The sequence below is a fragment of the Hemitrygon akajei genome, chromosome 1 (assembly GCF_048418815.1).
Source record: "Hemitrygon akajei chromosome 1, sHemAka1.3, whole genome shotgun sequence".
NCBI classification, from domain to species: Eukaryota; Metazoa; Chordata; class Chondrichthyes; order Myliobatiformes; family Dasyatidae; genus Hemitrygon; species Hemitrygon akajei.
The window spans coordinates 4630205-4918562 of NC_133124.1; the positions used below are offsets into that span (position 1 = coordinate 4630205).

The 288358-nt window shown below is 43.7% G+C and overlaps 5 protein-coding genes and 1 non-coding gene across 12 annotated transcripts in view; 3 read left to right on the forward strand and 3 right to left on the reverse strand.

Annotated features, from left to right (window-relative positions):
- Window positions 1-24425: 24425 nt before the first annotated feature.
- Window positions 24426-24507, reverse strand: trnal-uag (transfer RNA leucine (anticodon UAG)). Its single transcript has one exon. It is a non-coding gene; the product is annotated as a tRNA-Leu (tRNA).
- Window positions 24508-36292: 11785 nt separating this feature from the next.
- Window positions 36293-80106, reverse strand: ndufaf6 (NADH:ubiquinone oxidoreductase complex assembly factor 6). Of its 3 annotated transcripts, none has more exons than XM_073025742.1 (9): window positions 79837-80106; window positions 78944-79043; window positions 70504-70626; window positions 67680-67736; window positions 62559-62661; window positions 61197-61330; window positions 45309-45410; window positions 44533-44589; window positions 36293-36450 (listed from the first exon to the last, which is right to left on the reverse strand). In XM_073025742.1, exons 3-9 carry the CDS (start codon window positions 70588-70590, stop codon window positions 36322-36324), a joined length of 669 nt encoding a protein of 222 aa, XP_072881843.1. In that variant the 5' UTR covers window positions 70591-70626; window positions 78944-79043; window positions 79837-80106; the 3' UTR covers window positions 36293-36321. The 3 variants fall into 3 exon arrangements, with proteins under 3 accessions (XP_072881843.1, XP_072881668.1, XP_072881760.1); XM_073025567.1 differs by lacking the exon at window positions 79837-80106 and adding an exon at window positions 79552-79752; XM_073025659.1 differs by lacking the exons at window positions 45309-45410; window positions 79837-80106 and adding an exon at window positions 79552-79756.
- Window positions 80107-80290: 184 nt separating this feature from the next.
- On the forward strand, window positions 80291-162153 carry nagpa (N-acetylglucosamine-1-phosphodiester alpha-N-acetylglucosaminidase). Its single transcript, XM_073023943.1, has 11 exons — window positions 80291-80430; window positions 88833-89312; window positions 90763-90902; window positions 97913-98021; window positions 101539-101667; window positions 114262-114467; window positions 117393-117440; window positions 124220-124348; window positions 149694-149825; window positions 154432-154513; window positions 155445-162153. Exons 1-11 carry the CDS (start codon window positions 80303-80305, stop codon window positions 155683-155685), a joined length of 1824 nt encoding a protein of 607 aa, XP_072880044.1. The 5' UTR covers window positions 80291-80302; the 3' UTR covers window positions 155686-162153.
- A 1780-nt stretch (window positions 162154-163933) lies between these two features.
- On the forward strand, window positions 163934-181769 carry tp53inp1 (tumor protein p53 inducible nuclear protein 1). 3 transcript variants are annotated; one of them, XM_073024136.1, is made up of 4 exons: window positions 163934-164099; window positions 165208-165436; window positions 167245-167587; window positions 176272-181769. In XM_073024136.1, the coding sequence occupies exons 2-4, from the start codon at window positions 165319-165321 to the stop codon at window positions 176516-176518; spliced, it is 708 nt and encodes a 235-aa protein (XP_072880237.1). In that variant the 5' UTR covers window positions 163934-164099; window positions 165208-165318; the 3' UTR covers window positions 176519-181769. The 3 variants fall into 3 exon arrangements, with proteins under 3 accessions (XP_072880237.1, XP_072880153.1, XP_072880322.1); XM_073024052.1 differs by having other exon boundaries at window positions 163935-164103; XM_073024221.1 differs by having other exon boundaries at window positions 163935-164103; window positions 167440-167587.
- Window positions 181770-196450: 14681 nt separating this feature from the next.
- ccne2 (cyclin E2) lies at window positions 196451-218942 on the forward strand. Of its 3 annotated transcripts, none has more exons than XM_073025256.1 (12): window positions 196451-196506; window positions 197238-197264; window positions 197354-197435; window positions 197517-197579; window positions 199853-200007; window positions 203193-203328; window positions 207870-208016; window positions 209749-209844; window positions 212123-212257; window positions 214574-214685; window positions 216510-216667; window positions 217737-218942. In XM_073025256.1, the coding sequence occupies exons 2-12, from the start codon at window positions 197251-197253 to the stop codon at window positions 217848-217850; spliced, it is 1212 nt and encodes a 403-aa protein (XP_072881357.1). In that variant the 5' UTR covers window positions 196451-196506; window positions 197238-197250; the 3' UTR covers window positions 217851-218942. The 3 variants fall into 3 exon arrangements, with proteins under 3 accessions (XP_072881357.1, XP_072881534.1, XP_072881445.1); XM_073025433.1 differs by having other exon boundaries at window positions 196464-196506; window positions 197357-197435; XM_073025344.1 differs by lacking the exon at window positions 196451-196506 and adding an exon at window positions 196571-196692.
- The window catches only part of ints8 (integrator complex subunit 8), a 108145-nt gene continuing 38729 nt past the window's right edge, over window positions 218943-288358 (reverse strand). The window contains exons 10-28 of the mRNA XM_073024602.1: window positions 285738-285838; window positions 283950-284091; window positions 280008-280078; window positions 276431-276606; window positions 274362-274495; window positions 274171-274281; window positions 264793-264994; window positions 259793-259914; window positions 256181-256365; window positions 254263-254296; window positions 249557-249616; window positions 249117-249178; window positions 248864-248982; window positions 242122-242225; window positions 238101-238151; window positions 231274-231347; window positions 225129-225193; window positions 222184-222227; window positions 218943-219169 (exon numbers count right to left, since the gene is read on the reverse strand). Coding sequence (XP_072880703.1) covers window positions 219053-219169; window positions 222184-222227; window positions 225129-225193; window positions 231274-231347; window positions 238101-238151; window positions 242122-242225; window positions 248864-248982; window positions 249117-249178; window positions 249557-249616; window positions 254263-254296; window positions 256181-256365; window positions 259793-259914; window positions 264793-264994; window positions 274171-274281; window positions 274362-274495; window positions 276431-276606; window positions 280008-280078; window positions 283950-284091; window positions 285738-285838 — 1974 coding nt within the window. The 3' untranslated portion in view covers window positions 218943-219052. The remainder of the gene's footprint in view (window positions 219170-222183; window positions 222228-225128; window positions 225194-231273; window positions 231348-238100; window positions 238152-242121; window positions 242226-248863; window positions 248983-249116; window positions 249179-249556; window positions 249617-254262; window positions 254297-256180; window positions 256366-259792; window positions 259915-264792; window positions 264995-274170; window positions 274282-274361; window positions 274496-276430; window positions 276607-280007; window positions 280079-283949; window positions 284092-285737; window positions 285839-288358) is intronic.

Consider the following 288358-nt stretch of genomic DNA (forward strand, 5'->3'; position numbering starts at 1 on the left):
AAGGCACTGAATTTAACCTCCAGTCTCTTCGGAGGTGTGGTTCAAATCCCACCACTGCCAATGGAATACTCTCCAGGGTGGCACGATAGCAGACAGCATGATAATACCAGCAATCTTTGTACGTTCTCCTGTAACTTCATAGGCATATTGGTTACAAAGTTTGTTGGTGGCATGGGTGTAACTGGGCAGTATAGGGGCTCATTGGGCCAGAAGGATTTGTTACTGTGTTCTTTTTTTTTGTAATTTATTTTTTATTGAAGTTCATCGTCAAACAAACATTTCCATAAGATGTATTTCAGACATTGTACATATATATCATATAATCATATATATCACAAATCTCCACAAAGTATTTATCTGAGGTATACATGTGTTCTAGCCAAACAAAACATCCAATCAAAACTCCCCAGGCTCCCCAGACCCCTGCCTACTCTACACTATGGAGTTCAAAGATCAAAGTTGATCTTTTCAACCCTCTGCAGCTTCTTTCGGTCCTGTGCAGTAACCACCCCCCCCCCCCCCACCCTCCATACCAGACAGTGATGCAACCTGTAAGAATGCTCTCCACGGTACAACTATAGAAGTTTTTGAGTGTATTTGTTGACATGTCAAATCTCTTCAAACTCCTAATGAAGTATATCCGCTGTCTTGCCTTCTTTATAACTACATCAATATGTTGGCACCAGGTTAGATCCTCAGAGATCTTGACACCCAGGAACTTGAAACTGCTCACTCTCTCCACTTTTGAGGATTGGTATGTATTCCTTCCTCTTACCCTTCCTGAAGTCCACAATCAGCAGTTTCATCTTACTGACGTTGAGTGCCAGGTTGTTGCTGCAGCACCATTCCACTAGTTGGCATATCTCACCCCTGTACGCCCTCTCATCACCACCTGAGATTCTACCAACAATGGTTGTATCATCAGCAAATTTATAGATGGTATTTTAGCTATGCCTAGCCACACAGTCATGTGTATAGAGAGAGTAGAGCAGTGGGCTAAACACACACCCCTGAGGTGCACCAGCGTTGATCGTCAGCAAGGAGGAGATGTTATCAACAATCCACACAGACTGTGGTCTTTTGGTTAGGAAGTTGAGGATCCAATTGCAGAGGGAGGTGCAGAGGGAGGTACAGAGGCTCAGGTTCTGTAACTTCTCAATCAGGATTGTGGGAATGATGGTATTAAATGCTGAGCTATAGTCAATGAACAGCATCCTGACACAGGTGTTTGAGTTGTCCAGGTGGTCTCAAGTCACGTGGAGAGCTATTGAGATTGCATCTGCCGTCGACCTATTGTGGTGATAGGCAAATTGCAGTGGGTCCAGATCCTTGCTGAGGCCAGAGTTCAGTCTAGTCACGACCAACTCAAAGCATTCCATCACTGTCATTAAGGCAGCCCACATTATTCTTCTTAGGCACTGGTATAATTCTTGCATTTTTGAAGCAAGTGGGAACTTCCACCCATAGCAATGAGAGGTTGAAAATGATAGATAACAATCCTCCAAGCACAACGCAACCTTGTCGTAGTTTGGCGGCTTGCGTGCCTCAATGACCTGGAGAGCTACGCTGGCTGGAGTCAGGGCTTTATGCTTTGGCTCTTGGTAGGGTCACCCATGCCAAACAGGTCAAAGGGTAGAGGCCAGACTAAGAGTGATCCACCAGACAGCTCAGGGCTAACAACCCTGAATGGTCAAAACAAATGACTACAGAAACAGCAGTGAAGAATCCTTCTAGAGTTGTATGCGACAGAGATGGAGAACCTTCATTGCTGCCCTAAGCACCAGTGGCATAACAGACAGTAAAAAAAACTATAAATAACAGACTGACAAATAACCAACATGCAAAAGACACCAAATTGTGCAAATCATAAGTAAATAAATAATTCTGAGTTGTTGGGTCCTTGAAAGTGAGTCTGTAGACTGTGAACTGTCGTGGGTTCAGTGTGGAATCAGAATCAGAATGAGGTTTAATATCACTGGCATTTCTGGTGCCATTTGCTGTGTTGTGGCAGCAGTACAATGCAGTACAAAATTATAATTGCAATAGGAAATATATCAAAATTAAATTAAGTAAGTTGTGCACAGAGGGAGCAAAATAAAAAGTAAGGTTGTGTTCATGATCCATTCAGAAATCAGGGGCCTCTGCACAGGATCAGAAAAGGCTGCAGAGAGTTGCAAACTCAGCCCTCTCCATCATGGGCATGAGCCTCCCCAGCATCGAGGACATCTTCAAATGGTGATGCCTCAAAAAGGTGCCATCCAATACTAAGGATCCCCATCACCCAGGACATGCCCTCTTCTCATTGATACCATCAGGGAGGAGATACAGGAACCTGAACAATTCAGGAACAGCTTCTCCCCTCCACCATGGACATTGAACCCATGAACACTACTGAACTACATTTTTTTCTTATTTTGCTCTCTTTTTGCACTACTCACTTCATGTATTTTTAACATATTTTTTATTGTAATTATACAATTTTTATTATTATGTATCACACTGTACTGCTGCTGTAAAACAAGTTTCATGAAATATGCCAGTGATAATAAAGCTGATTGTGTTTCTGAATCACAGACTTACCTGAAGACACTCACTCCATGTTTCAGGAACAGATTCTTCCCTCCCGATATCAGATGTCCGAATGGACGTTAAACGCCTGAACACTGTGCTTTAAATACACTAAAACATAGAAACATAGAGAACCTACAGCACAATACAGACCCTTCGGCCCACAAAGTTGTGCTGAACATGTCCTTACCTTAGAAATTACTAGGCTTACCTACAGCCCTCTATTTTTCTAAGCTCCATGTACCTATCTAAAAGTCTCTTAAAAGACCCTATCGTATCTGCCTCCACCACCATTGCCAGCAGCCCATTCCATGCACTCACCACTCTGTGAGTGAAAAACTTACCCCTGACATCTCCTCTGCACCTACTCCCCAGCACCTTAAACCTGTGTCCTCTTGTGGCAACCAATTCAGCCCTGGGAAAAAGCCTCTGACTACCCACACGATCAATGCCTCTCATCATCTTGTACACCTCTATCAGTCTCCTCTCATCCTCTGTCGCTCCAAGGAGAAAAGGCTGAGTTCACTCAACCTATTCTCATAAGGCATGCTCCCCAATCCAGGCAACGTCCTTGTAAATCTCCTCTGCACCCTTTCTATGGTTTCCACATCCTTCCTGTACTGAGGTGACCAGAACTGAGCACAGTACTCCAAGTGGGGTCTGACCAGGGTCCTACATAGCTGCAACATTACCTCTTGGCTCCTAAGTTCAATTCCACGGTTTATGAAGGCCAATACACGATATGCCTTCTTAACCACAGACTCAAACTGCACAGCTGCTTTGAGCGTCATATGGACTCAGACCCCAAGATCCCTCTGATCCTCCACATTGCCAAGAGTCTTACCATTAATACTATATTCTGCCATCATATTTGTCCTACCAAAATGAACCACTTCACACTTTTCTGGGTTGAACTCCATCTGCCACTTCTCAGCCCAGTTTTCCATCCTATCAATATCACGTTGTAACCTCTGACAGCCCTCCACACTATCCACAGCACCTCCAACCTTTGTGTCATCAGCAAACTTACTAACCCATCCCTCCACTTCCTCATCCTGGTAATTTATAAAAATCACAAAGAGTAGGAGTCCCAGAACAGATCCCTGAGGCACTCCACCGGTCACTGATGTCCATGCAGAATATGACCCGTCTACAACCACTCTTTGCTTTCTGTGGGCAAACCAGTTCTGGATCCACAAATCAACATCCCCTTGGATCTCATGCCTCCTTACTTTCTCAGTAAGCCTTGCGTGGGGTACCTTATCAAATGCCTTGCTGAAATCCATATACACTACATCTACTGCTCTTCCTTCATCAATATGTTTAGTCACATCCTCAAAAAATTCAATCAGCCTCATAAGGCATGACTTGCCCTCGATAAAACCAAGCTGATTATTCCTAATCGTATTATACCTCTCCAATGTTCATAAATCCTGCCTCTCAGGATCTTCTCCATCAACTTACCAACCACTGAAGTAAGACTCACTGGTCTATAATTTGCTGGGCTATCTCTACTCCCTTTCTTGAATAAAGGAACAACATCCGCAACCCTCCAATCCTCTGGAACCTCTCCTGTCCCCATTGATGATTCAAATATAACACTTGCTTTTTCTAGCTGCTTAATCTATGGGGTTAACCCCCCTGCCCGGCCAAACTTAATAAATCTGGTTTGGGTGGATGCTGCGCAATGTGTCCCCTGTTATAGATCAGTACCCTGAAATAGCAAACCATGCACAATATGTGATTGAACGATTAAGCTTTATAACTCTTACTTTGACTATATGGTTAGTAGAGAAACAAAATATAAAAGAAAAAGGCACCAATAATCTTATTAAACAGTCATATGCACACAAAGTTGGAGCTCACACAATCCACTAGTTCTTCTTCCACCATTGACCTCCTCCTTCAGACCCCCGCTTGGAGACCCCCCCCCCCCCCCATCGGTTGGACGGCCCACTGACTCACTCAAGTAACATCTTCTCTCTTCAATCCCCTTGCGCCTTCTCACAAAAGCCTGTGAAAGCAACAGCTTTCGGACACACAAGAAAGAATAATATTTCCCCCATTGGATAGTCACCCATTATCTCTAGTTATAACCCAAACATTGCTGGTAGAGAGAAACCATTACCTCATCAGTTAACATTACAGAGAAGCCATTACATTAGCCTTAGCAGATAACATTACAGAGAAACCCTACACAAAGATAATCGCCAGAGGCTCAGCAATCTCCTCCCTCGCCTCTCACAGTAGCCTGGGGTACATCTCATCTGGTCCCGATGACTTATCCAATGATGCTTTCCAAAAGTTCCAGCACATCCTCTTTCTTAATATCTACATGCTCAAGCTTTTCAGTCTGCTGCAAGTCATCACTACAATCACCAAGATCCTTTTCCATAGTGAATGCTGAAGTAAAGTATTCATTAAGTACCTCTGCTATTTCCTCCGGTTCCATACACACTTCCCCACTGTCACACTTGATAGGTCCTAATCTTTCAAGTCTTATCCTCTTGCTCTTCACATACTTGTAGAATGCCTTGGGGTTTTCCTCATTCCCGTCTGCCAAGGCCTTCTCATGGCTCCCTCTGGCTCTCCTAATTTCCTTTTAAATCTCCTTCCTGTTAGCCTTATAATCTTCTAGATCTCTAACATTACCTAGCTCTCTGAACCTTTTGTAAGCTTTTCTTTTCTTCTTGACTAGATTTAATACAGCCTTTGTACACCATGGTTCCTGTACCCTACCATAACTTCCTTGTCTCATTGGAACGTACCTATGCAGAACTCCACACAAATATCCCCTGAATATTTGCCACATTTCTTCTGTACTTTTCCCCAAGAATATCTGTTCCCAATTTAAGCTTCCACTTTCTTGCCTGGTAGCCTCATAATTCCCCTTACTCCAATTAAACGTTTTGCTAACTTATCTGTTCCTATCTCTCTCCAATGCTTGGCCTCCACAGCCGCCTGTGGCAATGAATTCCACAGATTCATTCCCTTCCCTCCACAGCCTCTAACCTGATAGTGTCCCACCATAGCACTTGGTGCTTACATCTCTTGCCCAAGCTCCACACATAGGTATAGTGTCCAGGTATACTGCTCTACAGTATCAGCTCCCCTTGTCCATTCCCTTCCCACCTACAGCTGGAACACCTGGCATGCCTCCATTATTTTTACATTTTCCAATGTATTGTTGGTAGTGTGGCCGAGCGGTCTAAGGTGCTGGATTTAGGCTCCAGTCTCTTCAGAGGTATGGGTTCAACCCAGATTGAATCCATCTCAAAGTTCAAAGTAAAATATATTCTCAGAGCACACGTCACCACATACAACCCAGCGTTTCTTTTTCTGCAGCATACTCAGCAAATTTATAGAATAGTACCTGTGAACAGGATCAATGAAAAACTGTGCAAATGCAAATATAAATAAATAGCAATAAATAACTACAGCATGATATAACAAGCTGAGTCCTTAAAGTGAGATCATTAGTTGTAGGAACACCAGAAACAGAATGAGTGTAGTCATCCCCTTCTGTTCAAGATCCCGATGATTGAGGGGTAGTAACTGTTCTTGAACCTGGTGGTGTGAGACCCGAGGCTTTTGTACCTTCTACCTGATGGCAGCGGCGAGAAAAGAGCACGGCCTGGGTGATGAGGATCTTTGATGATGGATGCTGCTTTTCTACAGTAACGTTTCATGTAGATGTGCTCAGTGATTGGGAGGGCTTGACGAAAGGTGTACTGGGCTGAATCTACTACCTTTTGTAGGATTTTCTCCTTGAAGGCATTGGTGTTCCCGTACCAGGCTGTAATACAGCCAGTCAACACACTCTCCACTACACATTTATAGAAGTTTGTCAAGGTTTTCAATTACCTGCTGAATCTCTGCAGGCTCTTGAGGAAGTAGGGGCACTATTGTGCTTTCTTGACAATAACATTTATATAATGGTCCAGAACATGTCATCTGAGATAATGACATCCAGGAATTAAAAGTTACTGACCCTCTCCACCTCTGATCCTCTGATGATTACTAGTTCAAGGACATCTGGTTTCCCCCTCCTGATGTCTACTATCAGTTCCTTGGTCATACTGATATTGAATGAGACTTCTCCGTGGATTGTCACCTTGTTGTGGTGGAGAAGCTTGTGTGGTCCTGAGATCCCGAGAGCGATGCCGTCTGGAGCTATGCTCCTGGAAGGGTCACCCATGGCGGTAAGGTCGATGGTGAGGTCCCTGACAAAGAACAATCCAACCAAAACCTCAACGGTGGAACAGACAGACGAAGTTACTTCGAACTCAATGGCTGTGAAGGCGGATGAAGGCTGCAACAAATCCATCAGCTCCAACCGTCATGGTTTCCATGCCATTGGAATCAGTTGATTGATTTGTGAAGTATTGTGTGCTTCTTGGAGTGCAACATCAAGTGCATGTTAAACAAATACACGCACAGGCGTCTTCACTCTGTGGGACACATCTTCAAGTCTTTCAGTGATCAGGGGAGGGCGACGGGAGCAGGAAATGTGATGGTTGGAATCTCCTAGTCAAGAACCAGCATGAAAGCGGTGAATACTTGATTCAGTCACTCAACTTTTGGACAGAAGTAGGGAAATTGTTCGGTAGCAGTATTCATGTCTGAGCAGCCCTATTTAGGATCCACTCTGCTCGCCCTGAACTGAGAAAGGGTTAGAAAGGGTGCCCCAAAAATAGTCTACTTCAGCCCATCCTGTCTGGAAAGCCGCATCCAGAGGGATCACCATCATGCGGTCAAAAAACATCGAGAAGTGAAACTATGAAACTTGGAACCTGAAATATATGAACTCTGATGGATAACCCAAACTCAGACTGACCAGAGAGGAGAACTGCCTTTGTTGCCCGGGAACTCCAAAAATTCAACTTTGACATTGTTGCTCTGAGTGAGACCCGCAGAGCTGGAGAAGGGCATCTAAAGGAAGAGCAAAGTCAATACACCTTTTTCTGGAAAGGACAGCCAAGGATCCATGGAGTAGGTTTTGCCATCCGGAACAGCCTACTTCAGAGGCTGACTGAGCAACCACTGGGAATCAACGAACGTCTCATGACTCTGCGAATCCAGCTCATCAAGAACCAACACGCCACCATCATCAGCACCTATGCTCCAACTCTGGACACTGAAGATGAAATAAAGATGAACTTCTACGCCCAACTTGACCGCGTCCTTTCCTCTGTTCCCAACAACAAGATCATTCTTTTGGGAGATTTCAATGCCAGAGTCGGGAAAGATCACAGGCTCTGAACTGGAATAATAAGCAAGGAAGGAGTTGGCAAGGTCAACGCCAATGGAACGCTCCTCCTCACCAAATGTACTGAACACAACCTGGTGATTACAAACACCCTATTTCGCCAGAAAAACAGGCACAAAGTCTCCTGGCAGCATCCACGCTCCGAACACTGGCACCTCATCGACTACATCATCATACGATCTCGGGACCAACAAGATGTACTGATAACAAGAGCTGTTACTGGTGCCGATGAGTTTAGGACAGACCATCGATTCATCTCGTCCACCATGAGAATGAAGATTCGGCCCAAAAGAAAACACCAAAATCAGAACACTATTAAGAAATTCAATGTTGACATCCTTCAGGACATCATCCATGTACAGAAGTTCCAACAAAATCTTCAAGAACAACTGCCTCAACAAACCCCACCATCTGTAGAAGAACACTGGAATCAATTGAAGAATGCTATCATACAGACAGACAGACAGACAGACGGACAGACAGACGGACAGACATACTTTATCGATCCCGAGGGAAATTGGGTTTCGTTACAGTGGCACCAACCAAGAAGAGTGAAGAAATATAGCAATATAAAACCATAAATAATTAAATAATAATAAGTTAATCATGCCAAGTGGAAATAAGTCCAGGACCAGCCTATTGGCTCAGGGTGTCTGACACTCCGAGGAAGGAGTTGTAAAGTTTGATAGCCACAGGTATCATCACCTCCTGCAAACAACAATTTGGTTCAAGATGAAAAAACATCAGGATTGGTTCGATGATAACGACAAACTACTCCAACAGCTCATTGACGAAAAGAGAAAAGCTTTCATCACCTTACAAGATGACCAACAATTGGCTACCAAGAGGAAACGCTTTCAGGAATGCAAGGCTGCAGTCCAGAAGAGCACCCGAAACCTGAAAAACCAATGGTGGAGGAAGAAAGCTCAGGAAATCCAACAACTAGCAGATGCCAATGACACTCGCGGGTTTTTCAACGCAACTAAAGCCATTTTTGGCCCATCCACTCACGGTCAAGCCCCTCTCAAAAGAAAAGATGGTTCAACCATCCTGAAGAGCAATGCTGACATCAACTCTAGATGGAGGGAGCACTTTGAAGATCTTCTAAATCAAACCTTCTCATTTGACAGGAATGTGATTAACCACGTTCCAAAACAGCCGGTTGACGACTCCCTAAGCAAAATACCAACACTTGAAGAAGTCAAGGAATCCATCAAAACCTTGAAAAACAACAAGGCTGCTGGACTCGATAGAATACCAGCCGAGGTCTACAAAATTGGAGGTAACCCGCTTCATTATCAACTGCATCAACTTTTCATCAAGATCTGGATAAATGAAGACGTGCCAGCAGACTTTAGAGACTCAGCAATCGTTCCCATCTACAAAAGGAAAGGTGATCGATCTGAATGCGGAAACTATCGTGGAATTTCCCTGTTAGCAACAGCAGGAAAGATCCTCACCTGCATCATGAACAACCAGCTCAAGCCTTTAGCTGAGAAGATCCTTCTGTAAACACAAGCCAGTTTTAGACCTTCACTTGGAGTAATTGACATGATCTTCACGATGCAACAACTAAAAGAAAAATGTCATGAACAACTTCAACCTTTGTACATGGCATTCATCGACCTCACCAAAGCCTTTGACTCGGTATCAAGGGAACTCCTATGGGATGTCCTATCCACCTATGGATGCGCTGTAAAGTACATTCGAGTCCTGAGACTCCTCCACGATGGCATGCTTGCCACAGTCATGGTCAGCAACAGTAACTGTGAGCCTTTTCAAGTCAGATCAGGAGTAAAATAGGGAGATGTGATTGCCCTAACTTTGTTCACCATCTTCATTGCGACAATCATCCACATTATCAAGGATGACCTACCTCCAGGAATCGAAATTGTCTACAAAACAGATGGCAGACTTTTCAATCTTGCCCGTCTCAAGTCCAAAAACAAGACATCCACGAGTTCCCTCATTGAGTTCCAATACGCAGATGATAACAGTGTTGCAGCTCTTTCAGAAAACCACCTACAACAGATTCTGACTGCCTTCAACCGTGCATACACAAAACCTGGACTTACCATCAATTCCAAGAAGACTCAGATCATCTCCCAACCGATACCAACAGAGATAAATCGGATAGGAACAACAATTCAACTTGGAGAAACAACCCTTGAAAACGTGGACCATTTTCCATACCTTGGAAGTCACCTCTCCTCCAATGTCGACCCTAATGACGAGATCCAACATCATCTTAAATGCGCTGGAACAGCTTTTGGACATCTCTGAACAAGAGTCTTTCATGATCGTGACATCCGAACAGACAGCAAAATGTTAGAGTACAACACAGTGGTAATCCCAACGCTGCTGTATCCATCAGAAGCCTGGACAACATACCAACAACATCTGAAGGCACTTGAAAAGTTCCATCAACGCTGTCTTCGAAACATCTTAAATATCAGCTGGGAAGATAGAAGAACCAACGTCAGCATGCTAAATGAAGCAAAAACAACATGCATCGAAGCCTACGTCATCAAGAACCAACTAAGATGGAGCAATCATGTTGTTCAGATGAAAAACGAACGTCTACCGAAACAAATTTTCTACTCCCAGCTTAAAGAAGGCAAACGTAAAAGAGGCGGACAACAGAAGAGATTCAAAGACGTCTTAAAAGCCAACATGAAGAAATGTAACATCAACATCAACAATTGGAAAACCAATGCCAAGGACAGGAAACTCTGGCAAGCCATCATCCGAGAAGGAACAGCAACTTTCAATAGACAATAGGTGCAGAAGTAGACGATTTGGCCCTTCGAGCCTGCACCGCCATTTTGAGATCATGGCTGATCATCTACTATCAATACCCGGTTCCTGCCTTGTCCCCATATCCCTTGATTCCCCTATCCATAAGATACCTATCTAGCTCCTTCTTGAAAGCATCCAGAGAATTGGCCTCCACTGCCTTCCGAGGCAGTGCATTCCAGACCCCCACAACTCTCTGGGAGAAGAAGTTTTCCTTAACTCTGTCCTAAATGACCTACCCCTTATTCTCAAACCATGCCCTCTGGTACTGGACTCTCCCAGCATCTGGAACATATTTCCTGCCTCCATCTTGTCCAATCCCTTAATAATCGTATATGTTGCAATCAGATCCCCTCTCAATCTCCTTAATTCCAGCATGTACAAGCCCAGTCTCTCTAACCTCTCTGCGTAAGACAGTCCGGACATCCCAGGAATTAAGGTTCACCTTGCTGACTGACCAACGCTCAGTTGCGTTCATGTTCAGCAACCAACAGCGGGGCAAAATCAAAACTGATAAAATTTTGCAGTGGAGAATAGAACTCTCCACCTACAACTATGATATCCTGTACCGGCCTGGAAGGCTCAATGAGCCCCCTGATGCCCTATCCCAGGGAGCGTGTGCCAGCGTGCAGCTCGAACAGCTATACGCCCTCCATGCAGATCTTTGCCACCCAGGGGTCACCCGATTTTACCATTTCGTGAAAGCCCGGAACCTGCCTTACTCCCTTGAGGACATCAGGACAATGACCAGGGACTGCCAAATCTGCGCTGAGTGCAAACCGCACTTCTACCGTCCTGAAACGGCGCAACTTGTCAAGGCCACCCGCCACTTTGAGCGACAGAGTGTTGACCTTAAGGGCCCCCTTCCCTCCACTGACCGCAATGTCTACTTTCTCAACATTATCAACGAGTACTCACGGTTCCCCTTTGCCATCCCCTGCCCCGACACCACTGCCACGTCCGTCATAAAAGCCCTGCACCAGCTCTTCACTCTGTTCGGATATCCCTGCTATATCCACAGTGATAGAGGGTCCTCCTTTATGAGTGACGAGCTGCATCAGTACCTGCTGGCTAGGGGCATTGCTACTAGTAGGACCACGAGCTATAATCCCTGGGGAAATGTACAAGTGGAGAGGGAGAATGCCACAGTGTGGAAGGCCACACTTTTAGCCCTTAAGTCAAAGGGGTTGCCGGTCTCTCGATGGCAGGAAGTCCTCCCCGAGGCGCTCCACTCTATCCGCTCCCTGTTATGTACGTCCACCAATGCCACCCCTCATGAGCGCCTCTTTTCTTTTCCCAGGAAGTCTGCCACTGGGACCACGCTACCAGCTTGGCTGACATCTCCAGGGCCAGTGCTGCTCCGGAAACATGCGCGGAGCAATAAATACTCCCCGCTGGTCGAGAGGGTTCACCTACTACATGCGAACCCCCAGTATGCCTACGTGGTCTTGCCTGATGGGTGGGAGGACACAGTCTCCGTCCGCGACCTGGCACCCGCAGGAGCAGCAGACCACTACCCCGAACATTCCACGGTAACTATGAACCCTGTACCCAAGGTGACACTGCGCACACCAAGCCCTACACAGACTCCTCATGACACTCCTATACCGGGCGTCTCGTACGCGCATATACCAGGTGCCTCACACACGCATGAGGGATCACTGACGCCTAGTGGGCTGACACCTCCAGTTAGGCCGGAACCAGCACAACCACCGTCTCCGGTGCAATCACCACCGGCACCTGTGCAATCACAGCCGGTGCTACGTAGATCGCAGCAACAGATTCGACCACCTGTTAGACTTAACCTGTAAATATACTTGTAAGAAACTTTGCCCCATGGGGACTCTCTTTTAAAACAAAGGGGTGGGGGGTGAATGTGGTGAACTACGTATACCTGTCTGGACACGCCCCCCCCGCTGACTGCTCCTGTGGCTCCTCCCACAGACCCCTGTATAAAGGTGATTGGAGACACGGCTCCTTCCTCAGTCTCCAGGATGTAGTGTGGTGGTCACTTGCTGCTTGTTCTTTCTTCCAGCCAATAAAAGCCTATATCTCGCATCACATCTCCGAGAGTCATTGATGGTACATCAATTTTATTAACTTGCGAAGCCAACAGATGTGCAGAATTAGAAGAAAATGGAAAGAGAGGCAGCAACAACCAAAGCCCGATCTGCCATTTGGAACTACCTGTCCTGAATGTGGAATAACTTTCAAAGCCAAAATTGGACTCATAAGCCATTTGAGAGCCCATAAATAGATCAACAGAACGAAGCCCATCATCCTCGACCTCGAGGGATAGCCACCACCACGATGCTGATGATTGAATGAGAGTTTGTTGTTATTACACCACTCAGCCAAATTTTCAATCTCCCCTCTGTATGTTGATTCATTACCACCTTTGATAGGGCCCACAACAATGGTGTCATCAGCAAACCTGTCTATGGTGTTGGAGCTGTACTTAGCCACACAGTCATAGCTGTAAAACGAGTAGACCGGGGGCTAAGCACACATCCCTGCAGTACTCCTGTGCTGATGGAGATGGTGAGGAGAAATCTTGGCGAATCCAAACTGATGGTGCTCTACCAGTGGGAAAATCCAGGATCCAATTGCACAAGGGGTATTGAGGCCCAGGTCTTGGAGTTTATTGATTAGTTTTGAGGGGATGATGGTCTTAAATGTCAAGTTGTAATTGATAAAGAGCATCCTGATGTATGCATCTTTTCTGTCCAGTTGTTCTAGGGTTGTGTGAAGAGCCAATAAGATGACATCTGCTTTAGACCTGTTGCTTCAGTGGGCGAAATGGAGCGGATCCAAGTTGCCACACAGAAAGGAGCCGGTATGCTTCAACACCAGCCTCTCAAAACACTCCATCACTGTGGACGTGGGCCAGTGGGTGATAGACATTTAGACAGGTTATCACACTCTTCTTGGACATCAGTACATTTGAAGCAGGTGGGTACTAAACTCTGCCAGAGCAAGAGGATGAAGATATCTGTAAACATGTGAGCCAGCTGGTCGGCACAGGAATACACTAATCAGCCCGGTACTCCGTCTGGACCAGATGCATTCCTTGGGGGTTTGTACGTCTTCCCGTGACCCCGTGGGTTTCCTCCTCTCATATCACGAAGACATATGCGTTAGTAGGATAATTACCTGATGACATCACAGCGCTGGTAGGGTTTAAATCAAGCACGCAGAAACCATATATCTTTTCGCTCTTGAGTCATCATGGACCAGTTCCATGGAAACAGGAAACAGTGGAGGTGTGCTGCAGTGCAGAGGGCCCAGAGGTGGAGGGGCACACTTTAGATAAGTATTTACACTGGAGGTGTGCTGCAGTGCAGAGAGCCTGGGGGCCCAGGGGCCCACTTTAGAGAAGTATTTCGACTGTTTTTATGTTTAGTGTTTGTTTTGTTCTGCCACTTGGGGTGCTTTGTATAGATAAGTGTTTGTTGCCAAGTGTAACTTCAAGTCTTTACAGAGTCCTTGGTGCCTGTAAGCAAATAGTTAACCTACTTACTGGTATAGAGTTTCATTTGTCCTCGCTCACCAAACCCGTCAACCGGATTTCACAGAACACTGCCTCAGATAAAGCTTGTACCTGTCCAGCTGTCTTTAAAATTTGTGATTGTACCTCCCTCAACTAGTTCTTCTGGCAGCTCACTCTAAATAGATACCACCCTCTGTGTAAAAAACAAATGATGCCCTCAAGTCCTCTGAAATCTCTCCCCACTCCCCTAACCTGTTCCCTCTAGTTCTTGATTCACCAATTCTGGGCAAATGACTGAACACATTCATCCCATCTATGTCCCTCATGATTTTACTCCAACATTCTACAAGACCATAAGACATAGGAGCAGAATCGGGCCATTCAGCCCATCGAGTCTACCCCACGATTTTAATCATGGGTTATTTATTATCCCTTTCAATCCCATTCTCCTGCCTTCTGTCTGTAATTTTTGACACCCTTATTCATCAAGAACCTACCAACCGCCGTTTTAAATATACCCAGTGACTCGGCCTCCACACACAGCTGCCTGAGGCAATGTTTCCACAGATTCACCTCTCTTCCCTCTGCACCCTCTGCCCCAACTTGGCACTTTGTGCTTCTATTTCTTGCTCAGGATCCACAAATGGGACTGTTCAGGTATACTGCTTCTTTCTGCCTGATCTTGCTCCACGGAATCTACCTCTTCATACTTTGACTCCCTTTGTCCATTCCCTTCCCGCCCACATCTGAAACACCTGGTGCGTCTCCACCATTTTCACATAATCCAATTTATCATCTCCCTATGTATTGTTGGTAGAGAGGCTGAGTGGTCTAAGGCGCTGGGTTTAGGCTCGTCTGTTCAGAGGCATGGGTTCAAATTTCACCACTGCCAGTGAAGTATTTTCTAGAGTGTCACAATAGTGATTAGCTAACACTAATACCAACTCTTTCGCCACTTTAGGTTCCAACGCAGGGTTTCCACCCAAAGCATTGACAGTTCTTTCCCCCACAGATGCTGAGTTCATTCTTGTTACGGCCTCAAGAAGATTTTCAACACTTGCTGGGAGGAACAGATTCAGGATTTCCTTTACCACATCAAGGCTCTAGGAACATAGAGACATAGAAACATAGAAAATAGGTGCAGGAGTAGGTCATTTGGCCCTTCGAGCCTGCACCACCATTCAGTATGATCATGCCTGATCATCCAACTCAGAACCCTGTACCTGCTTTCTCTCCATACCCCCTGATCCCTTTAGCCACAAGAGCCATATCTAACTTCCTCTTAAATATAGCCAATGAACAGGCCTCAACTGTTTCCTGTAGCAGAGAATTCCCACAGATTCATCACTCTCTGTGTGAAGAAGTTTTTCCTCATCTCGGTCCTAAAAGGCTTACCCTTCATCCTTAAATTGTGACCCCTCGTTCTGGACTTCCCCAACATCGGAAACAATCTTCCTGCATCTAGCTTGACCAATCCCTTTAGAATTTTATACGTTTCAATAAGATCCCCCCTCAATCTTCTACATTCCAGTGAGTATAAGCCTAGTCGATCCAGTCTTCCTTCATATGAAAGTCCTGCCATCCCAGGAATCAATCTGGTGAACCTTCTCTGTACTCCCTCAATGGCAAGAATGTCTTTCCTCAGATTAGGGGACCAAAACTGCACACAATATTCTAGGTGCGGTCTCACCAAGGCCTTGTACAACTGCAGTAGAACCTCCCTGCTCCTGTACTCAAATCCTTTTGCTATGAATGCCAACATACCATTTGCCTTTTTCACCGCCTGCTGTACCTGCATGCCCACCTTCAATGACTGGTGTACAATGACACCCAGGTCTCGTTGCATTTCCCCTTTTCCTAATCGGCTACCGTTCAGATAATAATCTGTTTTCCTGTTCTTGCAACCAAAGTGGATAACCTCACATTTATCCACATTAAATTGCATCTGCCAGGAATTTGTCCACTCACCTAACCTATCCAAGTCACCCTGCATCCTCTTAGCATCCTCCTCACAGCTAACACCGCCGCCCAGCTTCGTGTCATCCACAAACTTGGAGATGCTGCATTTCATTCCCTCATCTAAATCATTAATATATATTGTAAACAACTGGGGTCCCAGCACTGAGCTTTGCGGTACCCCACTAGTCACTGCCTGCCATTCTGAAACGGTCCCGTTTACTCCCACTCTTTGCTTCCTGTCTGCCAACCAATTCTCTATCCACATCAATACCATACCCCCAATACCGTGTGCTTTAAGTTTGCACACTAATCTCCTGTGTGGGACCTTGTCAAAAGCTTTTTGAAAATCTAAATATACCACATCCACTGGCTCTCCCCTATCCACTCTACTAGTTACATCTTCAAAAAATTCTATAAGATTCGTCAGACATGATTTTCCTTTCACAAATCCATGCTGACTTTGTCTGATGATTTCACCTCTTTCCAAATGTGCTGTTATCACATCTTTGATAACCGACTCTAGCATTTTACCCACCACCGATGTCAGACTAACAGGTCTATAATTCTCCGGTTTCTCTCTCCCTCCTTTTTTAAAAAGTGGGGTTACATTAGCCACCCTCCAATCCTCAGGAACTAATCCAGAATCTAAGGAGTTCTGAAAAATTATCACTAATGCATCCACTATTTCTTGGGCTACTTCCTTAAGCACTCTGGGATGCAGCCCATCTGGCCCTGGGAATTTATCTGCCTTTAATCCCTTCAATTTACCTAACACCACTTCCCTACTAACACGTATTTCCCTCAGTTCCTCCATCTCACTAGACCCTCAGTCCCTTACTATTTCTGGAAGATTATTTCTGTCTTCCTTAGTGAAGACAGAACCAAAGTAGTTGTTCAATTGGTCTGCCATGTCTTTGTTCTCTATGATCAATTCACCTGCTTCTGACTGTAAAGGACCTACATTTGTCTTGACCAAGCTTTTTCTTTTCACGTATCTATAAAAGCTTTTACAGTCAGTTTTTATGTTCCCTGCCAGCTTTCTCTCATAATCTTTTTTCCCTTTCCTAATTAAGCCCTTTGTCCTCCTCTGCTGGTCTCTGAATTTCTCCCAGTCCTCAGGTGTGCCGCTTTTTTTTTGCTAATTTATATGTTTCTTCTTTGGACTTGATACTATCCCTAATTTCCCTTGTCAGCCACGGGTGCACTACCTTCCCTGGTTTATTCTTTTGCCAAACTGGGATGAACAATTGTTGTAGTTCATCCATGCGATCTTTAAATGCTTGCCATTGCATATCCACCGTCAACCCTTTAAGTATCATTTGCCAGTCTATCTTAGCTAATTCACGTCTCATACCTTCAAAGTTACCCTTCTTTAAGTTCAGAACCTTTGTTTCTGAATTAACTATGTCACTCTCCATCTTAATGAAGAATTCCACCATATTATGGTCATTCTTACCCAAGGGGCCTCGCACAACAAGATTGCTAACTAACCCTTCCTCATTGCTCAATACCCAATCTAGAATGGCCTGCTCTCTAGTTGGTTCCTCGACAAGTTGGTTCAGAAAACCATCCCGCATACATTCCAAGAAATCCTCTTCCTCAGCACCCTTACCAATTTGGTTCACCCAATCTATATGTAGATTGAAGTCACCCATTATAACTACTGTTCCTTTATTGCACGCATTTCTAATTTCCTGTTTAATGCCATCCCCAACCTCACAACCACTGTAGGTGGCCTGTACACAACTCCCACCAGCGTTTTCTGCCCCTTAGTGTTATGCAGCTCTACCCATATCGATTCCACATCCTCCAGGCTAATGTCCTTCCTTTCTATTGCGTTAATCTCCTCTCTAACCAGCAATGCTACCCCACCTCCTTTTCTTTCCTGTCTATCCCTCCTGAATATTGAATATCCCTGGATGTTCATCCCTGGATGAACAGACAGCTTTCTTATGGAACTTCTAAAACTTGGCAGTGAAAAGCTTTGATCATTATCGATACTTGGGAAGAGCAGGTTCTACCTCAGAGCTGCCATATTTGTGACCGCCCACCTAAACCGAGAGTGAGGTTGGATCAATCTAAGTGTGGGTCTGATTTGGTTGGGTACAGGTCGGACTGTGCAGCGGGGTCCAGGTCCAGAGCATCTTGATGAGGGGGGGCCCAGGTCCTAGTGATGGTAACCACAAATCCAAATCCAGTGATGGTAACCACAGAGACGTCTCCTACAGCCCATTACGCTTGTTGGTGTTTAGCGCAGCAATGAAGGCCGGAAAGCTACTAAGCCCAGAGGATCCATTTCTTCTGACAGAAGAGGTATAGTCGAGTTACTGGCACCTTAAAACCAGTTGCTTCGGGCAGACGGGGCTCTTCAGCCATGGTTGGCAGCTCATCTAGGAGAGGGAAAACTCTGATCTCAAGCCTCCGCTGCCTTGCAGCTTTACCCACTCATGGGGAAGGTTGAGGGAAAGATCCAGAGCTGGAGCCCCTAAGGCAGTCCTACGTTGAGTTCAACGCTGACCGGCAACTCCCGTCACAATGCTGGGGCCAGTGTGTATCGGTCTCCACCATTACTCTGGATTCGTCAGCTGTGTGGAGAGGGGAGCCTGCTGCACGGGCAGCAGCTTGTTCTCCACATCGTACCTCTTAGGACGCAACATCCATGGCCAACCCTGAACAACGGAGGCCATCAGGCTGGTGGTAATAAACCCGATTCTGATTGTCGGAGAGCCTGCTCCTGGAGTCACAGTATGATTCTGTGTTATACTATGCCTCTGCGTTAACAATGAACACAAACTAAGGATGTGCTGGGGGCTGGCAACAAGTGTCGCCACACATTCTGGTACTAAGACAGCACGCCCACCATCAACACAGAGCCGTTAGCGTAACTGTTAGCATGATGCTATCCAGCTCAGGATGGCTGAGCTCAGAGTTCAATTCTGGCTTCTTTGGTAACGAGATTGTACGTTCTCCTGTGACCTCGTGGGTTTTCTCAAGGTGCTCCGGTTTCCTCCTGTGGTGAACTACATATACCTGTCTGGACTGCTCCTGCGGCTCCTCCCACAGACCCCTGTATAAAGGCGATTGAGGCCTGAGCCCGGCCTCATTCTCCAGGATGTAGTGTTGTTCATTCTTCCAGTCAATAAAAGCCGATATCTCGCTTCTTACGTCTCAGTGTGAGTTATTGATGGTGCATCACCTCCCACATCCAAAGACATACCGGTTAGTTGGTTAATTGATCATTGTAAATTGTCCTGTGATTAGACTAGGGTTAAATAAGTAGGTTGCTGGGCAATGCAGCTTTGTGGGGCTGGAAGGGCCTGTTCTGTGCTGTATCTCTAAATAAATAAATAAACTGAAACACAACAAACAACAAAACAAGTCTTTTCCTCCCTCCCACCCACACAGACGGACAGGACAACAGGCCTCTCTGATTTCTGCAGTGGAACAGATCGTAGACCCGGGCTTCGGCCTCGACATCCAGGCCTCCATTCAACCTTCTGGCTTTGATTTTCAGTATCAACCCCAGGACTATCCCATGGCAGGACCCTGAACTCCAGGCCACAAACTCTGAATGCTTCATTGATGTATTCCTTCATGCTAATGGAGTTAAATGGATGTGTACTTTTAGTCACCACAGGAAACAGTTGACCTCACAGTTGAAAACAGAGAAGAAAATGAAAGTAAATGGAAAATGAAGACGGTACGAAAAGCAAACGAAAGGTAAATGTTTAACCTGCTAGCTCGGCCAAAGATTAAAGGTTACCTTTATTTGTCATATACATCGAAACGTACAGTAAAATGTGGCGTTCGCGTCGATGACCAACACATTCCGAGTGTTATGCTGGGAGCAGCCTGCAAGCTTTGCCATGTTTCCGGCACCAATGTAGCAATTACTAACCCTAACCCGTACTCTTGAGCCACAGGTGAGTGGCTGGTGTTGTACCTCTATTTAAGCAGGGAACAAGGGAAAATCCTGGGAACTATAGACCAGTGAGTCTCACATCAGTTGTAGGGAAATTGCTGGAGAAAATTATTAGGGATCAGATATATGAGCATTTGGAAACTCATGGCCTAGTTAGAGTGAGGCAGCACGGCTTTGTGAGTGGCAAGTCGTGCCTTAATAACATTTTTGTTTTTTGACAAGTGACAAGAGAGATTGATGAGGGTAGGGCAGTGGATGTTGTCTACATGGATTTTGTCAAAGTCCCTCAAGGGAAGCAAATCCAGAAGATTAGGATGCATGGGGTCCGTGGCAAATTGGCTGTTTGGATGCACAACTGGTTTGCACAGAGAAGACAGAGGGTTGTGGTTGAAGGAACATTTGAGCTGGAGGTCTGTAATCGGTGGAGTTCCACAGGGATCAGTGTTGGGACCTCTGCTGTCTATGAGGTATATTAATGACCTGGGTGAAAATGTAGATGGATGGGATTGTAAATTTGCATATGATACCAAGGTTGGTAGAGTTGTGGATAGTGTAGAAGACCGGCAAAGAATACAGTGCAGTGTGGATCAGTTGCAGATATGAAAAGAGAAATGGCAGATGGAGGTTAACCCAGATAAATGTGAGGTGCTGCACCTCAGTAGGGTAAATGCAAGGAGACCATACACTGTTGAGGGCAAGATCCTGAATGGTGTTGCTGAGCAGAGAGACAACTTCATAGCTCCTTGAAAGTGGCTGCGCAGGGTGATAGGGCAGTTAAGAACGCAAATTGTATAGACCATAAGACCATCACACATAGGAGCAGAATTAGGCCATACCCCCCCACATCGAGTCTGCTCCGCCGTTCCGTCATGGCTGATCCTGGATCCCATTCAACCCCATACACCTGCCTTCTCGCCATATCCTTTGATGCCCTGACTGATCAGGAAACAATCAACTTCTGCCTTAACTATACCCATAGACTTGGCCTCCACCGCAGTCTGTGGCAGTGCGTTACACAGATTCACTGCTCTCTGGCAAAAAACCTCCTACCTCTGTTCTAAAAGGCTGTTCCTCAGTTTTGAGGCTGTGATCTCAATACCTCTGCTGTAGGAAGCATCCTCTCCACATCCACCCTATCCAGTCTTTTCATCATTCAGTAGGTTCCAATGAGATCCCCATACATTAAACTAAATTCCAGTGAGTACAGGCCCAAAGCTGCCAAAAGCTTCTCATATATTAACCCCATCATTCCCAGAATCATCCTTGTGAACCTCCACTGGCCTCCCTCCAATGACAACACATCCTTTCTGAGATATGGGGCCCAAAACTGTTGAGAATACTCCAAGTGGGGCCTGACTCGTGCCTTATAAAGGCTCAGTGTTATTTCCTTCCTTTTATATTCTATTCCCCTTGTAATGAATGCTAACATTGTATTCGCCTTCTTTACCACAGACTCAACCTGTAAATGAACCCTCTGAGAGTCTTGCACGAGGATGCCCAAGTCCCTCTGTACCTGTTTGAATTTTCTCTCCATTTAGATAATAGTCCACACTATTGTTCCTTTTGCCAAAATACATTATCATACATTTCCCAACACTGTTTTCCATCTGCCACTTTTTTGCCCATTCTTCCAATTTGTCTAAGTCCTGCTGTAATTGCATTGCTTCCTCAGCACTACCGACCCCTCCACCTATCTTTGTATTGTCCACAAACTTTGCCACAAAGCCATCAATTCCACTATCCAAATCATTGACAAACAATGTGAAAAGTAGCCGTCCCAAAACTGACCCCTGATGAACACCACTAGTCACTGGCAGCCAACCAGAAAAGGCCCCTTTCATTCCCACTCACTGCCTCCGGCCTGTCAGCCCTTCCTCTATCCATGCTAGTACCTTTCCTGTAACATCATAGGATTTTATCTTATTAAGCAGCCTCATGTGTGATACCTAATCAAATGCCTTCTGAAAATCCAAGTAAATGACATCCACTGCCTCTCCTTTGTCCGCCCTGCTTGTTATTTCTTCAAAGAACTCTTGCCAGGCAAGATTCCCTTTTACAGAATCCATTCTGAACTTGACCAATACTGCCACTAGTCTCCAAGTGCCCCAAAACCTCATCCTTAATAATAGACTCCAACACTTTCCTAACCACTGAACGAGCTTATAATTTTCTTTCTTTTGCCTTCCTCCCTTTGGGAGTGAGTGACGTTTGCAATTTTCCGGTCCTCCAGGACCATGCCAGAATCAAGTGATTCTTGAAAGATCATGACCAATGCATCCGTTATCTCTTCAGCAACCTCTCTCAGGACTCTGGGATGTAGTCCATCTGGTCCAGGTGACTATTCCACCTTAAGTCCTTTGAGCTTGTCTGCACTTTTTCTTTTGTAATAACCATGACACTCATTCCTGCTCCCTGATACTCAAGGACCTTTGGCACACAGCTAGTGTCTTCCACAGTGAAGACAGATGCAAAGTTAGCATTTAAGTTCATCTGCCATTTATTTGTCTCCCTTTACTACCTCACCAGCATCATTTTCCACTGATCCAATACCAATTCCCACCTCTCTTTGACTCTTTATATAACTGAAAAAAACTTTTGGTATCCTGCTTTATTTTATTGGCTTGTTTGCCCTCATATTTCATCTTTGTCCTTCTTGTAGCCTTTTGTTGGATTTCAAAACCTTCCCAATCATCCAACTTCCCACTCACTTATGCTACCTTATATGCCCTTCCCTTGGTTTTTATGCCATCCTTAGCTTCCCTTGTCAGCCGTAGTTGTCTATCCCTGCCATTTGAGAACTACTTCTGTGGGACATATCTGTCCTGTGCCTTGTGAACTATTCCCAGAAACTTCAGCCATCTCGGCTCTGCCGTCATCCCCACCTGTATCCTCCTCCAATCCACCTGGGCAAACTCCTCTCTCGTGCCTCTGTAATTCCCTTTATTCCATGGTGATACTGATATATCTGACTTATGCTTCTCCTGTTCAAATTGCAGTATGAATTCAATCATATTATGATCACTGCCTCCTAAATGTTCCTTTACATTAACATCCCTCATAAGATCTGGGTTATTACACAACACCCAAACTAAGACAGCCTTTCCTTGATTAGGCTCAACCACAAGCTGCTCGAAAAAGCCATCTCATAGGCATTCAACAAATATCCTCTCTTGCAATCTGACACCAACCCATTTTTCCCAATCCTCTGCATATTGAAGCCCCCATTACAATTGTGACATTACCCTTATTACATGCCTTTTCCAGCTCCTTTTGCAATCGCAACTCCACATCTTGGCTATTTGGAGGCCTATATACGATTCCCATAATGGTTTTTCTATCCTTGCAATTTCTCAACTCCACCCACAAAGATTCAAAATTCTCTGACTCTATGCCATCTCATTATAAAGATGTAATTCCATCTCTTACCGACAGAACCACACCACCGTCTATGCCCTCCTGCCTGCCCTTTTGATACAAACTATATCCTTTGTTGTTAAGCTCCCAACTATGGCCTTCTTTCACCCAGGCCTCAGTGATGCCTACAACATCATACTGACCAATCTCTGATTGCGCCACGAGTTCATCCACCTTATTCCGAATGCAACACACATTTAAATACAGCACCTTCAGTCCTGTATTCTTCACCCTTTTGAATTTTGCCTCTGTGGTACAATTTAACTCTTTGTTCTGTCTGCATTTGTACCCAATCACTGGCCTGTCCTTCCTTACATTCATGTTACATCCATCATCTACTTGTAAGCCTGCTGGCTCATCCTTAGGTCTTTCATCCTGGTTCCCATCCCCGATATATTAGTTTAAACCACTCCCAACAGCTCTCTAGTAAACATGCCACCAGAATATTAGTCCCTCTTGAATTCAAGTGCAACCCTTTCCTTTTGTACAGGTCCCATCTGCCCCAGAAGAGGTCCCAATTATCCAGAAATCTGAATCCTTGCCCCCTACACCAATCCTTCAGCCATGCATTTATCTGCCATCTCATTCAATTTCTATCCTCACTGTTGCTTGGCACAGGTAGCAATCCAGAGATTACTACCCTTGAGGTCCTGCTTCTCAGCTTCCTTCCTAACACCCTATATTCTGTTTTCCGGACCTCCTCCCTTTTTCTACCTATGTCGTTGGTACCAAAATGTACCACAACTTCTGGCTGCTCACGCTCCCTTTTCAGAATATTGTGGATGTGTTTAGAAATGTCATGGACCCTGACACCTGGGAAGCAAACTACTGTCCATATTTCTTTTACACCTCAACAGAATCGCCTATCTGTCTCCCTGACTAGAGAGTCCCATATTACTCCTGCCCTCCTCTTCAGTTCCCTGCCCTGTTGAGCCAAGGGCTCATAGAAAGGATCTGGGTCGCTGATTATGCTAACCGCTATCATGCCACCCTAGAAGAGATTTCACTGGCAGTAGTGGGATTGGAACCCACGCCTCCAAAGAGACTGGAGCCTAAATCCAGCGCCTTAGACCGCTCGGCCACACTACCAACAATACATTGGAAGATGTGAAAATAGTGGAGGCATGCCAGGTGTTCAGCTGTAGGTGGGAAGGGAATGGACAAGGGGAGTTGAAGTATGAGGAGGCAGATTCTGTGGAGCAGTATACCTGGACAGTAAATCTTTAAAGCGCAGCGTTCAGGTATTCAATGTCCATTCGGACATCTGATATCTGGAGGGAAGAATCTGTTCCTGAAACTTGGAATGAGTGTCTTCAGGTAAGTCTGTGATTCAGAAACACAATCAGGTTTATTATCACTGGTATATTTCATGAAACTTGTTTTACAGCAGCAGTGCAGTGTGATACATAATAATAAAAATTATATAATTACAATAAAATATATGTTAAAAATACAATAAGGTGCAAAAAGAGAGCAAAATAAGAAAAAAAAGCAGTGAGGTAGTGTTTATGGGTTCAATGTCCATGGCAGAGGGGAGAAGCTTTTCCTGAATTGATGAGTGTGTGCCTTCAGTCTCCTGTACCTCCTACCTGATGACAGAAATGAAAAGAGAGCATATTGCCATGTTACTGGCACCAATACAACATGTCCACAACTCACTAACTGTAACCAGTACGTCTTTAGACCATAAGACCATAATGCATAGGAGCAGAATTAGGCCATTCAGCCATTGAGTCCGCTCTGTCATTCCATCATGGCTGATCCGGAATCCCACTCAACCCCAGACACCTATTTTCTCACCCATATCCTTTGATGCATTTGCCAATTAGGAAACTATCAACTTCCACCTTAAATATATTACGGGATATGGCCTCCTCCACAGTCTGTGGCAGAGCATTCCACAGATTTACTACTCTCTAGCTAAAAAAATTACTCCTTACCTCTGTTCTAAAGGGTCACTCCTCAATTTTTAGGCTGTGCCCTCTAGATCTGGATACCCCACCAGAGTAAACATCCTCGCTACATCCACCCTATCTAGTCCTTTCAACATTCAGTAGGTTTTAATGAGATCCTCCCCTCATTCTTCTAAATTCCAGTGAGTACAGGCCCAAAGCTGCCAAAAGCTCCTCATATGTTAATCCCTTCATTTCCGGAATCATCCTCATGAACATCCACTGAACTCCCTCCAATGACAACACATCCGTTCTAAGATATGCGGCCCAAAACTGTTGACAATACTCTAAGCACAGCCTGACTAGTGCCTTATAAAGGCTCAGCATTATCTCCTTCCTTTTATATTCTATTCCCCTTGAAATAAATGCCAACATTGTATTTGCCTTCTTTACCACAGACTACACCTGTAAATGAACCTTCTGGGAGTCTTGCATGAGGACTCCTAAGTCCCTCTGCACCTCTGATGTTTGAATCTTCGCTACATTTAGATAATAGTCCACACCATTGTTCCTTTTACCAAAATCCATTATCATACATTTTTCAACACTGTATTCCATCTGCCACATTTTTGCCCATTCTTCCATTTGTCTAAGACCTGCTGTAATCGCATTGCTTCCTCATCTTCGTATCATCCGCAAACTTTTCCACGCCATCAATCCCATTATCTAAATCACTGACAAACAATGTGAAAAGTAGCTGTCTCAATACCGACCCCTGAGGAAAACCACTAGTCACCAGCAGCCAACCAGAAAAGGCCCCTTTTATTCCCACTCACTGCCTCCTGCCTGTCAGCTATTCCTCTATCCATGCCAGTATTTTTCCTGTAACACCATAGGATTTTATCTTGTTAAGCAGCCTCATGTGTGGCATCTTATCAAACGCTTTCTGAAAATCCAAATAAGGACATCCTCTGCCTCTCCTTTGTCCGCCCTGCTTGTTACTTCCTCGAAGAACTCTAATAGATTTGTCAGGCAATATTGCCCTTGACAGAAACCATGCTGACTTTGACTTATTTTATCATTAGTCTCCAAGTACCTTGAAACCTCATCCTTGATAATAGACACCGATACTTTCCCAACCACTAAGGTTAGGCTAACTGGCCTATTTCCTTTTGTTTGCCTTCCTCCCTTCTTAAAGAGTGGAGCGACATTTGCAATCTTCCAGTCCTCCAGGACCATGCCAGAATCAAGTGATTCCTGAAAGATCATGACCAATGCGTCTGCTATCTCTTCAGCAACCTCTCTTGGGACTCTAGGATGTAGTCCATCTGGTCCAGGTGACTTACCCACCTTAAGACCTTTGAGTTTACCTACCATGGACAGCGACTTCCCACCTGGATTGAAGTTGCGGGTTCCAAAATCTGACTTGATACTTCACCAAAGCTTTTTCATTGTGGGCTGAATGGCCTGTTGCTCTGCTGTACTGTCAGATGGTAGCAAAGTGTGATGCTATTGCAGCTCAGAGCATCAGAACTAGGGGTTCAATTCCGGCGTCACCTGGAAGGAGTTTGTACAGTCCTTCACATGAGTGCATGGGTTTCCTCCAGATGCTCCAGTTTTCTCCCACAGTCCAAAGACACACCGGTTAGGTGGTCAATTGATCATTGTAAAGTAGCGTTAAATCGGTGGCTTGCTGGCAGCGCAGCTCGGTGAGCCGGAAGGGTATCTCAAAATAAATAAAACCTCTCAACACTCTTAACACTTCCTATTTTTCTGAGACAGCTAGATTTTTCTTAACACTTGAGTTCATCCTCAAAGTATTATTTGAACATTGTGATTGCAGAGATGGGTCACAATAATTTTTATCCCGTTCTCTGGAGACCCACATTCTTTTTAAGTGAGGGATCATGAATTTTGTTCATGTGGATAGGGTGGTGAAGAAAGCTTTTGGTGTTCTGGCCTTTATAAATCAGAGCATTGAGTATAGGAGTTGGGATGTAATGTTAAAATTGTACAAGGCATTGGTAAGGCCGAATTTGGAGTATTGTGTACAGTTCTGGTCACTGAATTATAGGAAAGTTATCAACAAAATAGAGAGAGTACAGAGAAGGTTTACTAGAATGTTATCTGAGTTTCAGCACCTAAGTTACAGAGAAAGGTTGAACAAGTTAGGTCTTTATTCTTTGGAGCGTAGAAGGTTGAGGGGGGACTTGATAGAGGTATTTAAAATTACGAGGGGGATAGATAGAGTTGACATGGATAGGCTTTTTCCATTGAGAGTAGGGGAGATTCAAACAAGAGGACATGAGTTGAGAGTTAGGGGGCAAATATTTAAGGGTAACATGAGGGGGTATTTCTTTACTCAGAGAGTGGTAGCTGTGTGGAATGAGCTTCCAGTAGAAGTGGTAGAGGCAGGTTCAGTATTGTCATTTAAAGCAAAATTGGATACGTATATGGACAGGAAAGGAATGGAGGGTTATGGGCTGAGTGCAGGTCAGTGGGATTAGGTGAGAGTAAGCGTTCAGCACGGACTAGAAGAGCCGAGATGGCCTGTTTCAGTGCTGTAATTGTTATATGGTTATATGATCACAGCTGCATTTCAGTGTGGCATTTGGTTGCAAGATGTTTCCTTAACGTGTAAAAATATTGGAGTTCTCTCATTATCAGTGAACTGAAAGCTGAAGTTTTCAGAATCATTTGAAATGCATTTGAAATGAAATTTGTTGTTCTGTGGCAGTACAGTGCAATGCATAATATAAAATTACAAATTACAATACGAAAATATATATGTATATAAAATTAAATAAGTAGCACAAAAAGAGTAAAAGAAACAGAAATAGTGAGTTAGTGTACATGAGTTCATTGTCCATTCAGAAATCGGATGACAATCACAAAATGACAATGCCAAGATAGAAAGGTTTTTATCACAAATAACTCTTCCAAAATTAAATACGGAAGAACAGAAGGGATTAGATATGCCTTTTACATTGAAAGAGGTCGAAGAAGCCCTAGGATCACTTCAAAGTAATAAATCTCCAGGAGAAGATGGTTTTCCGCCTGAATTCTATAAAAAATTTAAAGATTTATTAATTCCTCCTTTTATGGAGTTAATACACCAAGCGGAAAGAACGCATAAACTTCTAGAATCTTTTTCGACAGCTATTTTAATAGTATTGCCAAAAAAAGATAGAGATCTTTTAAAGCCATCATCATATAGACCTATTTCTTTATTAAACACTGATTATAAAATAATAGCAAAAATCTTATCTAATAGATTATCTAAATGCTTACCAAAATTAGTACATATGGATCAAACAGGATTTATTAAAAATAGACAATCAGCAGATAATGTAACTCGCTTATTTAGTATAATTCATTTAGCGCAGAAGAGGGAGGAAATGAGCGTGGCAGTTGCTTTAGATGCAGAAAAAGCATTTGATAGATTGGAATGGGATTTTTTATTTAAGGTATTGGAAAAATATGGATTAGGAGTATCTTTTATAAAATGGATTAAAACCTTAAATACTAATCCCAAAGCTAAAGTAGTGACAAATGGTCAAATTTCAACACCATTTCAGTTAACAAGGTCAACTAGGCAAGGTTGTCCATTATCACCTGCTTTATTTGTGTTGGCGATAGAGCCATTAGCTGAATTGATTAGAATGGACCCAGATATTAAGGGTTTCAGAGTTAATCAGGAAGAATACAAGATTAACTTATTTGCTGATGATGTTCTGCTTTATCTAACAAACCCATTGCACTCGTTGCGTAAATTATCCTATAGATTAGAAGAATATGGGAAAATATCAGGTTATAAAATAAATTGGGATAAAAGTGAAATTTTACCTCTTACTAAAGGAGATTATAATCAATGTCGATTAATAACCCAATTTAGATGGCCGGCAAATGGTATAAAATATTTAGGTATAAGAGTTGATAATGACATAAAGAACTTATACAAATTATTTACCACTATTGAAAAAAATTCAAGAAGATCTTGATAAATGGATGGTATTACCAATAACATTAGTAGGTAGAGTAAATACCATAAAAATGAATATATTCCCTAGATTACAATACTTATTTCAATCACTACCAATACAATTACCCCAGAAGTTTTTTCAAGAGCTGAATAAATATGTGAGGAAGTTTCTTTGGAAAGGTAAGATGTCAAGAATATCGTTGGAAAAATTGACATGGAAATTTGAGCTCGGAGGGTTACAACTTCCAAATTTTAAGAATTATTATAAAGCAAATCAACTTAGATTTATTGCATCTTTTTTTGAGAAAGATAAACCGGCATGGATCAGAATAGAACTAGATAAAATAGGAGAAAACATACCAGAAGACTTTATATATAAATGGGAATCTAAATGGATACGGGAAAAGAAAGAATCTCTTATATTAAAACATTTGATTGATTTATGGAATAAGATAAATGTTGACGATGAGACAAAGAAATCCTTATTAGCAAAGAGATCTTTAATTCAAAATAGACTTATTCCTTTTACAATGGATAATCAACTTTTATATAATTGGTTTCAAAAGGGGATTAGATATATAGGAGATTGTTTTGAAGGAGGTATATTAATGTCATTCGATCAATTAAAGAATAAATATAAAGTATCAAACAACACTCTTTTTTGTTACTTTCAACTAAGGGCTTATTTAAGAGAAAAGTTAGGTCAAACAATGTTATTACCGAAACCCAATGAAATAGAAACTTTAATTCAAAAAGGAAAGACTAAAAAATTTATCTCTTGTATGTATAATTTGATTCAAAAACAGGCAATTAAACAAGGAGTCCATAAGTCAAGACAAAAATGGGAAAGTGATTTGAATATTAAAATTGAAGAAAAAAATTGGTCAAGACTATGTCTTGAGAGTATGACAAATACAATAAACGTCCGATTAAGATTAGTGCAATACAATTTTTTACATCAACTATATATTACACCGCAAAAAATAAATAAATTGAACCCAATTTTATCTGATCAGTGTTTCCGATATAACCAAGAAATTGGTACTTTTTTACATTCTACTTGGTCTTGTTCTAAAATTCAACCTTTTTGGACAAATTTAAGAGTTTTTCTGGAACAAATTATTGGAATACAACTTCCACATAATCCAATATTACTTTTACTAGGTGATATTGAAGGGACAAAACCGATATCCAAATTGAATAAATATCAGAAAGAATTTATAAAAATTGCATTGGCAGTAGCCAAAAAAGCTATTGCAGTTACTTGGAAATCGGATACATATTTAAGTATAGATTGGTGGAAGAAAGAAATTTATGGCTGTATTCCACTTGAAAAAATTACTTATAATTTAAGAGATAAATATGAAACATTTTTGAAAATTTGGCACCCTTATTTACAAAAGACAGGATTGAATATATAGGCGCTCTGAAGATGAAATAATTGGTTACTTGGGGAAAGAAATAAATATATATACTAAAGTTATTACGAACACCGTGGAGCATGTGGGGATCTTCTAATATCCAGGCATTCCTTTTTTTTTCTTTCTTTCTTTTTTCTTTCAATAGGGATGTTAAGGGGGAGGGGTTAAGGGGAGGGGGGATGGGTAACACATATTTTCTTTTTCACACACTTTTATTCTGTAACTATTAATAAAAAAAGTTTAAAAAAAAGAGAAATCGGATGACAGAGTGAAGGACGGTGTTCCTGAAACATTGAGTCTGTGTCTTCAGGTTCCTGTTTCACCTCCCTAATAGTGGGAATGAAAAGAGGGCTTGTCCTGGGTGGTGGGTGTCCTGAATAATGGATGCCATCATTGCATTTTCTAGGTATTCGTGATGCTGGCGAGGTTTGTGCCTATGATGGAGTTGGTTGAGTTTACAACTTTTTACAGCTTTTCCCGATGTGCATTGGAGGCCCCATAACAGTAGGTGATGCAACCAGTTGGAATACTCTCTACAGTACTTCTATAGAAATTTGCCAGTGTTTTTGGTGACATACCAAGTCCCCTTATCTCTCCGAATGAAATACAGCCACTGATATGCCTTCTTTGTAATTGCATCAGTATGTTGGACCCTGGACAGATCTCAGAATCAGGTTTAATATCATTGGCATACATCGTGAAATTTGTACATGATAAATATAGAAAAGTACCCATTATATAAAATTGTTAAATGAAAAACATGCAAAAACACAAATAATAAGAAGTGAGGTAGTGGTTCATGGGTTCAATGTCCATTTAGGAATCAGATGGCAGAGGGAAGAAGCTGCTCATGATTTGCTGACTGTGTGCCTTCAGGCTTCTGTATCTCCTTCCTGATGTTATAATAAGAAGAGGGCATGTCCTGGGTGATGGGGGTCCTTAATGATGGATGTCACCTTTCTGAGGCACTGCTCCTTGAAGATGTCCTGGACACTATGGAGGCTAGTACCCATGGTGGAGCTGACTAACATAGAAACATAGAAAACCTACAGCACAATATAGGCCCTTTGGCCCACAATGCTATGCCGAACATGTACTTACTTTAGAAATTTCCTAGGGTTACCCATAGCCCTCTATTTTTCTAAGTTCCGTGTACCTATCCAGGAGTCTCTTAAAAGACCTTATCATATCCACCTCCACCACCGTTGCCGGCAGCCCATTCCATATACTCACCACTCCCTGCGTAAAAAACTTACCCCTGACATCTCCTCTGTACCTACTTCCAAGCTCCTTAAAACTGTGCCCTCTTGTGCTAGCTATTTCAGCCCTGGGAAAAAGCCTCTGACTTTCCACATGATCAATGCCTCTCATCATCTTATACACCTCTATCAAGTCACCTCTCATCCTCCATTGCTCCAAGGAGAAAAGGACGAGTTCCCTCAACCTATTCTCATAAGGCATGCTCCCCAATCCAGGCAACATCCTTGTATATCTCCTCCGCATCCTTCATGTAGTGACACCAGCCTCACAGACATACTTCCTGTTCCTATTCCTCACAGGTAAATTACCTCGCCTTGACCCGCTATCGTCGAATGAGCCAAAGCCCTACCACTCTGCCTCAGATCACTCCGTTGATGACCGCTCCACTAGGCAGTGTCTCACTTGTATGTCTGAACCTTCTCTGCTAACTCCCGATTGGTGCTCCGTTTATAGCCGCTATTAGGCCACGTACAATGGACTAACGCTCTCGAAGCTCCCTTTTTAAATAACCCCCACCAACCTGCAAGAAATCCTCCTTGGTAAAGTTCTATTGATGCCGCTGATAGGCCATGTACTAATTTTACAGCTTTCTAGTGCTTCTTTCGATCCTGTGCAGTAGAGCCCACTCCTCAGAGATGTTGACATCCAGGAACTTGAAACTGCTCATCCCTGCTGATCCCTCAATGACGACCAGTTTGTGCTCCCTCAAAGACACATGATGTTTTGTTAACATGTAAAAGTGCCTGGACTTCACTCATCATCAGTGTTGTTGATAAGAGGCAAGTATTTATTAATAGAAACATAGAAAATAGGTGCAGGAGTAGGCCATTCGGCCCTTTGAGCCTGCACCGCCATTCAGTATGATCATGGCTGATCATCCAACTCAGAACCCTGTACCTGTTTTCTCTCCATACCCCCTGATCCCTTTAGCCACAAGGGCCATATCTAACTCCCTCTTAAATATAGCCAATGAACTGGCCTCAACTGTTTCCTGTGGCAGAGAATTCCACAGATTCACCATGCTCTGTGTGAAGAAGTTTTTCCTCATCTCGGTCGTAAAAGGCTTCCCCTTTATCCTTAAACTGTGACCCCTCGTTCTGGACTTCCCCAACATCGGGAACAATCTTCCTGCATCTAGCCTGTCCAATCCCTTTAGAATTTTATATGTTTCAATAAGATCCCCCCCCTCAATCTTCTAAATTCCAGCGAGTATAAGATACACAAAGTGGTGAGTATGTGGAATGTCCTGCCAGGAGTGGTGGTGGAGGCAGATACATCAGGGATATTCAAGATCCTCTCAGAGAGGCACCTGGATGATAGAAAAATAGGTATTTTATTGATCCCTAAAGAAATTACAGTGTCACACTAGTATTACAAGTGCACAGATATACATGTAGGGTTCTCAGTAATATTAACTGCAAACTGCTGATAATAAAATGGCTTCTCTGTAATGCTAACTATGAGGTAATGTTCTCTGTAGCTGAAATGTTTGGGTTATAATTATAGATAACGGGGATGTTCTGTCTGTATGTGTAGGAACTGGAGTTGGTGCGTGGGGAAGTTCAGCAAGGAGAAGCAATAGACAATAGACAGTAGGTGCAGGAGTAGGCCATTCAGCCCTTCTAGCCAGCACTGCCATTCACTGTGATCATGGCTGATCATACACAATCAGTACCCCAAGAGGAAGGACGTGCGGGAAGCCCTCTGGTAGAGTGCCGTGGTTGGTCCCAGGCTGAGGGTCGAGGTGTTCGGAGGAGATTGTTTGGTGGATGAATACCTGCTCATGAGCTCCAACGATTTATTTGTGCACCAACTATTTTATTAAAAGTGGCGCCTTTTTCTTTTTCTTTTATATTCTGCTTCTCTGTTAACCCTTTAGCCAAAGTCAGAGTTATAAAGTGTAATCATTTAATCGCACATTGTGCACTGTCTGATATTTTACATTGTGGGTTGTACCGGCGTGCATTACACACCATCCACACAAATGTGATTACACTGTTTGGAGGGGCAGACGGCAGCTTTCCCTAGACGAACATGAGTTAATCGAGCCTGAGTGTTACATACAAATATAAGTAAGAAAGAATAAAAAATAAGCTACTTCAAACAGACTAACAGGAGGGGGTCCTCCCTTCCCCGGTTATGGGTTGACTCATTATACAGCCTAATAGCCAAGGGTAAGGATGACCTCATAGAGCGCTCTTTGAAGCAGTACAGTTCTCTTAGTCTATTACTGAAAATGTTCCTCTGTTTAGTCAAGGTGGCATGCAGAGGGTGGGAAGCTGTCAGATTTTCCGAAGGGTCCTTTGTTCTACCACAGCCTCCAGTGTATCAGTTTGACTCCTATAACAAAGCCAGCTTTTCTGATCAGTTTATTAAGCCTGTTGGCATCACCCATGTTGATATCATTACCCCAGCACACCACCACACAGAAGATTTTACTGGCAACACCATACTGGTAGAACATGTGAAGGAGAGGCCTGCACATTCCAAAGAACCTCAGTCTCCTCAGGAAGTAGAGGTGACTCTGGCCCTTCTTGTACACAGCCTGTGTTGGTGCTTCACTCAAGTCTGTCATCCAGGTGCACCCCCACGTACTGGTAGGTCCTCACCAGCAATAGTAACAGTGAGCAGTGCAGGCTTAGTCTTCCTAAAGCCCATCACTTGTCTTACTGATGTTCAGCTGCAGATGATTCAGCTTGCACCATTTGACAAAGTCCTCCACCAGAGTCCTGTATTCACCCTACTGCCCCCCCCCCTTTATACATCCAACTATTGCTGAGCCATCAGAGAATTTCTGCAGACGACATGACTCAGTGTTGTATCTGAAGTCTGAGGTATACAGGGTAAACAGGAAGGGAGCCAATACAAACTGTGGGGCCCCAGCACAACTTAAAGCCATGTCTGACACATATCTCTGAAGCCGGACAAACTGTGGTCTGCCAGTCAGGTAGTCTATTACCCAGGATACAATGGAATTGCCAACCTGCATTGAATGGAGCTTCCCCCCCACCCCCACAGCAATGAGAGCTGTATGGTACTGAAGGCACTTGAGAAATGAAAAACCATGATCCTCACAGTGCTGCCCTGCTTATCCAAACAGGAGTAGGCTCTGTGTGGCAGGAAGATGACAGCATCTTCGTCTCCAATGTGCTCCTGGTTGGCACACTGCAGGGGATCAAGGGCTGATCTGACCAGGGCTCGGGGGTGAACCAGGACCAGCTTCTCTAGGCTCTTCATGATGTGTGAGGTCAGGGCCACTGGATGGTTGTCATTCAACACTTTCAGTTGGCCCTTCTTGGGTACAAGGACCACACATGATGTTTTCCACACACTCAACTCTTTCCAGGCTGAGACTCCGACTGAAAATGCGCTGAGGAACTCCAGACAACAGCTCAGCACATTCCTTCAGGGCCTTTGGGTTTACACAATTCAGACTGTTTCCCCAGAACTCTTCTCACCTGCTCAGTAGTGAAGGTGAGTCTATGAAGACTGGACGGTTATGTGGGAGGGAGGAGTTAGGTTGATCTTAGAGTAAGTTAAAAGTAGGTTTGGGGCGCCATGGGAACGTAGTGGCTAGCGTGGCACTACTACAGCTCAGCAGAGGTCAGAGTTCATTTCCAGCATCCTCCCTGTATAGTGCATGGGTTTTCCCCAGCTGCTCCGCTTTCCTCCCACAGTCTAAAGACGTACTGGGTAGGTTAACTGGTCATTGTAATTAGGCTAACATTAATTTGGGATTGTTGGGGGTTGCAGGACGGTGTAGTTCGAAGGGCTGGAAGGGCCAATGCCACACTGTATTGGTAAATAAAAATAAATAAAAGATAGGCACAACATCGTGGGCCAAAGGGCCTGTACTTTGCTGCAGTGCTCTATGTTAAATTGCATTACCGCTCAAACATCTTACACATAGAACACAATAACACAGAAACAGGCCTTTCAGCCCATCTAGTTGATGCTGAACAGACTCTGACAAGGTTCTTCGACGTAAAACATTACTGCTATTTCCCTTTCCACAAACCCTGGCTGACCTGCTGAATGTCCTGGTACTTCTGTTTTTATTTCCAGTGTGTGTAATTTGTTTTTATTTGAAAGGTTAATCACTTTGGATTGGAAAGTCATTCTGAGACTGCCTTATCCCCTGGTGATAAACAACTGCAATCAATATAGCAATTACACATGTTAATGAGAGGTGGAATGTGACGGTGCCAGACTCAATTCCTCTTGCACAACTGAGGACACAAGAAATCTGATTTAGAAAGATCAAATGGACAATGCCATCGTGTTTCTGTACAAAATACTAACTTCTCAAAAAAAATTACCTCATTTCTGTTATAAAGTTGATATTTTATTAATAGACTTTCCTCCAAGAACGTATATACAAGTGGAAAGGAAGCATTGTATTCCTCTTCTGAAGGCTGGGATGAAATACATCAAAATCCACTTTACGAATTTTGTTCAAGTAGTCGTCAAGAATAACCTGTGCAAGACAAGGTATTAAATTTGGACCGTTCAGTTTAAAAATTCAAAAGCAAACAGGATGACTTCAATGGCGACCTCATCCTAGAACCTTACAACCAATAAAGATTAACAATACATAAGAACATAAGAAATAGGAGTAGGAGTCGGCCATCTGGCCCATCGAGCCTGCCCCACCATTCAATAAGATCACGGCTGATCTGTCTGTAAACTCTCACCACTCTCTGGGGAAAAAAATTTTCTCCTCATCTCCACCCTAAATCTTCTCTCCTGAATCTTGAGGCAATGTCCCCTAGTTCTAGTCTCACCTACCAATGGAAACAACTTTCCTACTTCTATCTCATCTATCCCTTTCAAAATTTTGGATGTTTCTATAAGATTCCCTCTCATTCTTCTGAATTCCAGAGAGTATAGTCCCAGGCAACTCAATCTCTCCTCACAGGTTAACCCCTTCATCCCTGGAATCAACCTGGTGAACCTCCTCTGCACTGCCTCCAAAGCCAGTATATCCTTCCTCAAGTATGGAGACCAGAACTGCAACATGGTACTCCAGGTGTGGCCTCACCATGACCCTGTATAGTTGCAGCATGACCTCCCTGCTCTTGAATTCAATCCCTCTAGCAATGAAGGCCAACATTCTGTTTGCCTTCTTAATAACCTGTTGTACCTGCAAACCAACTTTTTGCGATTCATGAACAAGCACTCCCAAGTCCTTCTGCACAACAGCATGCTGAAATCTTTCACCATTTAAATAATAATCTGCTCTTCTATTATTCCTTCCAAAGTGCATGATCTCACATTTACCAACGTTGTATTCCATCTGCCAGACCTTGGCCCACTCACTTAACCTATCTATATCCCTCTGCAGACTCTCCATATCCTCTGTACAATTTGCTTTTCCACTCAGTTTAGTGTCATCAGCAAATTTTGCTACGCTACCCTCAGTCCCCTCTTCCAAATCATCAATGGAAATGGTAAACAGCTGCGGGCCCAGCACCAACCCCTGTAGCACCCCACTCGCCACCGACTGCCAACTGGAGAAACACCCATTTATACCAACTCTCTGCATTCTATTGGTTAACCAATCCACTATCCATGCCAATACACTTCCTCCGACTCCATGCATCTATATCTTATTTATAAGTCTCCTGTGCGGCACCTCATCGAACGCCTTCTGGAAATCCAAGTATACAACATCCACCTGTTCCCCTCTATCCACTGCACTCATTATGTCCTCAAAGAACTCCAGAAAGTTGGCAAACAGGACCTGCCCTTTCTGCGTCCTTGCTGCATCTATCTAATGGAACAACTCCTTTCTAAATGTTTCGCTATTTCTTCATTAATGACAGCTTCAAGCATTTTCCCGAACAGATGTTAAGCTAACTGGCCTATAGTTGTCCGTCTTTTGCCTACACCCTTCTTTAAAAAGTGGCGTTACATTTGCTGTCTTCTAATCTGCCGGGACCTGCCCAGAGTCTAGAGAATTTTGGTAAATGATTACCAACACATCTACTATAACCTCCGCCAATTCCCTCAGCACCCTGGAATTCATCCCATCAGGACCAGGGGACTTATCTACCTTCAGGCCCTCTAGTTTGCTCATCACTATCTCTTTAGTGACAGTGATTTTATCAAGGTCCTCACCTCCCATTTCGTCCATAACATCCTTCTTTGGCATATTAGATGTGTCCTCCACCATGAGGACTGACACAAAATAGCCGGTCAATGCCTCAGCCATTTCCTTATCACCCAATATCAATTTCCTCTTCTCGTCTTCCAAGGGACCTACGTTTACTTTAGGCACCCTCCTGCTTTATATATTTATAAAACATTTTGCTATCTGTTTTTATATTTTGTGCTACTTTACTTTCATACTCTATCTTCCCTTTCCTTATTTCTTGTTTAGTTGTTCTCTGTTGCTTTTTAGTTTTCCCAATTCTCCAGTCTCCCACTACTCTTTGTGACTTTGTACACGAGCTTTTAATTTGATACTTTCTTTTATTTCCTTAATTATCCAAGGCTAGCTCTCCCCACACTTACTTCCTTACTTTTGACTGGAATATACTTTTGTTGAACACTGTGAAAAATCTCTTTGAAAGCATCCCACTGTTCCTCAATTGTCCTACCAAATAGCCTGTGCTCCCAATCCACATTAGCCAACTCCTCCCTCATCCTGTTGTAGTCACCCTTGTTCAAGCATAATACACTAGTTTTAGATCTATTTCATCCTCCATCTGAATGCAAAATTCAATCATACTACGATCAATTTTTCTAAGAGGATCCCTGACTACAAGATCATTAATCTTACCTGTCTCATTGCACAGGACTAGATTTAAGATAGTATTTTCCCTTGTAAGTTCACTAACATGCTGCTCAAGAAAGCCATCACGGATGCATTCTATGAAGTCCTCCTCAAAATTTCCTTGACCAACCTGATTCACCCAATCTATGTGGAAGTTAAAGTGCCCCATGACAACTGCTGTTCATGTTCTTACAAGCTTCAGTTATTTCTTGTTAATCGCATCTGCCACCACAATATTTTTATTAGGTGGCCAATAGACAACACCCACCAGTGATTTTTTCCCTTTACTTTTCTCAATCTCTACCCAGATGGACTCAACATTCTGCTCCGTAGATGTTATATCATCTCTCACAATTGCCCTTATCTCTTCCCTAATCAAGAGCGCCACCCCACTTCCTCTGCCTTCCTGTCTATCTTTCTGTATTACCTGATACCCTTGGATATTTAATTCACAGTCATCTTCACCTTGCAACCAGGTTTCTGTAATGGCCACTAAATCAAATGCTTTGATACTGATTTGTGCCACAAGTTCACTAACCTTGTTTCTAAAACAACGGGCATTTAGATAAAGTGCCCTTATACTCATTGTCCTTTTAGAATCTAGTGACCTTCGCGACTTTTGCTTTTTACTTTTATGCACTCTACTCTTACTTTTTTCTTCACTAACTCTAGCTTTGGTGTCTGCATCACATCCTTCTTCTTTTCTGTGAGGGGTCCCATCCGCCTGCCGTATTAGTTTAAAGCCTCCCCAACAGCACTAGCAAACAATCTCCCTAGGACATTGATCCCAGCCCTGCCCAGTTGTAGACCGTCCAGACAGTACTGGTCCCACCTCCCCCAGCGGTTCCAATGCCCCAAGAATCTGAAACCCTCCTTCCTGCACCACCGCTCAAGCCACATATTCATTTCAGCTATCCTGCTATTCCAACTCTGGCTAGCATGTGGCACAGGTAATAATCCTGAGATTATTAACTTTGAGGTCCTACTCTTTAATTTATCTCCTAGCTCCCTAAATTCAGCTTGTAGGACCTCATCCCGCTTTCTTCCTATATCGTTAGTACCTACATGCACCATGACAGCTGGATGCTCACTCTCTCCTTTCAGAATGCCCCGCAGCCTCTCTGAGACATTTCTGACCCTTGCACCCGGGAGGCAACACACCATATGGGAGTCCCGTTTGCGGCCACAGAAGCTCCTGTCTATTCCCCTCACCATGGAATCCCCTACCACAACAGCTCTGCCACTCTTTTTCTTGCCCTCATGTGCAGCAGAGCCACCCACTGTGCCATGATCCTGGCTACTGCTGCCTTCACCTGATGAGCCATCTCCCCCAACAGACTCCAAAGCGGTATATCTATCTTGGAGGGAGATGACCACAGGAGACTCCTGTATTACCTTCCTGCTACTGCTCTTGCTGTTGGCCACCCATTCCCTATCTTTCCTTAGATCCTTAAACTGTGGTGTGACCAACTCACTAAATGTGCTATCCACAACATTGTCAGCATCTCGGATGCTCCAAAGTGAGTCCCTGCACAGTTGCAGTGCTGCCATGCTGTCTGTCAGGAGATTAGATGTGTCACAAATACATCAAAACAAACAACGAAATGTGCTGTTTGCATCAAATCAGCGAGGAATGTGCTGGCCAGCCCACAAGTGTCACCACTCATCCAGCACCACAGTGTGTCCACAACTCCCTCACCCTTTGGACTGCAGGAGGAAACCCGCGGGGTCACACGGAGAAAGTACAAACTTCTTCCGGACAACAGTGGGAAAACGTTTTATTAAAAACTCAGTCACAAGGTATAAATTGCAACTGACTGCATGAACACATTCCCATTGTGCCACAGGGATGGCAGTGCAGTGCCGCTGTACAAGACCTAGGTCCTCAAACCATTTGACAGAGACAAACGAATACAGACAGATGTTTCAATGACAACTTTGACAAGAATGTTTTTGCACTGTGGCAGCAGCAGAACCCAACTCTACTTCAAGGAGAGAACATAGAACACTACAGCACATTATAGATAGATCTGGTCCTCGGGTTGAAGTTCTAAACTGGAAAAAGGCCAAATTTGAAGAAATGAGAAAGGATCTAAAAAGTGTAGATTGGGACAGGTTGTTCTCTGGCAAGGATGTGATTGGTAAGTGGGAGGCCTTCAAAGGAGAAATTTTGAGAGTGCAGAGTTTGTATGTTCCTGTCAGGGTTAAAGGCAAAACAAATAAGAATAAGGAACCTTGGTTCTCGAGGGATATTGGAACTCTGACAAAGAAGAAGAGAGAGATGTATAACATGTATAGGCAACAGGGAGGAAATAAGATGCTTGAGGAGTATAAAAAGAGTAAGAAAATACTTAAGAAAGAAATCAGGAGGGCTAAAAGAAGATATGAGGTTGCTTTGGCAGTCAGGGTGAAGGATAATCCCAAGAGCTTCTACAAGTATATTAAGAGCAAAAGGATAGTAAGGGATAAAATTGGTCCCCTTGAAGATCAGAGTGGTCAGCTATGTATGGAAACAAAAGAAATGGGGGAGATCTTAAATGTTTTTTTGCATCTGTATTTACGAAGGAAACTGGAATGGAGTCTATGGAAACAAGGCAAACAAGTAGGGAGGTCATGGAACTTATACAGATTAAAGAGGAGGTGGTGCTTGCTGTCTTGAGGCAAATCAGAGTAGATAAATCCCCAGGACCTGACAGGGTATTCCCTCAGACCTTGAGGGAGACTACTGTTAAAATTGCAGGGGCCCTGGCAGAAATATTTAAAATGTTGATATCCACGGGTGAGGTGCCGGAGGATTGGAGGATAGCTCATGTAGTTCTGTTGTTTAAAAAAAGCTCAAAAAGTAAGCCGGGAAATTATAGGCCGGTAAGTTTGACATCGGTAGTAGGTAAATTATTGGAAGGAATACTAAGAGATAGGATCTACAAGTATTTGGATAGACAGGGACTTACTAGAAAAAGTTAGCATGGCTTTATGTGTGGTAGGTCATGTTTAACCAATCTATTAGAGTTTATCGAGGAAGTTACCAGGAAAGTGGATGAAGGGAAGGCAGTGGATGTTGTATACATGGACTTCAGTAAGGCCTTTGACAAGGTCCCGCATGGGAGGTTAGTTAGGAAGATTCAGTTACTAGGTATACATGGAGAGGTAGTAAATTGGATTAGACATTGGCTCAATGGAAGAAGCCAGAGAGTGGTAGTGGAGGATTGCTACTCTGAGTGGAGGCCTGTGACTAGTGGTGTGCCACAGGGATCTGTGCTGGGTCCATTGTTATTTGTCATCTATATCAATGATCTGGATGATAATGTGGCAAATTGGATCAGCAAATTTGCTGATGATACAAAGATTGGAGGTGTAGTGGACAGTGAGGAAGGTTTTCAAAGCTCGCAGAGGGATTTGGACCAGTTGGAGAAATGGGCAGAAAAATGTCAGATGGAGTTTAATACGGACAAGTGTGAGGTATTGCACTTCGGAAGGTCAAACCAAGGTAGAAAATACAAGGTAATGGTAGGACACTGACGAGTGCAGTAGAACAGAGGGATCTGGGAGTACAGATACATACCGGTAATTCCCTAAAAGTGGCATCACAAGTAGATAGGGTCGTAAAGAGAGCTTTTGGTACATTGGCCTTTATAAATCAAAGTATTGAGTATAAGAGTTGGAATGTAATGGTGAGGTTGTATAAGACATTGGTGAGACAGAATTTGGAGTATTGTTTGCTGTTTTGGTCACCTAATTACAGGAAGGATATTAATAAGGTTGAAAGAGTGCAGAGAAGGTTTACAAGGATGTTGCCGGGACTTGAGAAACTGAGTTACAGAGAAAGGATGAATAGGTTAGGACTTTATTCCCTGGAGCGTAGGAGAATGAGGGGTGATTTGACGGAGGTGTATAAAATTATGATGGGTATAGATAGAGTGAACGCAAGCAGGCTTTTTCCACTAAGGCTTGGGGAGAAAAAAAACAGAAGTCATGGGTTAAGGGTGAAGGGGAAAAAGTTTAAACGGAACATTGGAGGGGCTTCACGCAGAGAGTGGTGGGAGTGTGGAATGAGCTGCCAGATGAGGTGGTGAATGCGGGCTCACTTTTGACATTTAAGAAAAACTTGGACAGGTACATGGATGAGAGGGGTTTGGAGGGATATGGCCCAGGTGCAAGTCAGTGCGACTAGGCAGAAAAATGGTTCAGCACAGCCAAGAAGGGCCAAAAGGCCTGTTTCTGTGCTGTAATGTTCTATGGTTCTATTATAGCCACCATGCTGTGCCAACCTACTCAAAAATCAATCTAACCCTTTCCTCCCACATAACTCCCCACTTTTCAATCATACATTTGTTTAAGAGCTTCCTAGATGTTGCTAATGTATCTACCTCTACCACCACACACCTCAGTTTTTGTATTTTCTCTCCACTTAGTATAGCTGGAAAAACTTTTCTCTTGACAACTTTCCTCCAATCATTTTAAAATAAGACCTTAAGACTTTGGAGCAGAATTAGGCTGTTTGGCCCATCAAGTCTGCTCCACCATTTCATCATGACTGATCCAATTTTCCTTTCAGCCCCAATCTCCTGCCTTCTCCCCATATCCCTTCATGCCCTGACCAATCAAGAATCTTAGCAGCCTCTGCCTTAAACGTCCATAAAGACTTGGCCACAGCTGTCTGTGGCAAAGAATTCCACAGATTCACCACTCTCTGGCTAAAGAAATTCCTCATCTCCATTCTAAAGGATGCACCTCTATTCTGAGGCTATGTCTTAAATTCTCCCACCACAGGAAATATCCTCTCCACATCCACTCTATCAAGGCCTCTTTCACCATTTGATAGGTTTCAATGAGGTCACCCCTCATTCTTCTGAATCCCAGCGAATACAGACCCAGAGCCATCAAATACTTTTATGACAAGCCATTAAATCCTGGAATCATTTCTGTGAATCTCCACTGAACCCTCTCCAGTTTCAGCACGTCCTTTGTAAGATAAGGGACCCAAAACTGCTCACAATACTCCAACCAAGGCTTCACCAGTGCTGTATGAAGTTTTAACATTAAATCCTTGTGCTTACAATCTAGTCCACTTGAAATGGATGCTAACATTGCATTTGCCTTCCTCACCACAGTCTCAACCTGCATATTATTCTTGAGGAAATCCTGCATGAGGACTCCCAAGTCCGTTTGCACCTCAGTTTTTTGTATTTCCTCTCCATTTAGAAAATAGTCAACCCTTTCATTTCTTCTACCAAAGTGCATGACCATACACTTGCTGACACTGTATTCCATCTGCCATTTCTTTACCCATTCTCCTAATCTGTCTAAATCTTTCTGTAGCCTCTCTACTTCCTCAAAACTACCTGCCCTCCACCTATCTTCATATCATCTGCAAACTTTGCAATAAAGCCATCAATTCCATCATCCAAATCACTGACAGATAACATAAAAAGTTGGTCCCAACACAAACCCATGTGGAACACCACTAGTCACTGGCAGTCAACCAGAAAAGGCTCCACTTATTCCCACTCTTTGCCTCCTGCCAATAGGTCACTGCTTTATTGAAGCTAGAACTATCCCTCTTGTTCGCACTATTTCCATCCTGGGAAAAAGCCTCCGGCTATCCACTATCTATGCCTCTCATCACCTTGTACACCTCTGTCGTCACCGCTCATTCTCCTTCACTCCAAAGAGAAAAGCCCTAGCTCACTCAACTGATCCTCAAAAGACAGGAAAGGTTGGGCAAAAGTCAGGGAGCTGCGGCAGGCAGAAGTACAGAAATAATGTCCAGAGATAACATACCGTTTGCAAAAAAGCTGGGTAGGCCCTCGAAGGGACTTTTCCACAGAAGGACCTAGCCTGAAAAAAAACAAAAAGTTATTAAGAAATAATTCACCTCTCCTGTAATAATTCCAGAAAAAAAGAAATAATTGCAGAAATATTTGGAAATCCAGAGCAACACATACAAAATGCCAGAGGAACGCATAAGGTCAGGCAACATCTCTGGAGGAGAATAAAGAGTTGGCGTTCCAGGCTGAGACCCTTCATCAGGACAAGACAGGAAAATAGAAGCAGCCAGAATAAGGAGGTAGAGAGGGAGGCGTATGAGCTGGAGCAGAGATCAGAGGGGAAGCAGTGAGAGGGTATAGCTCACTCCCATCGAGGAGCTGCGGCTACATTTGTGCGATATGAGGAACTGCTGTGTACTTGTCCCATGACACTCAGGGACCTGAGTTATATTATTTTCTCTATTTTTTGTAACTATATTTTTCTGCTATCATTATTATATGTGCTATTTACTGTATGGAGCTTTTTGCATTTTGACTACAATGTCTCATTTGGCTGTATTCATGTCAAAGGTTGAATGACAATTAAACTGGAAGAGAAGGCTTAAACTTCTTCAGGATAGGCCTACACCAAATATCTGAAATGTTAAAATTACTGATTGGATAACATATCGAGCAGGGGCAGAGGGGGAGAGAAAAAAAACCAGAAAGACATGCCAACAAGCGTCCCACAGTCAGAGGTGGTGATATGGGAACACTGAAAGAATGAATTAAAACAATAAAAGTACATACATGTTCAAGGTGAACATGAGCCTGACTTGCAACATCAAACACCACATCCCTCACATGCTTTTCACGATTTCCCCGAATAAAATCTTCCTGTGATGCACCATGCTGGAAGAGTAAAACCAAAGGAATGTTAGCAATCTGGAACACAGCTACTGACAAAGAATGTATGCATTTACAGTAACTATTTCACCTTCCATAGTTAACATAGAACATAGAAATCTACACCACATTACAGGCCCTTCGGCCCGCAATGTTGTGCCGACCATGTAACCTATTCTAGAAACTGCCTAGAATTTCCCTAACCATAGCCCTCTATTTTTCTAAGCTCCATGTACTAAGAAGCTCTTAAAAGATCCTATTGTATCCAATTCCACCACCAGCATGGGCAGTATATTCCATGCACACACCACTCACTGTGTGAAAAACTTACCCGACATCCCCTCTGTACCTACTTCTAGACACCTTAAAACTATGCCCCCTCGTGTTAGCCATTTCAGCCCTGTGAAAAAGCCTCTGACTATCCACATGATCAATGTCTCTCATCATCTTATCCATCTCTATCAGGTCACCTCTCATCCTCCGCCACTCCACGGAGAAAGGCCAAATTCATTCAACCTTTCTTATAACGTATGCCCCCCAATTGCCCTCCAATCCAGGCAACATCCTTGTAAATCTCCTCTATAGTATCCACATCCTTCCTGTAGTGAGGTGACCAGAACTGAACACAGTACTCCAAGGTTGGGGGGGGGGGGGGGGAGGTCCTGACCAAGGTCTTTTATAGCTGTAACATTACCTCACGGCTCTTGAACCCAATTCTGTGGTTGTTGAATGCCAACACACCATACGTCTTCATAACAACACTGTCAACCTGCGCAGCAGTTTTGTGTGCCCTATGGACATGGACCCCAAGATCTCTCAGATCACCCACACTGCCAAGAGTCTTAGCATTAATATTATATTCTGTCTTCAAATTTTACCTACCAAAATTAACTACTTCACACTTACATGGGTTGAAGTCCATCTGCCACTTCTCAGCCCAGTTCTGCATCCTACTGATGTCCCACTGTAACCTCTGACAACCCTCCACACTATCCACAAAACCCCCAACCTTTGTGTCATCAGCAAACTTACTAACCCACCCTTCTACTTCTTCATCCGGATCATTTATAAAAATCACAGAGGGGTCCCAGAACAGATCCCTGCAGAACACCACTGATCATCGACCTCCAAGCAGAATACGAACCAACTACAACCACCCTTTGCCTTCCGTGGGCAAGCCAATTCCAGATCCACAATGCAAGGTCTCCTTGGATGCATGGGGAATCTTATCAAATGCCTTACTGAAATCCATATACACTACATCCACTGCTCTAACTTTATCAATGTGCTTTGTTACATCCTCAAATAATTTAATCAGGATCATAAGGCATGACCTGCCCTTGACAAAGCCATGCTGACTATCCCTAATCGGATTATGTCTCTCCAAATACTGCCTCTCAGGAACTTCTCCAACAACTTGCCCACCACTGAAGTCAGATTCACTGGTCTATAATTTCCTGGGTTATCTCTACTCCCTTTCTTGAACAAGGGAACAACATTTGCAACCCTCCAATCCTCTGGAACTCCCGTTGATCATTGCCAGAGGCTCAGAAATCTCCTCCCTTGCCTCCCACAGTAGCCTGGGGTACATCTCATCCAGTCCTGGTGACTTATCTAACTTAATGCTTTTCAAAAGCTCTAATATCTATATGCTCAAGTGTTTCAGTTCACTGTAAGTCATCCCCACAATTGCCAAGATCTTTTTCCCTGGTGGAAACTGAAGCAAAGTATTCATTCAGTACCTCTGCTACCTCCTCCGAGTCCATGCATGTTTCCGCTATTGCACTTGATTGGTCCTATTCTCACATGGCTCATTCTCTTGTGCTTCACATACTTGTCAGATACCTTGGGGTTTTCCTTAATTCTGCTCACCAAGGCCTTCTCATGGCCCCTTCTGGCTCTCCTAATTCCATTCTTAAGCTCCTTCCTAGCAACCTTGTAATTTTCTAGAGCTCTAACAGTACCTACTTTCTTAAACCTTTCGTAAGCTTTTCTTTTCTTCTTAACTAGATTTTCTACATCTTTTGTACACCATGGTTCTTTAACCCTACCAGCCTTTACCTGCCTCAATGGAACATACCTATGCAGAACTCCATGCAAATGTTCCCCAATTAAATGTTTTCCCAAATTGTCTGCTCCTATCCCTTTCCAGCACTATGGTAAATGAGATAAAGTTGTGGCCAATACCTCCAAAACGCTCTCCCACCGAAGATCTGACAGCTGACCAAGTTTATTTCCCAATACAGATCAAGTACAGCCCTTCCTCTAGTAGGCTCATCTACACGTTACGTCATGTAGACCTTCCTGAACACACCTAACAAACTCCACCCCATCCAAACCCCTTGCGCTAAGGAGATGCCTATCAATATTAGGAAAGTTAAAATCTCCCATCACAACAACCCTATTATTATTGCACCCTTCCAGAATCTGCCTCCCTATCTGCTCCTCAATATCCCTGTTACTATTGGGGGGGGGGGGGGGGGGGTTCTATAAAAAACACCCAGTAGAGTTGTTGCCCCTTTCCTGTTTCTGACTTCCACCCGCACTGACTCAGTAGACTATCCCTCCATGACTTCTACCTTTTCTGCAGCCGTGACACTGTCCCTAATTAGCAATTCCACACCTCCAGCTCTTCTGCCTCCCTCTCTGTTCTTTCTGAAACATCTAAAGCTTGGCACACTCAGCAGCCATTCCTGGTCCTGAGACATCCAAGTCTCTGTAATGGCCACAATGTCACAATTCTATGTATTGACCACACTGAGTTCATCCGCCTTGTTCATGATGCTCCTTGCATTAATATAGACACATCTCAAACCATCTGGCTAGGTGCATCTTTGCTCTAACATCTGCTTATCCTTCCTCACAAACTCCCTACAAGCTGTTTCTACTTGTGCTCCAAGTGTCTCCTCACTTCTGTTCCCACCCCCTGCAAATCTAGTTTAAACCCTCCCCAACAGCATTAGCAAACATCCCCACTAGGATTCAACGGGATTCAAGTGCAACCCGTCCTTTTTGTACAGGTCACATCTGCCCCAGAAGAGGTCCCAATGATCCAAAAATCTGAATCCCTGCCCCCTGCTCCAATCCTTCAGCCACGCATATATCCTCTACCTCATTCTATTCCTATACTCACTGTCACGTGGCACAGGCTGCAATCCCGAGATTACTACCTTTGAGGTCCTGCTTCCCAGCTTCCTTCCTAATTTCCTGTATTCTGTTTTCAGGACTTCCACCCTTTTTCTACCCATGTCGTTAGAACCAATATGTACCACGACCTCTGGCTGCTCACCCTCCCATTTCAGGATATTGTAGATACGCTCGAAATATCCCGGACCCTGGCACCTAGGGGGCAAACTACCATCCTTGTTTCTTTTTCGCGCCCGCAGAATCGTCTCTCTGTCCCCCTAACTAGAGTCCCCTATCACTGCTGCCATCCTCTTCCTTTCCCTACCCTTCTGAGCCACAGTGCCAGAGGCGCAGCCACTGTTGCTTCCCCCAGGCAGGTCCTCCCTCCCAAACAGTACTCAAAATGGAGTACTTATTGTTAAGTGGGACAGCCACAGGACTGCTGTCCACTACCTGATACCTTGCCCTCACTCTCCTGACAGTCACTCTGTCTCCTGTGGCCCCAGGGTGACTACCTGCCTATAGCTCCTATCACTTCCTCACTCTCTCTAACAAGCCGAAGGTCATTGATCTGTAGCTCTAGTTCCCTAACTCTGTCTCTAAGGAGCTGCAGCTCGATGTACGATGTGTGGCTGTAACCATCAGGAAGGCTGGAAGTCTCTCGGACATCCCACATCTGACACCCAGAAAACTGGCCTTGCAGTCATACCGACTATTCTAGTCAGAGAGGGGACAAAAGTAACCTACCTTACTTAGGCCCGTCCTCGCTGAAGCCCCAATGACGACGACAACGACTACGACTTACACCACTCCACCGACCGCACCACTAGACAGCATTTCTCTTTTATCTCGTAACCTTCTCAGCGGGGTCCTTGCACAATGACGAGCTACTGCCGAGCCCCGCGAAATACTCCTTTTTTAAACTCTTCTCCCCAACCTGTGTGAAGCTTTCTCTCTCTCTCTGAATCTATTGTTAATATCTACTGAATGTTAAAGGCATGCCAGTGGCTATATCTCATGAGGGGTGATCTACTTGAAACCTTTCAAATGGTAAAAGGCCTCGATAGAGTGGACATTGAGAAGATGATTCCCAGGGTGGAAGAGTCTAGGACCAGAAGGCACAGCCTCTGAAAAAGAACATCAGAGATAGGAGCAGAATTAGGCCATTCAGCCCATCAAGTCTGCTCCAACATTTCATCATAGTTAATCCCAGATCCCATAGCTGTCTTCTCACCATAACCTTTGAGGAAACTATCAACTTCTGCTTTAAATATACCATAGGCTTGGCTTCCACCGCAGTCTGTGGCTGAGCATTCATACAACCTGTATGTACAAACCACGTAAGATCCTCGGTGATGTTTATGCCGAGGAACATTAAGCCGTTCACCCTCTCAACCCCAGATCCATTGATGTCAATAGGGGCCAGTCTGTCTCCATTCCTCTTGTAATCCACAACCAGCTCCTTTGTTTCTGCGGCATTGAGGGAGAGGTTGTTTTCTTGACACCACTGTGTCAAGGTGATGACTACCATGTATATCGTGAACACCACCATCCCATGTGGCACACTGCTCACCACTGATTGCCACCAGAGTAACACCGTGTAGTCCAACTCTCTGCTTCCTATTAGTGAAACAATTAGTCACTGATGGCCACCAAGAAAAGGCCCCTTTATTCCCACTCGCTGCCTCCTGCCTGTCAGACATTCCTCTATGTTAATACATGCACCCTTATCTTATGGATAAGTCTTTTATGTGGCACCCACTGACATCCACTGTCTCTCCTTTATCCACACTCCTTGTTACTTCCTCGAAGTACTCCAACAGATTTGTCAGCCAAGATTTCCCTTGACAGAAACCATGCTGACTTTGATTTATTTTATCATCAGTCTCCAAGTACCCCAAACCTCATCCTTAATAATAGACTCCAACACTTTTCCAACCACTGAGGTTAGGCTAACTGATTTATAATTTCCTTTCTTTTGCCTTCTTATAGAGTGGAGTGACATTTGCAATCTTCCAGTCCTCCAGGACCATGCCAGAATCAAGTGATTGCTGAAAGATCATGACCAATGCATCCGTTATCTCTTCAGCAACCTCTCTCAGGACTCTGTGATGTAGTCCATCTAGTCCACATGACTTACCCACCTCAAAACCTTTAAGTTTGCCTAGCAGTTTTTTCTTTGTAATAGCAATGACACTTGCTCCTGTTCCCTGGCACATACGGACCTATGCTAGTTTCTACTACAGCGAAGACTGCTGAAAGGTACTTATTAAGTTCATTTGCCATTTCTTTGATCCCCGTTGATACCTCACCAGCATCATTTTCCTGTGGTCCAATATCAACTCTCACCTCCCTTTTACTGTTTCTATAACTGAAAAAAACTTCTGCTATCCTGTTTTATATTATTGGTTAGTTTGCCCTGAGGAAGATAAAGAATGGTAGGGTGAAGGAACCATGGGTGACAAGTGAAGTGGAAAATCTAAGTCAGGTGGAAGAAGACAGCATACATGAGGTTTAGGAAGCAAGGATCAGATGGGTCTATTGAGGAATATAGGGTAGCAAGAAAGGAGCTTAAGAAGGGGCTGAGAAGAGCAAGAAGGGGGCATGAGAAAGTCTTGGCGAGTAGGGTAAGGGAAAACCCCAAGGCATACTTCAATTATGTGAAGAAAAAAAGGATGACAGGAGTGAAGGTAGGACCGATTAGAGATAAAGATGGGAAGATGTGCCTGGAGGCTGTGGAAGTGAGCGAGGTCCTCAACGAATACTTCAGTTCGGTACTCACCAATGAGAGGGAACTTGATGACAGTGAGGACAATATGAGTGAGGTTGATGTTCTGGAGCATGTTGATATTAAGGGAGAGGAGGTGTTGGAGTTGTTAAAATACATTTGGACGGATAAGTCCCCAGGGCCTGATGGAATATTCCCCAGGCTGCTTCACGAGGCGAGGGAAGAGATTGCTGAGCCTCTGGCTAGGATTTTTATGTCCTCGTTGTCCACGGGAATGGTATCAGAGGACTGGAGGGAGGCGAATGTTGTCCCCTTGTTCAAAAAAGGTAGTAGGGGTAGTCCAGGTAATTATAGACCAGTGAGCCTTACGTCTGTGGTGGGAAAGCTGTTGGAAAAGATTCTTAGAGATAAGATCTATAGGCAGTTAGAGAATCATAGTCTGATCAGGGACAGTCAGCATGGCTTTGTGAAGGGCAGATAGAGTTCTTTGAGGAGGTGACCAGGTATATAGATGAGGGTAGTGCAGTGGATGTGATCTACATGGATTTTAGTAAAGCATTTGACAAGGTTCGACATGGTAGGCTTATTCAGAAAGTCAGAAGGCATGGGATCCAGGGAAGTTTGGCCAGGTGGATTCAGAATTGGCTTGCCTGTAGAAGGCAGAGGGTTGTGGTGGAGGGAGTACATTCAGATTGGAGGGTTGTGACTAGTGGTGTTCCACAAGGATCTGTTCTGGGACCTCTACTTTTCATGATTTTTATTAACGACCTGGATGTGGGGGTCGAAGGGTGGGTTGGCAAGTTTGCAGACAACACAAAGGTTGGTGGTGTTGTAGATAGTGTAGAGGGTTGTCGAAGATTGCAGAGAGACATTGATAGGATGCAGAAGTGGGCTGAGAAGTGGCAGATGGAGTTCAACCCGGAGAAGTGTGAGGTGGTACACTTTGGAAGGACAAATTCCAAGGCAGAGCACAAAGTAAATGGCAGGATACTTGGTAGTGTGGAGGAGCAGAGGGATCTGGGGGTACATGTCTACAGATCCCTGTAAGTTGCCTCACTGGTAGATAGGGTAGTTAAGAAAGCTAGCTTTCATAAGTTAGCTGGGGTGTTAGCTTTCATAAGTCGAGGGATAGAGTTTAAGAGTCACGATGTAATGATGCTGCTCTATAAAACTCTAGTTAGGCCACACTTGGAGTACTGTGTCCAGTTCTGGTCGCCTCACTATAGGAAGGATGGGGAAGCATTAGAAAGGGTACAGAGGAGATTGACCAGGATGCTGCCTGGTTTAGAGAGTATGGATTATGATGAGAGATTAAGGGAACTAGGGCTTTACTCTTTGGAGAGAAGGAGGATGAGAGGAGACATGATAGAGGTGTACAAGATATGAAGAGGAATAGATAGAGTGGATAGCCAGCGCCTCTTCCCCAGGGCACCACTGCTCAGTACAAGAGGACATGGCTTTAGGGTAAGGGGAGGGAAGTTCAAGGGAGATATTAGAGGAAGGTTTTCTACTCAGAGAGTGGTTAGTGCATGGAATGCACTGCCTGAGTCAGTGGTGGAGGCAGATACACTAGTGAAGTTTAAGAGACTACCAGACAGATATATGGAGGAATTTAAGGTGGGGGGGATTATATGGAGGGCAGGGTTTGAGGGTTGGCACAACATTGTGGGCTGAAGGGCCTGTAATGTGCTGTGCTATAATATGTTCTATTTCATCTTTTCCCTTCCTATATCTTTTTTAGTTGTCTTTTGTTGGATTTTAAAAGCTTCCAAATCATCTAAATTTCCACTTACTTTTGCTACCTTATATGCTCTTTCCTTGGCTTTTATACAGTCCTTAACTTCCCTTGTCAGCCATGGTTGTCTACCCCTGCCATTTGAGCACTTGTTCTGTGGGACATATTAATCTTGTGCCTTGTGAACTATTCCCACAAACTTCAGCCATCTCTGCTCTGCCATCATCCCTGTCAGTGTCCTCCTCCAATCCACCTGGGCAAGCTCCTCTGTCATGCCTCTGTAATTCCCTTTATTCCATTGCAATACTGATGCACCTGACTTGTGCTTCTCCCTCTCAAATAGCAGTAGAATCCAATCATATCATGATCACTGCCTCCTAAGGGCTCCTTTCCATTAAGCTCCTCAACAAGATCTGGGTTATTACACCCAATCTAAGGCAGCCTTTCCCCTAGTAGGCTCGAAAAAGCCATCTTGTAGGCATTCAAGAAGTTCCCTCTCTTGCGATCTGACACCAACCTGATTTTCCCATCCCCTTGCAAATTGAAGTCCCCATTACAATTGTGACATTACCCGTATTTCATGCTTTTTCCAGCTCCTTTTGCAATCTCAACTCGACACCTCAACTACTATTTGGAGGCTTGTATATGATTCCCAAAATGTTTTATTTTAACCCTTGCAGTTTCTTAACTCCACCCACAAAGATTCAACATTCTCTGACCCTATGTCACCTCTTTCTAAATATTTAATCTCATCTCTTACCAACAGAGCCTATGCCTTCCTGCCTGTCCTTTCAATAAAAAGTATAACCTTTGATGTTAAGCTCCTGACTATGGCCTTCCTTCAGCCACAACTCAGTGATGCCCACGTCATACCGACCAATCTCTAATTACACTTCAAGTTCGTCCACCTTATTCCGAATGCTATGTGCATTTAAATACAGCACTTTCAGTCCTACGTTCTTCACCCTTTGAATTTTGCCTCTCTGGTACAATTTTGGGCCAAGATGTCGACTGAACTTTTTTCCATAGATGCCGCCTGGCCTGCTGAGTTTCTCCAATATTTTGTGTGTGTTGCTCGGATTTCCAGCATTTGCAGATTTTCTCTTGTTTGTAACTCTTTGCTCATTCTTCATTCGTACCCAATCATTGGCTTGTCCTTCCTTGCATAGAGGGGCATCCTTTTAGAACAGAGATGAGGAGGGATGTCTTTCGCCACAGAGTGGTGAGTGAATCTGTGGAATTTGTTTCCTGTGGAGGCCAAGGCTTTATGTATACTTAAGGCAGAAATTGACAGATTCTTAAATGTTGAAAGGACTAAGGGTGAATGTAGAGAGGATGTTTCCTATGGTGGGTGTATCCAGAACTAGAGGGTGCAGCCTCAAAATTGAGGGGCGACCCTTTAGAACAAAGGTAAGGAAGAATTTTTTTTTTAGCTAGAAAGAAGTAAATCTGTGGAATGATCTGCCACAGACAATGGTGGAGGCCAAGACCATGGATTTATTTAAGGTGGAATTTAATCGTTTCATGATTGGTCTGGCCATCAAAGGATATAGTGAGTAGGCAGGTGTGTGGGGTTGAGTTGGATCTGGAATCAGCCATGATGGAATGGTGGAGCAGACTCAATGGGCTGAATGGCCTAATTTTGCTCCATGTCTTATGATCTCGATTGGTCAGGGCATGAAGAGATGAGGGGAGAAGTCAACAGAATGGTGTTGAGAGGAAAATTGGATCAGCTCTGATGAAAATGGTGGAGCAGACTCAATGGGTCAAATGGCCTAATTCTGCTCCTATATTTTATAGTCTTATTAGGAGTTTGAGGAGATTTGGTATGTCATACAAATAGATTTAGGATTAAGTCAACATCTAGGTCTAATGGACATCCAAGTCTAATCAATATCTATATTGCTTATTATAAATTAGTTTTATATTATGTATTGCACTGTACTGCTGCCACAAAACAACACATTTCACAATATTAAATATTGTGATATTAAATAGTGATATTTAATATAATAGTGATATTAAACCTGATTCTGTTTCCAGTGTTTTGTATTTTTACATCAAACACTAGTGGTCATTGACTAATATTGTCAAGTGTGATGTTGTACAGTACAGCAACTATCCATTACTCAAATAAACTGCAGTGAATGTCATTCATCTATTATGCTCCGTGGTTTGTTCATCCTGCAGCATGTGGGAAATCAGGGATACTTCCAGTGTCCCTGATGACTATGTGTGCAGGAAGTGTGTCCAATTGCAGCTTCTGGCAGACCGCATTGAGCGGCTGGAGCTGCGATTGGATTCATACTGGAGCATCCACGATGCTGAGAAAGTCGTGAATAGCACGTTCAGTGAGTTGGCCACACCGCAGGTAAAGGCTACACAGGCAGAAAGGGAAGGGGTGGCCACTAGACAGCGTAGCAGTAGGCAGGTAGTGCAGGTGTCCCCTGAGGTCATCTTCCTCCTAAACAGATATACTGTTTTGGATACTGTTGGGGGAGATATCTCATCAGGGGAAGGCAGCAGCAGCCGAGTTCATGGCACCATGGGTGGCTCTGCGGCACAGGAGGGAAGGAAAAGGAGTGGGAGAGCCATAGTGATAGGGGATTCGATTGTAAGGGGGATAGGCGTTTCTGCGGCTGCAAACGAGACTCCAGGATGGTATGTTGCCTCCCTGGTGCAAGGGTCAAGGATGTCTCTGAGCGGCTGCAGGACATTCTGGAATGGGAGGATGAACAGCCAGTGGTCGTGGTGCACATAGGTACCAACGATATAGGTAAAAAACGGGATGAGGTCCTACAAGGTGAATTTAGGGAGTTAGGAGATAAACTAAAAAGTAGGACCACAAAGGTAATCATCTCTGGATTACTACCAGTGCCACGTGCTGGTCAGAGTAGAAATAGGAGGATATTTCAGATGAATACGTGGCTTGAAAAATGGTGCAAGGGGGAGGGATTCAAATTTCTGGGGCATTGGAACCAGTTCTGGGGGAGGTGAGACCAGTATAATCAGGACGCTCTGCACCTGGGCTGGACTGGAACCAATGTCCTGGGGGAGCGTTTGCTACTGCTGTTCAGGAGGATTTAAACTAATGTGACAGGGGGATGGGAACAAGTGCAGAGAGACAGAGGGGTGTAAAATGAGGGTAGAAGCAAAAAGTAGTAAGGTGAAAAGTAAAAGTGGCAGGCAGGCAAATCCAGGGCAAAAAGCAAAAAGGGCCACTTTTCAACATAATTGTATAAGGGCTAAGAGTGTTGTAAGAACAAGCCTGAATGCTTTGTGTGTCAATGCCAGGAGCATTCGTAACAAGGTGGATGAATTGAATGTGCAGATAGTTATTAATGAATATGATATAGTTGGGATCACAGAGACATGGCTCCAGGGTGACCAAAGATGGGAGCTCAACATCCAGGGATATTCAATATTCAGGAGGGATAGACAGGAAAGAAAAGGAGGTGGGGTAGCATTGCTGGTTAGAGAGGAGATTAACACAATAGAAAGGAAGGACATTAGCCTGGAGGATGTGGAATCGATATGGGTAGAGCTGCATAACACTAAGGGGCAGAAAACGCTGGTGGGAGTTGTGTACAGGCCACCTAACAGTAGTAGTGAGGTTGGGGATGGCATTAAACAGGAAATTAGAAATGCGTGCAATAAAGGAACAGTAGTTATAATGGGTGACTTCAATCTACATATAGATTGGGTGAACCAAATTGGTAAGGGTGCTGAGGAAGAGGATTTCTTGGAATGTATGCGGGATGGTTGTCTGAACCAACATGTCGAGGAACCAACTAGAGAGCAGGCCATTCTAGATTGGGTATTGAGCAATGAGGAAAGGTTAGTTAGCAATCTTGTCGTGCGAGGCCCCTTGGGTAAGAGTGACCACAATATGGTGGAATTCTTCATTAAGATGGAGAGTGACATAGTTAATTCAGAAACAAAGGTTCCGAACTTAAAGAAGGGTAACTTTGAAGATATGAGATGTGAATTAGCTAAGATAGACTGGCAAATGATACTTAAAGGGTTGACGGTGGATATACAATGGCAAGCATTTAAAGATCGCATGGATGAACTACAACAATTGTTCATCCCAGTTTGGCAAAAGAATAAACCAGGGAAGGTAGTGCACCCGTAGCTGACAAGGGAAATTAGGGATAGTATCAAGTCCAAAGAAGAAACATATAAATTAGCAAAAAAAAGCAGCACACCTGAGGACTGGGAGAAATTCAGAGTCCAGCAGAGGAGGACAAAGGGCTTAATTAGGAAAGGGAAAAAAGATTATGAGAGAAAGCTGGCAGGGAACATAAAAACTGACTGTAAAAGATTTATAGATATGTGAAAAGAAAAAGATTGGTCAAGACAAATGTAGGTCCTTTACAGTCAGAAACAGGTGAATTGATCATAGAGAACAAGGACATGGCAGACCAACTGAATAACTACTTTGGTTCTGTCTTCACTAAGGAGGACAGAAATAATCTTCCAGAAATAGTAAGGGACCGAGGGTCTAGTGAGATGGAGGAACTGAGGGAAATACACGTTAGTAGGGAAGTAGTGTTAGGTAAATTGAAGGGATTAAAGGCAGATAAATCCCCAGGGCCAGATGGTCTGCATCCCAGAGTGCTTAAGGAAGTAGCCCAAGAAATAGTGGATGCATTAGTGATAATTTTTCAGAACTCCTTAGATTCTGGATTAGTTCCTGAGGATTGGAGGGTGGCTAATGTAACCCCACTTTTTAAAAAAGGAGGGAGAGAAAAACTGGGGAATTATAGACCGGTGAGTCTGACATCGGTGGTGGGGAAAATGCTAGAGTCGGTTATCAAAGATGTGATAACAGCACATTTGGAAAGCGGTGAAATCATTGGACAAAGTCAGCATGGATTTGTGAAAGGAAAATCATGTCTGACGAATCTTATAGAATTTTTTGAAGATGTAATTAGTAGAGTGGATAGGGGAGAGTCAGTGGATGTGGTATGTTTAGATTTTCAAAAGGCTTTTGACAAGGTCCCACACAGGAGATTAGTGTGCAAACTTAAAGCACACGGTATTGGGGGTATGGTATTGATGTGGATAGAGAATTGGTTGGCAGACAGGAAGCAAAGAGTGGGAGTAAACGGGACCTGTTCAGAATGGCAGGCAGTGACTAGTGGGGTACCGCAAGGCTCAGTGCTGGGACCCCAGTTGTTTACAATATATATTAATGATTTAGACGAGGGAATGAAATGCAGCATCTCCAAGTTTGTGGATGACACGAAGCTGGGCGGCGGTGTTAGCTGTGAGGAGGATGCTAAGAGGATGCAGGGTGACTTGGATAGGTTAGGTGAGTGGGCAAATTCATGGCAGCTGCAATTTAATGTGGATAAATGTGAGGTTATCCACATTGGTTGCAAGAACAGGAAAACAGATTATTATCTGAACAGTGGCCGATTAAGAAAAGGGGAGATGCAATGAGACCTGGGTGTGATTGTACACCAGTCATTGAAGGTGGGCATGCAGGTACAGCAGGCGGTGAAAAAGGCAAATGGTATGTTGGCATTCATAGCAAAAGGATTTGAGTACAGGAGCAGGGATGTTCTACTGCAGTTGTACAAGGCCTTGGTGAGACCGCACCTAGAATATTGTGTGCAGTTTTGGTCCCCTAATCTGAGGAAAGACTTCTTGCCATAGAGGGAGTACAGAGAAGGTTCACCAGATGGATTCCTGGGATGGCAGGACTTTCATATGAAGAAAGACTGGATCGACTAGGCTTAAACTCATTGGAATTTAGAAGATTGAGGGGGGATCTTATTGAAACGTATAAAATTCTAAAGGGATTGGACAGGCTAGATGCAGGAAGATTGTTTCCGATCTTGGGGAAGTCCAGAACGAGGGGTCACAGTTTAAGGATAAAGGGGAAGCCTTTTAGGACCGAGATGAGGAAAAACTTCTTCACACAGAGAGTGATGAATCTGTGGGATTCTCTGCCACAGGAAACAGTTGAGGCCAGTTCATTGGCTATATTTAAGAGGAAGTTAGATATGGCCCTTGTGGCTAAAGGGAGCAGGGGGTATGGAGAAAAAGCAGATACAGGGTTCTGAGTTGGATGATCAGCCATGATCATACTCAATGGCGGTGCAGGCTCAAAGGGCTGAATGGCCTACTCCTGCACCAATTTTCTATGTTTGTATGCTATGTCTGTAATATTAGATTCAGAATGCCTGTGCTGAAAATATACCAATGTACCTGTAGGTCATCCAGAAGATAAATCTCCTCAATGTCTAAACTCCTCTTTAGAATCATCTTCTCCCATTTCAATGCCTTGAATATCAAGGAACTTTAAATAAATAGAATGACTGTAGAGATACAATGCGGCATGAGCCATGTCACCCAGTAATCTCTAATTTAACACTAACTGAATCATAAGATAAGCTATGCTACCAGGGTCCTGTATTGTACCATGCAGTACAAGATTCTCTTTCGGTTTAAAATGTCTGCACTGAAAATATATTTACGTATGGTTGGTCATCCCAGAAAATAAATCTCTTCAATGTCTAAACCTCAAGGCCATAAGACAGGAACAGAATTAGGCCATTCAGCTTATCTAGTCTGCTCTGTCAGTTCATCATGACTGATCCATTTTCTTCTCAGCCCCAGTCTCCTGCCTTTTCCTCATAACCTTTCATGCCCTGATTAATCAAGAACCTATCAACCTCTGCCTTAAATACACCTAATGACCTGGACTCTCCACTCTTGATGAAGTGTCTTGGCCACAAACGTTGACTGTATACTGTTTGCCATAGATGCTGCCTGGTCTGTTGAGTTCATCCAGTGTGTTGTGCAGGTTGCTTCGCCTCCACAGCTATCTGTGGCAAAGAATTCTACAGATTCTATGGAGGGTGGAGATTAGGACGAATGGCGCCTAATGGCGACTCCTTTGCCTGCACCTTTGGAAACAGCTCTATTTCTATCTTTGATATCTTTTTTTTTCACTTTTCAAGGTTCTTTTGAAGACCCTGACCTGGAGTTACACTCTGACTTCAACTCTGCGGAAATGACACCCGCTCTCGGGGTCATCAACCAGCCGCTTTTTGATATGGCAAGGATGCAGACTAGCACGCCTTCAGGGTGCCGGATTTGCGTGGTTCTGGAAGCAGGCGGACTCGAGGTCAGTGCCGCCACCTGACTGTTGGTGGGAGAAGGAAGATCGAAAGCAGCGAGCTGGCTGCTGGCTGTGTGCCCAGAGACTCGAGTTCTTTGGGAACAGAGCTCGGAAAAAGTGACGCAACAGACTTCTAACACCATAAATTGGAGAGTTGTTTGTTACGTCTCCCCTCTCGCTATGAAACAGGGACACCTCTTTTTCCCTAATGAGGGAGAGATAGCCTATGGTATGTTGAATTACTGAGTGAACGAGCAGTCTTTGGGGTACTGCAAGTCTGTGCTTTTATTGATGTTTTGCTCCACGCTTGAGTGGTTGATGGGGGTGCCGATGCTTTTTTGCTGGTGGGGGGGCTTTGGGGTTCTAATAGTTACCTGTCATTCATTCTTTGGGGTACTCTTCTGTTTTTGTGGATGTTTGCAAAGAAAAAGAACTTCAAAATGTAATTTGCATACATTTCACTTACATTAAATGTACCTATGAAACCTACTGAAGACTCACTCCCTTCTGGCTAAAGAACTTCCTCCTCATCTCTGTTCTAAGTGGATGTCCCTCTATTCTGAGGCTGTGTCCTCTGGTCCAATACTCCTCCCACCACAGGAGACATCCTTTCCATATCCACTCTATCTCAGCCCTTCAGCACTCAATACGTTTCAGTGAGATTCCAACCATTCTTCCAAATTCCAGCAAGTACAGCTCCTTGCATGTTAACCATTTCATTCCTGGAATCATTCTTGTGACCCCTCCCTGAATCCTCTCCAATGCTGGCACATTCTTTCTTCGGGCTATTCTGGCACATTGAGTCTGCTCTGTCATTCCATCAGGGCTGATTTATTATCACCCTCAACCCCATTCTCCCCCCTTGTTCCTGTACCCTCTAACAGCCTGACTCAGTAAGAACCCAGCAACCTCTGCTCTACTGCCCCTCTGGCAGCGTATACCCCACACCCACCAGTCGCAAAGAAATGCACCATTTGTACCCTTCTTTTATCAAGCATCATTTCCACCTTGTTTAAAAGACTTAGGCAATGTTTGATTATCAAAAAATAAAAAAGTGTTTAAAATTACCAGCAGGCAAATGTCCAGTGGAAGATACACTTTGCGTCGTGTACTGTGATAGGGAGTTGCCCGGAGACATGTGACTATTCCCTGAGCTTTTCCAATGTGGCTCGCAGCATGATCAGCATGGAGATCCCTCACACCTGTCAGAGAGATCCATCTCAGTACATACACACCACAGGGAGATCCCTCACACCCAGAGAAAGAGATCGGGCCGGGCACTGGAGGTTAGAGACATGATATCTGAGAATTCGGGCTGGGGACCAGAAGTTGGAGGCCAGATGTCTGAGAGTTCGTGCCGGGGACTGGAGGTTACAGACCTGATGTCTGAGAGTTCGGGCCGGGGTCTGGAGGTTAGAGACCGCATGTCTGAGAGTTCGGGTCGGGGTCTGGAAGTTGGAGACCCCAATGCCTGAGAGTTCGGGCCAAGGACCGGAGGTTGGAGACCCCAATGCCTGAGAGTTCGGGCCAGGGACCGGAGGTTGGAGACCGGATGTCTGAGAGTTTGGGCCGGGCTGGGGACCAGAGGTTGGAGACCTGATGTCTGAGAGTTCGGGCTGGGGACCGGAAGTTGGAGACCTGATGCCTGAGAGTTCAAACTGGGGACTGGAGGTTGGAGACCTGATGTCTGAGAGTTCGGTCCGGGGACCGGAGGTTGGAGACCCCAATGCCTGAGAGTTCAGGCTGGGGACCGGAGGTTGGAGACCGGATGTCTGAGAGTTCGGGCCAGGCTGGGGACCAGAGGTTGGAGACCTGATGTCTGAGAGTTCGGGCCAGGCTGGGGACCGGAGGTTGGAGACCTGATGTCTGAGAGTTCGGGCTGGGGACCAGAAGTTGGAGGCCAGTTGTCTGAGAGTTCGGGCTGGGAACTGGAGGTTGGAGACCTGATGCCTGAGCTCCTGGAGCAAAGGACCTGAGGTTGGATTGTCCTGGATTTGGATGTGGGTGCAATGACAGTGGAAAGGGGGCTTGTTTTGCTGTTGTCGTGTCTTGTTGTTCTGCTGACCATTGTGGTCATGCTATGTTGGAACCAGAATGTGTGGTGACACTTAAGGGACGTTACCCCCAGTACATCCTTGGGTTGCGTTGGCTGTTACATTTCATTGTATGTTTTGAGGTAGATGTGATAAATAGATCTGAACGTGTGGGTGCTCCAGCTTCCTCCCACATCCCAGAAATACACATGTTGTTATCGTTGGGTATGTTTTATATAGACACAGCTAAGCACAATCAGGCTGCAAATAACTCTTCAAGTGTTTATGCAAAAACACTATAAATTTTACCTAGTAAATGAATTTCTTACAGAATAACAACTATTGAAACTCTTAAAGAATCCACACACAATGCAAAATGTATAAAGCATATTCTTACCCAATACTTCCAAGAGGAGGTAGATGAATGACGACTGAGCATTCTCTGCATAGGATTCGAACTCTTGGATATTCCTATATGCATTCTCATTCAAATTCTTCTCCTGAAACATACCATTTCCCAATAAGCTTAATAGTGAAAATTTGCTAACACCAAGTACAAATAACTATTTTATCAATACAATAAAGCATCACAAGCTCCACTGGTAGTATGTATTTTGTCTGGTGGTGTTTAAGTTTGTGTGGAATTTAGAGCAAGAGCAATCTGCTGCAACAGCACAGCACTTTACTAATTATTTGATTTTCTTTGCTTATAGAACAGGCCCTTCGGCCCACAATGCTGTGCTGACCTTTTAGCCTACACTATGATCAATCAAAACCTTCCCTCCAATGCAGCCCTTCATTTTTTTTTCTATCATCCATGTGCTTAATATGCCTATCTAAGAGTCCCTTAAATGCCCCTAATGTATCTGCCTCTAGCACAACTCCTGGCTGGGCATTCCACATACTCGTTACTCTCTACAAAAACTTAACTCTGACACCCCCCCCCCCTATATTTTCCTCCAATCACCTCAAAATTATGAGCCCTCATAGTAGCCATTACAGCCCTGGGAAAAAGTCTCTAGCAATCCACTCAATCGCTGTCTCTCATCTTGTATGTGTCAAAGTGGGGGAATAATCAGAAAGGATTGGAACAGAAGGAGATGACTTATACAAGCTCTCGTTACATACATGTGCAGTTCAACTCTTTGAGTGATAATGCAGAAAGTTTGAAGTTAATAACTCAACTCCTTCTACCTTAGGCCACGAACCTATCAATCACACCTGCCGTCGACCACTTCTGGAGGTCCAAGACGCCAATTTCTACAAAGAAGGGATCCGTATGCTCCACAACCTCTGGACTAAGTGTGTAACTGTAGGAGGGGACTATGTTGAAAAATAAATGTGCTAGGTTTTCTAAAATTGACTCCTTCTACCTTAGGCCACAAACTTACCAATCACTCCTTGTATGTCACAAAATTTGTTGTTTTGTGGGCTGCAGTACATTGCAATAAAATCTATAAACTACTGTGAAAAATAAACACTTTTTACATATGTATAAAATATGTATTTTTCATATATACACATACACACTTCTAAATCAATTTAAAAAAGTGAAAAAGAGAGAGCAGACACTACTGAGATGGTGTTCATGGGTTCAATGTCCATTCAGAAATCTGATGGTGGTCAGGAAGAAGCTGTTCCTAAAACATTGTGTTTTCAGGCTCGTGTACCTCTTCCTTGATGACAGGAATGAGAAAAGGGCATGTCCTGGGTAATGGGGCTCTCAATAATGGATGCTGCCTTTCTTGAGGCATCACCTTTTGAAGATGTCCTCAATACTGGGGAGGCTGGTGCCCATGATCAAATATTGAGTGAGCAGCTGTTTGTGCAGCAACTTGACAGAGACTAAAACCTGTGCCAAATATTTGCTGCAAGCCCCTGGCTAAAAGAATGGAGAATTTCACCTTCAAACTTGGGACTAACACAAGCAAGTGAACGAGTGTACATTCCATATTCCACCTTGCACTCCAAACAAACACCAAAGCTCATTATACACAAAAACGTATCTGTAGATCTGGGATGAGAGCATGAATGGATCTGTTCCCACTGTTTGCATTTACAGTGCATTCCAGTTAATTGGATCATCAGTTAATCAGGGCAGCTGCATATTTGGGACAACTCTTTTAAAAAAGCTAATCCATAAATAGCTGTGATTCCCTTTGTTTATTTGGGACACTGTAATCACTTAATTGGGACAGGAGACCATTGTGACAGCTGAACGTTGGTGTCAGTTGTGTGCACCTGTGTGGCTGTTAGACACTACACTATGCTTAGAGAAAACAGCTTTAAATAGTCAGTTGTGTGTTTGTGTTCAAAGAGGAGTGATTTTTTTTTTAAATCGCTGACAGTTAGCAAGAAATTAGCAGCAAGACAATTCAGAACTGTTTTGATTACTGCAGTTTCAAGCATTCAGGCTTGGAGATACCAGAAATCGTTGGGAGTGAAAATAAAACGATATCAGTATTTCAAGTTAAAAACTATGAAGAACCTGAAGGCATCTACAATCATCATAAATGTGCAATGAAAATGAAGATTTGAAGGACGCAATCATTGAAAGCATTGTATGAAGTCAGTCCACTTTCTGCACCAGGTGCCTGTGCTGATTTTGTTCATTTAAGTCAATCAGAAGAACATGGCAGTGAGGAATTGGGGATATAAAAAAAAAAATAGTTTTGAACCTATGTAACCTCTGGCTATAAGAATAATTGGGACTGAATAGGAATTTTTGAACTGAAGTAAACTCTGTTTTCAGCAGTTAGCTAAGACAGGCTCATTACCAGTTCTCCTCAGCTTGCAGAGAGACATTGAGTTTGATAACATTGTACATTGTATCCTCGTTTGAGTAGGGGAAGGGGTGTATGGGGTGTCAGGGAGGGGTAGCACCTCTGGTGGGGGAACATGTTGCATCCTTTTCAGGCAGTGTGTCCACCTTTAGTCCCCACCTGGCACTCAGCTCTCACCTGTGACTCCCCATAGCTGTTTGCATGCGACAGTGGCCACACCCCAGGCAACAGCTTCGACAAACCAACTAAACCAGGTGAGGGTAGCCGACGGGTCTCAAACCCTCGGTGAGATAGGGAGTTGTCTACCCCAGCATGTGAAGACAGACTCTGGCAGATTGAGCAGACAAGACCAATGGAAGGTCCAATGGTCAAGAAGGCGGTCTTGTAAGCATCGTGGAATACGTAGAGCACGATAAACCACAGAAGACGTCCTGGTCATCCACTGCGCCTAGGCCCATCTCCAGCCGTCTCGACTCTTGTCTTGCCACTGGATGCAGATGGGAATTGGGAAGAGAGAGTGAGGCTGACGCTGCGCAACTCTCCCTCACTTAAATCCAAATCAAGTGCTCGTCTCAACACCACCAAATGGTGTCAAGGTCTTCATCGATGACGATGGACGAACCATTTTAGGGGAAGGAGGACTCACCGATAATGACTGGACAGCACATCCATCTGTAATCAAGCCTTGATGTAGAAGACTCTCTAATCTGTAACAAAGTTTCGCGCCAACAGACTTGGTAGGCATACCAGTTCAAATGGCATCTTGCAACAGTAATGGGGCTTACTATATATAAGTATATGGCTATAACCGGAGAGAGGGGACCCACTTGTCAGATGGTGGCAGTACTTACATGCCTTCCCTCTGACAACTGGGTCTCAAACTCCTGCAGGAGGGTGCACAATAAACTGTGGTAACTATAAGAAGCTGGTCTCCCGAGTTTTATTCAGATTCGACTTTAAGAGCAGTGTACATTGGATTAATTCCTCCATCAATAACTATTTGGTGCGCGGTTTTATACTACTGCAGCAGTATTGGTAATATTCTAAATTGTTTTGTATTTCATTTAAATGTGTAACTTGTACTCAGTTAAAAGGTGGTTTGTCTTTTTTATACTTTTTAACTATTTCCATGAAATTTTAGCTAATTGGGGCAGCCTCTTAATTGGGCCAAAATGTAGTGGTCCTGATATGTCCTAATTAACCGGAATCAATTGTACTTCCACATCGTTCTTAGTACATACATATTTCATCTTATACCTTTATTCTAGTAATAGTCACAGTAAACAGATTGCCCAGAAAGACAATGTAGTTGAAATAGGAAAGCTGTGAAAACAGACCGTTTCCACTCAGAAGGTGGTCCGAGTGTGGAACAAGCTGCTGGTGGAAGTGGTGAACAAAGGTTCAATTGGAAACATTGGGATAGATACATGGATGGGGGGGGGGGGGCATGGAAGGTTATGGTCTTGGTGAAGGTAGATGGGACTAGGCCGAAGATCAGATCAGATCAGCTTTGACTGGTTGGGCTGATGTGTTGTAGTACTTTGTCTCTTAACAATGGCCTCAATGTCCACTGTTGAGTTAAAAGAACAATTCTATAGCCACACAACATTCAGGAACAGTTATTACCCCTGAAACATCAGGCTCTTGAACCAAAGGGGATAATTTCACTCAACTTCACTTGCTCCATCACTGAACTGTACCCACAACTCAAGAACTCTCTTTTAAGAACTCCGTCTCAAATCAAATCAGGTTTAATTCTCATTCAGACCAGACATGGATACAGTCGAACAAGACTGCATTCCTCTGGGGCCTAGGTACATAACATACATTCAAAATAGTGAGAGAGATAATAAAAGCACACACACCCTTATGCAAAAACATGTATAGTCTAAGTCCATGAGTGGCATGAAAATTAATGGTACAGCTCCCAGCAATCCAGCCTGTCATTGCACTGGCTGAACACTGGAGGGCAGCAGTGATGGGAGAGGCCAAGAGCCAAGACAAGACATCATTTCTATAAGCAGAACTAAAAAGAGGCAGGCAGAGCTAAAAATGTGTATAATGTCTAATTTTCATTTTTCTGTCAATTTTATTAGATGCCTTTGTTTCTGCAGTCTATTATTTCCCTCAATAAAAAAACAAGAAAAAATTTGACACCTTTAGCCAAATTTGAAATTTCACCTTCCAACATCTGTTATTGTACATAATACAATAAACTGAAAATTTCCTAGCCACTCTATCAGTAAAATGCGTTAAACATGCACTGTTCCATAACTGATTAAAATAGATGTGTTTGGTGTCAGCTGGGTCTTAATGCCTCTCCTCACTAGATTGGAAAGACTGAGGTACTCCATCTGGTGGCAGAGCAGAATCTGGGACAAAGTATGAATGTTAAGAAAGGGACACCTTTCAAGATTGTTTAACGTCATTTCAAATACACAAATATAAAGGAGAAAAAAACAATTGTTATTCCAGACCTAAGACAGCACAAAACCAAAATAATAACATAATAAATATAAATATATAAGGTAGCAAGATTGCTCATATCCATAAGATTGATTGTATGTCCATTAAGTGATGCTAGACACAGGAGTGTCTGTACGTAAGGTGACTCTGAGAGGAAATTATCAAGTAGTGGTGGTTGGGTGGGGGTCAGTTAAAGAACTCTTGATCTTTAACTGTTCACTGTCAGAATGTTGGGGTTACTTGGCTGCAAGATAATTAAGAAAACTTACCCGTTCATCGATAATTCTTAGAAACCATCGCTTGGTCAGCTTGTGTTTTCTTACTGCCTAGCAATGCAAAAAACAGATTACATTATAAATGAGCAAAAGCAGAATTATTTCCTTTTCATGAGCAACAAAGATGAATGCCTTTACATTTTGACCATTTGCAAAGCATCGTAAGTCGAATATTTCACTTATGTAAGACATCAGCCTCTGCAAAACATTAATACGAAGAGAAAAATCCTGCTATATTTTTGTTGTGTTATCAACTAAATCCACATTAAGTGTGTCACATTGAAATAATAGTTTACTCACGAATTACAAGAGCCTTTTACTTGTGTACAGCACTCAGATATGCTGTCAATGCCAGTATATACTGTCCATCTTTTACCACCCCTGAATCGAGGAGGAGGATTGGAGATAACACATTTGGTGGATCTGGAGTCAAGTTGAGCCAGACCAGGGAAGCAAAGAGACAGATCTCCTTCCTCAAAGGACATAAGTGAATTGCAAAAACTAGAATCTGTCTTTCAGAAGACATTTAGCAGAATTTTAGCAAACATTATTAGCAAAAAATTGAACATCATGGGACTGAATGCAATTTAGTGATGTCACTAAAAAAGTGGTCATGTGGCAAAAGGAAACTGAAATATTAAATATTCAAATTGGTAGCAAATGAATACAGTGAGGATTTATGCTGGAGATTACAATACTATTTAAAGCAGAGATCGATACATTCTCGATTTGTAAAAGCGACAAAGGTTATGGGGAGAGGGCAGGAGAATGGGGTTAAGAGAGGTAATAAATGATGAAATGGTAGAGAAGATTTGATGGGCCAAATGGCCTGTTTCTTCTCTGTCTTATAGTCTAACTGCATTTAAATAACTCTGATAATCAGAGACACGAAATAATTGAAGGTACTTAATGAATACTTCAGTATTCACTATGGAAAAGGCTCTTGGTGATTGTAGTGATGACTTGCAGCAGACTGAAAACCTTGAGCATGTAGATATTAAGAAAGTGGATGTGCTGGAGCTTTTGGAAAGCATCAAGTTGGTTAAGTCACCGGGACCAGATGAGATGTACCCAAGGCTACTGTGGGAGGCGAGGGAGGAGATTGCTGAGCCTCTGGCTATGATCTTTGCATCATCAATGGGGACGAGAAAAGTTCCAAAGGATTGGAGGGTTGTGGATATTGTTCCCTTATTCAAGAAAGGGAGTAGAGATAGCCCAGGAAATTATAGACCAGTGAGTCTCACCTCAGTGGTTGGTAAGTTGATGGAGAAGATCCTGAGAGGCAGAATTTATGAACATTTGGAGAGGTATAATATGATTAGGAATAGTCAGCATGGCTTCGTCAAGGGCAGGTCATGCCTTACGAGCCTGATTGAATTTTTTGAGGATGTGACTAATCACATTGATGAAGGAAGAGCAGTAGATGTAGTGTACATGGATTTCAGCAAGGCATTTGATAAGGTACCCTATGCAAGGCTTATTGAAAAGGTAAGGAGGCATGGGAGGATCAGAGGGATCTTGGGCTCCGAATCCAAAGGACGCTCAAAGCAGCTGCCCAGGTTGACTCTGTGGTTAAGAAGGCATACGGTATTTAGGCCTTCATCAATTGTGGAATTGAATTTAGGAGCTGAGAGGTAATGTTGCAGCTATATAGGACCCTGGTCAGACCCCACTTGGAGTACTGTGCTCAGTTCTGGTCGCCTCACTATGGGAAGGATGTGGAAGCCATAGAAAGGGTGCAGAGGAGATTTACAAGAATGTTACCTGGATTGGGGAGCATGCCTTATGAGAATAGGTTGAATGAACTTGGCCTTTTCTCCTTGGAATGATGGAGGATGAGAGGTGAGCTGATAAAGGTGTATAAGATGACGAGAGGCATTGATCGTGTGGTTAGTCAGAGGCTTTTTCCCAGGGCCACAAGAGGACACAGGTTTAAGATGCTGGGGAGTAGGTACAGAGGAGATGTCAGGGGTAAGTTTTTTACTCAGAGAGTGGTGAGTGCATGAAATGGGCTGCTGGCAATGGTGGTGGAGGCAGATACGATAGGGTCTTTTAAGAGACTTTTGGATAGGTACATGGAGCTTAGAAAAATAGAGGGCTATGGATAAGCCTAGTAATTTCTAAGGTAGGGACATGTTCGGCACAACTTTGTGGACCGAAGGGCTTGTATTGTGCTGTAGGTTTTCTATGTTTCTATGTTAGATTCAAATAACCTTTATAAAATATTCTTAATTTCTATCATAATCTTAATGTTTTTCCTTAAATACATTAAAAATTAAAATCTTCCAATTTTTGATCATGTGCAAAATATGCCAGCCATGACTGACCCCAAATAAGAAAAAAAAGTTCAAAGCAAATTTATTACCCAGAGATTCATCTTCTTGCAGGCAATTACAGGAAAATGAAGAAATACAATATAATTTATTAAAAATATATACATAAACAAAGACCAACAAGCAACCAGTTGCAAAAGATAAATAGTGCAACTGAAAAACTAAATAAATAATACTGAAAATCCAAGTTGCGGAGTCCTTGACAGTGAATCCATACGTTGTTGTTCAGTGTTAAGGTGAATGAAATTATCCACACTGGTTCAGAAGCCTGATGACATTTATGAGCAAAATTTTGATGGACACATCTTGTATTTTAAAATCACAGAATTTCAATGAGAACTCCACCGTGGACTATCCCAACCTTAGCTGTGAAAGGAGGAGGGTCAGACATGGGGCTAGCAAACTTCATCCTGTAAAAACCCAGAGCTACAGAAACACTTACTGAAAAGCCTATATAGAACAGATTCAATTAAAAACTGATTTACCTTCCACAGTTCTATAGCAATAGGTTGATGGGAAGGGTTATTGCTATAGACATCTTCAATTAGTTGCCTCCAAAACTGTATCCTCATTAGACCCAGTGTTTTCTGGGATACAACATCTTGCACCTTAAAGAAATCCAAGAAACAAGGTATCAGGTATGGTCGTGTTGTATAAGGAGAAGCTTTCAAGTAATTACCTTCTTGCTTCATATTGATCACATTGGCAAAATGCTACACATTAAAGAGAGTCAAAATCAAGCAAGGTCAAGTATTTATAGCAAATCAGTGTATTAAGTACAGGAGATGGGATGTCATGTTGAAGTTGTATAAGATGCTGGTGAGGCCTCATTTGGAGTATTGTGTGCAGTTCTTTTTACCTACCCACAGGAAAGACATCAGTGAGATTGAAAGAGTGCGGTGGAAATTTTGAAATATTGCCAGGTCTTGAGGACGTGAGCTATAGGGAAAGTTTGAATAGGTTAGGACTTTATTCCATGGAGCACGGTAGACTGAGAGGAGAATTGATAGAGGTTTACAAAATTATGATAGGTATAGATAGAGGAAATGCAAGCAGCTTTTTCCATTGAGATTGGGTGGGACTAGATCATGGGTCAAGAGTGAAAGAGGAAATATTTATGGGAACTTTTCCCACTGAGTGATGAGTGATGAGTGATAAACTGCCAGCACAAGTTCAACATTCACAGGTTTGACAAACAAGCTTCTACAAGAACAGTGTAGTTTCAGCACAGTCGCTTCTGTGGTTCCGCATTAGAGAATGGGCTCTTGGGTGGGGAAAGTACAAGGCAAATTTATTATCAAAGGACATACGTGTCACCATACACAACCGACATTCATTTTCCTGCAGGCAGACACAGTAAATCCATGAAACAATAGAACCAATGAAAGACTGCACCCAACAAGATGGACAAACAACCAATGTGCACAGGACAGCAAACTGCACAAATACAAAAGAAAAAAAATAATAAATACATCAGCAATAGAGAACATGAGATGAAAAGGTTGTGGGAAGTTCAGTGAAATTATCCCCTCTGGTTCAAGAGCCTGGTGGCTGAAGGGTAATAACTGTTCCTGAACCTGGTACTGTGGCTCCTGTACCTTCTCCATTTCTCACCGATCTAAACATCTTCCTGATTGAAATCAGTGACGATGAGAACAGCAGGCAAGTGAGGGTTTGCTTTTGACCAGTCCCTTCCTCTTGCTCTCTGCTCCTGGAGGAAAATGCCTACATTTGATTGGGCTCTCTCTCTCTCACACACACTCGACGCTGCCGGAGGATGGTCTTGGGTCTTGGGCAGGGTATAATCATCACAGTTTGCAGAGTGGGCTCTGTAGTTCACGTTGTGTTTCTGGTTGCCTTTTTGTTGCTATTTTAAGACTAAAAGATATAGGAGCAGAAGTAGGCCATTCGGCCCGAGTCTGCTCTGCCATTCAATCATGGGCTGATCCAACTCTTCCAGTCATCCCCACTCCCATCTTCACCCCATACCCTTTGACGTCCTGGTTGATCAAGAACATATCTATCTCTGCCTTAAATACACCCAATGACTTGACCTCCACAGCCGCTTGTGGCAACAAATTCCACAGATTTATCACCCTCTGACTAAAGGAATTTCTCTGCATCTCTGTTCTAAATGGACATCCTTCCATCCTGAAGTCATGCCCTCTTGTCCCAGACTCCCCTACCATAGGAAATAACTTTGCCATATCTAATCTGTTCAGGCCTTTTAACATCCAGTACGATGTTAACATCAGGAGAATCCTCATTCTCCTGAACTCCAGGGAATACAAGAGCTGCCAGACGTTCCTCATACGGTAACCCTCTCATTCCTGGAATCATTCTCGTGATTCTTCTCTGAACCCTCTCCAATGTCAGTATACCCTTACTAAAATAAGGAGCACAAAACTGCACACAATACTCCAAGTGTGGTCTCACGGGTGCCTTATAGAGTTTCAACATCACATCCCTGCTCCTATATTCTATACCTCTAGAAATGAATGCCAACATTGCATTCGCCTTCTTCACCACTGACTCAATCTGGAGGTTAACCTTTAGGGTATCCTGCACAAGAACTCTCAAGTCCCTTTGCATCTCTGCGTTTTGAATTCTCTCGCCATCTAAATAATAATCTGCCTGTTTACTTCTTCCACCAAAGTGCATGACCATACACTTTCTGACATTGTATTTCATTTGCCACTTATTTGCTAATTCCCCTAAACTATCCAAGTCTCTCTGTAGGCTCTTTGTTTCCTCAACATTACCCACTCCTCCACCTATCTTTGTATCATTGGCAAATTTACCCACAAATCCATTAATCCCATAGTCCAAATCATTGACATACATCGTAAAGCAGTGGTCCCAACACTGACCCCTGTGGAACTCCAATGGTAACCAGCAGCCAGCCAGAATAGGATCCCTTTATTCCCACTCTCTGTTTTCTGCCGATCAAACAATGCTCCACCCATGCTAGTAACTGCCCTGTAATTCCATGGGCTCTTATCTTGGTAAGCAGCCTCCTGTGCAGCACCTTGTCAAAGGCCTTCTGAAAATCCAAGTACACCACATCTACTGCATCTCCTTTGTCTACCCTGCTTGTAATTTCCTCAAAAAAATTGCAGTAGGTTTGTCAGACAGGATTTTCCTTTCAGGAAACCATGTTGGCTTTGGCCTATCTTGACATATCCCTCCAGGTACTCTGTAATCTCATCCCTAACAATCAATTCCAACAACTTCCCAACCACTGATGTCAGGCTAGCAGGTCTACAGTTTCCTTTCTTAAATAGCAGAGTAACATTTGCAATTTTCCAGTCATCCAGTACAATGCCACAAACTATCAATTCTTGAAAGATCATTGTTAATGCCTCCAGCTACTTCCTTCAGAACCTGAGGGTGCATTCTATCAGGTCCAGATTTATTAATCCTCAGACTATTAAGCTTCCTGAGCACCTTCTCAGTCGTAATTTTCACTGCACATACTTCATTTCCCTGACACTCTTGAATGTGCGGTATACTGCAGATGTCTTCCACTGTGAAGACTGATGCAAAATACACAATCAGTTCCTCTGCCATCTCTACGTCTCTCTTTACAATATCTCCAGTGTCATTTTGTGCGATTTTCATCAGGGCAGACTAGTTAACAAACAGTGCGGCACTAGATTGAACTGAACTGAGTATTTCTGGACTGTTTTGATTACTTTGTGGTTTGATGTTCTATATGCTGTGTTTTTTTGCTCATTTTTGCTATTTGTGTGATTAGTTCTTCTTTTTGTGCGTTCAGGGTTTGACTTTTTTTTCTCTGAATGGGTTCCGTGGTTTGATTCGTGGCTACTATGGAAAGACGAATTTCAGTGTTGTATACTGCATACATACTTCTTTAATAAATGTAGTTTGGATCTTCCTGATGGCAGCAACAACAGAGCATGGCCTGGGTGGTGGGGTCCTCAATGATTGATACCACCTGACTACAACAGCGCTCATGTGGATGTGCTCATTATTGGGGAGGGCTGTACCCATGATGGACTGGGCCATATCCACTAGTTTTTGTAGGATTTTCCATTCAAAGGCATTGGTGTTTCCATATCAGGCTGTGATGCAACCAGTCAATGTACTCTCAACCACACATCTATAGAGGTTTGTGAAAGCTTTAGATGTCACGCCAAATATTCACAAAAATTCTAAGGATGTAGAGGCACTGCTGTGCTTTCCTCGTAATGGCAACATTGTGGTGGGCCCACGACAGGTCCTCTGAAATGATAACACTGAGGAATTTAAAGTTGCTGAACCTCTCCACCTCTCATTTCCCCAATACAGACTGCTCACAGACGACCAGCTCCTTCCCTGAAGTCAATAATCAGCTCCAAGCTTGCTGATATTGAGTAAGAGGTCATTGTATTGACACCACTCAGCCAGATTTTCAGTCTTCCTCCTGTATGCTGATTCATCACCACCTTTGATTCAGCCTGTGACAGTGGTGTCATCAGCAAACTTAAATATGGCATTATAGCTGTGCTTAGCCACACAGTCATAAGTGTAAAGTGAGTAGAGCAGGAAGTGAAGCACACAGCCCTGTGGTGCATCTGTGCTGATAGGGATTGTGGTGGAGATGTTTTTGCCAATCTGAACTTACAAGTGAGGAAATCCAGGATCCAGTTTCACAAGGAGGTATTGAGGCCAAGGTCTAGGAGTTTATTGATAGGTTTTGAGGGGATGCCAGCATTGAATGCTGAGCTGTGGTTGATAAAGAGCATCCTGATGGATGTATCTTCACTGTTAAGATGTTCTAGGGTTGAGTGAAGAGCCAATGAGATGGCACCTGCTGTGTCCTGCTGCTCCGGTAGGGAAAACAAACAGATGCAAATCCAAGTGCTGAATGCAAATACAACTTCAATATTTAAGCAACACACACAAAGTGCTGGTAGAACGCAGCAGGACCTGGCAGCGTCTATGGAAAAAAGTACAGTCAATGTTTTGAGCTGGACCACCCAACTGTCTCAGTCTGAAATTTCGACTGTACTTTTTTCTATAGGTGCTGCCTGATCTGCTGAGTTCCTCCAGCAATTTGTGTGTGTTGCACAGAGCTTCTTTCACTGGCCACCATTTTAGCTGAACTTGTAAGAAGAACTTCCTTATTGAAGTTCTTTTCTTTCAGTTAGTCCTGACGAAGGGTCTCGGCCCGAAACGTTGACTGTACTTCTTCCTATAGATGCTGCCTGGTCTGCTGCGTTCCACCAGCATTTTGTGTGTATTGCTTGAATTTCCAGCATCTGCAGATTTCCTCGTGTTTGCATTCAATATTTAAGAGAAGTTTGGATAAATAAATGGATAGAAGGAGTATGGATGCTACTTTTCATACTGTTTGTCAATGATTTAGATAACAGAATTGACAGCTTTGTGGCAAAGTTTACAGGTGATACGAAGATAGGTGGAGGGGTCGGTAGTGCTGAGGAAGCAATGTGATTACAGCAGGACTTAGACAGATTGGAAGAATGGTCAAAAAGTGGCAGATGGAATACAGTGTTGGGAAATATATGATAATGCATTTTGGTAAAAGGAACAATAGTGTGTACTATTATCTAAATGGGGAGAAGCTTCAAACATCAGAGGTGCAGAGGGTCTTAGGACTCCCAGAAGGTTAACTTACAGGTTGAGTCTGCAGTAAAGAAGGCAAATGTAATGTTGCCATTTATTTGAAGGGAAGTAGAATACAAAAGCAAGGAGATAATGCTGAGCCTTTATAAGATGCTAGTCCAGCCATATTTGGAGTATTGTCTACAGTTTTGGGCCCTGTATCTCAGAAAGTATGTGTTGCTATTGGAAAGAGTCCAGAGGAGGATCACAAGGATGATTCTGGGAATGAGAAGCGTTTGGCAGCTTTGGGCCTATACTCATTGGAATTTAGAAGAATGCAGGGGGATCTCATTGAAACCTACCAAATGTTAAAAGGACTAGATAAGGCAGATATGGAGAGGATATTTCCTACAGTGGGGGTATCCAGAACTAGATTGCACAGCCTCAAAGTTGAGGGGCAACCTTTTAGAACAGAGGTAAGGAGGATTTTGTTTTAGCCAGAGAGCAGTAAATCTATGGAATGCTCTGCCACAGACTGTGATGGAGGCCAAATCTGTTGGTATATTTAAAGCAGAAGTTGATTGTTTCCTGATCAATCAGGGCATCAAAGGATATGGCAAGAAAGCAGGTGTATGGGGTTGAGTGGGATCCTGGATCAGCCATGACGGAATCGCAGAGCAGACTTGATGGGCTGAATGGTCTAATTCTGCTCCTATTTCTATGGTCTTAAGAGCCTATTTCTGTGCTATAGTGCTAGATAACTCTGTTGGAGGTTTAAATTAGAACTTTTGAGATGAAAAGGAGGTAAATGAATAAGAAAATAAGCAGATTCACTGGGATCAAAGGAGATATTCCAGGTGGGGTTTTGGGGTCTTCCAATACAACGTAACAACTTTAGCATTTTAGACATCAGATAAAGCACGCTTTGTAGTTCCCAAATATGTCTCCAAATTACCAAAATGGCAGCCACACAGAACAGAAACCAAATGTCCAGCAAAACACATCATAAAAGTCTTAATAATGATCACTGTTAGATCACCAACCAGTAATGTCACATGCAATTCAACAATGAATTCAAAATAAGAATTTGAAACAACTTTTCTCTTTAGAACCAAGATCATGTACACTTAAATAAATTCTTCTTAATTCCTAATTTTGTTTTAAAAAAGGAAAAGTCATCCCTCTGCTGTATAAAATTATCCCACCATTGTAGTCAATTGGGACACAGCAAACTTTTGCAAACCACATTGTGAAAGTGGAGGTGGATACGACAGGGTCTTTTAACAGACTCCTGGACAGGTATACGGAGCTCAGAAAAATAGAGGGCTATGTGTAACACTAGGTAATTTCTAAGGTAAGGACATGTTCAGCACAGCCTTGTGGGCCAAAGGGCCTGTATTGTGCTCTAGGTTTTCTATGTTTCTATAACTCCTTACAGACAGTGGCGGGACTGACTAACTGCTACATTACCATGCCACTCGAAAACATTACAAGAAAATGTGAAATATTTGTTGCTAAAGTTTTTGTCAATATTCACCATTAACTTCTAAAAGCATGGTCAAGTGTTGCTTTCCATTTGCTGTAACCATCAAAAGCATATCAATCACTTTACCGAAAATGTACTGACTGCCAGACTGGCTTTACTTCACACGGCCAGGAGATCTAAACTGCCATTTATCTCTAGTCATAACTCAAACATTGCTGCTACAGAGAAACCATCATATTAACAGTGAAACATTACAGAGAGGCCATTACATTAGCAGTAAAACATTACATAATGGACAGGAGACAATAGAATTTATGAAAAACAATACATAAACAAAGACCAACAACTGATGTGCAAAAGAAAACAAGTTGGACAAATAATAAATAATACTGAGAATATGAGTTATACAGTCCTCGAAGATGAGTCCACAGATTGTGGAATCAGTTCAGTGTTGAGCTGAGTGAAGTTATCCACGCTGGTTCATGAGCCTGATGGTTGAAGGATAATAACTGCTCCTGAAACTGGTAGTGTGAGACTGGCAGTAGCGAGAAGACAGCATGGCCTGGATGCATAGTCCTTGCTGCTTTCTTTTGACAGCACTCTGTGCAGATGTGCTCAGTGGTGGGGAGGGCTTTGCCTGTGATGGACTGGGCTCCATCCACAATTTTCAGTTCTATTCCTGCACCTTGCTATGTCATGGCCTGGTATGGAAACACCAGTCAGGATACTCTACACTATGCATCTAAAGAAGTTTGCCAAAGTTTTGGTGACATGTTAAATCTATGCAAACTTCTAAGTAAAAAATTCAAGCTTACTTGCCTGAAGGAAAAACTTTCCAATCACAAAATAACTCCACTCAGAATGGAGAATTGTTGGTGGTTGTCCACTGTATCAGACGATGACAGGGAACCTGTGCAGGAGAGTTTCTAAAGTGGAAAAGCCGTTGCACTGGGCCAGTCCCACTCTCTCGACCTCAGAAGTCCGGATCCTTCCTTGAAGAAATCATCAAGACCTTCTACCGAGGCACCACTGAGAGCATCTTGACTGGCTGTATCACCACCTGGTACAGGAAATGCACCAACCTTGATTGCCGGGCACTGAAGAGAGTGGTACAAAGAGCCCAGCACACCTGTGAATGTGAACTTCCCTCCACTGAGGACATTTACAGCAGCGTGTGCAGAAAGGAGGTCCGGAAGATCATTGGGGGCACCAGTCACCCCACCCATAAAATGCTTCAGCTGCTTCCGTCTGGTAAATGCTATTGCAGCATTAAAGCCAGGACCAACAGGCTACAGGACAGCTTCTTTCTACAAGCCATTAGACTAATAAATTCACGTCTGTTCATTGTAATGGAGTCATAACGCAAAAAAATTTACTCCCTCACATCGTGAGATGGATGTACGATTTAAATCAATTCATTCATTCAAATTTATTCAGTGATACAAACAAGCGTCACTAAACTGGGGTCTTTCTTGGTTGCAGTGGATGACCACGACTAATTCTGTGCCTTGTCATGCCCACAGTGTTGTGGAACTGCCTTCCTGGCCGTTGGATCTTACTGCAGATCTCTTCTGCACTCTGCCAGAGCTGACTTTGCAAGGTAGGTCAGGCGTGTTCCTACCTTACAGGGGTATGAGGTCCACTGGCTTCCCACACCTGGTTTAACCTGCTTGTTAAAAGTGGTGTACCATGGTGTGGCCACTGTTGCATGCACACAGTGACATGGAGTCACAGATGATAGCTGAGGGTTTGGTGGGGAGCTCTGGTGAAGGGGCAAGTCATGTCTATTCCAGGATCGTTCACTCACCTTTGGAATGAAGAATTGGCAATTTAATTAAAAACACATTGGAGTATCTATGCAGAGTACTTGCCTGAGCCAGCTCCACATTGAATGCTCTCAGTGCAAAAACCGAGCAGCGAAGTTCTGAAGGAAGCAGCAGAGATGTCAGAAAACCTTCATAGTCCCGACTTCTGTGAGGAAAACAATGATCCAACCATTACAAAAATAAACAATGTCAACAACAAAAAGTGAAGTGTGTAATCAAAATATAAAATAAGAGCACCAGACTTAGGAGCAGAATCGGGCCATTCAGCCCATCGGAATTGCTGTCATTCCATCATGCTAATTTATTGTCCTTCTCAACTCCATCCTCCTGCCTTCTCCCCGTAATCTTTGCCGGCTTGACTAATCAAGAACCTGTCAACCTCCTCTTCAACATATTAACGTATCTAATGACTTGACCTCCCCAGCCGTCTGTTGCAATGAATTCCATAGATTCACGACCCTGTGGCTAAAGAAATTCGTCACCACTGTTCTAAATGGACGTCTCTCTATTCCCAGGCTGTGATCTCTGGTCACGATTGGAAACATCCAGTGCATCGAGGCCTTTCGGTATTCGGTAGGTTTCAATGCACTGCGCAGCTCCGACCTCCCGGCAGGTACATGACCTCCATCCCGGTGCCGGAACGGGCCGCTTACCGGACAACCTGCGCACAGTAGTGCTCGTGATGCGCGGGGGCGGCGGCCCCGCTGTCGGTCGCGCGCACCCGCCTGGCCTCGCGACCCCAGCGGCCCGTCAGCAGCAACGATCGTCCGAGAGCGCGCACCGCGCGGGACTCCATGCTGGAACGCGTCTCTCCCCCTCACCAGCGGTCCCTTCCTCCACCCCTTCCGGAGAGCAACGCACGCCGCTGACCAAACGTTCCACCCACAATACAACACGAGGAGCGTCTGCAGACACCGAAATCCAGGGCAAACACTCACAGAATGCCGGAGGAACTCAGCAGGTCAGGCAGCTTCTATGGAGATGCATAAAGAGTCGACGTTTCCAGCCGAGACACTACAGCACATTTTATCCGCCCGGAAAGGAAAAGCCGAGACACAGAGTTGGTGGCTGGATCTCGCAGCATCTGTGGTCGGGTTGGTGCCGTGGGGAAGTAAGGAATTACCACCATTTCAGGATGGTGTAAAAAAAAGCCAATGGATCGTGAACATCAAGTGACAGCTGAGAAGTAGCTGTCGGCGGTCAAACGTCACGTGGTCCTCGAATGGGCGGGTCACTGATTGACAGCTGGGCTGACTTCACCTGATCAGATGGGTGGGCGGGTGCTGGTGGCACGTGACCGACCGATGGGCGAATACTGGCGTTCTTCAGTGAGGGGGCGTGGTGGAGGAGTGGGCGGTGCTTCTGTGTCATGTGATCGGAGAGTGGGCGGGATGGGAGCGTAAGATGAGAATGGCGGCCGATGGGCGCCGCGCCGTGCAGTGCCCGGTGGTGCTGGCGGCAGGTTACTGGCACACCGGGCTGGCTCTCGGTGTCCTTGCCGTCCTGTGTACAAGTGCAGGAGCTGTCGATGGGTAAGTGCCTCTAACATCTCCTTCAGGCACCCTACTTCATTTGTGGGGGACCGTCTATGTCCACCTGGGCTCGGCGGGGCCGGCAGCCGTGACCGTATCCGTATCCCCTCGCTGATATAACACCTCTCCACACAGCCCTCTCGATAATAAAACAGGGGGATAAACTGAAGGATCGCTGATGATAAAAGTTGATGCCGTACATTCCACGACGTAACTTTAGTGCAAACGTGTCCTTATCACGGAGGCTTGACCAATCGCTGTCATTCAGCGTTTATTGCTAACTTATTCATGCAGGCACTTAACTTTTATAAAGGAAGTTCTAACGTAAATTTTACATGTATAGAATTTTCCATGGAATATTTTGCAAGTCATTTTTATCTGTAAATACATCAATTGTATCTATTTGCAATCGTAAAATAACAAAGTTTATAGCAACACGCACGAATGCAGTGAGTTCCTCTTGTCTTCACCGACCACCCCATGAGCCTCTGATCCAGCCCTCCGCAACATCCGCCATCTCCAAAGGGATCCTACCACTAAACACATTTTTACCTCTCCTTCCCACCCCAATCCCAGTCTCCACATTCTGCAGGGATCGCTCCCTCGCCTCCATTCAGAACCCCAAACCAGGAGAGAATTGAATTGACTTTATTTCTTACATCCTTCACTTTCATGAGGAGTAAAAATCTTTGTCTCCATCTGAATGTGCAATTTAAAGTAATGTGAAAAAATAGTGTATACAACAAGACAGTCATTATAGCATAGAATTGTATCAATATGATGGCCTGGTGGAAGAAGCTGTCCTGGAGCCTGTTGGTCCTGGCTTTTATGCTGCGCTACCGTTTCCCGGATGGTAGCAGCTGGAACAGTTTGTGGTTGGAGTGACTCGGGTCCCCAATGATCCTTCAGGCCCTTTTTACACACCTGTCCTTGTAAATGTCCTGAATAGTGGGAAGTTCACATCTACAGATGCGCTGGGCTGTCCGCACCACTCTCTGCAGAGTCCTGTGATTAAGGGAGGTACAGTTCCCATACCAGGCAGTGATGCAGGCAGTGAGGATGCTCTCAATTGTGCCCCTGTAGAAAGTTCTCTGTTGTGCCTTTTTGGCTACTCAGCCGGTACGTACAGACCATGTGAGATCCTCGGTGATGTGTATGGCAAGGAACTTCAAGCTGTCCACCTTCTCAACCCCAGATCCATTGATGTCAATAGGAGTTAGCCTGTCTCCATTCCTCCTGTAATCCACAACCAGCTCCTTTGTTGTTGCAACATTGAGGGAGAGTTTGTTTTCTTGACCCAACTGTGTCAGGTGGTGATTTCCACTCTGTAGGCTGCCTCGTTATTATTTCAGATTAGACCAATCAGTGTAGCATCGTCGGCAAATTTAATTAGCAGATTGGAGCTGTGGGTGATGACACAGTCATGGGTATACAGAGAGTAAAGGAAGGGACTTAGGACACAGTCCTGAGGAGCTCCTGTGTTGAGGGTCGGAGGGGTGGAGGTGAGGGAGCCCACTCTTACCACCTGTGGGCGATCTGACAGGAAGTCCAGGATCCAGCTGCATGAGGCAGGGTGAAGGCCGAGGTCTCTGAGCTTCTTGTCGAGCCTGGAGAGAATTATGGTGTTGACTGCTGAACAGCATTCTCACATAAGCATTCTTCTCCAGATGTGTAAGGATGGTGTGTAGAGCTGTGGCTAATGCATCATCTGTCCATTGGTTGTGTTGGTAGGTCTATTGTAGGAGGTCCATTGTGGGTGGTAGTATGCTGCAGATGTAGTCCTTGTCTCAAAGTATTTGCTTGTTATTGAGGTGAGTATGGCAGGGCACCAGTCATTCAGACACGTTACCTTGGTCTTTTTAGGTACAGGGACAAGGGTGGATGTTTTGAAGCAGGAGGACACTCTACACTGGGAGAGGGGGAGATTAAAAATGTCTGTAAACACACCTGCCAGTTGTGTCATGCACGTCCTGAGTACTCGCCCTGGGATGCCGTTCGATCCCGCAGCCTCGCAACTGTCCACTCGTTGGAAACATCTGTGACTTCAGTCTCAGAGATGACCAAGATGCAGATCACTTTGGGGGCTCAATGTTCGCTACATTGAACCAAGCAAAAAAGATTCCTTTCATCTGGGAGAGAAGCAGCGATGTTGGTGGCTGCACTTAGCTTTGGAGTCTGCGATGGTGTGCAGACCTTGCCATGAGCTGTGTGTGTTTGTGTCTGGATCTTGACCCCGTATTGTCGTTTTGCTGCCTTGGTGACTTTGTGCAGATCGAAGCTGCGTTTCTTGAGTTCCTGTTGGTCACCAGCAGCATGAGCTGTGTTGTGTGGCAAGTGCTGTGCGCATGGATCTGTTGATCCAGGGTTTCTGGTTTGGATAGACCTGACCGATTTTTCGGGGGAACAACGTCCTCGATGCACTTCCGGATGAAGCTCATGACCCCCTTCTGTGAACTCAGATATCCTCATCACGAAAGATACTCCTTTTGACGTCATCAAAGCAGTCCTGTGGCATGGAGACCGATCGGTGGGACCAGCAGTGAACGGTTTTAACTTTGGTGGCCTCTTACTTCAGCTTCTGCCTGTACATGAGCAGAAGCAAGATGGAGGAGTGATCCGACTTCCCAAACGGCAGATGGAGGAGGGCTTTGTAAGCGTTGCAGGAGGGAGAGTAGCAGTGGGTGAGTATGCTCTCTCCCCGTGTGCACTGCTGACAAAACTTCAGAGGGACTTTAGTCAGTGACACTCTATTAAAGTCTTTGGCAACAATGAAAGCAGCCTCTGGGTGTGCGTTCTCCAGGGGCTCGTACAGTCCCTTGAGAGCCAGGTCAGTATCAGCCTCTGGGTGTGCATTCTCCAGGGGCTGATGGTCTCGTACAGTCCCTTGAGAGCCAGGTCAGTATCAGCCTCTGGGTGTGCATTCTCCAGGGGCTCGTACAGTCCCTTGAGAGCCAGGTCAGTATCAGCCTCTGGGTGTGCATTCTCCAGGGGCTCGTACGGTCCCTTGAGAGACAGGTCAGTATCAGCCTCTGGCGGAATATACATGGCTGTGATAATAACAGTGTGAACTCCCTGGGCAGCCTGGAAGGTCTACATAGCAACACAAGGTACTTCCGATCGGGGGAACAAAATGATTTGAGGGCATGCACATTCTGGGGGTCGCATTATTGACTGTGAAGCATACCCCATCTCCTTTACTCTTCCCAGAGAGGTTTTTACACCTGTCCACCCAGAACAGGGAGAACCCAGAGGGCTCGATGGCGTGACCCGGTATCTCCTCTGTCATCAGGTCTCCACAAAGCACAAAACATTTTGTTCCTTTGTTTCTCGCTGACAGGAGATCCTGGCTCTCAGTTGGTATAGCTTGTTGTCCAGGAGTGTTAGCCAGGTGAATGCTAGGGAGCAGTGGTTGTCATGTCAACCTCACCAGGATGCCGGCCCTTCTCCCTGGTCTCTGCCTCTGCTTCCAAGGTATGAGCCTCCTGTGGATTGCAGAAGCAGGGGTTCCCAGTGTCGAGAAGGCGGCAGATTGTGGGTAAATGCTGTCTTCCCGACGTTCAGGAGAGTCAGTCGATCATATCTAAAGTGCCTATCAGCTTCCTGAACAAGGAATTGAGGGAAATCTCAGAAATTTGCAGTACACTTTAAGTTGGTATAGAGCTCACAACACGGCTGCTGTACACGGCACCATCAACACTTCACCTGCAAACCTGGTGTCTTCTGTTTTATCTGGTCCTCCTGGTGCACCTTTTTTATGTTGGTCCGATCGGTTCTAAATTGGCTTTATGGAGCGGCTCTGCTCCACCTACTAAAAGGGGAACTTCCTGGTGGCCAAACATTTTAATTCTTCTGCCCATTCTTGTTCTGATATTTCTGTCCATGGCCGCCTCTTGTGCCATGATTAGGCCTCCCTCAGGTTGGAAGAGCGACAGCTTGTATTCTATTTGAGTAGTCTTCAACTTGATGGCATGAACATCGATTTCTCCTTCCCATTACAAAATCCCTCCCCCTTCCCTCCTCTTCTATTTCCGACTCTGGCTCTTGCCTTTTCTTAACTACCTATCACCTCCCCGATACCCCCTTTCTTCTCTCCTATGGTCCACTCTCCTCTTCTCAGATTCCTTCCTCTCCAGCCCTTTATTTTTCCAACCCTTCACGTCAGAGTCTACATCAGAACTCAGCCAGGCCAGCGTAATCTGTTCAAAGCAAATTTATTATCAAAGTACATATGTGTCACCACATACAACTCTGAGGTTCGTTTTCTTGCAGATGTACTCAATAAGTCCAGTAACCATAACAGAATCAATGAAAGGCCACATGCAACAGGGCGGACAGCCAGTGAGCAAAAACACAAGAAACTGCAAATACACAAATTTTAAAAAAAGTAGTTACCGTCATCATCGTTATTTGCCATGTTGTATGACGTAGGTTACCATGGTGAGTGTTCTTGCCAAATCTTTCTACAGAAGTGGTTTGCCATTGCCGCCTTCTCGTCAGTGTTTTTACAAGACAGGTGACTCCAGCCGTCATCAATCCTCTTCAGAGATGGTCTGCCTGGTGTCAGCGGTCACATAACCAGGACTTGTGATGTGCACCGGCTGTTCATACGACCATCCACCGCCTGCTCCCATGGCTTCACGTCACCCTGAATTTTGGGGTTGGACTAAACGGGTGCTTCACCTTGCCCAAGGAAGGAACACTTTACACCTCTTTTGGTAGAAATGTATCTCCACCTTGCCACCCAGGAAATAATAATAGAACATGGAAGAGTACAGCACAGGCCATTTGGCCAACAGTGTTGTCCTGAACTGGCCAAAAAGCAGATCAAAAACACCCAAACACTAATCCCTCCTACAATGTTCATCTCCCTCCATCTTGAATCCACGTGCCTATCCAAACGCCTCTTAAAAGCCTTTAATGTACCGTATTTGCCACTACCACCATACCAGACAACACATTCCAAGCATCCACGACTCTAAGTAAAAGACTTACCCCTCACATCCCCCTCAATGCATGCCCTCTAGTGTTAGACATTTCAACCCTGGAAAACAGACACTCTGCCCAGTCTATATATGCCTTTCATAATCTTGTAAACTTCTATTAGATCACCCCTCAGCCTCTGATGCTCCAGAGAAGAGTTTATTCAGCCTCACAACAGCACATGCCCTCTAATCCAGGCAGCACCCTGATGAACCCCTCTGTACCCTGTCCAAAGCCTCCACATCCTTCCTATAGTGGGGTGACCAGAACTGTGTGCAATTCTCCAGGTGTGGCCTGTCTGAAGTTTTATCAAGTAACATAACCTCCTGACTTGAAGTGTAAGGGCAGGTGTAACACTTGTTCCGCTTACAAGGAACAAGTGCTACACCTGCCCTTACACTTCCTCCCTCACCACCATTCAGGGCCCCAGACAGTCCTTCCAGGTGAGGCGACACTTCACCTGTGAGTCGGTTGGTGTGGTATACTGCGTCCGGTGCTCCCGGTGTGGCCTTTTACATATTGGTGAGACCCGACGCAGACTGGGAGACTGTTTCGCTGAACACCTACGCTCTGTCCGCCAGAGAAAACAGGATCTTCCAGTGGCCACACATTTAAATTCCATGTCCCATTCCCATTCTGATATGTCTATCCATGGCCTCCTCTACTGTCAAAATGAGTCCACACTCAGGCTGGAGGAACAACACCTTATATACTGGCTGGGTAGCCTCCAACCTGATGGCATGAACACTGACTTCTCTAACTTCCGTTAATGCCCCTCCTCCCCTTCTTACCCCACCCCGACATATTTAGTTGTTTGATTTTTTCTTTCTCTCTCTGCCCTTCACTCTGCCTGTTCTCCATCTCCCTCTGGTGCTGCCCCCTTCCCCTTTCTTTCTCCTGAGGCCTCTCGTCCCATGATCCTTTCCCTTCTCCAGCTCTGTATCACTTTCGCCAATCACCTTTCCAGCTCTTAGCTTCATCCCACCCCCTCCAGTCTTTTCCTATCATTTCACATTTCCCCCTCCCCCCACTACTTTCAAATCTCTTCATATCGCTCCTTTGAGTTAGTCCTGACGAAGGGTCTCGGCCCGAAACATCAACAGTGCTTCTCCTTATAGATGCTGCCTGGCTTGTGTGTGTTGTTTGAATTTCCAGCATCTGCAGATTTCCTCGTGTTTGCTTTTCCACTCAGTTTAGTGTCATCAGCAAATGTTGCTACACTACGCTCAGTCCCCTCTTCCAAATCATCAATGTAAATGGTAAACAGCTGCGGGCCCAGCACAGACCCCTGCGGCACCCCACTCACCACTGACTGCCAACCGGAGAAACACCCATTTATACCAACTCTCTGCATTCTATTGGTTAACCAATCCACTATCCATGCCAATACACTTCCTCCGATGCCATGCATCCGTATCTTATTTATAAGTCTCTTGTGCAGCACCTTATCGAGCGCCTTCTGGAAATCCAAGTATATGACATCCACCTGTTCCCCTCTATCCACTGCACTCATTATGTCCGCAAAGAACTCCGGTAAGTTTGTCAAACAGGACCTGTCCTTTCTGAGTCCATGCTGTGTCTGTCTAATGGAACCACTCCTTTCTAAATGTTTCGCTATTTCTTCCTTAGTGACAGCTTCAAGCATTTTCCTGACTACAGATGTTAAGCTAACTAGCCTTTAGTTGCCCACCTTTTGCCTACATCCTTTTTTAAAAAGTGGTGTGACATTTGCTGTCTTCCAATCCACCAGGACCTGCCCAGAGTCTAGAGAGTTTTAATAAATTGATTACCAACAAGTTTACTGTAACCTCCGCCAATCCCTTCAGCACCCTGGGATGTATCTCATCAGGACCAGGGGACTTATCTACCTTCAGGCCCTCAAGTGGGATCTCATTGAAACATTTTGATTATTGAAATGCCTAGTCTGGGGTGTCTAGGGAGGGGTAGCACCTCCGTTGGGGGGGGGGGCTGCCCTGCCCTTTTCCAGGGCAGCTTGTCCACCTTTGGTCCCCACCTGGCGCTCAGCTCTCACCTGTGGCTCCAAGTAGCTGTGATACACACAGTGGCCACACCCCGGTTATCCGTCTCGGCAGACGGGCCAAACCAGGTGAGGGTAGCCGATGGGTCTCTGACCCTCGGTGAGGTAGGGGAACTGTCTGTCCCAGCGTGTGAAGTCTGGCCCTGGCGAATTGAGTGGAGGAGACAGATTAATGGTCCAGCGGTCAAGAAGGCAGGCCAGCAGGCGTTAGTGGAGCACTAAGAGCACGACAAGGCACTTAGACGTCCTGGTCATCCACTGCAAGAGGTGGTGATCTCTTTAAACTCACCCTGCAGAAGGCAATGGCAAACCACTGTGGTTACCTGCCGAGTACACGATTTCCCAAAATGTCAGAGCGCCGTGGAGGGAAATCGTCTGCCAACTGGAAATTCCAGATGCGACCTAACGACGATGACGAAATGCCTAGACGGAGTAGATGTGGAAAGGATGTTTCCCATGGTGGGGGAATCTAGGACAAGAGGGCACAGCCTCAGGATCGAGGGACGTTCTTTTGGAACAGAGATGTGAAGAAATTTCTTTAGCCAGAGAGTGGTGAGTTTGTGGAATTTATTACCACAGGCAGCTGTGGAGGCCAGGTCAGTGGGTGGATTTAAGGCAGAGATTGATAGGTTCTTGATTGGACGTGGCATAAAAAGTTATGGGGAGAAGGCCAGGTAGAAGGAGTGAGGGGAAAAAGAATCAGCCATGATTGAATAGCAGAGCGAACTCGATGGCCTAATTCTGCTCCTGTCTCTTGTATCTTATGCTATTAAACTGAATAATCTTCCTAATTCTGGCTTCACTGGCACGTGGCACAAATAGCTATCCTGAGATCATAATCCTGGATATCCCAGACCCTGCCTTCCCATATCCCACAAGAGGACCGTTTCACTAACCTGCCTGGCAGATCTACTGTCCTTGCTGAGCAGAGGGGGAGAGGGGGGGGGGGGGAACTTGAGCTTTTCTTTGCTTTCTCTGAGTGAAGTCCCGAAGAGCTAAAGCCTCAAGGTCATCACTCGATGTCCACTCCAATGATGGCCATTGCGCTTGCACCGCCTTCGTTTAATTTGTTCTTACTAATCAATCCCAAACATCGATCGGTCGCTGGTCAAAGCTCTTGTTTGCTGCTGTGACCTGCTGCTCCTCAGGCAATGGACCTGATTTAGAGCACCTCTCCAAGTTTCCCATATCCAGATTGGCCACTGGTCAAAGCTCTTTATTTATTTGTACTTCGATAATAAAATTTTCATTGAACTTTGAATCTCCTTTCTGACAGAGGTGGGAACTGAACCTGGAATGATGGTCTGGAATAATGCTACACGAACCTCGGCGCTTGCATGCGTTACCATCTTTGCATTTGTAATAATTTTCATCTCCTCTGTAGGACGTACTTGAATGATCTGCTTCCGTACTACCCTTTGGAACATGGCTCGCGGCATTCTCACAGACACATCAGAGACTGTCAGCCTATTGCGTTTGGGAATGTTACACATGAGACTTGGCCTGCGGATAAATCCTCTCGTCTCCCTGTTGCTAAATCTGCTGTATTCGTTTCAAAGTTTCCCACTGAGGAAGGGAAGCTTAAAACAGTGACTGGCCATTTCACCTTTGTGAATAACCCACTGAGAACAGTCTCAGTCTTGGAGCCACTGAAACCAGGAGGGTGCGATCACTCATACCGAGCAACTGTGCAAGAGACTGCCAAATCCAGGAAGTGTCTGGTGGCCCACAACGGTGGATTTTTTGACATGAGGAAAGGACTTTGCTTGGGTAATGTTGTGAGTGATGGAAAACTGGTACAAGATGCCAAGGGAATTCAAAATGCACAATTTGGGATCAAGAAGGACGGCACTTTGGTATTTGGGTAAGAAACTACATAACTCTAATTTTTAATGGATGTGTTGTGTAATTGGTACATGAAATCAGTAAACTCTCCCAGTTGCTTTTTATCATAACACACACAAATATCGGTGGAACTCTTTCCTAAGAAGAGGGCATGCCCTGGATAGTGAAGGTCTCAATGGTGGATGAGACCCGAGTCATTGAGCATATTTAAAGCAAAGTTTTCTGAGGGAGACAAAGGCTGTGGGTAGAATGATGGAGAATGGATTTGAGGGATGAATGAATCAGCCATGATGGAATGGTAGAGCAGACTCAATGGGCCAAATGGCCTAGATCTGCTCCTATGTCTTTTGGTCTAAAACGAGTTTTGGGAAATGTACACTACTTATAAACTCTCAGTTTTAAAAACTCAAAGGAATTCTTTTAAGTGTTCCAGCTTCTTATATTTTGCACACTTTGAAAGTTAAATTTAAATCCATGCAGAATTTGTTATTGTCTTGTTAGTATTATTCAGCCCTGTTCCTGAAAAAAAATAAACACTTATTTCGATATAAGATCATGATTAACACTGTCAGACATGCATCAGAGCACACAGTGAAATGTTACTTGCATCAATGACCAGTTCTATACTTTCTGTCCGTTAACTAATCCTCAGTATGTGATGGGACATTACCCACAATCCAGTGAGGGAATGACACAGTCTGAGTCCAGACGTGCAGCAGAGTTTGACTGCACGTTTATGGAGAGCAGACTGAAGGCTAATCAGGGAATTGGAAAAATGAATGCAGAGGAGCCAAGAACAGAGGTGAGAATTTCAGCTGTCGATGAGCTAACCAGCTGCAGAGTATTGTGGAGGTGATGTTCATAGTAGTAGTCCGATCACTCAAGTTGAGTATGATGTATACACAAGGGGTTGTTCCCTTCATGGAGAAGACCAGCTCGTGACTTGTTCAATGTGGGAAGTCTGACACCCAGGCATCCCCCACACAGTCGTTGACTGATCATGGCCAGGGTCCAGTGTCATGGAATGCAAGGTGGCTCCTGCAGCCTTCCTCCCTCCACCTTCGCTGCCATTGTGATGTGTCATCATCTTCCCCCAACTCCACCATTAAGACCCTCTCAACCTCTTCTTTAAATATACCCAGTGACCTGGCCTCCACAACTGTCTGTGGCACTAAATTCACCACCCTCTGGCTAAAGAAATTCCTCCTCATCTCTGTTCTAAATGGGTGTCCGTCTGTTCTGAGACTGTGCTCTCTGGTCCTAGACTCTTCATCCTCTCCACATCCATTCTATCTAGGAAAAACTGTAATGTAGGGAGAATGACTGCTCTTCAACCAAATTTTGTTTGGACCTGTTGTGATTATAATTTCTGTTAGCCTTATCAGTTTGAGTTTGCCTGTATTGTGTAGATATAAACAGAAGTTAATGTCCAACATTAATGCTAATCATAGTTCTCCAAATTCTCGTAGGTATCTATCAGAACAGGATGTTCTGGATAAAGAGAATCCATTTGTTCAGCTTGTGAGTGGGGTTGTGTGGCTCCTGCGAAATGGCACCACTTATATCAATGAGAGCCAGTCGGCTGAGTGTTCAGAGGCTCAGGAAACAGGTACAGTACAACAGTGAAAACTTGTGGCTTAATGAGTGAAGGAAGTATATTAATTCTTTAACATGCTGCAATGAAGTACAGATGTATTGAATCAAGTTTAATATCAGTGGCATATGTCAAGAAATTTGTGCAGCAATATACAACAATTATAAATTCTGATAAGAAATGTATATAAAAATATTAAATAGTGCAAAAAGAGAGCAAAAAATAGTAAGTAGGTTCATTGTCCATTCAGAAATTTGATGGCAGAGGGTAAGAAACTGCTCTTGAAACATTGAGTGTCTGTTCAGGGTGGCAATTCTGCACAGCCTTTCCAATCCTGTGCTATGGTGCCTCCATATCAGATGGTGATGCAGCTAGTTAGATTGTTCTTTGCGGTACATTTGTGAGTCTTTGGTGACACACCAAGTCTACTCACTGTCCTAATGAAATACAGCCGCTATTATGCCTTCACAGGTTTATAAAGAGTGAGTACCACATTATATTAAGCATAAAAAGAGCAGAAATGTAAAGATTAGAAGTGTGTCAATTGAACAAAAGATAACTGGAATAGGTATACTGATCTAATTGAACAATATTTTAAAGCAAATGAAATAGCCAATGAGAAATGAGTACCAATTTTGCTCAGTACATTGGATTTGAAGGCATATTATTTGCTATGAAGCTTGACTGCTCCAACCAAACCAATAGAAATTAGCTTTGCTGATACTGTCAAAGTAATTTAGAACCAGAAACATTGATTACAGGCTCCTTTAGGTTTCATAAGTAGAATGAAAAGGAGTGGGGGGAAAAATTAAAAGGTCAAGATGCATTTTCAAAAAGAATACTAATCTGCGTGCTGTTGATGAAAAATCTGATGATGATGATGAGTGACACAGAATTGTACAGCCTTGATTTACAGTACGAAAATTAACAAAAGACAAACAATGTGGCTTATACCAGAACGAAGCAGCAAATTAATTAAAATGGAATTGGATACTGGCTCAGCTGTTCCAGTTATTCCACAAAATGGGTTTGAACAGCATTTCAGCGATTCTGAACTGAAGCCTGCAAATATCCAATAAAAACCTATATGGAAAAAAGATACCTGCTATGGGAATGACATTCATTACAGCAAAATGAATGTTATTAAATTACAGCAAAAATTATATTTTTTAAGTCCCCAAGTGTCATGGCCTGTATGGTTGTTGTCCTGGAGCTATGTTCCAAAAGCCCCAAGCCCAACATAGTGTCCCACACAAGAGAAACCTCCCCTTAATCCGACCATCCTAACTGGATGACACACAATTCTCCTCTCTCTTATCTTCAACAGTAACCCAAACAACAGCTTACACAGAACAGAGCAGCATAATAGGAAATATGAACCCTACGAACCAGGGCATTACATGTAGAAAACACAAAGTACACTGCAGATGCTGTGGCCAAATCAACACGTACAAACAAGCTGGATGAACTCAGCAGGTCGGGCAGCATCCGTGGAAAGACTGCTTCTTTCAACGGATGCTGCCCGACCTCCTCATTACATGTAGAATCCTTGAAAAAGAGTCTGAGGGTTGTGGAGTCAGTTCAGTGTTGTGGTGAGTGAATTTATCTACGCTGGTTCAGGAGCTTAATGGTTGAGGGTAATAACTGATCCTGAACCTGGCGGTGTGGGGCCTAAGGCTCCTTCCCAATGGGAGCAGCAGGAAGACAGCATGGCCTGGCTGGTGGGAGTCTTTGGTTCTTTGGAGGTGTGCACAGTCGTGGGGAGGGCTTTGCCTGTGATGGACTGGGCTGTATTCACCACTTCCTGTTGCCTTTTCCCCTTCCTGGGCATTGGTGTTTTATGGAACCTTATGAGTAGAGAAAAAAAAGAGGTTTTTATTTTGTAGACTGGTTGTATTTGATGTTATACAGGACACACTCAGCCATTTGGAGAAGCGTTTATTTTGTAGACGGTTGTCATCTGCAAATTTGCTGATCTAGTTATCCACTTTATCATCCAGATCATTGATATAGATGACAAACAACAACGGACACAGCACTGATCCCTGTGGCATCACACCAGTCTCAGACCTCCAGTCAGAGAGGCAATTGTCGATTATCACTCTCTGGCTTCTCCCACAAAGTTAATTTCTAGTTCAATTTACAACCTCATCCTGAATGCCGAGTGACTGAACCTTCTTGACCAGAATCCCATGTGGGACCTTGTCAAATGCCTTACTAAAGTCCATGTAGACAACATCCACTACCTTGTCTTCATCCATTTTACTAGTACTTTCCTCAAAAAATTATTAGATTGGTTAGTCATGATCAATCACGCACAGAGCCATGCTGACAAACCTTAAGCAGCCAGGTCTATCCAAATACTTCTGTCTGGTGACCAAGGTTTGTTCAAGAAAACCAGATATGATTTGCAGAGCACTATTTCAAGAGCAAAGAAACAATTCCGAGCAATGTTGGAGGCACCATTGGAAGCACTGGCAGGGTTTGCAGGACATTACTTCCTGTAAACCAAAAACGAACAGCAGCGATGCTTCACTACCAGATGAACTCAACACCTTCTATGCCCACTTTGAAAGGGAGAATATAACTACAGCTGTGAAGATCCCTGCTGCACCTGATGACCCTGTGATCTCTGTCTCAGAGGCCGATGTTAGGCTGTCTTTAAAGAGAATTAACCCTCGCAAGGCGGAAGGCCACAACGGAGTACCTGGTAAGGCTCTGAAAGTTTGTGCCAACTAACTGGCAGGAATATTCAAGGACATTTTCAGCCTTTCACTGCCACGATTGGAAGTTCCCACCTGCTTCAAAAAAGCAACAATTATACCAGTGCCTAAGAAGAGTAGTGTGAGTTGTCTTAATGAGTATTGTCCAGTAGCACCACATCTGTGGTGATGAAATGCTTTAAGAGGTTGATTATGGTTAGAATGAACTCCTGCCTCAGCAAGGATCTGGACCTACTGCAATTTGACTATCGGCACCATAGGTCTACAGCATGCGCAATCTCAATGGCTCTCCACGTGACCTTGGATCACCTGGACAATACAAACACCCGCGTCCGGGTGCTGTTCGTTGTTTTTAGCTCAGTGTTTAGCACCATCATTCCCACAGTCCTTATCGATAAGTTACAGAACCTGGGCCTCTGTACCTCACTCTGCAATTGGATCCTCCGCTTCCTAACTGGAAGGTCACAATCTGTGCGCACCTCAGGGATGTGTGATAAGCCCACTGCTCTATTCTCTCTATACCCGTGTCTGTGTGGCAAGGTGTAGCTCAAAAGCCATCAATAAATTTGCTGATGAAACAACCATTGTCGTTAGAAACTCAGACAGAGATGAAGAGCAAGATGTATCAGCTAGTTGAGTGGTGTCGCAGCAACAACCTGGCACTCAACGTCAGTAAGACAAAAGAGCTGATTGTGGACTTGAGGAAGGCTAAGTCAGAAATGGAAAGAGTGAGCAATTTCAAATTCTTGGGTGTCAAGATCTCTGAGGATCTAACTTGATCCCAGCTTAACAATGCACCTATAACGAAGGCAAGGGAGCGGTTTTATTTCATTAGTTTGAAGTGATTTGGTTTGTCATTCAAACTTCTATAGATATACCATAGAGAGAATTCTGGCAAGCTGCACCCTTGTCTGTGAGGGGCGACTGTGCAGGACTAAAAGAAGTTACAGAAAGTTGTAAAATTACTCAGTTCCATCTTGGGTATTAGCCTCTGTAGTATCCAAGACATCTTCAAGGAGTGATGCCTCAGAAAGTCGGCATCCAGGATATACCATCTGCACATTGTTACCATCAGGAAGGAGATACAGAAGCCTGAAGTCTCACCCTCTGCGATTCAGGAACAACTTCATCCCCTCTGCCATCCAATTCCTAAATGGACATTGAACCCTTGAATACTACACCACTTTTTTTCATATTTCTGTTTTTAATCTATTCAATATGTGTGTGCATATGTATACTGTATGTGTGTGTGTGTGTATATATATATATGTGTGTGTATATGTGTGTGTGTGTGTGTGTATATGTGTGTGTGTGTGTGTGTGTGTGTGTGTATATATATATATATAATGTGTGTGTGTGTGTGCTGCTAAGTTTCACAAATTTCATGACATGCTGGTGATAATAAGCATAATTCTGATTCTGAATACTGAATCATCTGCTCTAAAGGGCACTCGTAGGCATTCTAGAAATTGCCCATCTTGGAATCCAGCACCAACCTGATTTTCCCAATCTACCTGCATATCGAAATCCCCCATGACTATTGTAAAATTGCCCTTTTCTCATGCATTTTGTATCTTCTGTTGTAATTTGTAGGCCACATCCTTCCTACTCTTTGGGGTCTGTGTACAACTCCCATCAGGGTCCTTTTACCCTTGCAGTTCCTTAGCTCTACCCATGATGATTCAGCATCTTGCAACCCTATGTCACCTCTTCCAAATGATTTGATTTAAATTTTTATCAGCAGAAAGGCGCCACCCCCTCTGCCTTGCTGCGTGTCCTTTCGATAAAATGTGTATCCTTGAACACTAGGTGCCCAGCTATAATCTTTCAGCCATCATTCAGTGATGCCTACAACATCATACGTACCAATCTGTAACTGCTACAATTTCATCTACCTTACACTGCATTCATTTAAATATAGCACCTTCAGTCCTGTATTCATCCTTCTTGATTTTGTTCGCTTTTTTTTGTAATTTTTTTTATTGAAGTTCATCATCAAACAAACATTTCCATAAGATGTATTTCAGACATTATACATATATATCATATAATCATATATATCACAAATCTCCACAAAGTATTTATCTGGGGTATACACTTATAGAAAAGAGTGGAAAGAAAAAACAAGCAAAAGGAAAGAACTATGTACAAGTAGGGAGTGATTTTTTTAATAACAGATTCATTGATTTATGAGAATAAAATCAGGCCTATGTGGCATTATGTAGTTAAACCATTTTTCCCAGTATGAATCAAATTGTTCCAGCTTATGGTTAACAGATGCTGTTATCTTCTCCATTTTGTAAATGTCCATTGTAATTCTCATCCTGTTGACTGCAATTTTACCCTATCAGCAGCCTCTCCCCACTACATATTTCCTCTGTTTGTGAACCAGGTAAGTCATCTTCAGGACTATCATTTGCCTTTGCTACAATACTTCTTGCATTGAAGTATATGCAGCTCAGGACGTTAGTTCCATCATGCTCAACCTTTTGATTCCAAATTTTGTATGAAGTCTTACCAACATCTGCCTCCACAACCTCTCCACTAACTGTTCTGGCACTCTGGTTCCCATCCCTCTACAATACTAGTTTAAACCCCACTGTGCAGCATTAACAAACTTCCTGCTAGGATTAGTCCCCTCCAGTTCAGGTGTAAACCATCCCTTCCTGTACTACATAAGCCCCTCATTGTTCCTACCTGCTAGACACCTCCTTTTCTGTTTCTCTTAACCAGAGCTTCAAAATCTCTTGAAAACCAACTACTTTACTAACTAACCCTTAACACTTTACTAACCCTTTAGTCAAATTAAGAATTGTAAAGCTAAATCGTTTAATTGTATGTGGTGTACTGTCTGTTATTTCTTTTTTGAAGGCCTCCTGCTTTCTGAATACACCTTTGCCAGAAAACAGCCTGTCCCAATCTTCATTTACCACATCATTTATGATACCATCAAAATTGGCCTTTCTCCAGTTTAGAACTGTTAATTTAGCAATTCAATACTAGTAATATAACTAAGAACTGTTCCTTCAAAGTTGTCCATTTCCTCCATTAATATAGGAGCAGGATTAGCCCATATGACCCATCAGGCCTGCTCTGCCATTCCATCATGGCTGATTTATTATCCCTCTCAACCCCATTTTCCTGCCTTCTCCCTGTAACCTTTGACGTCCTGGTTAATCAAGAACCTATCAGTCTCTGATTGAAATATACACAGTGACTTGCCATCTGTGGTGAATTGCACAGACTCACAACTCTCTGAATAAAGAAATTCTTCCATATCTCTGTTCTAAATGGACAACTCTCTATACTGAGGCTGCACCTTCTTACACTATTAGAAACATGCTCTGCATGTCCACTCAATCTGAGCCTTACAATATTCGATAAGTTTCAATAACATCCCTCTTCTCCCCACCCCACCCCCATTCCAGTGAGTACAGGCTCAGAGCCATCAAACGCTGCTCATACATTACCCTGTTCATTCCTTCGATCATCCTCATGAACCTTCTATGGAGCCTCTCCATTGCCACCACCTTTTCTTAGGTAAGAGGCCAAAACTGCTCTCAGTACTACCAAGTGTGGTCTGACCAATGCCTTATAAAGCCTTAGCATTACATCCTTGCTTTTGTAATCTCCTCTCGAAATGAATGCTAACATTGTATTTGTGTTCCTCACAGTGACTCAACCTGCAAGTTACCCTTTAGGGAATCCTGCACATGGACTCCCAAGTCCCTCTGCACCTCTTATTTTTTTCCCCTCCCATTTTGAAAATAATCTATGCCTTAACAAAGTGCATGACCATGTATTTTATCTGCCACTTTTTTGCCCATTCTCCTAATCTGTTTTTAAGTCCTCTGCATGTTCCCTGCTTTCTCAGCACTACCTGCACCTGCACCTGTATTCATATCGTCAATATAAAGCCTCAGCTAACTTTGGTCATTGCTGAAGGTTTGTGTTCCCCTTTCTAAGACTACAATAACTCTTTCAACCAATGGTTCAAATTTAATTTCCTTTAGATTAATATCAACTAAAATTGATCAAATTCCTTCAAAGAGCCTCGTATGGTTTTCCTATGTTAAATGCTGTATATTAAGTCCTGCTGAAGTGTCTCGGGCCAAAGCGTCAACTGTTTACTCTTTACCGTAGATGCTGCCTGACCTGCTGAATTCCTCCAGCATTTTGTGTGTGTTGCTTGGATTTCCAGCATCTGCAGCTTTTCTCTTGTTTATATTAATGCATGTTATTATTGTAGAATTTGAAATAAATCAATTATGTTCCATTAACTAAGTGTTCTATTTTATACAGGAACTTTTGAAAAATTTATCAACGTGGTCTCTGCACGAAATGCTGTAGGACATGATGAATATGGAAGGCTTGTTCTATTCCATGCTGATGGACAGACTGGAGAAAGAGGGTAAGGTGCACTTGTTAGCCTCTGTTCTTTACAGAACCAATATGTTCACCAAAAATAAGCATTTTTTATATACAGTGGATTCCAGTTAATTGGGGCACAAACTATTTTTAACTGAGTAACAAATTATGTAACTTGACCATAAGATCTAGGAGCTGAATTAGACCATTTGGCCCAGCTGGCCTGTTTTTCCTCACAGCCCAATCTCCTGCCTTTTTTTAAAATTACCGTAAGTGCAATTGTGAGCAATAACCAGCTGATTAAGTCAACTAGTTCCCAAAGAGTTTCAGGACTCCTGATGAAGGGTTTCGGCCTGAAACGTTGTCACTATCTCCTCCCATAGATGTTGTCTGGCCTGCTGAGTTCTGCCAGCATTTGGTGTTTTTATTTAGTTCCCAAAGAGAACTCTGATAGGCCAATCAGGTCGTTCACTGCTGCTCAGCGATGGAACACAAAAAAAATCACATGTACAATTAAGAAATATTTTAAAATAGTAGAAATACTGGAGTCATGATGATCATGATGAGGTCTGCTAGAGAGAGACATTTATACACATGCTGTCCTCCATAATTCAAAGAGATTGAAGGATAAGGTTGCAGGGTGGCAAAACGTGACAGGAGCTCTTGGAAGTAAAAACTAATCCCTACCGGGAGAAAACAGCACCTGATCTTTCCCTGTATCCCTTCATGCCCTGACTAATCAAGAATCTATCAAACTCTTGTCTTAAATATACCCAGTGACTTGGCCTGCACAGCCACCTGTGGTAAGGAATTCTACAGATTCACCACTCTGTGGCCAAAGAAGTACCTCCTCATCTCTGTTCTAAATGGACATCCCTCTAAATGAAATACAACACGACAGAACTGATCCTAATGGTTATTGGAGGAAATTCATCCAGTGTATGTTGCGTGTACTTTTGACTGTAAATAAAATCAGTGGAGACATATAGATGGTGTCTGGATAAATTCCCCCATCAATAACTATTAGGAAAGTACAAGGGGGGTGTCAGAAGTAAGCTATTTAATAGAGAGTGGTGGGTGTATGGAACATCCTGCTGTGGTAAAGGCAGATTCATTAGGGGCATTTATATAATAATAAAAAATTTAAAAAAGTTCTTAGGCTGATACATGGATGATTGAAAAATAGAAGGCTATGTAGGAGAGGAGGTTAGATTGATCTTAGAATAGGTTAGAAGGCCAACACAACATCATGGGCTGAAGGCTTTTACTGTGTTGTAATGTTCGATGTGTGAAACTTGGCAACTTGTGTTCTCATTGACCTGAGGATAGGGAGCCTCTTAACTTTCCATCAAGTAAAGATCCTTGGGTTTGTTTGACAACTGTCAAACATAACTTTGATTTAGTTAAATATAAATGGCCTTGGTTTTAAGCCGTCACTTTCAACCTCTCACTCCGACAGGTGGAATTTCCCACTTGCTTCAAAAAGGCAACAATTATACCGGTGCCTTAACCACTTCCAGAACTTTCAGTTTCCCAAGAAACTTTTCTCTAGTTGTGGTAACTTCACGCACTTCATGCCTCCTGACACTGAAACCTCCACCGTATTGCTCATGTCTTCCACAGTGAAGACCGATGCAAAATATTTATTCGGTTTCTCCGCTAATTTATTGACCCCTCCCCAACATCGTTTTCCAGTGGTCCGATATCCATTCTTGCCTCTTTTACACTTTATGGATCTGATGAAACTTATGCTATTTTTTAAATATTATTGGCCAGCTTACTTTCGTATTCCGTCTTCTTTACTTTAACGACATTTTTTAGCCAGTCCTCATCGGGGATCAGCGGTGGAGAGTGTGAAATGCGTCATGAAACTTGTGGCTCTGCAGCAGCAGTGCGTAATAAAAACTATAAATTACAATGAGTGTATGTCTATAAAATTAAAATTATCTAAGTAGTGCAGAAAAAGTGAAAAAGTATTGAGGTAGCGTTCGTGGATTCTTTGTTTGTTCAGAAATCTGAAGGTGGAGGGGAAGAAGCTGAACCAGAAATATTGAGTGTGTGTCTTGTACCACCACCTTGATGGTAGCAATGAGAAGAGGGCATGTCCTGGGTGATGAGGGTCCTTAATGATGGATGATGCCTTTTTGAGGCATCGCCTTTTAAAGATGTCCTCACTGCTGGGGAGGTTTGTGCAGATGTGGGACCTAGCTGAGTTTACAACTTCCTGCAGCTTTTTCCCATCCTGTGCAGTGGCCCCTCCATATCAGACAGTGATGCACCCCATTAAAATGATCTGCACAGTACATCTGTAGAAATTTGCAAGTGTCTTTGCTGAAATATTAATTCTGCTCAAATTTCTAATGAAACATAGCCTCTGTTGTGTGTGCCTTGTAATTGCATCAATATGTTGGACCCAGGGTAGATAGATAGACCCTCAGATGTTAACACTCAGGAACTTAAAACTGCTCACCTTTTCCACTTCCGTTCCCTCGACTTCCCGTTCCTGAAGTCCACAATCAGTTCTTTGGTTTTACTGATCTTTGAATGCTCTGACACCACTCAACCAGCTGATCAGTCTTGCTCCTGAAATCTGTTAACAATAATTGTGTTATCGGCAAATTTGCAGATTGGTGCTTGAGCTGTGCTTAGCCACACGATCGTGGTTGTAGAGAGGGTGGAGCAGTGGGCTAAGCACTCATCTTGAGATGCACCAGTATTGATTGTCAGCAAGGTGGAGGTATTATTCCTCATCTGCACCAACTGTGGTCTCCTGGTGGGGATGAAAAGATCCAGTTACAGAGGGACGTTACAAAGGCAAACGAGAAAATCTGCAGATGCTGGAAATTTGAGCAACACACACAAAATGCTGGGGGAACTCAGCAGGCCCAGCAGCGTCTATGGAAAAAGGTACAGTCAATATTTTGGGCTGGAATGTCGACTGTACTTTTTTTCCATAGATGCTGCCTGGCCTGCTACGTTCCTCCAGCATTTTGTGCGTGTTGTAGGCTTGCAAAGACCCAGATTTTGGAGCTTCCTGATTAAAACTAAGGGCACAATTGTGATGAACACTGAGCAGTAATCAATAAACAGCAGCCTGACATGAGTGTTGTCAAGGTGATCCGAGGCAGCATGACGAGCCAGTGAGATTACATCAACTGTAGACCTGTTGTGACGATAGGCAAATTGCAGTGGATCCAGGTCCTTGCTCAGGCAGGAGTTTATTGTGGCCATCGCACACCTCTCAAAGCGATGCATCCCAGTAGATGTGAGTGCCACCGGATGATTACTGCTCACCCTGCTCTTGGGCACTAGTGTAATTGTCGCCCTTTTGAAGCAGATGGGAACCTCTGACTGTAGTGGTGAGAGGCTGACTATGTCCTCAAACATTCCAGCCAGCTGGTTGGTGTCCTATAGCCTCCTGAGAAAGCAGAGGTGCTGTCGAGCTGTTTTGGCCGTGGTACCCACATGGTTGGACCAGCACAAACCTTTGGTCTCATTGGACAGGCAATGTCAGAAAAGGATTTGTTTTGAATTAACTGCAGTTCGAATTTGTATTGCAGGCTTAATCTATGGGAGGTTGCCATGTTTTTAAAGAGCCAAGGGGTTATTAACGCCATTAATTTGGATGGAGGCGGATCGGCTACTCTGGTACTTAACGGAACACTTGCAAGCTATCCATCAGATCACTGGTATGTACATGTAAAGAATATCAAGTTTAGTACTAATTGAAGTTATAGAAGCAGATATTTTGGAGGAATACTTCGTACACCTTTATAATTCATTAGTTTCATGTTGAGTTGGGACATTCTGAAATTATTTGCCTTGATTCTGATCTTTGCTATTGTTTTTGCAAAAATCATTCTCCATTGAGGGAGGATGGAATACAGTGGATTCTGGTTAATTGGGGCACGTTAGGGCCAGAACATTTTGGCCCATTGAATGGCTGCCTCAATTAGCTGAAGTTCCATGGAAATTGTTAAAAAGGTATTACAGTTTAACTGAGTAGCAAACTGTGTATTTAAATCAAATACAGAACAAATTAGAACACTATCGATACCACTGCAATACTATAAAGCCATATTAGTTCCCAATATTTATCGACGGAGGAATTCATTCAGTGCGCACTGCGGTGTTCTTTTGATCAACTATAGATGAACAAAATCAGCACCAACTCCTAGTACAGATGCTTTTGATGATTGTATCCTCCAAATAGTCAATTTTATTGTAACTTAAGACCATAAGATATAGGAGCAGAATTAGGCCATTTAACCCGTTGAGTCTGCTCCGCCATTTCATCATGGCTGATCCATTTCCCTCTCAACCCCATTCTCCTGCTTTCTCCCCATAATCATTCACACCTTGACTGAACCTATCAATCTCCACTTTAAATATACCCAGTGGCTTGGCCTCCACAGTCGTCTCTGGCAATGAATTCCATACATTCACCACCCTCTGGCTGGAGAAATTCATCTTCACCTTTGTTCTAAAAGGATGTACTTCTATTCTGAGGCTGTGCCCTCTGGTCCAAGAATCCTCCACCATAGGAAACATCGTCTTCACATCCACGCTATCTAGACCTTTCAACATTCGACTGGTTTCAATAAGTTCCCCCTCTCATTCTTCGAAATTCCAGCGAGTACAGGCCCAGAGCCGTCAATCATATTGTAAACCTTTCATTTCTGGAATCGTTCTTGTGAACCTCCTCTGAACATTCTCCAATGTCAGCACATCTTTTCTTAAACCCAGAACTGCTCACACCATTGCTTTATACAGCCTCATGATTGCATCCTTGCTCTTGCAAAAAGCTTTGACTGCTGGCCAATCTGGATGTTGGAATTTTTGAGAGGAGGGGGCTTCAATCAGATCCACTGCCCTAGTACAAAAAGGAGCAATGGGTCACTGCAGGGAAGAAGAGCTTTGACCAGCAGCCAATCAACATTTGGGATTGATTAGCAGGAGCAACTTAAAGAAAGGTAGGGTCAAGTGCGGCAGCCATCATCGCAGCGGCTGTCGTCTTGGGTAGTCAGAGTGGAGATCTTGAGGCTTTTAGCTCTTTGAGGAATCAGTGAAGAGAGGCTTGGTGTCCTCAGCTGCACACTTTTCAATGCTAGAATATTCGTAGGAAAGATGGATAACAGTGCTGAAGATGATGTAGTTGGTTTACAAACAAAGGTAATCTGTAGTGAGGAGAGGCTGTTGATAGGGCGGAATTACAGGCAACAGAATGAGCTGCAATGTAAAAAGCAGACAGAATCAAAAAGGGTAAATACAGGACTTTAGGTGTTAAATTTGAATGTGTGCAATATACAGAATAAGGTCGATGAACTTGTTGGCAAATTGGCAGGTATGACATTGTAGGCATCACTGAATCATGGCCGAAAGAAGATTATAGCTGGGAGCTCAGTGTCCAAATGTAAATGTTGCATTGCAAGGACTGGCAGGAAGGCAGAGGGGAAGGTATTGCTCTGTTGGTTTAAAACAAAAATGAAATAAAATCATTAAAAAGAAATGACATGGGGCGGAAGCTGTTGAATCATTATGGATGGAGCTAACAAACTGCAAGAGTAAAAACTCCCTGATGGGAGTTGTACACAGACCCCCAAACAGTAGTAAGGGTGTGACCAACAAATCACAATAGGAGATAAAAGTGCATGCCAAAAAGGCAATGTTAGGATCTTCATGGAGTTCAATATGCAGGTAAATTGGGAGCATAGCACAAATGACTTTCATCAAGTTGGCAGCTCCTCCTATGCCCAGGTTTTCTGCGTTTTAAATGTGGACTTGGACGATAGACTTTTTTAAATCCTATGTTTTTTTGTATTCTGCGTTTTTCACCCAATCTTTCTTTTTTGTGTGTGGGGGAAGGGGGGTGGGGGCTTGTATTTGGGGGTTGATGTGCCTTTCCATTTTTGTTTCTGTGCGGGGAGGGGGATTTGGAGGCTGATGACCACGCTGCCTTTCTTTCCTTCTCGTTCTTGTTTCCATGGTTACCCGGAGAAGAAGAATTTCAGAGTTGTATTCTTTAATAATAAATGAACCTTTGAACCTTCGAAAATCAGGCTGGTGCTGTATTCCAGGAGGCGGAATTTCTAGAATGCCCATGAGATGGCTTTTTAGAGCAGCTTGTGGTTGAGCCCAGTACGGGATCAGCTATTCTGGACTGGGTGTTGTGCAATGAACCAGAATTCAGCCTTTGGACACTACCTAACTTTTTTTAAAATATATAGTATTTCTGCTTTTTGCATGTTTTTAATCTATTCAATATATATATATACTGTAATTGATTTACTTGTTTATTCTTTTTTCCCTTCCATATTATGTATTGCATTGAACTGCTGCTGCTAAGTTGACAAATTTCATGTCACACGCCGGTGATAATAAACCTGATTCTGATTAGAGAGCTTAAGATAATGGAACCCTTAGGGAAAAGATATGACCAAATTCATCCTGAAATTTGAGAAGGAGAAGCTAAAGTCAGATGTATCAGTATTACAGTAGAGTAAAGGGTATTACAGAGGCACGAGAGAGGAGTTGGCCAGAATTGATTGAAAAATAACAGTCAGGGGTGATGGCAAAGCAGCTGACACAGAATAATAAATTTCATGGGCAGGTCAGTGGTGACCACACTGATGGATGGTGATTTGGATGTTCTTCCCCTTTACTCGGGCAGAGGTGGAGACCAACAAGCCACGTTGTTTGGATGATCGCACACTTCTCCTGCTTGCAGCTTGCCTTCTCATATTGCTAGAAAAACTCCAAATCTGTACATAGAACATTACAGGACAGTACAGATCCTTCAGCTCACAACATTAACCAACTCCAAGATCAAACCTACACAGCTTTATTTTTCTATTATCCATATCCCTATCACAGACCGTAAAATATAGGAGCAAAATTAGGTCATTTAGCCCATCGAGTTTCTTAATGTCCCTGATGTACCTGCCTCCACCAACACTCCCTGGCAGGGCATTCCATGCACCCAACAGTCTGTGTTCACGGACTCCCAGGGGAGAGGCGTCAGAGTTAGTGCCCCCCGAGTCCATTGGAGTCTTAACTGCGGAAGACACTAGCAGTTTGTCAGAGGTCCATGAGTGTCAGGAGGCAGGAGTGAGAGCCATTGCTATTACAAAGGAAAAAGTGCTAGGCAAAGTGAAAGGTCTTAAAGTGGATAAGTCACCTGGACCAGATGGACTGCATCCCAGAGTCCTGAGAGAGGTTGCTGAAGAGATAATGGATGCATTGGTCATGATCTTTCAAGAATCACTTGATTCTGGCATGCTCCTGGAGGACTGGAAGATTGCAAATGTCACTCCACTCTTTAAGGGAGGAAGGCAAAAGAAAGGAAATTTTAGGCCACTTGGCCTAAACTCAGTGGTCAAGAAGGAGTCTATTATTAAGGATGAGGTTTGGGGTACTTGGAGACTAATGATAAAATAAGTCAAAGTCAGCATGGTTTATGTCAAGGGAAATCTTGCCTCACAAATCTGTTGGAGTTCTTTGGGGAAGTAACAAACAGGGTGGACAAAGGAGAGGCTGTGGATGTCAGTTACTTGGATTTTCAGAAGGCATTTGAAAAGGTGCCACATGAGGCTGCTTAACAAGATAAAATCCTATGTGTTACAGGAAAGATACTGGCACAGATAGGGGAATGGCTGACAGGAAGAAGGTAGCGAGTGGGAATAAAAGGGGCCTTTTCTGGTTGGGTGCAGTAACTAGTGGTCAGAATTTATTAATTATTTCTTTTTTCTTTTGTATTTACACAGTTTGTTGACTTTTGCACTTTAGTTGTTTGTCTGTCCTGTTGGCGGTGGTCTTTCATTAATCTTATTGTGTGTCTTGAATTTAAGCCCCGAAGAAAATGAATCACGTGGTGACATACTGCCTATGTGGTTTGAAAATAAATTTACTTTGAACTCTGAGACAGTCGGTCTATGCATACGAGCTATCTTTTGTATTTATGTTTATTGCATTATTATTATGTTCTTTATCATATTGTGGGTTTTTTTGTGCTGCATCAGATCCAGAATAACAATTATTTCGTATTCCTTTACACTTATGTACTGGAAATGACAAAACAATCTTAAATCTTGAAATACATCATTGTGTCAACAACCACAGTCCGAGGACGTGCTTGAGTCGCCATGCTTCCAACGCCAATATAGCATGCCTGTAACTTACAAACTCCTGAACAGACTGGCTTTGGAACGTGGGACCCATGTGGTTTCGGAGAGAACTCATTACTGGCAGAGGCAGGAATTAAACACTCAACTGCTTTGTACACGGTATATCGATGATTTAGATTGTGGATTAAATGGTTTTGTGGCTAAGTTTGTGGATGACACCAAGACAGGTGGAGGAGCAGGAAGTGTTGAAGAAACGGAAAGGTTACAGAGAGACTTGGTCAGTTTAGGAGAGTGGGCAAAGAAATGACATATGAGATGCAAAGTTGAGAAATGTACGGTTGTGCATTTTGGAAGAAGAAATAATTGGGCAGATTATTTAGATGGGGAGAAAATTCAAAAATCGGAAGTGCAAAGGGACTTGGGGGTCCTCATGCAGGATACCCTAAAGGTTAACCACCAGGTTGGATCAGCAGTAAGGAAAGCGAATGCTATGTTGGCATTCATTTCAAGAGGAATAGTGTATAAGAGTAAGGAGGTGTTGATGAGGCTCTATGGGGCACTGGTGAAACCTCATTTGGAATACTGTGTGCAGTTTTGGGGCCCCCTATCTTAGAAGGGATGTACTGATGTTGGAGAAAGTTCAGAGAAGATTTACGAGGATGATTTACAGGGGCTAACATATGAGGAGTGTTGGTCAGCTCTTGGACTGTATTCATTAGAGTATAGAAGAATGAGAGGGGATCTCATAGAAACATTTCGAAAGTTGAAAGGGTTGGACAGAGTAGTTGTGGAAAGGCTATTTCCCTTGGTAGGTGAGTCCAGGACAAGAGGCCACAGTCTTAGAATTAGAGGGCACCCATTTAAAACAGAGATGAGGAGAAATTCTTTTAGCCAGAGGGTCGTGGATTTATGGAATTCGTTGCTACATGCAGCTGTGGAGGCCCGATCATTGAGGATGTTTAAGGAGGAGATTGACAGGTATCTAGGTAGTCAGGGTATCAAGGGATATGGGGAAAAAGCCGGAAATTGGAACTAGATGGGAGAATAGATGGTGGAGTTGTGGAGCAGACTCGATGGGCCGAATGGCCTACATCTGCTCCTTTATCTTGTGTGAAATCTTGAATGGGGCTATCTGTTTGGTTAATTGCAACAATAGAATTTGTCTGGAGTAATCTGGGGCAAGAGGAGCAAACCAGGTTAATTTGTTCATTTCCTCTGTTTCTACTCCCTGTTAGTAAGATCTTTCTCCCTTCCACCCTCATGCTTCATTTTCCTGCCTTTTTCTTCCTTGTCCTTGTAATGCTTAACAAACAATCACAAGAAACAAGTTTTAGGCCTCATCCTTGACTTCCAAAGAACCTTGGATCAAAAACATCAATTTCCAACAGCCCTGAGAACAGAGGCATCTGCAGGTATGCAATCACTGATCGCTGGCACTTTAAGGAGTTACCTTACTACTACATTACTGTGGCACCCCACCAGACGTGGATTTTCATCCTGTGATTAGAATGCAAACAATCAACAAAACCAATACAATCTTTATTGGAGTACAACTTGTCAGAGCCTCAGCTGAAGTGAAATCAAGCCATAACTACTTTGCAAGACTAAACCTAACAGCTAAAAGCCAAAGGTTCAGTATTCTAAACAGACGGCACTTCAGAGGCATTTGAAAAGAGTGAATGAGCAGATTAGGCTTTTAACTTTTTATTACAGTTGCTTCTTTTGGTTGTCAGTAACTGGACTTGAACAAAATTTCTGCACTTGATTTTTGCATTGGAGTAAGATGAATTTTTCATGCTCCTCATGATCTTCCGTGAGGTTCAAACAGAAATAGTACATGCCATCCTGATGGCATGAATATTGATTTCTCCTTCTGGTACAAAATTTTCCCTACCCCTTCCCCTCTTCTATTCCCCACTCTGCCCTCTCCTCACCTACCTTTAACCTCCTGGTGGCTCCTTTCTTCTCTTTCTCCTCTGGTCCACTCTACTCTCCTAATAGATTCTTTCCTCTCCAGCCCTTTACCTTTCCTACCCACCTGGATTCACCTAACACCTAGCTATCCTCCTTCCTCTCCCTCCAACCTTTTTATTCTGGAGTCCTGAAGAAGACTCTCAGCTTGAAATGTTCTCTGTTTATTCATTTCCATAGATGCTGCCTGGCCTGCTGAGTTCCTCCAGCACTTTGTGTGTGTTGTAATAGTAACTGGAAACTGATTAATTCTATTGAGCCAGAAGACTCTGGATTCCAGTTAATTGGACCACTGGCTAATCAGGGCAGCTGCTTTTTGCAACAGCTCTCAAAAAACAAAAGCCAACTGTGAAAATAGCCAGGATTCACTTTTTGGCCAGAAGAAACTTCAGTCTAATCAAGGACAAGGGAAGCACCCCAGACAAGCCAGTTATCTTTGTTTCCCTCCTTTTGTGGACTCTGAACTAATTCTTGCTCTTGGACAATCTAATCAGAGAAATAAACCGGAGACCATTCTGAGAGGAGTAGATACTTGTTATGTAAAATGCCAGACCTGAGATCGGTAATCTTGTTAGACTCTGTCTGGTTTGGACCAGTCAGAGTGCAAAGACACAAATACACAAGGCTGGGGTAGGCAGAGCCATGGAACGATGTTGGTTGTAGCCCTGTACAATGACCAGTAAGGTGACCCAGGTAGGTCAAGGTGCCCTTGAGCCAATGGGATGGAGATCCAATGGTTCAACTGATGAGGAACAGTATAAGACTCAGAAGCTCCAAATACTCAGGGGTGATAACTCTCCAGCAGTCAGAGACCAACCATCACAGATAAGGAGAACCCCATGGACGTTTGCATTTTAAAAAAAAGATCAATAAATAATGCAAAAGAGGACAACAAGGCAGAATTGATGTACCTCCCATAAAGCTGATGGCGGGGTCGAGGTGGGGGGAGAAGTGGCACATTAATCAGTACATGTGGCTCTGTACCTACTCCTCGATGATAGTATCAAGAAGAGAGCATGTCTCCGATGGTGATCATCATCGTCATTGTCACGTGCCATGTCGTATGACGTGGGCAATCATGATCATAATGTTCTGGCAAATTTTTTACAGAAGTGGTTTGCCATTGCCACCTCCTGGTCAGTGTCTTTACAAGATAGGTGACACCAGCCATTATCAATATTCCGAGATTGTCTGCCTGGTGTCAGTGCTAACATAACCCGGACTTGTGATATGCACCAGCTGCTCTTACGACCATCCACCACCTGCTCCCATGGCTTCTCGTACTCCTGACTGGGTGGGGGGGGGGGGGGCCGGAGGCAACTAAGCAGGTTCTACCCCTTGCTCAAGGGTGACTTGATGGCCAGCGGAGGGAAGGGGCACCTTACACGTCCTTTGGTAGAGACGTAACTATACCCCACCACCCTTCGTGATGGTAATTACTGTCCACTTAAAAGGAAAAGTACATGTTGTTGTAAATTAGCTAGTGAACCAGACTGGATAACTTAACTTACCTCAATACTGAACTGATCCAACTGCCTGAGGACTCGTTCTCACTAGTTATTGCTTGCTTGCTTATTTATCCATCCATCCATCCATCTTCCCCTTTTTTTGTATTTGCAAAGATTGTTGTCATAGAAATATAGAAAACCTACAGCACATTACAGACTCTTCGGCCCACAAAGTTGTACCAAACATGTCCCTATCTTAGAAATTACCAGGCTTACCCATAGCCCTCTATTTTTCTAAGCTTCATGTACCTATCCAAGTCTCTTAAAAGACCCTATTGTATCTGCCTCCACCACCTTTGCCAGCAGCCCATTCCACACACTCACCACTCTCTGTGTTTTTTTAAAAAAAAACAACAACTTACCCCTGACATCTCTTCTGTATCTATTCCCCAGTACCTTAAACCTGTGTCTTGTGGCAACCATTTCGGCCCTGGGAAAAAGCCTCTGACACAATCAATGCCTCTTATCATCTTATACACCTCTTGCAGGTCACCTCTCATCCTCAAGGAGAAAAGGCTGAGTTCACTCAACCTGTTCTCATAAGGCATGCTCCCCAATCCAGGCAACATCCTTGTAAATCTCCTCTGCACCCTTTCTGTGGTTTCCACATCCTTCCTGTAGTGAGGCGACCAAAACTGAGCACAGAACTCCCAAGTAGGGGTCTGACCAGGATCCTATATAGCTGCAACATTACCTCTCAGCTCCTAAATTCAATTCCACGATTAATGGAGGCCAATACACCGTATGCCTTCTTAACCACAGAGTCAACCTGCGCAGCTGCTTTGAGTGTCCTATGGACTCTGACCCCAAGATCCCTCTGATCCTCCACACTGTCAAGAGTCTATATTACTATACTGTACTATATTCTGCCATCATATTTGTCCTACCAAAATGAACCACTTCACACTTATCTGGGTTGAACTCCATCTGCCACTTCTCAGCCTAGTATTGCATCCTATCAATGTCCCGCTGTAACCTCTGACAGCCCTCCACACTATCCACAACACCCCCAACCTTTGTGTCATCAGCAAACTTACTAACCCATCCCTCCACTTCCTCATCCAGGTCATTTATAAAAATCACGAAGAGTAAGGGTCCCAGAACAGATCCCTGAGTCACACCACCAGTGACTGACTTCCATGCAGAATATGACCTGTCTACAACTACTCTTTGCCTTCTGTGGGCAAGCCAGTTCTGGATCCACAAAGCAATGTCCCCTTGGATCCCATGCCTCCTTACTTTCTCAATAAGCCTTGCATGGGGTACCTTATCAAATGCCTTGCTGAAATCCATGTACACTACATCTTCAGCTCTACCTTCATCAATGTGTTTAGTCACATCCTTAAAAAGATGGAGAGGCAGGTAGTTTTGAGGAAGTAGAGAGGCTATAAAAGGACTTAGACAGATTAGGAGAATGGACAATGATGACAAATGGAATACAGTGTCGGGAAGTGAATGGCCATGCACTTTGGAAGAATAAGTGAAAGGGTTGATTATTTTCTAAGTGGAGAGAACATACAAAAAATGGAGGTGCAAAGGGACTTGGGAATCCTTGTGCAGGTTTCCTAAAGGTTAATTTGCAGGTTGAGTCTGTGGTGAGGAAAGCAAATGCAATATTAGCATTCATTTCAAGAGGACTAGAATATAGAAGTACACTTCACTTGGACTATTGTGAGCAGGTTTGGGCCCATTATCTTACAAAGGATGTGCTGTAACTGGGGAGGGTTCGAAGGAGGTTCTTGAAAATGATTCCAGGATTGAATGATTCTTCATATGAAGAGTGTTCGATGGCTCTGGGCCTGTATTCACTAGAATTCACAAGAATAAGGAGTGACCTAATTGAAACCTATCATATGGTGATAGTTGGATGTGGAGAGGATGTTTCCTATGTTGGGAGAGTCTAAGACCAGAGGATACAGCCTCATAATAGAGGGGTATCTTTTTAGAATGGAGATGAGGAGAATGCTCCTTTAGCCGGAGCATTGTGAATCTGTGGAATTCTTTGTCAAGTCTATGTATACTTAAGGCAGTAGTTGATAGATTCTTGATTGGTCAGGACATAAAGGGATACGGGGAGAAGGCAGGAGCTTGTGGTTGAGAGGAAAATTGGATCAGCCATGATGAAATAGCGGAGCAGACTCGATGGTCCAAATGACCTAATTCTGCTCCTATATCTTATGGTCTTGTGGTTTTCAAGTGCCAAAGAAAGCAACAGTAACCTGCCTAAATGACTAACGTCCATAAATAACAATTACAGCACGGAAACAGGCCAATCTCAGCCCTTCTAGTCCATGTCGTGGCATTAGCATTGACCGTTATGAAATGCTTTGAGAGGCTGGTCATGGAGTACGTTAATGCCTTTCTCTTGGCTACACTGGACCCTTTTTGAGTCCACTTATCGCTCAAATTGATGCGCTGAATGCAGTAGCCTCTGCCCTTCACTCTGTCTTGCCCCACCTGGAAAATGGGCTCTCGTATGCCAGACTGCTGTTTATAGACTTCAGTTCAGCATTCGACACCATCATACCCCAGAAACTGGTGGGGTAACTGTCCTCGCTGGGTCTCAACGTCTCCCTCTGCATCTGGATACCTGACTTATTAACAGTGAGGCCACAGTCAGTCTAGGAGGGTAGTATTGTCTCTCGTCCCATTACGCTGGGCACTAGCGCCCCCCCCCCCCCCCCAGGCTGTGTGCTCAGCCCACTGCTGTTCACACTGCTAACGCATGACTGTGTCGCAGGATCCAGCTCAAACTCTGTCATCAAGTTTGTGGATGATGCAACAGTGGTTGGCCTTATCAAGAACGATGATGAGACGGAGTGTAGAGAGAAAGTGGAGCGGCTGGTGAATAGTTGTCAGAAGAACAACCTAAGCCTGAATGAGGAGAAGAATAAGGAAATTATTGTGGACTTCAGGAAGGTGCAGACAAACCATCCCCCTCTACAAATACATGGCTCCTCTATAGAAAGTGTGAAGTGCACAAAGTTCCTGGGAATTCACATCAGGGTCCCTTATTATCACCTCAGTGTCCCCACAACAGACTGTAAGAACAGGTGAGAGGATCATCAATAGGTTCAATCGGTACATTTAATGTCAGAGAAATGTATACAATGTACATCCTGAAATTACTTTTCTTTGCAAACATCCACAAAAACAGAGGAGTGCCCCAAAGAATGTGTAACAGTTAAACGTTAGAATCTCAAAGCCCCCTCCCACACACAAGCAGCAGCAAAGCGACGACCTCTCCCCCTCCACCGAGCACTCCATAGGGGTCTCCCTACGGTCCATTGGGGACGCTTGTCAGGAGCGCTGCGTACGCAGGGCCCCTAGTATGATCAAGGATCCCACCCGTCCATCCAGTATCCTCATTGACTTTTGACCGTCAGGCACGAGACTCTGATGTATAAAAACAGGAACGGTCAGGATGGGAAACAGTTTCTTCCGCCAGGCTGTTCGGTTTCTGAACTCCAGGCTGGATCATATTTGAAGTGTCACTAATTAACCTGTTCCTTACCTTACAATATTTAATAAAGTATTTTAGTTTCTTATATATGTGTAATTCATCTGTAGAGGTCCTTGCCTTCGTAAGTTATCGTGTGATGTGTGTACTACTGCACCTTGCACCCTGGTTCGGAGAAATGTTTTGTTTCTGTATACATTATATACGTGAAATACATGACAATATACATTAAATGACAATAAACCTCACCTGACTTGCCTTGAACTCTGAATCAGGGATCCACATACAAAGGAGGCCCTATAAAGGCCTCAGTTCAGTTGATATTTTGGCCAGTGCTCTGTTATATATTATAGTCCTACTTTTCAGTTTGAGTTTTAAAATTCACCCGGATTTCCATTTGAAGCCCACATGTGGAAATCTTTGGAAGCTATTAAAAACATTAAGATACAAATCTAATGGTTAATTCAGCTAAGCTGATCACAATGTTTCCTAACAGGAATCTCTCTGCATTTTGAAAGGGATTTTTACACTTGTGTTTAAGACTGAGGGGCAGAATTAGGCCATTCAGTTCATTGAGTCATGTCTGATTTATTATCCCTCCCAACCCCATTCTCCTGCCTTCTCCCTGTAATTATTGACACCCTGACTAATGAAGACCCTATCCTCCACCACTTTAAAAATACCCAATGACTTGTCCTGCACAGCCACCTGTGGCAATGAAATCCATAGATTCACCCTCTGCTTGAGAAATTCCTCCACATTTCTGTTCTAAATGGACATCCCTCTGTTCTGAGGTTGTGCCTTCTGGTTTTACACTCTACCAGTATAGGAAACATCCTCTCCCCACCCACTTTCAATATTTGATAGGTTTCAATGAGATTTCCCCCTCATTCTTTTAAACTCCAGTGAGTACAGGCCCAGAGTTGTCAAACTCTCCTCATTGCCAGAATCTTTCCAATGCCAGCACATCCTTTCTTCATTAAGAGGCCCAAAACCGCTCAGAATACTCCATATGCAGCCTGACCAGTGCCTTATAAGGCCTCAGTATGTACTTGTGTAATAACAATATCCCATTCAGTTTGTGATGTGAAATCTTGTGGTTCAACATTGAAGACTGCCAGTCCTTTAGTGAGTTAACTGAACTGGTCCATGAATATTAAACTGAAACCAAAATGCTGTGTCATGTCAACTTTCTGAAGTCAGAAATCTTTCCTTTAACAGTAAATCTGATCCCATGTGGCGCTGTCCTCGCTCTGTTTCCACGGTCCTATGTGTACATGAACCTGAGTGTGTACCCCCAGACTGCAGTGGGCATGGAGACTGTTTACTTGGAGTTTGTTACTGCACTGGCTTTTGGTCTGGACCATCGTGTGACGTACTGAACTGTGGACCTTTAAACTGTACCGTCCATGGAATCTGCTCTGAGGGTAAGTATCAACCATTTCATTTAGCAAAATGAAAAACAACCATTATACAGTTAGTTGGGACACATCGGGACCGGTACATTTTGGCCCAATTAAGCAACTGTCCCAATTAGCTGAAGTTTCATGGAAATAGTAAAAAGGTGTAAAAAAGACAAACTACTATTTTAACTGAGTAAAAAATTATGTATTTAAATGAAATACAGAATAAATTAGAACATCAATACTACTACAGAACTATAAAACTGTATTAATTCCTAATAGTTATCTTCAGAGGGATTCATCCAGTGTACACTGCTGTGTTCTTTAATTGACTGTAAATGAACAAAATCAATGCAGACACCTAGTGTAGTTAACGTACTACTTTCATACAATGCTTTTGACAATTGCATCCTCCAAATCTTCATTTTCATTGAAACAGTCAAGATGATTATCAGTACTTTAAAATTCTTTGTAGGTTCTAACTTGCTGAAGTAGTGAAATTATTTCATATTCAGGGAGCTAGGGCTTTACTCTTTGGAGAAAAGGAGGATGAAAGGAGACATGATAGAGGTGTACAAGATATTAAGAGGAATAGACAGAGTGGACAGCCAGTGCCTCTTCCCCAGGGCACCACTGCTCAGTACAAGAGGACATGGCTTTAAGGTAAGGGGAGGGAAGTTCAAGGGGGATATTAGAGGAAGGTTTTTCACTCAGAGAGTGGTTGGTGCGTGGAATGCACTGCCTGAGTCAGTGGTGGAGGCAGACACACGAGTGAAGTTTAAGAGACTACTAGACAGGTATATGGAGGAATTTAAGGTGGGGGGGTTATATGGGAGGCAGGGTTTGAGGGTTGGCACAACATTGTGGGCCGAAGGGCCTGTAATGTGCTGTACTATTCTATGTTCTATTCACTTTTGGCCATTTCTGGCGTCCCCACACCTGAATGCTTGAAACCATGGTGAGCAAAGACAGTAAGGTAGTTCTGAATTTGTGGAAAATTTATTGCCACAGGCAGCTGTGGAGGCCAGCTCATTGGGTGTATTTAAAGCAGAGCTTGATAGGTTCTAAGATTGCAGTGAGAAGGCTGGGGAGTGGGGCTGAGGAGGGGGAGGAAAGGATCAGTTATGATGGAATGGCGGAGCAGACTAGATGGGCCATGTGGCCTAATTCTGCTCCTGTGCCTTAATTGTCTTGTTGCTTATTTCTCTCCAAATATTAGTGGAAAAAAATGACTTTTTTTGAATATAAACATGTGCAACTGACCTATTTTAAAAACTGTTCCCTCTAAGCATGCTGTAGTGTCACATGTGACTGATGCTTGGTAGAATCCGTTCAGCAACAGTCTCCTGTTCCAAATAATCCTGTTCCAAATAAGTGACATAGTGTCCCAAATAAACAAAGGAAATCCCTGCTATTTTCTCGATTAGTTTTTGTTCTTTAAGAGGTTTACCCTAAATAAGTGGTTGCCCAATTAAGTAATGGCCCAATTAAGCAGAATGGACTGTATTTTGTTCAGCTAAATATTCTGATGTTAATAATTGGCAACTAGAGATTAAATTTCTGCACCAACTATATTATAGAGATTAATATTTGCAATTTGAATGTTGCTCTCAGCATTTAAGGTTTCTGGTTTAGTCATTGGTCCCTCAGTAACCGAGGTAGATACAAGAGGCGACTTATAGAGGTGTACAAGATGATAAGAGGCAGAGATCGAGTGGAGAGGTAGATACTTCGCAGTGCGGAAATGGCAAATATTAAGGAGTCTAATTTTAAGGTGATTGGAGGAAGGATGTCAGAGATAAAACTTGACACAGAGTGGTGGATGCATGGAATGCATTGCCAGGCCACTGGTAGAGGCAGGTACATTAGGGGCACATAGATAGGCATGTGGGTGATAGGAAAATGGAGGGTTATGTGAGAGAGAAGGGTTAGATTGATCTCAGACTACCTTTAAAGATTGGCACAACATTGTGGGCTGAAGTGCCTGTACTGTGCTGTTGTGTTCTATGGTCTGTGTAACCAGAACACCATTGAGGGGTTGTATTTCACACAAAGGTTGTGACTAACAACTACACGATGGGAATATTAATGACAGAATGTCAATTCTTAACTTCAGTGGCTCTCTGTGTCTGAAAACAACTTTGCATTCTTCCTCATTCAATTTCCACAAAAAATCAGTCCAGAGATCATCAACATGTGATAAGTCCATTTAACAAATTCAAGAACAATTGTCCTCTCCCCATTCTGTATTTGTATTCAAAGGAGTTTAAATGAATCTGCATTTTCCCTCTTTCTTCTTTGATCCCTCAATTACATTGGAAAAAGCTTGTTAATTGATTCTTTTAATTTTGCTCCTTGTGCTACCTCTGCTTCGTTATCATCTTGTGCGTCTCTATCAGGTCACCGCTCCAAAGAGAAAAGCTCAACCTTTCCTCTTGAGGCATGCTGTCTGATCCAGACAACATGCTGGTAAATCTCCTCTGCACCCTCTAAAGCCTCCACATCCTTCCTAGATCCCTCTAAGACCCCAAGGTCCCTCTATTCCTTCACACTGCCAAGAATCCTGCCATTAATTATACTTTTGCTTTCAAATTGGACCTTTCAAAGTACATAATTTCTCACTTTTATGGGTTGAACATCATTTCTATTGATCAATTTTAGATCAATACGTTTTCCTTACTTAACCAAATATGAATAAAATACATGATGGATACTTCCCACTTCCTTTCCAGCTCTGATAAAGGCTCTCGGCCCAAAACGTCAACAGCATCCATAGACGCTGCCTGACCTGCTGAGTTCCTCCAGCATTTTGTGTTGCTCTGGATTTCCAGCATTTGCGGAATCCCTTGTGTAATAGAATGACGCATTATACCTTTGTGATTTTGATTTGAGATGTTAAACGGTTTTACTTTGGCCTAACACTAATTAATCTAGCTGTTTATCTTGCAGGTGGGTGTCTCTGTGATGCTGGATGGATGGGACCCAACTGCACAGATGGTAAGTCTGTCTGTAAACACTCATTTCCTTTGTCTTCAACTTCATAGGTCACAAGGTAATGTTGCAGCTCTATAAAACCCTGGTTAGACCTCACTTGGCGCATTCTGTCCTGTTCTGGTTGCCTCATTATAGATTGACCAGGGTGCTGCCTTGATTAGAGAGCATGTCTATTGAGGAAAGGTTGATTGAGCTAGGACTCTTTGAAGTGAAGGACGATGAAAAGTGACTTGATTGAGGTGTACAGAATGATAAGAGGCATAGGTAGATTGGATGGCCAGAGACTTTTCCTCAGGACAGAAATGGATAATATGAGGGGACATAATGTTGAGGCGATTCAATGAAAGTATAGCAGGATATCAGAGTTAAGTTTTTTACGTAGAGATTGGTGAGTTTGTGGAACGCCTTGTCACAGGTTACAGAAAAAGCGTATACATTAGCGATATCTAAGAAACTCTTAGGTACACAGATGTTAGTAAAATGGAGGGTTATGAAGGTTAGGTTGATCTTAGAGTTGGTGAAAAGGTCAGAGCAACATCATGGGCTGAAAGGCCAGAACTGTTCTCTGTTCTGTCTTCATTTCTTTCCTTATAGGTGGCTTTCTTTCAAATCCTTTTTCAGTGGGTGGCTTAATTTAGAAGCTGACTTAGATGAATTCGGAGAAAAATAATTTCAGATTTCAGTTTAATATGTTTTTCAAACTGTGTTAGCGGCTTTGCAGAATTGTACTCTGAGATGGTATAAGAATATAAGAAATTGGAGCAGAAGTCGGCCATCTGGCCCATCGAGCCTGCTCTGCCATTCAATAAGATCATGGCTGATCTGGCCACGGGCTCGTTTCCACCTACCTGCCTTTTCCCCATAGCCCTCAATTCCACTACTATGCTAAAATCTATCCAACTTTGTCTTAAAATATATTTACTGAGGTAGCCTCCACTGCTTCACTGGGCAAAGAACTCCACAGAATCACCACTCTGGGGAAAAGCAGTTCCTCCTCATCTTCGTCCTAAATCTACTCCCACGATTCTCACCTACCAATGGAAACAACTTTCTTGCCTCTATCTTATCTATCCCTTTCATAATTTTATACATTTCTATAAGATCTCCTCTCATTCTTCTGAATTCCAGTGGGTATGGTCCCAGGTGACTCTTAGTCTAAACCCCCTCATCTCTGGAATCAACCTGGTGAACCTCCTCTGTACCGCCTCCAAAGCCAGTATATCCTTCCTCAAATAAGGAGACCAGAACTGCACACAGTACTCCAAGTGTGGCCTCACCAGTACCCTGTATAGTCGCAGCATAACCTCCCTGCTCTTAACTTCAGTCCCTCTGGCAGTGAAGGCCAACATTCCATTTGCCTTCTTGACAGCCTGCTGCACCTACAAACCAACCTTTCGTGATTCATGCACAAACACTCCCAAGTCCCTCTGCACAACAGCTTGCTGCAGCTTTGCTGAATCCATACTGCATCTGCCTGATAACTCCATTTTTTTTCCAGATGCCTCACTATTTCTTTTTTAATGACATATAATGATAGCATTTTCCCAACTACACATGTTAAACTAACTGGCCTGTAGTTATCTGTGCATCAACTCCCACCAGTGATTTTTTTTCCCCCTTTACTATTCCTAATCTCTACCCAGATGGATTCAGCATTCTGCTCCTTAGATCTTGTATCGTCTCTCACTATCACCCTGATCTCATCCTAATCAGGAGTACTAGCCCACCTCCCTTACCTTCCTGCCTGTCCTTCCATATTACCTGATATCCTTGGATATTTAATTCCCAATCCCCTCCACTCTGCAATCACGTCTCTGTAATGGCCACTAAATCAAACCTCTTTGTACTGATTTGAGCCACAAGTTCACTGACCTTGTTGCGAATGCTACAGGCATTCAAATAAAGTACCCTTACACTCATCATGCTTTTAAAATCTTGTAATCTTTTACTCTTTTGCACTGACTTTTCTTCACTCCACTCTTGCTTTTCTCTTTCTCTTTTTTCTTTCTTCACTTTTTTATCTTTTGCTTTATCTTTATCCACACTACATCCATACTTCTCCAATATGTTGAACCCACCCCTCTATAATTTAGTTTAAAGCCCTATCCACAACCCCAGTTACGTGATTCACTTGGATCCAGGTCACATCACGATTCAGGTGGAGCCTGTCCCATTGGTACAGGTCCCTCCTTCCTCAATACCGATGCCAATTTCCATGAATTAAAACCCACTTCTCCACCAATCCTTGAGCCACGCATTTAACTCCCTAATCTTCATGACCCTGTGCCAATTTGCACATGGCTCGGGTAGTAATCCAGAGATAACTACCCTTTTGGTTCTGCTTTTTAATTTAGCCCCTAAATCAAATTTCCTCAGCAGAACCTCTTTCCTCGTACTACCTGTGTCTTTGATACCCACATGGATCACGACAGTTGGATCTTTCCCCTCCCACTGCAGATCCCTCTGCAGGTCAGATAAGATGTCCCGAACCCGGGCACCAGGCAGCAGCGCAGCCTTCAGGATGCCTCTCGATTGGCTCCCTGAACCACAGTGCCCCAGTTAGGTTGCTCATCCTTCCTACAGCCCCCACTCTCACCCACAGACGGAGCAAGAATCTCAGACAAGCTGAGGCTCCTCCAGCACTGTCTCTTGGATCCCACTACCCGCCTCACTCGCAGCCACACCCTCCTGTCCCTGACCGAATCTGAGGCAGCTGATCTAATGGGGTGACTACGTCCTGAAACAGAGAATCCAGGTAACTCTCCCCCTCCCTGATGTGCTGCAGTGTTTGAGTCTGAGTTCCTCCAGCAGCCAACACTCGCTGCAGATGTGGTCACCAGGACCCACAATGGGGTCCACCAGCTCCCACATGACGTAGCTACAGCACATCACCTGATCCTGCATCGTCCCTACTTCAAATAGCTATAACTTAGTGACTTTTTATTCATTAAAACTTACCTGCTATTTACCTGTGTCTCCTCGCCAAAGCCTCAAGTTCGCTCTCGTGCACTGGTCACTTACACAATGGCCGCTCTGCTTTGACCCTGCTTTACTTTTATTTTGCAGCTCCTAATGAATCGCGAATCAGTTGTTCTGCTGCTAATGCGCCGAACCCTGCAAAACGCTGCTACTTAAAATTCTTCTCCCCAACCTGTGCAAAGCTCTCTCTGTTTGAATCAATTGGTCTCCCACTGATCCGTCAAGCCCCATGAAACGCTCAGTTTTTAAACTCTTCTCCTGACCTATGTGAATCTCTCTCGCTCTCTCTCCCCTCCTCCCCCCAAATCGACTGGTCCGTCGCTAATGACTTGTCATTATATTTTATGATTACCTTAAAATGGAATATTCCTACATCAATACCATAGGACACAGGAGCAGAATTAGATCATTTAGCTCATCGAGTCTGCTTCACCATTTCACCATGGCTGATGCAATTCCCTCTCAACACCAACACAAAGAAAAGTACAACACAGAAATAGGCCCTTCAGACATCTCATCCACGTCAAAACCATGTAAGCTGCCTACTCCCATCAACGTGCACCGGGACCATAGCCCTCCACACCCCTATCATCAGGTAGGAGGTACAGAAGTATGAAGGCTCTCTCTCGCTGTCTCTCGCTCCAGATTCAGGAATAGCTTCTTCCCCTCTGCCATATCATTCCTAATTGGCCAGTGAACCCAAGAACACCATCTCACTCTTTTAAAATACATTATTTCTGTTTTTCCACTATTTTTAATCTATTCAATTTACATATATAATTTTAATTGATTTTCTTTCTGTATTATGTATTGCATTGAACTGCTGCTGCTAAGTTAACAAATTTCACAATGCGTCAGTGATAATATACCTGATTCTGATTCTGTTGTTCTTAACCTATCTGTAGAATCCCTTGGGATTCTCCTTCACTTTGTCTGCTAGAGCAATTTCATGCCTTCTTTTAGCCTTCCTGACTCCTTTCAATCTCCTGCCTTCTTCCCGTATCCCTTCGTACCCAGACTGATCAAACTCTGCCTTAAGTATACCCAGTATAACACATATACCCAGAAGTGAGCGATGGTTGGTGAGGAAAGAGTGTCAAAATCGAGACGGACCTTCAGTAAAACTTGGAACAGAACGGGGCAGTACAACGAGTTAATGCGATCCAAAGGCAATGCAGTAGACGTTTCCTGTAGTGGGGGGGGGGGGGGGGTTCACAACCAGAGGGCACAGCCTCAGAACAGAAGGACGTCCATTTGGAACAGAGATGACAAGGAATTTCTTTATCCAGAGAGTGGTGAATCTATGGAATTCATTCCTGTGGTTCCAAGTCATTGGATATATTTAAAGTGGAGGTTGATGGGTTCTTGATTACTCAGGGCATCAAAAGTGACAGGAAGAAGGCAAAGGAAAATGGGGTTAAGAGGGATAATAAGTCAGCCATGATGGAATAGTGGAGATATCCGGCAGGCTGAATGGCCTAATTCTTCTCCTTTGTGTTATGCCGGAAATGAAAAATTGTAAACAGAAAATGTTAAAAATACTCAATAGGTCAGGCTGTAACAGTTTCTTCCCCCAAGCTATCAGACTCCTCAATACCCAAGGCCTGGACTGACACAACTTACTGCCCTATTGTCTTGTTTATTGTAATAAATAAATGTTTTGTGCACTTTATGCAGTCCTGGGTAGGTCTGCAGTCTAGTGTAGTTTTTTTTTGTGTTGTGTTTTTTTTTACATAGTTCAGTCTAGTTTTTGCACTGTTTCATCTAACACCATGGTCCTGAAAAGCGTTGTCTCATTTTTACTATGTACTGTACCAGCAGCTATGGTCGAAATGACAATAAAAAGTGACTTGATTTGAGTATCTACAGAGATAAAAAAACATATAACATTTTAATGTTCTGAAAGAGTTTTTATTGAAATGTGAGGTTCTTTTTCCTCTCCCTACAGATGCTTTCACATATGGAACATGGTTTCATATTTAAGTTTGAACATAGAATATTACAGCACTGTGCAGGCCCTTCGGCCCACAATGTTGTGCTGACCTTTATTTTGATTTTTCCTAATCAGTAGTGGGAAAGTATTCTAAAGGACCAGATATATAAGTATTTGGGTAGACAGGGACTCATTAGGGAGAGTTAGTATGGCCTTGTGCCTGGTAGGTTGCGTCTAACCAAACTTATGAATTTTTTGAGGAAGGTTGATAAAGGCAAGGCAGTGGATGTTGTCTACATGGACTTCAGCAAGGCCTTTGAAAAGGTCCTGCATGGGAGGTTGGTCAGGAATGTTCAGTCACTTGACATTGAAGATGAGGTAGTAAATTGGATTAGACATTGGCTTTGTAGATGGTTGCCTCTCTGACTAGAGACGTGTGACTAGTGGTGTGCTGCAGGGATTGGTGCTGAGTCTGTTTGTCATTTAGACTAATGATCTGGATGATAATGTGGTTAACTGGATCAGCAAGTTTGTGGATGACACCAAGATTAGGGGAGTAGAGACATGAAGAGCTTGCAGCAGGATCTGAACCAGCTGGAAAACTTTGAAAACTGACAGATGGAACAGTGAACAGTAGTGTGATAAGACAGAAGGATCTGGATATACAGATCCACAATCCATTGAAAGTGGTGTCACATGTAGATAAGGTCATTAAGCTTTTGACACATCACCTTCATAAATCAAAGTACTGAGTGCAAGAGATGGGGTGTTATGTTGAAGTTGTATAAGGCATTGGTGAAGCCTAATTTTGAGTATTGTGTGCAGTTTTGGACACCTACAGGAAAAATGTAAGTAAGGTTGAAAGAGTACAGAGAAAATTTACAAGGATGTTGCTGGGTCTAGAGGACCTGAGTTATAAGGAAAGATTGAATAGGTTAAGATTTTATTCCTTAGAACATAGAAGTTTGAGGGGAGATTTGATAGCAGTATACAAAATTCTGACAGGCATATTTAGAGTAAATGCAAGTAGGCTTTTTCCACTGAGATTGGGTGGGACCACAATGAAAGGTCTTTGGTTAAAGGTAAAAGGTGAAAAGTTTGAGGGAATATGAGGGGAAACCTCTTCACTCAGAGGGTCATACGACACATCACATATTGGTGATGATGTGGAAACATTAAAAACATATGGTGACAACAAACAAGAGTCAAAAGATATGCTGGGTGCAGCCTGCAGTTGTTGCCATGCCAAGTCAAGTCACTTTTATTGTCATTTTGACCATAAACTGCTGGTACCGTACACAGTAAAAATGAAACAACGTTCCTCCAGGACCCTGGTGCTACATGAAACAACACAAAACTACACTAGACTACCTGAAAAAACACAAAACTACATTAGACTTCAGACCTACACGGGACTACATAAAGTGCACAAAACAGTGCAAGACAGTACAATAATTAATAAACAAGACAATAGGCACAATAAAGGACAAATTACAATATAATAATGATGTAAATGCAAACAATGTTTTAGCAGGAATTGAGAAAGAAATGAGCAAAAATTGCAAAGGGAGTGGAGTGGTGTTCAGTTGAGTGAGAGTGTGTGTTGCTTCTGGCAGCAATGGAGCATGCCCACACTTACCCTAACCCCCTAACCCTTGTGTCTTTGGAATGTGGGGGTGGGGGTGGGAATGAACTGGAATACCTGGAGGAAACCCACATGGTCACATGGAGAACATACAAACTCATTACTGAGAATGGGGGAACGGAACCCTGTTTGTTAGTGCTGTAAAAGATTGGGCTAATCGTTATATTATCATGCCTCTCATCATTGTCAAAGATATCATCACCTTTTCTCATTTCTTTTGAACAGTGTGTCACCTTGGCTTCTATGGGGATGGCTGTAGGCAAGAATGTCACTGCAGAAATAATGGGACTTGTGATGCTGTTCACGGTGTCTGTAAGTGTCTGCCAGGCTACCGCGGAGAGTTCTGTGAACAAGGTGAGTGTACTCAGTCGTAAATAACACTCTTTCTCTGTGAGATACCGTATGCAGGAGATTTCTTTTCACCTTTGTCTCTAATTATCAATATTGTAACTCGCTGCTTATTCCTCATAACCACAAGAGATTCTGCCGATGCTGGAAATACAGAATAACACACACAAAATACTGGACACTAACAAGAGGAAATCTGCAGATGTTGGAAATCCAAGCAAGACACACAAAATGCTGGAGGGACTCAGCAGGCCAGTCAGCATCTATGGAAAAGAGTAAACAGTCGACATTTCGGGCTGAAACTCTTCTTCGGGGCTGGAGGAAAGAAGATCAGGAGTCAGTCATCTAGTCCTGATGAAGGGTTTTGGTCCAGTCATTGACAGTATTTTCCATAGATGCTGTCTGGCCTGCTGAGTTCCTCCAGCATTTTGTGCATGTTGCATGGTGTGAAATTCATGGAAATGAATTTCTGGGTGAGACCCTTTCCCCCTGGAAAGGAAGGGGAAGGAGTATAAGCAGTTTCTGCATGTTGGTCATCCCTCATATTCCACAACTATTAAATCTAAAGTTTGAAATTCAAATTAAACTTATTATCAAAGTAAATATACATCACCATATGCTGCCCTGAAATTTATTTTCTTGCGGGTGTTCATAGTAAATACAAAGAAAATAGAATCAATCTGCGTCTGCGCCGCTGTTCAATTCTACAAGAAAGATAACATAACCGTGGCTAACAAGAATCAGAATCGGGTTTATTATCATCAGCATGTGACGTGAAATTTGTTGACTTAGCAGCAGCAGTTCAATGCAATACATAATCTAGCAGAGAGAGATAATAATAAATAAACAAGCAAATCAATTACGTATATTGATTAGATTTTTTTTAAAGTGCAGAACAGAAATACTGTATGTTAAAAAAAAGTGAGGGAGAGTCCAAAGCTTCAAAGTCCATTTAGGAATCGCATGGCAGAGGGGAAGAAGCTGTTTCTGAATCGCTGAGTGTGTGCCTTCAGGCTTCGGTACCTCCTGCCTGATGGTAACAGTGAGAAAAGGGCATGCCCTGGGTGCTGGAGGTCCTTAATAATGGACACTGCCTTTCTGACACACCACTCCCTAAAGATGTCTTGGGTACTTTGTAGTCTAGTGCCCAAGATAGAGCTGACTAAATTTACAACCTTCTGCAGCTTCTTTTGGTCCTGTGTAGTAGCCCCTCCATACCAGACAGTGATGCAGCCTGTCAGAATGCTCTCCATGGTACAACTAGAAGTTTTTGAGTGTATTTGTTGACATGCCAAATCTCTTCAAACTCCTAATAAAGTATAGCTGTTGTCTTGCCTTCTTATAACTACATCGATATGTTAGGACCAGGTTAGACCCTCAGATCTTGACACCCATGAACTTGAAACGGCTCACTCTCTCCACTTCTGATCCCTCTATGAGGACTGATATGTGTTCCTTCATCTTACCCTTCCTGAAGTCTACAATCAGCTCTTTCATCTTACTGACGTTGAGTGCCAGGTTGTTGCTGTGGCACCACTCCACTAGTTGGCATATCTCACTCCTCTGTGCTCTCTCATCACCACCTGAGATTCTACCAACAATGGTTGTATCGTTAGCAAATTACATAGCCACACAGTCAAATGTATACAGAGAGTAGACCAGTCACCCCTGAGGTGCGCCAGTGTTGATCGTCAGTGAGGAGGATGTTATCACCAATCCGCACAGACTGTGGTCTTCCAGTTAAGAAGTTGAGAATCCAATTGCAGAGGGAGGTACTGCAACTTCTCAATCAGGATTGTGGGATTGATGGTATTAAATGCTGAGCTATAGTTGATGAACAGCATCCTGATGTAGGTATCAAAGCCAACATAAAAGGCAAAGAGAGGGCATATAATAGAGCAAAGGTTAGTGGGAAGTTGGAGGATTGGGAAGCTTTTAAAAACTGACAAGGCAACTTATAAAAGTCATTAAGAAGGTAAAGGTGGAATATGAATGTAAGCTAAGTAATAGTATTAAAGAGGATACCAAAGATTTCTTCAGATATATAAAAGAGAGGCAAGAGTGAATCTTGGACTGCTTGAAAATAGTGCTGGAGAGATAGGAAAGGGGGATGACAAAATGGTGGACAAACTGAAGAAATATTTTTCCTCAGCCACTAGCAGTTTGGTGGAAGTTCCAGGTGTCAAGAGTCATGAAGTGTGTGAAGTTACCATAACCAGAGAGAAGGTTCTTGAGAAATCAGAAGGTATGAAGGTAGGCACAGTAAGTCACCCAGACCAGTTGGTGTACACCCCAGAGTTCTGAAAGAGGAGGCTGAAAATATCATGACAGCATTAGTAATGATCTTTGAAAATTCACTGGATTCTGGAATAGTTCTGGAAGACTGGAAAATTGCAAATGTCACTACACTCTTCAAGAAGGGAGAGAGGCAGAAGAAAGGAAACTATAGGCCAGTTAGTCTGACCTCATTGGATGGTAAGGTATTGGAATTGATTATCAAAGATGAAGTCTCAAGGTATTTGGAGGCACATAATAAAATAGGCCGTAGATGGTGTGGTTTCCTCAAGGGAAAATCTTGTGTGACAAATCTGTTGGAATTCTTTGAGGAAATAACAAGCAGGTACACAAAGGAGAATTGGTTGATGTTGTGTACTTGGATTTTCAGAAGGCCTTTGACAAGGTGCCAAACATGAGACTGCTTAACAAGCTACGAGCCCATGGTATTACAGGAAAGATTCTAGCATGGATAAAGTAGTCACTGATTGGCAGAAGGGAAAGGGAGACTTTTCTGGTTGGCTGCCAGTGACTAGTGGTGTTCACAGGGGTCTGTGTTGGGACAGATTCTTTTTGTTATTTCAATGATTTGGATGATGGAATTGATTGCTTTGTTGCAACGTTTGCAGATATGAAGGTAGGTGGAGGGGCAGATAGTGTTGAGGAAGTAGAGAGGCTGCAGAAGGGCATAGACAGATTAGGAGAATGGGCAAAGATGAGTGATAGAATACAGTGTCAGCAAGTGTATGGTCGTGCACTTTAGAAGAAATGAAAGGGTTGACTATTTTCTAAATGGAGAGAAAATACAAAAAAAAACTGAGGTGCAAAAAGACTTGGGAGTCCTTGTGCCAGATTCCCTGAAGGTTAATTTGCAGGTTGAGTCTCTGATGAGGAAGGCAATGTTAGCCTTCATTTCGAGACGACTAGAATATAAAACCAAGGATGTATTTTTGAAACTTTGTAAAACTCTGATGAGGCCTCACTTAGTGTATTTTGAGCAGGTTTGGGCACCTTATCTTAAAAAGGATATGCTGAAACTGGAGAGGTTCAAAGGAGGCCCACGAAAATGTTTCCAGGATTGAACAGCTTGTCAGATGAGTGTTTGATGGCTCTGAGGATGTCACTAGGGTTCGGAAGAATGAGGGGTGACCTCATTGAAACCTGTCGAATGGTGAAAGGCCTTGATAGAGTGGATGTGGAGAGAAAGTTTCCTATGGTGGAAGAGTCATAGCCTCAGAATAGAGGAACGTCCTTTTAGAATGGAGATGAGGAGGAATTTCTTTAGCCAGAGAGTGGTGAATCTGTGGAATTCTTCGCCACAGGCAGATGTGGAGGCCATGTTTTTATGTATATTTAATGCAGAGGTTGATAGATTCTTTAATTGGTCAGAGCATGAAGGGATACAGAGAGAAGGCAGGAGATTGGGGCTGAGAGGAAAGTTGGATCAGTCATGTTGAAATGACTGAACAGCCAAAAGACCCAACCACTAACCACAGCCACCACTTACTCTTGTTCACATTGCACCCGAATGTGGATCTCAGATCAGCCTCTACAGCCACTTGAGGGCCACCAGTGGACAACTCCTTCAGAGAAACACCTAATGAGGAAAAATATCTTCAGTGTCTCATCACACTTGACCAGGCTGATCACACTGCTATTTTTTATATACAAATTTTCTTGAAAAGAAGTCTACATTCTGTGCATTTGCATATGATACTGGTCACCCCCACTATAGGAAGGATGTTGAGGCTTTGGAGAGGGTGTAGAAAACATTTATCAGAATGCTGCCTTGTTTACAGGGCATGTGCTATTAGAGGCTGAATAAACATGAGTTGTTTTCTCTGGCACGTTGGAGGCTGAGGGGAGATCTGATAGAGGTGAACAAGATAATGAGAGGGATAGATGGAGTGGACAGAGAGTATCTGTTTCCCAGGGTTGAAATGTCTAACACCAGAGGGCGTGCATTGAATGTGAGAGTGGGTGGGTTCAAAGGGAAATGTGAAGTTAAATTTTTTACTCAGACAGTGGTAGATGCCTGGAAACCAGCTGCCTGCTATGGTGGTAGAGGCTTTAAAGAGATATTTTGATAGGCACACGGTTGTAAGGAAGATGGAGGGATCTGGACATGGTGTAGGTAGGAGGGAATAGGGTTTGGGTGTTTCTGATTTGCTTTTCAGCTGGTTCAACACAACATTGTGGGCTGAATGGCCTGTTCCTGTGCTGTACTGTTCTACATTCTAAAATTTCACTTTTGAAAGCCTCCCACTTACCATAAAACCATAAGATAGGCAGATAGATATTATACTGATCCCAAAGTAAATTACAGTGTCACAGTAGCATTACGTTCATAGATAGACAGTTATGCTGGAAAGTTTATCTAGTTTTGTGAAGATCTGAACACATTTTAGGTCATATTCTAAAGAGAAACCAATTAAATAACACAAAAACATTATACTTTTTCATTTATTTATTGAGAAAAATAATCCAATCTTACATGTATTTGTTGGAAAAAGTACGTGAACCTTTGCTTTCAATAACTGGTGTGACCCCTTGTACAGCAATAACTTCAACCAAATGTTTCTGATAACTGTGCAGAACTGATCTACATCGGCTTGGAGGAATCTTTGGCATTCTTCCTTACAAAACTGCATCAAATCTGGGATGTCGATTGACTTTCTTGCATGAACTGCTTGGGTCAGGTCCTTACATTTATATAGGTCAGAACTTTGGCTCGGCCATTCCAAAATGTGAAATAGATTCTGCTTTAACCATTCTTTGGTAGATTGGCTTGTGCGGTTGGCGTTGCTGTCTTGCTGCATGACCCACTTGCTCTTGAGCTTCAGTTCATGGACGGATTCCCTGACATTTTCCTGTGGAATTTGCTGGTACAATTCAGAATTCATTGTTCCATCAATGATGGCAAGATGTCCTGGTCCTGAGGCAGCAAAACAGGCCATGACACTGCCACCACCATGTTTCACTGATGGAATGAGGTTCTTATGCTGGAATGCAGTGTTTGCTTTCCACCAGACATAACGCTTCTCATTTAAGCCATTCATCCATCCACAGAACATTTTTCCAATAGCCTTCTAGCTTACCCACATGGTCTTTAGCAAACTTTAGATGGGTAGCAATGTTCTTCTCGGAGAGTAGTGTCGTTCTCTTTGCTATCCTGCTGAGCACACCATTGTCGTTGAGTGTTTGCCTGATGGTAAACTCATGAACACTGACATTAGCCAACGTGAGAGAGGCCTGTAGCTCCTTAGATGTTTCCCTGGTGTTCTTTGTGACCTCCTAGAATATTACACGCCTTGCTCTTGGAGTGATTTCTGTTGGTCGACCACTCCTGGAGAGAGTAACAATGGTGTAAAATTTCCTCCATTTGTACACCATCTGTCTGACTGGATTGGTGGAGCCCAAGCTCTTTATAAATGCTTTTATATCCTTTTCCAGCCTGGTGAGCATCAACAACTTTTTTTTCTGAGGTCCTCAGAAATCTCGTTTGATCAAGACATGGCGCACTTCCAAAATCTGTGTGGTGAAGATTAGATTTTGATGTGAAACCCAGTTTTATGTTCTTTAAATAGGGCAGGGCCTCCCACACTCACACCTGATTATCATCCCATTGATTGAATCACCTGACTCTAATTTCCCCTTTAAATGAACAGATAATCCTAGATATTCACATACTTTTTCAAACAAATATGTGTAATATTGTATCGTTTTTCTCAATAAATAAAAAAATAGTATTTTCTGTCCTGCTAAAGGGTCTCTGCCTGAAACGTCGACTGTACCTTTTTCCAGAGATGCTGCCTGGCCTGCTGAGTGTGTGTTACTCTATTCTGAGGCTGTGTCCTCTGGTCTTAGACTCCCCCACCGTAGGAAACATCCTCTCCACATCCACTCTATCCAACATCTGCAGATTTTTTCTTGTTTATAATGTTTTTATGGTATTTATTTAATTGGGTTCTCGTTATCTCGTTTGAGGGGTTCCGTAAAGATCTGATCACATTTTAGGTCATGTTTATGCAGAAATGGAAAAAATTCTGAAGGGTTCACAAACTTTCTAGCACCACTGTACAATATTAGAAGAGAAGTAAGAAGAATAAATAAAGTAAGTTATCTTAAACAGTCTTACAGGAGGTGCTCATCATTTCCCCAGCTCTAGGTTGACTCAGAACAGAACCTGAGGGCCGAGGGGAAGAATTACTTCATACGAGGGGTGATTGATAAGTTTGTGGCCTAAGGTAGAAGGAGATGAGTTATTAACTTCAAACTTTCTGCATAATCACTCAAAGAATTGAACTGCACGTGTATGTAACGAGAGCTGTATAAGTCATCTCCTTCTACCTTAGGCCACAAACTTATCAATCATCCCTCATAGAGCTCTCCAGAGCAGGGCAGTTGTCAGTCTATTCCTGAAAGTGCTCCTCTGTTCAGATGAGGTGCATGCAGATCGTGAGAAACATTGTCCAGAATTGCCAGGATTTTCTGTAGGGACCTTTGCTCTACCACCCGTGTTGATGCCATTGCCCCAGCACACCACCACGTGGAAGATTGTACTGGTGACAGAAGACTGGTGGAACATTTGTAGTAGAGGCCTGCATAGTCCAAAGGACTCCCAGTTTGCTCAGGAAGTAGAGGCGACACTGGCCTCTATTATTTTGGACAAAGGAGCAGAATTAGGCCATATAGCCCATCAAGTTTGCTCTGCTATTTCATCACAGCTAATCCAGTTTTCCTTTCAGCCTCAGTCTGCTGCATTCTCCCCATATCCTTCCATGCCCTGACCAGTCAAGAATCTATCAATCTGTACCTTAAACATACATAAAGACTTGGCCCCCACAAATTCCACAGATTTATCACTCTCTGCTAAAGAAATTCCTCCTCATCTCTGTTGTAAAAGAATGCCCCCTATTCGGAGGCTGTGTCCTCTGGTCTTAGACTCTCCCACCATAGGAAGCATCCTCTCCACATCCCCTCTATCAAGGCCTTTCACTATTTGATAGGTTTCATTGTGGTCACCCCTCATTCTTCTGAAGTCTAGTGAATACAGGGCCAGAGCCATCAGACACTCTTCATATTGAATCCCAGAATCATTTCCATGAACCTCTTTTGACCCCTTCCAGTTTCAGCACATCCTTTCGAAGATGAGGGGCCCAAACCTGCTCACAGTACTCGGTGAGACCTCACCAGTCCTTTCTAAAGTTTCAATATTACATCCTTGCTTTTATATTCTAGTCCTCTTGAAATGAATGCAAACATTGAATTTGTCTTCCTTATCAGAGACTCAACTTGCAAATGAACTTTTAGGGAATCCTGCAGAAGGGAGTACTCCTGTGGCTGTCACCTGAACAATGAGGACTCCTGTTTGAGTACTGTTAGAGGGGACAACCTACCTGGGGGAAGCGGCAGCGGCCGTGCCTCTGGCACAGAATCTGCCCCTGTGGCTCAGAAGGGTAAGGAAAGGAAGAGGATGGCAGCAGTGATAGGGGACTCTGTAGTTAGGGGGTCAGACAGGCGATTCTGTGGACGCAGGAGAGAAACTCGATTGGTAGTTTGCCTCCCAGGTGCCAGGGTCTGGGATGTTTAAGATCGCGTCCAAGATACATCTTGCAGTGGGAGGGAGAACAGCCAGAGGTCGTGGTACGTATTGGTACCAATGACATAGGTAGGAAAAGGGAGGAGGTCCTGAAAACAGACTACAGGAAGTTGAGAAGCAGGACCGCAAAGGTAGTATTCTCAGGATTACTGCCTGTGCCATGTGACAGTGAGTAGAGGAATAGAATGAGGTGGAGGATAAATGCGTGGCTGAGGGATAGAGCAGGGGGCAGGGATTCAGATTTCTGGATCATTGGGACCTCTTCTGGGGCAGGTGTAACCTGTACAAAAAGGACGGCTTGCACTTGAATCCCAGGATGACCAATATCCTGGCCAGGAGGTTTGCTAAGGCTACTAGGGAGAGTTTAAACTAGAATTGTTGTGGGGTGGGAACCAAACTGAAGAGACTGGGGAAGAGGCGGTTGGATCACAAATAGAGAAAGCTTGTAGACAGTGCAAGAGGGAGGATAGGCAGGTGATAGAGAAGGGACGTGCTCAGACCGAAGGTTTGATATGTGTCTATTTTAACACAACGAGTATTGTGAACAAAGCGGATGAGCTTACAGCGTGGATCAGTACTTGGAGCTATGATGTGGTAGCCACTACAGAAACTTGGATGGCTCAGGGACAGGAATGGTTGCTTCAAGTGCAGCGTTTTAGATGTTTCAGAAAGGACAGGGAGGGAGGCAAAAGAGGTGGGGGTGTGGCACAGTTGATCAGAGATAGTGTCACAGCTACAGAAAAGGTGGACATCATGAAAGGATTATCTACAGAGTCTCTGTGGGTGGAAGTTAGGAATAGGAAGGGGTCAATAACTCTACTGGGTGTTTTTTATAGGCCGCCCAATAGTAACTGGGATATCGAGGAGCAGATAGGGAAACAGATCCTGGAAGGTGTGATAATAACAGAGTTGTCATGATGGGAGATTTTAATTTCCCAAATATTGATTGGCATCTCCTTAGAGCAAGGGGTTTAGATGGGGTGGAGTTTGTTAGGTGTGTTCAGGAATGTTTCCTGACCCAGTATGTAGATAAGCCTACAAGAGGAGAGGCTGCACTTGATTTGGTATTGGGAAATGAACCTGGTCAGGTGTCAGATCTCACAGTAAGAGAGCATTTTGGAGATAGTGATCATAATTCTATCTCCTTTACAATAGCATTGGAGAGAGATAAGAACGGACAAGTTAGAAAAGCGTTTAATTGGAGTAAGGGGAAGTATGAGGCTATCAGGCAGGAACTTGGAAACTTAAATTGGAAACAGACGTTCTCAGGGAAAAGTGCGGAAGAAATGTGGCAAGTGTTCAGGGAATATATTGGAGAAAAGGGAATTATGAAGCTATCAGGAAGGAACTTGGAAGCTTAAAATGGGAACAGATGTTCTCAGGGAGAGGTACGGAAGAAATGTGGCAAATGTTCAGGGATACTTGTTCAGTATAGGTACGTTCCAATGAGACAGGGAAGTTATGGGAGGGTACAGGAACCGTGGTGTACAAAGGTTGTAGTAAATCTAGTCAAGAAAAGCTTACAAAAGGTTCAGAGAGCTAGGTAATGTTAGAGATCTAGAAGATTATAAGGCTGCTAGGAAGGAGCTTAAGAAGGAAATTAGGAGAGCCAGAAGGAGCCATGAGAAGGCCGTGGCAAGCAGGAATAAGGAAAACCCCAAGGTATTTTACAAGTATGTGAAGAGCAAGAGGATAAGACGTGAAAGAATAGGACCTATCAAGTGTGACAGTGGGGAAGTATGTATGGAACTGGAGGAAATAGCAGAGGTAGTTAATGAATACTTTACTTCAGTATCACTATGGAAAAGGATCTTGGTGATTGTAGTGTTGACTTGCAGTGGACTGAAAAGCTCGAGCATGTAGATATTAAGAAAGAGGATGTGCTGGAGCTTTCAGAAAGCATTAAGTTGGATAAGTCGCCGGGATCGGATGAGATGTACTACAGTGGGAGGTGAGGGAGGAGATTGCTAAGCCTCTGGCAATGATCTTTGCATCATCAATGAGGACGGGAGAGGTTCCGAAGGATTGGAGGGTTGCAGATGTTGTTCCCTTATTCAAGAAAAGGATTAGAGATAGCCCAGGAAATTATAGACCAGTGAGTCTTACTTCAGTGGTTGGTAAGTTGATGGAAAAGATCCTGAGAGGCAGGATTTATGAACATTTGGAGAGGCATAATATGGTTAGAAATAGCATGGCTTTGTCAAAGGCAGATCGTGCCTTATGAGCCTGACTGAATTTTTTGAGGATGTGACTAAACACATTGATGAAGGAAGAGCAGTAGATGTAGTGTATATGGATTTCAGCAAGGCATTTGATAAGGTACCCAATGCAAGGCTTATTGAGAAAGTAAGGAGGCATGGGATCCAAGGGGACATTGCTTTGTGGATATAGAACTGGCTTGCCCACAGAAGGCAAAGAGTGGTTGTAGGTGGGTCATATTCTGCATTGTGGTCGGTGACCAGTGGTGTGCCTCAGGGATCTGTTCTGGGACCCTTGCTCTTCATGATTTTTATAAATGGCCTGGGTGAGGAAGTGAAGGGATGGGTTAGTAAGATTGCTGATGACAAAAGGGGTGTTGTGGATAGTGTGGAGGGCTGTCAGAGGTTACAGCGAGACTTTGACAGGATGCAAAACTGGACTGAGAAGTGGCAGATGTTGTTCAACCCAGATAAGTGTGAAGTGGTTCATTTTGGTAGGTCAAATATGATGGCAGAATATAGTATTAATGGTAAGACTCTTGGCAGTGTGGAGGATCAGGGGGATCTTGGGATCCGAGTCCATAGGATGCTCAAAGCAGCTGCGCATGTTGACTCTGTGGTTAAGAAGGCGTATAGTGTATTGGCCTTCATCAATCATGGAATTGAATTTAGGAGCCGAGATGTAATGTTGCAGCTATATAGGACCCTGGTCAGACCCCACTTGGAGAACTGTGCTCAGTTCTGGTCGCCTCACTACAGGAAGGATGTGGAAACCATAGAAAGGGTGCAGTGGAGATTTACAAAGATGTTGCCTGGATTGGGGAGCATGCTTTATGAAAACAGGTTGAGTGAACTCGGCCTTTTCTCCTTGGAGCGACAGAGGATGAGAAGTGACCTAATAGAGGTGTATAAGATGAGAGGCATTGGTTGTGTGAATAATCAGAGGCTTTTTCCCAGGTCTGAATGGCTGCCACAAGAGAGCGCAGGTTTAAGGTGCTGGGGAGTAGGTACAGAGGAGATGTCAGGTCTAAGTTTTTTTTACTCAGTGGTGAGTGTGTGGAATGGGCTGCCGGCAATGGTGGTGGAGGCGGATACTATAGGGTCTTTTAAGAGATTTTTGGATACATAGATGGAGCTTAGAAAAATAGAGGGCTATGGGTAACCCTAGTAATTTCTAAGGTAAGGACATGTTTGGCACAACCTTGTGGGCTAAAGGGCCTGTATTGTGTAGGTTTTCTATGTTTCTATGACTCCCAAGTCCCTTTGCACCTCAGTTTTTTTTTGTATTTTCTCTGTATTTAGAAAATGGTCAACCCTTTCATTTCTTTGCTCATTCTCCCAATCTGTCTATGCTTCTGTGGTCTCTCTACTTCCTCTATACTACCTGTCTCGCCACCTATCCTCATTTGATTTGCAAATTTTGCAACAAAGCCATCAATTCTGTCATCCAAATCATTGACATAACTTAAAGAGAATTGGTCCCAGAATCCAGAAATCGTTCCAGAATCTAATGGTTCTTGAAAGATCATAACTAATGCCTCCACAATCTCTTCAGCCGCCTCTTACCAATTGCACCAGAAAATGGCCTGTCCCAATCCACGTTGCCAGATCCTGTGTGATATCTGTAAAGTTGGCCTCTCTCCAATTTAGAATCTCAACCCATGGACCAGTTCTATCTTCTGCCATATTCACTTTGATGCAGTGTTCCTCTACACAAACTTTTGTCACCTGCCCTCTCTCATTCCCTAATAGCACATCAAGCAATGCAGACTCATTGGGACTTCTGTGTAATGATTAAGGAAACTTCCCCGAACACATTTGACAAAACTCTATCCCATCTATTCCTTAGGGGCTTAAGGGATGAGCCCAAATGATGGGCTGAAGGGCCTACCTCTATTGTATACAGCTGTTATCACTCTCTTATTCCTTTATCTGACAGCTCAAATGTAAACACTGAAGCTTGTCAAATTGTTTGTAAATGTTCTACCAGTCTGACCTGTTGGAGTGGCCATGGAATCTGATGATAATCTGAGAACAATGTCCAAGGAATGTAGAAAGCAATTTCAGTAACACTTTACATCCTAATATTGTAAACTATTTCCAGTATGATATCTGCAGGTTTTTGTCTTCTTTTGCAGATTGGTTATCTGTCAATATTTGCATTTAGGTCACAGCCTGAAAACTGATAATTCCCCTCCATAAATGATGACTGCCCTGCTGAGTTCCTCCAGCAATTTGTATGTGTTGCTGTGGATTTCCAGCGTAACCAGAATCTATTTCATAAGTTCTATTGTATTGGTTTATTTTTCTGTAAATGCCTGTGAGAAAGTGAATCTCAAATTAGTATGAAGTTGAAAGTAAATTTACATCACCATATATGACCCTGAGATTCATTTTCTTGTGGGCATTCACAGTAAATCTATATAGAATAATAACTATATAAGGTGACATATCAGTACATCGATAATAAATTTACTTTAAACTTTTATTTCTTATCAGTTGAAAGAAAATCTACTGTAATGTGCCAAAGATTTGTTAATATTTTCATTCTCAGTTAATTTCCTGCCTGCTTCCAACAAGCAGTCACGTCCAAGGTAATGTCTTATGAAGATAAGTTGAGTGAACTAGGGGTTTTTTCTGTGGTGAGAATATTGGAGTATAAAAGTTGCATTGTTTGCTGTGTAACCAAAACTATGTAGTCAGCTTTGAGTTTGCTATTTGCTATGCATGTATCCAATTTAGTAGGAGAATGAAATCATGTAGAAGACAATGGTGTGTTAATAAGAGGTAGCTAAGAGATGTAGATTAGAACATGATTAAGTCAATGGGTAGAAACAATAGTGGCGGATGTACTTGTGATACACAACTGTATACTGATTGGATATACTAATGCAACTAAACCAGGAGATTGCTATAAAAAATGCTATGTACAAGGATCGGTGGGCAATCAGCAACTAGCTCAATGACTGTCTCAGCTTTGATTAGCAAATTAAAGTTTAACCCTTCTTGAAGAATCTTCTGTGTCTCCTGGTCGTTTGTGGGGCACGAGAAACCATGACAAGAAGAGGATCAGAGATGACTTGATCAAGGTATATGAGATGATAGGCACAGATCAAGTGGGCAGCCAGAGACTTTATCCCAGGGTATAAGTGGCCAGTTTTAAGGACATTGAAAGAATGTATCGGGAGGATGCCAGAGCTAGGTTTTTACTAGGAGTAGAGGCAGATACATTAGGGACATTTAAGCCACTCTTAGATAGGCACATGGGTTGTCAGAAACGAGCCACGCTCCCGAATAATGGCTTCAAGACAAATTCAAGGAAACAAAGTTTATTAACAGTTCTGCAGAGCTGGGCCCCCTCAGAGAAGGGAACCCTGAACCTTACAGGACAGCAGGTTTTATCCTTCTTCCTTACCACCCCTCCTCCCTGACTCGGGAGGTACATAGTCTTATCCCATTCCATATTTGGAGTTGTTTTTTTACACATTTCTGTAAAACAATAGTCCATATCTCAGGACTTCAATGATTCCACAAACAGTTAATTTTGTCAAGGCTTCTGCATTCATAATTAGATCACACTTGTTTACAGACTTTAACCCAGACATAATTAAATCACATTTGTCCCTAAACATAATTAAATCACAGTTGTCCCTAGACTTAATTAAATCACATTTGTCCTTTGACTTTAACCCGGACCTGTCAGAAACGCACATCTTAATTTTGAATCTTACAATACCACCCTTTTTCTTTTTAAGATGTGCGTTTCAGCTAGCATTCTCTCACTCCCAGGGGGCCCACTTTCTTCTTTAATAGCATAAGTTTTAGCTCGTTTGTCCCATGATGGGGTATCGCTACTGCCTGGAGCTGGAATATACTGCGCCTGATCAGTGTTCATATACAAGGAATCAAACACGGCAAAAGTAAGAGAATCATTAGACCCCCGCCTGCTACTAGGAGAGCGGTGCGCCACCAACTACCTCCCAGTAGCCCGTCTAGCCAACTCATGTTCCCCAGGGATCTCCAGGTTTGTACTGGCACGTGGGCCAGTTTCCGAATTTTGTCGGATATTTTTAACACGGCCTTTCCACTGTCGTCTATCTTAAGGCAACAGTTTGTAAGATTGAACTTCCCACATACCCCGCCTTCAGAGGCCAATAGGTAATCCACAGCCAGCCTGTTCTGGTATATTGCTGTTCGCATCTGACTCTGCTGTTTTGCCAACAGCTCCAATGCCAGTGCCGTTTGATTGGTTATCACTCCCACCACTGCCTGCAGTCTAATAATTCGGTTTAACATGTAGACAGGAGTGCGATACCCCCACGACCCATCCTGGGCCCAGGTCGCTGGCCCATAGTATTCAATGATGCGAGCCGGTGGCCACTCATCACCCCACTCGCCCACCTTTATCTCCCGTGTTTCTCTCCTTAATGAATCAAACAGCTTAATTCCCAGCTTCCGGTCACCCTCCTGATGCAGGAGGAAGAACTCCGGTCTTATGAGACCCAGGAAGCAAACACCCGCCCAATCCCACGGTAGTTTGGTATACGCCTGATTACCGCAGATCCAGAATAACCCCTCCGGGGCAAATCCTCCTTTCTTTGCTTCCTTCCATACTTCCCTGACCCTGGGGACCCCTTCGTACGGATTCGTTCCGCTGCACTTCCAGAGTTTAGAGCCGTTTCCTACGGCCTCGCAACTGCCATTCGGTTCTCTGGTTATGTACCATGCTGGCTCCTCTGGCCACCAGGTAACATTACCTTCCCTCTTTGCTAATTTAATGCTTCGACAGGGACTTTCTCCCACCTTTACTTTCCCCTTCCTTTCAACACATACTTGTCCCTCCGGGTAATTGGTCAATTTCCACCTTTGCTTCTTCCGGTCTGGGACATTTGTCCAATTGTGCGCAAGCAATTCCAACACACTCAAGCTCTCACCCCTCCACGGCCACTGTTCACTCATGTGCGGTCCTCCACAGACCCAACAACTACTCACATTTAGGCTCGTGGCAATCCGAGTCGCTAAGTCTATAAAGAGGTTTTCTTTAACATCGGGGAGGACTATATCTTTCTCTATCTCCTGATATATAGACGGGTCCGTGGAGACCACTGCCGCCTTCCTTTGCTTGCGCTCTTCCGCCTCCTTTTTCTTCTCATCCTGTATTATAATCTCCTTTACCTTATCTGCATGTTCCTTAACCAGTGTAGATGGGATGTCCCACTGCCCTCCCTTGTTTATACACAACCGCCGGTCTTTCCTGGGACAGCTGAGACTTCTCATGGTCCCCCCCTGTCCCATGTATCCTTTATTATAGACTTGGTAATAAGGTTTACTATTCTCCCAACATGTTTCTCTCTTGCTTAAATCATAGCATCGATCATTCACATGCGAGTGGGACACAAATGATCCTGGGGACACCCTCTGCCCCACTCGTACCACGGTTCTGCACTTGTCACATTTCCCTTCAATTTCCCCGACATATAGAATCAAATATATTACAGTCAATAATGTCACAGTCCACATAGAGTTCATTTTTGCTGCCTTTTCAGCCTCACCACCAACGGTTCTTCACCGGGAACACAGGTCCACTCAGTGTGGCTTTCGGGCTTCACCGGTCCTTTTACCCTGGATGCGTGTGTCCACCCTTTTTCTTTTGTCCGTACAGCCGCCTCTGTTGTTAGCAGGACCTGGAAAGGGCCTTCCCACTGTGGCTGTAACTTCTCCGGCTTCCAGGTCCTTACCAGAACCCAATCTCCAGGCAAGATCTGATGTAAAGCAAAATCGAGCAGCGGAGTCTGGGCCAAGAGACCCTTTTTCCGCAGTTCTGCAAAGGAACGGGACAAGGCCAGTAAATTGTTCTTTACAAATAAATCACCCCCCTGTAGTGTGGGATACCCCTCTATTTTATTCCAATATGGCAGTCCAAAGAGCATCTCATAAGGAGATATTCCTATATCCTTGCGGGGTGCAGTTCGTATTCTCAGGAGAACGATCGGCAAACACTTGGTCCATGGTAGCTTGGTTTCCAACATCAACTTGGTTAGCTGTGCCTTCAGGGTGCTGTTCATTCGTTCTACTCTTCCCGAACTCTGGGGATGCCACGGGATATGGTACTTCCATTCGATATCAAGTGCATCGCAAATTAACTGGTGCGCATCTCCTTCTTGGTACGTGGTAGTGACATTCCCGTTATTCCAGCTATCCTTTCTGGGGTAATGCATCGCTGTCCTTTACTGACCCGGTGTCCCAGATACCTTACTTCCTTTTCTACAAATTGTAACTTTTTCTTTGAGACCCGTAGCCCCTGCTTCCCCAGGAAGTTCAGTAGTCTGATGGTGTCTTCCTGCACCCCTTCCTGTGTTGGCCCGGATAGTAATAGATCGTCCACATACTGTAGCAGTTGGCTCTCTGGAGCACATTGGAATTCTGCTAGTACTTGCTCCAAGACCTGCCCAAATAGGTTAGGTGATTCGGTGAACCCCTGTGGCAGGACCATCCACCGGAGTTGTCTTTTCCGCCCCGTCGTAGGATTTTCCCATTCGAATGCAAACATGTCACGACTGCTCTCTTCTAGCGGGCAACTCCAGAAGGCATCTTTTAGATCTATTACACTGAACCATTCATGGTCAGGGGAGATCTTACTCATCAGTGTGTAAGGGTTGGGCACTACCGGGTATCGGGTTTGGACTACTGCATTTAGGCCCCGCAGGTCTTGTACCATCCAATAAGTCCCATCTGGCTTTCGCACCGGGAGTATTGGGGTATTATACGGTGAAATACATTCCTCCAGTAGTCCGTCAGTGATCAGTCCTTCAATCACCGGCTGCAGCCCTTTTCTTCCTTCCATTGAAATAGGGTACTGTTTTCTCCGTACTGGCGAACTGTTAGGTAATAGTGAGATTTGCAAGGGGGGACGTTCAAACCCCCCCGGTTCCCTTCCTGGTACCATACCTCCGGGCTTATTTTCCTATCGTCTTCTTCCCTGAGGGCAAACAGCTGTACCATTATCTTCCCGTTCCTGGGCACAGTCCCGATGCCTAGCCTGACTTGCAGATCCCGCCCGAGCAGGTTGAATCTCGCAGAGGGTAACAAAAGTAGGTCCTGTCCCGTTACCCTATCCTCATGTTCAATTTTCACGTTTTCTATAACAGGTACTTGTATTATTTTGCCTCCAATACCGGATACTCCCATTACCTTTGTTCCGGTTCGGGCGCCGGGAGGTATCTGGATTACGCTAGATCTTTCGGCACCCGAATCTACCATAAAGGTTGTATCTGACCCTTGGGGACCTACTTTTAAATTTACCAGGGGTTCCTGCCGATAATTCATCCCCAAGGGGTGGAACCCCCGACCTCCCTAGTCTTCATCTTCCATCATAGCATACGAGCGCACTTCCTGTCGGTATCTGGGGCACTCGCGCCTGAAGTGTCCCTCTTCGTTGCAGTGAAAACATCTTAAAGCCTTCCTTAGCCCTCCTCCTTGCTCCTGGCTACTACCTCGATCCAACCATGGTCCCTGTCTCTCTCTCTACTATCTGCGGTTACTTGTCGCACTGTCTGGACCATTATCCTTGCCGTCTTCTTTTGTTTCTCTTCATCCCTTCTTACAAACACTTTCTGTGCCTCCCTAAGTAGTTCACTTAAGGGTTTAGTATTCCAATCTTCTAGTTTTTCCAGTTTTTTCTTATATCTGGCCATGCTTTCGATACAAATTCAACACGAATCAGCTGTTGGCCAACCTCCGTCTCAGGGTCTTCGATTTGCGGAGCGGTAGGGGGCACATATGGGGCGGCAGGTGGTCGAGCACCTCCCATGTATTCTTTTTCTGTCCCCCTTCATTTATCGTTTTCAATTTATAACTATTTGTCGTTGGTAACCAGCATAGGGCATAATCACTTTCTTCGGGTTTAACGTTAGGTTTTGAATTCACGTACAGATTAAGGGCTTGTTGTACCCAATCCTCGCTAGACCCGAACTTAGGCCATCACACAGCCGACCCTTGGATCGGCTGGCGGGACCAGAATTCACAGTACTGTATCATTTTTTCTTTGACTTCCCTTTTCGCCTCCCATAATCCCAATTTTCTAACATCCGTCCCAACGGACTATCAGGGGGTACCCCGGGGTATTTTTCATCATTGGCGCCTGGATTTCCTTTACCCTTTTCTCTCTTAGACCCCTTATTCCCCATCTCGAGGACTTGCTCGGTTCCAATCCACCCGCAGGCACCCCGTAATTCCACAATTCTCGTGCACTACGTCTCTGCAGGAATTTAATTTGAATGTGACCCACCTAGCTCGGTCACTCCTGTCCAATTCCGGAACCTGTATTCCCGCGATCGCCCAGGAATTCACCTGCAGGCACCCCGCAATTCCACAATTCTCGTGTACTACGTCTCTACAGGAAGAATCACCTGCAGGAACCCCGCAGTTCCACAATTCTCGTGTACTACGTCTCTACAGGAAGAATCACCTGCAGGAACCCCGCAGTTCCACAATTCTCGTGTACTACGTCTCTACAGGAAGAATCACCTGCAGGAACCCCGCAGTTCCACAATTCTCGTGTACTACGTCTCTACAGGAGAAATCACCTGCAGGAACCCCGCAGTTCCACGATTCTTGTGTACTACGTCTCTACAGGAATTCAATTTCTTACCTGGGTCCTGTGCACAGAAATTACTCGATCGCTCACTGTCTCAACTGCCTCGACAACCCCTCTTTGTTTCCTTGAGTCCGCCGGATATCACTCGCTCAAGCCGCGCAGGGCGACGAGCAAGGAATCAGGGACTGCCGAACTCGGCAGGGTGCACCTTCTCCGATGTCCTTCCTTGCCCCCCTCACGGCTGGAGTGTGGATCCCGGACGAGCCCCCAAGTTGTCAGAAACGAGCCACGCTCCCGAATAATGGCTTCAAGACAAATTCAAGGAAACAAAGTTTATTAACAGTTCTGCAGAGCTGGGCCCCCTCAGAGAAGGGAACCCTGAACCTTACAGGACAGCAGGTTTTATCCTTCTTCCTTACCACCCCTCCTCCCTGACTCGGGAGGTACATAGTCTTATCCCATTCCATATTTGGAGTTGTTTTTTTACACATTTCTGTAAAACAATAGTCCATATCTCAGGACTTCAATGATTCCACAAACAGTTAATTTTGTCAAGGCTTCTGCATTCATAATTAGATCACACTTGTTTACAAACTTTAACCCAGACATAATTAAATCACATTTGTCCCTAAACATAATTAAATCACAGTTGTCCCTAGACATAATTAAATCACATTTGTCCTTTGACTTTAACCCGGACCTGTCAGAAACGCACATCTTAATTTTGAATCTTACAATACCACCCTTTTTCTTTTTAAGATGTGCGTTTCAGCTAGCATTCTCTCACTCCCAGGGGGCCCACTTTCTTCTTTAATAGCATAAGTTTTAGCTCGTTTGTCCCATGATGGGTATCGCTACTGCCTGGAGCTGGAATATACTGCGCCTGATCAGTGTTCGTATACAAGGAATCAAACACGGCAAAAGTAAGAGAATCATTAGACCCCCGCCTGCTACTAGGAGAGCGGTGCGCCACCAACTACCTCCCAGTAGCCCGTCTAGCCAACTCATGTTCCCCAGGGATCTCCAGGTTTGTACTGGCACGTGGGCCAGTTTCCGAATTTTGTCGGATATTTTTAACACGGCCTTTCCACTGTCGTCTATCTTAAGGCAACAGTTTGTAAGATTGAACTTCCCACATACCCCGCCTTCAGAGGCCAATAGGTAATCCACAGCCAGCCTGTTCTGGTATATTGCTGTTCGCATCTGACTCTGCTGTTTTGCCAACAGCTCCAATGCCAGTGCCGTTTGATTGGTTATCACTCCCACCACTGCCTGCAGTCTAATAATTCGGTTTAACATGTAGACAGGAGTGCGATACCCCCACGACCCATCCTGGGCCCAGGTCGCTGGCCCATAGTATTCAACGATGCGAGCCGGTGGCCACTCATCACCCCACTCGCCCACCTTTATCTCCCGTGTTTCTCTCCTTAATGAATCAAACAGCTTAATTCCCAGCTTCCGGTCACCCTCCTGATGCAGGAGGAAGAACTCCGGTCTTATGAGACCCAGGAAGCAAACACCCGCACAATCCCACGGTAGTTTGGTATACGCCTGATTACCGCAGATCCAGAATAACCCCTCCGGGGCAAATCCTCCTTTCTTTGCTTCCTTCCATACTTCCCTGACCCTGGGGACCCCTTCGTACGGATTCGTTCCGCTGCACTTCCAGAGTTTAGAGCCGTTTCCTACGGCCTCGCAACTGCCATTCGGTTCTCTGGTTATGTACCATGCTGGCTCCTCTGGCCACCAGGTAACATTACCTTCCCTCTTTGCTAATTTAATGCTTCGACAGGGACTTTCTCCCACCTTTACTTTCCCCTTCCTTTCAACACATACTTGTCCCTCCGGGTAATTGGTCAATTTCCACCTTTGCTTCTTCCGGTCTGGGACATTTGTCCAATTGTGCGCAAGCAATTCCAACACACTCAAGCTCTCACCCCTCCACGGCCACTGTTCACTCATGTGCGGTCCTCCACAGACCCAACAACTACTCACATTTAGGCTCGTGGCAATCCGAGTCGCTAAGTCTATAAAGAGGTTTTCTTTAACATCGGGGAGGACTATATCTTTCTCTATCTCCTGATATATAGACGGGTCCGTGGAGACCACTGCCGCCTTCCTTTGCTTGCGCTCTTCCGCCTCCTTTTTCTTCTCATCCTGTATTATAATCTCCTTTACCTTATCTGCATGTTCCTTAACCAGTGTAGATGGGATGTCCCACTGCCCTCCCTTGTTTATACACAACCGCCGGTCTTTCCTGGGACAGCTGAGACTTCTCATGGTCCCCCCCTGTCCCATGTATCCTTTATTATAGACTTGGTAATAAGGTTTACTATTCTCCCAACATGTTTCTCTCTTGCTTAAATCATAGCATCGATCATTCACATGCGAGTGGGACACAAATGATCCTGGGGACACCCTCTGCCCCACTCGTACCACGGTTCTGCACTTGTCACATTTCCCTTCAATTTCCCCGACATATAGAATCAAATATATTACAGTCAATAATGTCACAGTCCACATAGAGTTCATTTTTGCTGCCTTTTCAGCCTCACCACCAACGGTTCTTCACCGGGAACACAGGTCCACTCAGTGTGGCTTTCGGGCTTCACCGGTCCTTTTACCCTGGATGCGTGTGTCCACCCTTTTTCTTTTGTCCGTACAGCCGCCTCTGTTGTTAGCAGGACCTGGAAAGGGCCTTCCCACTGTGGCTGTAACTTCTCCGGCTTCCAGGTCCTTACCAGAACCCAATCTCCAGGCAAGATCTGATGTAAAGCAAAATCGAGCAGCGGAGTCTGGGCCAAGAGACCCTTTTTCCGCAGTTCTGCAAAGGAACGGGACAAGGCCAGTAAATTGTTCTTTACAAATAAATCACCCCCCTGTAGTGTGGGATACCCCTCTATTTTATTCCAATATGGCAGTCCAAAGAGCATCTCATAAGGAGATATTCCTATATCCTTGCGGGGTGCAGTTCGTATTCTCAGGAGAACGATCGGCAAACACTTGGTCCATGGTAGCTTGGTTTCCAACATCAACTTGGTTAGCTGTGCCTTCAGGGTGCTGTTCATTCGTTCTACTCTTCCCGAACTCTGGGGATGCCACGGGATATGGTACTTCCATTCGATATCAAGTGCATCGCAAATTAACTGGTGCGCATCTCCTTCTTGGTACGTGGTAGTGACATTCCCGTTATTCCAGCTATCCTTTCTGGGGTAATGCATCGCTGTCCTTTACTGACCCGGTGTCCCAGATACCTTACTTCCTTTTCTACAAATTGTAACTTTTTCTTTGAGACCCGTAGCCCCTGCTTCCCCAGGAAGTTCAGTAGTCTGATGGTGTCTTCCTGCACCCCTTCCTGTGTTGGCCCGGATAGTAATAGATCGTCCACATACTGTAGCAGTTGGCTCTCTGGAGCACATTGGAATTCTGCTAGTACTTGCTCCAAGACCTGCCCAAATAGGTTAGGTGATTCGGTGAACCCCTGTGGCAGGACCATCCACCGGAGTTGTCTTTTCCGCCCCGTCGTAGGATTTTCCCATTCGAATGCAAACATGTCACGACTGCTCTCTTCTAGCGGGCAACTCCAGAAGGCATCTTTTAGATCTATTACACTGAACCATTCATGGTCAGGGGAGATCTTACTCATCAGTGTGTAAGGGTTGGGCACTACCGGGTATCGGGTTTGGACTACTGCATTTAGGCCCCGCAGGTCTTGTACCATCCAATAAGTCCCATCTGGCTTTCGCACCGGGAGTATTGGGGTATTATACGGTGAAATACATTCCTCCAGTAGTCCGTCAGTGATCAGTCCTTCAATCACCGGCTGCAGCCCTTTTCTTCCTTCCATTGAAATAGGGTACTGTTTTCTCCGTACTGGCGAACTGTTAGGTAATAGTGAGATTTGCAAGGGGGGACGTTCAAACCCCCCCGGTTCCCTTCCTGGTACCATACCTCCGGGCTTATTTTCCTATCGTCTTCTTCCCTGAGGGCAAACAGCTGTACCATTATCTTCCCGTTCCTGGGCACAGTCCCGATGCCTAGCCTGACTTGCAGATCCCGCCCGAGCAGGTTGAATCTCGCAGAGGGTAACAAAAGTAGGTCCTGTCCTGTTACCCTATCCTCATGTTCAATTTTCACGTTTTCTATAACAGGTACTTGTATTATTTTGCCTCCAATACCGGATACTCCCATTACCTTTGTTCCGGTTCGGGCGCCGGGAGGTATCTGGATTACGCTAGATCTTTCGGCACCCGAATCTACCATAAAGGTTGTATCTGACCCTTGGGGACCTACTTTTAAATTTACCAGGGGTTCCTGCCGATAATTCATCCCCAAGGGGTGGAACCCCCGACCTCCCTAGTCTTCATCTTCCATCATAGCGTACGAGCGCACTTCCTGTCGGTATCTGGGGCACTCGCGCCTGAAGTGTCCCTCTTCGTTGCAGTGAAAACATCTTAAAGCCTTCCTTAGCCCTCCTCCTTGCTCCTGGCTACCACCTCGATCCAACCATGGTCCCTGTCTCTCTCTCTCTACTATCTGCGGTTACTTGTCGCACTGTCTGGACCATTATCCTTGCCGTCTTCTTTTGTTTCTCTTCATCCCTTCTTACAAACACTTTCTGTGCCTCCCTAAGTAGTTCATTTAAGGGTTTAGTATTCCAATCTTCTAGTTTTTCCAGTTTTTTCTTATATCTGGCCATGCTTTCGATACAAATTCAACACGAATCAGCTGTTGGCCAACCTCCGTCTCAGGGTCTTCGATTTGCGGAGCAGTAGGGGGCACATATGGGGCGGCAGGTGGTCGAGCACCTCCCATGTATTCTTTTTCTGTCCCCCTTCATTTATCGTTTTCAATTTATAACTATTTGTCGTTGGTAACCAGCATAGGGCATAATCACTTTCTTCGGGTTTAACGTTAGGTTTTGAATTCACGTACAGATTAAGGGCTTGTTGTACCCAATCCTCGCTAGACCCGAACTTAGGCCATCACACAGCCGACCCTTGGATCGGCTGGCGGGACCAGAATTCACAGTACTGTATCATTTTTTCTTTGACTTCCCTTTTCGCCTCCCATAATCCCAATTTTCTAACATCCGTCCCAACGGACTATCAGGGGGTACCCCGGGGTATTTTTCATCATTGGCGCCTGGATTTCCTTTACCCTTTTCTCTCTTAGACCCCTTATTCCCCATCTCGAGGACTTGCTCGGTTCCAATCCACCCGCAGGCACCCCGTAATTCCACAATTCTCGTGCACTACGTCTCTGCAGGAATTTAATTTGAATGTGACCCACCTAGCTCGGTCACTCCTATCCAATTCCGGAACCTGTATTCCCGCGATCGCCCAGGAATTCACCTGCAGGCACCCCGCAATTCCACAATTCTCGTGTACTACGTCTCTACAGGAAGAATCACCTGCAGGAACCCCGCAGTTCCACAATTCTCGTGTACTACGTCTCTACAGGAGAAATCACCTGCAGGAACCCCGCAGTTCCACGATTCTTGTGTACTACGTCTCTACAGGAATTCAATTTCTTACCTGGGTCCTGTGCACAGAAATTACTCGATCGCTCACTGTCTCAACTGCCTCGACAACCCCTCTTTGTTTCCTTGAGTCCGCCGGATATCACTCGCTCAAGCCGCGCAGGGCGACGAGCAAGGAATCAGGGACTGCCGAACTCGGCAGGGTGCACCTTCTCCGATGTCCTTCCTTGCCCCCCTCACGGCTGGAGTGTGGATCCCGGACGAGCCCCCAAGTTGTCAGAAACGAGCCACGCTCCCGAATAATGGCTTCAAGACAAATTCAAGGAAACAAAGTTTATTAACAGTTCTGCAGAGCTGGGCCCCCTCAGAGAAGGGAACCCTGAACCTTACAGGACAGCAGGTTTTATCCTTCTTCCTTACCACCCCTCCTCCCTGACTCGGGAGGTACATAGTCTTATCCCATTCCATATTTGGAGTTGTTTTTTTACACATTTCTGTAAAACAATAGTCCATATCTCAGGACTTCAATGATTCCACAAACAGTTAATTTTGTCAAGGCTTCTGCATTCATAATTAGATCACACTTGTTTACAAACTTTAACCCAGACATAATTAAATCACATTTGTCCCTAAACATAATTAAATCACAGTTGTCCCTAGACTTAATTAAATCACATTTGTCCTTTGACTTTAACCCGGACCTGTCAGAAACGCACATCTTAATTTTGAATCTTACATGGTTGATAGGGAAGTGGAAGGCTTTGTGGGAGAGAAGGGTTAGGTTGATCTCAGAGTAGAATAAAAGGTCAGCACAATATGGTTGGCAGAAGGGCCTGTACTGTGCTTAGTGTTCTGTGTTCTAATTACACACGTGTGGGTGCGTTGGAGCAGCCTCCCAGGGTTGGTAGAGACAAATACATTAGGGACATTTAAGAAACTCTTGGATAAGTACATAGATGATAGAGAAATGGAAGGGGTAGATTAGTAGGAAGGAAGGGGTAGATTAATCGTAGAGTAGGTTAAAAGGTTAGCATAGCATCTGGGCCAAAGGGCCAATGCTGTGCTGTAATTTTCTATGTTTTCATTATTACAATAGTAAACTTTACTAACAGGTAATTTTCGGTATAGAGAAGTGGGAAAATGATTTTGTAAGTAAATACTTTGACATAATCTAAACTATTCTGCTTTGTTTCTTGCAGAATGCCCCCGAGGGTGGTACGGACTAAATTGCCAGCAGTCCTGCCACTGCCCAAGTATGTGCCCCTGCCATCCAGTGACTGGTAGCTGTAATGCCACCCATGATTCTGACTTCAGTGACGACTTGTACAGAGGTATTCCATACAGTGTTACTCCAATCAGCATTGCTATAGTGTATCACCAAAACATTTGTCCCTTAACTGATCATGCTGTTGTTTGGATTTAGATAACCTTCGCAAAGACAATTTGCTTTCATTTAAATAATGTTTGCAAAGCCACATTTTTAATGTTCTATTTTGCATTATCTAGAGGCAGTATCAGTGATCCGACAACGGCTTTAGATAGGAGGTTCTGTCATGTTAGCTCAGTAATAAAGAGGGTGTGGTGCACATAGCGTGCAGGAAATTGTGGAGGTATTAATAATGATCACTAGATTCTGGAATGGTTCTGGACAACTGGGAAATTATAAATGTCACTCCAATCTTTAAGAAGGGAAGGGAAGCAGAAGCAAGGAAATTAAAAGCCAGTTAGCCTCACTTCAGGTTGGGAAGATGTTGGTGTCGATCGTTAAGGATGTGATTTCAGAGTTCTTGGAGGCTCATGATAAAATAGGCCATAGTCAGAGCAACACACGCAAAATGCTGGAGGAACTCAGCAGGCCAGGCAGCATCTATGGGAAAGAGTACAGTCGACGTTTCGTCCCAAAAAGTCAACAGTACTCTTGCATAGATGCTTCCTGACCTGCTGAGTTCCTCCAGCATTTTGTGTGTGTTGCTCTGAATTTCCAGCATCTGCAGATTTTCTTTTGTTTGTGTTTAGGCTGTAGTCAGCATGGTTTCCTGAAGGGGAAGTCTTGCCTGGTCGATCTGTCGGAGTTCTTTGATTCTCCTTTGTCTATCCTGTTTGTTATTTCCTCAGTGGGTGTTGTTTTCAGAAGGCTTTTGACAAGGTGCTGCATGTGAGGCAAGAAAGGTTCTGGCAGTTGGCTGTGTGCCACAGGGGTCTGTGTTGGGACCAATTCTTTTGACGTTATATGTCAAAGCAGCCAGTGAGAGGACAGGAAAATTTCTAATTGGGGAAGGGCAAATTATGAGGCTATAAGGCTAGAACTTGCAGGTGTGAATTGGGATGATGTTTTTGCAGGGAAATGTACTATGGACATGTGGTTGATGTTTAGGGATCTCTTGCAGGATGTTAGGGGTAAATTTGTCCCAGTGAGGAAGATGAAGAATGGTAGGGTGAAGGAACCATGGGTGACAAGTGAGGTGAAAGAAGGCAGCATACATGAGGTTTAGAAAGCAAGGATCAGATGGGTCTGTTGAGGAATATAGGGTAGCAAGAAAGGAGCTTAAGAAGGGGCTGAGGAGAGCAAGAAGGGGGCATGAGAAGGCCTTGGTGAGTAGGGTAAAGGGAAAACCCCAAGGCATTTTTCAATTATGTGAAGAACAAAAGGATGACAGGAGTGAAGGTAAGACCGATTAAAGATAAAAGTGGGAAGATGTGCCTGGAGACTGTGGAAGTGAGCGAGGTCCTCAATGAATACTTCTCTTCAGTATTCACCACTGAGAGGGAACTTGATGACAGTGAGGACAATATGAGTGAGGTTGATGTTCTGGAGCATGTTGATATTAAGGGAGAGGAGGTGCTGGAAGTTGTTAAAATACATTAGGACGGATAAGTCCCCAGGGCCTGATGGAATATTCCCCAGGCTGCTTCACGAGGCGAGGGAAGAGATTGCTGAGCCTCTGGCTAGGATTTTTATGTCCTCGTTGTCCACAGGAATGGTACCGGAGGATTAAAGTTGTCCCCTTGTTCAAAAAAAGTAGTAGGGATGGTCCGGGTAATTATAGACCAGTGAGCCTTACATCTGTGGTGGGAAAGCTGTGGAAAAGATTCTTAGAGATAGGATCTGTGGGCATTTAGAGAATCATGGTCTGATCAGGGACAGTCAGCATGGCTTTGTGATGAGTAGATCATGTCTAACAAGCCAGATAGAGTTCTTTGAGGAGGTGACCAGGCATATAGATGAGGGTAGTGCAGTGGATGTGATCTACATGGATTTTAGTAAGGCATTTGACAAGGTTCCACATGGTAGGCTTATTCAGAAAGTCAGAAGGCATGGGATCCAGGGAAGTTTGGCCAGGTGGATTCAGAATTGGTTTACCTGCAGAAAGCAGAGGGTCGTGGTCGAGGGAGTACATTCAGATTGGAAGGTTGTGACTAGTGGTGTCCCACGAGGATCAGTTCTGGGACCTCTACTTTTCGTGATTTTTATTAACGACCTGGATATGGGGGTAGAAGGGAGAGTTGGCAAATTTGCAGATGACACAAAGGTTGGTGGTGTTGTAGATAGTGTAGAGGATTGTCAAAAATTGCAGAGAGACATTGATAGGATGCAGAAGTGGGCTGAGAAGTGGCAGATGGAGTTCAACCCGGAGAAGTGTGAGGTGGTACACTTTGGAAGGACAAACTCCAAGGCAGAGTACAAAGTAAATGACAGGATATTTGGTAGTGTGGAGGAGCAGAGGGATCTGGGGGTGCATGTCCACAGATCCCTGTAAGTTGCCTCACAGGTAGATAGGGTAGTTAGGAAAGCTTACGGAATGTTAGCTTTCATAAGTTGAGGAATAGAGTTTAAGAGCCGTGGGGTAATGATGCAGCTCTATAAAACTCTGGTTGGGCCACATTTGGAGTACTGTGTCCAGTTCTGGTTGCCTCACTATAGGAAGGATGTGGAAGCATTGGAAAGGGTACAGAGGAGATTTACCAGGATGCTGCCTGGTTTAGAGAGTGTGCATTATGATCAGAGATTAAGGGAGCTAGGCCTTTACTCTCTGGAGAGAAGGAGGATGAGAGGAGACATGATAGAGGTATACAAGATATTAAGAGGAATAAACAGAGTGGACAGCCAGCGCCTCTTCCCCAGGGCACTACTGCTCAATACAAGAGGACATGGCTTTAAGGTAAGGGGTGGGAAGTTCAAGGGGGATATTAGAGGAAGGTTTTTCACTCAGAGAGTGGTTGGTGCATGGAATGCATTGCCTGAGTCAATGGTGGAGGCAGATACGCTAGTGAAATTTAAGAGACTACTAGACAGGTATATGGAGGAATTTAAGGTGGGGGGTTATATGGGAGGCAGGGTTTAAGGGTCAGCACAACATTGTGGACCGAAGGGCCTGTATTGTGCTGTACTATTCTATATTCTATGATTTAGATGATGTAATTGATGGCGTTTTTGCAAAGTTTGCAGACGATATGAAGATGGGTGGAGGGGCAGGTAGTTTTAAGGAAGTAAAGAGGCCGCAGAAGGACAGACAGATTGGGAGAATGGGCAGACGGAATACAGTGTAGTTAAGTGTGTGTTCATGCACTTTGGTAGAAGGAATAAAGACGTAGATTATTTTCTAAATGGGGAGAAAATTGAGAAATCCAAAGTGCAAAGAGACTTGGGATTCCATAAAAGTTAACTTGCAGGTTGAGTCTGTGGTGAGGAAGGCAAATGCAATATTAGCATTCATTTTGAGAGGACTAAAATATAAAAGCAAAGATGTAATGCTGAGGCTTTCTAAGACACTAGTCAGACACACTTCAATTGGTGTGAAGAATTTTGGGCACCTTATCTAAGAAAGGATGTGCTGGATTTTGAGAGCTGGCTTTGGAAAGGGTCCAGCGGAGGTTGATGAGAATGATTACAGGAATGAAAGGGTTAACATATGAGGAGCAGTTGGTGATTCTGGACCTGTATTCGCTGGAATTTAGAAAAATGAGGGGGGAGCTCATTGAAACCTATCAAATATTGGAGGACCTAGATAAAGTGGACATGGAGAAGATGTTTCCAATGGAATAGGAGTCTAGAACCAGAAAGATGTTGCTTTAGAACAGAGATGATGAGGAATTTCTTTATCTAGAGGGTGATGAATTTGTGGAATTTGTTGCCACAGACAGCTGTGAAGACCAGGTCATTGAGTATATTTAATGTGGAAGTTGATAGGTTCTTGATTAATCAGGGCATCAAAGGTTAGAGAGAAGGCAGGAGATGGTGTTGTTAAGAGATAATGAATCAACCATGATGGAATGGCAGAGCAAACTCGATGGACCAAAGTACTTAATTCTGCTCCTATACAATTCGAAGGATCATCGAAACAGAGAGCTGCTGGTATCCTGCTCCCTTGTTGCCAGCTCAATTTCTCTCTCCCGAGAGAGAGAGAGTGAGAGAGAGAGAGAGAGAGAGAGAGAGAGAGTGAGAGAGAGAGAGAGAGAGAGAGAGAGAGTGAGAGAGAGAGAGAGAGAGAGCCTGTCGGAGATACTGAAGTGTTGGAATGGACTGTAGATTTTCATGCACTCTAGATGAAAGTCTCTTTGGGGCCTTTGCTGTTGCTTGCAGTGTGTCAGTGCTTTTGCTGGAGTAAGTGTGGGGAGGGAGAGTCAGGGTTTTTGCTGCTGCTTATGCGGGGGAGGCTTTAGGGTTCTGATGATTCTGATATTCATTCTTTGGGGTTTTTTCTATTTGGAGGATGTCTACAGAGAGTAAGAATTTCAGGTGGTATATTATAGATTATCTGGTATTGAACTGAACCATTGGTGACATATTTCAGTTTCTTAAAATATCCAACAGCACTTTACAATAGTGAATATATTTCATCTGAATATGTGGAAGCATTGCAGTGTTTTGTGTCTATCATTTGACCCTTTGAAAAACCAGCCTAAATATTCAAGTTATCTTTTTCCTGTATGTTACAGTGCATCAGTGTCTAGCTTCACAGACATCTAAACTCTGGAAATACCAACATGGCTTTGAAGAAGATTCACATTTATTCAAAGGGTTTGTATAAGTCACTTTTCTGTCTATGTGCAATTGTTGATTGACATTTACCATAACTTCATGTATCTCACCATGTTAATACATTCATTGTCTTTTTAACTCTCAACATTCTCATCTTTTCAAGTGGGTGAAGTGTGTAGTTTTGAAGTGGGATCAGTTCCTCCCTTAGTTCAGGAGTTCCCAACCTGGGACCCATGGAACCCCTGGTTAATGGTATTTGAGGCCTTCACAGAATCTGCTGCTTAGACATCACACTTACCCAAGTCCAAAATTTAAATACTGTCCACTTGACCAGGTCTTTCACTCTCTGGCTAAAGAAATTCCTCATCTCTGTTCTAAATGGAAAAAAGGAATTTCTTTAGCCTGAGGGTAGTGAATCTGTAGAATTCTTTGCCACAGACAGTTGTGGAGGCCGAGTTATTGGGTGTAGTTAAAGTGGAGGTTGATGGATTCTTGGTTAGTTAGGGTGTTAAAGATTCTGGAGAAAATGCAGGAGAATGGGGCTGAGAGGCATAATAAATCAGCCACGATTGGGCAGGCTCAATGGGTCAAATGACTCAATTCTGCTACTATGAATGCCGTGTTCTTACTGCAGAGTGAGTGAGTCATCGTTAAACTATAGGGAAATCATGAGCTACTTAGATCAAGTGTAGCAGCAGAGATGAGCTCAAGAGTTGAAATGGCCCTCTTTGTAATGAAAACTGTAACAGATGAGCAGGGGTTCCCATCCTGGGGTCCACAGACCCCTCGGTTAACGGTAGGGATCACATAGCATAAGAATAGTTTTGTCCTTTGCTGTTTGAAAACACATCTGAAAGATTGGTTTGAAAATTTTGCATTTTAAAATTGCTTGTTCTGCTTTACAATATAGAAATAATAATGAGCTAAGTATAGTAATGGAAACCATGTTGTCTCTTTCTATCTCGAATAGGGAAACTTGGCTGATTGTATCAATCACCCTTCTCGTCTTGCTCTTACTGAGTGTAGCAGGAAATCTTTTCCTGGTTTGCCAAAGAAATGTTTGCTCTGGATTCCATGGCGAGTATTCGTATCAAAGACTAAAGGACTCTAATGGATTAACTTGTGCCGAGATTCCAGAAATTATCCCATTAAAACAGAGTGATACATCCTATGAGGAGGACAACAGGATTTCAGAAAATATAAATTTTTAGCAACTTTTGCACAACCATGACAATGGTTTTTGCTGCCTTGTTGTACTTCTTGCCAAAGCGGCTGAACTTTTTATTGAAACTTAGGAGAAGTTGAAGAGTTTCTTCTAGATTGCACCTTCTGTCAATGGTCATCTGGACATCCACCCTCAGGAAATGTAGCACTATGAATGCAAAGTGTACTGCTGTGTAAGTGTAACGAAGTTTACGTAGCTGAGAATATATTAATTCACATGCAGTGAAACCCACTTGTGCAAAATTTTCAAGATGTTCATGCATCATATTGTCTTATTGAAGTATTGTTATTTGTGCTTACATCTACACTCAATGGCCATTTTGATAGGTGTGGAACCCAGAGTGATCTTCTGTTACTGTAGCCTGTCCACTTCACGGTTCAACGTGTTGTGTATCCAGAGATGCTCTTCTCCGTAATTGTTTGAGTTACAGTCACCTTCCTGTCAGCTTGAACCAGTCTGGCCACTCTCCTCTGACCTTTCTCATTAAGAAGGCATTTTCACCCACAGAACCGCGTCTTGGTTTTGTTTTTGCACCATCCTCTAAACCCAAGAACAGGGGCTCCTAGTCTGTTGTTCACAGTTACTGGTAGGAGTCCATGGCGTAAAAAGGGTTGGGACCCCTGCTCTAGAGGCTGTTGTGTGTGAAGATCCCAGAAGATCAGCAGTTTCTGAGATACTAAAATCTCCCTATCTGGCATCAAGAATCACTCCACGGTCAGAGCAACTTGGATCACATCTCTTCCCCATTCTGTTGTTTGGTCTGAACCTCTTGACCATATCTGCATGCTTTTATGTATTGAGTTGCTGCCACACGGTTGGCAGGTTAGTTATTTCCATTAACGAGCAGCTATACAGGTGTACCTAATAAAATGGCTACTGAGTGTATATCTTAGTTTCCTTCCCTCAGCACCACCCCCACCACCTAATCTTCCAAAGTCACAAGTACAAATACCATGGTTGTGGTCTTCTGGAAGGTTAAGGGGTGAAATTTGCAGGGTATTAAGGGGAAAGAATGGGCTTGATAGGGAAATGTCAAGTTAATTGGGAAGTGTTGGCGCGTGGCCTAGTGGATAGTAATCTAAAGGTCACTGGTTCGAGCCTCAGCTGAGGCAGCATGTTTGTGTCCTTGAGCAAGGCACTTAACTACACATTGCTCTGCGATGACACCGGTGCCAAGCTGCTTGGGTCCTAGTGCCCTTCCCTTGGACAACATCGGTGGTGTGGAGAGGGGAAGGCTTGCAGCTTGGGCAACTGCTGGTCTCCCATACAACCTGTGCCCTGGAAACCTTCCAAGGGGCAAATCCATGGTCTCATGAGACTAACAGATGCCTACTACAATTACTACTAGTTGGGAAGCCTGTCCTTAAAAGGTAGAGGCAGTTTGGTATGGAATGTAGTTATGAATATTTGGTACGTGCAAAGATTTGTTGAAATGTAATATTTCTTCCTCAAACTAACCTTCATGCTCAGTGAGCTATTAATTTTAAATTTGAGATATAAATATGCTTTATTAACCAAAGTGCGCGCATGCGCGCGCACACACACGCACACACACAAACTTAGCAAGTCAGACAGCATCTATGAAAGGAAATGAATAGTTGATGTTTCAAGCCGAGAATCTTCATCAAACTGAAGCATTGACTGTTTATTCCCCTTCACAGATGCTGCCTGACTTGCTGAGTTCCTTCAGCACTTTGTGTGTGTGTGTGTGTGTGTGTTGCTCAAGATTTCCAGCACCTAAATCTGTTACGGATCAATGATGCACATACACAGGTTAGTAGTAGAAGAATTTTACACTGAAATTTGATGTAAACTCTACATTTTTGAAAATTTTAGCTGTTCAGCTATCTCTGCACTTGGTGCGTCTTTGAAATGTGTTGGCATGATCCCGAGAGAAGTAAATGGACAATAAGTAAAATGGGGACAAATTGCTGGATTAACATAGTTACATTCTGCTCTTGTCCTGTCACCATGTTTTTTTAAAACTTAAAAAGGAAGTATTTGTATGCATCTTGGATTGCACAGTAATTTTAAGTGTAAGGGAAAATTATGTATGTGTTTTTATTTTTGTATTAAATGGCACAAAAATGCAAAGGTTTAACCACTGAAGAAGGTTTCACGACATCTTCCCTACTTTCTTCTTAAAATAAGACCATAAGACAAAGGAACACAATTAGAGCACACTCAACCCATCAAGTCTGCTCTGCCATTCCATCATGATTGATTTATTACAAGGGTTCCCATCCTTTTTAATGCCAAGGACCCCGACCATTAACCAAATGGTCTGTGGACCCCAGGTTGGGAATTTTAGATTTATTATTTGTTATCCCTCTCAACCCATTCTCCTGACTACTCTTTGTAACCTTTTGATGCTCTGACTAATTAAGAACCTATCACCCGCCGTTCTAAATATACCCCATGACTTGGCCTCCACAGCTGTCTGTGGCAATGAATTCCACATATTCACCACCCTCTGGCTAAAGAAATTCCTCCTTATCTCTGTTCTAAATGAGTGTCCCTCTATTCTGAGGCAGTGCTCTCTGGTTCTAGACCCCCACTATTGGAAACATCCTCTCCACACCCGCACTATTCAAACCTTTCAAAATATGTATTAATAACTTTTAAAGTGTCTGATTTTTAAATGTGAATGGATGCAGCCTTTTTCCAAGTTTGAGGCAACTAAAATTTAGGAACTGTGGTCTAAGCAAGGACTCCACAGGCTGTAGATTTGAAAATGGTAAAAAAGCCAGTTCCCATTGACACACTCGATGTGTTTTGTATATGTGGGGCAAGATTCAACTTGTAAACAAAGTATTCTTGGGCCAGCCAATGCGAAAATGTGCAATAGATTAGATTTGCTGCCATGATCTGTTTTGCAGATGAATGTAATTTTAAGCATATTACATAACTAAGGAAATTTTAATGTGTCAATAGGTACACTTAATGTCAGAGAAATGTGAACAATATACATCCTGAAATTCTTTTTCTTCGCAAACATCCACAAAAACAGAGGAGTGCCCCAAAGAATGAATGACAATTAAATGTTAGAACCCCAAAGCCCACCCCAGCTCCCCCTCCCATGAATAAGCAGCAGTAAAGAAATGACCACTCACCCCCACCAGCGAAAAAGCATTGGCACCCCCCCCCAACCGAGCACTCAAGCGTGCAGCAAAGCATCAGTATAGACACAGATTTGCAGTACCCCAAACACTGCTCGTTCACCCAGTAATTTGACATACCACAGGCTCTCTCTCTCTCTCCCTAATAAGGGAAAAAGAGGTGTCCCCGGTGTTTTATCCACTGACAGATAACAACTCTCCTTTTTGTCAGGATAATTATCAAAACCACATCGGTACAGTCATAAAATGGACAAGTTGTGAGACCATGTCTTGTTAAAATATCCAGGGAAATTTAAACCCAAGTAATTAAAGAAATCCAGAATTAAAGCTGGTCTTGATAATGTGAAACTACTGACTTGTCTTAGAAACCTGTCTGGTTGAATAACACCTACAAACTGCTCGAGGAACCCGGGTCAGACAGCAACCATAGAGAATAGGCTGTCGATGTTTTGGGCCAAGATATAGACTGTCTAATCCTCTCCATAGACGTTGCCTGTCCTGCAGAGTTCATCCAGCATTTTTCATACGTTACTCTGGATTTCCAGCATCTGCAGAACTTTTTGTGTTAGAGAGTCATAGAGCATTACAGCACAGAGACAGACCATTTGACCCATCTAGGACTTCATCAGCTCTTGGTTAACAATATCGGCCCACAATGTTGACTGTTTATTCATTTCCATGGATGGTGCCTGACCTGCTGAGTTCCTCCAGCATTTTGTGTGTGTTGCTGAGATTCTCTGGATTTCCAGCAGTTGCAGAATCTCTAGAGTTTCTGATTGACTAATGTCCTTTAGGGAATGTGATCTACCAAGCCTAATTTAATCTGGCCATCATGTGACTCCAGTCTCACTGAACTGATTGGATAACTGCTTCCTCAATTTGATCTGATTGGGAGCGAATATAAATTGTTGGCATTTTGAGTGATTTCCTCACCTGTAGGCAAATAGATGTTAAGGTTATCAGGAACATCACTGCCAGTGCTCTCTCCTTGCTGTTCCCATCGGGAAGAAGCTTCAGCACCCACAACACCAGGTTCAGGAACAGTTATTACACCTCAACATCAGACTCCTGGGATAACTTCACTCAGCCCGAAACTGAGCTTACTCCCACAACCTGTGGACTCACTTTCAAGGAGTCTTCTCAGTATTTATTCCTTATTTATTACTGTTATTTGTACAGTTTGTTTATTTTGCACATTGGTTGCCCATCCCGCTGGGTGTGATTATTCATTCATTCTATTGGGATTTTTGGATTTATTGTGAATGCCTGCAAGAAAATGAATCTCGGGGTTGTATATGGTGACATATATGTACTTTGATAATAAATTTACTTTGAACTTACATAGATGACACAATCAGCTATTGGTGTGATGACAGTTAGACTGACAGTTCAGATCTTTCTGTTCTGAGTCTAACAAGGATTTTGTCAAAGTTCCAAGTCTAAAAAATTTATTATCAAAGTTCATAAATGTCACCTTATACAATGCTGAGATTCATTTTCCTGTGGCCTTTCACAGTAAACTCAAGGAAACAACAGGAAAAAACATGCAAAACAATTATTATAAGCAAGATCAAGAAGATGAGCTGAAGAGTCCATAGGTTGTGGAAACAGTTCAGTGATTGGGGAAAATGAAGTGAAGTGAAGTTATCCCCTGATGGTTGAGGGGACCTGAGGCTCCTGTTCCTTCCTATGCCAGCATTCTGTGTAGATGTACTCAAACGTGGGCTGGGCTTTACCTGTGATAGACTGGGCTATATCCACAACTCTTTGTACGACTTTCCATTTAAGGACATTGGTGTTTCTGTACCAGCTCCTGATGCAACCACTCACATCTGTAGAAGTTTTAGATGTCATGCTGAATCTTTACAAACTTCTTAGAAAGTGGAGACACTGCACGAGGTAATCATGGACTATTTCACCTTTATCTTGATTTCAGCGATACCCTGGGAATTTCGAATAAGGCAGAATGATTGAGCATTTAGCTTCAGAGGTGTCTGTCTCCAATGTGAATGCACATAGTTTATGCTGGGGTGTGGCATGAACTGATCATGGGAATGTATCCCTGACCTTGCAGTGCGGTGGATGCGACAATCAACTGGATCAAAGTTCTGTACTTAACCTTTGTAGCTTTCTCACCTGAATACTCCTCAGGAGCAGTATGGTGCACACCAGCGCTGCTACTAACTAGAATTGAGTTTCCTGGCAAAAATGCCAAAGTAACAATGCACATTGTCTGGAAAAAATTCTTTTATTTCTGATATTACAAAGGGAGAAATAGTTCAGGCAATAACTATTCCATTTTCTGTGTTGTCTCTGAATGTGGTCTATCAAAATATAAGTCACACTTTAAAATTATGTACTGATGAAGGGCTTTGGCCCAAAACATTGTTAATTCCTCTCTATAGATGCTGCCTGACCTTCTCAATTCCTCCAGCATTTTGTGTGTGTTACTCTGGATTTCCTGCATCTGCAGAATCTCTTATGTTTATTATTGCATGTCATAAAGATGGTGATAATAAACCTGAGGAACACTCACAAAATGCTGGAGGAACTCAGCAGGTCAGGCAACATAACTATTAACAATGTTTTGGGCTGAGACCTTTCATAAGATTGTTTACTTTATTGTCACCAAACAATTGATACTAGAGCGTACAATCATCACAGCGATATTTGATTCTGCGCTTCACGCTCCCTGAAGTACAAATCAAAGTAAATATAATAAAAATTTAAATTATAAATAGTAATTATAAAATAGAAAAGAGAAAGTAAGGTAGTGCAAGTCAGGTCCAGATATTTGTAAGGTACGGCCCAGGATCTGTTCAGCAGTCTTATCACAGTTGGAAAGAAGCTGTTCCCAAATCTGGCCGTACGAATCTTCAACCTCCTGAACCTTCTCCCCAAGGGAACAGGGACAAAAAGTGTGTTGGCTGGTTGGATCATGTCCTTGATTATCCTGGCAGCACTGCTCCGACAGTGTGCGGTGTAAAGTGAGTCCAAGGATGGAAGATTGGTTTGTGTGATGTGCTGGGCTATGTTCACGATCTTCTGCAGCTTCTTCCGGTCTTGGACAGGACAACTTTTTCACCATAGAGGCTGCCAGACCTGGAGTTTATGTGTATTGCTCACATTTTTAAGTTGTTTATATTTGCATTGTTTAGACTGGAACATTTTAAATGAAATATTAATAAATGATTCTTCTGTAAAAAGAAAAACTTATGCAGAAATCATAGAAATAGGGTTATGATTTAGCTGTGATTCTCTGTACTCAATCAATGCATTATGGACAATTGATGTGCAGTCTGATTTTTTTAATTAAACCTATAATTGATTATAAATTCAACATCATGTGCTTTAATATCTCCATCTCTGTATCCATTTCTTCGGTGAGTGAGGATTAATAATTCCTTTGACCTGCTGTGTTCCTCTAGCAGACAGTGCATTGTTTGCTGTGTCACCAAAGCCTCTGGCAAATTTGTACATGTACCTTGAGAACATTCTAACTGGTTGCATCACTGTCATTTTGGAGGGGGAGCACAGCACAGAAAAAGCTGCAGGAAGTTGTAAATGCTGCCATTCTGTCGTCACAATTGCACTTAATAACATCTAGGAATTTAAAGTTGTGAATCATCTCCATCTGATCCTCTGATGAAGACTGGCTCAGGGACCTCTGACACTGAGTGAGAGGCTGGTGTTATGGCACCACTCAATCCAGATTTTCAATCTCCCTTCATCACCATCTTTGATTCGACCTTTGACAATGGTGTCTTCGGCAAACTTGAAAATGATATTGGAGTTGAGCTTAGCCTCAGTAATCAGTGTAAAGTGAGTAGAGCAGGAACTAAGCACACAGCCTTGTGGTGCACCTGTGCTGCTGGAGATTGTGGAGGAGATGTTGCCAGTCTGAATTTGGTCTGCAAGTGAGGAAATCAAGGGTGGTGAGACTGTGGAACCTATTACCACCTGCAGCTGTGGAGGCTTGATCGTTAGTGTATTTAAGGCAGAGCTTGATTGGTTCTTGATTGGACATGGCATCAAAGGTTATGGGGAGAAGGCTGGGAACAAGTTGACGAGGAGAGAAAAAAAGGATCAGCCATGATTAAATGGAGCAGACTGGATGGACCAGATGGCCAATTCTGCTCCTTATGCAATTATGATCCAGTTGCACAAGGAGGTACTGAGGCTGAGATCTTGGAATTTTTTTATTAGCTTTGAGGGGCTGATAGTATTAAATGCTAAGCTGTAGTTGATAAAGATCATCCTGATATGTGTAATTCCACAGATTCATCACCCTCTTCTAAAAGGAAGTACTTATTACATTCTGATGCCAGCATATCTTTTATTGGGCCAAAATTGCCCCTAGTACTCCCTATGTGGTGTGACCATGCCTCAGAGCAACCTTCAGACGCACACGAACACGCGTTTGTGCCTGGGGAGAGGGGAAGGATTACAAGACGGCCAGTGATAGGTAAGACCAGGTGAGTGGATACGGGAGGGGAGGAGGAAGATGCTGCTGCCAAAGCACAGGTTAAGTGACAATAAGCCTGGTTCTGTGCCCCCACACTCTGCAGACCGCGGATAGAAGATAAAAATCTGAATATCAGCTACCTTGTGTAGTTATATTGTGTATATTATTATTGTGTTCTTTATCTTGCGTATTTTTCTGATCCGGGGTAACAAGTATTTCATTCTCCTTTTCACAAGTGTACTGGAAATGACATTAAACAATTTTGACCCCCATTCCCCCGCCGCAATCACCACGACTTCATCATTTCCTGTCGGTCGTCTGATGTACAGACAGTTCTGTGACTAGCGTCAAATTATGGACATATAAATGTATATAAGCCATCTTATGTATTTAAATTTACTTATTGTGCTTGGTATTTTCATGTTCTTCATTTTATTGTATTTTTGTGCTGCATCGGTCCTGGAATAACAATTATTTCGAATTCCTTTACACTTGCATACTGGAAATGACATTAAACAATTTTGCATCTTGAATCCAGGGATGTATTTGAGGCCACTTCCGGGCTCCCTGCTCTGGGTCACGTGCGTTAGTGACAGAGACCTCCGCTCTTCCCATTGGTCGAGAGTGCGAGACGACGGGGGCGGGGCTCTGTGACATAAAGGCGATCAGCTGTTTGGATTCGACAACAACAACAACAATAGCTGCGAGGCGAGAGCGGTGGCGCCGGCGCCACGGACAGAGACTCGCTGCCCTCAGCTCCTCTACCTCACCGGCGTCCCAGCGGTTCCTGCCCTTACACCCAGCAGAACAAGGCAGGCAAGTGAGTGAAGTTTCTTCATAAACTCCGGGGGGGAGGGGAAATAGGGGACTGGAGGGGGAATAAGGGGACGGGAGGGGGAGTAGAGGAAGGGAGGGGACGAGAGGGGGAAGGGAGGGGACAGTTGGGGGAAAGGGGACGGTGGGTGGAATAGGGAAGGGAGGGGATGGTAGTGGGACTGGGGGAAGGGAGGGGACGATAGGGGGAGTAGAGGAAGGGAGGGGACGGTAGGGAGAATAGGGAACGGGGAGTAGGGGAAGGGGGGAATAGGGAAGGGAGGGGACGGTAGGGGGAATAAGGGAAGGGGGACAGGAGGGGTGGTGAGGGGACAGTTGGGGAAGGGGGGATGGTAAGGGGACTGGGGGAAGGGGGATGGTGGGGGAATGGGGAAGGGAGGGGGAAGTGGGAGGGTGAAGGAGGAGTGGAGGGGAGTATAGTCGTGGAGAGGGGAAGGAGGAAGGGCAAAGGGGGAGTGAGGAAGGGGGAAGGGGAGGATGAATGTAGGGAGGAGAGGAAGCTGGGGTGAATGGAGGTGGAGGGAAGAAGGGAGGGGAATGGGGAGAGAGGAGGTGTGGGTCTGATGGGAGGACAAGAAGGGTGGGTTGAGGAGGAGCAAAGGGGAGGTTTGTTAGGAGGAATGAGAGGAAGGGAATGGAGGGTTACTTTACCTGTGACTCTGTTGGGGTCGTTTACTGTGTCCAGTGCTCCCGGTGTAACCTCCTGAATGTCAGAGGCCCAGTGTAGATTGGGAGACTGTTTCACCGAGCACCTATGCTCCGTCTGCCAGAACAAGCGGGATCTCCCAGTGGCTGGAATATTCACTAAGATCTTTAACCTCTCACTTCAGCATTCTGAAGTGCCCACCTGCTTAAATTGGTGTCTAAGAAGAATTTGATAACCTGTCTCAGCGACTATTGTCCAGTTGCATTTACGTCAGGGGTTCATATATGTGTGTGTGTGTATGTAGTGGAAAAAAAGAAGTGAGGTTCTGATCATGGGTTCAATGGTGGCAGAGAGGAAGATGCTGTTCTGTAAACGATGAATTCCTGGTGTTTGTGTTTTGTTGTTTCCCTTGGTTTTCCACACTGTAACTTCTTTCCCACACAGATGCACATAGATCTGTCGTGTGGAATTTTGGAATGCCACTGAAGTGAGCCCTGTGCCATTCCCACCTCTCACCTGTGGTGTACCATTGAAGCAGCCAGCCACCTCTGAGCAATGTACCAGCACTTGTCCACGATGTTGTTTGGAGCGATTGACTGTGCTGAAAGTGAGCAACAGGAGCGTGCAATATGTGAAAAGGAAGCTGACGAGTGGATTCTGGTTGATTATATTGGTAAGAAATTTAATTCTCAGCACATAAATATCTGTATGATACTGCCTTATCACTTCCACTGAGATAAGGTCTGGAACTCAATGTAACTGTCTAAGAGAACATGTCTTCTCACGTCATGACCACAAAGTAACATTGCAGCTCTGTACCGCGACAATATACCCCTGGTTCAATCAAACTTGGAATATTGTCTTCAGTTCTGGTCACCTCATTATAGGAAGGATGTGGAAGCTTATACTCAATGAAGATTAGAATAATGGGGAAATTTCATTGAAACCTTCAGAACATTGAAAAGCCTACATAGAGTGGATGTGGAAAGGATGTTTCCTATAGTGGGGAGTCCAGGACCAGCAGCCACAGCCTCAGAATAGAAGGAGCTCCGTTTAGAACAGAGAAGAGAAGGAATTTGTTTAGGCAGAGGATGGAGAGTCGGTGGAATTCATTGCCCTAGATGGCTGTGGAGGCCAAATCATTGGGTATATTTAAAGCAAGGGATGACAGCTTCTTCATTAGTCGAGGCATCAAAGGTTAGATAGCAATAAATACTTTATTGATGCCAAAGGAAATTACAGTGTCAGAGTTGCATTACGAGTACTCAGTTGTACAAATATTAGAAGGGAAGTAAGGAAGAATTTTTTAAAAAATCTGTTACCTCAAACAGACTAACAGGAGGTCGTCATCACTTCCCCAGCTATGGGTTGACTCATTACAGAGCCTTTTGGCGGAGGGTAAAGATGAACTTGTATAGCGCTCTTCGGAGCAGTGCAGTTGTCTTAGTCTGTTACTACAAGTTTTTCTCTGTTCAGCCAAAGTGACATGCGGAGGGTGAGAAACATTGTCCAGAATTGCAAGGTTAAAAGATCGGCACAAAATGATGGGCTGAAGGGTCTGTACTGTGCTGTCTTGATCTATGCTCCAGATTCCGTAACTGCCTCAATGGGGTCTGATTTACAATTTGTCAATTGTACATCCTGACTTACTATGAGACTAGTGACCTAACCACTTTATCATTAATTTCTGATCCAAGGTTCTTTCAGAAGTCAGGAAAGAGACACAAAAATGTTTGCTTTGTAATTGTTTCATTAAGCATTAATAGGACAAGAGAATTGGAAATGGGCAGTAACAGGCATCAAGTAGGAGAAGGGAAAGAAGTTAAGATGGTGGGCCGATGTGGTCAGGTCTTTTTATACCAAAGATTAGAAACATTCAAATATGTAAATAAGAGTTAACCAATCAGATAGCCCCTTTTCGAATCGTGTGATACCAGAGAGCTTTTCTAGAACTTGCAAAGAACTGTCACCCACTAGGGGGCACACTGAACAACTGCATATACGAACAGTGACCACTAGGGGACACACTGAGCAACTGCATATACAAACAGTGACCACTAGGGGACACATTGAGCAACTGCATATACAAACAGTGACCACTAGGGGACACACTGAACAACTGCATATACAAACAGTGACCACTAGGGGACACATTGAACATACATACTGTGACCACTAGGAAATATAATGAACAAGTTACATGTATATAAGTAGTTATATAAAATAAAAGCAGGTAATTAATTGTTAAACTGCAGAGAGTAAACAGCTTAATTCAACATTAATATACCTAATCATTATTATTAATTTTGTGAATACAACTTTAAACTGAAGTGTTGAATTCAAAATAAAATTATCTTTTTCTCACTCTTCCCCCAATTCCCATTTCATTTTTAAAACTTCAATACCTTGCTACTTGCATCACTCATTGATTGTCCAATTCCTGCTTCTAACATCACTTGACTGTTGCTTGCTGCTTTTTAGATGCTTGTACTAATTGCTCTAATGATGAGTCAGCAGACCTAAGAAGGGAACCTTTTCCAAATGCTGCCATTTTTTCCTCTCCGGCCTCTCCTGTTGAGTTGCTTGGCGAATGTAGTGACTCCTGTTTCCTTCAGCTTGACTCCTGCACCTTGGAGGAGAGCTGGTTCATTACACCCCCTCCCTGTTTCACTGCAGGTGGATGCACCCCTGTGCAGGTGGAGACCAGCCCGTTGGAAAATCTGCTAATTGAACACCCAAGCATGTCTGTGTACACGGTGTACAACGTCCAAAGCAATGTGAGGGAGAACAGCGGGACTGCCGAGTACGAGAGTGAAACATTAAGGTAGGGATTAGCTACCAATGCTTTTGATGGATCAAACTACAAATTGAAACTCTTCGAAGATCCTTCCTTTCCTGGGGGTGAGCTCTTTGGAGCTTCTGTTGGTGTTTCTGTAGCTTTGGGTTTTTACAGGATGGGGTTGCGGTTTGGGGCATTCCCAAACCGCCTCCTTTCACAGCCGGGCTTGGGACTGTCCATGGCGGAATTATAAATTGATATTCATATTGGTTTATTAGTGAGAGAGCAAGGGCTATGGTAGTGTAGCAGTTAGTATGACACTATGGGGTGTCAGGGAGAGGTAGTACCTCTGACGGGGAACACGTCGTACTCTTCTGAGTAGTTTGTCTGCATTGGTCCTCACCTGACACTCAGCTCTCACCAGTGGTTCCATGCAACAGCGGCCACACCCCGGGCAACGGCTTTGACTGGCCGGCAAAACCTGGTGAGGGTAGCCGATGGGCCTCAAACCCTCAGTGAGTTAGAGCTTGTCTACCTACGCATGCGAAGACTGAATTCGGCGGACTACGCGGAGGAGACAACCACTTGGTCCAACGAGTAGAAAGGCGGACCCAGCAAAGCGTTGTGGAGCGCAATCGGGGCACAGTGAGACACGTAGGACACTGCTGGCCATCCACTGCATCTCGACTCTGTCTTGCAACTGGATACAGATAGGTCGGGATGGGAGAGTGAGGCTGACGATTTGTGCAACTCTCCCTCACTTTAATCCAAGTCAAGCGCAAGTCACGACTCCAAACCCATTCCGCTAAAAAGCTTCAAGTCCTGTGGCGATGGGCGAGTGGCGAAGCAGCAGGTGTGGATACACTGGAAGCTGTAGGCACAAACCTGCACACAGGCGGCCCAGGGCATTGGGTCGTTCTCCGCAGGAATGAAGCAGCAGTGGAGCTCGGCAGCCCCCTGGGTGTCTGAGCAGTCCTCTTTAGGAATCGCTCCGCTCACCTCCATGGAGGAAGGGGCTAGAAAAGGTGCCTCAAACATAGCCTGCTTCATCTTACCCTGGCCAGCACACCGCGGCTGGCAGGGATCCCACTCAGCGGTCGAACTACAAAGAAGACGAAAGTGAAGGTGCTTAACCTTAGCACGTGGAACGTGCAAACTCTGCTTGACATCACCAAGGCTGTCAGACCAAAAAGAAGAACAGCACTGGTCGCCAAAGAACTAGCCCGCTATAACGTGGACATTGCAGCACTCAGCGAAACACGCCTAGCAGACAACGGCCAGCTTACAGAACGTGGTGGTGGGTACACCTTCTTCTGGAGCGGTCGCAGCAGCACTGAATGACGAGAGGCTGGCGTTGGATTTGCCATCCGATCCCACCTCGCTCGTAAATTTGCCAAGCTTCCAGAGGGCATCAACGATCGCCTGATGATGCTTTGGCTCCCACTTGGCAATAAGAGGAGTGCAACGCTGATCAGCGCATATGCCCCAACGATGACCAACCCAGATGACATCAAAGATAAATTCTATGAAGAACTTGACACCCTCATAGCAGCAGTCCCACAGTTAGAGAAGCTTATTGTCCTCGGGGACTTTAACGCCAGAGTGGGGACAGATTACCAGACCTGGGAAGGGATTCTTGGAAGACATGGTATTGGCAAGTGTAACAGCAATGGCCTGCTGCTCCTGAAGACATGCGCTACGCATGACCTTGTCATCACCAACACCCTATTCCGCCTCCCTACCCGTAACAAGACATCTTGGATGCATCCACGCTCTAGGCACTGGCATCTGATTGACTATGTCATCACCAGAAAGAGGGACTGGCAAGACGTGAGAATGACAAAGGCCATGTGTGGTGCTGACTGCTGGACGGATCATCGACTCATAGTGTCCAAGTTTAAACTTCGCATCCTGCCTGTGAGAAGACCCCAAGGTCAGAAGACTGCAAAGAGGCTCAATGTCTCCAAGCTGAAGAGCAGCATAGTTGCAGAAGAATTTCGTGAAGACCTAGATAGCAGGCTGCTTGACACACCCCAGGGTGACCACACCAGCATTGAAGAGCAGTGGACGGCTTTCAGAGATGCAGTCTACTCTACCGCTCTCGAACACCTCGGACCAGAAATCCGTAGACATCAAGATTGGTTCGAAGAGAACGACGAGGCGATACAGGCACTGTTGTCAGGTAACACCAACTGTTCAGAGCGCACCAGAACGATCCCACATCACAAGCAAAGATAGATGCCTTCGCCAGTCCAAGACGGAAAGTGCAGAAGAAACTCCGTGAGATGCAGGATGTCTGGTTCAGCAATAAGGCCGATGAGATCCAGGGCTACGCAGACAGTCACGACACCAAGCGTTTCTACGATGCTTTGAAGGCTATGTATGGACCTCAGTCCTCTGGCTCCTCCCCCCTCCTCAGTGCAGATGGGACTCAGCTGCTGACAGAGAAAAAGCAGATTTTGGAGAGATGGGCTGAACATTTCCACCGGGTCCTCAACCGCCCTGCCGAAATCAATGATGCCATTGCTCGCCTACCTCAGGTGGAGATCAACCTGGATCTTGACAACCTCCCCACAGAAGAAGAAGTCAGAAAAGCCATCTGGCAACTTTCTTGTAGCAAAGCACCAGGATCAGATGCAATCGCTGCTGAAGTCTACAAAGCAGGAGGCACATTCATGATGCAGAAGCTGACTGAGCTCTTCCAGTCTATGTGGAACGAAGGAAAGGTCCCACAACAGTTGAAAGATGCCAGCATAGTCCGCATCTACAAGAGGAAAGGCAACCGCCAGTCTTGTGACAATCACCGAGGCATCTCCCTCCTGTCCATAGCTGGGAAAATCTTGGCTCGCGTCCTGCTTAATCGCCTTCTCCAACACCTTGAGCAAGGTCTCTTCCCAGAAAGCCAGTGTGGCTTCCGTGCAGAGTGGAACTGTCGACATGATATTTGCTGCACGCCAACTCCAGGAAAAATGTCAAGAGCAGCACAATGACCTCTTTATGACCTTCGCGATCTGACCAAGGCATTTGATACGATCAGCAGAGATGGCTTATGGAAGATAATGGAGAAGTTTGGCTGCCCATTCATCACGATTGTTCGGCAGTTCCACGATGGCATGGTGGTGAAAGTTTTGGATGACGGTGATGAGTCAGAAGCCTTCCCAGTGATGAACGGTGTGAAGCAAGGATGCGTTCTCGCCCCTACACTCTATAGCATGGTCTTCTCTGCTATGCTGAATGATGCCTTCCGCGATTGTCAGGATGGTATACACATCAGATACAGGACTGGCGGTGGGCTATTCAACCTCCGGCGTCTACAGGCTGTTACAAAGGTAAAGGAGACCGTCGTCAGAAACCTCTTATTCGCTGATGATTGCACCCTCAACGCCAGCACAGAGCAGAAGATGCAACGAGAAATGGACTGCTTCTCACGAGCCTGTGACAACTTTGGACTTACAATCAACACCAAAAAGACTGAAGTTATGTACCAGCCCACACCCGGAGGGAGCCCTACCAGGAACCACACATCACAGTAAAGGGGCAGAAGCTACTGGCAGTCGACAGCTTTACTTATCTGGGCAGCACTCTAGCACGAGCGGTGAACATAGATGCAGAGATCAGCAACAGAATTGCCAAAGCCAGTGCTGCCTTTGGGAGACTCCGTGAGAATGTATGGGAGCGGAGAGGACTCAGCCTTACCACCAAGCTGAAGGTCTACCGAGCAGTGGTTCTCACCACCTTCCTCTATGCCAGCGAGACCTGGACTGTCTACAGCAGACACGCTAAACAGCTCAACCACTTCCACTTGAGCTGCCTTCGCAGACTTCTCCACGTACGATGGCAGGACAAAGTCCCAGACACGGAGGTCCTGGAGCGGGCTAACACCCACAGCGTTTACACCCTCCTACAGAAAGCCCAAGCCAGATGGGCTGGCCATGTTGTCAGGATGTCTGACAGTCGACTACCAAAACAGCTGCTGTATGGAAAGCTGAGCCAGGGCAAGCGCTCAGTTGGAGGGCAGAAGAAACGTTTCAAAGACTGCCTCAAAGTGTCCCTCAAAGACCGCAACATCAATCCCAGTAGCTGGGAATCGCTTGCTCAGGACCGCCCAACCTGGTGGAGCAGGACCACTAAAGGAGCGTATGCAGCAGAAATCAGACGCACCGCAGAGGCTCAGAGGAAACGCGCGCGCGCAAGGCTCAAGCTACCTCCACTTCCACTGCAGCACCTACCCTCATGTGTCCCACATGTGGGCGAGCTTTCAGGGTCCGGATTGGCCTCACCAGTCACCTCCAGACCCACAGTCACAAACCCTCCACCTGACAGAAGTTGTGGTCGTCTTTGACGCCAAAGGACGAACAACATGACAGCTTGGGGTATCCCAGACTTCGGAGTTCAATTCCAGCACCATCCGCTATGGAGTTTGTATGTCCTTTCCAGGGAATGCACGGGTTTCCTCCCACAGTCCAAAGATGTACAGGTATGTTAATTGGTCATTGTAAATTGTCCTGTGATTAGACTCGGATTACTCAGGTCTGCGAGAGTGGCATGGCTGGAAAGGCGTACCCTGCACTGTATTGCTAAATAAATATTTGTGGCATGTACATTGAAGCATACTGTGCTGTGCTGTGTCAAACTGTGAGGATTGTGCTGGGCAGCCCACAAGTGTAGCTGAATCTGCCCCACTCTGGTGGCCTTTGATCATCCCTCATCAGTTTGAACACTTCCATGATTGAGATAAGATTAGCTTTATTGATGACGCATACAATGAAACAGAGTGAACCACGTTGTTTCTGTCAACGACCAACGCAGTCCAAGAGTGTAGTGTGGACACTCTGCAAGTGTCACGTTCTACAGTCCTTTAGATATTCACAAAAAATGCAGAAACCTCTTTTGGCATACAAGCTATCTTAGTCATAGTGAGACTGGCATTTGTGGCAAATCCCAAGGTCAATCCCAACTTTATATTGTGAATAGGAATTCATTGAGAGGTGTACACTTTTCACTGAGCAAACAGGACCATCCTTCAGAGATAGATTAGTATTGGTTTATTATTGTCACATGTACCAAGATACAGTGAAAAACTTGTGCACTGTTCATACAAATCAGATCATTACACAGTTCAGTGAGGTAAAACAGGATGAAATAATAACAGATTACAGAATAAAGTGTTACAGAGAAAGTGCAGTGTAGGTAATCCCTTTGCACCTCAGGTTTTTGTATTTTCTTGCCATTTAGAAAATAGCCCTTTAATTTCTCCTACCAAACTGCACGACTATACACTTCCTAACACTGTATTCCATCTGCCACTCTTTGCCCAATCTCCTAATCTGTCCTTCTGTAGCCCATCTATTTTCTCAAAATTACCTGCCCCTCCACTCATCTTCGCATCATCTTTGCAACAAAGCCATCAATTCCATTATCCATATCATTGACATGTGAAGTAAAAAGAAGTGGTCCCAACACAGATCCCTGTGGAACACCACTAGTCATCGGCAGCCAACCAGAAAAGGCACCCTTTATTCCCACCCTTTGCCTCCTGCCAATCAGCCACTGCTTTATCCATGCTAGAATCTTCCTTGTAATATCATGGGCTCGGAGCTGAAGGGTCTTGGCTCGAAACGCTTACTGTACTTTTTTCCATAGATGCCTCCTGGCCTTCTGAGACCCCCTAGCATTTTGTGCGTGTGGCTTGTAGCTTGTTAAGCAGCCTCATGTGTGACATCTTGTCAAAAGCCTCCTGAAAATCCAAGTACGCAACATCAACTGATTCTCCTTTGTCTATCCTGCTTGTTATTCCTCAAAGAATTCCACCAGATTTGTCAGGCAAGATTTTCCCATTCTGACTATGACCTGTTTTATCAAGTGCCTCCAAGTACCCCAAAACCACACCCTTAACTATCAACTCCAACATCTTCCCAACCACTAAGGTCAAACTAACTGGACCATAATTTCCTTTCTTCTGCCTCTCTCCAGTCATGAACAGTGGAATGACATTTGCAATTTTCCAGTCTTCTGAAGCTATTCCAGAATCTAGTAATTCTTGAAAAGTCATTACTAATGCCTCCACAATCTTTTCAACCACCTCTTTCAAAACTCTGGGGTGTGCACCATCTGGACTAGGTGACTTATCTACCTTCAGACCTTTCAGTTTCCCAAGAACCTTCTCTCTACTAATGGTAACTTCACACACTTCATGACCTCTGACACCTGGATCTTCCACCATACTGCTAGTGTCTTCCATCATGAAGGCTGGTGCAAATTACTTTTCAGTTCATCTGCTGTTTCCTTGTCCCCCATTACGCCTCTCTTTGCATACCCGAAGAAACTTTCTGTATCTTTTTTATTATCATTGGCTATCTTTTATATACATATTTACATTATTGACTTTTGTAGTTGCCATCTGTTGGCATTGAAAAGGGTCCCAATCCTCTAATTTCCCTCTTAATTTTTGCTCTATTATATGCCCTCTCTTTGGCTTTTATGTTGGCTTTGATTTCTCTTGTTAGCCATGGTTGCATCATCTTTCCTTTAGAATACTTCTTCCTCTTTGGGATGTATATATCTGTGCTTTCCAAATTGCTTCCAGAAATTCCAGCCATTGCTGCTCTGCTGTCATCCCTGCCAGTGTTCTTTTCCAATCAATTCTGGCCAACTCCTCCCTCTTGCCTCTGTAATTCCCTTTACTCCACTGTAATACTGATACATCTGACTTTTAACTTATCAAATTTCAGGGTGAATTTGATCATATTATGATCACCTGCCTCAAGGGTTCTTTTACCTTAAGCTCTCTAATCAATTCCGGTTCATTGCATAGCACCCAATCCAGAATAGCTGGGTTCAACTCCGAGCTGCTCTTAAAAATCCATCTCATAGGCATTCTAGAAATTCCTCCTCTTGGAGTCCCACACCAACCTATTTTTCCCAAATCTAACCCCATGACTATTGTATTATTGTCCTCTTGGCATGCATTTTCTATCCAATTTTCTAGACCCTATGTCACCTCTTTCTAATGATTTAATTTCATTTTTTAACAACAGAGCCATGTCACCCCCTCTGCCTTCCAGCCTGTCCTTTTCGATTGCAATGTGTATCCTTGAACATTAAGCTCCCAGCTATAATCTTCTTTCAGCCATGATTCAGTGATGCCTCCAACATCATACATGCTGATCTGCAACCATGCTACAAGTTCGTATTGTCTGCAAATATTGCAACAGTCATCAGTTCCATCATCCATATCATTGACGTGTAAAGTAAAAAGAAGCGGTCCTAGCACAGACCCCTGTGGAACACCACTAGTCACTGGCAGCCAACCAGAAAAGGCCCCTTTATTCCCTTTCAAGTATAACATCTTCAACCCTGTATCCACCCTTTTCGATTTTGTCTGCCTTTTGTGTTGCAACTCATCCTGTTGACTGTAATCATCAGCCTCTTCTTGCTAGGAGTCACACTTCACATTGCCTCTATTTGTAACTCAGCTACCTCATCTTCTGCACTATCACTCCAGTTCCCATCCTCTGCCAAATTAGTTTAAACCCCCCCCCCGAACAACTCTAGCCAACCTTACAAATGCATTGCTTTTAAAGTACATATTTTTGTAATTCATAGCACAATAATGTAGTTAGTTCAAAGTAAAAATTGTTATCAGAGTACCATACATGTCACCACATACAAACCTGAGATTCTTTTTCTGCTAGCTGACATACTTGGCAAATATATAAAACTGTAAATGTCAGGAGCTGGAAACTGTAAACAAACTGTGCAAATGCAGGTATAAATAAATAGCAATAAATGACGAGTGAAATCAAAATATAGCAAGTGTCCTTAAAATGAGTGTGGCTGCCCCCTCTAGTTCAAGAGCCTGATGTTTGTGGAGTAACTGTTCTGTTATTACAGTGCCGCGATCACCAGTCAGGTTCAACACGCACCGTTCTCTGTAAGGAGATTTGTATATTCTCCCTGTGACTGCGTGGGCTTTCTCCAGCTGCCCTGTCTCCCCCCTCTCATTCCTCCCCCAACTATGACCACCGAATGAATATTTCAGACAATTTACTTTTCTTCACAACACTGTCTCATTAAAATTCAAAAATAAACAGCTTATGTAGGATTCTGAAATAATGAAAATGAATGTGGGGAAAAATCAGCAGGAAAGACAGTTCTGGTGGAAAGAGAAACCATTAACATGGAATAAACACGAGAGATTCTGCAGAGGATGGAAACGAAGAGCAACACACACAAAATGCTGGAGGAACTCAGCAGGCCAGGCTAGTGTCCATGATGGAGCTGGCAGAGTTTGCAACCTTTAGCAGCTTTTTTCCGATCCTGTGCTTTGCCCCTCCGTACCAGACTGGGCAAGCAGGGAGGTGATGGGTGGTAAAGGGCTGAAAACGAGGAATCTGATAGTAGAGGAATGTGGACACACCAGGGGGGAGGGGGTGTGGGGTGAAGATAAGAGAAGGGCTGAGAGAGAAGCCAGAATAGGGAAAGTAAAAAGAGGAGATAGAAATTAGAGAAATCAATGTTCATGCCATCAGGTTGGAGGCTACCCTGATGGAATATGAGGTGCTCTTCCTCCTGAGTGTTGCCTCATCATGGTAGAAGAGGAGCATGGGAATGGGATTGGAATTAAAATGGCTGCTGGGATATCCTGCCTGTTGTGGATAGACCAAAGGTGCTCAACACAGTGGATATCATTAGTAATTGCGTTTTTTTTTCTCACACTCTCATTCTAGAGGGAATACCGCTAATCTAGGTCACCATATTCACTTCTACGCGGCTACAACAGCCACCCAAACAGATTCTGTGGTACAAGCCAGTCAGCTCCGCCACGTTCAACGCGGAAAAGAGCACGATGCAAGGCACCTCGTCAACCGCAACAGCATTCGCCGCCAGAACCTTACCAGGGAGTGTCTTTCTCGACAGGTTAAACACACCTCCCATGTTTTACAGCAGCCTTGCCAGCGCCAGTATAACTATTAACTGTCAGTGCTATTTTTCGTGTTTTTTCTAAGCAACGTTATTGATGTAAATCTAGAGTTTATCGGTAGCCTTTTTGTAGTGCTCCATATTTTACAAAATTGGGTATTATTAATCACATTGAATCAGTCTTTTTGGGTTTTTAATCTCTTTTCTCGGTGCTCTGTTAAACTTTGTATCACCAAATGCCTTTTCCTTATTGGTAGGATCTTTACTCTTGAAATCTGATGAGCTCCTTGGACTCTTTTCTAATGGATAGGGTATGCCACGCTCAGGCTGAGGAGCAGCACCTCATATTCCACCTGGGTAGCCTCCAACCTGATGGCATAAATATCAATTTCTCCTTCTGGTTAAAAAAAAATTGCCTTTCCCCCCTCCCCTTTTCTTCTATTCTCCCCTTTGGCCTCTTGCCTCTTTTCACCTGCCTATCACCTCTCCATGGATCCCCACCTCCTTCCATTTCTCTTATAAAAATAGGAGAAAGAATCTCCTAATCAGATTCCTTTCTCTCCAGCCCTCTGCACACCTTTTATTCTCTCATCTTCCCTCTTCTTCTCCAGTCCCATAGAAGGATCTCAGCCTGAAAGGTTGACTGTTCGTTCAATATCCATAGATGCTGCCTGACCTGCCGAGTTTTTCCAACATTTTATATGTGTTGCTCTGGATTTCTTATCTCACCTGTCAGCTTGTACTCCTTCCTCTCTTCCCACTACCTTATTCTGGCTTCTTCCCTCTTCCTTTCCAGTCCTGATGAAGGATTTTGGCCTGAAACATGGACTGTTTATTCCTCTCCATAGATGCTGCCTGACCTGCTGAGTTGTATGTGTTGCTCTGGATTTCCAGCAGCTACAGAATCTTTATGGTTTAGGGTTTGCTTGTCCAAATTTCTCTTTTTCATATGACTATCCATGTAATCTGCATGTGTTTTCCGAATGAAGTGGACGCGTGAGGAAAATGCAGCAGTATTACAACACAATCATTCACAGGTATTGCCTGGGAGACGAGAGGCCTCTTTTGGTTGTGATTTGCTTGTGAGGAGAATTTCAACTTTATTTTGTAATATGCCAATTCTCAGGGACAATACAATGTATAATTTTTCTGAATATCTGTAATGTGACAACAAAGAAGCCTGTGTACATGTATATTTCACCTTTTTAAAATCAACAGTTTTAGATTGGAGGTGTTCAGATTGTTTTGGATTGTGATGGTGGTTGTCTGTTGTATCTGACGATGACAGGGAGCCTGTGCAGGAGAGTTTTTAAAGTGGAAAAGACGTTGCATTGAGGCAGCTCCTCACTCTCAACCTCCAGTAGTCATCACCAACTGTGGTCTTCAGTGGTTCCAGTGGATGACCATGACTCCTCTGTGCCTTGTCATGTCCTTCACTCTCCACGAGGAAATACCTTCCTGACCATTGGATCTCTCTGTAGATCTCATCCATCTAGTCTGCTGAAGCTGACATCACATGCTAGGACAAGCATGTCCCTATCTCACTGAGGTATGAGGTCCGCTGGTTGCTATCACCTGTTGAAGAGATGTACCAGGGTGTGGCTGCTGTCACATGCAAACTGCTACTTGGAGCCGCAGGTGAGAGCTGAGAGTCTGGTGGGACCCAAAGTGAGTGAGCTGCCCCAGAATGGACACAACAAGCCCATCACTAGAGGTGCTACTCCTCCCTGGACACACCACTCTTGCTATGTTTGCTACAGGCTAATTGTACCTATTCCAAGTTTGGAGATACTTGCATGCCTTCTCTCTGTTTAGCAATCCAAACATTTCCAAATATGTTCTGTTTCATGATTATCCATTTCCTTCTTTCTAAACGTGTTATGCACTGAGTGGCCACTCGATTAGGTACAGGAATGGAAGCTGGTGTGGTTTTCTGCTGCTGCAGTGATCCACTTGAAGGCTGTGCATTTTGAGATGCTCTTCTGCACACCACTGTAGTAACATGGGGTTAATTGTTGCCTTCCTGTCAACTTGAACCAGTCTGGCCATTCTCTGACCTCTCTCATTAACAAGGTGATTTTGTCCACTGCCACTCACTAGGTGTTTTTTTTTCATTGTTCCTCACAACATTCTCTGTAAATTCCACGGACTGTGGTGGAGGCCAAGTCCGTGGGTACATTTAAAGCAGAAGTTGATAGTTTCTTGATCGGTCAGGGCACCAAAGGATATAGCGAGAAGACTGGTGTATGGGGTTGAGTGGGATCTGGGATCAGCCATGACTGAATGGTGGAGCAGACTTGATGGGCTGAATGGCTCCTATGTATTATGGTTTTATGTTGTTTGTGAAAATTCCAGGAGATCAGCAGTTTCTGAAATGCTTAAACCACCCTGTCAGGCACCAATAATCATTCCACGGTCAAAGTCACTTAGGGCACATTTCTTCCCCATTCTGATGTTTGTTCTGAACATCAGCTGAACCTCTTGACCATGTCTGCATGCTTTTCTGCATTGCGTTGCTGCCACATGATTGGCTGCTTAGATATTTGCATTAATGAGCTGGTGTACCTAATAGAGTGGCCATGGAGTGTGGGATATTTTTGAGGTTATACTCGACACTGCGCATTGTACATGAAGGATTATTTTGTTCTTGTTATGTTAACTGTGATGTTTATTGTAGAATAGTTACATATTGTAGATATGTCTAGATACACTCTAGACATAAAATGGTTTTATTTTTATCCCGTTTTCTGAAAGGGTGTACCTGTGAAATTTCATGGGGAAGCACGTTTGTTGAGCTTTGTGATCATTCTTGCAACAGCATTTTCCCAGCTTACTTTTATTTTGAAGTTAGTTTTAATTGCTGCACGTAATGAAAACTAACAAGACTGAAATATTTCATCCTTCCTTCTCCTTAAACCCATTGACCCTCTTGAGGCATAGGCCGCTAAAAGCAGCTCGCCAGAGTCCTCTGCCCTGGGCCTTGTGGCTTCTGCTTTCTCCATAGGTCATAGGTCGTCAGGGCAACGATTCTACCCCTCCCCCCCAGGAGTGAGGCCTTGGAGCTTCTGTCGGCATTTCTGTAGCTGAGTTTTTACGAGATGGGATTGCCAGCCCCATGTCTGACCCTCCTCCTTTCACAGCCGGATTTGGGTCCATCCATGGGGGAGTTATTCTATACTTCGTATTGTTCTTATCCGACAAGGTTCTACTTTATGGAAGCATCTTAAGAAATAAATCAGAAAATAAGCGGTTACACAAATTTTCAGATTTTTGCATCTAGTTTGTACAGTCTGGTTAGTCACAGTGAAAGTTGTGGAATTTTCAATGAACTTGTGGAACCGTGACTCAGGACCTCTTTTTTAAATTTACAAATACTTTGTCATGTATCTCTGGTTTACTAACAAAGGACAATCTCTAGAGTGGAGATCCCAACTCTCTTTATACCATGAACCAATGTCGTTAAGCAAGGGGCCTGTGGACTCCAACTTGGGAGCCTCTTCTCTAGAACATCTCTCAAAGGTCTAATTAACGCTTTGGTTGTCTTGGAAACTACAAGTTGGTAACCAAGTCCATCACAGAAAATGTTTTGTAAAACTGCATAAAACTGAAGCAAAGCTAATTATATTTTCTTTATATGATGATTTTGTTAGCTATTTATCACCGACAACATTGTGGTGAAATCTAATCGAATTGTGGTTCTTTCTGCAGAGATTGCACAAGTTTTCAGTTGTATGGATAATTGATGGTGAGTGAGTGTGATTGGGTATTAACATGTATCCTAAGCAACACACACACAATGCTAGAGGAACTCAGCAGGCCAGATGGCATCTATGAAAACAAATAAACAAACATGAACATTGACTCCTTCAACCTCTCCCCTACCCCCATCCCTCTTCTTCATTTCCCACTCTAGCCTCTTACCTCTTCTCCTCACCTGCCTATCACCTCTCTCCGGTGTCCCTCCTCTTTCCCTTTCTCCCATGGTTCACTCTCCTATCAGATTCCTTCCTCTCCAGTCCTTTAACTATCACCTTCTGGCTTGTCCTCCTTCCATGGCCCCCTCCCCCACCTTCTTATTCTGGTGTCTTCCCCCTTCCTTTCCCGTCCTGGTGAAGGGTCTCGGCCTGAAATATCGACTGTTTACTCCTCTCCATTGATGCTGCCCAACCTGCTGAGTTCCTCCAGCATTTTGTGTGTGTTGCTCTGAATTTCCAGCATCTTCAGAATCTCGTGTTGATGTCTTCAAACCAAATGGCTGTTGATATTTTGATGTTGTCCTGAAGCATTACACTTGACTGATTTATTGTGTTTTTGTAAAGCAGGGGTCCATGGCATAAAAAAAGGTTGGGAACCCCTGCTGTAAAGAGCCCTTTGTATTTTGTGGGATGGGAAGTAGATCTGTCATTGAAGATGACCATCAAAAGACTGAAGATTATGAATAAAGCTGGTACATATTACAGGAGAAGTGTAAATGTTACAAATACATAGAATATGTTACAAGTGGGGTAGCACAGTAGCATAATGCTATTACAGCATCAGCGATCCAGGTTCAAGACCCACCTCTGTCCATAAGGAGTTTGTACACTCTCCCTGTGACCGCATGGGGTTCCTCCGGATGCTCCGGATCCCTCCCACATTCCAAAGACGTACCATTTAGTAGGTTAATTGGTCACATGGGTATAATTGGGCAGCAAGGGCTTGTTACCATACTGTGTCTCTAAATAAAATAAATACATTTAAAGATACTAAGCTGTGGCTTAAATTCCTGAATAGTGGGATTCAGGTTTTGTAAATTATGTGCCTTCCAGTATGTGAATTCATCATTTACTGTAGCATATGAAGAATTTGTGGATATGAAAGAGACAGGTGATGTAAATATAAGCAATCTAACTATGCACAAAGACTTTGTGGAGTTGCTCTGTACAGTTTTATGGTCAATTATGACAGGTAACTGCAAAAATCAAAGATTGTGGTTGTTTAAACTCACTTTATGCTCACTCAGTTGACTGATAGCATCTATTTTACAGAATAAATCCAGCACTTTGCCAAATCAGTCTTACAGTAGACTCTGTGATTTAATTTTATTTACTAATTTAGGATCAACCAATTTCTCAGTAAATATGAAAGGTTAGCCAGTACAGTGTCTCTATGTAAGATTGTTCTTTCAGAAACTGTTTCAATACTTTTATATACTTTAATGTGTACGGAATGGTTTTTGTTTCATGTTACAATTTTTGCTTATTAATTTCTTGTACTCACTGTGGATATGTTTCAGTTGTCATTAAATGCAATAATGAAAGTTCAAGTTTATTGTCATCTTACTGTACATTTATACAACCAAAGGAAACAACGTTCCTCCAGGTCATGGTGCGTTCACAAAACATAGATCACACACATCACAAAAAAACAAAATGTTACCAAAAGTTAATAAAATATAATTCAAATTGCATGTGGTGCAGCACAGGTAAACAGTAAACAACCGCCTGTTTTAGTTACAAGACCTCGGTGGTAACAGGGTCTCCTGTCAATAGTCTCACAGCCTGAGGGAAGAAACTACTACAGAGTCTGTCAGTCCTGGTCCCAATGCTCCTGTACCTCCTCCCTCAAGGTAGTGGGTCTGGGAGATTGTGGGATGGGTGGTAGGGATCCACAACAAAGCTTCAAGCCATTTGTCTGTCAGTCCTGGTCCCGATGCTCCTGTACCTCCTCCCTCGAGGTAGTGGGTCTGGGAGATTGTGGAATGGGTGGTAGGGATCCACAACAAAGCCTCAAGCCATTTGTCTGCAAAGGTCCCAGTAAATGTCATAAATAGTGTGGGGGGAGACTCCGGTGATGCTCCCCACATTTTTTACTATTATCTGTACCAGCATTTCCCAAAGTTTTGTTAGCCCATCACACCCCTAAAGCTCTTGCATACTTGCCAATGCCCATCTTAGGCAAAGTATACTTTTTAGAGCCCCCATTGTGTAAAAACATATCTACCTTATGCTAACATGAGAAAAATGATTCTTTAAATTTTTATTTGTCTTTAAACCTAGCTTACACAGTACCTAGTTGTACAATGTGATCCTTGAGCTTGATGGTTTTTAGCAAGAGTTGAAATAACTGGTTCAAGTTGTGACAGCAAAAACCACGCATAACAATGTCTAAGTGGATATCGTGAGTATGCGGTTCACCGCACTGAAGCCTCTTCCAACAAGGTAGGAGGATGGAAGTGCAATGAAGAGCAGTTTAGCTCTTCTCTGAAGACCAGGAAACTTTGTATGACAGTGTAGCCACATATCCACACAAGCCAACATTTTTGAAAAGCATTTTTGCTTCCTTATCATTCTTAATTTTGATAATTTCTTCTTGCAAGCTCTCTTCCTGATCTTCCACCTTGCAAAGAAATTGGTTAATTACCCAGTCTGGAATTTGCAGATTGTTCAATTCCTTGAATCGATTCTGAAAATCCTTCAGTGACTGCAGGTGTAAGCAGTACTTTTGCAAATCACTGATGTGAAAGAATGCAGGGAAACTGAGAACTTCCTTCTCCCACTGTTTTGTTTATGTATTTCCAACTTTTCAATAAAAGTGGACACTGCACTTTTTGCCTGGATTAAATTGAAATTGTCACCCTGCAGTTTCATATTTAGAGTGTTCATTTTGTCGTGCAGATCGGTGAGGTATGCAGCATCTCCACGTTGTTCAATCTTGTTTCCCAAGCTCTTGTCGACTTTTGAGCAAGGAAGTGTTAAAGATCAATGAAAGGTTTTAAGCAGCAGCATTTTGACAACCAGCACACTTCAGTGGGAAGAAACAAGTGTTCAAACTCTTCATTATTGTCTTGGTGTAACTGGTGAAATATTTTGCTGTTTAATGGATGAGCTCTAATTTTGTTGATATTACAAGAGCCATACTTTAAAATAGTTGCTGGGTGAAGTTTTGTGTTGAAGTTCACAGTGTATTACAGACAGACTTGGATTTTTTTCATAAATGCCAATAAACCAGCATGGCATCCTATCATATATGGTGCACAAGAAATCATGTTCCTAATCAGAATGCTTGTATCCTTAATATACATTTTCAGTTTGTCATAGATTGATTCTCCATTGATATTTGTTTTTAACATTTTACAAAAGAGAATCTCTTCATAAACTTTGCCATTTTTGATGAATTGTACATATGCCATTAGCAATGCCTCCTTGTCTCACACGGTTGACTCATCCAGTTGTTTCCCACATTTTGTAGCTCTGTGTATAGTTGATGCTCAATATCTTCACTCATTTCCTCAGTAGGATGAGCTACAGAATTATTACGCAGAGGAATTGATTTTAAAATACTGGTATCCATTTTGAGAACTGTGGTGACCACTTCTGATACAACAGGTATTATTAATCTTTCACCATTATGAGATTCTTCACACTTTGCTATCATTTTGTAAATGTCATAAGAAGCAATGAGACCACTATCAAGGTCATTTTTAGCTTTCTTAGCAAATGACTTGAGTGTGCAATGCTTTTCAAATGCTTCTTTTATCTTCTGCAACTGAGAAATACCGCAGTAGCCTTTTGAGGGTGTTTTTACAGAAGTTGATGGTTCCATGGCTTCATTAGACAGTACAGTATTAACAGTAAGATACATGGGACGTCACAGATCTGACGGGAACGGATAAAACCACACTCCCGGTGTGTGACATTGTACGTGGGTAGTTTGTTTCTTTGCAGCATTAGAATCCAAGGCTTCACCGCCTTCAGACTTCGAAATCGCACTGTACTGTACGTATTTATCCATCATTAACAGGGCTAAATTTTTAAAAAATCACAAACCGGGAACGCCTATCGGATGTTGACACGGATGAAGCAGGGGTAGTGTCACGCAAAGGAACTGCGAGGAGAAGATAGCAGGGATCCAGATTGGAATCTGAATGTTAATCGGGATAGAGTGGTGTTGGGCAAGCTAACTTTATACTATTCCAGTTAACTCGATTGACCAATCACCTAAGGCCTCATAATCTCCAGAGATGATTCTTGACCGCACATAGGAAGCCGAGGTCGCTCTGAAGATCTCGAGGAATCCTCGGGGTCGACAGTTCACAGTTTGGTTCCGGCCGGCGCTGTGTTGTTGCACGACCTGTTTTCAGTAGATCTGTGGAGAAAGGTGAGAGAGTGTACTTGACTTACCAGCTGTTAAATTGCAGGAACTCGTTCCATGCCACGAGTGGAGGGGAACTGTTGGGCACCCTGGTTGCTAATTTATTCATCCCCAATAGTGTCAGTTTGGTTGGTAAGGTCGGGTGAGATTACCGAGTCTCAGATGTATTATGGCGAGTGTTCACTCACCGCAGAGTGTGGTTCTTCCTCTGTTCCAGTGCCTCATTCTTTTTGGGAAGAGCCTCAAGTTAGGATGCCGCTTACCGCCCCCTCCTGACGCCTTCTATTCCCCTAATGCCCCCTTAGGACACGTAACCGCCCACCCCCGTTGGGAATCACTGATCTATGTGGGCCTGCAGTCCACTGCAGACAGACGGGACGCTCTCGATGGTGCTCCTGTAGGAAGTTGTTAGAATGGGGGTGTGGAGACCTGCACACCTCAGTCTCCTCACAAAGTGTAGATGCTGCTGTGCCTTCTTCCCCGACGTGGTGTTGTGGATCCAGATTAGATAGTCCGTTAGGTGCATGTACTAATGGACAGGTGGTTGAAGGTTTGATAAAGACATACTGAAGGACTCCCCTGAAGTACTGTACTAACTTCAGGCGCCAGTGTACTAGCACACCAGCAGTAAAAAAAAACTAAGTGGTGGAAGAATTTGGCAGGTGGAGGAAAGGGTGAGTCAATTTTTTAGATCTAGACCTTGCATCAGGGTCAAGTTCAAATGTATAGTTTCATCTTCCAGTAGCTGCAGTCTCCAGTGTTTCAGTATGTCAGTACTCTCGATTGGAGCTCATGATATTGACCCAGAGGATAGAACCCAGAACCCTGTTGGTCCATGATGTTGTGCTGACCTACGCCCAGATCAATCTAACCCCTCCTTCATAACCCTCTTTTTCTATCATCTACATGCCTGTCTCACCAGCTCTCCTGGCAGAGTATTCCATGCACCAACCTCTCTGGAATATATTTACCTCTGACTTCCCCTTGCACTTTCCTCCAGTCACCTTAAAATGATGCCCCTTGCTATTAGTCAATTCCATCCTGCCTGTTCACCCAATCTATGCCTCTTTATCAACTTGTATACCTCGATCAAGTCATCTCTTATGCTCCTTTTTTCCAAAGAGAAAAGTCCTAGCTTGCTCAACCTTTCTTCATAAGACATGCTCTCTAATCCGGGCAGCATCCTGGTAAACTTCCTGTATACCCTCTCTAAAGCTTCTGCATCCTACCCATAATGACACAACCAGAACTGAACGCAATACTCCAAATGTGATCTAACCAGAGTTTTATAAAGCTGTAACATTACCTCACAGCTCTTGAACTCAGTCCCCTGAGTAGAGAAGGCCAACACACCAAACCATCCTATCAACGAGCAGCAATGTTGAATTTCTTTGGAAGTCAAGAATGAGGCACAAACTTGGTGGTTATGCCTGTTTTACTAGGTGTTGCAAGAAGAAGGGACAGACAAAGAAAAAGAAGACGAGATAAAACATTCCATTCATTATATGTAACCTGTGAAACAGCCAGACCTGCTGCAGAACAAGCTTGTTGAAAATACATAATTACTAAACATTTTCCTGAAAATTATATGTATAACAGCGATTATAGAAGGTGATTGAAATTTGATGTTTTTCTTTGTTCGGGTTCCATGGTGTTTCTTTGTTTCATGGCTGTCTGTGGGAGGACAAATCTCAGGGTTGTAGACTGTACACATACTCTGATAATAAATGTACTTTGAATCTTTGACTATAAGCAAGCATAGTAGGGTTAAACTGAAAGGAAAATAACTATTCTACACCCTAAGCAAACATGATAAAATGACTAAGTACAGGGTTTTGAGAGTGGAGTATCTACAAAGCCATAGTTGGCAGCTTATCCACAGCCTGTCAAATGTTCCGAATGGCGTGCATCTCAAATAGCCTCTGACACCGAGTCCAGCTCCTGGCATTCACGTATTGGTTCAGCTACTAAGCCTGGTGCAATCATTTCCACTGACAGGAGAAGGGGCAAAGACAGGTTACTGGCACCTTAAAACCAGTCTCTTCAGGCAGATGGGACTCGTCAGCCATGGTTGGCAGCTCATCTAGGAGAAGGAAACCTCTGATCTCAAACCGCTGCACTGCCTTGGGTCAGCTTCAGGAGTAGCCGTCTAGGGAAAAATCCCGAGTTGGAGTCCCTAAGGCAGTCCTATGTTGAGTTCAACACTGACTGGCAACTTCTGCAATGCTGCTGGTGCCAAACTGTATCGGTCTCTGCCGTTTCTTTGGGTTCATCAGGTGTATGGAGACAGGGAGCCTGCTGCAGGAAGAACAGGTCGTTCCCCATATCATACTGAGCCATAGAGAAATGCAACACAGAAACAGACCCTTTGGTATATCTAGTCCAAACCATTTAACCTTCCTACTCTATACGATTGGTTAGATGTGACCTATCATGCACAAACCCATGCTGACAATCATAAATCAGTCCATGTCTATCCAAATACTCATATGTCCGGTCCCTTAGCATACCTTCCAATAACTTTCCCACTACTGATGTCAGGTTCACCGGCTTATAATTTCCTCAATTAGTTTTAGAACCTTTTTTAAACCGTGGGATAACTTGGGCTATCCTTCAATCCTCTGGTCCCTCACCTATCGCTAAGGATAATTTAAATATCTGTGCTTAGGACCCTGGCGATTTCTGTATTTGTCTCACACAGGGTCTGAGGGGAAATGTTGTCAGTCCCTGTTGATTTATCCACCCTAATGTGCCTCGAGACAGCAAACAGCTCCTCCTCTGTAACCTGTTCTTGTTGCTTTCCCTCACTTCCATAGACAGTGTCTGTCTCCCTAGTAAATACAGATGCAAAACAAACTCATTTAAGATCTCCTCCATCTCTCTTGGCTCCATGCATGGATTACCAATCTGATCGTCCAGAGGACCAACTTTGTCCCTTGTAATCCTTTTGCTCTTAACATACATATCTATAGAATCCCTTTGAATTCTTCTTCACCTTGTCTGCTAGGGCAAATTCATGCCTTCTGTTAGCCATCCTGATTTCTTTCTTTAAGTGTTTTCTTGCATTTCTTGTATTCCATTAACACCTCACTTGTTCCTACCTGCCTATATCTGCTATGCACCTCTTTTTTTTTCTTAACCAGTGTGTTAATATCTCTTGAAAACTAAAGTTCCCTAAACTTGTTATCTTTGCCTTTTATTCTGACAGGCACATACTGTACAAGCTTGGTACTCTCAAAATTTCACTTTTGAAGGCCTTCCAGGTACACCTTTGCCAGAAAACAGCGTGTCCCAATCCACACTCGCCAGATTATTTGTATCGTGTGTAAACTTGACCACAAAGCCATCAATTCCATCATTCAAATCATTGACATATAACGTAAAAAAACAGCAGTGGCAACGTAGATCACCGTGGATTACCACTAGTCACCAGCAGCCAAACAGAAAAGGCTCCATTTTTCTCCACCTTTTGCCTCCTGCTGATCAGCCAATCTTTTATCTATGCTCGTATCTTTCTTGTAATATCATGGGCTCTTAACTTGTAGCACCTTGTCAAAGGCCTTCTGGAAATTCAAGTACACAACATCAACCAATTCTCCTTTGTCTATCCTGCTTGTTATTTCTTCAAAGAATTCCAGCAGATTTGGCAGGCAAGATCTTCCCTTGAGGAAACCATGCTGGCTACAGCCTATTTTATCATGTGCCTCCAAGTATTGCAAAACCACATCCTTAACAATCAACTCCAACATCTTCACAACCACTGAGGTCAGACTAACTGGCCTATAATTTCCTTTCTTCTACCATTTTGAAGAATGGAGTGACTTTTGTAACTTCCCAGTCTTCTGGAACCATGCCAAAATCCTTGGGTTCTTGAAGTATGCCTCCATGATCTCTTCAGCCACCTCTTTCAGAACTCTGGGGTGTACACCATCTGGTCCAGGTGACTTATCTACCTTCAGACCTTTCAATTTCTCAAGCACCTTCTCCTCTGGCATACTGCTGGTGTCTTCCTCACTGAAGACGAGTATTAATGGTAAGACACTAGACAGTGTGGAGGATCAGAGGGGTCTTGGGGTTGGAGTCCATAGGACGCTCAAAGCAGCTGTGCAGGTTGACTCTGTGGTTAAGAAGGCGTACAGTGTATTGCCCTTCATCAATCGTGGAATTGAGTTTAAGAGCCAAGAGGTAATGTTGCAGCTATATAGGACCCTGGTCAGACCCCACTTGGAGTTCTGTGCTCAGTTCTGGTTGCCTCACTACAGGAAGGATGTGGAAGCCATAGAAAGGGTGCAGAGGAGATTTACAAGTATGTTGTCTAGATTGGGGAGCATGCTTTATGAAAACAGATTGAGTGAACTCGGCCTTTTCTGCTTGGAGCGACAGAGGGTGAGAGGTGACCTGATAGAGGTGTATAAGATGATGTGTGTATAAGATTGATTGTGTGGATAGTCAGAGGCTTTTTCCTAGGGCTGAAATGGTTGCTACAAGAAGACACAGGTTTAAGGTGCTGGGGAGTAGGTACAGAGGAGATGTCAGGGGTAAGTTTTTTACTCAGGGAATGGTGAGTGCATGGAATGGGCTGCCGGCAATGGTGGTGGAGGTGGATATGATAAGGCCTTTTAAGAGGCTTTTAGATAGGTACATGGAGCTTAGTAAAATAGAGGGCTATAGGTAAGCCTAGTAATTTCTAAGGTAGGGACATGTTCAGCACAACTTTGTGGGCCAAAGGGCCTGTATTGTGCTGTAGGTTTTCTATGTTTCTAAACTGCTTAAGCAGTTTGTCTGCCATTTCTTTGTCTCCCATTACCACCTCTCCTGCAATGTTTTCCAGCAGTCTGATATCTACTCTTGCCTCTCTTTTGCACATTACATACCGAAAGAAAATTTTGGTATCTTATTTAATATTATTGGATAGCTTACTTTCTTGCTCCATCTTTACTTTCCTAATGACTTTTTAGTTGCCTTCTGTTAGTTTTTAAAGACTTCTCAATCCTCTAACTTCCCACTAATATTTGCTCTATTATATGCGCTCTCTTTGGCTTTTATGTTGGTTTTGACTGCACTTGTCAGCCACGGTTGCGACACCTTGCCTTTAGAATGCTTCTTCTTTGGGGTGTATCTATCTTGTGCCTTCCAAGTTGCTCTCAGAAACTCCAGCCATTGCTGCTTTGTCATCATCTCTGCTAGTGTTCCATTCCAATCAGTTTTGGCCAGCTCTTCACTCATGGCTCTGTAATTCCCTTTACTCCACTGTAATACTAATATATCTAATAATAATTAGCTTCTCTTTTTAAAATTGCAGTGTGAATTCTATTATATTATGATCTCTTCCCCTAAGCATTCCTTTACCTTAAGCTCAATACTGGTTCATTTTGCAATACCTAATCCAGAATAGCTGATCCCCTAGCGGGCTCAATCACGAGCTGCTCTAAAAACCCATCTTGTAGGCGTTCTACAAATTCCCCTTGGGATCCAGCATCAACCTGATTTTCCCTGTCTACCTGCATATTGAAATTTCCGTGACTGTCGAATTATTGGCCTTTTGACATGCATTTTCTATCTCTCATTTTAATTTGTATACCACATCTTTACTGTTCAGAAGCCTCTATGTAACTCACTTCAGGGTCTTTTTGCCCTTGGAGTTTCTTAACTGTACCTCACAACAATCCTTCTGATCCCACGTCACCTCTTTCTATTAATTTGATTTCATTTTTTACCGACAGAGCCATGCCATACCCTCTGCCTACCTGCCTGTACTTTTGATACAATGTGTATCCTTGGGCATTAAGCTCCCAGCTATAATCTTTTTTCAGCCATGATTCTGTGATGCCCAAATGTCATACATGCCTATCTATAACTATGCTACAAGTTTTAATATGAATGGTAGTGTGTAAGGGAGCTCTTCAGAATGGAGGGACCTTGTACGCAGAGCCAAGAGAGATTCTGCAGATGCTGGAAATCCAGAGCAACAGATAGGAACTCGGGAAGTTAGGCAGCATCTATGGAGGGGAATAAACAGCTATTTCAAGCTGAATCCTTGCACCAGGACTGGAGGGAAGTGTCCAGAAGTTGTTTCCAGTGCTGGTGGGTTTCAGCTCAAAAACATTATTCCTCTCCGTAGGAGCTGCCTGACCTGCTGAGTTCCTGCAGCATTTCAGGATTCATGAGTCAAGATTGTTCATTTAACGTTGTGTGTGTGACCATTCTTCAGTCACTGAGTCATTCTGGTTGAATGCTACATTGATTAGATCAAATTAAATTTGCACTGGAAAAGAGCACAGACATTTAGCATGTCTGAGAGATTCTGCAGATGCTGGAAATCCAGAGCAACGCCCATAAAACGCTGGAGGATCTCGGCAGGTCAGGCAGTGGCTATGGAGAGGAATAAACAGTTGATGTTTTGGATTGAGACACGTCATCCCCACTGGAAAGGAAGGGGGAAGAAGCTGTTTATGTCCTGATAAAGAGTCGGTCCTAAACATCAACTTTTATTTCCATAGATGTTGTCTGACCCACTGAGTTCTTCCAGCATTTTTTGTGTGTGTGGCTGTATTTCAGTTAGACCTTAAGACCTGTGAAGCAGTGATAGACAGGAGCTACAGGGAGGTAGTTACCCCAAGGCTACAGGAGACAAATGGGTGACAGCTTGGAGAGGGAAGGGAGAATTTCAGATAGTGGAAAACACTCCTGTGGCCATCCCCCTCAACAATAAGTACTCAATTTTGAGTACTGTTGTGGGGGATGATGGGGTGACCTACCTGGGGGAAGCATTAGCAATCGTGCCTCTGGCACTGACTCTGGCTCTGTAGCTCAGAAGAGTAGGGAACTGAAGAGAATGGCAACAGTAATAGGGGACTCTATAGTCATGGTGACAGATAGGACGCGAAAAGGAAACACAGATGACAGTTTGCCTCCCAGGTGCCAGGGTCAGCAATGTCTCTGAACACGTCCACCATATCCAGAAAAAGGAGGGTGAGCAGCCAAAAGTCGTGGTACGTATTGGTACCAATGACATAGGAAGTAAAAGGGAGGAGATCCTGAAAAAAGAATACAAGGAAGCTGGGAAGCAGGACCTCAAAGGTAGTAATCTCGGGATTGCCGACGGTGCCACGTGACAGTGAGGGTAGGAATAGAATGAGATGGCTGAAGAATTGGAGAAGGTGCCTTGGATTCAGATTTCTGAATATTTAGGATCTTTTCTGGGGCTGGTGTGACCTGTACAAAAGGGACGGGTTGCACTTGAATCTGAGAGGGACCAATATTCTTGCGGGCAGACTTGCTAGAACTGTTGAGAGTGGTTTAAGATAATATGGCAGGGGTACAAATGCAGACAAAGCAAATTGTACCATTAAATACGCATTGCATTCAGAATAAGGTGAACAAACTCATGGTGCAATTAGAGATTGGTCGGTTTGACGTTGTGGGCATTACTGAGTCGTGGCTGAAAGAAAGTCATAGTTGGGAGTTTAATATCAAAGGATATACTTTGTATTGATAGGACAGGCAGGAAAGCATGGGTGGTGGTGTGGCTATGTTGCTAAGAGATGGGATTAGATCTTTGTGGGTGGAGTTAAATTGTAAGGGTAAAAAAAATGATTACTGGAATCATATATAGACTTTCAAATAGTAGCCAAGATGTGGGGTTGAGATTGCAAAGGAAGCTGGAAAGGACATGTAATAAGGGTATGTAATAATCACAATTGTAATGGGGGACTTCAATATGCAAGGGGATTGAGAAAAACAAGTTGGTGTTGGATTGCAAAAGAGAGAATTTGTTGAATACCTACAAGATGGCTTGTTAGAGCTGTTTGTGCTTGAGCCTACTTGGGGAAAGGTTATCTTAGATTGGGTGTTGGTAATAATCCAGGTCTTACTAGGGAGCTTAATGTAAGGGAACCCTTAGGAGGCAGTATTCATAATGTGATTGAATTCATACTGTGATTGAATTCATAATGTGATTGAATTCATACTGTGATTTGAGAGGGAGAAGCACAACTCACACATATCAGTATCACAATGGGAATTACAGAGACACGAGAGAGGAGCTTGCCCAGGTGGATTGGAGGAGGATACAGGTGGGGATGACGGCAGAGCCGAGGTGGCTGAAGTTTCTGGGAATAGTTCACAAGGCGTAGTGGGAAGTTGGATAATTGGGAAGCTTTTAAAATCTAACAAAAGGCAACTAAAAAAAATATAAAAGGGAAAAGATGAAATATAAAGCGTGATACTAAAAGTATTTTCAGTTATATAAAGAGTAAAAGGGAGGTGAGAGTTGATATTGCACCATTGGAAAATGATGCTGGTGAGGTAGCAATGGGGGTGAAAGAAATGGCAGACGAATGTAATGGATGCTTTACATCTGCCTTCACTGTGGAAGACACAAGCAGGGTACCAAAGTTCTGTGAGTGTCAGGGAGCAGGAGTGAGTGGCATTGATATTTCAAAGGAAAAAGTGCAAGGGAAGCTGGAAGGTTTTAAGGTGGATAAGTCACCTGAGCCAGAAAGACTACATCGCAGAGTCCTGAGGGAGATTGCTGAAGAGATAACAGATGCATTTGTAATGATCTTTCAGCAATCACTTTATTCTGGGCAAGGTCCCGGAGGGCCGGAAGATTCTGTTTGGATAGCCTTCAACCTGACGGCATGAACATCGATTGCTCAGGCTTCCAGTAAATGCCCCAACCACCCCCCCTCAACATTTCCCACCCCCTTTCCCTCTCTCACCTTATCTCCTTGCCCACCCATCACCTCCCTCTGGTGCTCCTCCCTCTTTTTCTTTCTTTCATGGCCTTCTGTCTCTTTCACCAATCAACTTCCCAGCTCTTTACCTCACCTTCCCCCTCCAGGTTTCACCTATCACCTTGTGTTTCTCTCTCCCCTCTCCCACCTTTTAAGCCTACTCCTCAGCGTTTTTCTCCAGTCCTGCCAAAGGGTTTCAGCCCGAAATGTGGACTGTACTCTTCTCCATAGACGCTGCCTGGCCTGCTCAGTTCCTCCAGCATTTTGTGTGTGTTGCTTGAATTTCCAACAACTGCAGATTTTCCCTTGTTTGTGATTGCAATTGTCACTCTCTTAAGAAGTGAGGAAAGAAGGAAATTACAGATCAGTTAACCTAACCTCAGTGGTTGGAGAATTGTTAGTCTAATATTATATAACCACAAAACAATTACAGCATGGAAACAGGCCATCTCGGCCCTTCTAGTCCATGCCAAACACTTACTCTCACCTAGTCTCACTGGCCCGCACTCAGCCCATAACCCTCCATTCCTTTCCTGTCCATATACCTATCCACTTTTACTTTAAATGACAAAATCGAACCTGCTGCTACCACTTCTACTGGAAGCTCGTTCCACACAGCTACCACTCTCTGAGTAAAGAAATTCCCCCTCATGTTACCCTTAAACCTTTTCCCCCTAACTCTCAACTCATGTCCTCTTGTTTGAATCTCCTCTACTCTCAATGGAAAAAGCCTATCCAGGATGATATTAAGGATGAGGTTTCGAGGTACTTGGAGATTAATGATAGAATAAGCCAAAGTCATCATGGTTTCTGTAAAGTGAAATCTTGTCTGACAAGTCTGTTAGAGTTCTTTGAGGAACTAACATGAATCAGAATCAGAATCGGGTTTATTATCACTGGTATGTGACGTGAAATTTGTTAACTTAGCAGCAGCAGTTCAATGCAATACATAAACTAGCAGAGAGAGAGAGAGAGAGAGAAAATAAAATAAAACATAATAATAAATAAACAAGTAAATCAATTACATATATTTAATAGATTTTTTAAAAATGTCCAAAAACAGAAATACTGTATATATTTTTTTAAAAGTGAGGTAATGTTCATGGGTTCAATGTCCATTTAGGAATCGGATGGCAGAGAAGAAGAAGCTGTTCCTGAATCACTGAGTGTGGGCCTTCAGGCTTCTGTACCTCCTACCTGATGGTAACAGTGAGAAAAGGGCATGCCCTGGGTGCTGGAGGTCCTTAATAATGGATGTTGCCTTTCTGAGACACAGGGTGGACAAAGGAAAGGCAGTGGATGTCATTTACTTAAATTTTCAGAAAGCATTTGATAAGGTGCCACACATGAGGCTGTTTAACAAGATAAAATCCTATGATGTTACAGGAAAGATACTGGCATGGATAGAGGAATGGCTGACATTCAGGAGGCAGCGAGTGGGAATAAAAGGGGCTGTTTCTGCTTGGCTGCCAGTGTTCCTCAGGGGTCAGTATTGGGACCGCTACTTTTCACATTGTTTGTCAGTGGAATTGATAGCTTTGTGGCAAAGTTTGCAGATGATATGGAGATAGGTCAAGGGGTAGATAGTGCTGAGGAAGCAATGCGATTGTAGCAGGATTTAGACAAATTGAAAGAATGGGCAAAAAAGTGGCAGATGGAATACAGTGTTGGGAAATGTATGATAATGCATTTTAGTAAAAGGAACAATAGTGTGGAATATTATCTAAATGGGGAGAAGGTTCAAACATCAGAGGTGCAGAGGGACTTAGGTGACCTGGTGCAAGACTCCCAGAAGGTTTACAGGCTGAGTCTGTTTTACCATATTGGCGTTTACTTAGTGGAATAGAATTCTAGGAGAATAATTCAGTGAGATAATGCTGAGCCTTGATAAGACACCAGTCAGATTGCACTTGGGGTACTGTCAATAGTTTTGGGTCCCATATCTCAGAAAGGATGTGTTGTAATTTGAGAGAGTCCAGAGGAGGTTCACGAGGATGATTCTGGGAATGAAGGGGTTCACATATGAGGAGCATTTTACAACTTTGGGCCTGTACTTGCTGGAATTTAGAAGAATGTGGTGGTGGGGGGGGATCTCATTGAAACCTACTGAATATTGAAGGGACTAAATAGGATGGACGTGGAGAGGATGTTTCCTACGATGGAATGACAGAGCAGACTCGATGGGCTGAATGGCCCAATTCTGCTCCTATGTCTTTTGGTCTTATGGCCTATAAAACATAGGAGCAGAATTAGGCCATCATCCCTCAGGCAACGCCATTCTTCTGCCTTCTCTCTGTAACCTTTGACACCCTGACCTACGCCCCTCCGCTTTGTATATACCCAATGACTTAGAAGCAACCCACCCAAAATGCCGGAGGAGCTCAGCAGGCCAGGCAGCATCTGTGGAAACGAGTAAACAGCCGACGTTTCGGGCCGAGACCTTTCATCAGGACTGTTTACTCTTTTCCATAGACTCCAGCATTTTGTATGTGTCCGCAGAACGTCTCGTGTTTGTGATTTATACGCAGTGAGTTGGTCTCCACAGCTGGCTGTGGCAATGAATTCCTCAGATTCAACACCCTCTGGTTAAAGAAATGGCTCCTTATCTCTGTTCTAAAGGGTTTCGGAGGCTGTACCCTCTGGTCTTAGACTCGGCCACCGTCGGAAACATCCTCTCCACAGCCACTCACAGTTCAGGCTGAACGCTACTTAAGGTTGGATCAAATGAAATGCCCGCTGGTAGGTTTAGTAACAGTTTAAAGTCAGGATTTATCGGTTGTGCCCGGTGTTATTCGCACGCGGGACGGCTGTGACAGCCCGAATCGGAGTTGTGTTTACATTCGGAGCCAAACTCACGTTGCGCTGCCGACTTGTTGCGGCGATTGGTGTCTTTTAAATCCCCACCCCGGGGGCGGGGCCGGAGGCGGCTCCAGAAACTAGCGGGCAATTTCTCCAAAATTAAAACATTTCAAAATTATCATTTGCCCAAGCGAAGCACGTTTTGGATTAATAAAGATATCCTGAGTCGGTCATATTGAGAAATAGTCGAGCCGGGGGGAAAGTGAATTTTTTGTTCACCTGGGTGACACATGCGCATTGGATTTGTTCCCTTGTTAAAAGTGTTGGCGCCGGCGCCAGCGGAGACCTTTCTGGGCAGCGGTAGCAGCCGGGGTAAGAGGCACTTTCACTCCCTCTAACCATGCATGCAGGCTCTGTCCTGAAAAATATCCAGCCTGTTCCTAAAGTGGCGGGAGGGAAGCAAATGCACTGATGTGTATAACCGGCTCGAGAAATTATTAATGGAATCCAGCGCCGGGCTCTTTAAGCGCTGCATGCATTTAATTCACCGGCTTCTGTGTAAGTGTGTGTTTGTGTAAAAAAAGTTCAGCTTGGAGACAGTTCTGTGACCGTGATTTGAAGGCGAGGTGGAAAATTGCGATATTGAGGTTATTTAGTGCAAAGGCGAGTGTTTCTAATAGAGTTGGCGGCTGTTCTGAGAGCGTGTCCAATCCAGGCTTTACCCGCTCTGTGTAAATTGGCGCGGAACCGGGTGGGACATTAAATAACCTTAAAAATATCAAAGACGTACTCTTCATACTTCACCAGCAACCCAATTAATGACAAATATATTGAGGATAGTATAAATCAGGTTGCTACGGGGTGTTTATTTTGAGTGGATATAATATTAAAGTTTAAGTCGACTGTTGCTCATGCGCCAAAGGGCAGATTCAAAGGAACCTCTTTTGCAAAAAAAAAGCCCTTTCGGTTACATTTTCATTAAATATCCTTTTATTTTTAAAAAATACAGATGACATTGAGGCTGACATGAAGTTAATGTCATGGGTCTTTTTGTAAAATATCAAGATTGTGTATGTAATATTTTACGATTGATATTTTTACAGGATTTTCAAGAGGATGTCGAGACGCAGGTGAGGAAATATTTATTTTTCATGGTTTTGGCGGGGGGTGCGGGTGAGAGATGGAGGTGATGCTTATGATCGACCCTGTCTGTTTTAAGCAGTGATCGTTTACAAGCTAGGCAGGCAAAAGTGGAGGAACAAAGGAATGGCCCCGCGCAGTACAAGAGGAGGAAATCTGAAGTAAGTGTATAATTGAACAACGTTTCACACCAAAAAAACCTATACAGCTGGCTGGTACAGTAACAAGTTATTTCATTCTAGGAGTGCAAGCAACGTTGCCACGAAGCAGAAGTTAATAGGAGAAGACATCAGTTCCAGATACAGGTAGAGGATTCCTACTCGCATCTTTGTGGGGACTATTTTAAGAATTGGCGTCGATGTGGACAGGGTTACTGCAGAGATGTACCAAATGCTCCTCCCGGGTAAAGCGAGGTGGGGTACAACAAATTTCAGCATTCTTGCCAGTGATATTAAGACCATGGATAATGGAGCGGGACCAGGCCATTCGGCCCATCGAGTCTGCTCCACCATTCCATCATGGCTGATTAATTATCCCCCTCAACCCCGTACTTCTGCATTCCCCTGTAACATTTGACACCCTTTAACTTATTAACCTCCGCTGTAAATATACCCAATGACTTGGCTTCCTTATTAAACTTGCTTCTGATGGTCCAATATTGTTGGGGGGGGGGTGGTGGAGGAGGTATATTTTGGGTAGGATTGTGCATTTTGTTCAAATAAGCGAACAGTATATGTTTTGATGGTTTAATTGTGTGATATGTCTTAAATTTTTAAGTGCACCCGATGGCCGGGCGGTATTTGCGTCCGGACAGTACTGATGGCTCGGTGTGTTGGAGCTTTGATGAATTTGGGTGTTATTTTGTCTTTGAACTCGGGGTTATGTGGACGGGACAGGGCGCAGGACGTGCCGAGTTAGCGCGCTGTCCCGCCGGCCGCCGGTTCCGGCTTCTCCCGGGAGGGAGGGAGGTCCTTGGCGGCGGCGCGCCCGCCTTGCAGGCACTGGGAGGTGGGGGGTGCGGTGGAGAAGGGATTTTCAATTCCCGCACTAAAGTTTAAAATAAAAGCCCGCCCGGAAACAGGAATATATATTTTTATTTCGAGAGAAAATGCGGAGTGTTTTCCCATTGTGCTCAGTGGTTGGCGGGCGAACTTTTCGCACCGCGGTTGGGGTGCGGGTGCGGGCAAAGTATCTTCCCCCACTCCACCCCCCAACACCCCCATCCTGTACTGGAATTGTGCAAACTTAACAAATCCTGGGTAGAGGGTCCTCGGGGTTTAATTTGCAACCCGGGGCTAGCAGACCGGCGGGAAGTTCAGCCGGGTCCCCCGCGTTATGCATTGGCGACCCCGGTTTTAACCCGCAGAGCCGATGCATTACAACAGTGTCGGAGTGACCGATGTGTGGCTTTGAATTGGGGGGTCGAAGCGGCCGAACCGAGTCGTTAAATTAAGACGGAAATGAATAAACGCGGGAAGTTTTCCCTCGCGAACGTTTAGCGGGGGAAATCAGGGGTGGAATGTGAGTGACATTCTGGCCTCGGATACTGCAGGGTTCTCACCTTAACCCGGGGCTCGTTCATTCCTAACGCTGTTCAGCATGAGACTGATGCCTTTTCATTCATTCATCATCACTCCATTATTACTGCCGCCTTCCCTGCCATCAGTCTCAACAGAGCTGGTAACTTTCCGAGATGCTAGACCCTGGGGTGGGGGTGGGGGGGTGGGAATCAATTATTTTGAACAGCTTTCCCATTCTAAATTACTGTGAACCTGTGTTTAATTTTGTACATAAGATGGAATTAGTAGCAGCAAGGAAAATATGTGTGCCTCAGTATTTTATAGTTTTTGAAATAGTGCGGCCAGCAGAGGGAGCTTAAAATTCAAAGTTCAAATGTTATTATCAAAGTGCATATGTCACCATATACAAGCCTGAGGTTCATTCTCTTGCGGGCATACTCAATAAACCTATAGAATAATAACTATTAACAGAATCAATGAAAGACTGCCCAACTAGGGTATTCACCAGGGGCAGCAAGTGCTGCAAATATATTTACATAGCAATAATTTAGCAGGGAAATGAGATGGAGAGGCCTTGAAAGCGAGCCCATAGGTTATGGGAACATTTCAGTGATGGGGTGAGTAAAGTTATCCCTTCTGGTTCAGGAGCCTGGTGTTTGAAGGATAATAGTTGTTCCTGAACCTGGTGGAGTGATTTCTGAGGCTCCTGTAACTCCTTCCTGATGGCAGCAGTGAGAACACATGTCCCTGGCGATGGGGGTCCTTGAATTCCTGTGACAGTACTCCCTGTAGGATCTGCTCAATGGTGGGGAGGATTTTACCTGTGATGGACTGGGCCGTATCCACTACTTTTTGTAGGATTTTCTTCTCAAGGGCATTGGTGTTTCCATACCAGGCTGTGAGGCAGCCAGTCAATACACTCCACCACACACCTATGGAAGTCTGTCAAAGTTTTGGATGTCATGCTGAATCTTCTAAGAAAGTGGAGGTGCTGCTGTGCTCTGAATGTTTGTAATAGCATTTGATCAGAGCTCTGAATTACAATTTTTTTTTGACAGAGTTGTTGGGCTCCCATTGCACCTGGAGGTGTTAGTCCGTGTGTCCTTATCCCCACACCCCACAAAGAGAACGATCTCACTGAAGACTTCTCCAAGTTCTCACAATATAGGTTTAAAAATTTATTCCTGAACAAATCACCGCTACCACCTCTTGGGTAAGTACCCTGCCGCATAGGATTTGGGGCAACATTTCAATGGAAAGCTTCTAAATCTTCACCCCGGGTGTCTGTGTTTGCCAAAAGTGTGCAGGAATGGTGTGATGGTTAAAATTTCAGCGCAGCTGAAGTTTTATCTATTGGCTGAGAAGTGGATTATAAGTCCATGTTTTAAAAGTAAGATAGCATGGTACTGTAGTAGTTAGTGCGACACTATAACAGCTCTGGATGATGGAGTTCAGAGTTCAGTTCCAGCGTCCTCTATAAGCATGTCTCTGTGTTCTCCCCTTGAGCCTATGGCTTTTCTCCGGTTTCCTCCCACAGTCCAGAGACGTTCTGGTTAGAAGGTTAGTTGGTTATTGTAATTATCCTGTGAGTAGGCTCGGGTAAGATTGGGGGTTGCTGGGTGGCGGGGCACATTGGGCCTAATTTGCATTATATCTCTAAATAAATAAAATAGATAATAATTATATTTGAGCACCCTAGTTTTCTTTTTTTTTTGTTTCCAGTAGAGAGATTGTGTCCATAGCCTGAACATAGAACATTATTTATTGAGAAATAGCACAGAATAGGCCTTCTGGCCCTTCATGCCATGCAACAACCCCAGATTTAACCCTACCCTAATCAAGGGTACAGCGCAGAAAGGTCCTTTGCCCACTATAATGTGCTCATTTTTTAACCTAATCTAATATCACCCTAACCAGCCCATAACCTTAACACAATGGGTTAAAGTTAGTTCGAGATGCGAACATTTTTAATTATACCGTGATAATGACTAACAATTTCAGCTGTAGGGAGTGCCAGATTATATTCTTGGGCAGTTCAGTTGTACGTGGAAGTGATTGAAGTTCCCTAGTTTGAAACCAAGATCTGCATGGAGATAAAGATGAAGAGACCAGTGTTGTTAGAATCACAGTAAGGGGTATTAAAAATGCACCTCTGAAGATTAGCTTTTTGTCACATGTACATTGGTGAAATGTATCCATTGTGTCAACGACCAGCACAGTCCCAGGATGTGCTGTGGAGGGGACAGCCCACAAATTTCTGGTGCCAACACAGCATGCCCACAACTAACTGGCCCTAATCTGTATATCTTTGGAGTGTGAAGGAAACTGGAGCACCTGGAGGAAACCTGTGCAGTCTCCTTATAGACAGCAGTGGGAATTCAACGCAGATCGCTGGCTTTGTAAAGCATCCGCACTCGCACCGCGCTACTGTGCTACATCTTTCAATAGACAATAGGTGCAGAAGTAGACCATTCAGCCCTTCAAGCCTGCACCACCATTTTGAGATCACGGCTGATCATCTACTATCAATACCCGGTTCCTGCCTTGTCTCCATATCCCTTGATTCCGCTATCCATAAGATACCTATCTAGCTCCTTCTTGAAAGCATCCAGAGAATTGGCCTCCACTGCCTTCCGAGGCAGTGCATTCCAGACCCCCACAACTCTCTGGGAGAAGAAGTTTTTCCTTAACTCTGTCCTAAATGACCTACCCCTTATTCTCAAACCATGCCCTCTGGTACTGGACTCTCCCAGCATCTGGAACATATTTCCTGCCTCTATCTTGTCCAATCCCTTAATAATCTTATATGTTTCAATCAGATCCCCTCTCAATCTCCTTAATTCCAGCGTGTACAAGCCCAGTCTCTCTAACCTCTCTGCGTAAGACAGTCCGGACATCCCAGGAATTAACCTTGTGAATCTACGCTGCACTTCCTCTACAGCCAGGATGTCCTTCCTTAACCTTGGAGACCAAAACTGTACACAATACTCCAGGTGTGGTCTCACCAGGGCCCTGTACAAATGCAAGAGGATTTCCTTGCTCTTGTACTCAATTCCCTTTGTAATAAAGGCCAACATTCCATTAGCCTTCTTTACTGTCTGCTGCACTTGCTCATTCACCTTCAGTGACTGATGAACAAGGACTCGTAGATCTCTTTGTATTTCTCCCTTACCTAACTCTACACAGTTCAGATAATAATCTGCCTTCCTGTTCTTACTCCCAAAGTGGATAACCTCACACTTATTCACATTAAACGTCATCTGCCCACTCACTCAGCCTATCCAAGTCACCCTGAATTCTCCTAACATCCTCACCACATGTCACACTGCCACCCAGCTTAGTATCATTAGCAAATTTGCTGATGTTATTCTCAATGCCTTCATCTAAATCGTTGATGTAAATCGTAAACAGCTGTGGTCCCAATACCGAGCCCTGTGGCACCCCACTAGTCACCACCTGCCATTCTGAGAAACACCCATTCACCGTTACTCTTTGCTTTCTATCTGCCAACCAGTTTTCTATCCATGTCAATGCCTTCCCCCCGATGCCCTGAGCTTTGATTTTACCCACCAATCTCCTATGTGGGACCTTGTCAAATGCCTTCTGAAAATCGAGGTACACTACATCCATTGGATCTCCCTTGTCTAACTTCCTGGTTACATCCTCGAAAAACTCCCAACAGATTAGTCAAGCATGATTTACCCTTGGTAAATCCATGCTGGCTCGGCCCAATCCTATCACTGCTATCTAGATATGCCACTATTTCATCTTTAATAATGGACTCTAGCATCTTCCCCACTACTGATGTCAGGCTGACAGGTCGATAGTTCTCTGTTTTCTCCCTCCCTCCTTTCTTAAAAACTGGGGTAACATTAGCCATTCTCCAATCCTCAGGAACTGATCCTGAATCTAAGGAACATTGGAAAATGATTACCAATGCATCTGCAATTTCCAGGGCCACCTCCTTTAGTACCCTAGGATGCAGACCATCTGGACCTGGGGATTTGTCAGCCTTCAGTCCCATCAGTCTACTCATCACCGTTTCCTTCCTAATGTCAATCTGTTTCATTTCCTCTGTTACCCTATGTCCTATTTCAGACCCAGAGACAATATGTTAAAAGCAGTGAAAATGACAAATGGACTGATAATCCTGAAACTGATGGGTATTAAGAGATTTGAAAAGGAAATGGTTTCTCAAATGGAACCAAACTGAAGTGGGCCAAGAGGGCCTGAAATCGTGTTCAGCGATCTTTTCCAGGAGATGTCTGAAGGTGTAGGTTGGAGGAAGGCAGATTGACTTGATGTGTATTCCTGCAGAGAGATTTTGAAAGAGCTTATCAACATCAAATGTGTTCTCGTTTTAGTGGTGCCTGCCTGACTTGCATTTTCTGTTTCTAGCTGGGGAAGCTCTGAAGACGTGTGGTCAAACATGCTGAAGAAGGAAATAAAATACACGCACAGTAAAGATGTTCTCTCCTTGCACCCATCCTTACAGCCAAAAATGAGAGCGATTCTACTCGACTGGCTAATAGAGGTTTGTCATTATTGCAGTCATATCTTAAACTTGTTTAGATTTGGACTCGAATTATCAGCATTCAACTTGCGCAGTAGCTTTGAGGGATGATGCACTCCGTCAGTCAACCCCAGTGTGTGGTGTGTAGGCCTTCATTAGTCAGGGGATTGAGTTTGAGAGCTGTGTGGTAATGTTGCAGCTCAGTAAAACCCTGAAAGATCACACTTGGAGCATTGTGTTCAGTTCTGGTCACCTCATTATAGGAAGGATGTGGAAGCTTTAAGGACGAGGATGCTGGTTCGGATTTGAGAGCCTTTTGAAGATGAGTTGAGCAAGCTGGGGTTCCTTTTTCTTGGGAGTGAAGGAGGATGTGAGGTGACTTGATAGAGGTGTACAAAATGATTCTTTTTCCCAGGGTGGAAATGGCTAATTCCAGGGGAATAATTTTAAGGTGGTTGGAGGAAGTACAAGGGAGACGTCAGTTCTTTACATAGAGTAATGGGAGTGTGGAACACCCTGCCGGGGATAAACTGGGGACATCTGTACATTTCCAAACCCTTGGGCATGTGGGTAATGGGAAGGCTGTGAGGAACAGAAAGGTTAGGTTGATTTTGGAGTAGGATAAAAGATCAGCATGACATTGTGGGCAGAGGGGCCTGTACTGTAGGGTTCTCGGCTCACATTTGATAGTCAAAGCTTCAGTTTGAAGATATTGCAGCATCTCTGTTCCGAGGTGGCTCTCGGGTCCTAGTCTTCCCCCAGTAGGGAACGTCCTCTCTATCTAGGCATTTCTGTATTTAATAGGTTTCAGTGTGAGATGTTGCTGCTTGTTCTGGGTAAATGGTGTGGAGAGAAACCCCGATGATGCTCCTGGCGGTTTTTACTCTCTGGGGTCTTGCAGTCCGATGCCTCGCAGCCTCTGTCCCGCACAATGGTGCAGTCGGGCAGGACGCTTGATGGTGCTCCTGTAGAAAGTTGTTAGGATGGGGGTGAGAGACTTTGGCAAGCCCAGCAGTGTTCCACTTTCTCCTGCCTGTCTATGGGAGGTGACAGCAGAGTGGTCTGGAAGGTAACAATGCTCCGTGCAGCAGGACTGCTGGTGGAGGAGGCGACTGAGGGCGGACTGTCACTTGTGTTGCCACTTTGGTGTTTAGCCAGAGGGTGGTGAATTTAGAATTCATTTAAAGCAGAGATTGACCGTTAGGATAGATAAAGGAATGCAGTGCATGATGTACGTTTGGACTTTCAGAAGACCTTTGACAAGATGCCACACTTGAGGGGCATTACAGGAGAGTTACTAACCCGGTTGGAGCATTGGCTGATTGGTAGGAGGCAGCGAGTGGGAATAAAATGATGTTTGTTTGGTTGGCTGCCAGTGACTAGTGGTGTTCCGCAGGGGTCAGTGTTGGGACTGCTTCTTTTTATGCTGTATATCAATGATTTAGATGATGGAATAGATGGCTTTGTTGCCAAGTTTGCCGATGATATGAAGATTGGTGGAGGGGCAGGTAGTGTTGAGGAAACATACAGGCTGCAGAATTACTTAGAGAGATTAGGAGAATTGGAAAGAAAGTGGCAAATGAAATATAATGTTGGAAAATACATGGTCATGCACTTTGGTAGTAGAAATAAATGTGCAGACTATTTTCTAAATGGGGAAAAAATCCAAAAATCTGAGATGCAAAGGGACTTGGGAGTCCTTGTGCAGAACACCCTAAAAAATCAGATGAATGTTGAATTTCCCCATGGGGATGAATAAAGTATCCATCTATCTATCTATCTAAAGGCTAACTTGCACATTGAGTCGGTGGTGAGGAAGGCAAATGCCATGTTAGCATTCATTTCAAGAGCTTTAGAATACAAGAGCAGGGATGTGATGCTGAGGCTTTATAAGGCACCAGTGAGACACCTTGAGTATTGTGAACAGTTTTGGGCCCCTAATCTTAGAAAAGATGTGTTGGAATTGAAGAGGTTCACAAGGATGACTCTGGGAATGAAAGGGTTATCATATGAGGAACGTTTGTTAGCTCTGGGTCTGTATTTGCTGGAATTTGGGATGAGAGGGATCTGATTGAAACCTTTCGAATGTTGCGAGGCCTGGACAGTGTAGATGTGGAAAGGATGTTTCTCACGGTGGGGGAGTCTAGGACAAGAAGGCACAGCCTCAGGTTAGAGGGGTGTCCGTTTAAAACAGATGCAGAGAAATTTCTTTAGCCAGAGGGTGTTGAATTTGTGGAATTTGTTACCACAGGCAGCTGTGGAGGCCAGGTCGTTGGGTGTATTTAAGGCAGAGATTGATAGGTTCTTGATTGGACATGGCATCAAAGGTTACGGGGAGAAGGCCGGGGAGTGAGGCTGAGGATGGAAAAATGGATCAGCGATGATGAAACGATGGAGCAGACTAGATGGGCCAAATGGCCTAATTCTGCTCCTATGTCCTAAGGTCAGTGTTGGTTCTGCATCTAGCTAGGAGAGTGGAGAATGCCGTCATGCTCCCATACCTCTTTTTGGATCGGGTTCCCAATGTGTCTTATGCCATGGACTGATGCCGCTAAGCAAGAGGGCTGTTGGACCTGGGTTGGGAACGTCTGTTGTAGACGATACAGAGACTCTGATTCAGATTTAGGTTTATTATCGCTGCTGGTAAAGTTCCTGGTCAGTCCTCAGTCTACCTTATCTCATTTTACGTAGGAGTACTTGATGTATTTGGCTAATGTCTGTAGAAGTTAGCTTTGGCAACTGCAGTCTAATCTCGTCAGGCCTTCAGGATCAGAATCAAGTTTATTATCAGTCCTGTATATTGTGAAATTTGTTTTGTGGCAGCAGTACAGTGCATCACCTAAATGTACATGAATTACAATAAATGTTTTTAAAAAAAGAATAGTGCGAAAGCTGAGGCGGTGTTCCTGGGTTGGTTCATTGTCTGGTTGGTCAGAAGTCTGATGGTGGAGGCGAGGCTGTCATTTCTGAAATGTTCTTCAGGCTCCTGTACCACAACTTTGATGGTAACAATGAGAAGAGGACATGTCCTGGGTGGGGGGGGGGGGGTTCTTCCTGATGGATGTTGCCTTTCTGGGGCGTCGCCCTTTGAAGATGTCCTCTTCTAGGGAGGCTAGTGCTCGCAATGGAGCTGGCTGAGTTTACAATCCTGTGCTTTGGAGCCTCTGTACCAGAGAATGATGCAAACAGTAAGAATGTTCTCCACAGTACATCTGTAGAAATCTGTTAGTCGTACCAAATCTCCTCAAACTCTTAATAAAATATAGCCATTGTGCAATCTGCGTTAGGCCAGGATAGACCTTCAGAGGCATTGACACCCAGAACTTGAAACCACTTACCCTTTCCACTGCTGATCCCTCAATGGGGACTAAAGTGTTTTCCCTCGACTTCCCTTTCTGAACTCAGAGTCCAGTTCAGAAACTGTCTGGAAGTCTGTATGCTCTTCCTGTGAGCGCCTGGCTTTCCTCCCAAATTCCAAAAACGTATTGTTCAGTAGGTTGTTGTAAATTGTCCTGTGAGTCTCTGTGCAGTGTGGCTTGTTGGGCTGGAAGAGCCTGTTCCACACCACGTCTCTAAATAAATCTGCTGTCAGCTCCTTGCTCTTTACTGACCTTGAGTGGAAGGTTGTTGTAACATCACTCAGTTAGCTGGTCTATCATGCTTTGTCACAATCTGAGGTGGTACTGACAACGTTGGTGAATTAATAAAAACCTGTTCAGGTCAACTTCCCATACCCACAGGAAAAGGAAATATTTATCTTTCATAAGCACAAGAGATTCTGTAACTGCTGGAAATCCAGCACAACACACAAAATGCTGGAGGAACTCAGCAGGTCAGGCAGCATCTATGGAAATGGGAAAATATTCGGTTTTGAGACTGTTCAGGACTGGAAAGAAAAGGGGAGGAAGATGGTGGAGGGAGGGGAAAGAGTACACTGGCAGATGACAGGAGAGACCAGGTGGGGGGGGAGGGGGTGAAGTAGGAAGCTGTGAGGTGATAGTTGGTAAAGAGTTGAAGGGATCTGACTGCAGAAGAGAGTGGACCATGGGGAAAAAGGAAAGGAGGAGGGGACCCAGGTGATGGGCAGGTGAGAGGAACCAGAATAGGGAATGGGAAAAGAAGTGGAGAAAGGAGAAATGACTGGAAGTCAGTTCTTTCATGCCCTTAATGACACCAAGCTAGTTAGCTTTGTAAAGATTAGCTTATTTATCACAGGTACATCAAAACGTACAGTGTGTGTTGTCAACGACCAACAGTCCGATGTGCTGGGGCAGCCTGCAAGTTGAAGTAAATTTATTATCAGCATGTACTACCCTGAGGTTAATTTTCTTGTGGGCATTCACAGTAAACATAATAAACTCAATGGACACCACAAGGACAGAGAACCAACCAGTGTGCAAAAGAGAATAAACTGCAGAGACAAAAAAGATAACAAATAATAATAACTAAATATTCAACAGAAGTTGTGGAGTCCTAACGAGTCCGTGTTACCACGTTTCTAGTACCAACACAGCTTTGTACTATTCATGCACCCGTCAATTTTTCTTGCTTCTGCTTTGCAGGTTTGTGATGTTTACATGCTCCACAGAGAAACGTTTTACCTGGCTCAGGATTTTTTTGATCGGTTCATGTTTACTCAGGAGAATGTTCATAAAAGCAAGCTGCAGCTTATCGGCATCTCCTCGCTGTTCATCGCCGCGAAGCTGGAGGTAAGGATGTGCGCCCGGCATAGTGGGCGAACGTTGTTTTGAGCAGATTTTATTTTATTTACAGTTAAAGTGCGGGACAGACCCTTCTGACTCCGCTCAGCCCCACCGTTAGCAGCCCCGGGTGAGGATGGTTACCGAGGGTGCCGGGTTTGAAATCCGACTGTAACAGCGTTGCCACTGTGGCACCCAGAAGGCAGGAGCAGGGTGTTGGGAAGATGGAAGAGATTTACCAGGATGCTGGCTGGATTAGAGAGCACGTCTTATGAGAACAGGTTGAGTGAGCTAGGGGTTTTGTTTGGAGCGAAGAAGGATGAGAGGTGACTTGATAGAGGAGTACAAGATGGTAAGAGGCATAGACAGAGTGGACAGCCAGAGACTTTTCCCAGGTGGAAATGGGTAATATAAGGGGGTATAATTTTAAGGTGATTAGAAAGTATAGGGGGTGTCAGAGGTAGGATTTTTACACAAGGAGGTGATGAGCACATGGAACGCCTGGCCAGGGTGGTGGCAGATGCAGATGTATTAGGACATTTAAATGTAAAGAACAAAATAATTGCTAAAAATACAAAATGCTGGCAGAACTCAGCAGGCCAGACAGCATCTATGGGAGGAGGTAGTGACGACATTTCGGGCCAAAACCCTTCATCAAGAGTCCTTCTAATTGCTAATCTGTATCTGATGTAGTGCAAAAAAAAACCCATGAGGATAAAGGACACAGTAGTAAAAAACACAATAAATATAAATGCATAAGATAGTTTATATAGATAGATTGACTGTTTGTCCATGAAGTGACGTTAGGCACAGGAGTGTCTGTACATCAGGTGACTGACAGGAAATGATAAAGCAGTGGTGGTTGGGGTGTGGAGGGGTGGGTTAGTGGGTGGTTGGGGTGTGGAGGGGTGGGTTAGTGGGTGGTTGGGGTGTGGAGGGGTGGGTTAGTGGGTGGTTGGGGTGTGTTGGGGGTGGGTGAGTGTGTGGTTGGGGGTGTGGAGGGGTGGGTGAATGGGTGGTTGGGGTGTGGAGGGGTGGGTGGTTGGGGGTGTGGAGAGGTGGGTGAGTGGGTGGTTGGGGTGTGGAGGGGTGGGTGAGTGGGTGGTTGGGGGTGTGGAGGGGAGGGTGAGTGGGTGGTTGGGGTGTGGAGGGGTGGGTGATTGGGTGGTTGGGGGTGTGGAGGGGTGGGTGAGTGGGTGGTTGGGGGTGTGGAGGTGTGGGTTAGTGGGTGGTTGGGGGTGTGGAGGGGTGGGTGAGTGGGTGGTTGGGGGTGTGGAGGTGTGGGTTAGTGGGTGGTTGGGGGTGTGGAGGGGTGGGTGAGTGGGTGGTTGGGGTGTGGAGGGGTGGGTTAGTGGGTGGTTGGGGTGTGGAGGGGTGGGTTAGTGGGTGATTGGGGTGTGGAGGGGTGGGTTAGTGGGTGGAGGTGTTGATCACCCTCACTGCTTGGGGAAAGTAACTGTTTTTGAGTCTGGTGGCCCTGGTGTGGATGCTATATAGCCTCCTCTCTGATGGGAGTGGGACAAACAGTCCATGAGCAGGGTGGGTGGGATCTTTAATGATGTTACTGGCCCTTTCTGTATGTGTGCCCTTGACGGAGAGCCGGCCAGTACTGGTGATGCGTTGGGCAGTTTTGACAACCCGTTGTCGAGTCTGCTGCAGTGCAGCTTCCCGTGAGACCCTGCGGCATAAAAGTAACTTGTCTTAAAATATAATTTTACATTTATGCTTCTTTTTGTTTCAGGAAATATATCCTCCAAAACTGAATGAATTTGCGTATGTTACAGATGGAGCATGCACAGAAACAGAGATACTGGATATGGAGTTAATAATTCTAAAGGTAACCTGCTTCCCTTCTGGTCGAAGATCTAAGCTCGTCCTAATTCTGGCTTCTGCTCCCTTCCTTACGAGTCCTGATGAAGACTCAACCTGAAATGTCGACTGTTCATTCACTTCCATATATGCTGTCTGACCCGCTGAGTTTTGCCAGTATATACTGTATTGCTTTGAGCTTGTCCTGTTTACAGGAATGAGTCACAATCAGGTTGATTATCAATGACGTGTCATGAAATTTGTTGGTTAAAAGCAGCAGTACAGTGCAATGCATGAAGTACACTTGATAGGTGCCACAATATCGTAGTGGTTAGAGCACCACTTGCAGCTTGGGCCATTGAGTTCCATTCCGATGCCATTGAAAGGAATTCTCCCTGTGAACTGAGGGGGTTTCCTCTGGGTGTTCTGCTTTCTTCCCACAAGCAACTGGAACCCCCCCCATCACCATGGGTCTTCCCAGTGTAGAGGAGATCTCATGAGCTGTGAACATAACTCCCAAGTGTCTGTTACATGTGAAAAGGACATCTAGGGAGCTGCAGAGACGGAGGCTGAGAATCCTGTAATTATGTGCGAAGTGACTCCAGTCTGAAACCACCACACCGCAGTACTGAGCTGGAGGAACTCGGCAGTCAGCCAACATATATGGAGGGACTTGCTTGAGTCCCAGTGACTATTCTCTTGCATTTCAGTCTGATCCTTTCTGAAGTCTGTTATCTATCTTTTTTGTGAGTTTCATTGGTCCTGCTGGTCTTGCCCATCTCCTGCCAGCTTGTCCTCCCCCCACCCCGACCCTATTCAAGCATCTTCCCGCTCTTCCGTCCTGGTGTCCTGGTGAAGGGGCTTGGCCCAAAGCATCGATTGTTTACTTCCCTCCACTGATTCTGCCTGACCTGCTGAGTTTTTCCAGCATCTCAGAATCTTGTTATAAGTTTTTTCCCCTCCCTATTGTCTGAAAAACACTCAATGATTTAGAACCCACACCTTTATGTTGCAGAATCTCAAACATGCAACCTTTTGAAGAATTTGCCTGTAAACAATCACTCATTAGTGAGAGTTGATGTTGAAAGCATCTCTTTATTGTTTAATTAAGAGCAGTGAAAGAGGGGATTGTTTGTGTTTTTAGTTTAGAGATAGTTCTTGCCTCAGACAGAAGCCAATCCTACCCTCCCTCTCACCGGTCACCTGCCAGTTTGTTGTCCTCCTCTTCCCATCTTTTTATTCTAGCATCTTCCCCCTTCATTTCCAGTCCCGATGAAAAGTCACATCCTGAAATGTCAACCGTTTATTCATTTCCATAGATGCTGCCTGACCTGCTGAGTTCCTCCATGTTGCAAAGGAGCCAGGGGTAACATGAGGATTAGGACACAGAAGAATCAGGCCATTCAGCCCATCGAGTCTGTTCGGCCATTCCATTCATTATCCCTCTGAATCCCATTCTCCTGCCTTCTCCCTGTAACCTTTGATGCCCTGATTAATCAAGAACCTATTCGCTTTAAGTATACTCAATGACTTGGCCACCACGGCCGTCAGTGGTGATGAATTTCAGTCTCACCACTATCTGGCTAAAGAAACTCCTCCTCATCTCTGTTCTAAATGGAGGCGCACCGCACAGGAACCTACCTATTTAACCCTAGTCTAATCGCAGGACAATTTACAGTGATCTACTTGCCGGTACATTTTGGACAGTGGGAGGAAGTCGGAGTGTTCATGGGGAAGAACATTTAAACTCTTTCCGATGATCTGAGCTCCTCCCCGAGCATTGTGCCCTAATCTTGTACACCTCTACAAAGTCACTTCTTGCACCAGAGAGACATCTGTGGCTGCCCACTCTATCTTTGCCTCTTGTACATCTCTATTAAAGTCGCCTTTGGGAATGAGATGACGCCTCGCTTCACTGAGATCTGTTAAAGCTTCTGGTGTTCTGTCTCAGATGCTGTGACCTCTCAGTTGGGCTCCATCAAAAAGGAGACTGGTTTCTGGACATTAATTTTTTCCCTCTATTTGCAAATTTGACCATCAATTAACTTTCAAAGAGCTTAGAATTTGTGTTCTCAGTATCAATTTACTGGAACTTTTTTTGCACATTAGTTGTTTGTCAGCTTTTGTTTACAGTTTTTCAGAAGTTGTATTTCTCTTTTCATGTGAATGCCTGCAAGAAAAGTGAGTCAAGTTAGTTTATGGTGATGTGTACTTTGATAATTTACTTTGAACTTGTAGACTAACTACAACAGTAATAATATCATACAGTACAAAGTTACTCAATATTTTGCTTTCCTTTTCCTTAGGCATTGAATTGGGAGTTGTGTCCGGTGACTGTTGTTTGCTGGTTAAACCTTTACCTTCAAATTGTCTTTTTAAAAGAAGTACCCAACCTGTCCCTTCCTCAGTATTCGCAAGATGTCTTCATACAGATTGCTCGGGTAACTACTTTCAGTGTTTTCAAGCAACTATTTTAAACACCAGTTAAAGTAAATAATACCAGAACACAACAGGCCATTTGACCCACATTGTTGTGGCAAACTAATTAAATCAGTAACCAAATGGCTAACTAAACTAATTTCTTGTGTCTGCACGATGTCCTTATCCTTCCATTTACCTCACATTCATGTGTCTGTCTAAATGTCACTTAAGTCTCTAATGTATCTGCCTCCATCACCACCCCAGGAACACATTCCAGGCACCCACCATTCTGTGTGTATATAATAAAAAATACTTGCCCCTCACATCTCCTTTGAGCTTGCCCCCTCTCACCTTAACTACACGCCCTCTGGTATTAAACATTTCAATACTTGATAAAAGATGCTGTCTGTCTACTCTGTCTGCCTCTCATAAACCTCTATCAGATCTTCCCTCAGTCTCCACCGCTCCAGAGAAATTCTAATTTGTCCAACTTCTAATCCAGGCAGCTTCCTGGTAAACCTCTTCTATGTCCTTTTCAAAGCCTCGACATCCTTCCTATAATGGGCAACCCGCCATGGGGCCTAAGTGACTAGCTAAGCTGATTAGTGAATGGTTTAGGGAGGTGTATGCCTTTTGCTTCTGTACCTGTTCTGCATTTGTCTTAACTTTGATATTTCCCATTTGATAATTTACACCTGCCAAATGCTTCCTTCGGCTCCCTCAGTTTCATTGAACAATGTACATCAAGGTGTCTGTTCTACAGCAGCTTCATTTACCAAGTGTCCTGGCTTGTTTGACATCCCAAAACACATCATCTTGCACGTTAAACTCCATCTGCCATTCCATGACCCCCTTCTCCTGTTGATGTAGATCCTGGGGAAGCATCATCACTGTCCACTGCAGCATAAAATTGCTGTCATCTGAAAACCTGCAGTTTGCCTGTAGTATCAAACCCTCTTCATTACATTAACTGATCTGACCTGTTGTGTATCCTGAGACTCATTTGGGTTCTAGTATTTATTTACAACTTTTATTATGTGCACGGTTTGTCCACTTTTGCACATTGAATGTTTGTCATGAATGGTCTTCCATAAATTGTATTTCTTTATTTTCTGGTAAATGCCCACAAGGCATTGAATCTCGGGTGTATATAGTGACATTCACATGTATGTAGCTTGATAATTGACTGAAATTTTTGTGCTGCGTCAGATCTGATTTACAATCATTTTGTTCTCCTTTGTACTTATGTGCTGAAGACAGTAAATGATCTTGAATCTCCAGTAAGTTTTCATTCTATCATAGGAGATATCAAGCATTAGTGGGCAAATTATATTGGATTACAGTTATGCCATGCCCTTCCTGAATGTTGGCCATCCTGTCATACCGTACTCCTGTTCTTGAAGGCCATTTATTTCTGTCATTTAAAAGTTTTGAACTTGATAACACACTAGCACTGGGTTAACAATGTGTTTTGAGGTATACACTCAGACTCAACACTGAACTGACTTCACAACCTTTGGGCCTGGTTCAAGGACTCTACAACTTGTGTTCTGAATTATTTTTATTTGCACAACTTGCCGTCTGCAGTTTTTCATAAATGCAATACACTCCAATGCAGTATGCTCCACTGGTTGTTCCTGCATCTCACCCAAGCCATTTCCTTATCCGTCCACCTGTCTAACGGACAGAGATTGTTGCCTTTCAATCGTTTATTCTTGCATCATAACAACATCAACCCTGCTGATGCTCTTCAGAACCTCCTGGGTCTCGTTCCTCTTAACTTGCAATGAGTGAGAGTACAACCACCTCGAAAGAAAAGGGGAGGAAGATGGTGGAGGGAGGGGAAAGAGTACAGGCTGGCAGATGACAGGAGAGACCAGGTGGGGGGGGGGGGAGGGGTGAAGTAGGAAGCTGTGAGGTGATAGCTGGTAAAGAGTTGAAGGGATCTGACTGCAGAGGAGAGTGGACCATGGGGAAAAAGGAAAGGAGGAGGGGACCCAGGTGATGGGCAGGTGAGAGGAACCAGAATAGGGAATGGGAAAAGAAGTGGAGAAAGGAGAAATGACTGGAAGTCAGTTCTTTCATGTCCTTAATGACACCAAGCTAGTTAGCTTTGTAAAGATGAGCTTATTTATCACAGGTACATCAAAACGTACAGTGTGTGTTGTCAACGACGGACAGTCTGATGACATTTCTTCCTGACTCTGATGCTTGGTGTGAACAATGGGATTTGTCGACCATTGAGTTGCTGCCACATTGACTGATTAGATATTTGCAATGGTGCCTGCTGATTGTACATTACAAAATGATTAACGTATTGTCTTATTTCTGTGCAGCTTCTCGATCTGTGCATCCTTGATGTGGAGAGTTTAAGCTTCCCGTACGGAGTGTTGACTGCTGCTGCTTTGTGTTACTACATACCCATGGATGATGCGCTCAGAGCTTCAGGTATGACGGTTCTTGCAGCGTGGTCTATTTTGTATAGAAATCATGTGATACGAGTCCATTTGGCCCCCAGTTTATACCATTCATCCGTCTAGTACACTGGTAGAGAGAATGGGGTTGAGAAGTATGATAAATCAGCCATGATAGAGCTAACTCGATGGGCTGAATGGCCTACTTATTCTATCTCTTATGGTATGACGATCTATTTTCTCAAAACTGCCTCTTTCACCGGTTTCTAACACTCACTTGATTCTCCCACCAGAGCCAAATTACAGTGTCCAAAAGGGAAAAGACGACTGCCTGCCAGTATCTGGGGGAACCCATGGTTATGGAGAGTGTGCAAACTGAACTGCACTGCAGGTCTATTGTGGCACCACTGATCGTATCAGTATTGTTTTAACTTTAATGACTCAGATTTGTCACATCGGAACAGTGAAATGTGATGTTTGTATTAACAATTGGAGGTGTTCTGGGTGCAGCCTGCAAGTGTCAGTGCTCATTCCGGCAGCAGCGTAGCACGCCCACGGTTTCAGCAGAACACAGCAAAACAACGTGTGATAAAGCAGCAGCATCAAGCTAGCTCCCCTCTTCCCTCTCACTCAGGCACAACCTCATGCCCCATCTGCAGTGCACTGGTGGATTTGCAGATATTGGTCCCCAGCAGACTTAGAGATCCTCAGGGCTCTGGCCACTGGGCCTCAACTCAGTCATGGAGCACGACACAAACAGGCCTTTTGGCCCACCTTGTTTGTGCTGACCTGGTTCCATCAACATGTTCTGGGGCTATATCCCTCTGTAAATGAGAGATTCTGCTGATGGCTGGAAACCCAGAGTAACACATACAGACTTCTGACTGACCTTTGAGATTTTATACTTGGTGTTGATCGAGAACTCACTGACGAATGAGGAAGTGAACTCCAGCCCCAAGCTCCGGACTCGCCACCAGCCCTCGTCCTCGCTGGTCTGCCGGCAGTGTCTGTCACTGGCCTTCAAATGCAGAGCTGAGGTTTAGTCTCTCCCTCCCTGTCCCCAAAGCCACCCCTGTGAACCTTTTTAAAAACAACTAGTTTGGGCAGGTATGAGGATGGTAGGGATGTGGAGGATTCTGGTGCTGGTGTAGGTTGATGGGAGTAGACAGTTTAAATGTTTCAGTATGGACTAGATGGGTGGAAGGGCCTGTATTTTTCCATGATTGTATGACTGCTCTGCCATTCCATCATGGCTGATTTATTTTTCCCTTCAACCCCATTCTCTTATCTTTGATGCCCTGGCTAGTCAAAAGTCTCTGCTTTAAATATACCCAATGAATTGTTCTCCACAGCCACCCATGGCAATGAATTCCACAGATTCACCACCTCCTGGCTGAAGAAATCCCTCCTAATCTCTTTCTAAAAGGGCATCCTCTATTCTGTGCCCTCTGGTTCTAGACTCCCCTACTATAGGAAATGCTCTGTCCACGTCCACTTTATCTAGACCTTTCATATTACAATATGTTTCAATGAGGCCCCCCCCACCAAGCGGATACAAGCCCAGAGCCATCAAGTAATCCAGGCAGCATCCTGGTAAATTCCCTGTGCTAAAGGTTCCACATCCTTTCTATGAGGCCATTAGAACGGAGCATAGTTTTCCAAGTGTGGTCTACCCAAGGTTTCCTAGAGCTGCAACATTATCTCGCAGCTTTTGAACTCAGTCCGCCGATTAATCAAGGCCGACACACAATATTCTGCCTTATCAACACTATCAACTTGCAGAATAACTTTGTAGTTTGACACTATCTGCAGTGTTTGTTTGCTATTTCTAATATTTGTTCTGCCTATTTGTTTCTAGGACTGAAATGGGAAAACATTTCTGCGTGTTTTAACTGGATGGTCCCTTTTGTAAAGACAGTGAGTGAAACAGATCCAGTGAAGTTGAGAGACTTTAAACACGTGTCAAACGAGGACCGACACAACATCCAGACACACACCAAGTACCTGGACATGCTAGTGAGTTATCCCACCTTCATTATTTGTGATAGCGCGGAATAGGCCCTTGTAGACCTTCGAGCCACGCGGCCCCTGTAACGCCACAACCCGAATTAACTCATACTTTATCATGGGATGATTTACAAGGATGAGTTAACCTTCCCGGTAGGTCCTCATACTGTGGGAGGAAACCAGAACACACTGATGCCTCACCAAGGACATTGGAGTTAAACTCTGGAAAGCTCCAAGCTCTAATAGTCTGTTCACTACTGTAGTAAAGCAGTACTCTTGTATACTGTTTAGATGGGCAGAGTCGATGTAGGAAGCTCCAAGCACTCTGCAAATTTATTCTTCAGTTTTGCTTATCCTTTACAAAAGGAAGATCAGGGTTCGTGGTCCCCAGGTTGGGAAGCCCTGACCTACGTGGACTGACTTCAGAAAGGCCTTTGAAAAGGTCCTACATTAGGGTTGGGAGCCAGAAGTTTAAATTAATAGCTTGTTAACAGCAGGTGATGGTAAACTGGGACGAGTGGTGAACCACAAAGCTTTGGGTTTGAATTCAGATGAATTTATCACGTGTATATGGAAACATTGATGCATCGTTTGCATTAACGTGCAACCCAGGCCGCGCTGCCTTCTCCCATAACCTCTTAATGCCCTTACTGTACCCAATAACTTGGTCTCCATGGCCGTCTGTGGCAAAGATTCCACAGAAATACCATCTGGCTGAAGAAATTCCTCTTCATCTCTGTTCAAAATGGACGTCCCTCTATTTTTGTGGCTGCGGCCTCTGGTCCTAGACTCTCGCTATTGGAAACATCCTCTCCACCTTTTTAATGCTGAATCCCCTTGAGCTCCTCACTTCACTCTGACAGTGGCCTCTCCAACAATGCTTCTTGTCCCTAATGTTTTATTGGCTGTTGTTAATCAGCCCCCATCAACTTTTAATTTCCTCTTTCAGAGTGCTGTTCACTGAAATTAAAGTCTGTATACTTGTAAGATTGCGATAAGAGTGTTAAATTCATTTGATTGCTTTTGAATGACAATTTGATGGGTCTGTGAACTTACCTGAATTATACTTTACTTTCAGGATGAGGTGCATGTGAGGAAAATGGAGTTCACGGCAAGGCTGTCACCTGTGTCCATCGGAGGGATATTGACTCCACCTAAAAGCACTGAAAAACCATCCAGTTTGTTGCACTGAAGTTGTTGAATTTGCTGTAGAAGAATGAATTGAAAAACCAGACAACTGTGGAATTACCGGCTGGGGTTGTACGACTGCCTTGAGATGCAGCTGGAAACTCTTACTGGAGTTAATTTTAGGAAAAAAAACATCTAATGGTTTTGGATTTGTTTTAAAGAATGGGCAAGCTGGGAGCTGGCTCCACAACGTTTTACTTCTACCGAGAAGACCCTAGTGTTGGGTCTGTTCTGGGGAAGGAAAAAGTGTACTTTTAAACAAAACCTAGAGATGACTACTGCACATTTTATTTTTTAAAAAAAAAAGGCAGCTCATGCTATCCATTTCAATAATGGTTTTATTCAGAAAGAAATGTGCGAGCATTGTGATAAATTCTCTTGTGGAGTGGGAAGACTAGTAAAACTGTGATTCTGTCACAGCAGAGCCATTGCTTGATTTGCAGTAAAATGTAACTGCTGTGAAATAGTGCACTGTGGAGCTGAGAACTTTATCGAGGGATCACATTACTCTTGTATGTTTACAACAGGGAGGTGGGTGAATTGCAGTGGAGATTTGAGTCTATTTACAATAAGCAGACTGATGTTAAGTATTATGTTTTGACTATGTAACTCACTGAAGGTTTGCACTGTCTAAGAATTGTACAACAGACAAGTAAAATGCAGGGGGTATGGAGTTGGGACCTGTGTTGGGTGTTAGAGCCGGGACTGTAACTGGGCAGCTGATAAGTAAGCATTCTCTCATTAACGGGCTTCATCTGCACCATCTGAGCTAGTCAGTGAGCAAAGGGAGTGGTGTTACTGTGAAAGAAACCATGTACGTAAACCTCAAAGCAGTTCACCACTAATTCCTCACCCAGCTAAACTAAATCTCACTGCCAAAGAACATGAATTTTATTGTATTACTGTAAATAGTTTTGTAAAAATGTACAGTAAATTACCTGTTAAAGACAGCTATCCAACTATACATTTCCAGTGATCTATGATTGAGCATTGAATGTGTAAGCTATGAACTAGTGGAATATTTTATGGACAGGTGTAAGACTCGTACGATGAAATTAGGTGCTGTGAAATTAAATTTGAAACATTTTTGAAACAATTGTTAATTGCATTATTTTATTATGAAATTTAACAAACTGGTTACACGAGCAGTGTTAGCGGTCAAATGCTGGAAGTGCCTGAACAGGTGCCTGCTTCAAAAGTCAACAGTCAGAAGTAAAGTTTTGCCATCGCTTGCAGGAACTTCTTTTTTCTCTTCTGAGCTGCTAACTGCAACACCTCCTCGGGATTACTGGAGTTGAGCTCGGCTTGTCCAATGGCTTTAATCTAGAAAATATTAAACTACTATCAAAATGGGTCATAAATTATGCTCAAGCTCTATGAACCTGGATCATTTCAACAAGGAAATGGGTCTTTCAGCTTAGTGAGATTTCCTTACGTTATCATAGCTGGAGGTGGCAGTGGGGGTAAGCTAAACGCTCCCAATGACGTGCACCTCAAATAGCCTCTGCCAACTAAATCCAGGCCCTGGCTTCACGTGTGGCTTTGCTACTAAGCCCAGTGGAACAGTTTCTACTGAAGGAGAAAGGGCAAAGGTGGGTTTCGGGTCCCTTACAACCAGTCGTTTCGGCCAGATGGGGCTCATTAGCTGTGGTCGCAAGCTCATCTAGGACAAGGAAAACGGATTACAAACCTCTGCTGTCTTGTGGCTACACCACTTGTGGGGGAGGGGGTGGTGGGAGGGAGAGAGGTCGAGAGCTGGAGACCCATAGGCAGTCTTGTAGTGAGTTCAATGCTGTCCAGTAATTCTTCCAACGCTGTTGGTGCCAAACTACCAGTCTGCTGATCCTTTGCAAGGAGAGGGGTAGTTTGATACACGGGCAACAGCTCGCTTTCCACATCATGCTGCCCTGGCTTGTGTATCGTGTAGACAGCTGGGATACAACATCCATGTTGGTGTTCCAAGTTCTGCTGCTGTCTGTAAGGAGTTTGCATGTGCTCCCTGTGACCGCATGGGTTTACTCTCACATTTTCCAGATACGTGGTTAGCAATGGTGATAACTTGCAGGCTGCTTCCTTGCTGATTTGATGCATTTCGCCACGTTTTGATATTTGATGTGAAGGTAGAGCAGTGGATGTGTATATAGATTTTGGTAAGGTTCCCAATGGTTGTCTCATTCAGAAAGTCAGGAGGCATGGGATGTGAGGAAACCTGGCTGTGTACCTTCAGAATTGGCTTGCCCACAGAAAGTGGCATGAGATGGAGTATATTCTGCCTGAAGGTTCGTGACCAGTGGCGTTTTGAAGGAATTTGTTCTGGGACCCCTGCTCTTGGTGATTTTTTGATAATAAATGCCTTAGATGAGTAAGTGGAATGGTGAGTTAGGTTTGCAGATGACACAAAGGTTGGAGTTTTGAACACTGGAGGGTTGGAGATTGCAACAGAATGTTGACAGGATGCAGATAAATGGCAGGAGTTCAACCTGGAAGAGTGAAATTTGCTTTGGCAGGTTGAATCTGAATGCCGAGTACAGAGTTAATGGCAGGACTCTTGGCGGTGTGAAGGAACAGAGGGGTCTTCAGGTCAATGTCCATAGATCCCTCAAAGTTGCTGGGGTTGTTGAGGTGGCTGTTTGGGAGAACTGAGTTCGAGTTGCAAGATATATTGTAGTTCTATAAAACCCTGGTTAGACCACACTTGGAATATTGTGTTCAGTTCCAGTCACCTTGTTATAGAAAGGATGTGGAAGCTTTAGAGAGGGTGCAGAGGAGATTTACCAGGATGCTGCCTGGGTTAGAGAGGGTGCAGAGGAGATTCACCAGGATGCTGTCTGGATTAGAGAGGGTGCAGAGGAGATTTATCAGGATGCTGCCTGGTTTAGAGAGGGTGCAGAGGAGATTTACCAGGATGCTGTCTGGTTTAGAGAGGGTGCAGAGGAGATTTACCAGGATGCTGCCTGGTTTAGAGAGGGTGCAGAGGAGATTTACCAGGATGCTGTCTGGTTTAGAGAGCGTGTCTTATAAAGATCGCTTGAGTAAGTTAGGGTTTTTCTCTTTGGAACAAAGGAGGATGGGAGGTGACTTGACAGAGGTGTACAAGATGCTAAGAAGCATAGATAGTGAATAGCTAGAGACGTTTTCACAGCATGGAAATGGCTAATACCAGCAGGCACAATATTAGAAGAATGTATAGGGGGATGATAGAGGCCAGCTGTGTGTGGAACACCCTGCCAGGTTGTGGTAGAGGCAAATACATCGGAGGCATTTGAGAAACTTAGACACATGAGAGAAAAATGAATCAAAATCAGGTTTAACATCACTGGCATATGTTGTGAAATTTGGTGTTTTGGGGCAGCAGAACATTGTGATTTTTTCTATGGCAATAAGATATACATCTTACACTGTATATATAAGTTTTAAAGTAGTGCAGAAAGAGGGAAAAATAGTGAGGTAGTGTTCATGGGCTCAATGTCCATTCAGAAATAAAAAAAACATAAGAAATGGAGACGAGGCCGTGGCCAGATCAGCCATAATCTTACTGAATGGCCTAGCAGGCTCGATGGGCTAGATGGCCTTCTACCTCCTATTTCTTATGCTTTTATGATCTTAGAGCGGGATAAAAGGTTGGCACAACAGTGTGTTATGGTGTTCCACGTTTAACATATCTATGCCATATGTCCTATTGTCCCAGTCCCCTAGTTCTTTCCAATCCAGATACTTACACTGCTGGTGGTAGTGGAGAAAAGCTCCCACTATGCTCCTATCTCAGAGAGTCTCACACCAAGTCCAGCTCCTGGCCTTCATGCATGGTTTAGCTACAAAGCCCAGAGGAACCATTTCTACTGACAGAAGGGGCAAAGGCAGGTTACTGGTTCAGTGCTGACTGGCAACTCCTGTGACTCTGCTGGTGCCAAACTGTATCGGTCTCTGCCGTTCCTTTAGATTCATCGGCTGTGTGGAGAAATGGGGGGGGGGGGGGGCTGCTACACAGGCAACAGCTTGCTCTCCATATCGTACTGCCCTGGCTTGCTTATGTAGACAGTTAGGACACAATATTTATGGTCAAACCTGACCAATGGAGGGCTTCAACTATGTCTAGATTACTTGTAAAAATAACTAGTGACCAGCAACTTCCCTTTCTCCATGAATATACATAAAAAACGATCCAGCACAAGGCAACGGCCATTCAGAATACACTAATTCCAGAACAAACTAGCTCAGTAAGTAGAAAATTATGTTATTTGTGAACTCCATACATACAAACCAGCCAGCTACAAAGTGATATCTCCACACACAAGTGCATGAAATATAATCCAAAGAACCAGAATTTGTAAACTTACTGCTATTTGCCGTTTGTCTGTTTCCCCTCTTTTGTGATGGATGTCTGCAAAATCTGTCAAGAAAAATTTCTATTTGAGAGTGGCATTTTATTTTGCAGTTTTTGTGAACTTTTTTGGATCTGTCCTGGACCCAGTACGCAAGTGTAATTAGGGAGAAAGCAAAGCAGTGCCTCGGCTTCTTTGGAAGTTTGTGAAGATTCAGCATGACATCTAGAACTTTGACACAGTTCTAAAGATGTGTGGTGTAGAGTATATTGACTGGCTGCATCACAGCCTGGTACGAAAGCACCAATGGCCTTGAATAACAAAGCCTACAAAAGATAATGGATACGGCCCAGCACACCACAGGTAAACCCCTCCCCATCATTCAGCACATCTACATGAAGTGTTGTAAGAAAACAGCATCCATCATCAGGCACCCCACCATTCAGGTCACGCTCTCTTCTTGCTGCTGCCATCAGGCAGAAGCTACAAGAGACCCAGGACCACACCAGCTGGTTCAGGAACAGTTTCTATCCCTCAACCATCAGGCTCTTGAACCAAAAGGGATTATGTCACTCACCCCATCACTATGGACTCACTTTTGAGGGCTCTGTCTTGTGATCTCAATATTTAGTGCTAATTTATTATTTTCTTCTTCTTTGTATTTACTGTGAATACCCACAAGAAAATTAATTTCAGGGTGATATATGATAGTAAATTTACTTTAAAATTTAAACAGATAGCCAACTCAAGGGTTCTCACAGCATACTGTACCCATCACACTATGGTCAAAACAAGCAACACCAAAAATGACCGTTATATTTTTAAAATTAAGTGATTATAATACTATTTAAGAGATGAGAAGAGGCCTTAAACCTCGACCAGTCTCAATTTAATTTCAGAGTAAAGTACTTAAAATGCCATGAACCATAATCTCTCCAAAAAAAGTGCACTAGCAGCCTCTAACTGAGAGAACACAGTAATTAGAACTAACAGTCTGAAAGGGGGTCGAGTTCCACATTGGCGATTCAGAATGCGACACTATACATTTAGCGGTAGTGTTTCCACCCCTGCCAAGTAGTGCAATTGCTGTTACTGTGCAGCAGTACCACGAACATTCACGGGCGCTGTTCAATACATTGAAACAAAACACCCTGCTACGTGTGCAGATCATCACACATTCCATGTGTTTTATTCAAGTACAACATTCCAAAAAAAACAAACCCTTATAGTAACACCTGCACCTGAACACCCACTGAACACACGTGTGCACACAGACAGCTTAAACACACACACATACACAGCTATTTATCATTAGTCACCTAAACATTTAATTCCATTAATATTAATGGTGACACGGTAGTGCAGTGATTAGTTTAACGCTGTTACAGCGCAGCTACCCGTGTTCAATTCCTGCTGCTGTTTGTAGAGTTTGTACGTGCTCCCCGTGACCTCTGGGTGCTCCAGTTTCCTCCCATGTTCCACAGATGTACAGGTTAGTCGGTGAATTGGTCATGTGGATGTAATGGGCAGTGTGAGCTGGTTGGGCCGCAAGGGTCTATTACCGTGCTGTAACTCAAAATAAAACTAAAAATGTTTAAATACACACACAGCTATTTATCCTAATTCACTTAAAAATCTTACTCCATTAAACTGGGTGATTCGGGGAAATCTCACCTGTGGCAGACACAGCAAAGGTTCTCGATGAAGCAACCCCTCAATCTGTGTCGGGTCTAGAGTAGACCACCCTGGATATAGTACATGATCCCTACAGACTCATAGATGAAATGCTGCTTTACCTGTTTGGACTGTGAGGGCCCTGAATGGTTGTGAGAGAGGAGGTGCAGCACCTGCCTGCTTGCAGGGACAAGTGCCAGGAGGGAGATCAATGAGGAGGAAGAGCGGACAGAGAGGGTCGATCTGCACTGAAAGAGGCTTGGAACAGACAACATTCTATTCACTGCTAAATGTGTGCTTGAAAATCATCAACTGCTAGCCTGCAGCACAGAAACAGCCCCTTTGACCCATCTAGGCCATACCGAGCTATTAATCTACCTAGTCCCATCAACTTGCGGCAGGACCACAGCCCCTCCATACCGCTCCCATGCACGTACCTATCCAAATGTCTCTTAAGTGTTGCAATCAAACCCCCATCCACTACATGCACTGGCAGCTGGTACCATACTCTCACCACCCCCAGCAAAGAATTCCCCCTCATGTTCGACTTACATATTTCACCTTTCACCCTTACCCCATGACCTCTAGTTGTAGTCTCACGCAACCTCAGCAGAAAAAGCCTGCTTACATTTACCCCGTCTATATCCCATACCCGTTCAACCTTTTCTTATGGCTCATGTCCTTAAGTCAAGGCAACAGCATTTAGTTTCTGATTGTTGTAATATTTTAAAAATACCAATCAAGAAATACCGTCACCTTTTATGCAAATTCTGTAGACACAATTTTGTCTTAACATAGAACATAAACCAGAGCGATTATTGCACACATGACCTGAAATTAACTAAAGACACGCCATCTTAGTACTATAACACCATAAAACATGGGAGCAGAATTAGGCCATTCAGCCCATCGAGTCTGCTCCATCATTCCATCATGGTTGATTTATTACCTCTCTCAACCCCATTCTCCTGCCTTCTTCCCATAACCTTTGACACCCTGACTAACCTATCTATGAACCTCCACTTTAAATATACCCAATGATTTAGCCTCAAGAGCCGTTAAAGACAATGAATTCCACAGTTTCACCACCCACTGGCTAAAGAAATTCCTCCTCATCTCTGTTCTGAAGAGACATCCCTCTGTTCAGAGGCTGTGTCCTCTGGTCCTGGGTGGACAACAAACGTAATATTCATGAGCAGGTGGTGATGAAGGCTGTTCCACTAAATGATAAAATACACAGTAATGCCACCAAACAATTTCATTAGCACAGAGAGAGAAAAGGATACGTGTCAAGTATTCTAAGATGGTGATGTCCCAGATATAATCATAATAGGAATCCATTGCGTCATGACTGAAATTATAAATAGAAAAGTTAGGAAACTTACATGGTCCAATGACATTTTGAATACTTGTCAGATATTTCCACATTCTTCAAAGGAAAGCACCTTCTACATTCTGGTCAGTATGCTCCAATATCAAACAAAAAATTAGCAATTCACAAAATCAAAATTCACAGCTTGTAGAAGTCTGAATTAAAACAGAAAACTGATTGGGCGGCAGTAATAGAAAGAAACAAATAACATTTCAGACTGAATCTCCGTCTATAACTCACACTACAATCTTCATTACACACACACACTCACACACAGAGACACATTTACACTCAGACACACTCACACACACACATACACTCACTCACACACACACACCACACACACTCACACACAGTGACACATTTACACTCAAACACACACACACACCACACACACATACACTCACACAGACATATTTACACTCAGACACACACCACACACACACACATACACTCACACACAGACATATTTACACTCAGACACACTCACTCACACACACACACACCACACATGCAGACGCATGCACACAGACATACACAAAGAAACACACACTGCCATACACACACATGGATGTGCAAGAACGCACACACAGATACACAGCCACAGATGAACATATGAACACAAACAGACACACACACATTGTATTTACATTTCTTCTATTGGTCTTGTTCTTTACATTAGAAACCTATCAAGTTAGCTAAACAATGTGTCTTTAACAATTCTATGCTGGTTTTATTAGACAGTTGGACAGAGTTAAGGAAAAACTTCTTCTCCCAGAGAGTTGTGGGGGTCTGGAATGCACTGCCTCGGAAGGCAGTGGAGGCCAATTCTCTGGAAGCTTTCAAGAAGGAGCTAGATAGGTATCTTATGGATAGGGGAATCAAGGGATATGGGGACAAGGCAGGAACCGGGTATTGATAGTAATTGATCAGCAATGATCTCAAAATGGCGGTGCAGGCTCGAAGGGCCGAATGGTCTACTTCTGCACCTATTGTCTATTGTAACTCATAGGAGCATAATTAAGCCATTTGGCCCATCGAGTCTTCTCCGTCATTCCACCAAGGCTGATTTATTATCCCTCTCAACCCAATTCTCTTGCCTTCTCTCTGCAACTTTTGACTCCCTTACTACTTAAGAACCTAGCAACCTCCACTTCAAATATACCCAACATCTTGGCATACAGAGCCGATTGTGGCAATGAATTCCACAGATTCACCACCCTCTGGGTAAGGGATCTCCTCCTAATCTCTGATTAAATGGACGTCCCTCTATTTTGAGACTGTGACTCTGGTCCTAGATGCCCCCACCAAAGGAAACATGCTCTCCACATTCACTCTATCGAGGCCTTTCAACATTCAACAGGCTTGCCCCCTCATTCGCCTAAATTCCAGTGAGTACAGGCCTACAACCATCAAACGTTCTTCAGACCTTAACCCTTTCATTCTCATGAAGCTCCTCTGAAACCTCTGCTATTATTTAATTTGCCTTCCTTACCTTTAGTAAAACCTGCACTAGGTCTTCCAAATCTCTTTGCACCTCTAATTTTTGAATATTCTTCCTGTTTAGAAAATAGACTACACATTTATTCTTTCTACCTAAGTTCATGAGCATACACTTCCCAGCACTGTATTGCACCTGCCACTTCTTTGCCCAGTTTCTCTAATCAATCTAATCTTAGCTGAAGTCAATCAACAAATCTATTTTTATTCTTGAACTTCCCCACCAACAAGGTTAAGAATATAAGAACATAAGAGATAGGAGCAGGAGTAGGCCAATCGGCCCCTCAAGCCTGCTCCGCCATTCAACAAGATCATGGCTGATCCAATCTTAACTCTAGTTTTCACCGAATCCCACAAGGCAACAGTGCCAACCAACAGGGCACCATGCCGCCCATTTTATTTTATTATTCATCCCGCCCAAACCCATGTGATTACCCGGGGGAAAAAAACCGAGTTGCCAATTGAGGAGAAAAAATCTGGAAAATTCCTCTCCGACCCATCCAGGCTATCGAAAACTGGTCCAGGAGATCACATGGCTGATCTAAACCTAGCCTCATGTCCACTTACCTGTTCGCTCACCGTATCCCCTAATGCCATTTTTATCCAGGAAAATGTCTATCTCCGTTTTGAATTTATTGAGTGTAGTAGCTTCCACAGCTCTCTGGGGCAGTAAATTCCACAGCCCCACCACCCTCTGAGTGAAGAAATTTCTCCGCATCTCAGTCCTGGAACGGCATCCCCTTATTTTAAGATTATGCCCCCTAGTCCTAGTTTTACCCATCATTGGGAACATTCTCCCCGCATCCACCCGATCAAGCCCCTTCACAATCTTATATGTTTCAATAAGATCGCCTCTCATTCTTCGGAACTCCAATGAGTAGAATCCCAATCTACTCAACCTCTCATCATACATCAACCCACCCATCCCCGGAATTAACCTAGTGAACCTTCTCTGCACTGCCTCGAGAGCCAGTATGTCCTTTCTTAAATATGGACTCCAGAACTGCACGCAGCACTCCAGGTGTGGTCTCACCAATACCCGGTACAACTGCAGTAAGACCTCCCTGTTCTTATACTCCATCCCCCTAGCAATAAAAGCCATCCCCCTAGCTTAATAAAAGGTTAAGCTGACAGGTATTCCGCTTGCTCAACCTTCCCCTCCACCACCTTCTTCTGGCTTCTGCTCCTTTCCTTACTAGTCCTACAGAAGAATCTGGGCACGAAAAGTCAACTGTTTATTCATTTCCATCGATGCTGCTCGACCTGCTGAGTTCTTCCAGCATCTTGTGTGTGTTGCTCCAGAGTTCCAGCATCTGCAGAATCTCGTGTTAGCAATTTGCTCAACCTGAACACCTTTCAGCTTCTCCTGGTCTCCGCTCTATCGCAGTGCCTAAACTTCTGTATTTGTCTGCACGTTGAAACTTGCTGCATTAGACCGTTTGATTCTTATTTCTTTGCAGCTCAACAAATTACCAGCTAGCATTTTTTTGAAACTTTAATATGTTTCCTCATGGTCAAAGTACGTACATGAAATTGAAATTGGAAAAGAGTAAACAGTCGACCTGCTGAATTCCTCCAGCATTTTGTGTGTGTTGTTTTGGATTTCCAGCATCTGCAGACTTTCTCTTGTTTATGTGTATATCAAATTGTTCAGTGTGTTGCCTGGTAAGTACATTTGTATAATTCTGGAAAGTTCTCTTGCTACTGTCTCATTTGAATAGGGGCCATTTGATTGGTTGACTATTATCTATGAATTTGAGTGGGCAGCGTTGGTGCGGGCAGCGGAGCGGGAGGAAGGAGTGCTCGTGATCGACATACGACTGGAGATCGGAGGATCAGCCGTTGTAGGTAGGCCGAGACCCTCGGACCTACCTGGAGAATACCTGAGGAGGAAGGTAACGCTGTGCAAGCGCGGGTGACATCAGCGGCGAGCGCGGGCTTTAAAAAGCGGGCCACTTTCAGGAGCGGGCAGCGGAGTGCGCAGGAGCAGAGTGCTGGGCTTTGGCTCAGCAGGCTTCGGCGCAAGAGGACTTCGGCAAGAAGTCTGTTTTTCATTTATTCTGACTAATCTAGGATCAGGTAATGGGGGAGACAGTTAGAGCAGTGGTGTGCTCCGTATGCAGTATGTGGGAGGTCAGGGTCAACACAGTTGTTCCTGATGACCACACCTGCAATAGGTGCATCCAGCTGCAGCTCCTATCAGACCGAGTTAGGGAATTGGAGCAGGAGCTGGATGAACTACGGATCATTCGGGAGGCAGAGGCAGAGATAGATAAGAGTTATCGGGTGGCAGTCACACCGAAAAGACAGGAGGTAGGCAAATGGGTGACAGTCAAGAGAGGCAGGGGGAGCAGACAGAGAGAGAAGAGCACCCCTGAACTGGAGCGGTACTAACATTCTTGCGGGGAAGTTTGCTAGTGCTTCTTGGGGGGGGTTTAAACTAAATTTGCAGGGGGCGGGGATCCAGAATGTGAGAGAGGATAGCGAGAGGAAGAATAAAGGACAGGTGGGGACTACACGGTTCCGGAATATTAAGTGTGTAGTAGAGGAAGGTGGGGCGGAACAAGTGATAAGGAGGACTCATGTACAGAGGGATGGTCTGACGGAACATGGAGTTAAATGTGTTGAAAGAATAAGTAAATTTAGGAAGGACAACAAAATTCTAGGGGCGTATAGCCTGATGGGAGTTCGGGGAGCTGGGTTAAGCACAATAGGCAGTGATTCAAACAGAGAGAGGAAAAATGGGTTAAAAATTCTATATCTGAATGCACGAAGTGTTAGAAATAAGGCAGATGAGCTTGAAGCCCAGGTGCGAATGGGTAACTATGATGTTGTTGGGATAACGGAGACATGGCTGCAGGGAGATCAGACCTGGGAAATGAATGTACAAGGGTATACGTGCTATCGTAGGGACAGAAATGTGGGCAGAGGGGGTGGGGTGGCCCTGTTGGTGAGGAATGAGATTCAGTCCTTTGCAAGGGGGGACATAGGATCAGGAGAAGTAGAGTCTGTGTGGATAGAACTGAGGAACAGTAAGGGCAAAAGGACCCAAATGGGTGTTGTCTACAGGCCACCAAACAGTAGCATGGATATTGGGTGCAAGTTGAATAGGGAGTTAACACTGGCATGTGGCAAAGGGTAGCAGTGAATGGGTGTTTCTCAGAATGGCAGGTGGTGACTAGTGGGGTGCCACAGGGCTCGGTATTGGGACCACAGCTGTTTACCATTTACGTTAACGATTTGGATGAAGGCATAGAAAATAACATCAGCAAATTTGCTGATGATACTAAGCTGGGTGGCAGTGAGACATGTGATGAGGATGTTAGGAGAATTCAGGGTGACTTGGATAGGCTGGGTGAGTAGGCAGATACTTGGCAGATGGCGTTTAATGTGAATAAGTGTGAGGTTATCCACTTTGGGAGTAAGAACAGGAAGGCAGATTATTATCTGAACGGTGTAGAGTTGGGTAAGGGAGAAATACAAAGAGATCTCGGAGTCCTTGTTCATCAGTCACTGAAGGTGAATGAGCAAGTGCAGCAGGCAGTGAAGAAGGCTAATGGAATGTTGGCCTTTACTACAAAGGGAATTGAGTACAAGAGCAAGGAAATCCTCTTGCATTTGTATAGGGCCCTGGTGAGACCACACCTGGAGTATTGTGTACAGTTGTGGTCTCCAGGGTTAAGGAAGGACATCCTGGCTGTAGAGGAAGTGCAGCATAGATTCACGAGGTTAATTCCTGGGATGTCTGGACTGTCTTACGCAGAGAGGTTAGAGAGACTGGGCTTGTACACGCTGGAATTAAGGAGATTGAGAGGGGATCTGATTGAAACATATAAGATTATTAAGGGATTGGACAAGATAGAGGCAGGAAATATGTTCCAGATGCTGGGAGAGTCCAGTACCAGAGGGCATGGTTTGAGAATAAGGGGTAGGTCATTTAGGACAGAGTTAAGGAAAAACTTCTTCTCCCAGAGAGTTGTGGGGGTCTGGAATGCACTGCCTCAGAAGGTAGTGGAGGCCAATTCTCTGGATGCTTTCAAGAAGGAGCTAGATAGGTATCTTATGGATAGGGGAATCAAGGGATATGGGGACAAGGCAGGAACCGGGTATTGATAGTAATTGATCAGCCATGATCTCAAAATGGCGGTGCAGGCTCGAAGGGCCGAATGGTCTACTTCTGCACCTATTGTCTATTGTCTATTGTTTCTCATCTATGGGATATAAAAAGAGATGACTATGAGGCTCTGCCATCTTTGCTTTTCCTCTCCCCTCTACTGCCAGCCTCTGTCCCATCACTGTCTGCTTCCAACTCTCTTTGTTCTATTAATTCTTCATAAAATAACTGTGAAGCTACAAGCTTAGTGCCTCTTTCCTTACTTCTGAAAGAAGATTGGATTAAAAGCATCAGAATCCAACACACCGTTCCATGTTTTAATGTAACACCATTAACTTGAAATGTCCTCTTCACAAATGTCTAATCTGAATGTTTCCAGCATTTTGTCATAATTCCAGATTTCCAGCATCTACAGTATTTTGTTGTTAAAAAGTCTGTCTTTTACCTGTTTTGTTCTTGCAAAGCCTTGAAAGCAGTCATATAATCCACCTCTCTGAGGAACTGACACAATATTGCAACCTAGTCAAAACGTAAAATAGTTTCAACAAATTTGTCATTTTGGGTTTTTCTCTTCAAAGGAGGATAGAGGTTTACAAGATAAAAGATCGAATGGACAGGACGTTTTCCTATGGCAGGTGGCTAATTTGAGGGGGCATAATTTTAAGGTGATTGGAGGAAAGTATGGGGGGGGGAATGTCTGACGTAGTTGTGTTTTTTTTTTTTACACAGAGTGCTGGGTGTGTGCAACCCCCTGCCAGGAGTGGTGGTAGAAGCAGGTACATTAGGGATTTAAAAAAAACGTTTAGCTAGGCGCATGGATGATAGAAAAATGAAAGGCTATCTAGGAGAGATATAGGTAAAAAACGGGATGAGGTCCTACAAGGTGAATTTAGGGAGTTAGGAGATAAACAAAAAAGTAGGACCACAAAGGTAATAATCTCTGGATTACGACCAGTGCCACGTGCCAGTCAGAGTAGAAATAGGAGGATATTTCAGATGAATACGTGGCTTGAAAAATGGTGCAAGGGGGAGGGATTCAAATTTCTGGGGCATTGGAACCAGTTCTGGGGGAGGTGGGACCGGTATAAACAGGACGGTCTGCACCTGGGCTGGACTGGAACCAATGTCCTAGGGGGAGCGTTTGCTACTGCTGTTCAGGAGGATTTAAACTGATGTGGCAGGGGGATGGGAACAAGTGCAGAGAGACAGAGGGGTGTAAAATGAGGGTAGAAGCAAAAAGTAGTAAGGTGAAAAGTAAAAGTGGCAGGCAGGCAAATCCAGGGCAAAATGCAAAAAGGGCCCCTTTTCAATATAATTGTATAAGGGCTAAGAGTGTTGTAAAAACAAGCCTGAAGGCTTTGTGTGTCAATGCCAGGAGCATTCATAACAAGGTGGATGAATTGAATGTGCAGATAGTTATTAATGAATATGATATAGTTGGGATCACAGTGACATGGCTCCAGGGTGGCCAAGGATGGGAGCTCAACATCCAGGGCTATTCAATATTCAGGAGGGATAGACAGGAAAGAAAAGGAGGTGGGGTAGCATTGCTGGTTAGAGAGGAGATTAACACAATAGAAAGGAAGGACATTAGCCTGGTGGATGTGGAATCGATATGGGTAGAGCTGCATAACACTAAAGGGCAGAAAACGCTGGTGGGAGTTGTGTACAGGCCACCTAACAGTACTAGTGAGGTTGGGGATGGCATTAAACAGGAAATTAGAAATGCGTGCAATAAAGGAATAGTAGTTATAATGGGTGACTTCAATCTACATATAGATTGGGTGAAGAGGAAGAGGATTTCTTGGAATGTATGCGGGATGGTTTTCTGAACCAACATGTCGAGGAACTAACTAGATAGCAGGCCATTCTAGATTGGGTATTGAGCAATGAGGAAGGGTTAGTCAGCAATCTTGTCGTGCGAGGCCCCTTGGGTAAGAGTGACCATAATATGCTGGAATTCTTCATTAAGATGGAGAGTGACATAGTTAATTCAGAAACAAAGGTTCTGAACTTAAAGAAGGGTAACTTTGAAGGTATGAGACGTGAATTAGCTAAGATAGACTGGCAAATGATACTTAAAGGGTTGACAGTGGATATGCAATGGCAAGCATTTAAAGATCGCATGGATGAACTACAACAATTGTTCATCCCAGTTTGGCAAAAGAATAAACCAGGGAAGGTAGTGCACCCGTGGCTGACAAGGGAAATTAGGGATAGTATCAAGTCCAAAGAAGAAACATATAAATTAGCAAAAAAAAGTGGCACACCTGAGGACTGGGAGAAATTCAGAGACCAGCAGAGGAGGACAAAGGGCTTAATTAGGAAAGGGAAAAAAGATTATGAGAGAAAGCTGGCAGGGAACATAAAAACTGACTGTAAAAGCTTTTATAGATATGTGAAAAGAAAAAGATTGGTCAAGACAAACGTAGGTCCCTTACAGTCAGAAACAGGTGAATTGATCATAGGGAACAAGGACATGGCAGACCAACTGAATAACTACTTTGGTTCTGTCTTCACTAAGGAGGACATAAGTAATCTTCTGGAAATAGTAGGGGACCGAGGGTCTAGTGAGATGGAGGAACTGAGGGAAATACATGTTAGTACGGAAGTAGTGTTAGGTAAATTGAAGGGATTAAAGGCAGACAAATCCCAAGGGCCAGATGGTCTGCATCCCAGAGTGCTTAAGGGAGTAGCCCAAGAAATAGTGGATGCATTAGTGATAATTTTTCAAAACTCCTTAGATTCTGGATTAGTTCCTGAGGATTGGAGGGTGGCTAATGTAACCCCACTTTTTAAAAAAGGAGGGAGAGAAAAATTGGGGAATTATAGACCGGTGAGTCTGACATCGGTGGTGGGGAAAATGCTAGAGTCGGTTATCAAAGATGTGATAACAGCACATTTGGAAAGCGGTGAAATCATCGGACAAAGTCAGCATGGATTTGTAAAAGGAAAATCATGTCTGACGAATCTTATAGAATTTTTTGAAGATGTAACTAGTAGAGTGGATAGGGGAGAGTCAGTGGATGTGGTATAGTTAGATTTTCAAAAGGCTTTTGACAAGGTCCCACACAGGAGATTAGTGTGCAAACTTAAAGCACACGGTATTGGGGGTATGGTATTGATGTGGATAGAGAATTGGTTGGCAGACAGGAAGCAAAGAGTGGGAGTAAACGGGACCTTTTCAGAATGGCAGGCAGTGACTAGTGGGGTACTGCAAGGCTCAGTGCTGGGACCCCAGTTGTTTACAATATATATTAATGATTTAGACGAAGGAATTAAATGCAGCACCTCCAAGTTTGCGGATGACACAAAGCTGGGCAGTGGTGTTAGCTGTGAGGAGGATGCTAAGAGGATGCAGGGTGACTTGGATAGGTTAGGTGAGTGGGCAAATTCATGGCAGATGCAATTTAATGTGGATAAATGTGAGGTTATCCACATTGGTTGCAAGAACAGGAAAACAGATTATTATCTGAACAGTGGCCGATTAGGAAAAGGGGAGATGCAACGAGACCTGGGTGTCATTGTACACCAGTCATTGAAGGTGGGCATGCAGGTACAACAGGCAGTGAAAAAGGCAAATGGTATGTTGGCATTCATAGCAAAAGGATTTGAGTACAGGAGCAGGGAGGTTCTACTGCAGTTGTACAAGGCCTTGGTGAGACCGCACCCAGAGTAATGTGTGCAGTTTTGGTCCCCTAATCTGAGGAAAGACATTCTTGCCATTGAGGGAGTACAAAGAAGGTTCACCAGATTGATTCCTGGGATGGCAGGACTTTCATATGAAGAAAGACTGGATCAACTAGGCTTATACTCACTGGAATTTAGAAGATTGAGGGGGGATCTTATTGAAACGTATAAAATTCTAAAGGGATTGGACAGGCTAGATGCAGGAAGATTATTTCTGATGCTGGGGAAGTCCAGAACAAGGGGTCACAGTTTAAGGATAAAGGGGAAGCCTTTTAGGACCGAGATGAGGAAAAACTTCTTCACACAGAGAGTGGTGAATCTGTGGAATTCTCTGCCACAGGAAACAGTTCAGGCCGGTACATTGGCTATATTTAAGAGGAAGTTAGATATGGCCCTTGTGGCTAAAGGGAGCAGGGGGTATGGAGAAAAAGCAGGTACAGGGTTCTGAGTTGGATGATCAGCCATGATCATACTGAATGGCGGTGCAGGCTCGAAGGGCCGAATGGCCTACTCCTGCACCTATTTTCTATGTTTCTATGAGAGAAGGGTTAGATTAAAGTTTGAGTAGGTTAAAAAGTTGGCACAACGTTATGGGCTGAAGGGCCTGTATTCTAAAACTGAAATCTCGGGAACTTGTTTGGTGTTTGTACTGTTGGACGCTGTGCAACTAAATGCATCATCACATATACTGTCAGCTCTGTGACCACAGTTATAATCAGAGATAACAGGATATAATTTACTACTTCCAATACATGGTTAGTTGAAGTCAAGCCACTTAGATATTTTAATGAGAATGAAACTGTAACAAAACGAGACAAGTTTACTCCCAGACACGATTCATTTGGCACAAATGATCTTGATGTTACTGAATTAGTAATCCAGCGGCCTGTGTACCAAATTAGTCAGTTGATTCTATTTTATGCTGCTGTTGATTGAGGCCTGGTGTTTAAAGCCATTATCAAGACCAAAAGATTACAGGATCAGAATTAACCGGTTTGTCCCATTGAGTCTGTTCCACCATTTCAACATGACTGATCCATTTTCCTTCTCAGCCCCAATCTCCTGCCTTCTCCCCATATCCCTTCACATCTGACCAATCAAGAGTCTATCAACCTCTGCCTTAAATATACATAAAGACTTGGCCTCCACAGCTGCTCCTGCTAAAGGTGTACAAGATAACGAGAGGCATTGATCATGTGGATAGTCAGAGGCTTTTTCCCAGGGCTGAAATGGCTAGCACAAGAGGGCACAGTTTTAAGGTGTTTGGAAGTAGGTACAAAGGAGATGTCAGGGGTAAGTTTTTTTACTCAGGGAATGGTGAGTGCGTGGAAAGGGTTGCCAGCGGTGGTGGTGGAGGCAGAAACAATAGGGACTTTTAAGAGACTCCTGGAGGATACACGGAGCTCAGAAAAATAGAGGACTATGGGTAAGCCTAGGTAGTTCTAAGGTAGGGACATGTTCGGTACAGCTTTGTGGGCCGAAGGGCCTGTATTGTGCTGCAGGTTTTTTATGTTTCTAAATCCCTCCTCATTTCCGTTCTAAAAGGTCACCCTTTTATTCTGAGGCCGTGTCCTCTGGACACAGAGTCTTCCACCATAGGAAACATGATATAATTGATTCCAACATCTTCCCAATCACACCGTGCCTCTCCTCCCCCTTTCCCTTCTGAGTCACAGACTCCGTGCCAGAGACCTGACCACTGAGACTTTCTTGTGTAAGGTCAACAGCACCCCACCCCCCCCAACAGTATCCAGAGTGACATACCTGTTGTGTAGAGGTACTCTGCATTAACACCTTAATCCTTTTCCCCTTCCTGACTGTTACCCAGTTTCCTTTCTTCTGTCTCTCTCTTTTCTTGAAGAGTGGAGTGATATTTCCAATTTTCTAGTCTCTGGAACCATTCCAGAATCTAGTGATTCTTGAAAGATTACTAATGTCTCCGCAATCTCTTCAGTCACCTCTTTCAGAACCCTGGGGTGTAGTCCATCTGTTCGACCTTCAGGCCTTACAGTTTCCCAAGAACCTTCTCTCTAGTCATGGTAACTTCACACACTTCATGACCCCTGACACCTGGAACTTCCACCATACTGATAGTGTCTTCCACAGTGAAGACTGATGCACAATACTTATTCAGTTCATCTGCAGTTTCCTTGTTCTCCATTACTACCTCTCCAGCATCGTTTTCCACCAGCCCAATATCCATTCTGGCCTCTCCTTTGCACTTCATGTATCTGAAGAAACTTTTGATATTCTCTTTGGCTACCTTACTTTTGTATTCCAACACATGATCCCTTTGTTCATTCATCCCTCCTCATTAATCTCCCTCCTGGCACTTATCCAAGCAAGTGGCCAAAGTGCTACACCTCCTCCCTCACCTAGAGAGTCCATCCAGGTGAAGCAACACTTCACCTGTGAATCTACTAGGGCCCTCTATTGTGTCAGGTGCTCCTGATGCAGCCTCCTCTACATTCATGAGACCCGCTGTAAATTGGAGGACTGTTTTGTCGAGTACCTCCGTAAACATTTTAATTCTGATTCCATTCTGACATGTTGGCTCACGGCCTCCTCTTGTGCCAGATATCCACCTTTCTCTCCCCCAAATGGAAATGGCTGAAGAAGAAGGAATCTGATAGGAGAGGAGAGCGGACTGTAGGAGCAACACCTTATATTCAGTTTGAGTAGTCTCCAATTTGATGGCATGAATACTGATTCTCCTTCCAGTAAAAAAAAATTGCCTCCCCCTCCAATCTTCTTCTATTCTCCTATCCGGCCTTTCCCCTCTTCTCACCAGCCTATCAACTGGGTACCCTTCCCCTTTCCCTTCCCTTTCTCCTACGGTCCACTCTCCTCTCCTATCAGATTCCTTCTTCACCAGCCTTTTACCCTTCCGGCCCAATCAATCACCTTATAGCTATCCTCCTTTCTCTCCCCAACTTTTTTATTCTGGCGTATCCCCCATTCTTTCCAGTCCTGAAGAAGGGTCTCGGTCTGAACAATCAACTGTTCATTCTTTTTTATAGATGCTGCCTGACCTGCTGAGGCCTTCAGCAACTTGTATATTTTAAAATTTATATTACTGTGTTCTTTATCTTTTGTGCTTCTTCTCGTACTGCATCGAATCTGGTGTAACAATTACTTTGTTCTTCTTTACAGTTGTAAACTGGAAATGACATTAAATGATCTTGTTCTATTAAAGGAAAGACTATGGAAGGGAGGCAGTTAAACGGTTCAGCATGGATTAGATGGGCCAAAGGGTCTGTTCTGTGCTGTACTTTCCTACAACTCTAATGCTGTACCTCACTGTCAACGATTATCTACAGGTAACATTTGAGATGCAACTTCATTCCCATCTCTTCAAAGGTTCATTTTACTATAAGAGAATGTGTAGTGTACAACCTGAAATTCATACTCTTCACAGACATTCTCGAAACAAGAAATGAATGGTCAAAGCCCCGAAGCCTCCCCTCCCACCACTTACTCTTTAAGTCACTCACTTCCATGGGGAGGTTTAGAATTTTACAAACCGATGGCCCATGACAGAGTTTAAAACAAAACAAACATGAATGAATATTTTTTACTTACTTGTGTGTGGCAGTTTAACATTGAACAACATTTGATCATTCTCTTCAGCACCTTTAATAAAAAATAAATGTGACAATAATTAGATAATGTACAGTTCATTAAACTTCCTGGTTACTGGTTACTTTATCACTTCACTTTGTTTTACTCGAATAGTGGAAATCTGAAAAGCAGAAACACTGGAAATACTCAGTGCTCAGGTAGTGCGTGTGGTGAGTTAACAGTTAAGGCTGATTTTATTTATTTATTTAGAGATAAGACACGGCAACAAGGTGGACCAAGACAACAGGTAAATCTGTGGAATTTGTTGCCACGAGTGACTGTGGAGGCCAAGTCATTGGGTGTATTTAAAGCAGAGATAGATAGGTTCTTGATTAGCCAGGGCATCAAAGGGTATCGGGTGAGAACAGTGGAGTGGGGATGACTGGATGAAGTGGATCAGCCCGTGATTGAATGGTGGAGCAGACTCGACGGGCCGAATGGCCTATTCTGCTCCTATATCTTATGGTCTTATAACATCCCATGAATCATCTGCAGCTCTTGTCACTCAGGGACTCGGGCTATACAGGTGTCCTCCAGCTTTACGAATGTTCACTTTTACAAAAGACCTACATTAGTAACCTGTTTTCGCATTACAAAGGATTTTCGCTTTTTCCCATATAAATTAATGGTTCTTCGCTTTACACCGTTTCGACTTAAGAAAGGTTTCATAGGAACGCTCCACCTTTGTAAAGGTGGTGGGGGGGGGGAGCACTTGTATTATTTTATTTTGTGACTGTGTTTTTCTTCTATCGTAACTATGTGTGCTGTTGGTACTGTGTTTTGCACCTGGGTTCTTTTGGGTGTATTGAAAAACAAAGTAGAGTTTGAACTTTTGATCCACAAGCCCGTGCTGCCCAATTACACCCATGTGACCAATTAACCCGCTAACCTGCATGTCTTTAGAATGTGGAAGGGAAATGGAGCACCCAGAGGAAACTCCCACAGTCACGGGGAAAGTGGACAAGCTCTTTAAAGACAGCACACACAAAATGCTGGTGGAACACAGCAGGCCAGGCAGCAACTATAAGGAGAAGCACTGTCGACGTTTCGGGCCGAGACCCTCCATCGTTAGTCCTGGTGAAGGGTCTCAACCCGAAACATCGACAGTGCTTCTCCTTATAGATGCTGCCTGGCCTGCTGTGTTCCACCAGCATTTTGTGTGTGTTGTTTGAATTTCCAGCATCTGCAGATTTCCTCATGTTTGCTCTTTAAAGACAGCAGTGGGATTTGACCAGGTCACTGATGCTGTCAGGCGTCACACAAACTGCTACACCACTGGGCTGCCTTAATTATCTTCTTTCAAGAACCTGAAATGCAGAAGTTTTAAAGTCAGTCCAGTCTTCCCCCATATGATGAAGACGAGTGAGTTAGTGGGAGAACTGGCCAATGTAAGTTATCCCTAGTGTCTCAGGGAGTCCGACAATGGCATTGAACCTGGCAACAACTGATGAGGACACGGGGAGAACAATCTGGGATCAAGAGGGTGCCTGTTGGTCAGTGTAGTGAGTGGGCTGAAGTGCCCATTTCCATGATGTATGGCTGGAGATGCATCAGTCTTCACTGTGGAAGACACTAGCAGTATGGTGGAAGTTCTAGGTGTCGGGGGTCATTAAGTATGTGAAATTACCATAACTAGAGAGAAGGTTCTTGGGAAACTGAAAGGTTTGTAATTCACCTGGACCATATGGTGTACAGCCCAGAGTTCTGAAAGAGATGGTTGAAGAGATCAAGGAAGCGTTAGAAATGATCTTTCAAGAGTCACTAGATTCCGAAATATCTTGCTTCTGAAAGGCTGGAAAGTTGCAAATGTAACTCCATTCTTCGAAAAGAGAGAAAGTCAGAAGAAAGGAAATTATAGACCAGTTAGTCTGACTTCAGTGGTTGGGAAGATGTTGGAGTCGATTGTTAAGGATGTGGTTTTGGGGTACTTGGAGGCACATGATAAAACAGGCCATAGTCAACATGGCTGCCTCATGGGAAAATCTTCCCTGACAAATCTGCTGGAATTCTTTGAAGAATAAGCATAATAGACAAAGGAAAATTGATTGATGCTGTGCACTTGCATTTTCAGGTGGCTTTCAACAAGATGCCACACATGAGGCTACTTAACAAGCTATGAACCCGTGGTATTATAGGAAAGATTCTAGCATGGATAAAGCAGTGGCTGATTTAACGTTATATCTCAATGCTTTGGATGATGGAATAGATGGCTTTGTTCCTTGGTGTTAATATTGACAGCAAGTTAGTGTGGGATAAACACCTTTCACTATTTCAAACAAGGCTGGACAAAGGCTTGGAGCTCTGCGGAAAGTAGCATCCAAACTAGACAAAGAGGGCAGAGCCAAGGTTTACAAAGCCCAGGTACGAAGTATCATGGAGTATGCCTGCTTATCATGGATGGATGCCTCACAGAGTGTCCTCAGCCAGCTTGATTCCATTCAGAGAAAGGCTCTCAGGATTATAGGTGTAGATGAAGCCACAGCTCGTGAGAAGTTAGCCATCAGTAGCTTACACCACAGATGACAGGTTACTGTAAATACTGTGCTGTACAAAATGCACACCAGCCACAGCCCTGCAGACCTTTGCGCCATGCTGCCTTCATCTTGTGAGAGACGGCGCACCACACCATCAAGTTTATCTATGCCTGCTCATGCTGTTTCTGTCCCTGATGCGAAAACCTGCACACTGGAAAGAAGCTTCCTTCACTGTGCTATCAGAATTTGGGACAGCCTTCCAGATGCTGTGGTTGGAAACATCTGCGACGATGGGGTCCAAGTCTTCAAGAGTCGAGTGCACAAACACCTATCATCTCTGGGAGGGAAGTCACATGCTTCTTCATAAGCTATCATGAAGGGGACCAGGATGGCAATACTTGGTTGTTGGTAGGTAGAGCTAATACCTGACTTTCAAGAGCATTTATGAGTTATGTTCCGGCTGGACTTAGTGCTTAAACTGCTGGGGAACAGTGCGGAAAGATCAGGTGCTGTTTTCTCCCGGTAGGGATTAGTTTTTAGTTACAAGTGCTCCTGTCACGTTTTGTCACCCTGTAACCTTATCCTTCAATCTCTTTGAATTATGGAGGACAGCATGTGTATAAATGTCTCTCTCTAGCAGATTTCATCATGATCATCATGACTCCAGGAATTCTACTATTTTTTAGTAATTTCTTAATTGTATATACGATTTTTTAATGTTCTATTGCTGAGCAACAGTGAACCATCTGATCGGCCTATCGGAGTTCTCTTTGGGAACTAGTTGACATGATCAGCAATTCTGATCAGGCTATTGTTCACGATTGCACTTAATAAAAAAAACATCAGAGCAGAATTAGGCCTTTCAACCCATCATGTCCGCTCCACCATTTCATCACAGCTGATGCATTTTCCCTCTCAACCCATTCTCCTGCCTTTATTTATTTACTTATTGACATACAGTGTGGAACAGGCCCTTCCAGCCCTTTGAACCACACCACCCAGCAACCTCCCAACTTAATCCCAGCCTAATCACAGGATAATTTACAATGATCAGTTAACCTGCCAACTGGTACGTCTTTGGACTATGACAGGAAACCAGAGCACCTGGAGGAAACCCACTTCACAGGGAGAACATACAATCTCCTTACCGGCAGTGGCAGGAATTGAAAGCAGGTCGCAGGTACTGTAAAACGTTGTGCTGGCCATTAAGTTACCTTGCCACCCCCATAAACTTTGATGCCTTGATTAGTCAAGAACCTTCAACCTCTGCTTTAAATATACTCGATTTGATCTTCACGGTCTCTGTGGTAATGAATTGCACAGATTCATCAGACTCTGGCTAAAGAAATCTCTCCTCATCTCTGTTCAAAATGGACGTTCTTGGCACATGGATGAAAAATGGAGACTACGTAGGAGGGAAGAATGAGAGTGACCCTGGATTAGATTAAATGGTCAGCACAACATTGTGGGCCAAAGGACCTATACAGTTGTACGTTCTATGTTCTTACCATGTCTGTGTATACATCGGAAGGGACGCACTTATTGAAGAAGTCTGAACAAATAGCACCAGCTTGAAGGTAGAAGTGCAGGGCTGCAGAAAACTGATCGGTTGCTAAAATATTAGAGAATAAAAAAAATCCACTATTACATTGAGCAAAATATACTGCAACAAATTCTTTCTTTGACAACTATAACAATATAATCATAAAGACCATTCAGCCCATCGAGTCGACTCCTGCCTTCTTTCTGTAACCTTTCACACCCTGACTAATCAAGAACCTAGCAACCTCTGCTTTACATACACCAAATGACCTGGTCTCCACTGCTCATATAAAGAACAATTTTATGAATGCTTATAATCTTATTATTGTGAGCAGTTGTGGGCCCCTATCTAAGAACAGCTGGAGTAGGAGAGGGTTTTGAGGAGAGTCTGGTAATAGGAGAGGGACTAGAGGAGGTTCATGAGAATGATCCTGGAAATGAAAGGATTAACGCTATGAGGAGTGTTTGATAGCTCACTGTAATTTAGAATGGGGGTGGGGAGGATATTTCATTGAAACCTATTGAATACTAAAAGCTTGGATAAAGTGGACGTGGAGAGGATGTGTCCAGTAGTGGGGGAGTCTAGGACCAGAGGACCCAGCCTGACAACAGAAGTATATCGCATCAGAGCAGAGATGAGAATGAGCTTCTTTTGCCAGAGGGTGGTGAGTCTGTGAAATTCATTGCCACAGACAGCTAGGGAGGCCAAGTCATTGGGTATATTTAAAGTGGAGGTTGATAGGTTCTTGATTAGCAAGAGTGTTAAAGGTTACAGGTAGAAAGAAGGAGAATGGGTTTGAGGGGAATGATAAATCACCCTTGATGGAATGGCAGAGCAGATAATGGGCTGAATGGTCTATTTCTGCTCCTATGCATTATAGTCTGAAACCTTCAAGTACTTTGTACAAAATTCCCCTAAATTTGGCACCCTCAGGCCTGGGGATTGCTAATTAAATTTTTGTTAAACATAGATTAATTGATCAATTGTACAGGTAACACTGCTGCAACATGCTCCAAATTGCATATTGTATATACTGCCATTGACGGATCAGGAAACACTATCTGTATTATGGGCTGGAACGATTAGAACACAACTTCACCTGCGAATTAAAGAACCACTTTGTTAATTTGGAATTGGACAGGCAGGAGAGAAGTGGTACTAGACAAAGAAACTGTTTGCATATGCCCTTGCCAGCACAGTCAGACTCCACTGAGTGTCGGCTTTACCTTGGGAAGCCATTAGATATCAACAGGCAATCAATTCAATTGGTACTTGTGCAAAGATACTCATAAAACATTGTAACATGCATCCCTTGATATACTTAGACCACAAGACCATAAGACAAAGAAGCACAATTAGGCCATTTGGCCCATCGAGTCTGCTCCACCATTTCATCATGGCTGATTCAATTTCCCTCTCAGCCCCAGTCCTCATTTCTCTACATGCCCTGACTAATCAAGCATCTATCAACCTCTGCCTTAAATATACATGAAGACTCGGTCTCCACAGCTGCTTGTAGCAAAGAATTCCTCAGACTCACCACTCCATGCTTAAGAAATTCCTCCTCATCTTTGTTCTCAAAGGACACCCCTGTATTGTGAAGCTGGGTCCTCTGGTGGTCTTAGCCATTCCTCCATAGGAAACAACCCCTCCAGATCCACTCTATCAAGTCCTTTCACCAATGAGTTCACCATCCATTCTTCAGAATTCTCGTCAATACAGGCCCAAACAAGGCATTCAAATCTGGAATAAATACCATTTCATTTCTTCTACTGATGTGCGTGACCATACACTTCTTGACTCTGTATTCCATCTGCCATTTCTTTGCTTATTGTCCTAATCTGTCTAAGTCCATCTGCAGTCTCTCTACTTCCTCAAAACTAACTGCCCCTCCACCTATCTTCATATTTTTGAATAATATTGCAACAAAGCCATCAATTCCATCATCCAAATCATTGACATATAATGTAAAAAGAATCAGTCCCAACACAGATCCCTGTGGGACACCACTGGTCACCAGCAGCCAGTCAGAAAAGGCTCCCTTTATTTCCACTCTCTGCCTCCTGACAATCAGTCACTGCTTTATCCATGCTAGGATCTTTCCTGTAATACCATGGGCTCGTAGCTTGTTAAGCAGCCTCATGTGTGGCACCTTGTCAAAGGCCTTCTGAAAATCCAAGTACTCGACATCAACTGATTCTTCTTTGTCTATTCTGCTTGTTAATCCTTCAAAGAATTCCAGCACATTTGTCAGGTAAGATTTTCCCTTGAAGAAACCATGCTGACCACGGTTTACTTTATCATGAGCCTCTAAGTACCCTGAGACCTCATCCGTAATAATTGACTCCAATATCTTCCCAACCATATGGTCAGACTAACTGGCCTATAGTTTCCTTTCTTCTGCCTCTCTCTCTTTTGAAGAGTGGAGTGACATTTACAATTTTCCAGTCTTCTAGAACCATTCCAGAATGTAGCGATTCTTGAAAGATCGTTACTAATGCCGCCATGATCTCTTCAGACACTTTTTTTTGGAACTCTGGGGTGTACACCATATGCTCCAGGTGACTTATCAACCTTCAGACCTTTCAGTTTCCCATAAACCTTCTGTCTAGCTATGGTAACTGTACACACTTCATGACTCCTGAAACCTAGAGCTTCCACCATACTGCTACTGTCTTCTACAGTGAAGACTGATGCAAAATATTTATTTAGTTTGTCCGCTATTTTGTTGTCCCCATTACTACCTCACCAGAATCATTTTCCAGCAGTCCAATATCCACTTTTGCCTCTCTTTACACTTTCTGCATCTTAAAAAACTTCTGGTATTCTCTTTAATATTATTGGCAAGCTTACTTTTGCATTCCATCTTTACCTTCTTGGTGACTTATTTAGTTGTCTTCTGTTGGTTTTTAAAAGCTTCCCAGTCTTCTAACTTCCCATTAACTCTTACCCCCTCTTTGGCTTTTATGGAAGCATTGACTTCTCTTGTTAGCCATAGTTGTGTCATCTTTCCTTCAGAATACATCTTCCTCTTTGGGACGTATATATCTTGTGCCACCTAAATTGCTTCCAGAAATTCCAGCCATTGGTGTTCTGTTGTCAACCCTTCCAGTGTTCTTTTCCAATCAATTCTGGCCAACTCCGTAATTCCCTTTACTCCACTGTAATACTGATATATCTGACTTTAGCTTCTCCTTCTCAATTTTCAGGGTGAATTTGATCATATTATGGTCACCTGCCCCAAGGGCGCTTTTACCTTAAGCTGAACTTCGATGCTCCGAGCTGTGAGTGTCACACTAACCACTATGCCACCGTGGTGCCCCAGCTTTGTTATTGCGAGTATGAAACTTGAGCCCTGACTCATTTTTCTGATTAACACAATTATTTTTATAACATGATATTTTTTAAATAACAAGGATCTTATGAATGCAACCATGGTGTTACAGTACTGGGCAGCTAATATACGTTGTGCTGCTTTCTGGTCTTTCTTCCACGGTCAACCCGAGTGCCCTAACTGGGTGGCAATGGAGTTGAGCTCCACTAAAGAATTATCTATATCTGCACTTCTTGGCTCTGCACTCCCTAGCAGTCTGCCCAGATCAATAGCTAATCCTCTGGTTAGACACACTTTGCGTATATGGGCTCAGTTCAGGAAATGCTATGGTTTCCAGGGGTTTTCCGTTTCTAGCCCTGTCGCACATAATCACCTTTTTTTACCTACTACGTACGATTCAGCATTCCATGTTTGGTACAGGAAGGGCATTAGACATTTTGAAGATCTCTTCATTGATAATTGCTTCGCTTCTTTTCAGCAGCTCTCCGTTAAGTTCAACCTACCTAACGCTCACTTTTTCAGATATCTCCAAATCCGACACTTTACTGCTCCTTTAATTCCTAACTTTCCTGAAATGCCTGCGAAAAATGCTATGGACCTATTTCTTTCCATTAATCCACTAGGTAAAGGTTTAATTTCAATTATCCGAGATAAACTAGCAGCCTTACGACGGGCCCCTGTGGATAAAATTAAAATGGCCTGGGAGCAGGATTTAAATATCTCCCTATCCGAGGAGAGCTGGGACTCAGTTCTCAAATCGGTTAACTCAACCTCCCTTTGTGCTCGCCATTGCCTCTTACAGTTTAAGATTGTTCATAGAGCCCATATGTCTAAATCTAAACTATCTCGATTCTACTCTGGCATTAGTCCGCTCTGTGATAAATGCAAGAGGGGGGTGGCCTCTCTCATCCATATGTACTGGCTCTGTCCTAGCTTGGAGAAATTCTGGAAAGATGTCTTCACTACACTATCGGGTATTCTGAATCAGCACCTAGAACCTAACCCCTTAATTGCTCTGTTCAGTTTTTGGGGCGAGACAGATTTATGTCTGGGTCCGACCAAATGCCGAATACTATCCTTTGCCTCTCTCCTGGCGAGACGCTTGATCCTCCTTAGATGGAGAGATGTTGCCCCGACCACTCATGCGCAATGGCTTAACGACATTATGGCCTGCTTGGACCTCAAAAAAATTCATTATTCAGTTCTTAATTCGGATCTAAAGTTTCATAAGGTCTGGGGACCTTTTATCGAGTACTTTCATAACCTTCCTCCTGACTAGGGTTTTTTTTTTCTCTTTTTTTTTCTTCTTTTCGGTCCCTTGCTTTCAGCTCCCTTTTTTTTTCTGGTAGTAGGCATTATTATCCTCTGTTACTAAGTGTATTCACAGTCTGGGAGTTTGACTGTCCGGACTTATACTCTTTATACTGTGTGGTGGTTGGTCTGGAGGAGTTGTTGTTTTTTTTCTTGTGTTGTGTGGCTTGGGGAGGACACTAAGCTCACTTGTCTTTAATTCAGGTGCTTTTTTGTTAAATTCTCTTCCTTTGTAGCATATTGTTATTGTATGCTTAATCTTGCACTGTATTAATGCTCCTCATTTAATTTTGTAAAATGTTTTGAAAAACTAATTAAAAAATTAAAAAAAAGAACCATGGTGTTACAGGAAAACCACCAGTAAATGCCAACTTACGAAAATCTAGGACTCTACAACTCTTGTTCTCAATATTATAGTTACCACCCCTCAACCATCAGGCTCTTGAACAAAAGGGGACAGCTACACTCATTTAAGGACTCTGTTATATCGTTATTTATTGCTATTTATATATATCCGTAGAAAATGAATCTCAGGGTTGTATGCGGTGACATGTACGTACTCTGATAATAAATTTTATTTAGAATATCAAACTTTACTTTCAATCCTCCAGGTTCGGGAGGGGTCATCTCAGGGCTAACAACCGATTGGTCAACCAAAATTGTTATGGAAACCACAACGAAGAATCCTTCTACACCTGAGTGCGATGGTATTCCTCAGTCTCCACCTGGACTTGCATGACTGACAGCAGTGTAAACCGAGGGAACTACTGACATGACGAAGGAAGCCTGAACACGGCCAGAGATGGAGGACCTTCCCTGCTGCCCCAAACAGCAGTGGTGTAACTGGCAGTAAGCAGGTGGTAAGCTGAGCAAGTACGTAGGAAAAACAGACTTTCCTATGTACTCACTCAGGTCGCTTACTGTACGTTACGTCACTGCTGTTTAGGGCAGGTGACTTACATGCATCTGGAGATACATTTTCTTGCAGGCATCCACAGTACAACAAAGAAACACAATAAAATCAATGAAAAACTACACACTAAGATTGACAAACAACCAACGTGCAAAAGAAGACAAACTGTGCAAATTCAAAAAAACAGTAAATACGTTCTGTACAAAAGTCTCAGCCACATATATAGTTTTTGCATAGTACTGTAAATAATACTGAGAACACGAGTACATGAAAGTGAGTCCACAACTACTTAAATGTGTACTTAAAAGAATCATAGCTTCTACGGCAAAGACCTATTGCAGGAAGTGTGATTAAGATAGGCAGACCACAAAAATGAGTAGGGATTGAGAGTGGAATTTTCAAGATTCAAGATTGTTTAAGTCACAAGTGTAAAGGAGAATGAAATAATTGTTACCCCTGATCTGATACAGCATAAAAAAACCACAGTAAGATAAAGAACACAATAATAAAAAAAATAATAAATCTAAATGCATAAGATAGCTTATATACATAGATTGATTGTATCTCTGTAAAGTGAAGCTGGGCAGTGGAGTGTCCACATCAGGTGACTGACAGGAAATGATAAAGTTGTGGTGGTTGTGGGGGTGGGAGGTTTCAAACAGAACTCACAACAGTAATGCTAACAGTAGAGTCATACTAATTTTGATCACTTCAGCCTTGAATACTAATTACAGTAAGATACTCCAATGCAATGAATACCTGCAGGTCACCCTTGGGCAAGATGCAGCACCTACTTACCACTTCCCACCCCTCCCCCCGATCAGGGTCATGTGAAACCATGGATTGGGAGGCAGATAGTCGTATGAGCAGCTGGTGAATATCACAAGTCCTGGTTATGTGACCACTGACACCAGGCAGATAACCTCTGAAGAGTGTTGATAATGACTGAGGTCACCAGTCCTGTAAAGACACTGCCCAGAAGAAGACAATGGCAAACCACTTTTGTACAAATATTTGCCAAGAACAATCATAGTCATGGAAAGATCATAATCACCTACATCATATGACACAGCACATAACAAACAAACAAAAGAACACTTCCAAAATCAACAAATACATTGAAGGTAATTTAAAAGATGTTATAGTTACCGAAGTAAATATCTGCCTGGGTAGCTAACCAACAGTGGTTATTGGAGTTGATGTTTAATGAATAACTGACCATCTCCCTCATCGTGACAGCAACTGCCTCAACATCCACCGACTGCAAGCTTAGAAATCAAATGCAAAGCAAACATTTGTGAGACAAGCTATTCAGGTAATGGACAGGAAATTAAAACTCTACACAATCCACACAAACAAGTATCAGATTCACTTGAACGACTGCAATGACGACTGTACTTACTTTGGGACGGACGTTGGCCAAATGGACATGTACTCGGCAGTGACGTCATTTACAATGTCATCCTATCACAGGAAAAATCATATCAACGTATGATAACGGGCAATATTAATTCATTATGCTAACCTAAGTGTAATATTTGTTTAAATGTCCTCACTGTCCTCCAGTGTTCAATTGGTGAAATGACAAGTGTGCTGTTGAGAACTGCTTGTTCTTGTCTATAACACCCATACACCATCAATTTACAGAATATGTCGCTAAGGGACTTCAGCAATATATATATTTGTGTGACTGTACTTTACTGCTATCTTATATGTGCTACAAGTTTGTGACTGTTGGTACTGTGTTTTGCACCTTAGCATCCAGAATAATGTTGTTTCATTTGGCTGTATTTGTTATTAATTAAATTTGAACTTGATTTAAAAATATTAAGCAATACAAACCCGAACAATGTTGTGTAACTTCACAAAGAGGGAGATTAATATTGTAAGCACCAATGGATCCTGGAAAAAAAAGATGCAATTCATTTTTTATTCATAAAGTTCAATCTGTTCAATATTTTTGGTCATTTTATATTAGTTAGCATCTTTACAAAGCAGTTATATTCACTCAGTGACCACTTTATTAGGTACAGGAGTGGAACCTGGTGCAGTCCATCCATTTCAAGGTTCAATGTGTTGTGCGTTTAGAGATGCTCTTCTGCACACCACTGTTGTAGTGTGTGGTTATTTGAGCTACTGACACCTTTCTGTCAGATTGAGCCAGTCTGGCCATTCACCTCCGACCTCTCTCATTAACAAGGCATTTTCCCCCACAGAATTGCTGCTCACTGGATGTTTTTTGTTTCTTGCACCATTCTCTGTAAACTCTGGAGACTGCTGTGTGTGAAAATCCCAGGAGATCAGCAGTTTCTGAGATACTCAAACCACCCCATCTGGCACCAACAATCATTTCATCCAGAAGAAGGCAATGTGAAACTACATCTGTAGAAAAATTTGCCAAGAACAATCATGGTCATGGAAAGGTCATGATCACCTATGTCATACGGCACAGCACATGATGATGATGATAATGACAGGGTGAGATTGATCTTACAGTAGGTTAACAGGTCAGCACAATTTCATGGGGCAAAGGGCCTGTACTGTGCTGAAATGCTCTATATTCTATATGCATGCTCCTCTGGGCAGCTGAGACAGGGATAGAATAACTGATTGAAATATCTGCACAGTTATTACAGCTCAGGCATCAGAGTTCAGAATTCATTTCTGATGCGGTTTGTAAGGAGTTTGCACACCCCTCTCTGTGATGGCATAGGTTTTCTCCCACAGTTCGTAGGTTAATTGGTCATTGTAAATTGTCCTGTTATTAGGCTAGAAATAAAGAGGTGGGTCGCTGGGCGGTGCAGCTCGTTGGCCCAGAAGGGCCCGTTCCACACTGAATCAAATCAACAAACAGTTCTGGTCACCTCACTACAGGAAGGATGTGGATGTTATAGAGAGAGAGTGCAGAGGAGATTTACAAGGATGTTACCTGGATTGGGGAGCATGTCTTATGAGAATAGGTTGAGTGAACTCGGCCTTTTCTCCTTGGAGCTACGGAGGATGAGAGATGACCTGATAGAGATATATAAGATGATGAGGGGCATTGATCATGTGGATAGTCAGAGGCTTTTTCCCAGGGCTAACAAGAGGGGCCATAGTTTTAAGATGTTTGGTAGTAGGTACAAGGGAGATGTCAGAGGTAAGCTTTTCACACAGAGAATGGTGGGTGTGTGGACTGCACTGCCAGAGATGGTGATAGATACAATAGGGTCTTTTAAGAGACTCTTAGATAGGTACATGGAGCTTAGAAAAAATAGAGGGCTATGCAGTAGGGTAATTCTAGGCAGTTTCTAGAGTAGGTTACATGGTTGGCAAAACACTGTGGGCCGAAGAGCCTGTAATGTGCTGTAGATTTCTATGTTACCATGACTCTGTGATCATTGCTTCCCTCTTTCAACTAATGGTGTCTCTCCTCAACCCGCCTACAGTTTAAAGGGTAGTTTGTCTCGTTGCAGCGGGAAGGCAACGAGGCAAACAAAGATGCAGCTTTTAAATAACAAAACTGCAGATACTGCAAACATAACACATAAACAGAAAATGCTGTCAACATTCCGCAGGTCAGGGGAAATCAACGTTACGATTCTGATGAAGAGTTAACGCTGTCTGTCTTTCTACAGATTCTGCCAGACCTGCTGCCTCTTTCAAGTTTTATTCTTTATTTTATTGATAATATTTTTAAAAAATTGAGCCAGGTCAGGTTCCTATTAAGTAACTGAGCACTGGTGCCAGGGTGGATAGGACTCGGTGTAACATAGGATAAGACATGTACATGGAATCTAGAACAGTACGGGCTCTTTGGTCCACGATGATGCGCCAACCTTTTTACCTACTCTAACCCTTCCCACCTAATAGCCCACCATTTTTCTATAATCCATGTGTCTATCTAAGTGTTTCTTAAATGTCCCCGATGTATCTGCCTCCATCACCACTGGCCCTGGCAGCGAGTTCTACACACCCATCACTCTCTGTGTAAAAAACCTTCAGTATCTGTCATATCCTCCCTGCACTTCCTGCTAATCACCTTAAAGTTATGCCTCTTGGTATTAGCAACTTCTGCTCTGGGAAACAGTCTCTGGCTGTCCACTCTATCTATGCCTCTTATCAACTTGTACACCTCTTAACAAGTCACCTCTCATCTTCCACCGCTCCGAACAGAAAAGCCCCAGTTCGCTCATCCTGTCCTCTTAAGACATGCTCTCTACTGCAGGCAGCCTTCTGGTAAATTTCCCCTACACCCTCTCGAAAGCTTCCCCATCCTTCCAATAATGAGGTGACCAGACTGAACACAATAAAAAGAGAGGAGGAGGGTTAGGCACGAAGCTAGCAACCCTACCATGTAAAAACCCAGAGCTACAGAAATGCCAACAAAAGCTCTAAAGACCTCACCCCTGGGAGAGGAAGGATCTTTAATAGGCTACAGCTTGAATGACTGGCCAAGGACAGAGGACTCTGGTGGACTGCTGTTGGCAGCCTTGGCCCCAGTATGGGTGATGAGATTACAAAGAAGAATGAGAAGGGTCAGACTGATCTTAGAGTAGATTAATAGAGTGCGCAACATTGTGAGCTGAGGGGCCTGTACTGTGCTGCACTATCCTATGTTATTGAACTCAATCCCCCATTTTATTAATCATTCTACTCTTGTCAGTTTATCTAGTTCCATACCTCTGCAATTCTCCCCCAAAATTCCCTGTCCCACTCTCTCCGCAGTGCCTCTCAAACACTTTGAGCAAGCCTTTTATCACCAATCCAAAACTTTACGCATGTAAAGTTTTGTTTGATAACACTTTTGTGAAGTACCTTGCAACATTTTGTATCATTAAAGATGTCACATAAATACAAATTCTTGAACCCTATTGCAAGACCGACTGTAATTGTGGCACCAGCCTACCTGCCATCAAGGACATATATACAGAAAGGTGCAGAATTGAAACATCAAGGCAAATGTGGAAGTGTGGAGTTCGTTTGGGTGCTTCAAAGCTCTGCATTCTCCAAGGATTCCGGGAGACAGAGGCAGTGTGCGTAAACCTCATGGTGGACAGGCTGCGGGACTGGGTGCAAGCCAACGTTTGACTCCATTTCACCGATTAAGGCTTCCATTATGTGCGGATTCAAGTGACCAAGGAAACAAGCATGAAGGCAAGGGCGGAGAGTGAGCCTTTAGATCACTGAGGATCACTCTGCTACGCTACTGAAGGGGGGAGAGTGAGCCTTTAGATCACTGAGGATCACTCTGCTACGCTACCGAAAGGGGGGAGAGTGAGCCTTTAGATCACTGAGGATCACTCTGCTACGCTACCGAAAGGGGGAGAGTGAGCCTTTAGATCACTGAGGATCACTCTGCTACGCTACCGAAAGGGGGAGAGTGAGCCTTTAGATCACTGAGGATCACTCTGCTACGCTACCGAAAGGGGGAGAGTGAGCCTTTAGATCACTGAGGATCACTCTGCTACGCTACCGAAAGGGGGAGAGTGAGCCTTTAGATCACTGAGGATCACTCTGCTACGCTACCGAAAGGGGGAGAGTGAGCCTTTAGATCACTGAGGATCACTCTGCTACGCTACCGAAAGGGGGAGAGTGAGCCTTTAGATCACTGAGGATCACTCTGCTACGCTACCGAAAGGGGGAGAGTGAGCCTTTAGATCACTGAGGATCACTCTGCTACGCTACTGAAGGGGGGAGAGTGAGCCTTTAGATCACTGAGGATTACTCTGCTACGCTACTGAAAGGGGGAGAGCTACTGCTGTGTCAGAATGCTGCCCAGGTTTTCTGTGTTTTGGATGTGGACTTGGACTAGAGACTTTCTTCAGTCTTATAGTTTTCTTGTATTTTGTGTTTTTGCCTGATTTTTCCTGTTTTTTTGTGTGTGGGGGAGGGGGAGGTTCTTGTGGGGTTGATGTGCCTGTTCTGTTTTTGTTCTTTTCTATGTGGGGAGGAGGGATTTGGGGGTTGATGATCGTGCTGCCTTTCATTTCTTTCTTGGTTTCATGGCTACCTGGAGAAGGATTTCAGAGTTGTGTATTTTGATAATAAGTGCACCTTTGAACCTTGAAAAGGGCCAGTAACATCATGAAAGATGCTCATAGACTGTTTGCCCCACTCCCATCAGGGAGGAGACTACGTAGCATCCACACCAGGAACACCAGACTCAAAACAGTTACTTTCCCCAAGCCGTAGGCCTGATCCACACCTCCACCCACTAACCTATCCCTCCACACCCCCAAACACCACTATCATTTCCTGTCAGTCGCCTTATGTAGAGCTATTCCTGTGCCTAGAGTCACTTTATGGATATACAATCAATCTATGTATATAGGCTATCTTATGATCACTTACTCTGTTTCTTTATTATTATGTTCTGCATCTTTGTGTTGTTTTGTGCTGCATCAGATCTGAAGTAACAATTATTTTGTTCTCCTTTACACTTGTGTACTGGAATTGCCATTAAACAATCTTGAATAATTGTTATTAAATTTACAAACCAACCCTGCTAATGATTCCATTTAACTTAACGCAGAAAAGAAAACAAGGTCAAATAACAGGATGCTTACACTCATTCTCTTAATGAATGTTACCAGCTCGCTCCTAAATCCGGGAAAAACAAAATCTAGGTTAGATGTTATAATTCCGAAAACATGAAATTGTTTCATTTAGAAATAATAAAACTGTAAGCTATTCAGAGAATTTTTACCAGCTATTAGTCTTCCTTACTTGACAAGGGTTTAATCGTGGTTGTTAGCACACAAAATGAATGTTGGCCTAAACATACTTAGAAAATGTTATTGATTTCCAATTGCTAATCTGTGCACAATAAGAAGTGAGCTGGAGGTTTGATAAATGAGAACAGAATAATCAGAGTGGGAGCAGTGTGTGAAAGAACACACACAAAAAGCTTGAGGAACTCAGCAGATCAGGCAGCTTCTAAGAAGAGAAATAAACAGGCAACATTTCAGGCTGAGACCCTACATCAGGATTGGAAGGAAAGGGGGAAGAAGGTGGGGGAGGGGAAGGATTACAAGCTGGAAGGTGATAGGTGAAACTAGGTGAGGGGGAAGATTGATAGGTAGGCGAGGGGGACTGCAGTAAAAAGCTGGGAGGTGATTTGTGGAAGAGGTAAAGGGTTGAAGTAGAAATAATCTGATAGGAGAGGAGAGTGGACCATGGGATAAAGGAAAGGAGGAGGGACACCAGAGGAAGGTGATAGACAAATGAGCAGTGGGGGTTGGTGGGGGGGAAGATTACTGAAAGTGATGTTCCTGCCATCAGGCTGGAGACTACTGAGACAGAATACAAGGTGTTCAAAGATTCAAAGCATATTTACTATCAAAGAATGAGCAAATTATACACAGTGAAATTTATCTACTTATAGGTAGTCACAGAGCAAAAAAATTAGAATAACCTAATTAAAAAAAGACCAAAGACCATGATAAAGATAGAGATAGAGAGAAAGAAAGAAAAAACATCTTTCAGATTGGTGTTGCTGTTTTAACCTGAGTGTGGCCTCATCGAGGCAGTGGAAGAGGCCATGGACTGAGATGTCAGGATAGGAATCGGCAGTGGAAATAAAATGGTTGCCCACCAGGAAATCCTGCCTGTTGTAGGTGGAGCAAAGATGCTCAGAAAATGGGGAGCAGTGAGAGAGGGTCTCACTGAACTCCTGTCAAAGAGCAGATTTAAACTTCTTCAGGGTAGGATTTCACAGTGGAGCAGCAAGTCATTAACACAGGAGATTCTACAGATTCCAGCATCTGCAGAATCTCTTGTGAATCTGATAAACAAATCTTGACAAAATCAAAGAACAAATACTAATCAAGAAAACAGCCAGGACTCGGACAATATTCTGCTTAACTGGGACAGCAGGACAGCTGACTGTTGCTGATTAGCTTTTAACTCGTCTCAGTCACATGCACTTGTGTGGCTGTTAGCACTACACCATGCATTGAGTGAACAGATTTAAATAACATCAGTCGTGTGTGCTTGTGTTCCTAAAGCAGTGACTTCTGTCACTGATAGTTGTCAAAAGCACTGTATGAAGCCAGTCCATTATCTGTACCAGGAGTCTGTGCTGATTTTGTTCATTGACAGTCAATCGAAGAATGGTAGAATACACTGGATGAATTCCTCAGCAGATAACTATTAGGAACTAATACACAGTTTTATTGTATGGTAATTGTATTGGCAGTGTTCTAATTTGTTCTGTATTCCATCTGAATATATAGCTTGTTACTCAGCTAAACAGCAGTTTGTCGTTTTTATACTTTTAAAAATATTTGCATGAAACTTCGGCTAACTGGGCCAAAGTATACTGGTCCCAATTAACTGGAATCCACTGTACATAGAAATGATGTGGAAGTATTAGAATCTCTTGTGAATCTGATGAACAAAATTTAACAAATTTGATATTTGATAACTGACGTGTCATTAACAACATTTACAGTCCACATAAATAGGTTGTGAAAATGCCGTTACCTCTTCATGATCCCCAGCGTGGATTCTCGGTATTTTATTAAACTGCTTCTTCCATCGTTAACCCGTTTGTGCTGACTAGATAAACAGAAGATTTGAACAACTACGTCCCAAAGGTCTTTAGCAGTTCTTCTGCTTTCTTTTGGGCCAGGTAGCTCTTTGCAAGTTGCAGCCAAGAGTTGTCCCAGCTACAGGATACACAAAAGGCACAATGATCACAGAAGTTTATTCAGCATCATACTTAAATGAGAAGGTATAAAATGTTGAAATCAGCTCACTGGATTATTCTTTACGTTCATTATATCCTATCCAAAGGGTAGATCATTTCAAGTGGCCCTCTCAGACCTGTCACACTTCAGATGTGGGTCGAGGAACATTAATGGAAGAGGAATTATTTTGACTTGCATAACAGCATTTCATTTCTAATAGAGGCTGCATGGTCATGTAGTGGTTAGCACAATGCTTTACAGTACCAGGGTTACACTGCTTGTCATTCGCCCCGTGACCGTGTGGGTTTCTTCCAGGTAATCAGGTTTCTTCACACAGTCCAAAAATGTACAGGCTGGCAGGTTAATTGGTCATTGTAAATTGTCCTGTGATTAGACTAGGATTAAACTCGGGGTTTGCTGGGTGGCACGGACCTAAGGGCCATGCTGTAATTCTAAATAAAAATAAATACTTTTGGCTTACAAAATTTTTAGTAGCATAACTATAAAATTTTAGATTCAACACCCACAAAATGTTGGAGGAACTCAAGTTAGGCAACATCTATGGAAATGAATAAACAGTTGCTATTCTGGGCCAAGAGACTTCATTAGAGCTGGAAAAGAAGGGGGGAAGATGCCAGTACAGGAAGGTTGGGTGGGGGGAGAAAGAGGAAGGAAGGAACACAAGCTAGATGGTGATAGGTGAAGACAGGTGGGTGAAGGAGGGGCAATGAAGTCGGGAGTTGATTGATGGAAATGGCAAAGGGCTGGAGAAGAAGGAATATGATAGGGAAAGTCTGGGTGAGCACATGGTTGCAGAGAGCAGAAGAGATCACAGAAGGGGAAGCAGTGAAAGAAGGTTTCACTAAACTCCCGTCAAAGAGAAGATTTAAACATGATCCCAGAATTTTATTCAGCATCATCCTTACTCCTCTGATCTACAAAAACTATAGAAATTCAGATTCAGATTTTATAACCATAAAACCACATAACAATTACAGCACGGAAACAAGCCATCTTGGCCCTTCTAGTCCGTGCTGAATGCTTACTCTCACCTGGTCCCACTGGCCCGCACTCAGCCCATAACCCTTTTATTAAAACATGTGTCATTAAAACATTCAGTGAAATGCACTGTTTCTGTTAACAAGCAACACAACATAAAGATAGGCTGAGGGCACCCTGTGAGTATCCAGTGACCAGAAGTGACTTTAACAACATCACCACTACAGCCAAATAACAATCACAGGGGATTCTGTAGAAACAGGCTACGAACAAGTTCCATTCCTAAGTCTGTCTTTAAGTCGGATTTGTACATAAATCAGAACAGGTACATCCAGTATTATTTAGTGTCAGTTAGTCAAACGTTTGTCTTAGTATATATTTTACCTTTCTATGAATATAAAACACTTAAGAAACGTACGTATTCCAATAATTAAACCACTGTGTTGCTTATTAATAATTCTAGCTTTCATCGGGGCAGGGCCTTTCACATGCTCCATTATTCTCACTTTATCCTTTAAAATTGTTCCGATCATTGACCGACTGTAGCCTAACGCTTTTCCAATGACCAATCATTTCACCTCTTTCCGATCGTTATTATTTCCACTTTATTTTCAATCGTGATCTTTTTCCGTCAATGGAACAGAAACACTGTGGATTCAGCAGCAGCCGCAGGCGGTGGGTCTGGAGCTCCCCCGGGTCCTAAATTCCACCTGCACTGAGACAGGTTAAATCGGACAAGTGGGGGCGGTCCTGACTGGAAAAGGGGGTCAGGGTGAATCTTGCTAAGAAAAATTTAAGCCAAATACAAAGTTACACACTCAACACAGTATTAACGGCAACATGATCCGACTTAAAATGGTGGATGGCGTTCTCCTTCCTCGAGCCAACAAATTTTTAATGAAGTTAAAAATCTTCATTAACGAACTAATAAAGAGTTGCTGCCTGAAACATTGACTGTTTATTTCTCTCATTAAATGCTGCCTGACCTGCTGAGTTCCTCCAGCATTTTGTGTGTGTTGATCTGGATTTCCAGCATCTCAGATTTTCTTGTCTTGTAATTAGGCTAGGATTAAGTTGGGGATTGCTGGGTGGTGTGTCTTGAAGGGCTTCCACACTGTTATCGCAACAAATAAATACCATTTAATTGTTTTAAAATGGTTCACCAAGAGTTATCTTCTTGTCACTACAGACAGAAAAGCATTTCAATTAACTAATTCTTTGTCAATGATTGAAATTCCATTATGCTTTAATCTGCAAATGAAAGAAAACCTGCAGATGCTGGAAATCCGAGCAACACACACAAAATGCTGGAGGAACTCAGACTACATCCACACTAGACCGGATAATTTTGAAAACGCCGGTTTCACGTAAAAACGATAGGCGTCCACACTATGCGTTTTTAAAAATATCTCTGTCCACATTGAAACGGAGATTTCAGTGAATCTCCTCCTACTGAGCATGCGCAGGACACATCTACCGAAAACAAGCGGTATGTTTGGTGTCGAATCTCGCTGTGAAAGACGGTGCAAGTTTGTACAGGAAAAACTTAAATGACGGGCAGCTGTTGGCTCTCGCGCAGGAGGACTTAAAAGTAAAAAAAAACAAATACTAAAGCGTATGGAGGCAACCAACAGGGGGTTCACGGACTGTATGACCTGGCTGACGACAAACATTGAAAAACTAACTCTGTTGCATTAATAAAGCACCTTGTTAAATGTATAAAACATATCTGCATCAGTATATCTTGCATTTCCATACAATGTTACATTAGGCTGTTACACATCTATTGTCAGAGAAGTACTTGCATAAATAGGTAAACCACCTTCATACGAACAAGGACAGAAAACAGGACAAAGTGAGTATACTTATTTATTCAGTAAGTTATGGGTCAAAGTATTTGGTGAGTACATTTCTAACTCTTCTGGCTTCAGTCTCATTGCCACCTGTTTTGAAATTGTTAGGTTGCGTTCAAGAAAACAATGAAATAGCGCGCTGCCGTCTGACAGCGTTTTCAGATTTCTCCGGTTACCCCGTCCACACTGATCTGCCTGAGCAGCTTTTTCAAAAATACACACCCTGGAAAGCGTTTCTGAAAAGCTCCGGTTTTGGGGGACAAAAACGCCGTTTTAGTGTGGACAGAGGGTAAAAACGAAGAGAAAAAGCTTCGGTTAAGGATTTAGCTGGTGTAGTGTGGACTTAGCCTCAGGAGGTCAGGCAGCATTTATGGAAAAAAGTAGTCAACGTTTCTGCAAATGCCTGAATTTGCTTAATCTGCTATTAACACCACATTGAATGAGTTAACATCAGATTAACAATCATTTGTGTCTCTTTTACTCCTTTTTTCCACAAAAACACACAATATGTTTTTGTTCACCAAGCTCAAGACAATGAATAGAAGTCCAGTTACCTTCACAAATGGATTGTTCTGGGTAAGGGGTGCAGGAATTTGAAGTGTGAGATATTCGTGCTCCTTCCAGTTCAACATGAAGGCTACACACTCTTCTGTTATAATTTGTCGCAATGGGATGTCTGAAACATTTGAAAGAATTAATACATTGAAATTGGCATAAATGGACAGGTAAACCATTATTAATCACAACTACAGTATTTTACTCATAAAATCCAGAATTAACAATGCATTTCTCAATGAATCCTGGTGATGAAAGAAAGGACGTCAGTCTTGGAAGTTACAAAAGGTTTAACAGTTAATCTGATGACCTAGTGATTACTGGATCAAAAGATTACCCAATGCAAAAAGAGTCTCATTCCATCTTGCTGTATAATCAGAATGAGGTTTCATATCTCTGGCATATGCTGTGAAATTTGTTGTTTTACGGCAGAAGTACATTGCAATACATACAGTTCTGTGCAAAAGTCATAAGCACTGTTTGACAACGTGGAGCGGAGAGCCAGATTGTAAATCTGACAGGAGCAAAGGATGTTGGGATTGGCAAGGATGGAGTACTGCAGGAGGGGTGTGGGACAGGGGGCAGAGATGGAGTGCCAGGAGGAGTGTGGGACAGGGGGCAGAGATGGAATGCCAGGAGGGGTGTGGGACAGGGGGCAGAGGTGGAGTGCCAGGAGGGGTGTGGGACAGGGGGCAGAGATGGAGTGCCAGGAGGGGTGTGGGACAGGGGGCAGAGATGGAATGCCAGGAGGGGTGTGGGACAGGGGGCAGAGATGGAGTGCCAGGAGGGGTGTGGGACAGGGGGCAGAGATGGAATGCCAGGAGGGGTGTGGGACAGGGGGCAGAGGTGGAGTGCCAGGAGGGGTGTGGGACAGGGGGCAGAGATGGAATGCCAGGAGGCAGAGGTGGAGTGCCAGGAGGGGTGTGGGACAGGAGGCAGAGATGGTGTGCCAGGAGGCAGAGATGGTGTGCCAGGAGGGGTGTGGGACAGGGGGCAGAGATGGAGTGCCAGGAGGGGTGTGGGACAGGTGGCAGAGATGGAGTGCCAGGAGGCAGAGGTGGAGTGCCAGGAGGGGTGTGGGACAGGGGGCAGAGATGGAGTGCCAGGAGGGGTGTGGGACAGTGGGCAGAGGTGGTGCCAGGAGGGGTGTGGGACAGGGGGCAGACATGGAGTGCCAGGAGGGGTGTGGGACAGGGGGCAGAGATGGAGTGCCAGGAGGCAGAGGTGGAGTGCCAGGAGGGGTGTGGGACAGGGGGCAGAGATGGAGTGCCAGGAGGGGTGTGGGACAGTGGGCAGAGGTGGTGCCAGGAGGGGTGTGGGACAGGGGGCAGACATGGAGTGCCAGGAGGGGTGTGGGACAGGGGGCAGAGATGGAGTGCCAGGAGTCCAAGATGGAGTGCCAGGAGGCAGAGGTGGAGTGCCAGGAGGGGTGTGGGACAGGGGGCAGAGATGGAGTGCCGGGAGGCAGAGGTGGAGTGCCAGGAGGGGTGTGGGACAGGGGGCAGACATGGAGTGCCAGGAGGCAGAGGTGGAGTGCCAGGAGGGGTGTGGGACAGGGGGCAGAGATGGAGTGCCAGGAGGGGTGTGGGACAGGGGGCAGAGATGGAGTGCCAGGGGTGTGCGCAGACCTGATTAAGGGTTCGACCCAAAACACCAACTGCTTACACTTTTTTTTATAATAAATTTTTAAATTAGTTTTTCAAAACATTTTACAAATTAAAAACCCCAAATCCCAATGAGGAACATTAATACAGTGCAAAATTAAGCATACAATAACAATATGCTACAAAGGAAGAGAATTTAACAAAAAAGCACCTAAATTAAAGACAAGTAAGCTTAGTATCCTCCCCAAGCCCCACAACACAAGAAAAAACAACAACAACTCCAGACCGACCACAACACAATATAGAGAGTATAAGTCAGGACAGTCAAACTCCCAGACTGTGAATACACTTAGCAACAGAGGATAATAATGCCTGCTACCAGAAAAAAAAGGGAGCTGAAAGCAAGGGACCGAAAAGAAAAAAAAACCCTAGTCAAGAGGAAGGTTATGAAAGTACTCGATAAAAGGTCCCCAGACCTTATGGAACTTTAGATCCGAATTAAGAACTGAATAGTGAATTTTTTCGAGGTCCAAGCAGGCCATAATGTCATTAAGCCATTGCGCATGAGTGGGCGGGGCAACATCTCTCCATCTAAGGAGGATCAAGCGTCTAGCCAGGAGAGAGGCAAAGGATAATATTCGGCATTTGGTTGGACACAGACATAAATCTGTCTCGCCCCAAAAACTGAACAGAGCAATTAAGGGGTTTGGTTCTAGGTGCTGATTCAGAATACACGATAACGTAGTGAAGACATCTTTCCAGAATTTCTCCAAGCTAGGACAGAACCAGTACATATGGATGAGAGAGGCCACGCCCCTCTTGCATTTATCACAGAGCGGACTAATGCTATGGTAGAATCGAGATAGTTTAGATTTAGACATATGGGCTCTATGAACAATCTTAAACTGTAAAAGGCAATGGCGAGCACAAAGAGAGGTTGAGTTAACCAATTTGAGAACTGAGTCCCAGCTCTCCTCGGATAAGGAGATATTTAAATCCTGCTCCCAGGCCATTTTAACTTTATCCACAGGGGCCCGTCGTAAGGCTGCTAGTTTATCTCGGGTAATTGATATTAAACCTTTACCTAGTGGATTAATGGAAAGAAATAGGTCCATAGCATTTTTCACAGGCACTTCAGGAAAGTTAGGAATTAAAGGAGCAATAAAGTGTTGGGTTTGGAGATATCTGAAAAAATGAGCGTTAGGCAGATTGAACTTAACAGAGAGCTGCTGAAAAGAAGCGAAGCGATTATCAATGAAAAGATCTTCAAAATGTCTAATGCCCTTCCTATACCAAACATGGAATGCTGAATCGTACGTAGTAGGTAAAAAAAGGTGATTATGTGCGACAGGGCTGGAAACGGAAAACCCCTGGAAACCATAGCATTTCCTGAACTGAGCCCATATACGCAAAGTGTGTCTAACGAGGATTAGCTATTGATCTGGGCAGACTACTAGGGAGTGCAGAGCCAAGTGCAGAGATAGATAATTCTTTAGTGGAGCTCAACTCCATTGCCACCCAGTTAGGGCACTCGGGTTGGCCGTGGAAGAAAGACCAAAAGGTAGCACAACGTATATTAGCTGCCCAATAATATAAATGAAAGTTAGGTAAAGCCATGCCACCCTCTTTTTTAGATTTTTGGAGATGGATTTTATTAATTCTAGAGTGCTTATTCTGCCACAGATATGACAAAATAATAGAGTCTAAGGAATCAAAAAAAGATTTAGGAATAAAAATTGGGATAGATTGAAATAAGTATAAAAATTTGGGGAGAACATACATTTTAACAACATTAATACGACCTACCGCTTACACTTTTCCATAGATGCTGTCTAGCTTGCTGAGTTCCTCCAGTATTTTTGTTATTATAGTATGTCTTTCTGGTGCTTCCCATTCCTTCTCTTCTCCCTTTTCTCAACCACGATTCCTCCCTTCCTGCCCCCTTCCCGCTGAATCCACAAAAGAGACCCATATCTGATTCAGGTTATGAGTAATTAATGCAGGAAAGCGGGTAATTGCAATGGGTTTGAAAGCTTTTTTCTCGCTACCTTATGTCATGATTTATTTTTGCAGCAGTACAGTACAACTGCAGGATCTTCACCTGTCTCATGTCCAGCAAGGATCGGTAGATCGCTCGTTTCCAAACCACAAATCTCGCTGTCTCCAATTGTGACAATTCTGGATGTCCCCAGATTATGGATCTTGCTGACTCCATCCCCAGCCCCGACTGCCCTGGGCCTTAATGCGACACCACTATCGCCAACACCGGTTCCAACCCCCAGTGCCTCCAGAAGCCGGATTCCACTGCCGTCAATGCCAGTTCCCACAACTCTAGACAACTTCAGACTGCTAGCTGCGCGGCATCTGGCTCTGACTCCAGCCTGGACCTTGACCACCAGGACCTCCAGACCAAGACCATGCGCTGCTGCGGCATCCCAGTCTCTCTTTCCACCACTACCACTCTACAATCCAGTGTCTCAGGCCCCACCATCAGCTCTTGGATCTTTGGTGCCTCCATCTTCCTCCCAATCAACCTTCCTGAAAACCCCACCATCACCTTTCCTCTACTCTCTTCCATCCTCTGATCTCAGCTCTAATCCTTTTCAATTTTTTTTTGCATCTAGCCTTTAATGTTAATCTATTTCGGGTCAGAAAGAAAGCTTTTGGTACACTGACCTTCATAAATCAATGTATTGCGTATAGGACACGTACAAACAAGCTGGATGAACTCAGCAGGTCAGGCAGCATCCATTGAAATACGCAGTCAACGGATGCTGCCCGACCTGCTGAGTTCATCCAGCTTATTTGTACATGTTGATTTGACCACAGCATCTGCAGTGTACTTTGTGTTTACTATTGAGTATAGGAGTTGGGATGTATGTTGAAATTGTACAAGGCCTAGTTTGGAGCACTGTGACCAGTTTTGGTCACCTATCTACAGAAATATCTTGATGTTCCTCCTTCTCCTTTCTCACAACGATATTCTCACATACAAAACATTGCTGCTGAAGATGAAGTTGTGACCTGGTCAAAGATCTCCATGAACTTCATTATGGAGTGGACCAGAGGTCCACAAGGAAAAAAAGTAATTCTATCATAAACACAAGAAATTCTGCAGAAGCTGGAAATCCAGAGCAACACACACAAAATGCTAGAGGAACTCAGCAAGTCAGGCAGCATCTGTGGAAATGAATAAACAGTCAACATTTTGGGCTAAGATGCTTTTTCATGTCTCATTCTATCACATAGCATTCCCCTTAATCGGGAGAAATACAATGGTGATCTGTTTTTCTTATACAAAGTCAAGATTATCAAGTCTACATGAAGAACTAGTGGTGTGGAACATTGTGCTACACTTTATATTTTGAAAGCCTGTGAAACAAAAACTTGGTTACCTGGTAGTCTCATCTCAAGGTAACCTCGAACACGGCTCACAAGGTCGGCTGGTGGGCGTTCTCCTGCACTTTCTGTCTCTGCTTTGTGGGCAGAGATTTCCAAGAGTAACATCTCATTGAGCATAACCTGCCGGAGTTTTGGGGAAAATTCCGTAACCAGTTCGAGGCAGGTAGAATAGAGCTGCCTCGCATGGGCAAAATCCTGAATCAGAACGAGGCAATTGAAAATTTTTACTCAAAAAGAAACATGTCACTACAGATGGACTATACAAAAAACTAGTGTAAAACAAAAACCTGATAGCACATTGCAGCTCTTGTTCAAGGAATTACAGTGTGTCAGAAAATCCTTACATCAGGCACAATATAACAAAATACAGAGGATCAGAAAAAGCCACAGAAAGTTGTAAATTCAGCCAGCTCCATTATGGGCACTAGTCTCCCTAAATAACTGCCCATCTTCAAAAGGCGATGCCTCAAAAAGGTGGCATCCTTTATTAAGGACCCCCATCTCCCAGAACATGCCCACTTCTCAGTACTCAGGAGGAGCTACAGGAGTCTGAAGACACACACTCAACGTTCCAGGAACAGCTTCTCCTCTGTCATCTGAATGGACAATTTACCCATATACACTATCACATTACTTTTTTTGCTTTCTTTTAACACTATTTATTTTTAAAAACATGATTCTTATTGTAATTGATGGTTCTTTATTATTATGCATGGCAATGCAACAGTGGTTGGCAAGTGGTTGGCAAGGGCCTTTATCTGCTCTATAGCTCTGTGCCTCTAAACGATACAGATTCCCTTCAAAACAACTAGGGGCATTACTGTTTGACAATAATAAATATAAAATAATATAAAGGGTTTTTTGTCAGTGCTTTAATAGATTTATTTTGTCTAGAACAATGATCGTTTCCAGGACATCTTCAAGGACTCTTCACTCCTTTCCTGTCCATATATCTATCCAATTTTACCTTAAATGACACAACTGAACTGGCCTCTACTACTTCTACAGGAAGCTCATTCCACACAGCTATCACTCTCTGAGTAAAGAAATACCCCTCGTGTTTCCCTTAAACTTTTGCGCCCTAACTCTCAAATCATGTCCTCTCGTTTGAATCTCCCCTACTCTCAATGGAAACAGCCTATTCACGTCAACTCTATCTATCCCTCTCAACATTTTAAATACCTCGATCAAATCCCCCCTCAACCTTCTACGCTCCAATGAATAGAGACCTAACTTGTTCAACCTTTCTCTGTAACTTAAGTGCTGAAACCCAGGTAACATCCTAGTAAATCGTCTCTGCACTCTCTCTAATTTATTGATATCTTTCCTATAATTCGGTGACCAGAACTGTACACAATGACCAGAACTGTACACAATTGACCAGAACTGTACACATTATTCATAGTGATAGAACACTACAGCACATAAACAGGTCTTTGGGCCCACCTTGTCCATGCCAACATGCTATTCTGGCTAGACCCATGACCGGTACCTGGACCATACCCTTCTGTACCTCTTCAACTTCTCTTAAATGGTGAATTCAAATCCATATCTACCACTTCTAGTTCTAGTCTCACAAAGTGTTGGAGGAACTCAGCAGGTCAAGTAGGATCTATGGAAAATTTAAGTGAAGCTTAGGAGGGTTAATGGCACCTAACGGTGACTCCTTTGCTTGCACCTATGGAAACAGCTCTATTTCCATCTTTAATATCTCTATTTTTCCCCTTTCAGGGTTCTTTGGAAAACCCTGACCTGGAGTTACATGCTGACTACGGTTTCTTGTGGGAATGGGACCCACTCATGGGGTTTCATAACCGACCGTTGTTGTTCGACATGCCAAAGGCTCAGCCAGAGTCCAGCTCGGATTTGGAAGCCTGCTATCAAGGGGCTCTGGAGACAGGCAGATCGAGGGTCAGTGTCATGACAGGAGACCCGTGTGTCATCGGGGGAGTCGGGATATCTGTGACTATGTGCCTGAAGACCCGGGATCTTTGTGATCTTCAGGCACAGAGCTCGAAAAAAGTGACATAACAGACTTTTAATATCGTAAGCCATTGAGTTGTTTGTTATGTCTCCCCTGCTTGCTGGGAAAATGGAGACTTCTTCCTCCCTTATTAGGGAGAGAGAGAACCTATGGTACGTCGAATACTGGATGAAGTGCGTAGTTTTTGGGGTAACTGCAAGTCTGTGTCTTTGCTGTTGCTTTGCTCATGTTTGAGTGCTCGGGGGCGGTGCTGATGCTTTTTTTTGCTGGTGGGGGGTGAGGGATTGTTGCTTGCTGCCGCTTACGTGCGGGAGGGGGAAGGTGGGGGGACTTCAGGGTTCTGACATTTAACTGTCGTTCATTCTTTGGGGCACCTCTGTTTTCATGGATGATTGTGAAAGAAAAGCATTTCAGGGTGTATATTGTATACATTTCTCTGACATTAAATTGTACCTTTGAACCTTTAAACTATCACCATTTTGGGCCGAGTCTTTTCTTCAGGACTGAGATGGAAGGGGGAAGATGACAGAATAAAAAGGTGAGGGAGGGGGAAGAGGCTAGCTGGAAGGTGATAGGTGAAGCCAGGTGGGTAGGAGAGGAAAAGGGCTGGAGAAGAAAGAATCTAATAGGAGAGGAGCTGTATGTGTAATGTAAACGGGGGTCCTGTTCCCAAGGTAGCTCATTATAAAGATGAAAATATTCCAAAATCTGAAATCGGAAACACTTCCGGCCCCCAGCATTTCGGGAAAGTGATGCTCAACCTGTAGTTCATTATCTTCAATAGTGCAATTTTAGGATTGGTGTCTGGCATGATGATTAACACTGCTTGAACTCCAGAGAGCCAGGTTCAGTTCTTATAAGGGCTGAGTCTGTGTGGAATTTGTACCTTTGCTCTGCGATAGTATGAGCTTCTTCCCTTGAGCTGGTAGGTTAATTGGCCACTGTAAGTTGCTTCTTTACAGTGGGGTGGGGGTGAGTGGGCACAATAGCAGGGCAGTTAGCACAAATGCTTTACAGCACCAGTGATTGCTGATCGGGATTCTATTCCCACTTCTTTCTGTAAGGAGTTTGTATGCTCCCCCCGTGGTTGCAAGGGTTTCCTCTGTGTGATCTGGTGTCCACCCATGGTTCAAAGATGTATGGGTCAGTGAATTCTGGATGCCATCTATGCCAGAAGCATGGCGATGCTTGCGGGCTGTCAGTAGCGCAATCCTCTCTGATTTGATTTGAGGCAAACGACGCATTTCACTGTATGAACACAGAGCTCGTCATTATGTCTTTACTCTCTGCACGTTAGCGGCAAAATGAATTAAAGGGAGTTGATGGGGATCTGAGAGAAACCAGGTTTCAGAAGTGTGTGGAAGTGAAGAGAGGGACACTACTCTGAATGGCTGCATGATGTGTTTTTAAGGATCTTTTCCACAGCCTAGCACAAAGTCTGGTTCTTAGAATTGCAATCAATTTCCACAAAGTGAACTTTCCTGCCCAAGGGGCAGGGAAGCTAGTACTGAGTATCAATACAGGCAGTCCCCGGGTTACATACGAGTTCCGTTCCTGAGTCCGTCTTTAAGTCGGATTTGTACGTAAGTTGGAACAAGTACATCCGGTATTATTTAGCATCAGTTAGTCAAATGTTTGTCTTAGTATATAGTATATATTTTACCTTTCTATGCATCTAAAACACTTAAGAAACGTATGTATTCCAATAATTAAACCACTGCGTTGCTTAATAATAATTGTAGCTTTCATCGGGGCAGGACCTTTCACATGCTCCATTATTCTCACTTTATCCTTTAAAATTGTTCTGATCGTTGACTGACTGTAGCCTAACGATTTTCTAATGACTGATGGTGTTTCACCTCTTTCCAAACGCTTTATTATTTCCACTTTATTTTCAATTGCGATCGCTTCCCGCCAATGGAACAGAAACACTGCGGGTGGCGGGTCCCGAGGTCCGCTGGGTCCTAAGGACCACTGTACTGAGACAGGTTAAATGGGACAAGTGGGGGCTGTGCTGGGTTTGGGTATTTGATCCTCCACAATATTCCATGTGGGAATTTAAACTGGAGGTGGCAGTGTTTTTTTTTTACGAGGTCGAGTTGCGAGCTCGACATCAACCCAGCACGGATGGTACGGGAGTCACTGGATCGACATCAACCCGGCACGGGAGCGGTCTGTCAGTGGATCGAACTCGGAAACCTCTGTTCTCGAGCCCGGCGCTGATCTCTCTGCACCACCAGCCGACCGGAACGGGGGAGGAGGGGGGCAGGGTCAGGGTGAATCTTACTAAGAAAAATTTAAGCCAAATACAAAGTTAAACACGCAACACAGTGTCAACGGCAACAACTTAAAATGGTGGACGGTGTCCTGTTCTAACATAAAATGGCAGATGGCGTTCCCCTTCCTCGGTTCGTTAACTACAAGTTGTCTGTAAGTCGGGTGTTCGTAACTCAGGGACTACCTGTGATACAATCTCTAGAGCTACTGACAGAATGAAAGGAATATGGCGCAGCAGTGCAGTTAGTATGCTGCTCCACAGTTCCAGGGATTCGGCTTCATCCTGATCTTCAGGATGGATTTTACATATTCTCCTGTGGCCACATGGGTTTCTCCTAGTGGTCTGGTTTCATCTCACATGCTAAACATCTGCTGAATTGTGACTGTCCGCCATGTTTGATGATGACAAGAAACCCGCGCGGGACAGTTTTTAAAAGTGGAAAAGTTGTTGCACTCTCTCGACCAGGGGTCACCCTTGACTGCAGCGGATGACCATGACTTCTGTGCCTTCTCATACCCTTCGCTCTCCACAAAGTGTGCAGTACTGCCTTCCTGCCCATTGGATCTCTCTGTACATCTCATATGAACTAGGCTGCTGGAGCTGACTTCACCTGCTAGGACAGGCATGGCCTAGAAGGGCCTGCTTTTGGGCTTTATTACTACTTAAATGGAAAGACAATTCTCTGCTCCATTTCTAGGCCATTCTAGATTGGGTATTGAGCAATGAGGAAGGGTTAGTCAGCAATCTTGTCGTGCGAGGCCCCTTGGGTAAGAGTGACCATAATATGCTGGAATTCTTCATTAAGATGGAGAGTGACATAGTTAATTCAGAAACAAAGGTTCTGAACTTAAAGAAGGGTAACTTTGAAGGTTTGAGACGTGAATTACCGTAGATTCCGGATTATAAGCCGCTACATTTTTCCCACGCTTTGAACAGCTTTGAAGACTGCGGCCTTTACTACGGTGCGGCTAATGCATGTTTTTTTTTCATGCCGCCAAAAACATTTTGCCTCGTAACAGTAGACCAATAAAATTGATGAGTAGTTCACAGAGGTCCAATGAAATTGTACGATAAATCAAGCGCACTTTCACAATTAAATTATTGTAAATCAGTCATTTGTACTCACCCTCATCAACATGGAAAACACTCGAAGAAAAGCATTGTGCTGCCTTTATGGCAGTTATTTAGTTTATAATATTTTTGCTTAGTAATTCATTTGTTAGTATTTTCTAGTTAAAGTTAGAAGTGTTTTAAGTATATTTGTTTTCTGTACTACATCCCGGGATGCTATGACGTCACATCCGGTTTCGCCGCGTCTTGTGGGGAAAATACCGGTTTGCGACAAACGGAAAGGAGGGGGCGAGCGCATTAGACCCGCTGCAAACATATGATGCAGCTTTTAAGTTAAAGGCGATCAATAACTTTTCCTGGTAGGCTGCAGTATATATTTTTTTACCAGTCGTTAGGAGATATTGGAATGTTGTTGGTGCACTGTTCAGTAAAAAAGTATACGCAACGTAATTTGTGGGTTACCGATATGTATGTATATTTAAAAGTAGCCGTGTTACAGGCACGGTTCGAAAAAAAGCATTTGCAATATGTATTTGTTTATGTTACCATACGGATTTAATTAAAAGTTAAAAAATCCTCACGTGTAATATCTTTCTGTGTAAATATCTCATATTACAACGTGGGACACCTGCGGCTTAAAATCCGGTGCGGCTTGTACAAGTACAAAATTGATTTTCTTTCTAAAATTAGAGCCTGCGGCTTTTAATCAGGTGCGCTCTGTAGTCCGGAATCTATGGTAGCTAAGATAGACTGGCAAATGATACTTAAAGGGTTGACGGTGGATATGCAATGGCAAGCATTTAAAGATCGCATGGATGAACTACAACAATTGTTCATCCCAGTTTGGCAAAAGAATAAACCAGGGAAGGTAGTGCACCCGTGGCTGACAAGGGAAATTAGGGATAGTATCAAGTCCAAAGAAGAAACATATAAATTAGCAAAAAAAAGCGGCACACCTGAGGACTGGGAGAAATTCAGAGACCAGCAGAGGAGGACAAAGGGCTTAATTAGGAAAGGGAAAAAAGATTATGAGAGAAAGCTGGCAGGGAACATAAAAACTGACTGTAAAAGCTTTTATAGATACGTGAAAAGAAAAAGATTGGTCAAGACAAACGTAGGTCCCTTACAGTCAGAAACAGGTGAATTGATCATAGGGAACAAGGACATGGCAGACCAACTGAATAACTACTTTGGTTCTGTCTTCACTAAGGAGGACATAAGTAATCTTCTGGAAATAGCAGGGGACCGAGGGTCTAGTGAGATGGAGGAACTGAGGGAAATGCATGTTAGTAGGGAAGTGGTATTAGGTAAATTGAAGGGATTAAAGGCAGATAAATCCCCAGGGCCAGATGGTCTGCATCCCAGAGTGCTTAAGGAAGTAGCCCAAGAAATAGTGGATGCATTACTGGCAATTTCTCAAAACTCCTTAGATTCTGGATTAGTTCCTGAGGATTGGAGGGTGGCTAATGTAACCCCACTTTTTAAAAAAGGAGAGAGAAACCGGGGAATTATAGACCGGTTAGTCTGACATCGGTGGTGGGGAAAATGCTAGAGTCGGTTATCAAAGATGTGATAACAGCACATTTGGAAAGAGGTGAAATCATCAGACAAAGTCAGCATGGATTTGTGAAAGGAAAATCATGTCTGATGAATCTTATAGAATTTTTTGAAGATGTAACTAGTAGAGTGGATAAGGGAGAGCCAGTGGATGTGGTATATTTAGATTTTCAAAAGGCTTTTGACAAGGTCCCACACAGGAGATTAGTGTGCAAACTTAAAGCACACGGTATTGGGGGTATGGTATTGATGTGGATAGAGAATTGGTTGGCAGACAGGAAGCAAAGAGTGGGAGTAAACGGGACCTTTTCAGAATGGCAGGCAGTGACTAGTGGGGTACAGCAAGGCTCAGTGCTGGGACCCCAGTTGTTTACAATATATATTAATGATTTAGACGAGGGAATTAAATGCAGCATCTCCAAGTTTGTGGATGACACGAAGCTGGGCGGCGGTGTTAGCTGTGAGGAGGATGCTAAGAGGATGCAGGGTGACTTGGATAGGTTAGGTGAGTGGGCAAATTCATGGCAGATGCAAGTTAATGTGGATAAATGTGAGGTTATCCACTTTGGTTGCAAGAACAGGAAAACAGATTATTATCTGAACGGTGGCCGATTAGGAAAAGGGGAGATGCAACGAGACCTGGGTGTCATTGTACACCAGTCATTGAAGGTGGGCATGCAGGTACAGCAGGCGGTGAAAAAGGCAAATGGTATGTTGGCATTCATAGCAAAAGGATTTGAGTACAGGAGCAGGGAGGTTCTACTGCAGTTGTACAAGGCCTTGGTGAGACCGCACCTAGAATATTGTGTGCAGTTTTGGTCCCCTAATCTGAGGAAAGACATTCTTGCCATAGAGGGAGTACAGAGAAGGTTCACCAGATTGATTCCTGGGACGGCAGGATTTTCATATGAAGAAAGACTGGATCGACTAGGCTTATACTCACTGGAATTTAGAAGATTGAGGGGGGATCTTATTGAAACGTATAAAATTCTAAAGGGATTGGACAGGCTAGATGCAGGAAGATTGTTTCCGATGTTGGGGAAGTCCAGAATGAGGGGTCACAGTTTAAGGATAAAGGGGAAGCCTTTTAGGACCGAGATGAGGAAAAACTTCTTCACACAGAGAGTGGTGAATCTGTGGAATTCTCTGTCACAGGAAACAGTTGAGGCCGGTTCATTGGCTATATTTAAGAGGAAGTTAGATATGGCCCTTGTGGCTAAAGGGATCAGAGGGTATGGAGAGAAAGCAGGTACAGGGTTCTGAGTTGGATGATCAGCCATGATCATACTGAATGGCGGTGCAGGCTCGAAGGGCCGAATGGCCTACTCCTGCACCTATTTTCTATGTTTCTCCTAAATATGTTGTAAAATCCTAAGCAGTTACAGCAGGAATTCCCAATCTTCTATGCCACGGAACAATGCCATTAAGCAAGGGGTCAGTTCGCTCGGGAACCTCTGCGTTAGAATAAATTTGAAGTCTTTCATAGTGATTGTGAAATAACTAGAAAATGGGTGCCATGCAGTGTGGCGGTTAGTGCTTTGATATTTCAGCTCAGGCGGAGTATGGAGTTCAATTCCAGTGGTCTCTGTAAGGAGATGTACATTCCTCCCTGTGAGCTCGTGGGTTTTCTCTGAGTGCTCCAGTTTCCTCCCACAATCCAAAGACATACTAGTTGGTAGGTTAATTGGTCATTGTGAATTGTCCTGTGATAAGGCTCGGGTTAAATCGGCGGGTTGCTGCATGATCTGAATCCGCAGTGTTTCTGTTCCATTGACGGGAAGCGATCGCAATTGAAAATAAAGTGGAAATAATAAAGCGTTTGGAAAGAGGTGAAATGCCATCGGTCATTGGAAAAGTGTTAGGCTACAGTCGGTCAACGATCGGAACAATTTTAAAGGATAACGGATAAAGTGAGAATAATGGAGCATGTGAAACGCCCTGCCCCAATGAAAGCTACAATTATTACTAAGCAATGCAGTGGTTTAATTATTGGAATACATACGTTTAAGTGTTTCATATGTACTATATACTAAGACAAACGTTTGACGAGCTGATGCTAAATAATACCAAATGTACTCGTTCCGACTTACCTACAAATCCGACTTAAAGACGGACTCAGGAACGGAACTCGTACATAACCCGGGGACCGCCTGTACAGGCAGCAGCAGGAATTCAATTTTAAGTTTATTGCCATCTGATTGTACATATATGTAACCAAATGAAACAATGTTCCTCTGGACAATGGTGTACCCACACATCATGTATCGCACACACCACATAAAACAAAATACTAACGCAAGTTAATAAAATATACTTCAGAATGCACATGAAGTCTACAGCACAGGTAAACAGTAAACCCTAATCTTCCAATCGCTGGCACTGTTAAAAATTACACTAACCGCCATGTTCACCTGCTGCCCCTAAATCACTACATATGATGTTATATTTTTGTTTTTACAAACTATACAGTTGAAAGCTCACCTTGATCATAATGCAATGTTGACCTTTAGCCATCAGTATGTATACCAAATCCCTGGTCAGATTATCCTTAATTCCAAGAATAACTCCACCATAAACTGTTGGCACTTCCCACTGAAACAAAAACATTCCGATCAAAACTTGAAGATTACTTTCAATAATCCAGCACCATCTTGAAAAGTGCAGTTACCTACCTTATTGGAAACCGTCCAGAATTGTCGATCTGATGTCATTCCATGTAGTTCAATCAAAATCTGTCGAATCCTCCCTGGGTCAACTGTTAAGATGAGCTGGTGTTCCAACTGACCAATACTGACACTGGGTGATGCTTGAAAATACAATCGTATGTAAAAGTCAACTCACCTGAACCACGAGTTCACAGTTTTCATTCTGGTCTTGAAAACTATTTTAACTAGAAGAAAATCATAAATACAAGAGCTTCTGCAGATGCTGGAAGGGTTGAGCTACACACAAAATGTATCCCGACTGGTCTGGAAATATCAATATCAAAGAAACTTCAAGGCCTACAAAATTGGAGAACTCAGCTCAGTCCATCACAGGTAAAGCCCTCCCCACTGCTGAGCATATCTACAAGAAGCACTGCCGCAAGAAAGCACCAGCCATCATCACCTTTGATGGACAGCATCACAGACACAGTAGAAGCATTCCTGTGCAAGTCTGGAGCAGAGCTCGAAAAACTCAGTCTCCATACAAGAGAGGTATTATCTAGTGGAGTGGCCATCGTTGGAATGGTCTAATTTAGAGTGGTAAGGCTTTGGAGAGAACAGGCAGAGGCCAGCTAGGTAGGTAAGTTTCTTATTTCTTTTTCTTACTTAACTATTGAAAGAATAGGGTATGTCTGCAGGGCCAGTGTTCTATCTGGGTGTCAGATGTGGGATTTCCAGGAGATTACCAACCTCCCCGATGGCCATATCTGTACCACGTGCTTCGAGGTGCAGCTTCTTAGAGACCAAGTTTGGAACTGGAGCTGCAGTTCGATGACCTTTAACTTGTTAGGGAGAGTGAGGAGGTGATAGACAGGAGCTATAGGGAGGTAGTCACCCCAAAGCTACAGGAGACAGATAAATGGGTGACTGTCATAGAGGGAGAGGAAACGTCAGATAGTGGAGAGCACCCCTGTGACTGTCTCCTCAGCAATAAGTACTCCAATTTCAGTACTGTTGGAGGTGGATGACCTACCTGGGGGATGTAACAGCAGCCGTGCTTCTTGCACTGAGTCTGGCCCTGTGGCTCAGAAGGGTAGGGAACGGAAGAGGAAGGCAGTAGTAATAGGGGACTCTTATAGTTAGAGGGACAGATAGGCAATTCTGTGGATGCAAAAAGGAAACCCGGATGTTAGTTTGCCTCCCAAGTCCCAGGGTCCACAATGTTTCTGAACGTACCCACAGTATCCTGAAAAGGGAGGGTGAGCAGCCAGAGGTCATGGTACATATTGGTACTAATGACATAGGTAGAAAAAGGGAGGAGGTCCTGAAAACAGACTACAGGGAGAATACAATGACATTATCCTTCTTACATGCCCTTTCCAGCACCCTTTGCAATCTCAATCCCACATCTTGGCTACCATTTGAAGGCCTATTTATGATTCCCATAATGGTTGTTTTACCCTTGCAGTTTCTTAACTCCACCCACAGAGATTCAACATTTTCTGACTCTATGTCACCTCTTTCTAAAGATGTAATTCCATCTCTTACCAACAGAGCCACACCACCACCTATGCCTTCCTGCCTGCCCTTTCGTTACAAAGTATATCCTTTGCTGTTAAACTTCCAACATCAGCCATGACTCAGTGATGCCCACAATGTCATACCAACCTCTAATTGCGTCACGAGTTCGTCCACCTTATCCTGGATGCTACACATTTAAATACAGCACCTTCAGTCCTGCATTCTTCAACCTTTTGAACGATTAACTCTTCGCTCTAACTGCATTCATTCCCAATCATTGGCTTGTCCTTCCTTACATTCATATTACACCCATCATTTACAGGTAAACCTGCTGGCTCATCCCTCTTCCTTTTCAGTTCTGATGAAGGATCTCAGCCAAAATACTGACAGTTTATTTATTTCCATAGATCTTGCCTGACTTGCAGAGTTCCTCCAGTATTTTGTGTGTGTGGCTCTGGATTTCCAGCATCTGGGTAGTCAAATGTTTATCTTCTGGAATTTTAAAATAGGCTTAACAATAGGTTTTTACAGTCAAAGTGCACCTGAAGTTTAGTACAGATTCTGAGCAAACTCACCTGGTATATCATAGAAAACAGTCAAAGGTTTGGCAGAGAACTTAACACGAGAAGATCGCTTCTTCATTTGATCAACTATCTGTTTTCGTTCTTCATCCATCAGCAATTTAATGCACAAGTCATGTGAAGTAATCATGAAAACAAACTGGGGCTCATCCAAACTTTGGCACAGATTCCTGTAGAGAAATAGAACATAGAACAGTACAGCACAGAAACAGGCCCTTTGGCCCACAATGTTGTGCCAAATGAATGGCCAACTAAACTAATCCCTTCTACCTACACAATGCCCATTCCCTTCCATTTTCCTCACATTCATGTGTCTATCAAAATGTCTCTTAAAAGTCTCTATTGTATCTTGTCTCTACCATCAACCCAGGGAGTGCATTCCAGGCACCCACTGCTCTCTGTGTGAAAACCGTACTCCTCACATCCCCTTTGAAATTACCCCCCCCACCCTGCAATGCATGCTCTCTGGTATTAGACATTTCAACCCTGGGAAAAATATACTGTTTGGCTATTCTATCAATGCCTCTCATAATCTTATAAACTTTTATCAGAGCTCCCCTCAGCCTCCCCCAACCTAAGTTTGTCCAGCATCTCATGATAGCACATGCCCTCTAATCCAGGCAGCAACTCCAAAGCCTTGACATCCTTCCTCTAACGGTGAGACCAGAACTGTATGCAATACTCCCAGTACAGCCTAACTACAGTTTTACAAAGCTGTAGCATAACTTCCTGACTTTTGAACTCAATTCCTTGACTAAAAAACACAAGCATGCCATATGCCTCACTAACCACTCTAACAACCAGTGTAGCCAGGTTGCCAAGATGCTTACAGACTTACACAATGTTATTTAATTTCTCCCAAAGTTGCTTCTATTTGAATTAAGAAATTTGGAGAATGGCAGACAAGACACTGCCATTTCCAGCATGAAAACCCAGTTGAGCAAGGTACAGTTTAACCTACACACAGCATGACCTTAACCCAACTTCCTAAGCTACCAGGCAAAATAGATTTTCACAGGATACGCTGCAGAAATAACAAAAAAAAACAAAAACACATGAGATTCTGCAGATACTGGAAATTCAAAGCAACACACACTACATGCTGGAGGAACTCAACAGAGACAGTGTCTGTGAAGGGGAGTAAACAGTTGACGTTTCTGCCTGAGACCCTTCAAAAGGACTGAAAGGAAGCGGGGAGATACCAGGATAAGCAGGTGGGACGAGGGGGAGGAAAAGCTGGCAGCTGATAAGTGAAGCCAGGTGAGCGGAGGAGGGGGATGAAGAAAGAAGCTGCGAGGTAATGGATGAAAAAGGCAAAGGGCTGGAGGAGAATCTGATTGGAGAGGAGAGTGTACCATTTCAAAATACATGGTTAAGGTTAGTAATCCGTGAGCTTGACGTGATGGCGCCAGAAGCAGACTCTTATGCCTATAGCTTATGATTCGATTTGACGCATATAACTCATTTCACTTTGAATGTTTTCAATATAATTTTAAGGTGATTGGGGGAAATTATAAGGGAGATATCTGCAGTAAGTATTTTTTTTTACATGGATATCGGTCAGTATATGGACTGTGTTGCCAAAAGTGGCAGTAGAGACAGATACATTAGGGGCATTTAAGAAACTCTTAGATAGGTACATGGGTGATAGAAAAATGGAGGACTGTGTAGGAGGGAAGGGTCAGATTGATCTTAAAATAGGTTAAAATGTTTTGGCACAAAGTTATGGGCTGAAAGGCCTGTACTATGTTGTAGTGTTCCATGTTCAAAAGTTAATTTAATATTTTATTTTTAACAAGGTTTGATCTTCTTTCAACAAGGTGTCAATTTGGCCTGTTCTTATGACTGGGTAACCAAGGAAACAGCACGTTGCATGGGATTTCAGGCAGAAGAACAATGTCAGGGACTGCTGTTGTGTAGCACATGTCAGTGAGGGAGACAAGGCATCTGACCGTAAGGGGCTACGAAGGATAGTGAGCTCTGCTGGAAGGATCTCTCTTCCACCCAAGCCAGATATTTGGACTGTGTCCAGTCTCTGATGGGAGCACGAGAAGAGAGCTACCTTTTCATTTCAGTTCACACACAAGATTAAAAAGCCAGCGCTTCAATGGAAGTCTTTCCAAAGTGGGATGGCGACTCATCACTGAGCGGGATTCTTTAGAAAGGGCAAATAAAAATAAGGTTGAAAAGCAGGTCCTCCAGGGTAGTAATCTCAGGATGGTTGCCTGTGACATGCGTCAGCGTGGGTAAGAATAGGATGATTTGGCAGATGAATGTCTGGCTGAGGAACTGTGCAAAGGGGCAGGGGTTCAGATTTCTAGATGATTGGGATCTCTTCTGGGGGAGGTAGGATAGTGCTTGATGGGGCAGTTGGTTTACAGAAGCAGTGTGTAGTGAGACTGCTCGCAAGGAGAGGCTGTTGATAGGGCAAAACTGCAGTCAACGGGACAAGTTGCAATGTAATGGGGAGACAAAATCGAAAAGGGTGATAAATGCAAAACTGAGGGTATTACATTTGAATGCACACAGTATATGAAATAAAGTAGATAATCTTGTGGTGCAGTTAGAGATTGGCATGTATCATGCTTTAGGCATCACTGAATCACGGCTGAAAGAAGATTATAGTTGGGAGTTTAACATCCAGGAATGTACCTTTAACCAGAGGGGGTGAACCTATGGAATTTGCTGCCTGTGGAGGACAAGTCATTGGGTATATTTCAGGCAAAATTTGATAGATTCTTGATTAGTCAGGTCATGAAAGGATACGGGGAGAAGACAGGAGATTGGGGTTGAGAGGAAAATGGATCAGCCATGATGAAATGGTGGAGGAGACTCGATGGGCTAAATGCCTAAATGTGCTTCTATATCTTATGTGAGAGATGGGGGTGGGGAGAAACTTCAAATGGCCAAGTGATGCACTAAATGCTCTCCTTATTTCTCAAGAGCCCTGCTTACACAGGGCCCTTAGCATTGTCAGTGATCCTTCCATCTGTCCAACCTAATATCAGGCAGGAGTTACCGTAGCATTAGGACAAGGATTGTTAGGATGGAAAACACCTTCTTCCCCCAAGCTCTAAGACTACTGAACTCCTTGTCACCTCCCAGGTCTCATCATGTATTAATTACCAATAGTGTTATACTGTTTACTTTTTGACCTGAATCCTAAATGCACCATATTATTTGTTAATTTACTAGTTGTAATATTACTTTCTGTGTTACGTTCTGGTCCAGAGAAATGCTGTTTTTATTTGGTGGAAAACTTGTGTATGGTTGAACAACAATTAACAGAAGTTGAACTTGAGCAGGAACTGCTTATTTGAGTAATACACACTGGAAGTTTTCAACCGATAAGACTCCAGCATTGTAAAATGCATTTATTGCTTGTTACACTAGTTCAAAACCATTTGAGAATTGCTTGCTGCCTGGTATCTTTAAACAGCAAGATATGAGGAAATAAATAACAAAAAAAAAATTAAATTAAGACCAAAACATATATTCAGCCTGTTGAGGTGAGCTAAAGAACAATAAAAATTACATAAGTATTTGTCATACTACTTGAAAAAACACCTACTTTAAGAAAGCAGCAATGTTTCGTTTAGAGTCTTCTGAAGCTTGATCCAGGTTTAATGACCGTACACATGTCTAAAACATTAATTATATTCTCATGAATCATCTATTTTACAAAGAAAATATTGGTTAACACAATCAATTTTTTCATTCTCATCAGTACTTGGTCTCATAAAATATTGATAGAAAAGTACAGCACAGGAACAGGTCCTTAGTCCAACAATGTTGTGCTGAATCAGTGGAAAAAGTTAATAACCCACACCACCACCCCCCCAAACTAATAATCCCTCCTACACACATCATGTCCATATCCCCCCATCTTCCTTATATCCATGCGCCTATCTAAACACCTCTTAAAAGCCTCTAATATACCTGCCTCTATACCATACCAGGCAGCACATTCCAGGTATCTCACTTTCAAAGCATGCCATCTGGTATTAAACATTTCAACACTGGGGAAAAGATACTCACTGTCTACTCTATCTATGCTTCTCATAATCACATAAACCTTTATCAGGATGCAATTGCTTAACTTCTAGGTCTGAGATTAATCAGAGTCATCTAACACTACAGCAGAGAAAAGGCCCTTCAGCCCATCTAGTCTGTATTGAAATATTAATCTGCCTAGCCCCATCGACCTACATGTACTCAGATCATAGCCCTCAATAACCCTATTGAAAATTCTATTAAATGTTGAAATCAAATCCACATGTACTGAGTGACGAAGTTTTCCCACATAGTTCCTTTAAACATTTTACCTTTCATCCTTACCCCATGACTTTTTGTTGTCTATTTCAAACTTCATGGAAAAAGCCTGCTTGTATTTATCCCATCTATATCCCTCATCATTTTGTACACCTCTACCAAATCTCCCCTCTTTCTCCTACACTTCAAGGAAAAAAAGTCTTAATCTTTCCCTATAACTCTGATCCTCAAGTCCTGGCAAAGACCTTGTTAATTTTCTCTGCACTCTTTCAAACTTATTGACATCTTTCCTGTAGGTAGGGAAGGCCGACTTGGAAAGGTTGGGCACAGGCTGGAATGTGGCAGCGGGGTCTAGTCTCAAAGATGTGACAGGACAGGGCTTGGGTCTTTGTGCGAGGAACAAACTGATGTTTGGACGATTTAAATGCCGGGCCAGATGGATTTTAAAGGCAAGGTGTCAGGACCAGAGGTGAGGGTGATGCATGTTCTGCTTGCTGCTCCGTGACATTTATTTGGCCCTGCACCGAACTGAGGTTGAGGCTCTGGCCTGCTCTGAGCTCCATGTCTATGGGCTCATGTTTGTTCTGAATGCTATTGTTTACTTTTATTGACTGCACAATTTGTTTTTTCTCTCTCTGCACTTTGGGTATTCAATGGTCTTTTCCTATGAATTCTTTTGGGTGTCTTTGTTTTGTGGCTGCCTGTAAGGAGACGAATCTCAAGGTTGTATAATGTATACATACTTGATAATAAATGTACTTTGAAAAATGATAGACGTTATACATTTTTCTTTGCCCCTGTGTAAGTTGTGGCAGACAAAAGTTAAATTAATGCCTGGGCAAAGATAGCCTTCAGTCAGCCCATGGCAAGATAAATCTTTTAAAAAAGTTTTTTGAAGAGCATGGCTTCACTTTGCACAGCAGGGGATTGGAGCCATTTGACATACAAGGACAAGACAAGGATATAACAGAAAAATTCAAAGAACACACAAACCAACTAAGGGACAATCACTTTACTAACTTCAAAGTGTCATTGGTTGATAGCTTGTCGTTTCTACTGACTTAATAACTGTATTCTGAATGGCAACTGATCTTGCAGGTAAAGAATTCAAAGATAAACTGTTTGCCCAATCGTCAATACTGTATAAAATTGTCATTTCTCTGTTCAAACTTCAGAACAGAGTGGGTGACGAGCCAGGCTATTCTCGCTGTGCACAAGTAAATGAAATATAATTGAGGAATGAGTGGGAGTTTTCAGCATCCAGTTAATTGGCAACAATTGATGAAGGTAGAATATACGGATTTCAGTAAGGCATTTGATAAGGTTCCCCATGCAAGGCTCATTCAGAAAGTAAGGAGGCATGGGATCCAAGGAGTCCTTGCTTTGTGGATCCAGAATTGGCTTGCCCACAGAAGGCAAAGGGTGGTTCTATATGGTTCATATTCTGCATGGAGGTCGGTGACCAGTGGGATCTGTTCTGGGACCTCTTCTCTTCGTGATTTTTATAAATGACCTGGATGAGAAAGTGGAGGATGGGTTAGCAAGTTTGTGGATGACACAAAGGTTGGGGTGTTGTGGATAGTGTGGAGGGCTGTCAGAGGTTACAGCGGGACATTGATAGGATGCAGGGTTGAGAAGTGACAGATGGACTTTAACCTAGAATAGTGTGAAGTGGTTCATTTTGGTAGGTCCAATTTGAAGACAGAATGTAAATGGTAAGACTCTTGGCAGTGTGGAGGAGATCTTGGGGTCTGTGTCGATAAGACACTCAAAGGTGCTGTGCTGGTTACAGGAAGGATGTGGACAAGAAAGAATGCAGAGATTTACAAGAATGTTGCCTGGTTTGGAGATAGTACTTTATGAGAATAGATTGAGTGTACTTAGCCTTTTCTCCTTGGAGCAACTGAGGACCAGAGGTGACCTGACAGAGGTGTATAAGATGATGAAGGGCACTGGTTGTGTGGGTAGCCAGAGGCTTCTTCCCAGAGCTGAAATGGCTAACATGAGGTTGCATAGTTTTAAGATGCTTGGAAATAGATACTGAGGGGATGTCAGGAGTAAGTTTTTCACACAGAGTCAAGTCAAGTCGTTACTTTTTATTGTCAATTCGACCATAACTGCTAGTACAGTACATAGTAAAAATGAGACGATTTTTCAGGACCATGGTGTTACATGACACAGTACAAAAACTAGACTGAATTACGTAAAAAACAACACAGAAAAAAAACCTACTACACTAGACTACAGACCTACCCAGGACTGCATAAAGTGCACAAAACAGTGCAGGCATTACAATAAACAAGACAATAGGGCAGTAAGGTGTCAGTCCAGGCTCTGGGTATTGAGGAGTCTGATGGCTTGGGGGAAGAAACTGTTACATAGTCTGGTCTTGAGAGCCCGAATGCTTCGGTGCCTTTTCCCAGACGGCAGGAGGGAGAAGGGAGAAGAGAGTGGTGGGTGCATGGAATGCACTGCCGGTGGAACTGTACACAATAGGGTATTTTAAGAGCCTCTTAGATAGACGCATGGAGCTTACAACAATAGAGGGCTATGCGCTAGAGAAATTCTAGCAGTTTCTAGAGTACATGGTCGGCACAATATTGTGGGCTGAAGGGCCTGTAATGTGCTGTAAATTTCTATGTTCTATGTATGTTAACACCTTTGCTGACTGTAATTGTAAAAACAACTTTCTGCCATTGTTTGTGCATGACTCTGCTATGGATGGTTCCAAGCCTGACTGCAAAAGGAGGAGAGTTGGATGTGGAGCTAGCAAACCTGTTTCATAAAAACATTTCCACATTGAAACTTATAAAATATTGAAAGGCCTTGATAGAGTGGATGTGGAGAGAATGTTTCCTAATGGTGAGTCTAGGACCAGAGGACACAGCCTCAGAATTGAGACACGTCCATTTAGAACGGAGATGAGGAGGAATTTCTTTAACCAGAGAATGGTGAATCTGTGGAATTCAATCACAAACTGTTGTGGAGACCAAGTTATTGTGCATATTTAAGGCAGAGGTTGATAGAGCAGGATAATAGATCAGCCATGATGGAATGGTGGAGCAGACTTAGCTTAATTCTGCTCCTATGTCTTATGTCAGAGAAAGGGGTTGGGAGGAAGACTTAAAATGGCCGAGTATTGCACTATATGTCCTCCTCTGATTACTCCTCATTTAAAAAGTCTAATTTTGACAGATGATCTTATACTTCAGAAGCAGTAAGTATTCACGTATGACTGTACCTCCAGCAGGAAGTCGATTCTTTCTTTGGTCGGCTTCAGCATTAGTTGATGGAACCGTACTCCAATCATCTGCTGCTCCAGGACATCTCGAATGGTATTGCATATACAGATTTTACAGCAAACCTCTTCTAAGTTTCTATCTCTGTAACAGATGGGATATCAATGACCAGCTCCCTCTTCTGCTTGTCTGATTGAATACACAAAGAATGATTGGCCAGAATGAGGATGAGGAGCATTTGCTGGTCCTGGGCCTGCACTTGATGGAGCTTAGAAGCATGACAGTGGGATCTCATTGAAATCTATCAAATATTCAGAGGAGCAGGTACAACAGACTTGCAGAGGATACTTCCTTTGGTGTGAGAGATCTTCAATGGACTCAGTGCCTCAATCTGAATCCAATGCCATGTTTATTTATTTAGAGATACAGATGATAACACTCCATCCAATACTGGAAGGCTGAGATAGAGTGGATGTGGAGAGTATGTTTCCTATAGTGGGGGAATCCACGACCAAAGGGCACAGCCTCAGAATAGAGGAACGTCCACTTAAAACGGAAATGATGAAGAATTTCTTTAGCCAGAGGGTGGTGAATCTGTAGAATTCATTGCCACAGGCGGCTGTGGAGGTCAAGTCATTGGGTATATTTAAAGCAGACGCTGATAGGTTTTTGATTAGTGAGGGCATGAAGGGATACAGGGAGAAGGCAAGAGATTGGGGCCAAAAAGGAAATGGGTCAGCCATGATGAAATGGTGGAGTAGACACGATGGGCCAAATGGTCTAATTCTGCTCCTTTATCTATTGTAACAGGTGCTTGCAGCCCAACGAGCCTGTGCCACCCAATTACACTCACGTAACCAATTAATCTACTAATCCATTTGTCTTTGGACTGTGGGAAGAAACCAGAGCACCCGGAGGAAACCCATGTAATCACGGTGAGAAAGCACAAACTCCATACAGATAGTGGTGGACTTGGACCTGGGTCACTGACACGGTAATAGTGCTAACATTATGCCCCAGTATTTGAATAGTTGGTAATAATAATGAATGCAAAGAAAACGTTATTCCCTAGTACAATGTTTTTACATTATAAGCTAAAATAATTACAGAAGGTGATTTGCTGCCTCACAACCCCACTGCTATAAAACCTAACATCAATGACCTTTCCAAATGGAGCCGGACAAATCAGAAACAGGCCTTTGGCCTGTCGTGTCTACATACCCATCCATATTATGATACCAAAAGACATAGGAGCAGAATTAGGCCATTTGCCAATTGAGTCTGCTCTGCCACTTCATCATGGCTGATTTATTATCCCTCTCAACCTCCATTTTAAATATACTCAATGACTTGGTCTCCACAACTGTCTGTGGCAATGAATTCTACAGATTCACCACCCTCTGGTCAAAATAGTTCCTCCTCTTCTCTGTTCTTAAGGGACGTCCCTCCATTCTGAGGTTGTGCCCTTTGGTCCTAGACTTTCCCACTACAGGAAACATTCTCTCCACATCCAATATGTCAATATTCAGTAGTTTCTTTTAAACTCTAGTGAATACAAGTCCAGAGGCATCAAAAAATGCTCATTCGTTAACCCTTTCATTCCCGTAGCCATTCTTATGATCCTCCTCTGGATCCTCTCCAATGCCAACACTTCCACTTTAGATAAGAGACCCAAAACTACTCACAATACTCCAGGTGCGGTCTGACCAATGGCTTACAAAACATCAGCATTACATCCTTTATTTTATGTTCTATTTATTATGCACAAAAGATGAATTGAAGATTCTTACCCATTTTGAGCCATCTGAGAAAGCTCTCTCAGGACAGACTGTCTGAAGTGGGGTAACAAACTCAAGGTAACGTTGTCATTGAGGAAAATCTCAATTAATCCCTGCAAAGTTTGGAAAAGAACGATTCAGTATGCTTCAGGATTCCGTAGATGTCATTTGTATAATACGCAAAAGGAAATTAAATTTTCCCTGAAAAAGACCTAAATCCATCACAGGTAAAGTCTTCCCCAGCAATGAGCACCCTTCAATTAATAAATAAAATCAAAAGGATATGATGATTCCATTTTCATTCTAAATATTCATAGTATGCACACTGCAAAACAAAACATTTAAAGTGTCACACAGTTTTCAGTCCGTGTAAAGATTTCCTGCTCAGAGCAATGGTTGGTCTGCCCAGCTGCAAAGTAAATTAGAGGGAACATTGGTTATTACTCCTCAACCAACGTGGATAACTTCACTCACCAACACTGAACTGATTCCACAGCCTATGGACTTGCTAATTCAATAACTCTACAACTCATGTTCTCAGTATTTATTTATTTGAAGTTGCACAATTTGTCTTCTTTTACACATTGGTTGTCAGTCTTTGCTGATGTATAGTTTTTCATAAATTCTATTGTTTCTCCTTATTTTCTATTACTTTACTTGTATGGCCCATCAATGGTTGAAATAGCAGAGTCTATCTGAATGTTCCTACTGAGTCTATACTGAGTTTTAACTCTATGTTCTTTTGCTATCATAATTATACATGCTGTGTGTGACTGTTGGTGATACCTTGGCCCCAGAGGAATGCTGTTTCCATTGGCTGTATTCATGTGTATGGCTGAATGACAATTAAAGTTGAACTTGTTTCACCATTTTTAAAATTAGATGTCAATCTAATCTTTTAAACAGAGAAACATAGAAAACCTACAGCACAATACAGGCCCTTCGACCCACAAAGCTGTGCCGAACATGTCCGTACCTTAGAAATTACCTATTTTTCTGAGCTCCATGTACCTGTCCAAGAGTCTCTTAAAAGACCCTATTGCATCCGCCTCCACCACTGTTGCCGGCAGCCCATTCCACACACTCACCATTCTCTGCGTAAAAAACTTACCCTTGACAAGATGTACCTATTTCCAAGCTCCTTAAAACTGTGCCCTCTCATACTAGCCATTTCAGCCTTGGGAGAAAACCTCTGACTATCCACACAATCAGTGCCTCCCATCATCTTATGCACCTCTATCGGGTCACCCCTCATCCTCTGTCGCTCCAAGTTCACGCAACCTATTCTCATAAGGCATGCTCCCCAATCCAGGCAACATCCTTGTAAATCTCCTCTGCACCCTTTCTATGGTTTCCACATCCTTCCTGTAGTGAGGTGATCAGAACTGAGCACAGTACTCCAAGTGGGGTCTGACCAGAGTTCTACATAGCTGTAACATTACCTCATGGCTCTTGAACTCAATCCCACGGCTGATGAAGGCCAACACACCGTATGCCTTCTTAACCACAGAGTCAACCTAAGCAGCATCTTTGAATGTCCTATGGACTCAGACCCCAAGATCTCTCTGATCCTCCACACTACCAACAATCTTACCATTAATACTATATTCTGCCATCATATTTGACCCACCAAAATGAACCACCTCACACTTATCAGGGTTGAACTCCATCTGCCACTTCTCAGCCCAGTTTTGCATCCTATTGATGTGCCGCTGTAACCTTTGACAGCCCTCCACACCATCCACAGCACACCCAGTCTTTGTGTCATCAGCAAATTTACTAACCCAATATTTAATATGATTTTAATTTCATTTCTTTACAATCTTTCTACATTTTAAATTTAAATCTACATTGTTTACAAAAAAATAATTTTCTTCTGCACTCTTATTGTCAAGTACATAATTTTACGTAGTTCAAGTACTGCTAGTTTCATTGTTTCAACTGCACAGGAGAGCAACAAGACGTGTTAAAGCATGTAAATATACAATGGACTCTGTTTAACAGTGTCATTGGTAAATCAGGGCAGACATTTATTTGGGACAACCCCTCAAGAAGAAAAACTAATCAACAAAATAGTTGGAAAGCCCCTTGTTTATTTGACACTATGCTGCTGAACTGGGACAGGAGACTATTGCCGGACAGTTTCGAACTAGCATCGGTTGAGTGCACTTGTGTGGCCGTTAGACACTATACTGAGCTTAGATAGCGCCAGTTGTGCATGTTACTGTTCTAAAAGCAGTGATTTTGTCACTGATAGTGGGTGAGTAATAAACATTAATACAATTCTGAAATGTTTTGCTTGCTGCAGTTTCAAGCATTCATACTTGGACATGCCAGAAATGGCCGGGATGAAAAAGAAATGACTTCACTACTTGAGTAAGTTAAGAACTACAAACAATATGAAGGTTTCAACAATCATCTTGAACGTTGCAATGAAAGTTAAGATTTGGAGGAAGCGTTGTATGAAGGCAGTCCATTATTTGCACCAGGTGTCTATGTTGATTTTATTAATTTACAGTCAATCAAAAGTACACTGGGTGAGTTCCTCTGTTGATAACCATTCGGAACCAATAGTTTTATAGCGCTGTAGTAGTATTGGGAGTGTTCTAATTTGTTCTATATTTCATTTAAAT

What these genes read in the sequence shown, in the direction of transcription:
- ndufaf6 (XM_073025567.1), bottom strand. Translation starts at nt 79,694, where the DNA reads ATGGAGTCCCGCGCGGTGCGCGCTCTCGGACGATCGTTGCTGCTGACG. An exon ending in TACTGTGCGCAGGTTGTCCG is followed by an intron (nt 79,044 to 79,551) that starts GTAAGCGGCCCG and finishes TTTTCCTCACAG; the next exon opens with AAGTCGGGACTATGAAGGTT. An exon ending in CTCATGTTCACCTTGAACAT is followed by an intron (nt 44,590 to 45,308) that starts GTATGTACTTTT and finishes GTTTTTTTTCAG; the next exon opens with GCTAGGTCCTTCTGTGGAAA.
- ccne2 (XM_073025256.1), top strand. An exon ending in TCATCGCCGCGAAGCTGGAG is followed by an intron (nt 208,017 to 209,748) that starts GTAAGGATGTGC and finishes TTTTTGTTTCAG; the next exon opens with GAAATATATCCTCCAAAACT. An exon ending in TGATGCGCTCAGAGCTTCAG is followed by an intron (nt 214,686 to 216,509) that starts GTATGACGGTTC and finishes ATTTGTTTCTAG; the next exon opens with GACTGAAATGGGAAAACATT.
- nagpa (XM_073023943.1), top strand. Translation starts at nt 80,303, where the DNA reads ATGAGAATGGCGGCCGATGGGCGCCGCGCCGTGCAGTGCCCGGTGGTG. An exon ending in CCATGGAATCTGCTCTGAGG is followed by an intron (nt 114,468 to 117,392) that starts GTAAGTATCAAC and finishes TTTATCTTGCAG; the next exon opens with GTGGGTGTCTCTGTGATGCT. An exon ending in GATTCACATTTATTCAAAGG is followed by an intron (nt 154,514 to 155,444) that starts GTTTGTATAAGT and finishes TATCTCGAATAG; the next exon opens with GGAAACTTGGCTGATTGTAT.
- tp53inp1 (XM_073024136.1), top strand. Translation starts at nt 165,319, where the DNA reads ATGTACCAGCACTTGTCCACGATGTTGTTTGGAGCGATTGACTGTGCT. An exon ending in GATTCTGGTTGATTATATTG is followed by an intron (nt 165,437 to 167,244) that starts GTAAGAAATTTA and finishes GCTGCTTTTTAG; the next exon opens with ATGCTTGTACTAATTGCTCT. An exon ending in TACGAGAGTGAAACATTAAG is followed by an intron (nt 167,588 to 176,271) that starts GTAGGGATTAGC and finishes CTCTCATTCTAG; the next exon opens with AGGGAATACCGCTAATCTAG.